General features: G+C 42.5%; 1 protein-coding gene across 1 annotated transcript; it reads left to right on the forward strand.

The window, feature by feature from the left end:
- Positions 1-1,752: 1,752 nt before the first annotated feature.
- Positions 1,753-171,874, forward strand: LOC124613630 (sodium channel protein Nach-like). Its single transcript, XM_047142344.1, has 8 exons — positions 1,753-1,844; positions 24,219-24,422; positions 44,442-44,619; positions 52,943-53,088; positions 74,989-75,088; positions 94,452-94,734; positions 151,519-151,752; positions 171,417-171,874. Exons 1-8 carry the CDS (start codon positions 1,753-1,755, stop codon positions 171,872-171,874), a joined length of 1,695 nt encoding a protein of 564 aa, XP_046998300.1.
- Positions 171,875-288,358: the final 116,484 nt, after the last annotated feature.

Genomic DNA, 288,358 nt, shown 5'->3' on the forward strand with positions numbered 1-288,358 from the left:
CGTCTTCATAAATTAATGGCATCACCTCTACACTTTTACTTCCTATCATTTATTATTTTTTGAATCTCCTTCAGCAGGTCGAAAAAAACTTTAAATCAGCAATGTTCATATCAGTTGCGATTCAGAGGGGCCGATCTCGTCAAACTCTATCGACAACGATGCATTGCCTCTCACGAACTGTTACGAGTTTGTTATCCTTCTCAAAACAGTAATAACTTTCATCATTAAAAAAATGGCTCAGAGCACTATGGAACTTAACTTCTAAGGTCATCAGTCCCCTAGAACTTACAACTACTTAAACCTAACTAACCTAAGGACATCACACACATCCATGCCCGAGGCAGGATTCGAACCTGCAACCGTAGCTGTCGCGCTGTTCCAGACTGTAGCACCTAGAACCGCTCGGCCACCCCGGCCGGCTTTTATCATTAATTTAGCGTGTAATTTTGCAACGAATGTTCAGCTACGTACTGTTGGCTTTGTTTAAAATTTCAAGTCCATATTTGGCAGTGTAGTCCATTTTATAATGGACTACATGCTCCATTGATAATTTACAGTATACCCATGTTAAACGTTAACGCACAGTCTCGTCATCGCAACAAATAAAAGACACTGTTTTCTATGTGAACCATAAATTTTAACTAACAGAAACGAAGTTAGTGATGCTGTTAATGTAAATGATGGAAGCACAGTTCAGTGGAAAACAGGTGGAGCTAAACTCGTTTCTATACATCAAACCTTTTAATTAGGTGCTATGCTAGGTCTTCATTATTAAATTCAGCAGCCGCGAGTGACGCAGTCTCCAGCTTTAGCAATGCAGAGGCGGTTCCATATATGCTGCGGTGGTCTACCTCGCCAGCTAGTCGCCTCGATACGACTGCGTGGTCACCCGAGGCAATGTAGAACCCTGCAGTACCAGGGATCGACTCCACTGCATGCCTGCCCACAGCAGGCTGATTTCCATAAATGCTTACAATGGACTCTCTGCCGCCGTATCTCGACATTAACATCCAGCTCTCACACCAAGGCACGCCCGAAGTAAACAAACTGCCAGCCAGAATCGGAGCCTGCTCTAATTTGTGGTATATTACATGCATTACAATCAAACTTGATTATACAATAGCCAAATCAATACAGCTCACAATGTACGTACGTTTAGGACTTCTTACACAAAATTTTGTTTGTTTTCCACGTCCCATACAACTCAATAACATATACTCTCAGTAGCCCTTAATATAAACTGAAGAGTAAAGTTTTTTGCTTATTAGTCTCTTCTTTCTACATTTTTGCCACTTTTTTTACGTTTGTTCAATTTTTCTGTTTTTCCTTTCATAACGAGAAGTGGCGCTACATATTTTTCTGAACTTCTTAGATATTCTTAAAATGTACCATTGGCTACATCTGACTCTGAATAAATTTTGGAGAAAACGTTCAAAAACAGAAAAGCATAGAACAGATTTTGTTGACGGCTGAGCAGTTTTATGCAAAATATCTTCATTCATCACTAATCAGTTAAGGAACGTCGGTGCCGTTCTGTCAAAAACAATCTGAAAAATGGGCCGAGGTCAAATGAGCAGAATACGATTTCTCTGCGGTGTCTTCACAGTCAATGATGTATCGGATAGAGGTCGAAAAGACTTGTAGGGCGGGTGACATTTGACGGTTAATAAGGCGCAGTCACGCCAGCCAGTGATCAATGCCGGCGGCCTGCAGACAGCGCGCCGACAACACGGAGTGAACGCAGCGGGAGCCATGTGGAGGACCGTGCTGAGGGAGTTCGCCGAGGAGACGACGCTGCACGGCTGCCGGTACCTCGTGCCCGGTCGCAGCGGCCCGTGCGTCAGGTACGGACTTCACCAGAAACACACCACTGGCAGGCACGTCAGAGTCACTAACTAAACGGACAGCAAGGCCTTTATGTAATGACATGGTTAGTCTTTTCTGAGTTGTTACAGGGTTCTTCCGATTTAGGTTTCACCTGAAGAAACAGAGTTCAAAATTGTATACTAACAACATTTTTAAGCACATAATTCACCAACTGTACAAAATGACAAGCAGGAAATGAGGTGTTCTACCAGTCTCTAAATGAGTCGTAATGGACTAATAATGACGTACTTTGCTGGCCGTAGGGAAAGTTACTTTCGTTGTCGTGTTGTTAAAATTATCACTGAACAGTTATAACTATAAATACAAGTGGTAAAATATGATAATAGAAGCATCAGTGTCCCAGTAAATAACTGTCTGCAAACGAGCTGCTTGCGAGGGAAGAGCAAATCTGTGTTTACTAGCCACAACCCATTACAATATGATCTTATGCACTTGTTCATACAAGAGTTTTCCAAACGTTAACTTTTCAGTTAGTACCCTTCTAACTGGTCTTGAATTTCGGCCATTGCAAATCGTTGCGTAAAATACACTCAGGTGACGAACGTCGTGAGATACATCCTAATATAGTGACGGACCACCTCTTGCCCACCATAGTGCACAAACTCGCATAGACTCAACAAGTCGTTGGAAGCCCTAGCAGAAATATTCCCCCATAATGAGATTTTCACTCTGCAGCGGAGTGTGCGCTGATATGAAACTTCGGGGCAGATTAAAATTGTGTTCCGGACCGAGACTCGAACTTGGGACCTATGCCTTTCGCGGTCAATTGCTCTACCATCTGGCTACCCAAGCAGGACTCACGCCCCACCCTCACAGCTTTACTTCTGCCAGCACTTGCCCGCGAAAGGCAAGGGTCCCGAGAAAGAGTCTCAGTCCGGCACACAGTTTTAATCTTCCAGGAAGTTTCATATTGACCCATGCTGCCTCGATAGCTGTCCATAATTGCGAAAGTGTTGTCGGCGCAGGATTTTTTGCACAAACTGACGTCCCATAAATGTTTGATGCGACTCATCTCGGGCAATCTGGGTGGCCAAATCATTCGCTCAAACTGTTCAAAACCTTCTTAAAACCACTGGCGAACAACTATGGCTGCTGGTAAACCTCTCGGGATATGAGAACGTGGTCCAAGAGACTCTTCTGTTCCTGACGTTTCGTCCAGAACTGCGCTGGACATCCTCAGAGGTGCTCCTCTTCTGAGTCTTGCCTACTGACCTGTCGGACGTCCTAGAGTGTTATAAATACTGTAGGAAAGGGGACGTGGTCAAAGTAACACAGGATGAGCAGAGATGATCCTTGTCAGAGATAAAACTTAACTATGAATTGTCGTCTTTGACAAGAGGTGACGAGGCATCGTGTCATTCATAAAAATACCATAGTTATTGGGGAACAGGAAGTCTATGAGTGTCTGAAAATAACTCCAAGTACCCGAACATAACTATTTCTGGTTGGACCAGAGGACCTAGCCCATTCAATGTAATATGGAGCTACCATCAGTTTGCAGCATCTCTCCTTCACTTTGCGGGGTCTACACCACTCACGAACCCTACCATCAGCTCTTACTAACTGAAATCGGGGTTCATCTGACCATGCTATGGTTTTCCAGTCGTCTAGAGTCCAACCGATAACGTCACGAGCCCAGAAGAGGCGATGAAGGCGATGTCGTGCTGTTGGCAAAGGCACTCGCGTCGATCGTCTGCTGCCATAATCCATTAACGCCAGATATTGCCACGCTGCTCTAATGGATACGTTCGTCGTACGTCCCACATTAATTTATTCCATTATTTCCGCAGTATTGCTCGTCTGTAAGCAAACGCCGTTGCTTTCGGTTGTTAAGTGAATGTCCTCTGTCACTGCGTTGTCCTTAGCGAGAGGTAATGCCTGAAATTTGGTATTTTCGCCACGCTATTGACAATGTGTACCTCGGGATATTGATTTCCTTAACGATTTACGAAACGGAATGTCCCATGAGCCTAGCTCCAACCACCATTCTGGGTTCACAGTCTGTTAATTCCCGTCGTGCAGCTATAATCCTGGCGGTAACATTTTGACACAAATCACCTGAGCACAAATAATTGCCCCGAAAATGCAGAGCACTTTTATGCCTTGTGTAAGCGATGATACCTCCACGTTTATATGTGCATATCACTATCCCCTGAGTTTTTGTAATCTCAGTGTACGTCACTTCTTCAGAGTAATACATGTTGTAATTTATTCTGCATTCGTGCTTATTAAAGGACGTGTTCCATATAACTTACTCTACACTCGTAAGTGTTAAACAATGTATTCTACTTGTCCTCTTCGCATTTGGGTGCAATATTGCACTCTTCTATGTGGTAAATATTCTTACAAACGCCTCCGTATCATCAAGCAAATCTTGAGAAGACAGTACAAACCAATGCTCTAGTTCTTCAGACTTACCGGTGGCAGTGCTGTAGACTTAATTTTTTCACTTCACCCCATACACAAAATTCCATGGTAATGAGGTAAGGTTGGAAACCAAGATACAGGTCCTTTCCGACCAACCCCTCTTGAACTGTATTATCACGTTAGACGGCTAATATCAGCAGAAAAAGATACTTATGCTCCATAACTCGCTTATCACATCTCCCATTTATGGACCAACGGTTAAATACGCGTACTTTTAGGAGGAGATTTAACCAAAAAGTTTACATTTCAAATGTACACTGACGGAAAAAAATTCGCAACACCAAAACATGATTGATGTAGAGCAATGAAATATCTGCAACACATTTGTCTAGGTAACATATTTAAGCGATGAACATTGCAAGATCACTGGTTAATGTAAGCGCAAGATAAGCCACTGCAAATATGAAATTCTGGTGTGTTTATAATCGGTGTAACCGCCAGAGTGTCGAATATAAGCATACAAGAGTGAATGCATTGTGTTCTACAGGTGCCGGATGTCAGTTTGTGGGATGGAGTTCCATGCCTGTTTCACTTGGTCGATCAATACAGGGACGGTTCTCGCCCGATGATGTCCCATATGTGCTCGACTGGAGACAAATGTGGTGATCGAGCAGGCCAAGGCAACATGTCGACACTCCGTAGGCCATGTTGGGTTACAAAGGCAGCATGTGGGCGACCATTATCCAGCTGGAACAAACCTCCTGGAATGTTGTTCATGAATGGCAGCATAGCAAGGCGAATACCCAGACTGAAATACAAATTGGCAGTCAGCGTGCTTTGGATAGCCACGAGAGTGCTCCTATACGAAATCGCACCCCTGGCCAGGACTCAAGCTGCAGTCCAGTATGTCTAGCACGCATACAGGTTGGTTGCAGGCCCTGAACTGGCCTCCTTCTAATCACCACACGGCCATCCTAGCACCGAGACAGAACCAGTTTTTATCAGAAAACACAAAGGACTCCACCCTGTCCTCCAACGAGCTCTCACTTGACACCACTCAAGTGGCAAAAGGCGGTGCTTTGGGATCAGTGGAATGCAGCTATAGGGCGTCTGGGTCGGAGCTGTCGTCCAAGTAACCAATCTGTTACAGTTTGTTGAGTCACTGTGGCGCCAGCTGCTGCTCAGATTGCTGTTGCAGATGCAGTACGATGTGTCAGAACCATAAAAGGAACACAATGATCTTCCATTTCGATACTGCTACGTGGCACGGTCTTCTTGCGACCGTGTATTCCAGTGACTACCGCTGCCAGCAGTCTTTTCCAGTGGCTACGTTCCTTCCAAGTCTTTCTTCAGTAAGGCAGAAGGAACATCTGACTTCTCGTAGCACTGTTACATGACCTCGTCTAAGCTCAGTGAGGTGTAGATAATGGCGTCTTTGTCGCCTTAAAGGTATTCTCGACTAACAGCAACTCACCAAGCTCGGTCTCAAAGGCAACTAACACTCACAACCGCCGTTACAGCATGTATATAAAGCGAACCTGATTTGTATCCCAATAGTGGCGCTGCTAGCGCCACTCTAACGCGACTGGCATTGAATGGGAACAAACATCATCTTTCAGATATAGAAACACGCCTGTCAACTTTCATTTGAATGAACATCATCTTTCAGATGTAGAAACACGCCTGCCAACTTTCATTTAAGGCGCAAAACTCCTCGTTGATGTGATTTTTTTCCGTCAGTTTATTTGTATTAAGACAGCTGTCGACTCACTTCAATACTTAGGGATTACAATTACGAACAGACTGCTTTTTTTTGACAACATGCTTAGAAAGTGCAAGAAACCAACTAAAAAGAGTGCCTACACTATTTTGGTCCGACCTCTTCCGGAGTATTCCTGCACCGTATGGGATTCTTACCAGCTAGGATTGACGGAAGGCATCGAGGAACTTCAAAGGACATTTGTTTGTATTTTGTCAGGAAATAGGAAAACGAGGGTTAGGAATCTTATAAGCGAGTTGGTGTGGCGAGCATTAAAACAAAGCGCTTTTGCCGGCCGGAGTGGCCGAGCGGTTCCAGGCGCTAGAGTCTGGAACCGCGCGACCGCTACGGTCGCAGGTTCGAATCCTGCCTCGGGCATGGATGTGTCTGATGTCCTTAGGTTAGTTAGTATTAAGTAGTTCTAAGTTCTAGGGACTGATGACCTCAGCAGTTAAGTCCCATAGTGCTCAGAGCCATTTGAACCATTTGAAAGCGCCTTTTGATGTGGCAAGATCTTCCGCGTAATGTCAATCACCAACTTTCTCTGCCGAATACCAAAATATTTTGTTGAGTCCCTGGTAGATAGGAAAAAGTCACAATCGCGGTAAAATAAAACAGAGTTGCACGGGAAGATTTTGAAATATTTTAAGATTCCAGTACAACTGATTAGGCTTGCTATATTTATGTACATTTGATTACTATTGAAACACATATGAATGATTCAGACTACAGAAGCACAGTTGATTAAGATTGAGTACTCAAGCACATGTGAGATATGTTGAACATACGAATACAGCAATGAATGTACAAACGTAACTGACTGATAACGAATACACATCTTAATGTAATGAGTATTTTAACGCAGCAGAGTTAATTTACTTTTATTTAAACGAACATGCACTCGCGATCAATTTTTCTGACTGCGTACGAGCACCATCCCATCTCCTCTTTCTTCTGTATCTAACCAAGCTTTAAATATTCTAGTAGCTGTCGGAAGTCAGGTGATAATTGACACGTATCTGGGACATTGATCCCAATCGCCTCATACCGGAACGTAAATCTGAAGGGAAGCTATACTATGCTGTGTCTTGAAAACAGTAATCAGGCAATGCCCTAACTTGATCTTGACCTTGTGGTTACCAGAACTTTCGTATTTTCTAGTGTGAATCACCTTGTACTAACTGTTTAAATAAAAAAAATTGAAGCTGTGGACGTGTGACACCAATCTTCGATACAAGCGTCTAAAAAGAAGGATGAAAATTCACACGTAGTAACTTTTTACTCCAAATACTTTAAACGAAAGGCACACGTGTTCATTGTACGTCATACACTGTTTGCCCCTGGACACAGCATTTAGGAACAAGGGAAACCGCTAACCAAAACTGACGAAGTCTATTTTCATATATATTGTGTATTCAAAAAATCGAATTAACTACAAAAATTCACCATACAAAATGAACAGATATTATAAGGGCACTCTTCAGACACTGCCGCACTTTACACGTGGTCGCTGCGAAGACATCTGTTTCTCACAGTACGCAAAAAAACCGCGAAGATTGCTCAAATAACTGCCAGTACCATTCAAGGGATCGATTTTATGCGGTAAAAGGCGCACGAATTCTGGCCTCATTAATCACAACATGGTCAGACGAGGAACTCGGGTTGCACTAGTCACCAACTGACACACAAAATCTCGAAATCATCAAACATATCCATTCCAGGGCGTTACCAGCACATCACACATTTCAGGGTAACAAATTCCCAAATACAGGCCGAGAAGCTCGTCATGTGAACCTACACAAAGGATCATGTGAGCCTACACAAAGGAACATAGCAGGAAATTCCAACCAACGTTTTGGCACGCCAATTAACGAAACTTTGCATGTACAGAAACACATAAAGCACTGCAAGGCAAGGCGTTTACGAAATAAACGAGAAGGTAACATTAAAACTGAATAGTAGGTGAGGGTCATATAGGGTTTGAAGAAAGCTCTCTCATTATGGAATTGACTCCCGTAATTAAACCGAGAGGAGACAGACAGCGACGAAAGTGATAAAACTGATTCTCTCTTTCTCGCTCAAGTAACATTCACAGTCAGACAGCGGTGGTGCCGAGATCAATCACAGACAGCAACGGCGACCCCATTGTCTCCACGAGACCATCCAGCAGGCCTTCCTCCACCTCCTCCTCCTAAATTCTTTACCGGAGCCTATGATATCTCATTTGACCAGTGTTCACAGACTGCGCTCAGCTCTTCAGCCATTTGTCTTCCTGTGGACAGCTGACGTGGCACTTTTGACCAACTTGGGAGCCAGAGTACAATGCTAGGAATCAATGTTAACCATACATGGAAAGATCTCATTCTCTCTCTGCTCGCACATGCCAAATATACAAGCTATTTCTATTAAAATACATAACGATAGTATACCATAACATACAAATCTGACTTCACACTGTCAGTCTGTCAGACTCATATAGTAAGGACCTTTTCATTTTTCCTACGTACTTTTCGAGAATTTAATGCTAGACAAATAAGATATTTTATATAGATTGGTCCCACAGCTATGATAAACTTTGAAAATGACAGCATGTAACACCGGACACTGCTGTTAAAAGTATTCTTTAATAAGCTAAAACCGCCTGAGACCATTTTCCAACACAGCATGGCTTAACAGAAAAAAAATGCATTGGAATAAAATGACGGCAAGAAGGAGCATATAGTCAAAAAGTCGACTGGAAACTGTATATGAAATAAACATGCTAAACCTTGTATGGTGCTGTGAACTACGCAGCATGTTTAGTCACTATACAGCTTCCACTCGAATTTTTCACTTTGTGCTCCTTATTGACGGCACTGTATTCCAATGTAACTCCTGTTGTTGACCAAAGCTGTGCTCGAAAATGACTTTAGAACGAATACGGTCGCTTATTTAAGAATAGTTTCAGTCGCTTACGGTGTTACAATACGTTAATCCGAAAGGTAGAGAAGTAGTCCGAATTTGATTCTACGCGTCCTCTAAAAAACCTCTATGTGTCAGTTGCAGAGTGGTTATGTCAATGAACGGGTGTAAATATTTTATACTGCTGGCTCTTAACCACACGTTTGCAATTATTGCGGGAAAGCCTTGAGTGCGAACCAATGTTTAATGGAAAGTCTTTACTATTATTATCGCATACTACCACACACATCAGTTTCCGCTTTTAATTATCATGCGCCATAGCGTATTTCCATATCAAAACAACGTGCCCGCCATTCTCTTCTATCCATTCCACTTTCTCTTTTCACAATTTGTCAAAGTCAGAGGAGAAGCTGACAGAGGTTCAGGGCAACATCTTGTCCTGGGATGGGAAACTGCTCCTAAAATAGGGATGAATTATCAACGACCACTGGCATGAGGACGCAGATTTCATTGAAAACCATATCATTAAAGACACATGATGTGCATCTGCGTACGGAGTGTGTGGCCTGTAGTAGAAATGTGGTGGTGAAGATCTCTTCATTCCCAAAAGATTCCAGATTATTCTCACATTGAATCTTTGAGAGGAGAATGCAAGCGGGGTGGTGACCACAAGAAAACACTGAACAACAAAAGAAAGTAACTAAAAGGTAATATTCTATGAGTCGTAGCGTGTAACGTTAGAAGTTTGAACATGGTTTTGAAGACAGATAATCCGAAAAGGGAAATGGAAAGGTTCAATCTAGATACCAAAGGTCAGTCACGCCAAGTGGTCAGAAGAATATAGAATAATATCAACGGCAGCAGAAAATGGTATAATGGGATTAGGATTCGTTATGAATATGAAGATAGGGGAGAGAGTGAGTTACTGTGACCAGATAAGTGATAGGGCTATCCCGTCAGAATTGACAGCAAACCAAAACCTACAACAATAGATCAGATGTACATACCGAAGTAATAAGCAGAAGATGAAGAGATAGAGACAGTATATGAGAATATTGAAACAGTAATTCTGTACGTAAAGGGAAATGATAATCTTACGCCATGAGAATTCACCCTCGTTTGGCCAACGACCTTGTCGATGAGAGCGGAGGAGCGAACAGAGGTTCAGGGCACTCTCTTGCCCTTGGGGTGAGAAACTGACACTAAAAGGCGGAAGAAGCAGCAATGATGCAGAAGGCAATGAAAGTCATTGCATTAAAGAGACATAATGTGTATCCCAAGGACAAGTGCCCTGTAATTGAAAAAATGTCATGATGATCTCCCCATCGGCAGAAGATTACGGACTAATCCCCCACTCGGTTCCCCGGAAGGGGACTGACGAAGGGAAGGTGACCACGACGAAAAGATTGAAATGTCAAAGAAAGGGTAATGTTGTACGAGCGAGAGCGTAAAACTTCAGAAATTTGACAGTGATAGGCAAGCTAGAAAGTCTCAAAACGGAAATGCTAAAGCTCATACAGTGGGGTCAACGAAGTGAACTGGAAAGAAGACTAAGGATTTCTGCTCAGACGAATAGGGTCGTATCAATAGCAGCAGAAAGTGGTATAACGGGAGTGGGGCTCGTTATGAAGAGAAAGGTGGAACAGAGAGTGAGTTACAGTGAATAGATCAGTATCGAGTTATTCTCATCACAGCCGAAACCAAACCCACTCCAACAGCAATAGTCCAGTATACATGCCGACGTCAACAGCAGAAATTGAACAGATAGGAAAAGTATTGCTACAGGAACAGTGTGAAGAAATCTGTAATAAAATGACTATCAGAATGACTGATTCAGCGTATAGAAAATTCGAAAGTGCCTTCGGTGACATTAAAAGCAAGGGTGGCAACATTAAGAGTGCGAAGAGGATTCACTGTTAAATGCAAAGGAGGCAAAATGGCTCAAATGTCTCTGAGCGCTATGACACTTAACATCTGAGCTCATCAGTTCCCTAGAATTAGAACTACTTAAACCTAACTAACCTAAGGACATCACACACATCCATGCCCGAGGCAGGATTCGAACCTGCAACCGTAGCGGTCGCGCGGTTCCAGACTGAGCGCCTAGAACGGCTCGGCCACACCGGCTGGCGCAAAGGAGACAACAGATAGGTGGAAGGAATATGTTGAAGGTGTGTCTGATGGCGTGATAGGAGAAGAAATTGGAGTCAGTACAGAGGATAGAGGGGATCCAGTATTACAATCAGAATTTAAAAGTTCTCTGGACGACTTACGATTGAATAAGGCAGAAGGGATAGACAACGTTCCATCAGCATTTCTAAAATCATTGGGAGAAGTGGCAACAAAACGACTATTCACGTTCGTGTGTCGAATCTATGAGTCTGGCGATATACCATCTGACTTTCGGAGAAACATCATCCACACAATTCCGAAGATTGCAAGAGCCGTCAAGTGCGAGAATTATCGCACAATCAGCTTAACGGCTCATGCATCCAAACTGCTGACTAGAATAATATCCAGAAGAATGGAAACGAAAATTGAAGATGGGGTAATTGACGCACAGTTTGGCTTTAGGAAAGGTAAAGACATGTCAGAGGCAATTCTGACGCTGCGGTTACTAATACAAGCAACACTGAAGAAACATTAATAGATCTTCATAGGTTTTTTCGACGTGGGAAAAGCGTTCGACAATGTAAAATTGTGCAAGAAATGTGAATTTCTCAGAAAAATAGGGGTAAGCTATAGGAAAAGACGGATGATATATAATATGTACACGAGCCAAGGGGGAACAATAAGAGCAGAAGATTAAGAACGAAGTGCTTGGATTAAAAAGCGCGTAAGACATGGATGTAGACTTTGACCCCTATTGTTCAATCTATACAAGAAAGAAGTAATCACAGGAATAGTAGAAAGGTTCAACAGTGGAATTAAAATTCAAGCGGAAAGGATATCAATGATAAAATTTGCAGATGACATCGCTATCGTTAGTGGAAATGAAGAAGAATTACAGGATCTACTAAATGAAATGGACAGTCTAATGAGCACATTATATCGACTGTGAGTAAATCGAAGAAAGACGAAAGTAACGAGAAGTAGCAGAAATGTGAACAGCGAAAATTTAACATCATGTTTGGTGATCACGAAGCAGTTAGGTTTCTACCTAGGCAGCGAAATAACCCATGACAACCGGAGTAAGGAGGGCTTCAAAATCAGAGTAGCACTGACAAAAGGGGCATTCCTGGCCAGGAGAAGTCTGCTAGAATCAAACACAGACCTTAATTTGAGGGAGAAATTTCTGAGAATGTATATTTGGAGCACAGCAGTTTATGACAGTGAAACATAGACTGTGGGAAAACCGGAAAGAAGGGAATAGAAGCATTTGAGATGTGGGGTTACAGAAGAATGTTGAAAATTAGGTGGGTTGATAAGGTAAGGAATGAGGAGGTTCTCCGGAGAATCGGCGAAGAAATAAATAAATGCAAAACACTGACAAGAAGAAGGGACAGAATGGTACGGCATGTGTTAACATATCAGGGAATAACTTCCATGGTACTGGAGGGAACTGTAGAAGGTAAAAACCGTAGAAGAAAACAGAGATTAGAATACACTCAGCAAATAACTAAGGACGGAGGCTGCAGTCGCTATTCTGAGATGAAGAGGTTGGCACAAGAGAGGAATTCGCGACGGGCAGCATCATACCAATCAGAAGACTGATGACTGAAAAGAAAAAGAAAAAAAGAAAAATTGAAAGATGGGAGTATGAGAGGAAACTGAACGAGTAAGTCAGTATGTAAAGGTATTTAGTGTGGCATTGGAATGTGACAGCAGGTACAGGAATAGAAGTCAGACTTATGGAAGAACATGGACTCGGTATTTGAATGAGATAGGAGAAAGACTAATAGAGTTCTGAAACAATTTTCAGCTGATAACAGCAAATACATTGTTCAACAATTAAAAGAGGAGGAAGTGTACTCGGAAAGGGCCGAGAGACAGGCAGAGATTCCAGGTGGATGGTCAGACAGATTTGATTGTAAGACATAGACAGAAGCAAATGTTAAGCACATATCACATCTTAGTAATGATGAAGAGTACCCAGCAGTTTAAGAGAATCGTCCAGAAAATCAGTATGGAAATAAGTGGAATGCTGAAGAATTGTGGGATGATGAAGTCCGCTTGAAGTTGTCTAAGAGTGTAGATATAACGATAGTGAATACCACAGCGGACGCTTCAGATGAAGAGGAATGGACGAATCTGAAAAGGACCACCACAGAAGTTAGATAAACACACAGATGTTGGACAGGAATATGGAAACACCAAAAGCACAACGCATTATCGTATCTAATACCTTGCAGGAAATCCGTTGGCATTCAAAAAAGCTTCAGTCGTCTCGGAATGGATTAATACAGGTCCCGTATTGTTTCAAGGGAAACTTGTATTATGCTTACTGCAAAACAGTGGCAAGCTCAGCTGACTGTGGTGAAGATAGGTAGCTGTCACGTACCCTTCTCTCCAAAGCAGACCACGAAGTCTCAGTAACACTGAGATCTGATGACTTGATCAGGAGAAAAACGACACTTCATGCTCGTGCTCGCGAAACTAATCCCTGAACGATGCGATCTGTGTGAACAGAGGCTCCCTCATATTGGAACACAGCATCACCTACCCTTCGCAGTATTGCGACCTTGCAGAGTAACCGTGACACCCGTGTAATACCACGATATGGCTGCCCAAACCATCAACTAACCATCGCCATGTTTCACGTTATGGACGTAAACTCTGCCAGAAATTAGAACAGTGTGAAACAAGACTCATCATGTCAAATGACATTTTTCCACTGCTCCATAGTCCAGGTTGTACGGCTTCAGCACTTCATTTACCTGCTATGGGAATTTACATCACTGATGAGTGGTTTTCGAATTCTAATTCACCATGCAGTTCCCTACTTATAGAGTTCCTTTCGTGTTATTCTGGTGCTGACAGGGTTCGCGAGTAAGACATTTAATTCTGCAGTGACTGCTGCAGCTGTCGTTCCCTTATTTTTCATCATAGTTCTCTTCAATGGCCGTTTGGCACTAAAGCTATCGTCCTCATTGTGACTTAGCGGATGAAGTTTTTCCGCTTTCCCTGTGTCTGGTGTAAATCCTCGATACGGTGCATTTTGGTTACAGAAGCACCTATCACACGAACACCAACGACTTCCGAAGTTTAAGTTCATTTAGATCTAACATACTGCACTCCCGACTACACAGAACACTGTTCTGATCCTGACTGTCACATTTAACACACAGGTGTCGTTCGTGATCAACACCTGCATTTATATTCAAGCATTCAAGTATGCATTTCTCGCTGTGTTTCGATAGTTTTGACCAACTCCTGGGGGTACAAGGAAGGCAGCGGCAAGAAAAGCTTGTGCCACAGAAGAAATACATCAGTTTAACGTCGAAAGAAGAAGGCACAAAAATTTTCAAGGAAAGACAAGAATATAGCAACAATGTTCCTCAGGAATGAAATAAATAGAATGTGTTTGGGAGCTAATGCTAAATCGCCGCAGGAAAGTTGTGAGGAAATCGAAAAATAAATGGGTATCGGAAGGACTGATTTGTCATACAGAACAGTGACAAAATCATTCGCCGAAATTAAAAGCAGGGCGTCAACGTTATGGGTGCAGCAGGAATTCCACTGCTTTACGAAGGGAAGAGAGGGGATAGGTGGAAAGGGGACACTGAAGGTCCCTATGAGGGAAGTACTTGTTTCATGACGTGACTAAAGAAGAAATGGTAGTCAATATGGAAGACGTAAGGGATTGAGTGTCAGAGATTAACGGAGCTTTGAGAGACTTGCGATCAAATAAGGTAGAGGCGATGGATAAACTACCATCGGGATTCTAAAATGTTGAGAGAAGTGGCAATCAAACGACTGTTCAAGTCCAGTAAGAGACTGGACTTTCGGGATAAAAACATTCTCACAATCTCAAAGACACCAAGAACAGCGTGAGAACTGTAGCATTTTCAGCTTAATATCCCTTACATCGAAGTTACTGACAAAAATAACTTGTAGAAGAATGGAAAGGAGAATTGAGGAGCTGCTAGATGACGGTCAGTTTGCCTTTCGGAAAGATAAAGACAACAGCAAAACAACCAATGACGAACGAAGCAAGGAGGTCATCAAAAGAGCACTAGCACCGGCAAAAAGAGCATTCCTGACCAAGAGAAGTCTACTAGTATCAAACATAGGCCTTAATTTGAGGAAGAAATTTGTGAGAATGTACGTTTGGACAGCAGCATTGTATGATGAAACATGGACTGTGGGCAAACCGGAACAGAAGAGGATCGAAGCATTTGAGATGTGGTACTACAGGCGAATGTTGAAAATTAGGTGAACTGATAAGGTAAGGAATGAGGAGGTTCTGTGCAGAATCGGAATGGAAAGGAATATGTGGAAAACACTGACAAGGCGAACGGATAAAATGATAGAACATTTGTTAAGACATCAGGGAATGACATCCTTGGTATTAGACGGAGCTGTAGAGGGCAAAAACTGTACACGAAGACAGAGATTGGGATATATCTAGCAAATAATTGAGGTCATAGGTTCCAGGTGCTACTCTGAGGCGAAGAAGATGGCACAGGAGAGGAATTCGTGGCAGGCTGCATCAAACCGGTCAGAAGACTGATGACTCAAAAAAAGCACATTATAGGCAGTTCTGATACGCTTCATTGGATTTGTCGTCACACTCATAACAAAAACGTTATACAATGTAAAATGGTGCAAGATGCTCGAAATACTGAGAAAAATAGCGAAGGATGGATAACATACAGTATGTACAGTAACCAAAAGGAACAATAAGAACGAAAGACAAAGTACGAGTTCTCCGGTGGTAAAGCCAGTAAGATGGGGATACAGTGTATCGCCCCTATTCAATCTACACGTCGAAGAAACAGTGACGGAAATTGTGTAGAGATTCAAAAGTGGGATTAAAATTCTGCGTGAGAGGATACGAATGGTAAAATTCATTGATGACATCACGACTCTCAACGAAGGTAAGGAAGAATTGCAGTGGTTGTAGAATTAAAAGGAACAGGCAACTGAAGAAGGACAAAAGTTAAGAGGAGTAACCGAAATTAGAGCAGCTATAAATTTATTATTAAAATCGAGAAGCACGGACGAAGTGAAGGAATTCTGCCACCTTGGAAGCAAAAGAAGATCTGAGGGACGAAGCAAGTAGACATATGAAGCAGACTAGTACATACACCTATCAGCCAGAATATTATGACCACCTACCTAGTAACCGTAGTCCGTCCACCTTAGGCACGGGTAATAGTGGCGACTCCTAGTGGCATGGAAGAAATGAGACCTAGGTAGGTCACTGGCTGGAGCACGCACCACATCTCCACACTCAGGTCACCAATTCCCGAAAATTCCTGGGAGGGGTGATGAGCTCTGACGCCACGTTCAATCACATCCCAGATGTGTTCGATCTGATTCAGATGTGGCTAGTTTTGGGGGCAATTAGAACTCGCCTCTGTGTACCTCGAACCTCCCCATCACACTCCTGTCCTTGGGACATGGTGCATTGTGTTGTTGAGAAATGACGCTGCCATCGGGAAACATGATCATCATGAAAGAGTGAACGTCGTCTGCAACCAGTGTACGATACTCCTTAGCTACCATGGTGCCTTTCACGGGCTCCACTGGACCCATGGATGCCTACATGAATGTTCCCCATAGCGTAATGGAGCCGCCTTCAGGTTGTCTCCGTCCCGCAGTACAGGCGTCAAGGAGCTGTTCCTGGAAGACGACGGTTCGCGCTCTCTCATCGGCATTATCAGGATGTATCGAGATTCATTACACCATGCAACACTCTGCCACTGCGCCAGCGTCCAGTACCGAGGGTCACGTACCCACTTCAGTCGTAGTTCCCGATGGCGTGGTGTTAACATTGACACATGCATGGGTCGTCGCCTGCGGAGGTCCCTCATTAGGAGTGTTCGATGCGCTGTGGGTTTAGACACACTTGTACTCTGCCCGGCATTAAAGTCTGATGTTAGTTCCGCCGTAGTTCGCTGTCTGTCCTACTTTTCCAGTCTGCCCAGCCTACGAAGTCCGAAATGCGTAATGAGGGGTGGCCGCCCAACCCCAGGACATCTGGACGTGGTTTTATCATGGTTTCGCCACGTGTTGAAGACACTCGCCACAGCACTCCTAGTATATACGATAAGTTGTATAGTTTCCGGAATGCTCGTACCGAGATTTCAGGCCATCACAATCTGACCTCGATCAAACTCAGACACATCTCGTGCCTTCCCTGTTATAAGCACGGACAGTACGCTCGCGGGTACAACATCTGCCGTGCGTTGGTCTGATTAACAGTCATTGCTCGCCAGGTGACGCTGCTATCGCCTGGCGGGTGTATATCGATTGTAGCTTGATAGTCGCAATGTGCTGGCCGATCGGTGTGCAAAGATGTCATTGTAGTCTACTAGCATCAGTAATTTGATTAAGACTTTTCTGGGAATGTACGTTTGGCGCAAAGCATAGTATCGTAGTGAATCATGGATAGTGAAGACGCCAGAAAAGAAGATATTCGAAGCGTTTTAGATGTAGTACTATAGGAGGATGTTGAAAACGGACTTCCGTCGGTATCCATGGTGCAGACGGTCTGGCCAGCCTCTGTGCCCTGAGTGGAAGTAAGGAGAGGGTTATATAGTGGTCGATGACGTCATTCCCCTGTACGGGAGACCGAATGTGCTCCAGCTTTTCGAGCCTGTCAGCGTTCTCTGGTGGACTAATGCTTAGTTTCAGAGCATCAGGGTGTCTTTCTCTGCAGGGTTTGCAGCCTGAAACGCATTATTGTGTAGTATTTGAGTGTAGTTACTCCACACAGCCCCTTTAACAGTGTATCGTTACGCCTTATAATGAGTAATTGCGCTGAACCAGGGGTACGTAGCGGTCTCTCTCGCACGGTCTATGGCAATGTATTCCTTGCTTGTTTGTGTTCCGGCACCCCCGAGTGTCTATACTCGTTATGCAACCACTGTGTACCGTGCAGGCACGCTACTCCTAAATGTCGTTCCAGACAACTCATAACTTTTATTCTTCACCTTAATACTGTTCTGCTGTGCAACAACATCTTAAAAGCTGAAGTACGCAGAATTGATGTTCCACATATTTCACTTCTTAATTATCTGTGCTCTTCTAAGTACCAACGGAATATTCCATAAGTATTTCACTGTCATTAAGTGTTACTGCTATGGACAAAAAGCCACATCAATCCCATAAAGACTGTCCTAATCTGAAAAATTCTCCAATCTGTTATACCTGCAGTTATCTCCATCCCACATTCTTAAGTGCAAGGTCAAACCCTCTTCGAAGAACCCTGAACTTACTGCCGCCAATTAATATCCCATTCAGCTCAAACCACTCCCTACATCGCACTCCTACTGCAGAAGATGTAGTCGGACTTGTTACCATACTCATTGAAAACATCCACCCTTTCGAACATATCTACAACATACGAGGGTTGTCCAGAAAGTAAGTTCCGATCGATCGCGAAATGGAAACCAAAGGGAAAATCCGCTAAAGCTTTGCACATATGTGTTCGTCGGTGTCTCTAGTATGCCCGTCGATCGTGTCGCGTCGCTGTTTTCATTTATGAGTGAACAGTGAGCAGTTGAAGATGCATAGGGAACAGCGTCTCCCGCCAAGTTGAGGGCCTTGTAAAAGATTTCACCTGTGTCATGCAGCCCACATAACACAGCTGTCGAGCAGATCCTTCTTCATGCCAATTCTCGGCCGCACACTGCAGGGGCAATGAAGACGCTCCTGCAGCGTTTCCGATGAGACGTGTTTAGTCACCCACAATACAGTCCGTAATTGGCCCCCCTGAGTCTCATCTCTGGCCACAAGAATCGCTGGCTATGAAGACAACATTTTTACACAGACAACGAGCTGCAGGCCAGTACGGATAACTGGCCGAAAGTACGGGCGGCTGCTTTCCATGACGAGGATATTGGAAAGTTGGTACAACACTACGACAAAACTCGAAGTTGGAGCGACGACTACGTAGAGAAGTAGGTAGAACGTGCACATAACTGTTGCAAATAAAAAGTTTCTGGTTTTCACTGTGGTTTCCATTTCGCAACAGATCGGAACTTACTTAATGGACAAGCTTCGTATGTCAGATCTCCCTAGGTGCACAATGTGTATTTCACCTCCATGACGATGCCATCTACTCCCACGATAAAGCACACTTTTGTCTTCGACCTCAGCCTTAGTATCACCTACCCATTTCCCTGTCCTAATTTCTCAAGTCCAAATGGCACGGGGGTGACGGTATACGGCATCTGTCGCACCTCTACCGTCATGTACCACCATTGCCTCCATTCCAAGCTCTCCGTCTCCTTTGACAGTAATTTCAGTCGCTTTACCCTCCCAGACAAAGAACATATTTCTTAATTGTACCTCTCCTACCCATCCCAAACGAATCCTCCAACTCACAATTTCCTTGCTCAAATGGCAACCAAATCTGACACCTGCATCACAAGTATAAGTTTATTACCACATACACTCCCACATCCTTTTCTACATAATTTTTTCTCTAATACTTTCCACATTACAATCGCTTCCCCAGTTACCAGAAGACACCCGTTGTATCATCTTCATACTAAAAGTAATGTACATCATATCACTATTAGGGTCTATGTAGTAAAAACAGATCACATATTCTTAACTCCTTGTTGTTGTTGTGGTCTTCAATCAGAGACTAGTTTGATGCAGCTCTCCATGCTACTCTATCCTGCACAAGTTTCTTCATCTCCCAGTACCTACTGCAACCTACATCCTTCTGAATCTGCTTGGTGTATTCATCTCTTGGTCTCCCTCTACGATTTTTACCCTCCACGCTGCCCTCCAATACTAAATTGGTGATCCCTTGATGCCTCAGAACATGTCCTACCAACCAATCCCTTCTTCTAGTCAAGTTGTGCCACAAACTTCTCTTCTCCCCAATCCTATTCAACACCTCCTCATTAGTTATGTGATCTACCCACCCAATCTTCAGCATTCTTCTGTAGCACCACATTTCGAAAGCTTCTATTCTCTTCTTGTCTAAACTATTTATCGTCCATGTTTCACTTCCATACATGGCTACACTCCATACAAATACTTTCAGAAACGACTTCCTAACACTTAAATCTATACTCGATGTTAACAAATTTCTCTTCTTCAGAAACGCTTTCCTTCCCATGTGTTATTTTGCTCCCCAAATAGCAAAACTCCTTTACTACTTTAAGTGTCTCATTTTCCTAATCTAATACCCTCAACGTCACCCGACTTAATTCGACTGCTTTCCATTATCCTCGTTTTGCTTTTGTTGATGTTCAGCTTATATCCTCCATTCAAGACACTATCCATTCCGTTCAAGTGCTCTTCCAAGTCCTTTGGTGTCTCTGACAGAATTACAATGTCATCGGCGAACCTCAAAGTTTTTATTTCTTCTCCATGGATCTTAATACCTACTCCGAATTTTTCTTTTGTTTCCTTCATTGCTTGCTCGATATACAGATTGAATAACATCGGGGAGAGGCTACAACCCTGTCTCACTCCCTTCCCAACCGCTGCTTCCCTTTCATGCCCCTCAACTCTTGTAACTGCCACTTGGTTTCTATACAAATTGTAAATAGCATTTCGCTCTCTGTATTTTGCCTCTGCCGCCTTTAGAATTTTAAAGAGAGTATTCCAGTCAACATTGTCAAATGCTTTCTCTAAGTCTACAAATGCTAGAATCATAGGTTTGCCTTTCCTTAATCTAGCTTCTAAGATAAGGCGTAAGGTCAGTATTGCCTCACGTGTTCCAACATTTCTACGGAATCCAAACTGATCTTCCCCAAGATCGGCTTCTACTAGTTTTTCCAATCGTCTGTAAAGAATTCACATTAGTATTTTGCAGCTGTGACTTATTAAACTGATAGTTCGGTAATTTTCACATCTGTCAACATTGGAATTATTATATTCTTCTTGAAGTCTGAGGGTATTTCGCCTGTCTCATACATCTTGCTCACCAGATGGTAGAGTTTTGTCATGACTGGCTCTCCCAAGGCCGTCAGTAGTTCTAATGGAATGTTGTCTACTCCCGGGGTCTTGTTTGGACTCAGGTCTTTCAGTGCTCTGTCAAGCTCTTCACTCAGTATCATATCTCCCATTTCCTCTTCATCTACATCCTCTTCCATTTCCATAATATTGTCCTCAAGTACATCACCCTTGCATAGACCCTCTATATACTCCTTCCACCTTTCTGCTTTCCCTTCTTTGCTTAGAACTGGGTTTCCATCTGAGTTCTTGATATTCATACAACTGGTTCTCTTCTCTCCAAAGGTCTCTTTAATTTTCCTGTAGGCAGTATCTATCTTACCCCTAGTGAGATAAGCCTCTAATCCTTACATTCATCCTCTAGCCATCCCTGCTTAGCCATTTTGCACTTCCTGTCGATCTCATTTTTGAGATGTTTGTATTCCTTTTTGCCTGCTTTATTTACTGCATTTTTATATTTTCTCTGTTCATCAATTAAATTCAATATTTCTTCTGTTACCCAAGGATTTCTACTAGCCCTCGTCTTTTTACCTACTTGATCCTCTGCTGCCTTCACTACTTCTTCCCTCAAAGCTACCCGTTCTTCTTCTACTGTATTTCTTTCCCCCATTGCTGCCATTTGTTCCCTTACGCTCTCCCTGAAACTCTGTAAAAGCTCTGGTTTAGTCAGTTTACCCAGGTTCCATCTTTTTAAATTCCCACCTTTTTGCAGTTTCTTCAGTTTTAATCTACAGTTCATAACCAATAGATTGTGGTCAGAGTCCACATCTGCCCCTGAAAATGTCTTACAATTTAATACCTGGTTCCTAAATCTCTGTCTTACCATTATATTATCTATCTGAAATCTGTCAGTATCTCCAGGTTTCTCCCATGTATACAACCTTCTTTTATGATTCTTGAACCAAGTGTTAGCTATGATTAAGTTGTGCTCTGTGCAAAATTCTACCAGGCGGCTTCCTCTTTCATTTCTTAGCCCCAATCCATATACACCTACTACGTTTCCTTCTCTCCCTTTTCCTACTACCGAATTCCAGTCCCCCATGACTATTAAATTTTCGTCTCCCGTCACTACCTGAATAATTTCTTTTATTTCATCATACATTTCATCAATTTCTTCGTCATCTGCAGAGCCATGGCATATAAACTTGTACTACTGTAGTAGGCATGGGCTTCGTGTCTATCTTGGCCACAATAATGCGTTCACTATGCTGTTTGTAGTAGCTTACCCGCATTCCTATTTTTTATTCATGATTAAACCTACTCCTGCATTACCCCTATTTTACGTTGTATTTATAACCCTGTATTCGCCTGACCAAAAGTCTTGTTCCTCCTGCCACCGAACTTCACTAATTCCCACTATATCTAACTTTAACCTATCCATTTCCCTTTTTAAATTTTCTAGCCTACCTGCCCGAATAAGGGATCTGACATTCCACGCTGCGATCCGTAGAACGCCAGTTTTCTTTCTCCTGATAACGACGTCCTCTTGAGTAGTCCCCGCACGGAGATCCGAATGGGGGACTATTTTACCTTCGGAATATTTTACCCAAGAGGACGCCATCATCATTAACCATACAGTAAAGCTGCATGCCCTCGGGAAAAATTACGGCTGTAGTTTCCCCATGCTTTCAACCGTTCGCAGTACCAGCACAGCAAGGCCGTTTTGGTTAGTGTTGCAAGAGCAGATCAGTCAATCATCCAGACTGTTGCCCCTGCAACTACTGAAAAGGCTGCTGCCCCTCTTCAGGAACCACGCGTTTGTCTGGCCTCTCAACAGATACCCCTCCGTTGTGGTTGCACCTACGGTACGGCTATCTGTATCGCTGAGGCACGCAAGCTTCCCCATCAACGGCAAGGTCCATGGTTCGTGGGGGGGCTTAACTCCTTAAGTTATATTATATAGTCTATAGATTGAAGTGACAAACGTTATACCTCCTAATATCGTGTCGGACTTCCTTTTCACCGGCATAGTGCAATAACTCGACGTGTCATGTACTCAACAAGTCATAGGAAGTCCGCTGTAGAAATAATGAGCCACGCTACCTCTACAGTAGTCCAGAATTGCGAAAGTGTTGCAGGATTTTGTGCACTAACCGACTTCTCGATTATGTGCCATAAATTTTCGATAGGATTCATGATGGGCGATATGGGTGGCCAAATTGTCCAGAATGTTTTCAAATCAATTGCAAACAACTGAGACCTGGTGCCATGACATATTGTGATCTACAAAAATTCCATAGCTGTTCGGAAACCTGAAGTAAATGAATGACTGCAAATGGTCTCCAGGTAACCGAACATAACCGTTTCCAGTCAATGTTCGGTTCAGTTGGACCACAGGATGCAGTCCATTCCATGTAAACACATCCCACACCGCTAAGGAGACCCACCAGCTTGCACAGTGCATTGTTGATAACATGGGCCCTTGGCTTCATGGGTTCTTCGCCAGACCCAGACTCTGCCATAAGCTTTTAGCAACTGAAATCGTGACTCATGTGAACAGGCCACGGTTTCCCAATCGCCTAAAGTATTACCAATATGGCCATGAGCCCAAGAGAGGCGCTAAAGGCGATATCGTGCTGTTAGAAATGGCACTCGCGTCGGTCGTCTACTGCCATAGTCCATTAATGGCAAATTTCCTCGCAAAGGCCTGACAGAAAGGTTCGTTGTAAGTCCCAGAGTGATTTCTGCCGTTATTTCAAATAGTGTTGCTTGTCTGTTAGCACTGAAAACTCTACGCGAACTCCGCTGCTCTGTGCCGTTAAGGGAAGGGCTACAGTATTGTTCGTGGTGAGTGATAATGCCTGAAATGTGATATTCTTGGCACGCCTTTGACGCTGTGGATCCCGGAATATCGAATTCTCTAACGATTTCCGAATGGCCTGTCCATGTGTCTAACTCCAACTACGATTCCGTGTTGAAAGTCTGTTAATTCCCATCGCGCGGCCATAATGATGTCGGAAACCTTTTAAAATGTATCACCTGAGTGTAACTGACAGCTCCGCCAATGCTCTGTCCATTTATACCTTGTGTACGTGATATTACCGTCATCTGTAAATGTGCACATTGCCATCCGGTGACTTTTGTCACCTTAGTGTACAAGACACACTGTAAAACTTAGTTAAATAAAATCTTTTTGCGATGTCAGTGATAAGCAATGGTATCTGTAATGTTCACCTGAACAACCACGACGCGAGGTGAGGTGGCGGCTCGGTTGCAGGTTGTGCTGGCTGGTGGCGATGGCGGTGTCCGCCGGCTGCGCCGTGGTGTTCGTCAGCCAGGCGTGGCGCCAGTACAGGGAGAGCCCCATCAGGACCACCGTAAGGACCACCAACTTCCCGCTCTCCGAGATACCTTTCCCTGCCGTCACCGTCTGTCCCACCACCAAAGTGCGCCGCACTGTCGGGGAGAAGCTGCTTGCAAGGTCAGGATAAACTGAGCACAAAACACTTTATGTTGAATTCTGTAACACATGCGAGGCAATCGAATAAAAAGCACATGCTTCGTGACGATGTTCGTAGGATCAAGTGGAGAAGAAAGGTTTACACAGAGTGCAACGTCACAGGGGTGGCATGCTTTTGCAATGGCGGGGAAGATTGTTTGCTTCGTGAAACCGCACTGAAAGAATTTAATCAATCACATTACGTTCATATCGAGGCCACCACTGGGATGAATGAGAACATTGTCCGTGAAACATACATTTATTGAGATGCTCACCAGACAAATTTTACCAAAAAATCACGTCACTGTAGCAAAGACGCTCCTAAACTGAAAACACGGTGTGCTGAACAGCTTAAAGGTGATTTTTACTTAATATACTATGTGGTTTAATAAAAACACACCAACACGACCATTCAGAAGGATCGTGTCGGTGTATTCTGCAAATGTGTACTCAACTATGTTGTTCTAACAGACACCTGAATGGAACTCGAACCAGGTCAGAGAGGTAGGACAGACATCAAATGACATCAGCTGGTTCGACGTAACCACCCCCGGTTATGACTACCCTGCTGCTTACCTACCTACCAAAAACGTTTTCAAACGGCTGTACCTAACGTTACCGGTCATGGGTTGGTATTCAAAATATTATGTACTCACTCCCCTCTACAAATCCTAGAAGTCTGTAACGGAAATTTCCGCGCACCCTGTACAACTGAAGTACCTGCGATAACTTTCTAATTCAGCATACGAATACCACACTGCGTACTTACTTAATGATCGTTCTTCTTTATCAATGATGAACTTACATTTTCGATCGTAAACTCGTACCAGAAACAGGGCATGGAGGTCAGTGGCATCTCTCGTTTTCTACCTTGGCTGGCCTTGCTCAGGGGCTGTGAAGCTTATCTTCACTATGCTACCATTACAAACATGAAAATGACCGCCGTCCTTATCCCACATCCTACAGTTAAAGTTTTAGAGGTCACCGACTCGACGTACACCATGACAGAATGCAATCTACAATGCTGCAAACATGCCTTCTTACATTCACTTATTATGTGATGCGTCACTAGGCTGAAGTAACTTTGCGCACTCGAACTTCACGGCATCATTCTCTGTAAGCTAACAATATAAAAGTGTCTATAATAAATTTTCATACTTAGAATATTTTCAGTACAAATTGGACATACAAAATGCGAATTTGGCAATACTGGGAACACGATAATTATGTTCATTCAGAACACATCGGAAGCTAAATTCGGATTTAACAGGTGACGTTATGCGAAATAGTGCGGATAAAATCTTGTAACTACGTGGTACTTATAGCTGAAGGCAACCTACCTAGAAGAGAACAAGGATAGACCAAGAATAAGAGGGATAGAGTTGGTGTTAACTTGATGAAACTGGGTAACAATTCTGAAAATGAACTGGAAAGCATGGAAAAGTGTGGCTCGTGGTAAGGGTAAACAGTGAACATTTTAGAGCAAAATATATATTTAAATTTATAGTTCACCGTCCGAGTATGGCAAGAGCTGTTGGCAAGCGGGGTCTATTAATCCTTGTGGGGCCAGTAGAGGAGCTACTTGATTGAGAAGTAGCGGCTCCAGTCACGAAAACTGACAACGGCCGGGAGAGCGGTGAGCTGACCACATGCCCTCCACATCCGCATCCAGTGACGCCCGTGTCTGAGGATGACACGATGGCCAGTCGGTACCGTTGGACCCGTTCGGATGGAGTTTAGTTAGGAATATATTTAAATTTTGAGTAACAGAGGAGTATGTCTGCTCATTACTGTGTTAATGTTGAGTAACTGCACTGTTTGGTACAAGATCTGCTGTTATTACCATAACACGTGTATGAAGTCATATACCACTTCACACAGATTAAAATTAGCTAATAATGACACAGATGTCTCTGGCTGTAAACGAATCCTCCACTTTAGGTATTTTGCTCCATATTCTATCTCCAAGAAATAGGTACTGTTGTTACGTCATCCTCAATGAAGATTCTTGCCGTACGAGTGATTTCGGTGTTACAAAAACTGCCACTCTTTGATGTCCAGTTTCTACGAAAAATAATCACTGGTCGAAATTTTGATACATATATTTTTGCAAATGAAGTCCGAGTTCTCGAATTTTTAAACAATCTTTATAAATATATGGCCTAAAACAAATATTTTTTAATGGGTAGCCTACGACAAGCGCCCACGAGAAGTGCTACCTCTTCAATACGTTTCACCATTTCTAAGCATCTACTAGCCACAATTATTATCCGTTTTACTACAAGCTCGTTATACTGTGTGCATCATAATTATAGACGTAAATGCGTTCAATTGGAAGTACACGAAGCAAAAAGGTCTCAGTAAACGTGGGTTCTAAAACGCTGGTCTTAAGAGCTATGAGTGCTTCTTCGATACTGTAAAACAAATCTCTTCCACTGCAAGCTCATTGGTTTCCATATTTTGGGAGGAGGCAGTATGGACCAAAACAAGAAAAACTATACAGTAAACCTGGGCTACCAAATGCTCATTTTAAGAGCTATGAGCATTTGTTCAGTAGAACTCTTCAGGTATGTCTTTTGGACACCGTGTTTACTGACGCTCTTTTGCTTCTACACTGGCGATAAAAAAAACGCAGCACCAAGAAGGAGTTATGCAACGTGAACGAAAGTTGGTAGGCGTGTTCCTACAGCTGAAAGATGATGTCTATTGAAATTTGGTCGTGAGTTACCTTTCAGAGTGAACGTGGTGAGTTGACGTTAGTCAACAATACCTTTAAGGCGACACAGAGGTCATTATTAACATTTCGCTGAGTTTGAACGAATTCGTGTAATAGAGCTACGAGAAGCTGGATGTTCCATCAGAGATAATGCAGAAATAATTGGCAGGAATGTAGCCACTATTCATGACTGCTGGCAGCGGTGGTCACTGGAATACACGGCAGCAAGACACCGGGCTCCGAACGGCCGCGTGGCAGTAACGAGGAGGAAGATCATCGGGTTCGGCGTATGGTTCTGACGTCTCGTACTGAATCTGCAGCAGACGGTCGGAGTGGCCGTGCGATTCTAGGCGCTACAGTCTGGAGCCGCGAGACCGCTACGGTCGAAGGGTCGAATCCTGCCTCGGGCATGGATGTGTGTGATGCCCCTAGGTTAGTTAGGTTTAAGTAGTTCTAAGTTCTAGGGGACTTAGAAGTTGAGTCCCATAGTGCTCAGAGCCATTTGAACCAATTTTGAATCTACAGCAGCAATCTAAGCACCAGCTGGCAGCACAGTGACACACCGAACTGTTGCAAATCGGTTACTTCAAGGACAGCTCCAACCCAGATACCCTGTAGCTGCATTACACTGGCTCCAAACCACCGCCGTTTACGGCTTGAGTGGTGTCAAGCGAGAGCTCATTGGAGTGCAGGGTGAGGATCTGTTGTGTTTTCCGATAAAAGCTGGTTCTACCTCAATGCTAGTGCAAGCCGCTTTTTGGTTAGAAGGAAGCCTGTTGAGGGCTTGCAACCAACCTGTCTATGTGCTAAAAGGCTACAGTTTTGGGTTGAGTTTGGTTGATTTGGGGGGAGGGAACTAGACAGTGAGGTCATCGGTCCCATCGGATTAGCCGGCCGCGGTGGTCTAGCGGTACTAGGTGCGCAGTCCGGAACCGCGCGGCTGCTACGGTCGCAGGTTCGAATCCTGCCTCGGGCATGGATGTGTGTGATGTCCTTAGGTTAGTTAGGTTTAAGTAGTTCTAATTTCTAGGGGACTGATGACCAGTTGAGTCCCGTAGTGCTCAGAGCCATTTGAACCATTTGAAACATCGGATTACGGAAGGATGGGGAAGGATGTCGGCCGTGTCCTTTCAAAAGAACCATCCTGGCGTTTTCCTGAAGCGATTTAGAGAAAGCACGGAAAACCTAAATCAGGATGGCGGGATGCGGGTTTGAACCGTCGTGATCCCGCACTCGAGTCCAGTGTGCAAACCATGCGCCACCTCGCTCGGTGATATACACACTGGACCTTCACCTACAGTTATGATCTGCCGTACGATTTCGTGTGATAGCAGGAGCACTCTCATGTTTACCCCACGCACCCTGACTGCAAGTTTATACGCCAGTCTGATTATTTGTACCGCCACTCATGAGCAGCATACCAGGGTGTGTTTTTCAACAGAACAACGCCCATCGACATAGTGCTGTCGTAATGCAACATACTCTACAGAGTGTCGACATGTTGCCTTGGCCTGCTCAATCACCGTATGCGTCTCTAATTGAGTACGTATGGGATATCATCGGACGACAACTCCAGCATCACCCACAAACAACATTATCCGTCCCTGTATTGACCGACCAAGGGCAAGAGGTATGGAAGTTAATGAAACAAACTGACGTCCGGCACCTATGCAATGTAACCGCTCTTTAGAGAGTGGTTATACAGAAACGAGTATTGGATTAAATTATGTAATACAAAATGACCTAGACCCAAAAAACGGTACTAGCATTTAAAAGCAATAGTTAAAATTTTACAAAGAGTAGATATTCGAAATAGTGCAACGCAAAGTAGTACATAGGGAATCCAAAGGAGACATAACAGAGCTGCGTTTTGATTTGAATGTAATATATAAACCAATGCACAGCATTTTTAGGTCTCTTGAGATTTTGTTTTCAGCGGTGGGGAGTGTGTTCGCCTTTCTTCCTTGGTAGTCAGAATTTTGGAGTTAGAAGCCTAATTAAATTGCATTCTTAGAATTGGATTATACATTGGAGTGATGGAGAATAGATTATTTTGGGATAAATTCAGAGACGGGGACAATTAGAGGTAAATGGAAATGTCGTGTGGCTAGGGCCTCCCGTCGGGTAGACCGTTCGCCTGGTGCAGGTCTTTCGATTTGACGCCACTTCGGCGACCTGCGCGTCGATGGGGATGAAATGATGATGATTAGGACAACACAACACCCAGACCCTGGGCGGAGAAAATTTCCGAGGTGATTGGGTGTACGAACATTGATATTCAAGTGAATGGTGATTTTACGTGTTAAACGAAACGCTACGATCGTATACTTATGATTTTGAAGAGATTTATTGAGAATGCAGAAACTTTTACGTTGAATTAGGACTTTATCCGCTGTATGCGAATTATTAAAGATATTGGGACCGAAAATATTTGGACCTTATCACACTAGTATCTTTGCCGGTCATTGTCATGGTGATTCCGCTAATAAACGAGAAGTGAAAACCAGTGCCCGTTAAAAGACTTAACTTGTTCTGAACAGACAGTGAAAGGATTCGAAACCATAATTAACATCGAGTCGTGAGAATTCAGAAGCTTAGAAATAGTAACGCCCAGAGACATATTTATAATTTATCGGACATTAATGGCAAAGGACAGTTTCATGGGAAAGCATATCTTCGGTGATAGGTACACGAAGGAATGTAGTAGGCCTACTGACTGGCTGTTATCATACCGAAACAATACACACTAGGATTTAACTCTCCCAGAGCCATCTCTCATAAATTTAAGAACTTAATTGTGTCAATAAAACAGAAATATGCGAGACATTCTCAGTATTTACTATTACAGAGACAATAATATCTGTGAACATTCAAGGGCTATTGAAGGAATCTGATAAACCTTTTTACAAATAGATTTAATAGGATTCAACGATGCATACAGACTGCTAAAGTAACTAAGTGAAATTACTCAGGGAAACAAATTAGTAAAAATAGACTGGAACTCAATTGATATCTTAAAAAAATGGTTCAAATGGCTCTGAGCACTATGGGACTTAACATCTGTGGTCATCAATCCCCTAGAACTTAGAACTATTTAAACCTAACTAACCTAAGGACATCACACACATCCATGCCCGAGGCAGGATTCGAACCTGCGACCGTAGCGGTCACGCTGTTCCAGACTGAAGCGCCTAGAAACGCACGGCCACACCGGCCGGCAATTGATATCTTACTTTAGAGTAATAAAAAAACTGTCTTTGGATGCGTCGTGGTTGAATGTGTATGAAATCTCTCTGCAAAAAAGGTGATCAATTTTCAACTGCTAGTTCACGCACTAGATTCACAACGTGATTCAGAGATGTTTTATGCCCGACCCACACGGCAGGTAATGGTTCTTAACTAGCCAGGACAATATATACACAAACTTTTGAGGTCAGCTCCGCTGCCCGGGGAGAAACGGCGAAGCGCTATTCTGCAGTCGCGACGACGGTGGGTGTGCGGGCATAACAACATAATGTATTCACGATTTCATGCTTGCATTCAACTTTCAGGGGGTTACATCAGTTATTAATGGACCAGCACTTCACATTTTCATTGGCCTATCTCGCGTCTGCATTAACCTGTGACCTTGCAATGTTAATCACTTAAATATGCTGCCTAGACAAATTTATTTTTTTGGTGGTGCGATTTTTTTCCGTCAGTATACTATCGTGTACTTTCAGTTCTATGCGTTTACGCCATTGTGATATACCCTGTATATTGGAATCGAACCACACGATGTATTGGTGATCCATGTTACGCCGCAACTCATTGTGTGCCAGTGCGAAGGTCTACAATCTGGGGCCGGCCGGAGTAGCCGAGCGGTTCTAGGCGCTTCAGTCTGGAGCCGCGCGACCGCTACGGTCGCAAGTTCGAATCCTGCCTCGCGCATGGATGTGTGTGATGTCGTTAGGTAAGTTAGGTTTAAGTAGTTCTGAGTTCTAGGGGACTGATGACCTCAGATGTTAAGTCCCATAGTGCTCAGAGCCATTTGAACCATTTGAATCTACAATCTGGGAGACAAATGAGAATCACTTTCACAAATATAAATGATATCTATAGCAAGGTAAGCAATGAGCAGAGCCTTTTCTAAAGTTAGTTATATCTCCCGAAAATTTTATTTGTCGTTGTTGTGGTCTTGTGACTGGTCTGATGTAGCTCTCGCCGCTAGTGTATCCTGTGCATCCGCGTTCATGTCTTCAGCTACTGCAACCCACATTCATTCGAACGTACTTACTACAGTCAGCCCTTGGTCTTCTTCTGAAATATTCAACGCCCCTTGGCCTCACTTTCCTCTATTAGCAAATTTACGCTTCCTCGATGCCTAAGGAAGTGACCTATAAAAGGACCACTTCTTTGTGTCTAGATGCGATAGAATTCTTTTTCTCTACAGTTCATTTCAGTAAGTCTTCATTAATTATTAAACCTATCCATCTAATCTTCAGCATTCTTCTGTAACTCTACATTCCAAGAGCCTCTATTCTCAAATGGTTTTACTTTTACTCTTCATTCCAAAGAAAAAGTCTCCCTGACACTTAAATTCATATTCGATATTGACCAGTTTCTCTATTTCTGGAACGGTTGTCTTTGTACTGCCAGTGTCCATTTTATGTCTCTTCTACTTCCGCCAGCGTCATTTATTTTCTTGGCCAATTAGCAAATCTCCTTGCCCCATTTCCTAATCTAATTCCTCAGCATCGCCAGATTTAATCTGACTTTATTCTGCCACCCTTTGTAAACCTGTGACCTTCAGTGATGAAACACACACGGAGAAGCCTCAGCAGCTATGCACTCCAATCCCATACAAAGAAAGTTTGGTTTCGTAATAAACTTATATATGATTGTGGATTAATACAAAGTACTTAATTGCGATTCCAATGTTAGTGCTTATGGGTTTGTTGCATAGTTAACTGACAAGTCGATAGACTTGATCGCCAACTTCATACACTGCTGGCAATTTTCCTCAGCCATCTGGAACCGCCGATGTGATGCCTAGGTACAGAGCTATCAGAAGAAGGGGGCAGCAGGGGGGGGGGGGGGGCATAATAGTTTAACAACAGTCCATCAGTTGTGTTGTGCCCTTGTCGCCACTGTAGTATCCTCATTACCACTGTAGAGTCTTGTGCAAAAGGAATGAAGGCAGAGGATGTTGTTTGGAGGCCGGTGTCCTCTTTCTACAACACAACTGCACACATTTATTAAAAGGGCTCTGTATTTACATATACAGGAAGCTACTTATCTTTAAGAGAGTCCATATGTTGCGGTACAAGCTCTTCCGTACTGGTTCACGTTAGCCTCACTGCTGGTGAAGTACATGTCCCGCAATGTACACTAATCTAGCCGCAATGTACTGACAGACGCTAAACTGTAGTGCGAGTTGGTGTGTCAGTGACTGAAGTAGTCACTGCGCTAGTGACTGAGACTGAGCCTTCCGGTCCGTGGAGGCGGTCTAAGTACTTGCTGCCGAGAGGGCATAGGCAGCGTGTTACTTGCGAGCCTGTCTTTGGCCTCTCTCCTGATAGGCGCACTTGATCCTGCGTCTACCATCGACCTTCTTGCTACATCTTTGCCGACCGGTGTGCTGGCCACAGGTTAGGCCAGCACAAATTGAATTAAGAAAGTCATAGATGATGTAAGTCAGTTGAGTTGGATCCATTGCATTCAAATTTGAGCAGCAGACATGCCGCCACAGGAGAAGGTACTTTTCTCACGCAGACATTCTCCAAGAGCCACGACAGCTTACACTCGATAGGGGTAACTTGGTACCACTTTTTACCATTTTTGAAAATATTGGACAGAAAATAAATTACACATCAAAACAGACATTGCAAAATTTTACATCTGTGGTTACTAAGTGCTTGGAAGAGTGAAATATATACTAATAGCGTTCTACTGCAGTAACAGGCCAATTTTAATGCTGATAAAAAGTTAGACTGTAATTCAGGTTAACTTTAGACCAGTCAAAAAAACAAAGAATTTTTTTATATATCTAATGCTATGGGTAAATTTAGGTCGTGCTGGAAGGAAATAAGGTGTTAGAAGTACAGATAAAGAGTGGTATTTCAGTACTGTAGGTTTCCATTGAAATATCAAGATATTTGTATTAACCTGACATTGTTCATGTTAAATCACTGCCGCCAGAAGCTTTTTTCATAGCCAACGTAATTAAAGGATAATCACGAGCCTAAGAGCTTTTAGGAAGTTGGATATCAATTGAAATACTAACTACAACTCATAGAGGTAATAAAACTGTTACTTTTAGTACAAAATAATGCAACTAGGTGGAGCAGCAGCCATTTGAAACAAAAGTGGTAAGTGATACAAAGATACCATGACTAGTAAAAAGTTATCCTGATTGACATTGCCCAAGCTTAAGCAGAAGATTTAGTCACCTCGCTGCCAATAGCTGCAGGAACCGTCTCCGCTGCTCCCTCTTTGTAAGGTTGGCTACAGGAACTGTATTCTCTAGGAGCAGTAGCACCACTGTTCTTTCTACGCATGTGTAACGTCACGGAAAGACATTCTCCAAGTCCCATTCCGCTGCAGATCTGAGACTTTCCCCCACTTCTTTGCAGATTTCATGTGGAGAAGCAAGCGCTTTTGGCTACGTGGCGATGGTGGCGCGCTAGCGAGAATGGGGAGGAGGGTGTTCCCCTACTCTGTCACACTGAGCGCGCCTTGACCTTGTACGATGCATTGCACAACTACGTAAGACTGGAATTAAATATTGTTACAATTTAATAACGTGTTCACAGACTAGTGTAGAGAGATGTAGATGTAGGCAACACTAAGTTTGATAAAAACTGAATGAATAGTTTCCACAAAAATCGATGTTTTTATAAAAACGTGATGAAGAGAGTTATGTCAAATTTTCTTTAATACATTACAAGATTTTTAAATAAATATACATTTCGGCCTAAAAAAAGAGCAGTAAAACTTAGTAGATTATCATGTAGTTAGATATAAGCCAGACTGGAGGAAATACTGCACTATATTTGAAATAATAATGTGCCAATGCCCCGAGAGTAGACAACATTCCATTAGAACTACTGACGGCCTTGGGACAGCCAGTCATGACAAAACTCTACCATCTGGTGAGCAAGATGTATGAGACAGTCGAAATATCCTCAGACTTCAAGAAGAATATAATAATTCCAATCCCACTGAAAGCAGGTGTTGATAGATGTGAAAATTACCGAACTATCTGTTTAATAAGTCACAGCTGCAAAATACTAACTCGAATTCTTTACAGACGAATGGAAAAACTGGCAGAAGTCGACCTCGGGAAAGATCAGTTTGGATTCCGTAGAAATGTTGGAACACGTGAGGCAATACTGACCTTACGCCTTATCTTAGAAGAAAGATTAAGGAAAGGCAAACCTACGTTTCTAGCATTTGTAGACTTAGAGAAAGCTTTTGACAATGTGGACTGGAATACTCTCTTTCAAATTCTGAAGGTGGCAGGGGTAAAATACAGGGAGCGAAAGGCTATTTACAATTTGTACAGAAACCAGATGGCAGTTATAAGAGTCGAGGGGCATGAAAGAGAAGCAGTGGTTGGCAAGGGAGTGAGACAGGGTTGTAGCCTCTCCCCGATGTTATTCAATCTGTATATTGAGCAAGCAATAAAGGAAACAAAAGAAAAATTCGGAGTAGGTATTAAAATCTATGGAGAAGAAATAAAAACTTTGAGGTTCGCCGATGACATTGTAATTCTGTCAGAGACAGCAAAGGACTTGGAAGAGCAGTTGAACGGAATGGACAGTGTTTTGAAAGGAGGGTATAAGATGAACATCAAAAAAAGCGAGGATCGTGGGATGTGGTCGAATCAAGTCGGCTGATGCTGAGGGAATCAGATTAGGAAATGAGACAGTTAAAGTAGTAAAGGAGTTTTGCTCTTTGGGAAGCAAAATAACTGATGATGGTCGAAGTAGAGAGGATATAAAATGTAGATTGGCAATGGCAAGGAAAGCGTTTCTGAAGAAGAGGAATTTGTTAATTGTCAGGAAGTCGTTTCTGAAAGTATTTGTATGGAGTCTAGCCATGTATGGAAGTGAAACATGGACGATAAATAGTTTGGACAAGAAGAGAATAGAAGCTTTCGAAATGTGGTGCTACAGAAGAATGCTGAAGATTAGATGGGTAGATCACGTAACTAATGAGGAGGTATTGAATAGAATGGGGGAGTAGAGGAGTTTGTGGCACAACTTGACAAGAAGAAGGGACCGGTTGGTAGGACATGTTCTGAGGCATCAAGGGATCACAAATTTAGGGCAGCTAGGATGGTAAAAATCGTAGAGGGAGGCCAAGAGATGAGTACATTAAGCAGATTCAGAAGGATGTAGGTTGCAGTAAGTACTGGGAGATGAAGAAGCTTGCACAGGATTCAGTAGCGTGGAGAGCTGCATCAAACCAGTCTCAGGACTGAAGACCACAACAATAACATTACAGCGCTGTTAATGAGGTTTTGAAAGATTTTAGTACTAATACAAGATACAGTTCAAAGGCTGGAGCCTATTCAATATTTCAAGGAAAATATCATAACACCTCTAATTAATAAGATACGAAACCAAGATTAAACGTAAAAGATGTCACTATCAACACCTCACTGAGTTTGAACGAGGTCGTGTAATAGTGCTTCGAGAAGCAGGATATTCCTTCTGCGATATTGCAGAAAGACTTGGCTGGAATGTAGCCAGTGTACATCATTGCTGGCAGTGGATGGAAAGTCACTTATTGTGCTGCGAGAAGTTAATGTTTTACCCCCCTACGACTCTTTCTCGTGCGCGTGATCTTGCAAGAACAATAGGGAATATATGTGTTACAGCAATGCGTCACAGCAAAAAAGAGAGGGAAAATGGGAGTAAGAGAACTATGCTATGAGCATTGCTTTTGGCCAACAGCTGGTCAAAATAATGTGCGCTCATAAGAAGACCGGGCTTTGGAGGGTCACGTGGCACTACCGACAGAGCAAAGACCACGGTGTGTGGCATATGGCTCTGGCCCATCGTACTGCATCTGCGGCAGCAAGAGCAGTAGTTGGCCCCTCAGTGACACAACGAACTCTTGCAAATCTGTCACTTCAGGGTCTGCGCCGAGACAGCTACCCTGCAGCGCGCATTCCACTGGGTGCGATTTCTTATGACAGCAGGAGCATTCTAGCGCTTATCCCACATACCCTGACTGGACGTTTGTACGTCAGTCTGGTGATTCGACCTCTTATGCTTTCATGAACAGCATTCCAGGGGGTTTTCCAACAGGACAGAGGAAGTGGGGGAGATTGATGCGGAAAAATTCGAACTGAAATTTCATATGATATAATGTAATAAAAACTGTTTCTTTGAGCTTGGTATAGTACATTATCTATTTATTGTAGCCACTTAATTTACAAGAAAAAAACATTTTGCGTTTTGAGTGAAATATGGGTCCTGCATTATTCTGCTCTACGTGTGGGGCACTTACAATGAACACTCTGAGTGCGGGGTCGCAAAAGGCCAATGATGTTTACGGCATTCTATACCTCACATATCATATGGCTACAGAGTGTACTTGAACTGCTTAGTCGACGAGGAACTCAAACTGTGTCACAGTGCTAGTGGTGTTGGTACAAAGAGGAGCAATGGCAACCATAAATAAAGCAAACATTCCAATATATCCACAACAACAGATGCTGATGTATGACATTTCATCAGGAAGAAACCCAAGGAATTTCGCAGAATAAGAAAGAGGTGGCAGATGAAATATTAGCGGTTCTGCAAGATGAGTCAATGAAAATGTGTGATGTCGTACACGTTCGACTGTGTGGACAATGTACATGGAGAATACAATGATGACGAGAAGTGTTTAACAAGCGAAAATGAAAACGAAACTGGTATCGAGCCATGTAGTTCATCATCCTTTTCGGACAGTGAGTAATAAATACCGTCTGCAGTAAAATGTAGTAAAAGACAATCGTTGTCGAAGGAACGGTTACTAAACATAATTACGTACATGCAGCAGCATCCGTTGAATAGTGAAAAGAAGTTATGAACAGATTTCGAATAAGTTCGCCGCAATATGACGCGTAGTGCATTAAAAAACTACGGATATTCAATGGAGGGCAAGGCGCACTTATTACAAAAACTGGTGTTTGCGCGTTTCAAGGATGCTCGATACAGTTTACAGATTGTGCATGATAGTGACCTAGTAAATTATGCACATCAAATTGCGCTCGACATAAATTATAGTGGTTTCAGGAGAAGCACTGGATGGTTGCACAACTTCAGTGCTACAGAACTGGAAGATGTAACATAACGAAATTTCGAACAAAGCGCCAACGTGACGATGCATAACACATTGGAATTGGCCCGAAAATTTATCCAGTAACGAATTCGTTTTCAACTCCGACCAATCGGCATTTGAATAAGAAATGCGTATCAAAGAAACCCTGTAAATTGTAGGTGACAAGAAAGTTGTATCGAGACCAACTATCATCAGTGCCTTAACGCATTCGTATACAATTTTGATGATTGTTAATTTGGATGGTAAATTGGATGGAAAGTCACTTATTGTGCTGCGAGAAGTTGATGTTCTACCCCCCTACGATTCTTTCTCGTGTGCGTGATCTTGCAAGAACAATAGTGAATATATGTGCTACAGCAATGCGTCACAGCAAAAAAGAGAGGAAAAATGGGAGTAAGAGAACTATGCTATGAGCATTGCTTTTGGCCAACAGCTGGTCAAAACAACTCTCTTTTGTTTGACTCCTCGTCTACGTGTAAAATCACACTCCTTTAAAGCAAACTATCGCTCCTGAAACGTGTGTGACATTGCACTTCATATCACCTGGAACTACTGGACAAATTCAGACTCTGGATGTTTGTTTTTCCGTGCCTATAAAACATATTATCACACTATCTGCAGCTACGCCTTAAAAAAATAGCCGGTTTCTCGATAATCTCCACGACAGGCTGTTTTGCATTCGGTTGCATGCCATCACATTCCATCAGTTCTCATCACCCCGCTACACCAATATGATTTTATATACGTTCTTTAAGATTGGATACCTAGCTGAACGTCCTGTCCTGTTTGTAACTCCCGAGGAGTTTGCCTTCGATCTTCATGGTGCGAACCTTTGTAACCACTGCGTAGCGCCGTTTTCACCTGGTGTTCATTGTGCAAGTTAATGCTTCGTTCTTAACATTTCTTCAAAGTCGACGATGTCCATTTCGTGTAGTGTGGAAGAGACATCCCATAAAAGGTTGATCTCTGCACTTCCTGGACATCATGTTCTGTCCCCCTCTTGATGCATATAAGCCATTCTTCTCTTCTTCTTTTTGTACGTGATCAGGCCCAGTGGACCGCCCGCTTCTACAAGTTTCCTCCTCTACAGTATTCTGCTCTTCCTGCTATCCGCCATCCGTCCACATCTATTGATGTTGGTTTAAATCTTCATGGAAACCATCCTTTCATCGCTTCTTGGGTCTCCCTGTGGAGTCTCTTTCCTGTAGGTGTGAAATGCAGGATCTTCCGGGGCCATCTATGATCTTCCATCCAGGCCACATGACCAGCCCACTGCATTCGTTAGGCTTTGACAGTTCCTGGTATGTTGGGCTGCTGGTATAGTTCCTCAAGCTCTTGGTTGTGTCTGATCCTCCATTCCCCTGTGTCTGCATCCAGAACTGGACCGATTATCTTCCGAAGCACTTTTCTCTCAAAAATGTGGAGCTTATGGAAGTCCCGTTTCCGGATACTCCATGTCTCACAGCCATATAGAACTACAGGCTGGATCAGGGTTTTGTACAGTCGAATCTGGAACTGTCTGGAGAGATATCTGGACCGAAGCTGTTGTGCTAGGTTGTGGTAAGATCGGTTTCCTGCTTGTATTCTGGCATTGATCTCTGCTTCACATGATGAGTTCTCAGTGAAAAGTGCCCCTAGGTATTTGAATTCATGCACTCTCTTGTAGGACTGGTCTCCCACCTGCAGTGATTGTAGATGACCAGTAGTCTGACAATGATGACCACACGTCATAACGAGGTTGTCTTGGCTTCGTTTATGTTTAGCCCAAATTTGCTCGCAGCCTCCTTTAGTGATTTGGTCATTTGCTCCAACTCATCTTCAGACCTAGAGAGTAAACGGGTGTCGTCTGCATAGGCTAAGTATGCAGTCTCCTTCCTTCAATTTAAATTCCTCTGTTCTCTTGGAAGGTCTCGCGTACGATCTTCTCGAGGGCAGAGTTGAACAGGTTAGGGGACAACCCATCTCCTTGCCGAGTCCTGTCAAAATTTCAAATTTCTCAATTACGTGATTTCCCATCTTCACCTTTGCACAAGTTTCGCTCTGACAGATTTTTATCAGATTGATGAGTTTCTCTGCCATACCAAACTCCCTTAAACAGCTGAGCAGGTACTTGCGATGTACGCAAACATAGGCCTTCTTAAAATCAACGAATAAAATACGGAAATCTTTACCATGCTCATCCAGTTTCTCAGTGAGCTGCCCGAGACTGAAGATGTGATTTACTGTCGACCGTCCTGGCAGGAAACCTCCCTGGCACTCCCCAATCACCGATTCTACCACTGGCTGAATTCTATGTATGAGGAAATTGGACAGGATCTTATAGCAGACGTTAAGCAGGGTGATTTCTCGATAGCTGTCACATTTCAATTTATCGCCCTTCTTATATATTGGACAAATCAGAGCTGTTTTCCATTCTGCTGGTAGTTCTTCTTTGGTCCATATTGCCTGTATCAGTCGGTGTATTTTTTTCTGCAAGTTTCTCTCCTCCTGCCAGGATCATTTCAGCCTGTATTCCATCGTCACCTGGACTCTTATTCTGCTTAATTTGTCTGATTCTGGTTTTTATCTCATCCAGGGTAGGTGGGGGATAATCTGCATCGGCTGTAACTGGGTATTGGAAATCAAACTGCAGTTCGGGTTCATCACAATTTAGTAGCTGTCGAAAGTACTCTTTCCATTATCAGATAATATTTTTCCTGTGATAAATGTTAACACAACACTTTGAAATGAGCCTTGCGAAAGACTGAATTTGCGACGTCTCACTCAGGGGGTTCTTTGGTAGATATTTCATTTGAGGCACACTAATACGAAGAGGAAATTGTGTGAAATTGGTTTCAGTTTGTAAGACTTTCATTAAAAATGCACTTTTATTGCGAATAAATCTTAATTAGTCTTACATTTATAACAAAAGTTCAAATTATGTTTGAAAATTAATTTCTTAATAAAATCATCAAACGAATTGTCACCTTGAACTTACAGAAATCACAAGAAAGCTAAAATTTTTGATACTCTTATTAGGTTAACAAACATTCTTTCAGAGAATACAATGTTTTTTTAAGGTTACTTTTTTAATAACAATTGAATGAACTTCTACTTAACATTATATACACTGAAATCAACTGAAAAAGCATAGAGAGATTAAGTTCGAGATGTGGCTTTTGACAAATTTGGCTCAGGCAAGTGTAAAACTACATCTCTGAAATCAATACTTTGTACATTTGGAAACATGAAACGTGTATTTGGAAATTACTTTGGATACGTAATGAACTACCAACTCCTTTTTTCTCAAATTTGATAAAGAAGAAATCACCAACAGCTAATTTTTCGGGACTGGAGCGTCGAACTACACCAGACTGCCATTCTAAATCTTCCCCTTCGTTGTCGCTTAATTCCGACGTCTCGTTTTGACTTGATTCGGAATCTGGCAGTGACCCTAAACTGGAACAGACTCTGCATTTTCGGCTTTCTGATTTCTATGAGTCTCAATAAATTCATTTCAACTCCTTTTCTTTCTGCTTTATCAGTTTTGCTTGTCGTTTCCTTTCCTTTTCTTCTTGTAACATTTGTATTCTACCCTTTTCTGGTGTTTCAGAATAAATTCTGGATTTTTCTTCTCTCTTCTTTTCTTAGACGCTCTTACATTATAAACTTCTGCTACTTACGGTCTTACTGCTTCTGGTGAAATTAATAGTCTTAGAGCTTGACAGAACAAACTCCGGAGACGTAAAATCTCTGGAAGGTAGGATGACATTTGGAGAGGCAATAGCAGCTGATCGTCTGCCAAGAGGCTCTACTCGGTGAGTTGCCATTTCGTCTCTTTCGCAACTGTCAATAACTTCATCACTTTGACTTCTTTCCACCACTACGTAATCTACTTCCCGTTAATCTATTTATTGTCTTTCACTGTCCTGTCTATTATATTTATTTTCTTCTTGAGAACACACATTAAAAATTTCTATAAGCTCAAAATCGTTGTCCCCAAACACATTAAATGGCCAAATTCCCGGCTTTCAGAAGCCACTTGTGATATTCTTTGGTGTAAAAGATTCCAGCAAGGCCGATTTCGAAAGTTCAGCTATGTTATAAATGAATAAACTCTTTCCAATGTTTCGAGTGTGCCAATTATTGAAAGTTGTTTTTAGTTTGCATTTAAACGGACGAAAAATGCTGGCATCCGATGGTTGTAGCATGTCGGGCGTGTGGAAGGCAGAGACAGGTAGATAATTCCATTCTCTCGACATTAAGTCACCTGTTTCTATCGAAACAAGCGTTTCGTGGTTGTGACAAATAGCAAGAATTGGATTTGTAAATAATAGATTTCAGCTATCAGTCGCCCTTTTTCAATTTTATTGGCAGATCTAGAGTTCAGCTATAAACTAGCCATTCTCAATGCACTATCATTTTTGATCAGTGCATCTAATGCCTGTTGGTCGTATTCAATGAACTGTGGATGAAGCCGGACCAACAGGCATTACATGCATTGATCAAAAATGATAGTGCATTGAGAATGGCTAGTTCCCAGCTGAAATCTAGATCTGCCAATAAAATTTAAAAAGGGCGACTGATAGCTGAAATCTATTATTTACAAGCCAATATAACAGTCGCTGCGTGGAACAGCCTTCTGAATGGAAGGTAACCTGCTGAAGAATTGGATTGTCCTTAGTGCTTGAAGTGTAACGCTGAACGTGTTTCAGAACATGGGGGAACAATTTTGTTGTCATCCAGACGCTCCTGCTTGCTAAACCTAGGCTTTCTTCTAGTGCGCCACTTAAAAATTTATCTTTGAAAGACATAAACAGGAGGAAGTGCAACGCCTGCTCCAGTTACTATTCTGCAAAATGTAGCTAGCTCTCCTCGTTCAGTTGACCCAACAAGTCCTACATGTCTCTGTTTCTTTCCTGCCAAAGTTTTTGACATTGTAAGTCCTGTTTCATCATGATTTATTACGCGTTCAGCCATAAATGTATAGCACAACACTGCACGATCGAAACTGTCAAAAAACTCAGTAACTGCTATGTTACTGAATGCAAAACTTTTGCTGCGCTTGTGTTTTCAGGTTTTCTGAGGCTATTCCTTGTTTCTTTCTCTAAGTCCTGCTGCCCAATCTCCCCAGTACATTTATTTTTTCCGATTATTCTGGAAATTAACATCCAAAATATACTACGTGTTCATAATCCAATGCCAATAGTTTCTCCATAGGCAATCCGTAGTGCATTTTGCTGCATATCAGTAAATATTCTGTTAATATCTTCTCTTATTGTGTTATATATACCTGAGCACAGTATATTTTGATCCACACGACGTAGATGACGACGACTCATAAGTTTCTTTATGAGCTTCTCAAAATTTTTCAATACAGTGTTGCAGGCTTTTTTTTTTTTTTTTTTTTTTTGGCCTTTGAGTGTGTACTCAATTTAGCCATCGGAAACACATAGAGACAATGTACACATAATTGAATAAACAAATACAGAAATGCATATTTACAAGAATAAAAAGCTTAACTGTTACAGTTTTGTACATAGTGTTTTAAAAATTGAATTGAATTGAATTGTAAAACCATTAAAAGTGTCTTGGCTTACAATTCACACCAATTCTGAAATATCTTCATCAGCAAGACATATTTATAGTTTACGTACACCATTAAAGCCTACAGATTGTAACCAGTACTCTTGATGAAGTTAACTATCACTTTATATTGACGAACGTCTTTAGTACACAAAAGAGAAGAAGCTGATTGAGGAAGATGGTACAGGTTTGATCTCATACTGCTCAGCTGCTGTTCGTATAGATAACTCTCTTCGGCGTTGGTTATGGCAGTCTTTATCTTCTTCTCAACCATATTTCCTCTCTCAGTCTTTAGTTTGTAGTTACGTACTATTTCCTGGTGAAAACAAGAAATAATTATACTGCGGCAAAAATGTACTTTAGTGGGGCGCTCTCATACACAAGCGGGTTACATTTATACGTATCCAAGTGCCCCGTGCTTTACTGTGTGAATGTGCCTCAACAGAAATTTTCCTATGGCGGTTACAAACGAAACAATTTATTTATTTTAAGAATGCATGAGATCCTTAGTACTTGATGTCCTAACTTAACTTTAGTAAGACGACGCAAAAGATAGCTGTAACACTTTTAACTTCAACGTATTTTTTTCCTTGGCATCACTAGAAATACGTTCATTCTTGTCAAACGCCATCGGCTAACTGGCGGTCGGCGCCGTTGCAATTTTTGTATTCAGTTTTAGAGTCGTAACTAATCGGTTATGTTTAATCGATTACGAAATATGATTGTGTACCAAATGTGCTCCTTGCATCATTTTGTCCCACCTCTCCCTAACGCTCGCCCGCATACCGCTGTTGTAACCCAACAGGGTCTACAAGAATGTTGGCGTATTGCATTGGCCAGCTCGGTCATCAGCTCTGTCTCGTATTGAGCACATCATCGGACGACAATTCCAGCTTCATCCACAATCAGCATTAACCGTCCCTCTTATTGACCGACCAAGTGCAACAGACGTGGAACTCCATCCCACGAACTGAAATGTGGGGCCTGTGCAACACAAAGCACGCACGCTTGCATGCTGGCAATCAACATCCTGGCGGTTACGTCGGTTGTTAATGTACCAAAATTTCACAGTTGCAAGGGCTTACGCAGCTCTTACACTATGCTGTGATCTTGCAATGTCACCTAGACGAATGGAGTCTTGAAACTTCATTAATCTACATTAATTTCTAGATGTTGCGATTTTTTGCTGTCAGTGTATGTCTTCACGTATATTGTTTGGATTTTGGGCAAATTATTTTAGTAGTAAAATGTAAATAAAAGCGCAAATTTAGAAAAAAATTGTAAAACCTGTTTGTGTAAGCAAACAATTAATAAATGTTATTTGTTTATAACTGACGCTAGCTCGTGCAGTATGCGAACATAACGTGAAAACGTGTGGGAACGCCGCGTTCACGTTGCAGCTTGCTGAACATCACCGAGCTGAACGACACGGTGCGTGGTGAGCTGCGGCTCGTGATGGCAATGCTGGCCAACCACGAGTTCCCCTACAACTACCGCGTGTGGCAGTACTACAATAGTTCCACAGACATGATCAGCAAGCTCAACGATAAACTCAATGTCACGTGGTTCATGTTGCAGGTGGGTAATAGCTTTCTGAGAATAGTAAACGCTGTTAGCCATTCCTATGGAAGATCTTTCCAGAGAGCTCATTTGTATAGTGTTAGTGTGGATAGTATGAAGGTATTACTACGTTTAAATATAATTAGTGACTTTATAGTTCATAACTGACTGTGTTCAGAAAGAAGTCCACGTTTCTAATATTTTAGTGAAACACAGTACCTCTTAAATGATTCCCAAGTAATGTGGTTCCTAGTAAATACGTTTAAATTGTATTCAAGAATAGCAGGATAAATATGCTCTTCTGATAATCCGAGATAAGATTTTCGACATTTCTCCAAATTACTTCAACGGAGTACCTGGATCGTCCCTTCAAAACTGATGCAACCTTTTTCCCGTTGTATCCTAGAATCTTGACTTTAATTGTCACAAGAAACAAAGTTGTTGCGTCTCCCCGTACACGTTGATTTTATATACAGTTTATGTTGCATAGCACTTTAAGTAAACTATGTGTTAATTATTGTTGCGAACCCAAAAGATAAAATGCGGTTCTCGCTAGTGGTTTCTGTAGTTGAAAATTTTAACTTTGTGCCCTCTGATCTAACGCTAAAAGATTTCCTGCTATGAATGTATGATCATTAATTTGCAAGACTATGTTCTCATAATTCTGATCTGCCTTTTTAGAAATGGAACACTGTATCATTACTGTTACTGTTTACGAAATTAAACATGTCTTTCTCTACTTTCATCTCTGAAATGCACTGAAAAGTACTCTTATTATACACACATAAGTTACAGTATGCAGTGTTTGCCAAACATAAAAGCTGCAGTGGATTTTTTAATATTTGAACACTATTGATTGCCACGGCTAACACGAGAGCATGAAACTAAAAATGAAAATTGATTTTAATATTATTAGCCAGACCATATTTCAACACAGCAGTCTTTGATATCGCACAAGTAAAGTTTTAACACTCTGATTTACATAAATTGCTTACGTCACTGATATTGTACTAGCAGTTGCTCATGTCCATCTGAAACTAACATAATAAAATCTACAAATCTCCACTGGGATCTCCGGGAAGCTGGAAGATATGATTTTAATGTTCCCGCTTAGTTTCGGGAAAACTGTTTTCATTCAATTACAGTTTGAATTTGCCGCGGCAGCGGCTCCCTCGATCGTTTCGCAGCACTGCGTCACGGAAATTGGCTGAAAGCGGCTAAAAATGTGGAATGAAATACTGGGCAAGCTAGCTACAAATTATTACAAGCATTTTTTTAAACAATTTCTATATTTAAAATCAACAAAATTTTCAAAGTACACACCTTTTAATACATCAGTATCCAGTGGCGTCTTTCTCCATACAAGAACAAAAGAAAGCTAACCAAGCGTTCGAGAGAACGTCACACGCTCTTACAACATTCACGGCTACAAGAAGACAGAGAGAGTAATGTCTAAACCTCCACTGTTTATAATCAATTAAATATGCTAAAAGAGACCGATGACCTCGCTGTTTGGTCTCTTCCCCCAAACAGCCCAACCCCAACCCAACGGATAATATGCTAAAATGTATCTTTGTTATATTTTTAATTATCATTGTCTGCTTCGGTTTCCACACTCGCCGACCACAGACGTTATTTGCAAAACGGTCATAAATAATATTACACAAACATAAAAATGAAAAATAATTATTTTCTTTTTTACAGAATACACATAATCGACATCTTTTCATACAGAAATGAAATATAATAACATAGATAGATGTTTTTTCACATTTATTACACCGATTTTACAAATGTCTTACCAGGAGACGTCACAATGTCTGTGGAACACGAACGGTTGATCACATCCATACGAATAGCTAATGGACTTCTACACAAATAAGTACATAGCACAATAAAAAGTGTGGAATAAATCTATTACGGTAAGAGAAAAATATCATTTAATTCTTAAAAAAAAGACAAAAAGTTCCTGCACTGGCTAGCAGATGGTCAACGTTTCAATAGCTATCCCTGGTCTCTCATTAAAATTCTAAGAAACTATGGTAAATCTGGTACTGGCACAAAAAGATTGTGTACAGATAATTCTTGACCACTCATTGACTTGTATTCGTTACTTTAGGCAGTATTACGTTGAACAACAAATCACGCAGTGAACATCCTGTCGTATCTGCCGTTTTAATGATTTCTGGACGTTACATTGATGAAGATAAACTAATAATAGTCAAATCTATAAAGTTTCTGGCCGATACATGAAGGAAAGGCGGCTAGTAGTGAGTCACAAATAAATACATCATTAATCTGCATCTTCAATGAAGTATAGGAAAATTAAACAATTGTCCAGTATGATAATGCCTGTAACTGAAACACTGGTAACGCTGAGAATATACAATGATTCCGTAGTTCTCAAAGTCTTAAGTGTTTGTTACTATTAAGAATCTTAAATCAAATACATGATTTATTCGTGCATTCTTCTCAAATTATTGGATGAATCCTTTTCAAATTCTCTTATTCTCTGAATTTCAATTTATTGGAAGCTATGCTGAAGCGATGAACTAAGCACTGCTGTAAATCAATTATTATTGTATAAAAATCATATTTCTTTACTTTTATTGTTATTAAGATCGTAGGCATTTGTGACACGTTAAACATGAAGGGTACTGCAAATTGTATTCTTAGGAGGTTGTGGGGTGCGAACATTATTATATATTGTGATCTCTACGATCTTAATAACAATAAAAGTAAATAAATATGATTTTTATATAATAATTGATTTACAGCAATGATTAGTTCATCGCTTCAGCATCCCCCTTTTCCCAGAACCGATGCCTTGATCTGTGACTGGAGTAAACTATTGAAAAACAGATGAAACTCAAGCAATTTTTAAATTCGTTTATGGAATCGCTAATTTAAAATAGGCTTCATACAAGAAGCAGAGATCACTTTTGCCGCTCCTTCTACATGAGACAACGTACTAGAGGTTTTACAAAAGAATTATTACCAAATTCATTCGTAAATCAGGGACGTTACTGCCATGTGTATGCGGCAGATTTGAGTAAGCAGACTCTTTGAATTATTGGATTATTTTGAAGGGAGAATGCCCAGTTGTTTCATATTCAAACATAAACTGGTACGCCAAAACATCATGACCAATGACCACCGCGACGTTGGACGCCGCCTGGTGACGTTCCGGGCGGGTGACGCGGAAACAAAATTATGTAAGCGAAGCAGACACGGATGGGGCATCAGCTAGTGAAGATATAAGCTGCAGATTGGGAAATCCATTGAGATAAGCAACTATGACAGAGGTTACATTATTACTGCGCAGAACCTGTGAACGAGTATATCGAAACCGGCGAAGCTGATCGAATGTTCCCGTGCTACTATCGTGAGCATCAACGGAAAGAGGTAGAAGGACAGTGAAACTCCCACTACGCGCTAAATTGTTGGACGTCCACGACTCTTCACAGACTATGGGTTTCGGAGGCTTGTCTGCTCTGTAGGACAGATGGTGGCATCTCTGACGAAAGAGCACAATGTTGGTGCACGCACAAGTGTTTCGTAGCACACTGTTCATCGTACATTGTTGAACATGGATCTCCGCAGCAGATCACTCGTACTTGTTCACATGTTGACCCAACGATATTGTCAGTTTCGATTGCATTGGACACGGGGCCATCGAGATTCGACCGTCGCTCAGTGGAACCGTGTCGGCTCTTCGAGTGAATCAAGTTTAGGCTGCACTAGGTCGATGGTCGTCTCTACAAACGCCGGCAACGAAGTGAATGCCGGCTCGAAACGTTTAGCGCCCCACGGACGCAGACTGGTGTGAGCAGTATTATGCTATGGGAGACATTCTCCTGCGCTTGCATGGGACCTGCGGTAGTAACCGAAGACACGCTGACAGATGCGAACCACCTGCAGCCCTTCATGCTTTGTCTTCCCCGATGGCAATGTGGTCTTTCAGCAACATAATTGTCCGCCTATGGGAGCCAGAACCGTGCTACAGTGGTTTGAGGAGCATCTGTTTTTTACCTTTTTTTTTGTTAATAAAGTTTCCCGTGTGAAGTTTGCCACTATCCCGACGGGCGCCATACATACGTAAACACTGATTTTTGGAACACAACCTACTACCAGCGTAGAGACAGAAGTGATGACACTTTCTGCAGGCGGCCGACGCGGGCGGCCGAGCGGTTCTAGGCGCTTCAGTCCAGAACCGTGCGACTGATACGGTCACAGGTTCGAATCCTGCCTCGGGCATGGATGTGCGTGATGTCCTTAGGTTAGTTAGGTTTAAGTAGTTCTAAGTTCTAGGGGACTGATGACCTCAGATGTTAAGTCCCATAGTGCTCAGAGCCATTTGAACCCATTTGAACTTTCTGCAGGACCTGACCATCATTTTGCAGGACAATGTTCAAGCACGTACAATGCAAGCTGTTACTGATTTGTTTGACTGATGGGGCTGCTAAGTGCTATACTACCAACTGCACTCCTCTGACTTAAGCCCTCGTGAGTTCAATTCGATTTGTAAACTGAAGGAAACACTTCACAGCATTCGCTTCAGAACTGGTACAAATTCGTAGGGCAATAGACCGCCGCGCAGCTCGAAATGTCAACACAACTTGCACTGCTAAGAGTATCCTACGACTTCCAAGTCGCTGGCAACGGGTTATGCTCAATGCTGGTGACTACTTGAAAGGTCAGTAAAACTTTTAAACATGTATCTATTATGTACGAGCTGTAAATAAATAGTTGCCACTATTAAAGTTCCAACCCTCGTACAAAACGATAAACTAGTATAGAGGCAAAATACTTCTACAAACGGATCCAGATACAGCTGTAAACATAAATATTTTTAATATGTAAGAAGCACATAAATATATCCATTGACTGGAAACGGTTATGTTCGGCCACTTGGAGACCACTTACAGACATTCATAGACTTCCTGTTCCCAAACAACGATGGGATTTTTGCGAATAACAAAGAGCCATGTCACCACGCCACAAATGTTCGTGATTGCATGAGACAGCTCGGGAATTATTGCACATGGATCAGATCAGTCCAGTTGACTCCTTTAGCTGGCAAATTAACATGAACTAGTGCTGGTGTGTCGCTAGGACCCTGAAACAAAGGAGCAGAGCGAGCTGTGAAAAAGTGTGGATTCCTCACCATCGTAAAAGGCCAAGACCCAGTCAGCATAGGCAGGGTGATTTGTGTTTTTTGGGGTTTCCATGATGTGGTGTTACCAGATTATGGTCGTAGGGGCGCCAACCGTCACAGAACCATCTAGCGAAATCTCCTGATAAGGTTTCGGAATGCTGTCGAACGTTGCTCAATGTTGTCCAAACAGATGTTCTTCCTCTACGACATCCAACTCATTCTGCACAAGACCGTTGTGTCAACTTTCCACCTACGGAATAAACAAGGAATCCACAAACCCTATATTATATTGAAGCTCGTTCATCTCCGGAATGTGGTAATTAAAAATCGAAATGAGGAATAATATACTCCAGAAATTAACAGGAACTCTCTGTGGCGATGGGTCGGCGGAATGCAATGGGGCTACAAATGCTTCTACTCGCTGGCTCTCGTCATTTAACTTGGGGATGATCTCCTATCCTTTATACCGCCAGACACGTGCGCTTAACACTGTTAAAACGCATAAATAAAATACTCTCGATGCTGCTGACCGACAAGTGCAGATGTTAACCAGGTTACAGTCTAGGACGCTGAAGTCAAATGACAATTAGAATGCATGTGTTAAGTTCCTCAAAATTCACAATTTTTTATTCATAACTAAATATTGTTCACTGGTGGTATATTTCAAACAGTTACGTGCCGTTTTGACTATTGCTCGAACCCCCAGTAGCGATACCGAGCACGTTATAAACCTTAATAAAAGTTGAATGTTGAAGAACATTGATTGATATTTAGCAAACCAACAGTTCCCTCAAGCACGGCCTAATCCCTAAGACGTAAAGTACACTAGCGCGAATTCCTAAGTGGCGGATGCGACAAAGTATTCAAAGTTCTGACTGGTTTAAAGACAGTTAAAGTCCAGCGGCACGGTTTCAGTATCGATCACCTAAAACGTGGTGAAAATAATTAGAGTCCAACCTGACCGTATCATAAACTAAGTCCCGTTGGTATCCCAAATTGCAGTTTGGAATGCTCAAAAAAAATTAACAGAGTCCCACAGTAGAGCGTCAGGAGCTAAGTGTGGTGGCACTCGAAAGGAAACAATCACAGCTACGATTTAGCAGCAAAGTCCCGTTTTCTTGCAAAAACAGTCACGAAAAGACACAACGCATGAAAAACACAAGTGCCTACTGTGTCCCACACAGAAAATTTCCTAAGTCCCCATTCGTGGTGAAAAATTGTGTCACTAAATTGTGCCACTAAATAACTTTACAGTTCTTTGTAAGCGACTATTTTCCATTCGGAATTGAAGCGTTCTTTTGATGTGCTGAATATATAATAATTTATATATATAATAATTTATATATATAATATATATAATAATAATATAAAATATATATAATAATTTATGTATATACAGAGATTAAACAAATATGAGCAGAACTATGCAAATGTTATTATTAAACAAATATAAAATATAATAACTACAAATACAACAAACTAATGATGCTCAAATGTGTATAACGACATCCGCTATCGTACACTGCCTTGCTCTTCGTGTATTTGTCTTGTATTATGTGTTTTAAAAAACATTATTAGCAACAAATTAATAACATTTGTGTTTTACCAATGAAATATTAATGCTGCAAATTATACAAGTATACCAGTCGTTGCATTTCGATGAGACCTCTAAAATGAGCACTCGCTTACTCTGTATTTGCACTGGTTGACAAGTTATAAATTACTTAGTCATTTGCACATGTTGCAAATTTTTTTATTTAATGTCTTTTAATGTGAAATTCGTATAAATCGTATCAGCGTCTCAGCTGATTCGTCTCGACTGCTCTTTCATTTGCCGTATCGTACTTTGTCCTATTAATTTGCGTTTTCGTGCATTCAACGCAGACGTGGATAAAGCATTGTCTTAAAGCCGTGCACTGGAACGAGGTAAAGCCTCGTCACGTCACGTAATCGCCAGCCGCTTGAAACTGACGGGTCCATGTGGAGCGATCTGCTGCTCACCACTCGCACGCCGCCGACTGCCCCCGGCGGTGTCACCGGCCGTCGTGCGCGCGCCCTTTAAGCGCGACCCGCGATCAAACTTCTCTCTCCAAATGACAGCAAACGACTGTCGTGTCACACTGTGGTGCCACTACGAAAGACCTCAGATCATCAACTTCAGCTCTTTCATACTCAGTCGCAGAATATCGCCGTTGCATCTTGTTAAACAACGCTCACACCAAAATAATTGCCACACAGCTCAATCATACAATGCCCCTCATCACAATGTGTATTCGTCCCACAAGCGCGCTCTGGCTACCGGTCTTAAGTAATATTACACCACTATCCGTCACAAAATCAAAGTTGTTGCTGCACTAGAACAAAAAAAAACAGAATTACTAATTCATTCAGAAATGTCATTATCGGAATCCGAATGACTGACGTCTAGAAAACCATCGTGGCCCACAGCCATCAGCATAAACGGTAGTCAAGTCGAAATGCAAGATGCCTGGATCAGTGTCGGCCGTGGTGGCCGAGCGGTTCTAGGCGCTTCAGTCCGGAACCGCGGTGCTGCTACGGTCTCAGGTTCGAATCCTGCCTCGGGTATGGATGTGTGTGATGTCGTTAGGTTTAAGTAGTTCTAAGTTTAGGGGACTGATGACCTCAGCTGTTAAGTCCCATAGTGCTTAGAGCCATTTGAATCTGAATCAGTCAATGGCAGGAGCAAACTTCCTTGCGGCATCAACATCTAAAACTCCGTGGGAGCGACCACCCGATATTTCATCTATTCCGACAACACTGGTGCATACTGAATCGGATCAGAATGGGCTGGGGCAGACGTGGAGCATTGCTGCACCAATGTGAATGAAAGTCCTCCCCTGAATATGACTGCAGTGAAGATCTGCAAACAGTAGGTCACATGACGTTTGAATGTTCTTTCAGAGCATTCGAAGCAACAGTGTAAATCCTTCACAATTTGTCTGCAGAAGCTTCTGACTGGATTTCCAATTTGGACTTAGAGTCATGAACCCTTTACGAACTTCAGATTGTGTATATCGGTAACAGAAATGTTTGTATTTGTTGTAAATAGTTGTCTACACTTCTCTTCCATCATATGTTAAATAAATAAGTACACTGTAGCCGTAGGTGACGAAATCATAAAGTTGCCGAACATGCAGAACATTTTCGGCAGTATTATTGCAGGTGATGCCTCCACTAGAAAAGATGCTTGGTTTGTGCGTATGGCAAGGTGAATTCCAAAACTGCACTTCAATATTCTCGCTACAACGTACCGAGGGAGGCTTCTGCTACAGCTTCAATTCGCTCACTTCGGAGGCATCTAGGCATTGGTAAGTACTTTTCTGTTCTAATAGCAATTTCATATTACAATACATTTTCACTACAGTTTAATTATCTCAAGTACAAACAGCAGCTGGCATTGTCAAAGAAATATTACATATCTTCCAGAGAAAAGTCTAGTATTTAACTGAAAAATATGCACTGAGGAAAACATCGTAACACTAAGAAGTAGTACTGCGACATAAACAAAAGTTGGTAGGCGTGTTTCTGTATTTGAAGATGATGTCTATTCAAATTTCGCGCCAGTCGCATACGTGTAGCACTAGTGGGGCCACTATGACGATGTAAAACAGGTTTGCTTCAGTTACCTTTGAGGTTGGACGTGGTGAGGTGATGGCCGTGTGTTGGTTACAAGGAGGCAAGTTGAGGGCCTGCAACCAACCTATCTGCTTGCTAGACACACTGGACCTACAACTGCAGTTATAGTCTGTGGTGCGATTTCCTATGACAGCAGGAGTACTCTGGTGTCTATTCCACACACGCTGATTGCAAATTTTTACTTCAGTCTGGTGTTTCATCCTTTTGTGTTGTCATTCATGAATATTCTAGGGTGTGTTTTGCAACAGGATAACGCTCGCTCACATACCGCTGTTGTAGCCCAACGTGCTCTACAGAGTGTCGATATGTTAGCTTGCCCTATTTGATCGCCAGATATGTCTCTAATAGAGCACATATGGAACACCATCGGACAATAACTCCAGCGTCATCCACAAACAGCGCGAACCGTCCCTGTATTTACCGACCAAGTGTAACACAAACTGACATCAGGCACCTGTACAACACAAAGCATGCAAGTTTGCATTCAACAATCTGGCAGGTATACCGGTTATTTCTGCACAAGATTTTCACATTTGCGCCAACGATTTTGCCGCAATAGTAACATCCATTCACGTCGGATCACCGGTTAAGAGCTGTCGGGGTTGGCTAGCACTTGGATGGGTCACCGTCCAGTCTGCCGAACGCTGTTGGCAAGCGGGGTGCACTCATCCCTTGTGAGCCCACTTGAGCAACTACTTGACTGAGAAGTAGCGGTGCCGGTCTCGATAACTGACAACGGGCGGGAGAGCGGTGTGCTGACCACATGCCCTCCATATCCGCATCCAGCGACACCTAAGGGCTGAGGATGACACGGCGGCTGGTGAGTACCGTTGGGCCTTCAAGGCCCGTTCGGACGGTGCCAGTTCTTTCCCATATTTTCAATTTCGCTTTCATTAACCTGTTCTCTCCCAATGTTGATCATTTAAATACGTTATCTAGACAAATGTATTCGTGAAATTTGTTGACTCTATATTACTTATTTTTTGGTGCTGCGATTTTTTTTCCGTCAATGTATTTCGGTAAGTGAAATTCTATGATTTACATTAAACTTAATTTCGAGCGTCTCCTTTCATCAATGTTCTATAAATTTTATTTGATAACTTTTTTGAAAATTTTTAACCACCTTCTACATTCTCTCTTAAAGGCCACAAACTCCTGATTTTATGTCTTAGTTACTACACCATCATGCATGCCCAAATATGCCACCAACACTCGCATTTACTTACAGATAACCATTTTTTTCTTTGATTCCTGATGTGAAATCCAGCAATTCATCAGTTCCTACTCTTCCTCTGTATATGATTCAATTATATTTGCCAGATCTTGTAAATACCGATCCATGCAAGCTTAAAGTGTTACCATTCCACCAGCAAACAATGGTTTTTACTTATGACTCTACGGCCTTTAATTTTTTGGTCGTCATCTGCTCTACAATTTGATTTGCTTGTTTTTCTTTTTCAGTTGTCGTTTTACAGCTGTCCTTCCAGATTGATAGAGTGTCGCCTGAACCCCTTTTTTATTTATTTATTTATTTATTTATGCATTTATTTTACCTGACAAGATTAGGGCCTTCAGGCCCTCTCTTACACCTAACCAGGCATACTCAGATTCAACAAATTTCAGTGTCTACAGAAAGTTAGGACATATAACATGTTATACAGTATTAATGTTAAAGAAAAAAAATAGAGATTATAAAAGTAGTACAATGATAATTATAACAATCAAAAAATTATTATAACAATCAAGAATAATAAAAATAATAATAATAATGATAATAATAATAATAATAATGACTTATTGTTATCTTTTGTTCATATCTTGAATCTCGATACACTTTTTTCTCCAATTTAGGTCCCAGTGTATCCTTCAGTTTATTAATAACTTTTGTCCTGCTATGGATCCCACTTCACTCGATTCGAAAATAATTACTGAAACCTCCACTTCATTGCTAATTGACCTCATCCAATTTTCTAGTGATGTTTAATGCAAATTATTCCTTTGCTATTTAAGTTTATTTGATATCACGATTATTGTATGGACTGCAATACTCATTAGTTGACTAGCCATGATAACATGATTCTAAATTTCTACATTTGTTATTTGGATCTGGTATTCTCATTTTTCCGTTTCAGCCCTTACTTCTCGTTTCATTTTTGTCCGAATCCTTCCTCCTGTTACATATCAGTCAGTACCCTTGCAGCATCAAACTTGAATTTGGATCGTGAACACTGTTCGTATTCTTTCTCTTGTCTGGTTTACAGTTCTTCATTGCCACCATGTTGTTTGCTTCACTAGTATGTAAGTAAAATAAGTTGCCTTTTTAATACCAGTGTCTTATCATGGCAGCCTTTTAACTACTAACTTGACGTGGCACCGCATGCTGATTAACCGTACATGAGTCCGCCCTTTTATGGGAACGTCATGACTCACTTTACTGAAATCAATGAACATATAAACTGTTCGTTCGCAAACCATAGTTAATTGGAGGAATTTGATGTTTGACGTTGAAGTAACATCTCATCAGTATTGGATTTTCTATCAGACTTTCTGTTCGTTACCTGCAACTCTGCTTGTGTATCCCTCACAAAATATTTCTCTGTCTCTGTTCCCATACACATTCAAATGCACCAAGAAGGTAGCTTTGGAATACTAATACTTCCCAGAACAGGAATACTAATACTACCCAGAACAGGAATACATGTGCACAGATATGCTCCCCTGCATTTATTCGAGCATACAGAGTCCCAACACAAGAAAGAAAAAAAAATATATTGATCAAAAATAAAAAATGTCTTCTGTAATGATGTACAGTCACATTTCCGCTTGGGAACCTGATAGAAACCAGTTAAGACAGTGGTCCAAGGTAGCATGCTGTGGATGCAGTAAAAAATACTCATTGAGAGTGGAAATTATATTTGATTATATGAAGACTCCATTTTTGTCTGGAGCTGTAAATTAAGCATCACTCAAGATTATACAGGAATGCTTTCAGAAAGGGGCATATTTGGTGCCTGTGTGTTTATTTTAGTGTGGAAAAGGACGTTACACGTTACGAAGCTGAAAAGCAATTTCATGGCGAAATGAAGTTTCAGCTGTCCTGTCAAAGATATGTACTATGAACCCAAAAGTATCCTAACCACCTGAATTGCGTTTCGCCTGATCTGAATGCGGCCCACATATCGTAGCTGTCTTGCAGGTCCTCTAATTTGTTCGCAAGACAGTCGTTTGATAAAACGAAATGGATACGACAAGAGATCACTATCTTTAAGGTAATCAGTCCAGATGTAAGGCAACGCCACGATATTGGAAATACTAGGAAATGCCTCATTAGAGATGAGACAGCCCTTAACTCTTGTAAACTCAATATTATTACAGTAAATGACATTTCAAAATCACTACCACTTGCAGTAGAAATTGAGTTAATTAACTCCATCACATAATCAGTTAAAAGTAACGGGATTAACAGCGGCAAGCTCTCTATGGAAACTTCAAAATTAACATTATATCACCAGTAATTTCTCTCCACTCATGATTGAGCAATTATTTGTGCAGATGTTTAAATTTTAAACAACATGACAAACTTTTTTGTTCTGGATCTGTGTTGAAACTAAACACCTATAGCCATTGTAACTAAGCAAACCTTTCGTGCCTGACCGAGACAGATATAAAGACGTCGTGAAATATCGAAGTTTTCACCAGCATCAATTAACAAACCTCACCTTGAAAATTTTTGTGATCTGCCTGGAATCCTGTCAAGACCCTTATTTCCCTGTTCAATAGCCACGAAAAATGTTTAATATATATAATTTCAAGCGTCAAAGATTCGAAAAAATGAAGTGCCGTGATGTAAAGTTTTGTGGCGGGAACTCGAATCCAGCGCGTAATTAGACTCTTAACTAAGTAAAATCAGATGTTGGATATCGAATTCTTTCAGCAGCAACGAGATATTGGAATTTGAAATGATGATGATGATGATGTTTGAGTTGTGGGGAGCTCAACTGCGCGGTCATCAGCGCCCGTACGAAGTCCAAATTTTTTCACAGTCCAATTTTTTTACACAGTCCAGTCTAGCCACTATCACGAATGATAATGATGATGATGATGATATGATGAGGCCAACACAAACACCCAGTCCCCTGGCAGAGAAAATCCCCAACCCGGTTGGGAATCGAACCGGGGACCCCGTGATCCAGAGGCAGCAAGGCTAGCCACTAGACCACGAGCAGAGGACTGTTTGAAACGGGGATACAATTTACTTGCCTGGCTGAGAATCGAATTCGGCCCTTATAGCCGGCCTGCCGGGGTGGCCGAGCCGTTGTAGGCGCTTCAGTCTGGAACCGCGCTACCACTACGGTCCCAGGTTTGAATCCTGCCTCGGGCATGGATGTGTGTGATGTCCTTAGGTTAGTTAGATTTAAGTAGTTGTAAGTTCTAGGGTACTGATGACGTCAGATGTTGTCCCATAGTGCTCAGAGCCATTTGAACCTTATTGCCGTTGTTTTCCATCCACGAATGGTTTGCTCACGAGTAGCGGGATGTGTGTATGTTTGACCAGAAATAATAGCACCCATCTTTATTGTTGACGGCATATGAAGAAATTTAAAAATGAACATTATTTATCGCTAGTAATTCCGTGTGCTAATGGTAGGGCTTCAAATGGACCAGGATTCGAACCCACATATGTGTCTTTCGTGGAGACCTAGAGAAATTTGTCATCCTGGGGAAAACAAAGGAATGATCGAACTATATCGTTCCGTGTGAGTAAGGTAACACGAATTTGAATCACAGACCACAGACCTGAAACAATTTTTCATAATCTCAAGTTCACATAAAATAAGAGCCCTGTGACTATAAATGACCATTGGCTCATTAAATCTAGTAAAGTTTCTAGTGTAAGGAAGCTAACTGGCGATAGAGTTTCTGTTTGCCGCGACTTCGGCCTCTGCTATGGCCCAACCTAATCCGGCTATGCCCCCATTTGTTAGCGAAGGCATATGATGTTTATAATGGGGATTCTGAACTGCGGTGCAACCTGATGTTCTTCACTTGGCATCATCAGAGGTGAAGGAGATCTCTTCGTGTGTGTTTTGAATACGTGATGGAAGCTGGACTCGAACTCAAAACTAAGAAACTACTTTTTATCCGCCAGACTACTGAATCCGACATTTGTTACCTCCATGTATTCATATAAAGTATGATGCCTTAGCTTACAAATTAGACACGGGAAAAAAATTTAGTTCTACATCTACATCCAAATCCATACTGCGCAAGCCACCTGACGGTGTGTAGCGGAGGGTACCTTGAGTACTTCTATCGGTTTTCCCTTCTATTCCAGTCTCGTATTGTTCGTGGAAAGAAAGATTGTGTGTATGCCTCTGTGTGGGCTTTAATCTCTCTAATTTTATCCGCATGGTCTCTTCGCGAGATATATCTATGAGGGAGCAATATACTACTTGACTCCTCGGTGAAGGTATGTTCTCGAAACTTGAGCAAAAGCCAGTACCGAGCTACTGAGCGTCTCTCTTGCACAGTCTTCCACTGGAGTTTATCTATCATCTCCATTACTCTTTCGCGATTACTAAATGATCCTGTAACGAAGCGCGCTGCTCTCCGTTGGATCTTCTCTATTTCTTCTATCAACCCTATCTGGTACGGATCCTACACCGGTGAGCGGTATTCAAGCAGTGGGCAAAAAAGTGTACTGTAACCTACTTCCTTTGTTTTCGGACTGCATTTCCTTACTATTCTTCCAATGAATTTCAGTCTGGCATCTGCTTTACCGACGATTAATCTTATATGGTCATTCTATTTTAACTCACTCCTAATGCCTACTCCCAAATAATCTATGGAATTAACTGCTTCCAGTTGCTGACCTGCTATATTGAAGCTAAATGATAAAGGATTTTTCTTTCTGTGTATTCGCAGCACATTACACTTGTATACATTGAGATTCAATTGCCATTCCCTGCACCATAAGTCCATTCGTTGCAAATCCTCCTACATTTCAGTACAATTTTCCACTGTTACAACCTCTCTATATACTACAGCATCATCCGCAAAAAGCCTCAGTGAACTTCCGATGTCATCCACAAGGTCATTTATGTATATTGTGAATAGCAACGGTCTTACGACACTTCCCTGCGGCATACCTGAAATCACTCTTACTTTGGAAGACTTCTCTCCATTGAGAATGACATGCTGCGTTCTGTTATCTAGGAACTCTTCAACTCAATCACACAATTGGTCTGATAGTCCATATGTCTTACTTTGTTCATTAAACGACTGTGGGGAGCTGTATCAAACGCCTTGCGGAAGTCAAGAAACACGGCATCTACCCGGGAACCCGTGTCTATGGCCCTATGAGTCTCGTGGTCTCGTGGATAAATAGTGATCGTCTCTTTCGAAACCCATGGTGAATCCTACAGAGTAGATTTCTACTCTCCAGAAAAGTCGTTATACTCGAACATAATACGTGTTCTAAAATTCTACAACTGATCGACGTTAGAGATATAGGTCTATAGTTCTGCACATCCTTTCGGAGTCCCTTCTTGAAAACGGGGATGACCTGTGCCCTTTTCCAATCCTTTGGAACGCTACGCTCTTCTAGAGACATACGGTGCACCGCTGCAAGAAGGGGGGCAAGTTCCTTCACGTACTCTATGTAAAGTCGAACTGGCATCCCATCAGGTCCAGTGGCCTTTCCTCTTTTGAGCGATTTTAATTGTTTTTCTATCCCTCTGTCATCTATTTCGATATCTACCATTTTGTCATCTGTGCTACAAACTAAACAAGGAACTGCAGTGCAGTCTTGCAATTCTGTATTAACTGATTAACTACACAGGCTTCTGATCCGAAAATTATGATAGTCTCATACAAGAAGGATGTAAAGATGCTTTTAGCTATCATAACCTCGACTGGAAGACATCACTTTGAAATTGTCATTATTTCAAGAAATTTATTAGATCCAGAAATACCGTTCAAGAATGTGACGTTACCAAATACTTCGATTATTACTGACATTATCGCTACTAACTTCTTCATTTTGCTGCTACTACATGCATGTTTGAAGAAAACATTTAATATTCCTTGGTAATTTTTAAAAGCAGTGGCCTAAATACGGGGAAATACTTATTTCGCAGCAAATGGTTGCAGTATTCTGCCCTAACTGGACTGTCCCTGTTCTCTTCATTACCACTACGAAATACACTTTTTCGGGAGACAGAATAATCTTCCAACATGACCGTTCTCCCATCCATAGGGCGATCTGTGTAAAACTGGTTTCAAATTAACAGAGACGATGAGCTGTTGCACTGACCTCCCAAAGTGCTGACCTCAGTCCCACAGCGTACGTGTGGGTAGAGATGGAGAAAATCATCAGGTGTAGAAGACCATCACCGACAACCAAGACAGCGCCGTCCGAAGCAGGTCATCAGTTCATGATGTGCGGGAAGAGTGTGTCACAGAGTAAGAGATTCATTCGGAAACTTGGTTGGTTGGTTCAAATGGCTCTGAGCACTATGGGACTTGGCATCTTAGGTCATCAGTCCCCTAGAACTTAGAACTACTAATACCTAACTAACCTAAGGACACCACACACATCCATGCCCGAGGCAGGATTCGAACCTGCGACCGTAGCAGTCCCGCGGTTCCGGGCTGTAGCGCCTAGAGCCGCACGGCCACCGCGGCCGGTCGGAAACTTGGTGCCTATATTCGCTGATGGTTAAATCCAGTTGTAGAGGACGGAAACTGGATACAGTACTGAATTATTGTGTTGTTAGGGGGGGAGGGGGAGGGGCGGATTGTTTAAGACAAATGAATGTTTTGTTCTCCCTCAAAGAATAGGAAACTTCGTTTGTCATATCCCTTTAAAAAAGGGAGGCTGTCTATTCCACTCCTTTCAGTCGTTCAGTAGCCTCTTGATTTTAAATTATTTTACGTAATTTGATCAAAAAGACCGAGAGAAATATGAAACTGATTTTTTTGGCCACATGCCACATGACGTCAGTGCCAATGAAGGCATCAAAGAAATAGTTTTTAGCTCTTATACGTGGGGAAAAAGATCATGTGGATTTGTGCTCTCTTTAATTACATGCAGGCAGGACGCCAATTCCAACGAACGCGCAAAAGAGATATCATTTTCTTTTAACGCCAAGCATAAATCACAGTACATAATGAGAAAATGTGCTGCGAGACCAGCGGTGTAGACGTGATACTTTAAAATTACGCATATTTAATACCATTTGTTGTTCTCCCAAACTAATAGCCCTCACCACCAATTAAGCTACGTGGAAGTGACAGGATTTGAAACCCTCACCTGCAGATTAGAAACTGACCGCCTTAACCACTACGCCAGTCTAACAATCGCTCACGCTACGCTTACGAAATGTTACGACATACTCTGTAATGTCACACCTTTTCCTTGGAAAATAAGTGATAAACAAAGAGAAAGTGCCGCAGTACTTCTTCGAGGAAATTGCAGACAGTTCATCTGACTTTGAATTTACGTGAACGGAGTTATGAAGAACGTTAGCTAACTGAATGTGACACAGTAAGTACTCTACTAGGTTTTATCAGATCTGCTTGTTTTGGAGATACCGTGTATGGGAGAGAGTGAGAATTTAACAGCTGCTAACGCAAGTGCATTAAAAGTGTATCGCACGGTTCCGCACCGCAATAACTTTTGCAAAGCTATGTGTTTCGCACGTACGCTATGATGTCAATCCCAACGAGATACAGCTCCACGCCATCAGGAGGCACCACCTGACGTTGATTTCTGACTACTCGCTCGCAGCCCCACTCCAAATACTCCAACAGGCCCTCCAGCTGCTAACAGTGAACAGAACACTTCTATGCTAAGTTAGATTAAGATAATTTATCCTAATGTTTTCTGTATGCATAAACGTCTCATGATGAGTAAAACATGCTGGAAATGGGTACAGTATGTTAAATTAAACATAAAATAAATAATTAAACTGCTTCTCTCTGCCGTAGTCTGTACTATAATAATGAGAGAATGTCCTTCACGTTCTTGATTCCTCAGTAGATAAGTGCCATTAAAGCTATAGCCACAGGCTCAAATCACGCCGCAATAGTTTGTTTAAAGCGAGATTTTTCCGACCTCCTCTATCGTAAATGATAAAGACCGCAACGAATTTAAGCAACAGATTGCTGGCGAAATCTTTATATTTGTAGTGAAGTGCCGTGTAGGTCAAAGAGCAATTTTTCATAATCATCAGGTGACTTGTGTAGAATACCACATCTCACTTATTGTTATTTATTACTTCACAAGTGCTTCTCTGTCGCTTATTTTCACAATTTTCCGAGGCGTGAAGATTGGTAACACTAGTCAATAGCAGTATAGAATATTCATTAAGCACTTCTCTCCAGAGCAACGGCAGAATACTCACTCAGTAAAGCTTATAAGAAGCTGGTTAATTTAGGTCTAAATCTGTGTTTGGTGTCATAATTTATGTGACATCCACTGTGACTGTGGTGGCTGGGGCGGGGGCGGGGGAAGTGGGCGGGGGGAGTTGGCATTAACGATGGTGTGGAAGATGATAACACTCATTTACCGCCTCAGTAATGGAGTGACAGTCCTGAGATAGAAATTCAGTCGTTGGCAGAAAAATGTGAGCATACATTATTTTCCAGCAATTAACTGGTATATATTGCGACTGTGTGATGTGTACGGAGAGGGTTTGTGAAGTTAATGTCATTCACGCAATGTTGAGCAGTTCTTTGACAGGTATAGATTTAAGTACGGCCTATAATCTCAGGTGATGGTAATCTGGCATTATGATTTAGCAGCAAATGGATAGCATGTGGATAGTCTCTGCAAATTCTGGAACCGTCTGCCCATCTGTACCGCCGCAGTAGAACTCGATAGTTCTCATGTGACTATTGTGGTAGCCAAAAGGTGTCATTAATATTAAAACGTTAAGGGCTAAATTAATAACAGTCTGTCCGCCCCGATAGCTGAGTGGTCAGCGTGATAGATTGCCGTCCTACGGGCCCGTGTTCGATTCCCGGTTGAGTCGGGAATTTTCTCCGCTCAGGGACTGGGTGTTGTGTTGTCTTCACCATCATTTCATCCCCATCCGGTGCGCAGGTCGCCCAATGTGGCATCGAATTTAGTAAGACCTGCACCAAGGCTACCGGACCTGCCCCGTAAGGGGCCTCCCGGCCAATGACGCCAAAAGCTCATTCCATTTCGAATAACACTCTGAGTAAGTGATGCATAGAATCTCACCACCACGCTCAGATTAGTGAAAGTCTTATTACTTCAGTTTCTCTCTGTCTTAAGAATAATGCACGTTGAGAAGCTCTTCAACACATGCGCTTTCCGCTTTCACTGACACACCATCAGCATCATTTTAATTGGAAAGAACTGATGATACGTGTCTTTATTTTAGTATTTATGGACTGAACGATAGTTTTACTCGAGGATGACTTATTCCTACTGTCAGTGTTTTGTGTTCCTTGTTCCACTTTCTAATAACAACTGTTTCTCCTTTCACGTTAGCAGAAGCTGTAATCGAAGTTGCGCTCCACACGTTCGCTAGTTTGATTTTCAGTGGAATTTTGGGCCTGCATTTTTTGTCATTTCTTATGGTTTCCTACATAGCAACCTTTCTCGATTTGGAATTTCATTTTATTCGCAGCATTAAGTTTTGCAGTCGATGCTGCATTATTGTCTCTTTATTTGTGTGTCTGTCTTTGATGGACAGTACCATTGACATCGATCTCAAGAAAAATATTTTACAAGGTATTATTATAAAACAGGTGTGCCGCCTAGTCATAACATTTACGCTGTAACTAAGGCAGATCTTCTCAAAAGGTGAAACATGTCTAGCCGAAATTTTTAGTTTCAGTACACTCAAGACAAAAAAACACAAGTAATCGTGACAGTTAATGGTTCTTGTTGTTTAGCTTTCAGTCGGCACATCTGAGCATTATTAGTGACGCCGCTGTAGTCTGTATACCGAGTTACAGACAGGTGAATAAGCCTCATTGACATACGCTTTAATCATTTCGGCGCTCGGCCGCCAAGCGTTTGAGACACGAACTATCCTTACTCCCCAGACCGCTCAAGGCTGGCATTTCCTGGTAGAAGTGAACCCTGTGACCGAAGAGTTACTTTCTGGATGACACAGAACTAGTTTACAAAACTCACTTGAGATATTTGTATGGTTTCCATTAAATAATCTGAGTTATTTTCACGTAATGTGTGAATAAAGCCATCAATTTATGGCTCTGAATCCAGAAACGTCATTCGGCGTGGAAATAGCAGCTAATCTCGTCTTTTACACTGCAACTTACCTGTCCTCATGTAGTTTAATTGAAGCAATAAGGGAGAGTAGAACGCTGCGGTATTCCCCTCGTTGTGAGGTAACGTCGTTGCCTTTAAAGTAGGGGTCTTTGGTTCCAGTCGCGGTGGAGGATACATTTTTAGCAGTTTTGCAACAGAGCTACTGGCAGTCAGGTGGTAAAGCAGTGAGGAAATTTTATTTATTTACTTTTTAGTTTTATTTATTTATTTATTTATTTATTTTTGGAATGTCAAATTTCCAAACCACTTCACTGTGACGTAGGACATCACGTAAACACAGACCATTTTGAAGTCCAGAATGGGTAATATTAATTAATGCTGATATAGGCACATTCCTGTTACAGATATTTTATGTTTCATTAAAGTAGACTTTCGTCATAAGGATATTGTGGTAATCTGCATTTCGTATGAATTACTGCAGTGCGTATTTCAATGGCGTTCTCCATTATTTTATTGAACGCAACAGTAAACATCAGAGAGAAATTAAGCATCAACAGGTTATCATCTCACATAATCTACAACAGTCTGACAGCCCTCATGTAGTTTATCCATTCCATTCCTACATACTGGCCATGAGCTAAAGATGTCACCGAACCAGGTTTGAAGTGCATTTTCGTCCAGAGGAGAATTTTCTTGACTGTTTTTCGATAAGGAGCTTGGAAAATAAACATTTGAGGGTGGAAGATCAGAAGTATAAGTGCGTATGACATTTCAAACTCCTAGATGGTTTTGTTAGTGAAATCGACAGACTGCTAAATCTTGGTAGTATCAACACGTGACGAAGTTTTGTAGGTCGTTTTTCGTACGCTGCGACCGATACGTGTCTTAGTTCATGGCAAAAATAGCAGGTGCGGTATACTCTCCCCTGCGGCCGTTTACGTAATGCACAACACTCTTTCTGAGGCACCATAGGCAAAATATTATGTTCACACTGCCCTCTGCTCGATTATATATCTTTTGTTAGGGCTCAGCCATTAATTCTTCTTAAGAAGTTAATATAAATACATCATACCTAGTCACCAGTAGGAATACTGCATTGGAATTCTCAATGAGACAACTGACGACGATCAAGCAAAAATGCATTAATCGTCGCACTTCTGATTTTTGTTGTTTTAAATTAGAGCATGCCATACTACTGCTCGCGACATCTGAAAAAAAAATGGTTAAATGGCTCTGAGCACTATGGGACTTAACATCTGAGGTCATCAGTCCCGTAGCGGTCGCGCGGTTCCAGATTGAAGCGCCTAGAACCGTTCGGCCACACCGGCCGGCTCCCGACATCTGAACGTAGCCTATTGAATGCAAATGCCGCACAATGCATAAATAGTCGCACTCCATCACATATGTCTGTTATCGAGGCTTCTTGAATGTGCAAATTCATTCATGCCGGAACGATATTTCATGGAGCAAAAAAGTCGTTTTCTGATGTGTTTCGCCCAAAATAACTCGCCCCACACACAAGACAAAGATTCAGCGCTGCCTCTGCTGCCTTCGAAGACTGCTAAACACAAAGCGAATAATATGCCGCAAATCAGGACTTTTTCCACTTGCTACTATAGTTTATCACGCTTGAGCAACGTTCATATGTTTCATGCTAGAAAAATACAAATCGTAACACGAGAACTTCAAGGAAGAAAATGAACGTTGATAAATACACACATAGCGCCGCGCCATGTTCATCTAGTTAGAGGCGTCTTCACATTCACAGCGTGCGTTGTATGGCCAGTAGCCGGTAGCAGCTATGGAGAGTGGACGCTTTCGAGCGTAAACTGTTTTTTTCTTGACGTAGGCACGAGCTGTTTGTCGGGAATGTTTCTCGAACTTTTTGCTATTGCATGTGGATTAGAAAATGAAACGAATTATGTTGGAGTTTCCATCAGACTGACAACTTTATCAGATATCCAATATAGGATTTAAAGAAGCCAGGGAATTGTATGGACCCGAAAATGGAACTTTACATTTACAGAGCACAAAGCTTACCACTGCACCACAAGCAGATACGTTTCTGTAACACCTCAAAAAGACATACAGAACTTCCTCCATACACTTCTGCATCATACAGTGTTGCCAGATCGTGAATGCGACTTATAATTCTGACGGGTGGCCAGGAATATTGGCTGCCGTAAGTGAACCACTCGAACTTCGTTTCTGAGGCGGCCAGCTTTTGTGTCTAATACTGTACTTTCTTGTCATCTCGATCAAATATTCTAAATGTCTTCCACTTAAGATGTGACAGTGGCTAAGTAAAATTCATTGTTTGAACCCAGATTTGATGTATGGCACCTAAGCTAAGATTGCTCTCTAATGTCACATTCTCAGTAATCTACATTAAGAAATATGGACGTAATGGAGTAAGGTATATCGCATGTTGATTTAGTAGTAACACATTCGATTTTTACTGTGCTGGCTGATATAGAAGTCGGTTGGGACCTCGCATATAAAAACTGCAGTTTGTAAGTGTGGTTCTCGTTTTCTTTATTCGGTCTGCAAGCGGCCAGAACGAAATTCAATGAATAAATCATAAAACAAGCTCTGCGTCATAAGCCATCGTACGGCCTCCATTCAACATATTGTAGGATTGAGCAGAAGTGTTTGTTTTTGAAATACCGAGCTACTTCACAAGAAAGGCTCAGAAAAGGCTCCAAGGGACTGTTTTTGACAAAATCTGTTTGTTATTTGTCATTTAGCGCATCATCACCCGAGACGAACGTTGCGGAAGCACTGACCATACTGGTAAATCTGGAGATGAGAAACGTATTGAATAGCAGAATTGCACGTTTCTTCTTATCTTTCTTTTTGTATCTGCATCAAAAGAGATCCATTTTTCTTGTAAATATACTTGTTGATTACTGTGGGATATACTTGAATCAATTCTCAGCTGTGAACGGACCAAGTAGATATTTATCATTACATCAGACGTTCGAGTAAGATAGCTCCGATAAGTGTATAATTCAACTGAATTTTCTGGTGCACTTCAGTCATTGTAATAGGATATGTACTTCAATAGTTCTGAAGCCATTTTCCGCATGAGCAGTTGCCATAGGGGTAACTGCGCCATCACTGTGGCAAAATTGTATGACACTTGCGTTAATCTCTCACACTCTCCTACACACGGCGTCTTCCAATCAATCGAATCTGATAAAACCTTGTAGAGCCCCTACTGTGACACATTCAATTAGCTTACGTTCTTTATAGCTCCGTTCATGGAATTTAGTCAGATGGATTGTCTGCCTTACCATCTAAGACGCAAGGAGCCCCTTTCACTCGGTATGTCATTTCATCGTCATGGAAAAGGTGTTACACTACAGACCATATCACGCCATTTTGTAAGTTTAGCTTATCAGATTGTTAGAATGGCGTGGTGCGTAAGGCGGTCAGTTTCTAATACGCCGGTAGGGGTTTCGAATCCTGTCACTTCCGTGAAGAAGACAATGAGAATTATTAAGTATGCGAAATTTTAATGTACTATTTCTACACCACCGGCTTTGTACCACTTTTTTCTTGTGAACTGTGACTTCTGCTTCGCATTAAACGAAAATGATATCTCTTTTGTGCTTTCGTCAGTATGCTTTTTTCTACTTAAAGAAACTAAATACTTTTTCTTTGATGCCTTCATCAGCATTTAAGTCAAGCAACATATTAAAAAAAAAAAGTATCATGTTTCTCTCAGTCTTTTTCGAGAAATGTCGTAAAGTAATTTAAAATCAAGAATCTCTTAAATGACGGAAAAAAGTGAAATCGAAAGCCTAGTTTTCATGTAAATTAGAAAAAAAGGAGGTAAGACGAACGAATTTTCCTCCTCTTCGACGGAGAACAAATCGTTCAATTGCTATAAACATTTTCTCCCTCCTAACAGTAAAACAGTACCGTGTCCAGTTTCCGCATTTGGCAATCATGGAATAGAGGCACCTAGTATCCGCATGAATCTGTTATTCTGCGACATCTCTTCCCATGCGCAGTGAACTGCTTCGGACAGCGCTGTCTTGGTTGTCGATGATGGTCTTCTGCATCTAATAATTTTCTCCATATCTGTCTATACGTGCACTATGGGACTGATGTCATCACCTTTGGAGGCCAGCCCAACAGCTCAACGTCTCCTTTCATTTGAAGCCTGTGTTTTACGCAGATCGCCGCATGAACAGGAGAACGGTCATGTTGGGAAATTATGCTGTCCCCCGAAAATCTTTGACGAACAGAAGGAAAGATTACGTTCTATAGTATTTTGCAGTAGTAGTAACTAGAAAAGGACGGTCCAGCTAGCACAGAACGCCGCAACCATTTACTGTGAACTAAATATTTCCCTGTATTTGGGCCACTGCTTCCAAAAATGACTAAGATGCATTAAATGTAGCAGCAGCAAAATGAGGAAGTCAGCAGCGATAATGACAGTAATAATCGAAGTATTTCGTAACTTCACACTCTTGAACGGTATTTCACGATCTAATAAATTTCTTGAAATAATGAAAGTTTCAAAATGGCTTCCAATCGAGGCTATGATAGCTAAAAGCATTTTACGTCCCACTGAGAGACTAGCATAATTTTCGTGTCAGACGTCTGCTGATAATTCACCAGTTAATTAACACGGAACGATATAGTTCGATCATTTCGTTGTTTTCCCCAAAATGGCAAACTCCTCAGGGCCTCACCGAAAAACACATATGTAGGCTCGAAACCTGGTCCTGCACAAAAATATCCATGGTTTCACTTCAAGCTCTACCGTTTGTACACTTAACTATTAGAGATAAATAATTTCATTTTTAATGTCTCTTTATGTGTTCTCAACAATAACGATCGTGCCGTTATTTCTGGTCTTACACGAACACATCTCAGTACTGATAAACAATTCATTTACAGAAAACAACAGCGGTATGGCCAGGTTCGATTCCCGGTCAGGCAAAGAAAATGTATCCTAATTTCAAATCCAAAAATCTCGCTTCTGCTGAAAAAAATCGATAGATAACGTCTGATTTTACTTAGTAAACAATCTGATTACGTGCTGGGTTCGAGTCCCCATCATAAAATTTTATATCATGGCACTTCGCTTTAAACACGTGCAAACTTTGTCACTTGAAATTATATTAAACGTGTTTCGCGGTTAGTTAACAAGGAAATAAGAGTCTTTACAGGATTACAGGTAGAGCACAAATATTTTCAAGTTCATATTCTGTAACTGATACTGGTAGAAGCTTCGATATTTCTCGACTCTTTACGCCTAGTCACCAAAGACGAACGTTGCTATGATCGAGTCACTGACAGGCATGATAGCTTTGCTTCGTTACAGTGGCTCTAGGTGTTTTGTCTTCAATACAAATCCAGAGCAAAAAAGTTCGTCCTGTTGTTTACAGTTCAGACATGTTCACAAAGAATTGCTCAATCCTGAATGCAGACAAATTACTGGTGATACGATGTTAGTTTTGAGGTTTCCATTGAGCGCTTGCCGCTGATATTCGATTTTGCCTTTAACTGGTTAGCTCAGCATCCATCTTATAACAAATTAAACGTATCAGGAACGACCTTCCACAGGTGTGAGAAAACCTTTTAAAGAGCAAAAATACTTCGAACTTTCATAGAACTTCAGGATTCCAGATATTGTCACATAATCTCTTGTTCATAAAATCTTCAATTTTGCCTAAATATTTCTGAAACGACTTACGTAATGGAGTTAGTTAGCGCAAATTCTAATGAGTGTGACAGCCATTTTGAACCGTCATTTACTGCAATAAAATTGAGTATACAAGCGTTAAGGAGTGACTCATCTCTAATGACGCATTTCCTAGTATTTACAATATCGTTGTGTTGATTTACATCTGGACTGATTACCTTACAGAACAGTGATCACTAGCGGTGTCTTTTGGTATCCTTTTTGTAGTCAAATGACTACTGTAAAGAGATTAGAGGACCTGGAGGACAGCTACGTTATGTACGCGGCGTTCAGATCAGGCGAAACACAATTCAGGTCGTTCAAATAATTTTTGTGTATGATAGGGTATATCGAAAACAAATTTTGCAAAAAGTCAGGGGAAAGATCCCCATACTCTGAGACACTTAACACCGCGGCCTGATGGGAGACGCTTCTCCGCCTGCTGTGGAATTTTTTCATATCTGGAGTTTTGAGCCCGAAACTGTCATGAAAATCGGAGAAAGACAAAGGTAATGAGAAGTAGTAGAAATGAGAACAGCGAGAAACTTAACATCAGGATTGATGGTCACGAAGTCAATGAAGTTAAGGAATTCTGCTACCTAGGAAGTAAAATAACCAATGACGGACGGAGCAAGGAGGACATCAAAAGCAGACTCGCTATGGCAAAAAAGGCATTTCTGGCCAAGAGAAGTCTACTAATATCAAATACCGGACTTAATTTGAGGAAGAAATTTCTGAGGATGTACGTATGGAGTACAGCATTGTATGGTAGTGAAACATGACTGTGGGAAAACCGGAACAGAAGAGAATCGAAGCATTTTACATGTGGTGCTACAGACGAATGTTGAAAATTAGGTGGACTGATAAGGTAAGGAATGAGGAGGTTCTACGCAGAATCGGAGAGGAAAGGAACATGTGGAAAACACTGATAAGGAGAAGGGACAGGATGATAGGACATCTGCTAAGACATGAGGGAATGACTTCCATGGTACTAGAGGGAGCTTTAGGGGGCAAAAACTGTAGAGGAAGACAGAGATTGGAATACGTCAAGCAAATAATTGAGGACGTAGGTTGCAAGTGCTACTCTTAGATGAAGAGGTTAGCACAGGAAAGGAATTCGTGGCGGGCCGCATCAAACCAGTCAGTAGACTGATGACCAAAAAAAAAAAAACTGTCACTAGGCAGTACCACAAATCACACTATATCAACTCACCACCAAGTGCCACCTGTTAAATAAAATGTATTATATCATTTCCATGATAATCCTCCTGCTAATTTTCGGTTTGTCTTAAAGCGATATCTTAGAACCATAAAAAGTGAACGTGAAATAATGATTGGCATGTTACTTTTTCTTTTTAATATTAGTGTGTGATAAAAAATGGTAGTTATTGCGTAATTCGGTTTTGTAAAGGATAACTGCTGGCACCCTATCAAAAGTTAATAATTAAATTAAATTTCTGCAACTGGAGCACCTGATCCCTTTATCTGTTATTAATTACAAATAACGAAGTCAAGTACAACAGTTAAGTAAGAAATATTATGAATATAATTAAGTTTCCAAAAGACAACACAAATTAAACGTTATATGACTGAGAATTTCTGAACCCATTCAGATGCTTCCAAACCTGAAATAATTGTAGTATTAATTTCAGCTACTCTACTTAAAAATGACATCAACATGGCAACCAATAACTACTGACATAACTTCATGTCAAATCGCCCTAAAATGTCACTAGCATCGCTTCGCAGTTACATCACGCCGAGGAAAGAACGATAAGATCTGCGATATGTAAGAACGATAAGATCTACGATACATGTTGTCTGTCAGTTTCAGGAAATTGGTGTTAAATTTATGAAGTTGTTTTTGTGGACTTCACTGGATGAGGTGGCACAATGGTTAGCAAGCTGGATTCGAATTCGGGAGAAAGACGGTTCAAACCCGCTTCCAGCCATCCTGATTTATGTTTTCCGTGATTTCCCTAAATCGCTTCAGGCAAATGTCGAGATGGTTCCTTCAAAAGGGCACGACCGATTTCATTTCCCATCCTTCCCTAATCCGAGGTTGTGCTTTGTCTCTAATGACGTCGCTGTCGACGGGGCAATCAACACTAACCTTCTTCTCTTTTATGGACTTCAGTCCGAAGATTGATTTGATGCGCCTCTTCATGTTAGTCTGTACTGTACAAGCTATAACTCTGAATAACTACTGCAACGCACATCCATTTGAACGTGCTTAATGCGTTCGTGCCTACGACTCCCTCCACAATTTTTAACCGACAAACTGTTTTCCATTACGAATTTGATAATTTCGTGATGCGATCAGGAAGTTTCCTCTCAACGAATCCGATATTACATTCAAAATGTGCCATAAATATATCTTTTTGTCAATTCAGTCGAGCGCCTCATCATTTGTTCGTTTCACAAGATTCTATCTCCTTCATGTCTAAAAGGTCTATTATCCACGCTTCGCTTCGCTTAAGACTGCACTCCAGACAAATGCATTCAAAAACTTCTTCCTCAAATCTATATTTTATGTTCGATGTTAACATATTTCTATATTTCGGAAACGCTTTTCTTGCTGCTGCCAGTCTGCACTACATATCCTATCTAGTTCGATTATCGTCATTTATTTTGCTGCCCAATATCAAAAATCATGTATTCCTTTCATTGTCTCATTTCCAAAACTACACTACTGGCCATTAAAATTGCTACACCACAAAGATGACGTGCTACAGACGCGAAATTTAACCGACAGGAAGAAGATGCTGTGATATGTAAATGATTAGCTTTTCAGAGCATTCACACAAGGTTGGCGCCGGTGGCGACACCTACAACGTGCTGACATGAGGAAAGTTTCCAACCGATTTCTCATACAAAAACAGCAGTTGACCATCGTTGCCTGGTGAAACGTTGTTGTGATGCCTCGTGTAAGGAGGAGAAATGCGTACCATCACGTTTCCGACTTTGATAAATGTCGGATTGTAGCCCATCGCGATTGCTATTTATCGTATCACGACATTGCTGCTCGCGTTGGTCGAGATCCAATGACTGTTAGCAGAATATGGAATCGGTGGGTTTATGCGGGTAACACGGAACGCCTTGCTGGATCCCAATGGCATCGTATCACTAGCAGTCGAGATGACGGGCATCTTATACGCATGGCTGTAACGGATTGGGCAGCCACGTCTCAATCCCTGAGTCAACAGATGGGGACGTTTGCAAGACAACAACCATCTGCACGAACGGTTCAACGACGTTTGTAGTAGCATGGACTGTCAGCTCGGAGACTATGGCTGCGGTTACCCTTGACGCTGCATCGCCGACAGGGGCGCCTACGATGGTGCATTCAGCGACGAACATGGGTGCACGAATGACAAAACGTCTTTTTTTTCGGATGAATCCAGGTTCTGTTTACAGCATCATGATGGTAACATCCGTGTTTGGCGACATCGCGGTGAACGCACGTTGGTAGCGTGTATTCGTCATCGTCATACTGGCGTATCACCCGGAGTGATGGTATGGGGTGCCATTGGTTACACGTCTCGGTCCCCTCTTGTTCCCATTGACGGGACTTTGAAAAGTGACGGTACATTTCAGATGTATTACGACCCGTGGCTCAACCCTTCATTCGGTCCCTGCGAAATGCTACATTTCATCAGGATAATGCACGACCGCATGTTGCAGGTCCTGTACGGGCCTTTCTGGATACAGAAAATGTTCGACTGCTGCCCTGGCCAGCACATTCTCCAGATCTCTCACCAATTGAAAACGTCTGATCAATGGTGGCCGAGCAACTGGCTTGTCACAATACGCCAGTCACTACTCTTGATGAACTGTGGTATAGTGGTGAAACTGCATTGGCAGTTCTACCTGTACACTCCATCCAAGCTCCGTTTGACTCAACGCCCAGGCGTATCAAGGCCGTTATTACGGCCAGAGGTGGTTGTTCTGGGTACTGACTTTTCAGGATCTATACAGCCAAATTGCGTAAAAATGTAATCACATGTCAGTTCTAGTATAATATATTTGTCCAATGAATACCCGTTTTTCATCTGCTTTTCTTCTTGGTGTAGCAGTTTTAATGGCCAGTAGCGTAATTCTCTTACCATCTCCCGATTCAGTTCAATTACATTCCATTTACGCTTGTTTTGCTTTTGTTTAGGTCCACTTTATAAATTCTCTTCAAGACGTTGTACATTCCGTTCAACTGACAGCATTAAAATGTCATAGGCAAAAGATTTTAATTCTTTTTCTTGAGTTTCAGTTCCCCTTCCAAACTTATTCTTAGACTTATTAAAAGGAAACAAATAAACAGTAGATGCAGTCTACTACTGTGAGACAATTTCCCGATGTCCTGTTCGCTGGGAATTAGGTGAGAAAAGCCAGACGGAGGCCCGAAGTATCGAGTGGCGTATTTTGTCATTTACGTAAAGCATGAAGCGCATAGAAGTAATAGGAAGTGAAGCCGCACTGTCGCAGCCGCAGCTGGTCGCGCCAGCGGGCGGAGGGCGGCGGTGACCAGCGGGTGGAGGACGAGGACGATGGCGGCGGGGGCGGCGTGGGCGGCGGGGGCGGCGCGGCGCGCTGCACGGTGCGCCACAGCCTCGCCTCGGGGCCCACCACCGGCCTCGAGCTCACCCTGTACGACACGCCGGACGCCGACAAGATCAGCCCCGAGCAGCGCGACCACCACGGCTTCAGGGTGAGCGCGGACAGCCGTCTTCACACCTACACTCTCCAAAGTCCCCAGAATGAGATTTTCACTCTGCAGCGGAGTGTGCGCTGATATCAAACTTCCTGGAAGATTAAAACTGTGTGCCGGATTTAGACTCGAACTCGGGACATTTGCCTTTCGCGGGCAAATGCTCTACCAGCTGAGCTACCCAAGCACGACTCACGCCCCGTCCTCACACAGCTTCACTTCTCCCAGTACCTCATCTCCTACCTTCCAAACGTAACTCCGCTGCAGAGTGAAAATCTCATTCTGGAAACATCCCCTAGGCTGTGGGTAAGCCATATCTCCGCTATATCCTTTCTTTCAGGAGTGCTAGTTTTGCAAGGTTCGCAGGAGAGCTTCTGTTAAGTTTGGAAGGTAGGAGACGAGGTACTGGCAGAAGTGAAGCTGTGAGGACGGGGCGTGAGTCGTGCTTGGGCAGCTCAGTTGGTAGAGCGCTTGCCCGCGAAAGGCAAAGGTCCCGAGTTCGAGTCTCGGTCCGGCACACAGTTTTAATCTGCCAGGAATTTTCACTCTCCAAAGTCTCTGACAGTCGTGTAGCTAGATACACAGTCTGTGTGTAAATCAGGCGGCGAGCACAGCTTGTGGTGAGGAAAGTCGCCTTTCCCGGAAGGGCGCTACAGGGTGACTAAAAAGAAGTTACCCATCTAGCAGTGCAGTGCAGCCTGTGATGATTTAGACAGATTTTGTGGAGGTGCGTTTCTACGTCAGTTATATAAATTACTAAGTTCTGTATTCCGTGTATTGCTAACACATTTAGTGGACATAAACAATACTAATCGTGTCTCAGTACTGCGTTGGCTCTGATTTGCATTGAAGAGCCAAAGAAAGTGGTACACCTGCTTCTAATATCGTGTAGGGCCCCCGCGAGCACGCAGAAGTGCCGCAATACAATATGGCATGGACTCCACTAATGTCTGAAGTTGTGCTGCATGGAATTTACACCATGAATCCTACAGGGCTGTCCGTAAATCAGTAAGACAACGAGGGGGTGGAGATCTCTTCTCAGCTGCACATAGCAAGGCATCCCAAATGTGCTCAATAAAATTCATGTCTGGCGAGTTTGGTGGCAACGGAAGTGTTTAAACTCAGAAGAATGTTCCTGGAGCCACTCTGTAGCAATTCTGGACTTGTGGAGCGTCATATTGTCTTTCTGGAATTGCCCAAGTCCGTCGGAATGCAGAATGGACATGAATGGATGCAAGTGATCAGACAGGAGGCTTACGTACGTTTCACCTGTCAAAGTCGTGTCTGGAAATATCAGGGGTCCCATATAACTCCAACTGCATACGCTCCACACACCAGCTTGAACAGTCCCCTGCTTACATGCAGGGTCCATGGATTCATTAAGTTGTCTTCATACCCGTACATGTCTATCCGCTCGACACAATTTGAAACGAGACTCGTCCGACAAAGCAACTTATTTCCAGTCATCAACAGTCCAATGTCAATGTTCACGAGCCCAGGCGAGGCGTAAAGCATTGTGCAGTCATCAAGGGTAAGCGAGTGGGCCTTCGGCTCCGAAAGTCCATATGGTTCGCCCGCTGACACTTGTTGATAGCCCAGCACTGAAATGTGCAGCAATTCGCGCAAGGGTTGCATTCCTACCACACTGAACGATTCTCTTCAGTCGCCGTTAGTCCCGCTCCTCCTGGACATTTTTCCAGCCGCAGCGATGTCAGAGATTTGATGTTTTAAACGGATTCCTGATATTCACGGTACACTCGTGAAATAGTCGTACAGGAAAATCCCCACTTCATCCCTACCTTTGGCGATTCTGTGTCCCATCTTCGTACGCCAACTATAACACCACGTCCAAATTCACTTACATCTTGATAATCTGTCATTGTAGCAGCAGCAACCGATCTAACAACTGCGCCAGACACTTACTGTCTTATAAAGGCGTTGCCGGCCGCAGCGCCGTGTTCTGCCTGTTTGCATATCTCCGTATTTGAATACGCGTGCCTATACCAGTTTCTTTGGCGCTTCAGTGTAAAAGGCGGGCAGCGAAAGGGCCGGTATTGCATTGGCAAATAGTCTGCATATCCTCCGTACAACGTAGCTGGGTAGAAACACTGGGGACTCGCCTGCTGGCTCTTTAGTTTACAGATTGACAGTACTACCCGTTTTACAGTATCGTAACTGTTTCTCCTATTCCATTCACTAATACACTGGTGTGCAAAACTTAAGGACGAAAGTAACTTCCGGACGATGTGTCTCTGCCAAGTAACATAGCTCGGTGAAAATTGGACCACACTTACAAATAACAGTTTAAGTTCAAATGGTTCAAATGGCTCTGAGCACTATGGGACTTAACATCTGTGGTCATCAGTCCCCTAGAACTTAGAACTAATTAAACCTAACTAACCTAAGGACATCACACACATCCATGCCCGAGGCAGGATTAGAACCTGCGACCGTAGCAGCCGCGCGGTTCCGGACTGCGCGCCTAGAACCGCTAGACCACCGCGGCCGGCAACAGTTTTAGTATAGCATAGTATAAGATGACTGAAAGAAACACGCAGTGTGACGAAGAGAAATGACATTTTTATTCATAGCCAATAATTACACTGATCTCATGGCGCTCCGTGGTAGGCTCCTGCGCATTACGAAAGGTGGGACATAGTTCTTAATAGGGTGAGTCGTCACCATGGACGCCACTGAATGCTCTGTAACGTTAAAAGCGGTTGCTCGTTTTTTTCAGGTTACTATCCCTTGCTGTAGGGGCTGTAATTTTTGATATCTTTTCTAAACCAGCTAGGTAAAACAGAGAACACTTCCACCACATCAAGTGGATTTAGTCCTTACGTACTCACACTGAGCCGTGAGCACTTCCCAGTTTATCAGTGGGGGATAACTGAAAATTATTATTAGTATTATCGGTGCCATATGTGCAATGGTCGTGCCAGGCGCGATATTGAATCTTTATCCTATTATTAATGGCGCGAGACCTGCACGACCTTATAGGAACCGTTATAGTTCTGCATTATTCTACTGTGACACTAGGGGTGGTTTCACGTAATGAAAGGGAGAACGTAAAGATTAAAGAACTCATTTATTTAACAGTTGAATACTGAACAATTACACACAATCAAATGGGGATGGGAGAAGAAAGAATTGAGTTCAGCAGCCTGCCCCAACGCTCGTTCATAATAAGCCACGATAGCAGGAGAAAAGGAATTCTAGGAACGATCGCTGTGTTATCAAATGAAGTCCAATTTACTAACGGACGGGGTTGCAGGCATGCAACGACCACCACCATGAATCAGCCAAAGACTAAGAAAGATGCTACTGTGGGTGAATCGATTGGTAGCCTCCTGTACTAAAGGAACATAACCAGCAAGAAGCGAAACTATTCATACGGGCGGCACTAGATAACTTTGGCTAGCGGTCCGACTAAGTTAACGTAACATGAAGGGGCGCCAGACACTCACCACGTGGCGTAGGACAGAGGGCACAAGTTTTCAAGCTAGGAAAACCTAAATTCTGAGTCGAATTTTGCACGGTTGAACTGAAAGAGCTACTGCCAGACGAAGCGGAAAAGCGAGCATGAAAGTATACACTTTAGTGCCGTACTGCAAGCTACTATGACTAACCAGCACATATCGCACATTATGCCCAACTGTACAAGGAAAACCGACAGTCTTATAAACCGGAAAATTTGTGTAAACCGTAATTTAAGCAACGCACATCTGTAAAATGACCTACAAGGTTCCCTCTGGGCCACAGGGCGCGAAGCTACAGTGCACTTCGGCGCCCATGTTTACCGAACTTCATCTCCTGGAAGCAGCACCTCCGGCCTCAAGCACGCTCACACTAGAACTGACTACGGCCCCTTTGTCCACCATCCACCCGCGGAGGGCGGTTGGCGCCTACCGCCGAAAAACGGGTGCGCACCTGAAATGGCGAATCAGAGGGCCGGAATCTCAGAGGGAGGCGACCTCGCGACGTTAAAATCGAGCAGAATAGCAGGTTGTTAAGGTAGGTTGGGGAACTGAGAACAGGAGAAACTTTGGCCACTACTGAACGATCAAACGACACCACGTGTTACCCTGGCGATCGGAAAAAAGATGGGAAACGGGAAGCCATCATGGCTGCTAAGGAAGACTGCTGGCCTCGCCCATAAATGAAGAAAACTCCTAACGCCAAGCTCCTCCCACAGATCAGTGTGAGACAAACTGTAAACATCGTCAAATAAATTAGGCAACCCATAGAAATTAAAACAGGGCCTGAATTATTATATTACCGAATATCAGAATGCTGGGATTAGAAATATGAAATACGAGCACTGATAGGTGAATGAAGTGCTCGTCTTTCAACGTGCTCACATCCTGGCCACAGTGTTGGTGTGGTAACAGTCTCTTTTTGTAGGCCGTTACATTCGTCCACCAACGCGGCTGACAACAGCTGGATGGCCGCTGGTGCATGTGAACGTGCAGCAGTGCGTCTCTCCAAAGCATAGCACATGTGTTCGACGTGATTTAAGTCGGGGGAACGGGTAGAACAGTCCATTCGTCAAATATCCTCTCGTTCTAAGAGCTCCTCCTCCTTCGCTGTTCAATGTGGTCGTGCATTTTCATCCATAAAAATGAATTCAGGGCCGATGGAACCCCTGAAAAGCACGTGGGGACGGAGTACAGCGTCAGAATAACGTTGGCCGCTGAGTGCAATACGAATATCACAAGACAAAAGGATAGAGCAACAGCACAAGGACATTGAACGGGAAAACCGGAATGTAAAGGGAGATCTAGATCTTAGATACATATTGCATATTTTGAGACGTGGCGATAGTATTCTGCACTTATAATAAAACTTGTTTTGACCAGAATTCTTTCTTATCGTTCATTAATCCATACCGCTTAGATACTAAGCCTTTTCCAAGAATCAAAACGTTGTTGATATAGTGCATCACGTCAAAGTTAATTTCATGAAACATAGAGCAAATTAGGACACCTTTCAACGTAGAACCGCACCGCTTCTCCAATATTTGCCAGCATTCGCTATAAACGAAAGCCGTATCTTTTTCTTTGAATGATGTATGCGTGGTGGAAGCCTTAGCAGAATCAGGAGCAAGTTGTCTCATCGATACAACATCAAATAATAGACTGATGTGCTTGAAAAACTTCATCAGCAGGAACTATACCTGAGTTAGGTGTTTGCTTAAATTTGGTACAATCGGGCAGAGATTCGTGCGAGCTCTGCTCCTGATGCCTAGACACAACCCTGTGCCGTTATTATCTTGTTATTATTTGGTCAAGTTCCACACATGTTTAACGCTGAAGTTCTCTTCGAAGGCCCTTTTCAATGCCACAAAAAAGTGTATACCTTCGTCAAAAAAAGTTCGATGTCGTAATCTGCAGCTTCAGTCTTTGAAAAGTCCTTTCGTACAACAGAATATTGGTCAAATTGTCCCCTATAGCTTAACGAAAATCGCGTATCGATATACAGGAGTTGAATAAAAATATGGAAACATCGCAAGAAATGAGTGCTTCAGGATAAATGCAGATCCTAGCCAAGCCTGCAGATGGGTTGTATCTGACCACCGACGGCACCTGTGCAGTGTCCTTAAAGTTGTGTTAGCTGTGATCAGAACAATGTTCTGTGTACTTGTGAGTGCATTATGTCAGAGCTAAGTGAATTCGAACGTCACCAGGTTGTTGGTGCTCCAATGGTGCGTACTTACGTAACTCAGGGAGCTGAAGATTGATACCGCATACAGTAAAGGAGGAAAACATCATCCGCTAAGACACCACGCAAACGAAACTGCATGTGTTGAGTGATCCCGACAGACGGTCATAGAAGAGAATTGTAACGAAAAATAGAGTCAGATTTCGATAAATCGAATCTCTAATAAAGGCAAAATTTATTCAATATATCGAGGATGTGAAATAACTAGGTTTCCGATAAACCTTGTATATTGCAGGTTACTTGAGCAGTCAACAAAATATTCACCTCTACGATGCGTAGCGTGTCAGCAAATGAAACTCAAGCTACTGTACAAATAAAGGTATTTGCCAACAAGGTTGTACTGGTTGGAAAACAACCACCATGGTTCAACTGTCGTGTTAGAAGTTGGTTGCGAAAACAAAGGGAACTTCACCATAGTTTCGAAAGAAGCTAAGTCTTGCTGTCAAATAAAATCTGAATGAAGCGAAGATGAGCATAAGAAGTGTAATGCAAGAAGTATTCATACAGCCTCAAAGCAAAATTTGATCTACCTGTTTAATGAAGAATCCGAAGAAGTTGGTCCTACAGCCTGTAAACACTCCGTGGTCCCAACGGCGCACTGATCCTACTGCCACCAAAATGAAGGCTCTGAGCACTATGGGACTTAACATCTGTGGTTATCAGTCCCCTAGAACTTAGAACTACTTAAACCTAACTAACCTAAGGACATCACACACATCCATGCCCGAGGCAGGATTCGAACCTGCGACCGTAGCGTTCACGTGGTTCCAGACTGAAGCGCTTAGAACCGCACGGCCACACCGGCCGGCCCAAAATGAAGGAATCACAAAGAAAGCCGACATACTAATTTCGGTCTTCTGAAATTGTTTCACTTAGAAAGTTCGTATTGCTGAATCTAATTTCAATCTGGAAACGCCTCGAATGATAACAAATAATGACATTGTAAGAGAGACAGTCATATAGAATCATTATCTCGAAAAACCAAGCTGAGATCATGAAACTTTATAAACGTGGCAGTAGTCCTTCTGTACGTATTAACTCTTCAATGACACATATTTTTCCACACCATGGATTTTCCAGGAAACTTCGAAAATCAGCTCGTAGTCATGTTGAAAGCGCTAAAAAAAAAGAAAAAGAAACAAAAACTTTCATCGGAGGAAAGAGGAAGAAGTAAATGGATGCCATCTCAGGAGCGCTCAGGGAAAAAAGCAGCATATCTTTTCTGTAGAATAAGCTGGAGCGTTGCCGTGGAACAAAACCGAATTCCCAAGACGCCTTGTCTTGGTAGCCTCCCATAATCAAATTCAATCACGTCAGATGTCAACACTATGCTCCTGTGACGATTTTTCCCTTACGAGACGTAACACCACATCATGGAAGTCGCAAAAACATACACAACCTTGAATTCAGCTTCTCGGCTGTTTTCACTGCTTGCTACGTTTCCTTATCCCTGGAAACAATTACACAGAGTACTCGTCCATAGTGATTGTGTGATTGAAGAAGTCGTATGGATTAGCGTGAAAGCTGCAAAAGCTAGCGCCTCGATCCAGCTGCCTTTTTGAATGGATGTAAACAGGAGCGCTACAAGCGGGCGGAGATCTTTGCCATGTTTAACATACTTTGCAAGATGTTGAAAACTGATCCGTGTATGAGTATTCGTTTTTTCACTAACGTCTCGGCTGCGACACCCCTTTCTCCTACTACCAAGTCCCCCACTTTTCTTCCCGTAGCCGGTTCTTCACAGATATGTGGTCTGCCGCTTCGTTTTTTATCATTCACACTGGATACAAGGAGTGTTCATAACGCCTTATTAATATATACATACGTATATATATTTTTTGTTTCTTTGCAAGTGCATGTCTGCAGCCCCAATACACTCTGAAATGGCTCTAGCTCTGAGCACTATGGGACTTAACATCTGAGGTCATCAGTCCCCCTAGAACTTAGAACTACTTAAACCTAAGGAAATCACATACATCCATGCCCGAGGCAGGATTCGAACCTGCGCCGTAGTAGTCGTGCGGTTCCGACAGAAGCGCCTAGAACCGCTCGGCCACCGCGGCCGGCCACTCTGAAATGGTCGCGGCACAATACAAAGCACGCCGTTACAGGAGACAAACCAAAATGGCGTAATCCTTTGATAAAATTATACATCGCGTGGTAATGCGTTTGAAAGGGTACAATGCCGAAACAATACATGTTATGTTAGCGAACAAAAGCGATGCACCATCATACGACTCGGCGGTAGGTGTTCGCTATAGCACCGACACGTTTTAAAATCATTGTGGAGGAAGCACTTAAAAACCTGGAGCAGCAAATGCAGAGACATGGGAGCCCCTCTGTGCGGTAAAATCATCTACACACTTCTCTTCGCTGATGATCATGTCGACATAGCAAGAGATCAGTATGAATCTGAGTACAAGCTTTGGAAGTTAAAAAGAGCTCGACGAGGACCAGATGTTTGAAAGTTGGCGACAGAACTCTAGAGGATGAGGAGATTGGAACCAGTGAGATCAGGAGATGTAAGTATTTTAAGTATCTGGGGGATATGATGTGATCAAATTGAAAAAGAAAAGATGACGAAAATAGGAAATATGGTAAGCCACGACAGCTAGAGTACTGAACTGACAACTGGAAAAGGACCAATCAAGTAATATATCATCCAGTTGCTGAAAACATCGCTCCATATACACTCCTGGAAATGAAAAAAAGAACACATTGACACCGGTGTGTCAGACCCACCATACTTGCTCCGGACACTGCGAGAGGGCTGCACAAGCAATGATCACACGCACGGCACAGCGGACACACCAGGAACCGCGGTGTTGGCCGTCGAATGGCGCTAGCTGCGCAGCATTTGTGCACCGCCGCCGTCGGTGTCAGCCAGTTTGCCGTGGCATACGGAGCTCCATCGCAGTCTTTAACACTGGTAGCATGCCGCGACAGCGTGGACGTGAACCGTATGTGCAGTTGATGGACTTTGAGCGAGGGCGTATAGTGGGCATGCGGGAGGCCGGGTGGACGTACCGCCGATTTGCTCAACACGTGGGGCGTGAGGTCTCCACAGTACATCGATGTTGTCGCCAGTGGTCGGCGGAAGGTGCACGTGCCCGTCGACCTGGGACCGGACCGCAGCGACGCACGGATGCACGCCAAGACCGTAGGATCCTACGCAGTGCCGTAGGGGACCGCACCGCCACTTCCCAGCAAATTAGGGACACTGTTGCTCCTGGGGTATCGGCGAGGACCATTCGCAACCGTCTCCATGAAGCTGGGCTACGGTCCCGCACACCGTTAGGCCGTCTTCCGCTCACGCCCCAACATCGTGCAGCCCGCCTCCAGTGGTGTCGCGACAGGCGTGAATGGAGGGACGAATGGAGACGTGTCGTCTTCAGCGATGAGAGTCGCTTCTGCCTTGGTGCCAATGATGGTCGTATGCGTGTTTGGCGCCGTGCAGGTGAGCGCCACAATCAGGACTGCATACGACCGAGGCACACAGGGCCAACACCCGGCATCATGGTGTGGGGAGCGATCTCCTACACTGGCCGTACACCACTGGTGATCGTCGAGGGGACACTGAATAGTGCACGGTACATCCAAACCGTCATCGAACCCATCGTTCTACCATTCCTAGACCGGCAAGGGAACTTGCTGTTCCAACAGGACAATGCACGTCCGCATGTATCCCGTGCCACCCAACGTGCTCTAGAAGGTGTAAGTCAACTACCCTGGCCAGCAAGATCTCCGGATCTGTCCCCATTGAGCATGTTTGGGACTGGATGAAGCATCATCTCACGCGGTCTGCACGTCCAGCACGAACGCTGGTCCAACTGAGGCGCCACGTGGAAATGGCATGGCAAGCCGTTCCACAGGACTACATCCAGCATCTCTACGATCGCCTCCATGGGAGAACAGCAGCCTGCATTGCTGCTTAAGGTGGATATACACTGTACTAGTGCCGACATTGTGCATGCTCTGTTGCCTGTGTCTATGTGCCTGTGGTTCTGTCAGTGAGATCATGTGATGTATCTGACCCTAGGAATGTGTCAATAAAGTTTCCCCTTCCTGGGACAATGAATTCACGGTGTTCTTATTTCAATTTCCAGGAGTGTACAAAGCAGAAATGGGGGTAGTAAACAAGCGTCGGATGAACAAGTGGGCTATACTACAGATGGACTTTTGGAGGCGTCGTTCTGGTAACTCTAGGCTGGACCGTGTACCAAATAGTAACATAACAGAGGTTATATCTAAACTCCGCCCGAACTGGAGGCTATGGGTGTCGACAAATGAAAAATACGTAACGTAGCAATGAAACGACTAAAATGATATGGACGACAGCCAATGACCAAAGGAGGTGTGGAAGTTTACTTCAGCGGGAAAAACAAAGCGTGGTGACGTAGGAGAGGCTGGAGTCGAGAGGTCCGAGTATGATAGGTGCCAGGGGATTACAGGACGGAAACTGGCATAAGCGGAGGACTTGGATTACGCGAAGCGAGAAGCGGCGCTAGCAGTAGAAGACTTGCAAGATGATAATGACTACGATGATGATTTTAGGTGTCATACACTGCTCATTTCGCAGTTAAGTAGCGTCCACAGTGAAACCTACTTCGTTGTGATGACATATGCAAAACAGATCAGCAAACAAGGAAAATATTTTCTGGAGTGTTGACATAAGAACAAAAGTTCTTAGATAATAACTGTAGCCTTGATAATGATGAGGCCTGAACATGGAAAATATATAGGCGAAGAAAAAGCGTTACTGGAATAAAAGAGTACCAGTGGTAGTCAAACTGCGGCCCGCGGTCTGCATGCGGACCGTATCAAGTGTTCGCCCACCCGCGGCTCTCAGCCGTGTTTCATAATAATTTGCATCAACAGCCTGGTCGAAGAACGTCAACTAACGTTAACAACTTCTTAGAAGAGTAACAAACAAAGGTACTTAGAGGCAGTAATACTTTAAGATTTGCTTAGGTTTAATTCACGCTGGTGAATTTAGCCCGGAGCTTCGTAAAGTTTGCTGCATATGTTAGGGAGAGAGTGGTACGTAGAGAAGCCGCTGTAGAGACAATAGAGCTGAGAGGGGGAATATCTTATTGTCTGTCTGTCTATGCTGGCATCTCAGGAGCGTGTGCAAGTAGCACCGATCATACGCTACATTATAATGTCAATCTGAAGTAACATGGATTCGTGAATGCACATTATAGAGATGGTCACCTTCAAATGTGGCACATGTTCGTAGAAAATAACAAAATCTAATTAAGGCTGTTGAAATACAACAATACGTTTAGCAGCCATTTGTGGTCATATCTCATACTGAAACTACTGTTATTAAATAATACAATATACCAATTTATGGAGGTTACCAGTTAATATTAAGATCGGTGGGGGAAGGTGTAGTAAAGTCACCAGGACGGGAAAAGCGGCCGTTTCGTATTTATTGCCCTGAATGGCGCTACTGCCTGCTGAGAAGTGATCAGACTGGTTCTACTATACGAGGTGCAACAATAAAGTAATGAGACTCATTTTCTTTGCAAGATGTGGCAACCTTGCAGGCTTTCGTAGGCGCAATATCTTTTACCTTGGTCTATTAGCTGCTTAGAGGTCAAGCGGCACATCGATGCAACTGCTCAGTCGTGAGTTGTGCTGTAATAAGTTAACACGTGTTTGTGTCTCTCGTCACGGAAATGGAACCGCATAATATTGCGCAACGGTGTGCCATTTTTGCGTTAAATTGGGTGAAAACACGACGACAGCTTACGGTAAGCTTCAGAAGGCTTTTGGAGAGGAGTTATGTCAAGAGCTCAAGTTTTTCGTTGGCATAAAATGCTTAGTGAAGGCAGAACGAATGTTGAAGATGAAGACCGCGGTGGACGACTATCAACCTCACTGTCAGATGTCAACTTGGCCAGGGTGCATGAACTCGTATGAGTTGATGGAAGATTATACATGAAAATGATTGCAGAAGAACTGAACATCAATCGTGAAACGGTTCGTCTAGTAATAACTGAAGAACTTGGTATGAGAAAGATTTGTGCAAAAATGGTCCCCAAAAATCTCACACCACAACAGCGAGAAACACGGAAAAATGTGGCAGCCGATCTGTTAGAGCAAACGGAAATCAATCCATAATTGCTGAGCCGTGTTATCACTGGTGATGAAAGTTGGTTTTTTTAGTACGATCCAGAGACAAAACGCTAAAGTTCGCAATGGTGCTCAAAGGGATCACCCAGACCAAAAAAAGCTCGCATGTCAAAGTCAAAAGTGAGATGCATGCTTGTGTGCTTCTTTGATTCCAAGGGAATTCTTCATAAAGAGTAGATGCCTCCTGGACAAACAGTTAACCAATATTACAAGAAAGAAATTTTAGAAAGACTTAAAAGAGTTCTTCGTGTCCGTTCCAACATTGGTGGCAGTTGGATTCTGCACCACAATAATGTTCCATCCCATTCTGCTCTGTCAGTACAGCAGTTTTTAACCTCAAAACAAATTTTAGTACTGCCACAGTTTCAGTAATACCACAGCCACCTTATTCACCAGAAATCGCTCTGTGCTACTTTTTTCTATTTCCAAGAGTCAAAACGGCAGTCAAGGGACACCATTTTCAAACTGCACAAGATGTCCAAAAATCTGTGACGAGGATCTTGGAGGATATTACAGAAGATGAGTTCCAGAAATGTTACCATCAATGGCAGAAGCGCTGGAAAAAGTGTGTGCAACCAGAACTACTTTGAAGGCGACAACACTAAACTTGACTAAAACGGTAAGCAACATTTTTTTCACATCAGTCTGATTAATTTATTGTCGCACCTCATACATCGCCATTGTTGTCAGTGATGAGATTGACAGAGGGAGCACCTTCAGTTATTTTTTAGTTAAAACATTTTTGTTTTGATGTCGTCTACAGAAAAAGTTTGAAAGTTTCTTCTGCGGACCACTAATCCCGACATGACGTCCGATGGGGAAGTGGTCGCGCTACTCGTCGGGAAAAGTGGCCGAGGCTTTCACCCAATAACAGTTAGTTAGGTCCACTTCCAAAAACACGCTTAATGTAACAGATAAAACTGAGTCATAAAATATTATATACACAAAATTATCATCTGCATTTCTATCCCTTTGTGACTATTTTGAACCGAGCTATTTTATTTAAAACCGTCTCTGTTCTATTTGGCCTAATACAAAGGCTTGTTGAAAACGGTTTGCTGCAGTAACCGCTTGATATTCTTTCAGATACTAGCGCGTGAAGACGTCCAGAACAGCAAGATTGGGACGTTGTTACGAAAGCACTGGCCATAGCGTCCGCTTAGGTACGGGAAATAGGTCGCTATGTAGTGTAGCTACCAAATATTATTTTCTTTTTCACATACGAATATTGGGTGTGATACTTCATAATACCTAGATTCAAAACGTGGTAATAAGTTTCTATGAATAAACATGATTTGGTGAAAACTGAATTTCTCTTTGCCACCCTACATCTTTTTCCCTTTATTATTTCATCCCCCCCCCCCCTTCGACGTCGCCCATTGTGGCCGGAGGACGGGGGGGGGGGGGGGGGGTGAGCTACAATCAACCCATTCTTCAGCCTGTAAACATTATTCTATAAGTTAGACGCTAACACAAAACGAGGAGACATATTTACCAGAATTTAAAATTATTTTAAAATGTGATGTTAACAGCAGAATGTAAGAAATAATGCTGTCTTCATGAGTAGTTTAACAACAGTGATAAAAATGTGGTCACATACCACAGTAAAAAACGACTGAAAAATATTTGAACAACACTAAATAGATGGATAGGGTACAATGGATTCGAAGTTCATAGTTGATAGGATGGATATATGTTGGGGCAGTGCTCGTGATCCGGGAGAGGGAGACGGTTCACCTCTCGTTGCGAGAAAACGTGTAGGTTCAGCAAGTGGAGGGTTGGAGGTGGGTTCAGGTAGAGGCCCGGCAACATGTAATGATTGGAAAGGCGAGTGGACAAAATAAGTTTATCGGAGTCAAGTTTGCGGATGATGTAGTTTATTCAGAGGTGTTCATTGTGAGTGAGGATCGTTCTACAATGTTTTTTTTTCTTTATTGTTATTTTCAAACCCGTACCAACAGGCAGGCTGTCAGCAGCATGTTACGCCGCTCTTCAGCCATAGAATAGATCACTAAACAACAGAAAGAATACACATAAGTGACATAACGGTGGGTGATAAAACAGTAGACACATAAAGACAAATACGGAGCTGTTCACACTCGGTGATAAACCACACTACAAACTGTTGACACGACGCACAAACACTGAAGATGGCGATGGCACAGGTGAACGATGGAGTGCGACGGTGAACACTGAACACTAAACATGACGGCACACACGAGACACTGATGGCGATGATCTCCGGCGCGCAAATGTCCACTTAGCATGTGCAAGTCCGGGGACCTGCCAAGAGGGGAAGAAGGGTGAGGTGGGGGAGAGGGGAGAACAAGGATGCCAATGGCTGAGGAGATGGGGGGAGGTGGAGAGGGACAGGGGAGGGGAAGCCCGGGGGGAGGAGTGGGAAGAAATGGAGGAGGGAGGGAAGAGGGAGAGAAGGGAGGGAGGGTGCCCAAAGGAGCAGGAAGAGGGAGGGAGGATCAAAGTTGGTTGGAGGGGTAGATGGAGGGGAGGAGGGCATCATCAGGGAGAGGGAGCTGGCAGAAGCCACCTTGGGAGAGGGTAAGGAGGGTGGAGAGATGGAGACCGGGTGGGATGTGGGTATACAGGTGCGGCAGCGGGCGGGGGCTGGAGAGGATTGGCGAGACAAGCAGGTGAGGAGGATCGAGTTTGCGGGAGGTGTACAGAATCTGTATCCTTTCAAGGAAAAGGAGGAGGTGGGGGAACAGAATGAGATCGCACAGGATCCACGTGGGGGAGGGGAGACGGATGCGATAGGCGAGGCGGAGAGCATGGTGTTCAAGGATTAGAAGGGATTTATAAAAGGTAGGGCGGGCGGAGATCCAGGCCAGATGGGTGTAACAAAGGATAGGGCGGATGAAGGATTTATAGGTGTGGAGTATGGTGGAGGGGTCCAGACCCCACGTACGGCCGGAAAGGAGCTTGAGGAGATGGAGTCAGGAGCATGCCTTGGCTTGGATTGTCCGGAGATGGGGGGTCCAGGAGAGGCGACGGTCAAGGGTGACGCCAAGGTACTTAAGGGTGGGGGTGAGGGCGATAGGACAGCCGTAGATGATGAGATAGAAATCAAGGAGCTGGAAGGAAGGGGTGGTTTTGCCTACAATGATCGCCTGGGTTTTGGAGGGATTGACCTTGAGCAACCACTGGTTGCACCAAGTGGTGAACCGGTCAAGATGGGATTGGAGAAGGTGTTGGGAGCGCTGCAGGGTGGGGGCAAGTGAAAGCAAGGCGGTGGCATCGGCAAACTGGAGAAGGTGGACGGGGGGTGACGGCAGCGGCATGTCCGCCGTATATAAAAGGTACAGAAGGGGGGAGAGGACAGAGCCTTGCGGCACAATTGGCAGAGGGAAAGAAGGTGTAGGAATCCGTGTTATGGATGGTGACGTAGGAAGGGCAGTGGGAGAGAAAGGAGCCGATCAGACGGACGTAGTTAATGGGAAGGGCAAAGATTTGGAGCTTGAAGGGGAGACCGGAATGCCATATGCGGTTATAAGCATGTTTGAGGTCCAGGGAGAGGAAGATTGCAGAGCGACGGAAATGAGATGAGTGAGATGAAGGAGAAGGTCGTCAGAAGAGAAGGATGGCCGAAAGCCACACTGGGTAATGGGAAGGAGGCAGTGCTGGTGGAGATGCTGGTGGATGCGGCGGGTGAGGATAGATTCCAGGACCTTGTTGAAGACCGAGGTAAGTGAGGATAGATTCCAGGACCTTGTTGAAGACCGAGGTAAGGCTGATGGGACGGTAGGAGGCGATGGCGGTTTACCAGGTTTAAGGAACATCAGGGTACGGGAGGTTTTCCACAGGTCGGGGTAGTAACCGGTGGACAGTACTACATTGCAGAGCCTGGCTAGGGTGGAGAAAAAAGAGATAGGAGCTTCACGAAGGTGACAGTAGGTGACACGATCGTGGCCAGGAGCGGTGTTGCGTTTTGTGCGGAGTGTAGCAATGAGAGCCTGTGTAGTGATAGGGGCATTGAGTTCCGTGTGTGCAATGTTGTCCAAGTACTGGAAACCAGGTGCGAGAGGAGGGACAGAGGTGTCAGTTCTATCGTGGACATCCGTGAAGAGGGAGTAATCAAACTGGGGATCATCGGGGATGGAGAAGACATCGGAGAGGTAAGAGGCAAAGTCATGGGCCTTACTAAGGGTGTCAGGGAAGGGGTGATCATCATGGAGAAGAGGATAGTAGGGGGAGGGTTTAGTTCCGGTAGGGCGACGGAAGGCTGACCAGAACTTGGACGAGTTTATAGGTAGGGTAGCATTTAAATGGGTGCATGTCTGTCGCCAGTCCCAGCGTTTCTTAGCCACGAGCAAATTTCGAATGTGTCGCTGGAGTTGCCGGTGGCGTCAGAGTGTGTCCGGTCACGCGTGTGGAGGAAGGCACGGTAGAGACAGCGAGATACACAGAGGAGAAGGACTGCCTGTGGGGGTAAGGTAGGACAGTGGGGGTGGATGGTGACAGTGGGGACGTGGGCCTCCACAGCCTCAGACAAGGTCTGCTGGAGAAAGGAGGCAGCCTGGGTTACATCGTCAGGGTGGTGGTAGGTGAAGGGGTGGCTATCAACATGGGTGGAGAGGGTATCCCGGTAGGCATTCCAGCTGGCATGGGAATAGTCATGGACGTACTTTGGGGGAGGGTCATTACGAGGGTCGGGGCGGGGGCGACGACCATCTGAAAGGGTGAGGAGGACAGGGAGATGGTCGCTGCCAATAGGCTCCAGGACATCCACCGCTATGCGGCCAAGGAGGTTAGGGGAGGAAAGGATAACATTGGGAGTGGAGTTGGATTCAGGACAGGTGTGCTGGGGGATGGGGATGAGGTCGCCTTGAAGGGAGGAGAGGAATCGATGCCACAGCCGTAACTGGGCGGCAGAACGACTATGGATGTTGAGGTCGGCGGCAATCACGTAGGAGGGGAACGTACGGTCAATGTGGGAGAGGAAGTCAAAGGGAATAGGGGCATTGGGGCAGACATAGATGGTGGCGCAGGTGACGTTAAGGCCGGGGAAGAAGAGACTAAGGATCAGGTGTTCGGCGAGGTCGGGAAGGAGAGGTTGGAGCTGAACTGTGATCTGGTGGTGGTGACCAATGGTAACTCCGTCACGCACAATCGGGAGGGGATTATGGGAGAGGTGAAGGAGGTAGGATGACATGTGGATGGTGTGGTGGGGTTGGAGGAAGGTTTCATTGAGGAGGAAGGCATCCATGTGGTGGGTGGCAAGGGTGTTCAGGAAGAGGTTCTTGTTGGCGGGAAGGGAGTGGATGTTGTTGAAAAGGATACGGTGCTGTCGCACCATAATAGGGATTTAGACGAGGGTGTCAAGACGGGAGAAGGTGAAATGGGCCTGGTTGTGGGAGTAGGTGGCATACATTTTGAGGTGGAAGATGAAACGGGCGGCGAGGGAGACCTGTTGGAGGGTGTGGGGGCGCTGGAAAGGGTGGACGTTTTGTAGGACAATGGTGAGGAACCTGATGATGTCCTCAGCGGTGGGGGGCGGACAAAGAGAATTGCCAGGAGGGGTGGGGGCGTCCAGAGGACGGTGAGTTCAGGAGTGGTCAGAGGGGTCAGGCTTTACACTTTTGGGAGTAGGTGGGATGGGGGAGATTGCAGGTATTACAGGAGGGAGGGGATTGAAGGTTAGGGCACTGCCGGAGGAAGTGCGCTTGCCTACAATGCAGGCAGGTGGGGGCCTCTCAGCACTCAGCTGTTGGGTGTGCGTTATAGTGCAGACACCTCTGGCAGCACAGGGATTGAGGAGGGGAACGGGAGGGGTTGACCTTATAGCGCTGGTTGAAGAGGAGGGCACCCTCCTTCAGGAGACAGTCAATGGAGGGGGCATCCTCAGAGAAAACCCACATAAGGCGGGTGGGGCTGGCCGAGTTGAAAATGCGGCGGACCACCCGCACCTCCAGTGTGGGATGTGCCTTGAGCTCTGCCAGCACCTCCTCCTCCTCCGTGATCGTCGGACTGAACCGAGTGATCACGGCGGTGAGGTTCGGCGGGCGACGTGGGGGTTGGGGTTTGCGGGTAGGAGATGGAGAAGTAGGAGGGGTGAGGGAGGTGTTGGGGCCAAAATGGGTGATGGGGAGGTGGGAGAGGATGTCAGTATGGAGGGTGGGGCTGGGGGACGAATTGAGAACTGAATCCCGTCTGGGAGTGAGGAGTGAGATGGGGGCACCAGGGAAGTGTTGGCAGAGGAGGAGGGAGAGATTCCGGGCTTCGAGAAGGGAAGGATCGGCACGGGAGAGGAGGTATTTGTGTAAAGAGGGGGAGAGGAGGAGGAGGAGGAGGCGGAGGGAGCAGGGCCAGGCAGGGAGACATCCATGGCATCCTGGTGGGGGAAGGAGGACGAGGCGGGGCCTTTTTGGGAGCGGAGGAGGTGGTGGTGCCACTAGGGTGTTTAACGGCGGCAGAAGGGTGGGTGGTGACATGAGGGACGGGAGCTATAGGGAGGTGGCGGGAGGGGGCAGGTCTCGGCGTGGACGCAGCAGTCGGCGCTGGAGATGGTGACGGTGAAGGCGACGGCTACAGTGACGGTGGTGGCGGTGATGGCGAAGGCGATGGGGAGAGTTGGGCATGGGCAGTGGCCCGACGGGCCACCACCCTAGCTGGAGCTGCAGTGACAGGCTGGGGGAATGGGGGGAAAGGATCAGAGGGAGAGGAGTGGGAGGAAGAAGCTGGAGCGGGGGCGACAAAGAGCGAGGGCGAAGGGAGAGTGAGAAGAGGAGGGATGGAAAGAGGGGGGTGTGACTGGGCACACCATGTAATGGTGGTGGTGGCGGCAGAGGGCTACGTGTACGCAATGGCAGTGGTGGTAGTAGTGGCAGTGGTGGTGGGGGCTGACATGACGACAGGGATAAACAAAAAAGCACAGGACGAAAAGGGGGGGAAAAAACTGGGGACAGACGAAGATGAAGACGGACGAAGACCAGAGTCCCACGCTGCTGGCGCTGGCGATGGCTGGCAGGAATGCCACAGCTGGTGCTGCTGCCGTGGACGGGGCCGGGGCCGCTGCTGCTGCTGCTGCTGCTGCTGGAGGGCTGGCTGCCTGGACTGCTGCTGCTGCTGGAGGACTGGCTGGCTGGACCGCTGCTGCTGGCTGGACCGCTGCTGCTGCTGCTCGGCTGGACCGCTGCTGCTTGGTTGGACCGCTGCTGCTCGGCTGGCTGGCTGGCTGGCTGGCTGGCTGGCACCTGGAAACCTAGCGCTTCGATAAGTGCTGGAATGGCACAATCGAAGGGCGATATCCTTTCGGAGTACCGCCGGAGATGGTTCTACAGTCTCAATATTGGCTCTTAAGAAAGAAAAGCTTGACGACGACTGCAGTGAACGGATGTTACTATTACGTTTCCTGTTAATACCTAATAATTTCTAAGAACAGTGATTTTTCGTTCGTTCTTGAATAAATTAAAAGCCAGCAAACACTATGCTGAAAGTACTGCGGAACTAGATGAGAACTGAGAGAGGTGGGGGTTGCGTGCAGGTGCTGGTGCAGAACGTGGAGCAGCCGCCGGAGTCGGCGCGCGGGCTGCTGGTGGCGCGGCGGCGCGGCCGAGTCATGAAGCTGCTGCTGAGCGCCGCGCTCACCGACAGCCGGCGCCACCTGCTGCGGCTGGGCGCGCGCCAGCGGGGCTGTCTGTTCGACAGCGAGGCCACGCCCCTCCTGGCCACCGCCTACTCGTTCAAGACGTGCCTCATGGACTGCCGCCTCCAGCACATCCTACGCCATTGCCGCTGCGTTCCTTACTACTTTAACCATGTGGCCGGTATGCATTCCGTCCACGCTGAACTCATACCGTTATATTTTCTTTTTTGTGCAAGTACATTCGCACACTATAGAGTCATACCGATTTCCAGTGTTTAAAGGTAGTGTCTCCGATTCCTGATCCACAGATCCTGGGCCTAGCAACTGCTCAGATTTTCAACAAAATTCGTCAGCTTTGTCAATCCGAAACTTCATATGGAAAGAGTCATTCTCATTCTCTCTCTTCTTTGTCAAAAGGGGAAATATGTATCCAATGGTAGTTTATTTTAAACACACAAATGCAAACTGCAACGGAGCAGAAGTTTTCCCTTGCGCACATGTGAATAAATGAGTTTTTCTCGTATAAGGTGGTCTTGATATAAACGCATACAGCATCTACGATTCACTTCGATCATCCTGTTAGTTCCATGGTGCTTCGTCACCCGCCCTCCAGTATCTAGTGCATACATCTACGGGAAGTTCATTATCTACCGTGAGTCACTTCCAATCCAGTTATTCACAATACACATTGCGCTCATTGGTTGCTGGTTATTTGTTGACAGCAATAATCTCACTTAACGATGTATGGACTACGTCTGAGGCGTATAAATAAAATAATGAAGCTGATTCCATGAGACTTTCAGTACCATGAAAAGCTAGAGCTCCTATAAAACAGACCATACGGTTGCAAATGCTCCAGGCACCACATATGGAAGCACTTGAGGAAATATATTTTCACTTCATTTGCTACGAAGTTAACAATCCCTGCCACTATCCAAAAACGATGTTTAACGCTGAACTTAACTAAGAGGAAACATTCAATTTATTGCAAAGGAGAGTTGAAAAATCTTAGGAATGCCCAAGTGAAACACATACTGTTAATTATGAGCAAAAAATATGACACTCGTGTAATACTCAACAGTATTTATTATTTTTCAAACCGGTTTTCGACTGTTACATCATCGCAGCTACAAAAATAAATATGAGTGGCTGTGAAAGTTTTATTGAATCGAGGAGTTTAAAATACAAATATTTCAGCTGGTTTCCAAAGATAACTGCTAATGTTTGACTGCAATTGGAGGGAGTTTCAGTAATAATGTCGTGTAAAATTTGTAGGGAGAGTAAAAGATGTAACACATAAAATACTGGAGTACATGACAAATTAGAATTATTCTCAGACGAAAAATAATATGATAATACAAAGTCATATTTGGTGATATATTTCAAAGCGGTGACTGAAGAAGACAGTCCTGCCCTTAAAGCATCCAATGTTACGAAGACGTACAGTATAAGTGAGACTTTACAGCTAAAAACAACTGCCAATGATATAAAGCAAAATTTTTAATAGGGAAAGTGTAACTACAGAAACTTAAATAAAGGAAAAACTGGGGCATGTGAGTGGGAAGAGTAATTTGTGAAGTGATTTCGATAGGATTATTTGTAGTATCTGCAGTTACCTGGTGATGCTCATCCGTAAGCATAACACATCATCAACGTACGTAAACCAGTAGCCAACCTTGGAAGACAGTGCATCGTTTTCCAAAATCAGACAACTCCAAACATTTCTCACTCTAAAGGTTTAGAGGAAGCCTACAACCGCTGACACTGAAATCCAGTTCTCAGTTGCTAGTGACCCACAAACATGCTGCCTTTCATTTAATGTTACATTGTCTAATGGTCCCCATGAGTGATGACAACTTCCAAACTTAGTTAAACTCAGCCAAACAAATAGCATCAAACAATGCCTGTTGGCTTGTCATAGTGGTAAAACAATAAAAAGAATTCGACGTGCGTACCTAAGTTCTTAATTTGAAATAAAAACACTAAAAGACGAATACCAGACAGCCATAAGTAGTTACAATAGTGCCAAGTTAACATTAGTGCTATTGTCACAATAGAACAACGATATGAGAGTGAAGTGCAAGATAAGCTCACTATATAAATTTAAAAAAAAATTAAAACACATAATTATGGGCCAGGGTTGGAACCGGGCCGGTCCCAGAGGAGAATTACATCCATAGCAAATTACAATTGAAAACTGGGTAATGGTGGACTCCACAATGCACAAACAACAAAACCAACAGGTCTCCTGCCTCCTTTACACTGCGCTCGACTCACGACTTTAATAAATGTTGCACGGTTACACCTTTAAGGAAAACCTCTCTGAATGTGGCTGGAAAGGCTAAGTACAGGAACTTTAAACGTTAATTTTATGTGCGCAACACTTTCTGACACTTTTTGCCCAATGATAAGGCAGCACTTCAGCTTTGGAAAAGAATGGTATACACAAAATCCCTTCCAATTGTGGCGAATTTTATATAGACCTGTCTGGCAGGGCAGTACCCACCCACTCGAAGGAACATCATAGAAGTCGCAGACTTAGAGAACGAGACTGAAATTTTGCAGACCACGTGTCAAAAAAAAAAAAAAAAAAAAAAAGGCCACAATTACAAGATGCAACATAAAGCCATACATAACATCCACAAAGGAAGGGAGATGAGTTACCGTGACCTAATGGAACTTAATAAACGTTTGTCCATTTGCCCAAGCTTATTTCTGAATCATCACGCAGTTCCCTTACTCGACGATTCTAACTATAGACACCAAACCATTTTCTACTTTATCCTCCCACTCATACGTCCTATTATTTCCTTTATTTCACTTACTGTAGTTTTATTTGCCAAGTTTACTTTGTACAGTTATAGTTGTTCCATTCACATGTTTAGTCCAACTTAAATTGTACCAGTTTGTAACAATGGACCTTTCAAAAACAAGATTGTCTTGTTCTACCACCCCCTTGAGGTATGTCAGCAAACTTTATTACACTACTGGCCATTAAAATTGCTACACCAAGAAGAAATGCAGATGATAAACGGGTATCCATTGGACAAATATATTATACTAGAACTGACATGTGGTTACATTTCCACGCAATTTTGGTGCATAGATCCTGAGAAATCAGTACCCAGAACAACCACCTCTGGCCGTAATAACGGCCTTGATACGCCTAGGCATTGAGTCAAACAGAGTTCTGATGGCGTGTACAGGTACAGCTGCCCATGCAGCTTCAACACGATACCACAGTTCATCAAGAGTAGTGACTGCCGTATTGTGACGAGCCAGTTGCTCGGTCACCATTGAGCAGACGTTTTCAGATGGTGAGAGATCTGGAGAATGTGCTGGCCAGGGCAGCAGTCGAACATTTTCTGTATCCAGAAAGGCCAGCACAGAACCTGCAACATGCGGTCGTGCATTATCCTGCTGAAATGTAGCGTTTCGCAGGGAAATCGAATGAAGGGTAGAGCCACGGGTCGTACCACATCTGAAATATAACGTCACTGCTCAAAGTGCAGTCAATGCGAACAAGGGGTGACCGAGACGTGTAACCAATGGCACCCCATACCATCACGCCGGGTGATACGCCAGTATGGCGATGACGAATACACACTTCCAATGTGCATTCACCGCTATGTCGCCAAACACGGATGCGACCATCATGACGCTGTACACATAACCTGGATTCACCCGAAAAAATTACGTTTTGCCATTCGTGCACCCAGGTTCGTCGTTGAGTACACCATCGCAGGCGCTCCTTCTTTGATGCAGCGTCAAGGGTAACCGCAGCCATGGTGTCCGAGCTGATAGTCCATGCTGCTGCAAACGTCGTCGAACTGTTCGTGCAGATGGTTGTTGTGTTGCAAACGTCCCCTTCTGTTGACTCAGAGATCGAGACGTGGCAGCATGCACGATCCGTTACAGCCATGCGGATAAGATGCCTGTCATCTCGACTGCTAGTGATACGGGGCCGTTGAGATCCAGCACGGCGTTTCGTATTACTCTCCTGAACCCACCGATTCCATATTCCGCTAACAGTCATTGGATCTCGACCAAAGCGAGCAGCAATGTTCGATACGATAAACCGCAATCGCGATAGGCTACAATCCGACTTTTAACGTGATGGTACTCATTTCTCCTCCTTACACGAGGCATCACAAGAACGTTTCACCTGGCAACGCCGTTCAACTGCTGTTTGTGTATGAGAAATCGGTTGGAAACTTTCCTCACGTCAGCACGTTGTAGGTGTCGCCATCGGTGCCAACCTTGTGTGAATGCTCTGAAAAGCTAATCATTTACATATCACAGCATCTTCTTCCTGTCGGTTAAATTTCGCATCTGTAGCACGTCATCTTCATGGTGTAGCAATTGTAATGGCTCCACACTACAAGTAGATACTGGTAATGTAGCGAGAATTTGGAAATGAATTTTTATATTTGGTAAAAATTCATTTGTCTCTTGATTGCCTCTGCCGCTGTTTTGGGGGGGGGGAGGGGGGGAAGGGGGGGAAGGGATGTTCCCTGTCTCTCCTGAGCTCTTTCCAAAGAGTTATTTCTCCCGATAACGAGAGAGGATTAGGCAAGTCACTGCTGTAAACACAAGAAGCTGCCACTGAAGAGTTCAGCATTTCTCTTTTTACAATATCACTTGGTTTAATGGTGAACAGGTTGTGAACAGGTCGTGAACATGTCGAGAATTGAAGAGTGCTCTGCTCTCGAAAAGCGACTCCTTAGCTGTCCCAATACAAAATCGATAAAAGGAAGGAATACATTCAATCTGAAACAAAACACGACATGACATTACTATCGAACTTGAAAGAACAGAAAAGAAACAAAAGCTGCATCAATCAAAAAGCGTGTGTATGTATGAAAGTTTTATTTTACTTGTAGTATTCCTTAGCATCAGGTGCTTCTATAGTTGAGCGATGAGCAGAACGTTTGGCGATTCTTGGTGCCTGCACTGGGATGTTCATATATTCTGCAATATGACAGGCCTATTGGAAATTTTTTTCATATTTCGGTTCTCTGTATCGTTCCAGTGTTCTTATTACACGCTCTACCATTTCATAGCAAAGGCTGAGATCTAGTCCAACAGCCCGAAATTGCCGTTAAAGCGAAACTATTTTCAAATACAGCGGCGGTTACCGTCAAAGTTAAGACAACCTCGTATTGTTGAATAGAAGCCAGAAGACTTGCCTTTTCCGATGACGGAGAAGTTCTGTCCATTTCTGCAAGGAACTGAACGATCGTTTCGCCTCTGGGTGTTTTTCAAGGATAGCTCGCTTGATAAGTTCCAACCTTTTGCTGACTCGCGCACAAAATTGGTAACACGACTTACAACTCCCATCATATTGTGAATACTAGGCAAGCTGCAGGCCCTCACGATAGCTAGGTATATTTTATGTGCTGCACAGTGCATATAATTCGCTAGCGGTTGGAGATGCTTTATTCGGATTGTATGCCACTGAATTTTCCGGACAAGTTGGCGCCTCCATCATAACCTTGACCTCTCAAATCCTTAACTTGTAGGCTGACTTGATTCAATTCTTGAACGATTTGATCGCTTAATGCAGCATCAGTCATGTCAGTTGCAGATAGAAAGCATATCACGTCTTCGTGTATTGTGCTTTTTTGTAAATTCAGGTACCTGGTACATACACTGAGTTGTTCTGTACCTTTGGCATCTGTTGTTTCGCTGGCCAAGACAGCATAATATTTTGCTTCTTTGACTTTGCCGAGTACCTTTCTCATAATGACAGAATGGCAACAATCAATCAGCGGATTCTGAGCTGTTTTGCTCATATATGTAGCATTTCTTGGCGCTGTCTCTAAAATGTTTTTTAAAAGAAAGATCATCTGTGGCCTCTTAACGGTATGTTTTCTCAGCCACATAATATGATCGTCTTTACTATAGGAATCAGTCGCTCTCGGTTTGATTTAATCATTTTCAGTTTCTCAATTTCGATTAAATTATTTACAGCTTTTTCAGGGTTTTCATATGAACTTTTGAAATGTGTGCTTTTCAAAACTGCCGTTTTGTGATAATCTGTAGCAGAATGGTTTCTGGGGATTTTTAGCGCTTTTTTGTATTTGCAAAGTGGACGAGTGACTAAAGATCTTAGAGTCACAGAATGCTAGCCCCCACTACCTGGACCAGAAAATAGTACGCAAGGCAAACAATATGCATTGTTCTGTTGTTGGCAATAGACTAATTAAGCGTATTCCTTTAGCCAATTAGAACGAAACTTTCTTTTTTGTGCACCCTCTGTCTGCTCCGAATATTGATAATTACGTGGTTGTTCTGAAGACTCCTTAAGATGTTTATACTTTTTCTCGTCACTGAGTACTTTTCCTACCACATAAGAAATATCAAAAGGATTTTCAGCACATATAGTCGATGTACTAGCCACTGCCACTGACACGGGTTCCGGTTCTGTAACAACAGCAAACAAAAACTGCAGCCTGTACGCGAATCAGAGAATCGTACACAAGCAAATCAACAACTTACCAGCAACTAAAATAGCTCTTCGGATCTCTATTACAGGGTTATTTAAAAAGTCCAATAATCATTTAAGGGTTTAAAGTAAAAAGCTTTCCTTTTATTATGGGACAAACTTGAAATCAGCTAGTCCCTGCAAAAGTTACATACAAACTAACCTACTCGTCCAAAAGTAATGAAGCGGCTGATTTTTCGCGATTTTGAAGTTGGCCCCACAATAAAAGTAGTTCTTATTGATGAGTACTTTAACCCATTAAAAGATTATTTACTGATTTTAGATAAATAACGCGCGGTGTAAAAGTATGAAATTCACGGCAACACCGGCATGTGCGCGAAGAAAGCTAGTTTAAAAAGAATTCAAAACCGAAGAAACCCGATAACTGATACTACATTACATCATTTACTCTAAATATTACTTCACGCTGTCCCTAGCAGGGCAGGCAGAGAAGATCAAGTGCTCAGAGCATTTTTGTTGCCAACAGTGAAATGAGTTTTCCCGCTAAAAGAACTTATTCAAAACCGCTATAAACCACTACATTTTTTATCGTGCCGTTAACCAAACCATTAGGTTGTTATTTTTTAAGCACTAAGAATGTTGAGTAACCAAAAGTATGACACAATTCAATTTATCCCTTTGTTTCAAAGACAATTCAATCTATCCCTTTGTTTAAAGCTAGAACAATATTATGAAATGAGGCACAGCGAACTTACTTAAGAGAAAATGAAGAGCTCGGGGCTATCAACGTCTTCCTCGACAGAAGGTTCAACACCAATCCTGTCAGGTCACGTGAAATTGAATGAAACGCAAACAGCTGTTAATTGATGGTCTATTAACACGATCGGTTTCGCTGCATTAAAGCAACATCTTCAGGTGTAAGTTGTGTCAAATTAGCACATGGAGACACCCCAGCGTTCGTAGCCAGAACAGGGGAAGTGCTCAATGAATAAAAATGGGCAAAACATTGGGGCGAATAGTGCAGGGGATGCGGCAACTGTAGTCAGTAGTCGTACGGGTAAAGCACTAGAGGATTCTCTGACTACGCACGTTGGCAGCATCTCCATGTGCTAATTTATGTGACGCCACTTACACCCGAATACGCTGCTTTAACGCAGCGAAACTGGTCGGGTCAAATGAATTTCAACGGCTGTGGCTTCCCATGTTGCAAAGTTGTAGAAGTTCCTACCTGCATCAGCACTTCTGTTGGCTGTTCGTTATTGTGGGAACATTATTTCTTCCTTCCGATTCCTGCACGAATCGACAAATGCGAATTCATCATTTCGGATTTCATGTTATTTCTCGCTTTACTTTTAATAATGTTCATCTGGCTAAAAAGTCTTTCCACTTCCGCATTCGACCATGGTAACAAAGTCGTGACAGCGCAAAGGTTGTTAATTCGTGAAATGGGTTGACGTCATTTTCATCTCTGTGTTGAAGCACTTCATGCCAAAAATTAAGAGCTTCTGTTTCGGACCATTCGACAAGAGCTGAATTTTGTCACTGAAAATCAGTTTTTGTTATCGCGCCAAGATCAATACCACACGATTCAAGGAGACGAATCAATGATTCTTTAACGACACGAAGAGCTTTGCGCTCTGAAAGATGTGAAATTCTCAAAATTTGGAAGTCGTTGCAACAACTGAATTATTAATTGGTACACAAACTGAATGCATCTCAGTCGTAGGACATGTTCTTGTTCTGGGTATGATTAAGATATTCTCAGTTCATTAATCTTACGTTCGAACTAATATCCTAGATATGTTTTGGAATCTAAGTGGTTTTACAATTTTTTTCCAATTCTAAATTTAATTTTCTTTGCATAGAATATGTAGGGACAAAAACTTTTTTTATTAATGATTCTGCCAGCACAACGTGGTTATTTAACAGCTTACACGGATCCTTTGTGTTGGGTTCAGAATGTTATTAACCAGATGCAAATTTGAAAGAATCGTCTTGGAAAACATTTAAATACGCCAAACTGGATTCATCAGAAAACACTGTTTTGACACAATGATAAATATCACTATTCAGCTGTTGGCGAGTTGAAGAATGCAAAAAACCAATTATAATTATGTTTCCCTAACTAAGAAGTCCAGATTTCCTGGAGCGTCTCACTTGCAGCAGAAGTAGCATTTTAAGGGGTTCCGCTGCTTTGACAGTCTGATAAATGTCAGTATTCAACTGTTTACGACTTGAAGAATGCAAAAAAACCAATTATATATTTCCCTAACTAAGAAGTCCAGATTTCCTGGATTGTCTCACTTGCAGCAAAAGGAGCAAGTTGAAGTGAATTGCTGAACATTTTGTAACAATCAAATCCAGAATTACATTTTTCAAAATTTGACTGGCACCATTGTGAACACCTACATTCGTATTGTCTGCGCCTATACCCTGCAGCTTGTTTAGATCTAATTTCAATTCTTGAAGTGTGTCTTTAATTGCTGTTACAGTAGACTGTGCATTATAACATTCGAGATCGGCTGGTTTTAAAAACGTTGAAATGATCACATTGGCTGCAGCACTGTAATATATTATTGTTATTCCTAAAAATTTGGTCACGCTAATGTCTGTTGATTCATTAATTATAATGATATACATGTTGTCACCAGTATCCTGCTGCAAATTTTCCACAAAATACTCCTTATCACAAATGTTCAAATGTGTGTGAAATCTTATGGGACTTAACTGCTTAGGTTAACAGTCCCTAAGCTTACACACTACTTAACCTAAATTATCCTAAGGACAAACACACGCACCCATGCCCGAGGGAGGACTCGAACCTCCGCTGGGATCAGCTGACGCCTTATCACATGTTTTATAGCTGCACTACATTTTGTCCTACGTATTTTAAGTTTTCTAGCAATATTACTGTCTGTGAATTTACTGTTGCATAAATCAGTTAAGTGGCGACATGACATGATCGGACAGTGGGTGGAAAAAATAATGCAAGGGAACCCTCAGCTTGATTCATTTCTGAATACTCTTTCACGGTTTTGAAAAGTATTTTTGTTTGTTGACAATGGTGTTGCCGCTGTTTTGTGTTTTTTTTACGTCACTGTGGCTTATTATTGTGGTAGGACACGCCAACAAAATATTACGTCAAAGTTTACAATATGCTCTTGTGTCATAGCCTTCAATTCCATTCTTTCTGGCCAGTCTGCAAATATACTATCGCGTAGCGATTCTGCTCGAAATTTCTGGTATTCTGTCCCCTTACTTTACATATGTTTAGCACTAAAACAACAGCAAGGGATTTAAGAAACACTACAGTACCATCGGCACTACAGATATGAACTGTGCATGCATTTGCAGATTTATTAACACTAGAGCGCAAAAAAAAACGGATGCATAACAATGCGTCCCCAAAACAACACGGAAACGAAGACACAATACCGTGTATTATAAATGTTTAGGTGATATAAATTTAAGAGCTACTAGACGCCAGGAAATTAAATAGTGCTGTCTGCTTTATGTAGAATAGATCAAGTGATTTAAAAAAATAGTTTTACCATAAGCCACCATAATTCACACCAGCCAGTAGATGCAAAATCTGCACACTAGACAGGTAACCAAAACCACCAAATTTAGTGGGAAAAATCACTAAATTCACAATACTGATCCAGAATCCAGTCCACAGCCACCCACACCACACCGACCGAACGATCAACGAACTCAACACAATAAAAAGTCACAAACTCGACTAATCGTGTTTGTATGAATTTCGCTAAGTACATACAAAATAATCAGAAAGATGTACCTGCTGAACGTTGGGTCGACAATGATAAGTCACCGCCGACAATTGCTTCCAAGTAATACTGGTTCATTTTCGATCGATTCTATCTCTTCCTTCTTCCTTTTCAGTTAAAAAAACGAACGAAGATCTCCTTGTCTACGTTTCGATGTCATTTTTTTCGAAAATCTGACAAATACAAACAAAAGCACGCCTTGATTACAATTAAACACTGCTTGAATAGCGAATTCTATTGTGTCTGATTCGACAAACCATTAACAATGCCCTATGTGTACAGCAGCGCGGCGCACGTACTCGCGAACCGCACTCTCGTATAGGGCGGGCGGGTGGCGGTGTCAGTGGTGTGTGTGTATGTAGCTGCTTTCCGAATGGGTGACGCGTTATTTAAAAATAGTCATATAAGTACCTTCCTAGAGAAATGTTAATTTGGAAACATTCTACACCTACTTAAAGTACATTTACATCTACATCTGCATACATACTCTGCAATCCACCATACGGTGCGTGGCGGAGGGTACCTCGTACCACAACTAGCATCTTCTCTCCCTGTTCCACTCCCAAACAGAACGAGGGAAAATTGACTGCCTATATGCCTCTTACGAGCCCTAATCTCTCTTATCTTTGTGTTCTTTCCGCGAAATGTAAGTTGGTGCTAGTAAAATTGTACTGCAGTCAGCCTCAAATGCTGGTTCTCTAAATTTCCTCAGTAGCGATTCACGAAAAGAACGCCTCCTTTCCTCTAGAGACTCACACCCGAGTTCCTGAAGCATTTCCGTAACACTAGCGTGATGATCAAACCTACCAGGAACAAATTTAGCAGCCCGCCTCTGAATTGCTTCTATGTCCTCCCTCAATCCGACCTGATAGGGATCCCAAACGCTCGAGCAGTAGTCAAGAATAGGTCGTATTAGTGTTTTATAAGCGACCTCCTTTACAGATGAACCACATCTTCCCAAAATTCTACCAATGAACCGAAGACGACTACCCGCCTTTCCCACAACTGCCATTACATGCTTGTCCCACTTCATATCGCTCTGCAATATTTAATCGACGTGACTGTGTCAAGCGCTACACTACTAATGGAGTATCCAAACATTACGGGATTCTTTTTCGTATTCATCTGCATTAATTTACATTTATCTATATTTAGAGTTATCTGCCATTCTTTACACCAATCACAAACCTGTCCAAGTCCTCTTCAGTGACAGTCTGCCACAATCACACAACACACTATTTCATCTGAATTTGACTTAGTGGATAATGTTTTTCAGCTTTTCCTGTATGCCATATAAATCTTTGATACAGTGCCTCTCGAAACACCAAACACTATGGCTATTTTGGTTACAGAGGCACCCACCATACAAGCACCCACAATTTGTCCACATTTGAATTCATGTAGTTTTGACATAATGCACTCAGAACAACAAAGAACACTATCCTGACAGTGACTGACACTTGCAACATATTGAGGCTATTGCATACGTGCCGTTCGTGGTCAACTACAACAGTGCAACCTGCAGGCTTGGCTAATATCTACATGTTTGTTCGAGCCCGCATTTCGTGCAGTGTTTCCACGTTTTTGTCCAGCCCTTATTGTTGTTTTTGCTGTTGTGGTCTTGTGTCCTGACACTCGTTTGATGCAGCTCTCTATGCTACTCTATCCTGTGCAAGCTTCTTCATCCTTCTGAATCTGCTTATTGTATTCATACCTTGGTCTCCCTCTACGATTTTTACCCCGCCCCCTCCCCCCACGCTGTCCTCCAATACTAAATTGGTGATCCCTTGATGCCTCAGAACATGTCCTATAATCCGATACCTTCTTCTAGACAAGTTGTGCCACAAATTCCTCTTCTCCCCAATTCTATTCTGTATCTCCTCATTGGTTACATGATCTATCCATCTAATCTTCAGCATTCTTCAGTAGCACTACATTTCAAAAGCCTCTATTCTCTTCTTGTCTAAACTACTTATCTTCCATGTTTCGCTTCCATACATGGCTACCCTCCATTACACTACTTTGAGAAAAGACTTCCTGACACTTAAATCTATACTCGATGTTAACAAATTTCAGAAACGCTTTTCTTGCCATTACCAGTCTACATTTTATATCCCCTCTGCTTCGACCATCATCAGTTATTTTGCTCCTCAAATAGCAAATCTCATTTACTACTTTAAGTGTCTCATTTCCTAATCTAATTCCCTCGCCATCACCTGATTTAATTGGACTACATTCCACTATCCTCGTTTTGCTTTTGTTGATGTTCATTTGATATCCTCCTTTCAAGACACTGTCCATTTCTTTCAACTGCTCTTCCAGGTCCTTTGCTGTCTCTGACAGAATTACAATGTCATCGGCAAACCTCAAAGTTTTTATTTCTTCTCCATGGATTTTAATTCCTAATCTGATTTTTTCTTTTGTTTGCTTTACTGCTTGCTCAATATACTATTGAATAACATCAGGGATACGCTGCAGCCGTGTCTCACTCCCTTCCCAACCACTGCTTCCCTTTCGTGCCCCTCGACTCTTATAACTGCAGTCTGGTTTCTTCCGCTCCCTTTATTTTACCCCTGCCACCTTAAGAATCTGAAAGAGAATATTCCAGTCAACATTGTCAAAAGCTAGTCAACATTGTCAAAAGCTTTATCTACGTCTACAAATGCTATAAACGTAGGTTTGCCTTTCTTTAATCTTTGATTACGTAACAAGTGATGAAAATTGTACTGTAGGTAGTATAGTAGTAAGACAGTAGGATAATTCACGGTAAATGATGACAGCCAAAACAGTTTTGGCTGTCATCATTTACCGTGAAGAAGTTCAACAGTTGCTGTTTCAGCCATGTTTAAAATCTTGTAACAGTAGGATAATATCACGTCTATCTTGAGATTCGTCACGGGTGGACCCAGATGCTTTTGGGGGAGATTTGAGCCTCTTACTCTCCCCCCCCCCCCCCCCCGCGCCTCACCCCTCCCCACCGAATCCGCCACTGGCAGGAACGACCAGGCCTCGAAGCCTGGGTGCCTTGGATCTGAAGTCTGACAACAATGAGCCACATTTTTTACTGTTTGTTATTAGATCTTGATACAATTTAAGCATTGCAGCAAGTCCTTGCAAATATGCAAAGGACAGAATCATGTATTTAATTTCGAACTTATGTACACGAATTAGCCTATCTACAGTCAAGTACCAGTTTCCTAAGCAGCTTTCGCAAATGGCATACAGACTGCCTTCACGCACTGCACTTTGGAAAAAGCAATGAATGCTTTCTTATTCATTAATGATCTTCTTGCACTACTTCATGGCGCCGAGTATGATGTAGTTCTTGCATTTCTTATTGGGCTATCCTGGGAGATAACATTGGGATGAAAGCATTTTTTCTAAGAAAAATGTCACTGGCCTACTGAAAAATGCTAGAAGGAAAGTGGCAGTCAATAAACCATTAGATTCACACATAATTTTTTTCACACAGAATTCTTTTCACACAGAATTGGCGATTAAACCTTCTTGCAAGCTGATTTCTTTTTTTCTTTTTTGTTACTAATTATTGTAATTTTCTTCCTTTGACACTACTGTGTGTGTGTGTGTGTGTGTGTGTGTGTGTGTGTGTGTGTGTTGGGGCTTACGGGCGCTCAACGTCGAGATCATCAGCGCCCTGACACACATTAAAAGAAACGAATGTGGACAAATTTAGTAAAATGGAAGTATCGCGCAAAGAAAGCGGGAAAAGATGAAAAATGCTGTATAAGAAAATATAACGTAAGGAAAACGAGAAAGGAGCGTCAAGGATGCCACAGGAATGTTGTCACTGGCTGGCCACTTACGTAAAATACGGGCAAGCCTCTCCCTAAAATCATGGTAAAAACATTGGACAAGTCACAGAACTTTAAAGCTTTAACTACATTCGTTTGAGTATTTCCTAAAAGAGATGGCAGATCCGCCGGCTAGTCAGCCGGGGCCCGCTGGTTAGAAAATAAAACGTAATCCAATAAAACGTGGCGCACAGTGACCTAGACGCCACAGGCACCAGATATTGAAGGGTCCTCTCGCCGGAGCAGGAAGCCATGCGTCATAGGATTGTGGCCTATCCGAAGCCAAATGAGGAGAACCACGTCCCGTCTTCGTGGCTGGAAGAAAGTACACCAAACACGCGTTGTGTGCTTGACTAAACAGAGCTTATTGTCACTCACTTCCAGCCACTCATCCTCCCACCGACGCATGACTCGTGAGCCCAGCAGCGAGGTGAGTGCGTGCAGGGCGATGGCACACTGAGATACTTGCGGATCGAGATATGCCTCCTTGGCTGCGAGGTCTGCCCTTTCGTTCCCAGCAATGCCGAAGTGCCCTGGCACCCAGCAGAAAGCCACCTCCTTCTCCAGTCATTGTAGTTGGAGTAGGGCACCCTGGATGGTCTGGACTATTTTATCTGCTAAATAAAAAAGTTGCAATGAGTAAAGGGCACTTAGTGAATCGGAACAGACAAGAAATTTAGGACGGGAAGAGCGTCTCATCTGCTCCGGTGCCTGAAAGATCGCAGACAATTCTGCATCAAAGACTGTAAACGCTTGAGGCAGTCGGACCTTGAGGACACGATCCGAAAAACAACAGAGCAACCAACGGATTCCCCCTGTTTCGACTCAACCGTAAAAACAGCTATATAGTCGTGGTGCTCAGATAGAATGGCAGAATGTTGTATTAAAAGCGGAAGCAGGATTGCAATCTTTCTCTCTGGGCATCTCCAGTAATCAGGGTGGCAGGTGGTTAAAACTCTGGATTTTGGGCCATACAGACTCGACACCGAGGGACTCCTACACACGTTGCACACGGATCCCAAACGGCATCGTGGCTCGGGGACGGTGGGAAAAAAGACGGTCCAGAGGCGGATGAGCAACAATATGGTGAGCGGGTGTGGTTGGAGCTGCAAGAAACTTACACACCTGGCGCACTAGGAAGAGCTGCCGCCGGATGTTAAGTGATGGTTCCCCAGCCGCAGCACAGAGGCTGGGTATGGGAGTGGTCCGACAAGCACCTGTGGCGAGTCAAATCCCCGCATGGTGGACAGCATCAAGGATCCGCAGATATGAGGGCCTCGCTGACCCATACACCATGCACCCATAGTCCAGCCCTGAACGCTCATAATCCCAAAAAAACTGGAGGAGACGCGCCCTATCCGCTCCCCAAGACCTGTGGCTGTGGCACTTGAGGATGTTCAGTGCCTTCAGGGTTCTGGCTTTCCAGTCTCGCAGGTGTAGCAACCATTACAATCTGGAGTCAAAAACGAGGCCTAGAAACCTCACTATGTCTCTAAAATGCAGGATAGTGTCCCCTATATGCAAGGCAGGCAAATTAAAAGGACGACGAGGACGATTAAAATGAACACACTCTTATCAGCAGAAAACTAAAAACCCGTCATTGCAGCCCACTCCTCTAACTGCCACACTGTAAGTTGCAACTGACGGCTCACCATTGCAACACTGGAAGAGGTACAGAAAACAGCAAAGTCGTCAATAAATAAGGACCACTGTGCTGAACTCCTTACCGTAGATGTTATATTGTTGGTGGCTGTGGTAATGAGGGTAACACTTAAAACACTGCCCTGGGGGACACCAACCATTCTCCTGCTCAAATCGATCAGACAGTGTGTGACCAACTTGGGTCCGAAAAAACCGCTTAGACAGGAAAGACCGAATGAAAATGGGGAGGTGGCCATGAAAGCTCCATTGATGCAGTTGTGCGAGAATACAGTGTCTCCAAGTAGTATCGTACGCCTTACTGATATCAGAGAATAAGCCGATACAATGATGCTGACGGAGAAATGCCTGCTGAGTAGCGGCTTCTAGGGGGGTCAGGTTGTCGACCGTGGACCGAAATTTTCGAAATCCACACTGAGAGTGGCTGAAGAGTTACATGGTCTCTAAAAAACAGACCAGACGACGGTTAACCATCAATTCCAGAGTCTTTCCTACACAGCTCATCAAGGCGATACTCCGACAACTACTGGGACATGTGCGGTCCTTTCCTAGTTTGAGTAGAGGGATTAGAATTGCCTCGCCCCCCCCCCCCACACGAGTTGGGGAAGTCACCTGTCTGCCATATTAGATTAAAACATTCGAGGAGGATTTCCTTGGCACCACTGACAGATGTCGAAGCATGCAGTACCGGATGTTGTCGTGACTAGGTGCAGTGTCAGACGTCTCAGTCAGTGCCGATTCGAGCTCCAAAATGGAGAAAGGGGAATTTTAGGCCTCAGAACTGTTCGACCTAAAGTCTAACTTTCCCCTCTCAACAGTCGCACGGTACATTTACATCTACATTTATACTTAGCAAGCCACCCAACGGTGCCGGCCGGGGTGGCCAAGCGGTTAAAGGCGCGTCAGTCTGGAACCGCGCGACCGCTACGGTCGCAGGTTCGAATCCGGCCTCGGCCAAGGATGTATGTGATGTCCTTAGGTTAGTTAGGTTTAAGTAGTTCTAAGTTCTAGGGGACTGATGACCTTAGAGGTGAAGTCCCATAGTGCTCAGAGCCATTTAAACCACCCAACGGTGTATGGTTTGCGGGAAGAACGACTGCCGGAAAGCCTCCGTGCGCGCTCGAATCTCTCTAATTTTACATTCGTAATCTCCTCGGGAGGTATAAGTAGGGGCAAGCAATATATTTGATACCTCATTCAGAAACACATCCTCTCGAAACCTGGACAGCAAGCTACACCGTGATGCAGAGCGCCTCTCTTACAGAGTCTGCCACTTGAGTTTGCTAAACATATCCGTAACGCTATCACCCTTACCAAATAACCCTGTAACGAAACGCGCCGCTCTTCTTTGGATCTTCTCTATCTCCTTTGTCAACCCGACCTGGTACGGATCTCACACCGATGAGCAATAACCAAGTATAGGTCGAACGGGTGTTTTGTAAGCCACCTCCCTTGTTGAGGACTACATTTTCTAAGGACTCTTACAATGAATCTCAACCTGGCACCCGCCTTACCAACAATTAATTTTATATGATCATTCCATTTCAAATCGTTCCGTACGCATACTCCCAGATATTTTACAGAAGTAACTGCTACCAGTGTTTGTTCCGCTATCATATAATCATACAATAAAGGATCCTTCTTTCTATGTATTTGCAATACATTACACATGTCTATGTTAAGGGACAGTTGCCACTCCCTGCACTAAGTGGCTATCCGCTGCAGATCTTCCTGCATTTCGCTGCAATTTTCTAATGCTGCAACTTCTCTGTATACTACAGCATCATCCGCGAAAAGCCGCATGGTACTTCGGACACTATCTACTAGGTCATTTGTATATATTGTGAAAAGCAATGGTCCCATAACACTCCCCTGCAGCACGCCAGAGATTACTTTAACGTCTGTAGACGTCTCTACCTTGAAAACAACATGCTGTGTTCTGTTTGCTAAAAACTCTTCAATCCAGCCACACAGCTGGTCTGATATCCCGTAGGCTATTACTTTGTTTATCAAGCGACAGTGCGGTACTGTATCGAACACTTTCCGGTTGTCAAGGAAAATGGCGTCTACCTGGCAGCCTGTATCTAATATTTTCCGGGTCTCATGAACAAATAAAGCGAGTTGTGTCTCACACGATCGCTGTTTCCGGAATCCATGTTGATTCCTACAGAGTAGATTCTAGGTTTCCAAAAACGACATGATACTCGAGCAAAAAACATGTTCTAAAATTCTACAACAGATAGATGTCAGAGATATAGGCCTATAGTTTTGCGCATCTGCTCGACGACCCTTCTTGAAAACTGGAACTACCTGTGCTCTTTTCCAATCATTCGGAACCTTCCGTTCCTCTAGAGACTTGCGGTACACGGCTGTTAGAAGGGGGGCAAGTTCTTTCGCGTACTCTGTGTAGAATCGAATTAGTATTCCGTCAGGTCCAGTGGACTTTCCTCTGTTGAGTGATTTCAGTTGCTTTTCTGTTCCTTGGACACTTATTTCGATGTCAGCCATTTTTTCGTTTGTGCGAGGATTTAGAGAAGGAACTGCAGTGCGGTCTTCCTCTGTGGAACAGCTTTGGAAAAAGGTGTTTAGTATTTCAGCTTTACGCGTGTCATCCTCTGTTTCAATGCCATTATCATCCCAGAGTGTCGGGATATACTGTTTCGATCCGCTTACTGATTTAACGTAAGACCAGAACTTCCTAGGATTTTCTGTCAAGTCGCCACATAGAAATTTACTTTCGAATTCACTGAACGCTTCACGCATAGCCCTCCTTACGCTAACTTTGACATCGTTTAGCTTCTGTTTATCTGAGAGGTTTTGGCTGCGTTTAAACTTGCAGTGAAGCTCTCTTTGCTTTCGCAGTAGTTTCCTAACTTTGTTGTTGAACCACGGTGGGTTTTTTCCGTCCCTCACAGTTTTACTCGGCACGTACCTGTCTAAAACGCATTTTACGATTGCCTTGAACTTTTTCCATAAACACTCGACATTGTCAGTGGCGGAACAGAAATTTTCGTTTTGATCTATTAGGTAGTCTGAAATCTGCTTCCTATTACTCTTGCTAAACAGATAAACCTTCCTCCCTTTTTTTTATATTCCTATTTACTTCCATAATCAGGGATGCTGTAACGGCCTTATGATCACTGATTCCCTGTTCTGCGCTTACAGGGTTGAAAAGTTCGGGTCTGTTTGTTATCAGTAGGTCCAAGATGTTATCTCCACGAGTGGGTTCTCTGTTTATTTGCTCGAGGTAATTTTCGGATAGTGCACTCAGTATAATGTCACTCGATGCTCTGTCCCTACCATCCGTCCTAAACATCTGAGTGTCCTAGTCTATATCCGGTAAATTGAAATCTCCGCCTAAGACTATAACATGCTGAGGAAATTTATGTGAACTGTATTCCAGATTTTCTCTAGTTGTTCTGCCACTAATGCTGCTGAGTCGGGAGGTCGGTAAAAGGAGCCAATTATTAACCTAGCTCGGTTGTTGCGTATAACCTCCACCCATAATATTTCGCAGGAACTATCCACTTCTATTTCACTACAGGATAAACTACTACTAACAGCGAAAAAACACGCCACCACCGGTTGCATGCAATCTATCCTTTCTAAACACCGTCTGTGCCTTTGTAAAAAATTCGGCAGAATTTATCTCTGGCTTCAGCCAGCTTTCCGTACCTATAACGATTTCAGCTTCGGTGCTTTCTATCAGCGCTTGAAGTTCCAGTACTTTACCAACGCAGCTTCGACAGTTTACAATTACAATACCGATTGCTGCTTGGTCCCCGCATGTCCTGACTTTACCCCGCACCGTTTGAGGCTGTTGCCCTTTCTGTATTTGCCCGAAGCCATCTAACCTAAAAAAACCGCCCAGTCCACGCCACACAACCCCTGCTACCCGTGTAGCCGCCCACCGTGCGTAATGGACTCCTGACCTAACCAGCGGAACCCGAAACCCCACCACCCTATGGCGCAAGTCGAGGAATCTGCAGCCCACACAGTCGCAGAACCGTCTCAGCCTCTGATTCAGACCCTCCACTCGTCTCTGTACCAAAGGTCCGCAGTCAGTCCTGTCAACGATGCTGCAGATGGTGAGCTCTGTTTTCATCCTGCTAACGAGATTGTCAGTCTTCACCAAATGAGATCGCCGCTGGAAGCCAGAGAGAATTTCCTCCGATCCGTAGTGACACACATCATTGGTGCTGACATGAGCGACCACCTGCAGATGGGTGCACCCTGTACCCTTCATGGCATCCGGAAGGACCTCTTTCCACATCTGAAATGACCCCCCCCCCCCCTCCTCCCCGGTATTCACACGGAGAGCACATTGGTTTCCTTCCCCTCCCTTTGTGCCATATCCCTAATTGGCCCCATTACATGCCTGACGTTGGAGCTCCCAACTACCAGTAAGCCCACCCTCTGCGACCGCCTGGATCTTGCAGACTGAGGGGCAACCTCTGGAACAGGACAAGCAGCCACGTCCGGCCGCAGATCAGTATCATCCGGAGACAGAGCCTGAAACTGGTTCGTCAGACAAACTGGAGGGCCCTTCCGTTCAGCCCTCTGGAATGTCTTTCGCCCCCTGCCACACCTCGAGACGACCTCCCACTCTGCCATGGGTGAGGGGTCAGCCTCAATATGGGCAGTATCCCGGGCAGCCACAGCCGTAGTCCGATTGGGGGATGCGTGGGACGAGCTGTCCGTGTCCGACAAATCCCCATCTGGACCCCCACAGTGATGCCCATTGGCAACAGCCTCAGGCTGTGTGACCGAAGCCAACCACTGCCTGAAGCTGGGAGCGAAGGGATGCCAACTCAGTCCGCATCTGAACACAGCAGTCGCAGTCCCTATCCATGGTAAATACTGTTGTGCAAAGAATGTCTGAACTAATCTACAGAGAGCACAAACAATTCGACACAAAATTTAAGCGGTTATTAAAATACAAGACTGCCTAGTAAATGCAGTAATGCTGCTACTTGCGCACTGCTGACAAACTGCTCGGCGGCAGAAGGCTAACTCTACTGTCAGTAACGTACAAAGACTATTTGAAAGAAATAAACAAATGACAGACGACTACGCGACTTTACACGTCACAGACATTAAAATGCAAATCTGCCCCTGCTAAATACGAAACTATACAATGATTTGACGGATTTAACTAAACAAGTGCGCTAAGAACACTCAAATTTTCAACTTGACTACAACACTTATATGAACGCTAAATAAGCCACTTGCTGCTACTTGCACACTGCTGACACACTGCTTGGCTGCAGAAGGCTAACTGGGACAGCGACGAAACGCTGGATCCTGGCTTTCATTAGCAGTACTTTGTGCAAAATGCTCGGCCAGCATCTGAGCAATGTTTCTAGGTGTTGTTTGGAGGCACCCCTCATTCAAAACTGCAGCTATCGGCAAACAGCTGTGTTTACCGGAAATCCTCCGGATGGCTTGCCATACTTTTGAGGAACAAGTGGAACGATTGATGGAGCTCAGGAGCTCATGCCAGTACCGCTTTTTGCTCTCTTTAATGACACGGCAAGCCTTGGCTCTCGTGATTCGAAAGGTTGATAGATTGTCCGCTGTCGGGCGGCGTTTAAACCGTCGAAGAGCCGCACACCTGTCCCGAATGGCTAAATGCCACTCTTCTGTCCACCAAGCGACCGGTCGCCTCTTAAGGGGGCCGAAAGACATTGGTATGAATAGATCAGCAGTGTGATGGATCACATGTGTGATGTGATCCATCCATTCCTGGACGCTGCCACGGTGTTCAAACACAGCCAACTGGCCCAACAGTGTCCAGTTATCCCTGCAAATCATCCACGTTGGTGGCTTCTGTTCCAGCAACACACCATAGAGTAGCTGAAGGCGGATCAGGAAGTGGTCGCTGGAATGAAGGTCGTGAATGACCTTCCACTGAAAAGAGTATGGGAGGGCTGGAGAGCAGAGAGCTAGGTCGATGGCTGAGAATGACCCAATAGCAACACAGAAATGAATCGGAGTATGAGCATTTAGGAGGCACAGCTCTCGAGATGTCAGGAGGCTCCTCAAGACTCGACCCCAAGGGCAATTAGGGGCTGAGCCCCACAGGACATGATGGGCATTGAAGTCTCACAGGAATAGAAATGGTCAGGGGAGCTGTTCCGTAAGATCTGTGACAGCCTCGAAGACTACGGTATCCAGAGGAGGTAAATAAAGGGAGCAAACAGTAAGCCACCGACGTGAATGAATTTCAACTGCAACTGCTTGCAGGTTAGTATCCAGGGGAAGAGCAGAGGAGTGATGCCCATTATTGACAAACACAGCTACCCTTCGTTTGGCTCTTTACCCAGTCAGTTCATCCTTGCGATACGGTGTATAGCCCTATAGTGCAGGGGCATCAGGGGCTTTGAAATGTGTTTCCTGCAAACACAGGCACAGAGGACGTTGCTGCGCTAGGAGTTTCAGTTCCTCCAAGACCGTCCTGAATCCATTCATGTTCCACTGCATAATGGGAGCCATCTATCAGGGGGGGGGGGGAGGGATGGGGAAGGCTACAATAGGTGAAGGCTCAGTTTTGGAGCGAGATGGTTGCCCCAGTCCGACATGAAGCTCCATTTATTTTTGGGCAACATGGTTGTTGAGAGAAGCAGCGATTAGTATAATGATCAATAATTCAAAAACAGTCTTAATCGCATTTATTATTATTATTATTATACCGCCAACAGCCTTTATGTAGACAGGAGTGACACCACCAGCAGTCGACCAATGGTGTAAACGCCTAGAAGATGACCCCTATGTCGGGTTGAAACCTGTTGGCGGTATAATAATAATAATAAATGCGATTAAGACTGTTTTTGAATTATTGATCAAGCTCCATTGCCTCTAAATAAGAATCGAGAGAGACGTCAGACAGGTCGATGTCGACATCGTCAGGCTGTTTTCTGCCCGATTCCACCGGTGTTAGACGTTTTGCCTTGGATTTTTTCCCCTGAATACACTTTGCAGCCACAACTGCGGTTGAGGATGTGGCCGCATTGGACAGCGTACCAGACGGAACCTTTGGAGGGCAGGGAGCTCCACAATGTCAGCAACCACAGCTTTTTCTGAAGTTCTTAGGGTAGGGGCAGGCTTAGAAACGACTGCAGCAGCAGAAGTGCAGGGACACAGGCAGGTACTAGTGCCGACACTGGCAGCGTCCGTTTTTGTAGCAGCGTCCGCTTTCCGCATGGGTTGTTTAACAACTGAAGTGAAGGAGGTGGCAAAACACGGGGGCAACAGGGCTTTATACAGTTTTTTTGCCTCAGTGTAGGGGATGCGCTTCATAGTTTTAAGCTCCTGTATCCTCCGTTCTTCCAGATACACGCTGCAGTCCCGACTCCAGACGGAGTGAAGTCCAGAGAAATTTACACACTTCAGTGGAGAAGAACATCGGATCTCATCTGCCCAGTCGTCTAGTGTCCAAGAGATACGGTCACGAGACCAGGATAGGCACTGCACGCGATGTCGTCTGCTGCCACAATCCATTAACACCAAATTTTACGGCACTATCCTAACAGATACTTCCGCCATACGTTCCACATTGATTTCTGCGATTATTTCATGCAGTGTTGCTTGTCTATTAGCACTGACAACTCTACGCAAACGCTGCTGCTCTCGGTAATTAAGTAAAGGCCTTCGGCCACTGTATTGCCCGCGGTAAGAGATAATGCCTGAAATTTAGTATTCTCGGCACATTCTTGACATTGCGGATCTCGGAATATTGAATTCCTTAATGATTTTCGAAATAGATGGCCTATGTGTCCAGGCCCAACCATCATTCCGCATTATTCCTGTCCTGCAGCTATAATCATGTTGGAAAACCTTTGACAGGAATCACCTGAGTGTAAATGACAGCTCCGCCAATGCGCTGCCCTTTTATATCTTGTGCATGTAGTACCACCGCTATCAGTATATGTGAATACCGCTGCCCCATGACTTGTCACCTTAGTGTTTGACACTTCTGTCAATACCAGAACAGCAAAGTGGCCATGTGCTCACTTCCTGCACACTTTCTTTAATTCTTCAAGCACATTTGCTGCGAAATTATTTTGGGATCAAAAATTTTAAAATAAGCGTAGCCACAAAGTGTCTCACTTGGTTTCCAAAGATGACAGTCATTAATGCTTGACTTAAGCTAGACGGATTACTCAGTAAAAATGTGCCGTAAAATATTTAGGCTACTTAAAATATTTCACGCATTAAATACTGACCTCCCTGACAAATTACGCACATAGAAAATAAAAATTATTGTTGGAAGTTAAATGAAAAATCTTGTGAAATTTAAAACTTCCCCAGCGTATAGATTGTTCCATGAAATTTCGGGCACATACTTGTAACTTGCTGCTACGATATTTGGGCGCTCTCTTCTTACCATCTTCAGGTGAATATTGGCGGAAATACGATGAGCTCCTCTATTTAAGACCCCGTCGGCACATGCTCATTTGTTATGGAGCATGTGCCGCTGGAGCACACACGCTTCTACTGCAAGTCAGTGCACGGCGCCTTCCGTGGTGAAGGCCTACAACGTCGATATCAGCTTGATAGTCTTCATAAGGTGTAAATCGCAGTACGACGCCGCCTATCCGGAGCACTAAGTTTTTCTATGACAGGATTCCATGCAGAACTTAACTGGATGGCGCAATCCCGTTTGGTAAGGGACCCAGACAGATTCACAATTAAATAAAAATTTTGGCCCATGCATCAAACTTATGGAGCTCCATTATCAATGAATCAGTGTAAATAGAACTGTTTTAGTTTCTTATCAATAGAGACGGCTGCTTTCAGTTAAATTTTACGTGGAATCTTGTCACAGAAAAACTTGGCGCTCTGCATAGCCAGTGACGTACTGAAATTTCACCATTTGAAGATGATATATCCGATATCATCGAGGGAAGCTTTCAGCAGGGAAGGTGCGCCCTGCAGGATGTTGATTTGCAGCAGAAGCACGTATGCTCAAGCAGCTCATGCGCTGTGACTGCTGCGCACAACACGAGTGTGCCGACGGGGTCTTAATTAGGGGAACTAAGGATATTTTCGACAGTATTCACCTGGCGATGGCCAAAAGACTCGACGCCTAAATATCGTAGCAGAAAGTGATAGACATCTGGCAGTTGACTCAAAATATCTTAGGAGGAAATATTTAATTCCACATTGTCAGTGACCTTACATTTTATAAGATAAATTTAAAAATGTGAAGACTAATGCATTTTTTCCTTACAGATTACCCAACATGCAACTTGTCCAGCATTGCGTGCATCGCGAGCATCGATAGTAAGTATGCTAGCAGTTAGTGCTGTGAGTCACAAACCTGACTCCACTTGCATTTTAGTTTCCTTTTGTGACTTATAAATGTCTGGTATTTTTAGAATGGTCTGGTGTGAATGTCACCGGTAAATCAGAAAAAAGTGCTTTACCTTTTAAGTTGGATTCACCAGAAGAAATACACTGCGCATTTTCCATAATACTGCCGCGCTGGCCGCGCAGTCTGGGGCGCCTTGCCACAGTTCACGCGGCTCCCCCCGTCGGAGTTTCGAGTCCTGCCTCGCGCATGGGTGTGTGTGTTGTCCGTAGCGTAAGTTTAAGTTAGATTAAGTAGTGTGTAAGCTTACGGACCCATGACCTCAGCAGTTTGGTCCCATAGGAACTTACCACAAATTTCCAATTTTTCCATAATACTCGTCAAATGGCCTGACAAAAATTAATATCTTCTCCGCTAATCTCGTCACCAGTATGAATGCAGAGCTGATTGTTTGTACAGGATCACTTAAAATGCCGAACCGAATCAATATATTTTCAGTATATTTTAAGAGAACTTTCTTAGAGAAGGTCGTTTTTATGTTGGACGACGTTTGTGGTTTATGTATAGAAGTGTACCATCACTTTTTGGTGAAGTAATGAGAAATGTGTTGAGCGGGGGTACTCCTAGCAAATAAATAGGTCTATCAGAACATTTCAAGTGACTACTTTTTACTAATACTTAAATTTGTTAGGCTTTTAATTGCGATACCACCCAACAGAAATTGTCACGTGTATAAGATATATTTGGCTTGTTCCCCTGAAAAGCGTACAGCTTTAAAACAACTACATCGTCTCATTCATCCATAGTATTAAACGACATCCACACATGGAACTGTGGCTCCCAGTATTAAGAGTAAGATATTACATACGAACGCCATTTGAATGGCAACACGATGGCAATGTTGCTACCTTACCTTGTGAGTTAGAAGACCAATGGTACTGTTAGACACAAGTTTACGTCTTCGGAAAAAATGATTACCCAAAACCATTTATGAACATTTCATGAAGTTATTACTTACAGTTGAGATCATCAGTGTCAGCGTTTTACAGTAACAGCCTTATATCTTCAAGAGTAATTTGTAGTGAATAGATCGTGGGTACAGTATCACACAAGTTGTCGCCTTTATTCATCTCCAACATGCTCCCATAATCTGAGACCGATGGGTGAATCACATCTCGTGATCAATATTGTCATCCTCCAGGAAACCATTCAACAAGCTTTATGACAATGGATTCTTTGACAGAATTTTTTCGGTAACAAGAACAGTTAAGTTTCCCCTTTTTGAAGCATCTTCAGAATTTGTTTTGGAACTGCGGGTAACGCATTACTCATAATTAGCCAAATTTTGGTATGCAAATTCGGCGAAGGCATGCAAGTATGCTAAGACACAGCTACACTAACACTTACGGGGGAAAAAATCACACAAAAAAAGAAATTAATTCACAGTAGTGAAACTCGGGAATACATTTGTCTAGGTAACTTATTTACGTCGTTAACACAGCAACATTTCAGGGCCGGCCGCGGTGGTCTCGCGGTTCTAGGCGCGCAGTCCGGAACCGTGCGACTGCTACGGTCGCAGGTTCGAATCCTGCCTCGGGCATGGATGTGTGTGATGTTCTTAGGTTAGTTAGGTTTCAGTAGTTCTAAGTTCTAGGGGACTGATAACCACAGCAGTTGAGTCCCATAGTGCTCAGAGCCATTTGAACCATTTGAACATTTCAGGTGAATGTAAACACGAGGTAAGCCATAGGGAATGTGAAATTCTAGTACAATAATACCAGGTATAGCCGCCAGAATGTTGAACGCAAACGTGCATGTATTGTGCAGGACAGGTTCCGGATGTTAGTTTGTAGGATGGGCTTCCATGTCTGTCGCACTTATTCAATACACGGATGATTAATGCTGTTCGTGGATGATGCTGGAGTTGTCCTCCGAGGAAGTCCCATATGTGCTCGATTGGAGACAGATCTGGTGGTGATCGAGCAGGCCAGAAAAAAAAAAAAAAAAAAAAAAAAAAAAAAAAAAAAAAAAAAAAAAAAACGTTCAAATGGCTCTGAGCACTATGGGACTCAATTTCTGAGGTCATCAGTCCCCTAGGACTTAGAACTACTTAAATCTAACTAACCTAAGGACATCACACACATCCATGCCCGAGGCAGGATTCGAACGTGCGACCGTAGCGGTCGCATGTCGACACCCTATAGAGAATGTTGGATTACAAAAGCGGTATGTGGACGAGCTTTAACCTGTTGGAACACACCCCCTGGAACGCTGTTCATGAATGGCAGAACAGCATGAATCACCAGACTGACGAACAAATTTGTAGTCACGGTGAGTGGGATTACCACGAGTGTGCTCCTTTTGTTATAGCAAATCGCGCCCCACCTATAACTCTAGGTGGAGGTCCAGCGTGTCTAGCACCGCAGGGCCGCAACTGGCTTCCTTCTAACCAAAACACGGCCATCACTGGCACCGACGCAGAACGAGCTTTCATCAGAAAACGCAACAGAACTCCACCCTGATCTCTAATGAGCTCTCCCTTGGCACTATTGAAGTTGCAAATGGCCGTGGGTTGCGTTAAGTGGAACGCACGCCATAAGGCGTTTGGTTCGGATCTGTACCTGAAGTAACCGTCTTATAACAGTTCGTAGCGTCACTGTCGTGCCAACTGCTGCTCATATTGCTGCTGCAGATGCAGAACAATACTTCAGACCCATACGTAGAACACGATAGTGACACGTGGCCGTCCGGAGCCCGGTATTCTTGCGACTGTAAACTCTCGTGACCACCACAGCCAGCTGTCATGTACAGTGACTACCATTGCTGCAATCTTTCTGAAGTAGCGCAGAAGGAACATCCAGCTTTTCGTAACCCTGTCACACAAACTCGTTCAAATTCTGTGGTGTTGATGGCTCAAATGACTCTGAATACTATGAGACTTAACTTCTGAGTTCATTAGTCCCCTAGAACTTAGAACTACTTAAACCTAACTAACCTAAGGACATCACACACATCCATGCCCGAGGCAGACTGTAGCGCCTAGAACCGCTCGGCCTCTCCGGCCGGCTGAGGTGTTGATAATGGCGTCTTCGTCACCTTAAAGGCACTCTTGATTAACATCAACTCGCTATGACCAACCTCAAAGGTAACTAACGCGTACTACCGTTACAGTTTGTATTTAAAGCAAACATGATTTGCATACTCACAATGGCGCTACTAGCGCCATTCGTATGCGACCGTCGCGAAATCCGAATAGACATAATCTTCCTGATATAGAAACACTCTTACCAACTTTCATTTATGTCGCACAACTCCCTTTTGGTTTCGCGATTTTTTCCGTCATTGGATACTCTTGAAACGTAAGTACTGAAACACAAACTGTAGTATTTACGAATACATACACTGTGTGATCAAAAGTATCCGGGCCGGCCAGTGTGACAGAGCGGTTCTAGGTGCGTCAGTCTGAAACCGCGCGAACGCTACGGTCGCAGGCCCGAATCCTGCCTCGGGCATGGATGTGTGTGATGTCCTTAGGTTGGTTAGGTTTAAGTAGTTCTAAGTTCTAGGGGACTGATGACTTCAGATGTTAAGTCCCGTAGTGGTCAGAGCCATTTGAGCCATTTTTGAAAAGTATCCGGACACCACCAAAACCATACGTTTTCCATATTAGGTGCATTGTGCTGCCACCTACCGCCAGGTACTCCGTATCAGCGACTCAGTAGTCAGTAGACCTCGTGACTGGGCAGAATGGAGTGCTGCGCGCAACTCACAGACTTCAAACATGGTCGGGTGATTGAGTGTCACTTCTGTCACACGTCTGTAAGCGAGATTTCCACACTACTAATCATCCCTAGGTCCACTTTCCGATGTAATAGTGAAGTGGAAACGTGAAGGGACACGTACAGCAGAAAAGCGTACAGGCCGACCTCGCCTGTTGACTGACAGAGACCGCCGACAGTTGAAGAAGGTCGTAATGTGTAATAGGCAGACATCTATCCAGACCATCACACAGGAATTCCAAACAGCACCACGATCCACTGTAAGTACTATGATAGTTAGGCGGGAGGTGAGAAACCTTGGCCGGCTGGAGTGGCCGTGCAGTTCTAGGCGCTACATTCTGGAACCGAGCGACCGCTACGGTCGCAGGTTCGAATCCTGCCTCGGGCATGGATGTGTGTGTTTTCCTTAGATTAGTTAGGTTTCATTAGTTCTAAGTTCTAGGCGACTGATGACCTCAGAAGTTTAAGTCGCATAGTGCTCAGAGCCATTTGAACCATTTGAGAAACCTTGGATTTCATGGTCGAGCGGCTGCTCATAAGCCACACATCACGCCGGTAAATGCTAAACGACGCTTCGCTTGGTGTAAGGAGTGTAAACATTCGACGATTGAACAGTGGGAAAATGTTAAGTGGAGTGACGGATCACGGTACACAATGTGGCTATTCGATGGCAGGGTGTGGGTATGGTGAATGCCCGGTTAACGTCATCTGCCAGCGTGTGTAATGCCAACAGTAAAATTCGGAGGCGGTGGTGTTATGGTGTGGTTGTGTTTTTCATGGAGGGTGTAACGTCCTCCCTCGGGCGTACGTTAACTCTTTAAAGCCTGTACTATGATAAGTTGACGGGCTTCACCTTATAGGAAAGGATTTTAGTACATATGTTGACCGCGTGTAGCTAAATGGAAGCAAAACCGGACTTATACCCAGTCAGTAACAACAATGATACGTCAAGCAAGTATAAATGCAACTACACGTTAGGACAGGTAAGAAACACACATCGCAGATGCTACCAATGGTTAATAATATGGTCGCCAGCCTAATTAGGCATTGAGGTAGTTTTTCCCTTGTACAAGTAGATGTACGTACAAGCATAACCACACGTAATAATACTCTATTATATGGTGAATTTTAGTGCCAGAAAAATCTACTGAACTAAGATTTTCCCTTTCTGTACTAATTTGAACAAGCTATAAATACACAACATTACACTACAATGATGACTACGAAATGCGTTTTGTCTATTGATCCGACTGAAATCGGACATAGGTCACCCTAGAAATAGCACTTTTGACATACACACATACAATGTCATTTTTAATAATGGTAAAACACTGATAAATTTAGGTTTTATCTTGACTTTAACTTTGCTGGTCAAATCAGTGCAATCACTTCAGAATTTAAATGAATAGAAAAGAAAAGAATGAAAGAGGGGGGGGGGGAGGGGGGGACCCTGAAACTGCTATGATCACAATGTTGAAACCATTGACTGTTGGAAACATTAATCACTCAAGATTTAAAAAATATGAATTATTACTCTTATTGTCCAATCACTTCCTCATTTAACAACCATTATTTTTGTCTCAAATTAATTAAACTTCCTTACTAAGTCAATCTTAGTACTCTGTCAGACCTTTGCTCTTTACTCATATTTTCATTAACAATGAAGCTCATTAGGATTCATTCTAGCATAAATAGGTCTGCAGTTAATTCTTATTAACATAAACTTTAAATCTTCATTTCGGGACACTCGGATTGCACAACATGTGGAAAGGACCCTGTCTAGGTTAGTGATTAGGATAATTCATTGATAGAACAAATCTGGTAAAAGTTAAGTTATTATTGAACAGTCAGGAACAAAATTAACACTGGTCTACACGAGTACAATTCTAAAGATTCAACCTGTGCGAGTCGAAGCAGCGGTTGGCGGGCGGCGAGATGGCGAGACGCACAGCACACATACAATCACAGCTATGGCTTTTGCTGTAGCGGCACTTTGCTTCTTCTTGGAGTCGTAATCCTTTTCAATCCAGTGCCATTAGAATATAGCCATGCTGTATAGTCGTCGGACACGGCACATCCGAGGCTCAATGGAACCACTTTTTCCAGGATAGACTCCTCGATCCGGTACGTGTTCCTCAGACCGATGCCCAACTCCGACTAGTATTGCTGAGCCCGTTATGCCGTGCCCGTGTGCATTTTCCCGCGCTCGCCTGCCATCCACCTTTTACTGCTCCCCTACAGATAGGGTATTCACCAAAGGTTTCACATTCCACATATCTTAATACATTGCCTACGCATGGACCAGGCGCACAATTACAATTTCAAACATGTTGCAATAGATTCAACATCAGTTACACTTCAATTTTGTTATAACATTGCTTGAAATTTTCCATAAATATTAAAATTTACATTGAAAATTGTTTACAGTTGCTTCAACATAATGGCATGAAAAGAAGAGAAATGGAATCAAAACATCGATTATATTAATTTATCGAAATTCAGAAGAAAAATTTATTGTAATTACTATAGTATAGTGTTGTTGTTGTTACACATGCGCCTGTTTCCAGTAAATTTCACGAAGTGCAAATTGGCTGGGAACACTGAACTTTATATTTATACAGGGGTTCTGAATCTTTGTGTGGTTGTCCAAAAAAATTTACACCACATATTTCCTTTCACTCACATTATACAGGTCTATACTTTTTAACATATCAAGAACATTTACTTGTCATTTACTAAAGTGCCTTTTGCACCGTCCAACCTCCCATCACAACATTATTAAAATAGCAAATTACTCAATTTTACTAAATTTCTCAAAGAAATAATTTCAAAATCTGGAACACAAACATTTAACTACAAAAGCAAATGCAAATATCTGTATACACTATAAGACAATTTACTGCTGCTTGCATTGAATAGCGGTCCATTTCCTTATTTACTAAAAAAAAAACACACACACAATAATATTCAGAGAATTTACTACACATATTTGCTGCCTATTATTCAGATTTGGGCAGTCCTTTTCTCCTCATTTTACCACATCACCTGTATCACACTTACAATTCTCCATTGATTATTTATCTGCCCTCATTGGTGTTTGGCAGTCCTGTATATTATGACTCATATACTGTCCACTTTGGTTTTTTGGCATTTACCCTTTCCTTTTCAGTCCTTTTCTCAATACATTCTTACATTTATAGTGCATTTGGTAATCTGAAACTCACATAACTACATTAGCATACTGATATTTGTATGCATATATTTACAGAGATTAGTTACATTTTGAATAAAATAGTTTCATCATAGGGTACAGCACATTTACTGCAAATTGCTTTCTGAGTATCCTTATGTCACTCATTTCTAGGAACATACAGTTTCAGGTCCACAACATTTCTTACACCTAAAGGTCTTTTGGATTTTGGGTAGGTCAGGTAGTAAGCATTGTCGTGTGGAATGTTCTGTATTATATATGGTCCATTATAAATATATTGAAATTTGGAAATTTCATGATTCAGTTCACTAGACTTTTCGTGGGTTTTTAAAAGAACATAATCCCCAATTTTAAATTTTGAAACTTTCAGATTTTTATCGTGTCTTTTTGATCTAGATTCAGCTTTTTGCTTTGCCCTTTTTCTGACTAATTCTTTCTTTTGACTCAACCCCAAACTTGTACAAGGTGGAAACTTTAGTTTTTCCTCAATTAAACTTTTACTTCTGCTGCCTAACAAAATTTCTTCCGGTGGGAACCCAGTAGATTCATGATGTAAGGTGTTCATGACATTCTCAAAATCCGATATAAATCTGCCCCAGACTCTATGGTTGTGACTGCAGTATGTTCTACACAATCTCCCGATTTCTCGCATGTACCTTTCAACCGGGTTGCTAGCAAGATGATAAGCTGAGATATATTTAACCTCCACACCTTTTTGCTCCATTCCTTCTTTCCAAATTTTGGATATGAACTGGGGTCCATTGTCAGATAGTACTGCCTTGGGTTTCCCGATGGTCGTGAAGTATTCAACCATCCTATTAAATACAGCTTTTGCTGTTGCTCTTTTCAAGGGGTATAATTTCACAAACTTTGAGAATACTTCCAAAATTACTAAAATATATGCACAATTTCCCGAAGTCTTTGGGAGGGGACCATATAAATCTACTGATAATAATTCTAGGGTGTCTTCAGGTAATGTACTTTGCATTGGACCTCTATTAGTTCTGTTCGGTACTTTGGCCCTTTGGCAGACATCGCACGACTTAATTCGTTCCTTTACCTTCTTACTGACACTACCAGCAATCACTATTACATTATTCAATTTATCCAAACACTTCTTTGGCCCACTATGCCCCAATGCTAAATGAAAATAGTCTATGATCTCGGTATCAAACCGGTGTGGTCAACATACTCTCCATTCCTCAGTGACTAAATCTTTCCTCCTATATAAAATGCCTTTAAAGATTTTGTAATACTTCTTAATTTGAGGATACTGCACACTGTCAAAATTAACTTTTACATATTTCCATGTCGGATCCTCATTCTGATGGTATCTCATATTTTTACATATTTGTTCAATCTTCCTTTTTCCTGAAACCTCTTTCATATACCTTATCTGAAAAGTACCCTCTTCACTATTTTCATCGGGCACTTCACTCATACCATTAGGCAATCGAGATAACGCGTCTGCCACATAATTCTCAGTACCCTTAACATAGCAAATCTTGTAATCAAATTGTTGCAGGTACAAAGCCCAACGAGTTAGCCTGCCATTAAGTAAACGACAATCTTTAAGAAAAGTTAAAGCTTTGTGGTCAGTATGTATGATGAGTTTATGGCCCCACAAATAATTTCTGAATTTATTTAACCCCCACATTATGGCTAAAGCTTCCTTTTCCGATATAGTGTAGTTTCTCTCGTATTTTGTTGGAGTTCTACTTGCAAACGCGATAGTCCTGTGTTCGATTTCTTTGTCATTACAGATTTCTTGGAAAACTTCTATACCAATTCCATAAGCACTGCTGTCAGTACTCATATGGAAAGGTTCTGACAGTATGGGGTGATGCAAAATATTGTCATTCAAAAGTTCGTTTTTTAATTTTTCGAAATCCCTCATACACCCTTCAGTCCACACAAAAGCACTATTTTTCTTAAGTAGATTATTCAAATGAGGACTATTAAAAACTTGCCCCTTGACGAATTTTCTATAGAACCCACATAAACCCAAAAAGGCTTTCAACTGTTTTCTATTTCTAGGAGCTGGACACTCTGCTATTGCACTTAACTTCTCCGGGTCCTTGCCAATACCGGTCGTAGTAATAATGTGCCCCAGAAACTTTATCACCGATTTCACAAATTCACATTTCTTCCACTTAAGCATCATTCCACCTGCTTGTAAAGCAACGAAAACTTTATGCAATAATTCACAATGCTCTTGCCATTCTTCTGTAGCAATCAGTAAATCATCTACATAAATGGTTAGCCGGGAACTCAGTTCTCTCCCTAATACAAAGTCCAGTGCCCTTGTAAATACTGCCACAGAAGTGCTAAGCCCAAATGGCACTACTTTATACTGATAGCATTTCCCGGCAAATAGAAAAGCGGTATATTTACGGGATTCTTTACTTAATGGGATTTGCCAGTATCCGGCGGTCATATCCAGACTGGTTAAATACTTCACGTTATAAAATTTTTGGAGCATTTCGTCCAGATTTTCAGGTCTGTCTATTTCCTTCTTTACAATTTTGTTCAAAGTCCTGGCGTCGATAACTACTCTCACTCCCCCATCCCTTTTGTTCACGATGATAAGGGGACTATTATATTCGCTGCTACTCCGTTCGATTACACCCCATTCTATCATTTTATCTATTTCCACTTGCACAGCCTGCTTCTTTGATATGGGTACCGAAAACGGTCTTACAAAGAAAGGTTTATGCTCTATTGTCTCAATATGGTATTCGAACTTCTTAACTAGGCCAGGTTTGTCCGAAAATACGGTGCTGTTACTATCTAAAATACCAAGCAACTTTGTTTTCTGTTCGGGAGATATTCCCTTCAAATTTTCCACCATTTCTTTAAAATTATGCCCCTGCTTGTCACTCTCATCTATTAACCTCTGGACATGGTACACCTCATACTTGTTTGTCAAACCATCACTCCCTTGGTCGATCTCCAGCAATAAAGAATCAATTTCTGAATCGAATACCTTCCCATTTTCCTCAAATTTTACTTCTAAATTCCTAGATGTACTATCAATTTTGATCACTTCCTGGCTACAATCAATAATAACCTTTTCTTTATCCAACCAATCTATTCCCAGAATCATTTCAGTACTTAAGTGTGGCACAACCAAAAAATCGTGTTCAAAGTTTTGTCCTTTTATACTAAATTCAACCAAAATCTGGCTCTTTACCGGCTTGCTAGTCTTAACCGTAGCACCAACAATTTTTACACCCGTCACTGACATAATTACTAGTCCAGGCTTATCACAAATGTGTTCGAAAAACGACTGGGAGATTGCACTTATCTGAGATCCAGTATCAAGAAGTACTTGCAATTTCACATTATAAATTTCAACTGGTATTACAGTTTGTTTCACCGTCGAATGTTTTTCATTGTTGTGATCCTCCCTAAGCAAATCCGGGTCGACGATAACATCGTCCCAAGATATGCTTTTAACATTCACCCCACATATATCTGGCGGTTTCTTTGGTTCCGGGGGTTCAAAATCATTAATTACTTGAAATCTTTGTAAAATAGACCCTGAGTCGTCAGGTGGCTCTTTCTTTCTTTGTTCAGTCTCAACATCTGGGTTTTGTTTTGAAACTTCGTCATCATTAGTTACAATATCACAATTAGCTGTATCCCCCTTATTTTCGCTATTACCGAAATATTCATCATCTGAACTATCGTCAGAATCCGACCATTCTGGATCGCTTTCAGGTTCTAACATAAAAGCTTTTCTGAGACAGGCATTAAGTTCTCCCTCTGCATTTTCGTCAGGCTTTAATTTTAACTCAGTATCCTCTTTTGGCAAATCGGCCTCATCATCAGCTTTACTCACATCTACTGTTAAGTCATATTTCGTGTAATCCTCGTGGACTTCAATTACTTTTAGGTAATTATCTGCCCCTTCTTCACGGTGCCTTTCGGTAGCAGCTTTTACTGTTGGCGGATCATTAACAGAAGTTACTCCCTCGTCAATGCTAAGGATTTCGTCCTCCAATTCCTCCCTATTTTTCACCTTCTTCCTATCGGCAGCACGCGTACTTTGCGCGGCGCTATTTACTCTCTCCTCTTCAAACTCGGGCCACGTCACCTTATCGACGTCCCTACTACCTCCTTTTTCACCAATCAACTTCCTTGCCTCATACTCCTTCTTAAAATCCTCCCACTCACATTGCTTTAGGCTCTTGTACAGATCGTCGATCTGCACATACCAATCAGTTACTTCTGCTAGATCATTCTCGCCTTTTACTTCATTGTAAACACTACTAACCGCACCTCTCTGTGTATTCACAGTTTCATCTATTATTTCCTTCTCCACGGGATTATCATTCGTAATATATTCACCAGCTCTTACGGCTATGTTCGTACCTAATGCTGCCGTATTGCTAGCGGCTTCTCTCCAAACAGCTGTTCTGCTAGGCTGGGTCGTTGCCCTCTGATGCACCACTCGCCTGTTAACATGTAGCGCTCTGTGCGGCAGAGATGACTCATTCTGGCTCGCACCTGACGCTTGTTTCGCAACAACACGTTGCGTCGTTCCACGCCTGTCTCTAACCTGTCTCATAACTTTACTGTCAATTCGGTAACCTTTCTTAATTCGGCGCCGGTATATATTGTCCGCTTCCGTTTGGCCCACAACGTTCGCGGAAATCAGTTTCCCGCGTCGTTATTATTTTGCGCGGTGTATCCTCTACCGCGACCTAGATAACTTCCTCGGCCTCTGCCTCTGCCTCTACCTCTCTGTATCATATTGACGCGAAACCCTTCGTCGTCATTTCTCTCGTCATTATTACGGTTATTTCGGTTACCAAAATTTTGATAATTGGCACGACTTTCGCGCCAGTGGTCTTCGTCTTCGACCCTTTCGAGAAACGCTTGGAAGCTGCGATAATTGCTTCCCACGTATCTCTTTGAATCTTCTGGAAGCTTTTTATATAGTTCCCAGATGATTTCTGAATCTGATCTTCGACCTCTTAAATGCGTCAATTTCCGGTACCAATATTCGCAGAAATCTCTCAAAGAATTCCTGCCCCTGTTATCATGAAGCTTGGCCATGATAAACTCGCGCCATAAATGATCCTGTTTTTGTTCGGACCAATATTCTTCCGTAAACTTTAGTTTAAACTCTTCGAACGTCATTCGTTCGGTATTCAAATTAATTCCCCAGCGCTTAGCGTCACCTGCTAAGGCGCTAATTACTACGTTTATCTTTTCCTGATCAGATAAGTGTTCAGGAAATATTCTCTCGCAATTTTTGATGAAATCTAATGGATGCCATCCGTTATGTTTCTTGGCGGGATCGAAGCGTTCCTCACCTTCTAACAGCTTTGTAACTGGTGTGCCATTACAAACAACACCAGGTCTATCTTTAATTTTTACTCTCTAGATCGAAAATTTTGCCTTGAATTTTCGAAGTATTTTGTTCACATTTTTGTACACATTCGGTAACTTTCTCACCTAAATCTCTTTCAGTGTCTGAAACTGCCTTTTTCAATTGCGAGATTCCGTGTTGACATTCGTTTACGATCTCAGTTTTGAGACCGAAAACTTTTTCGTCTACTTTTGTTTCGACCAGAGGCTCTACTTTCTCTTGGATGTTGAGAATTTCAACATCAAATCTACTATTAATGTTGTCAATTTCCCCCTGCATCGTATCCATATTCTTATTGATTGTATCAATTTCAAACTTCATAGTATTTACCACAGAACTTAAACTACCCACTTTTTGTTCTACCTGTTCTATTTGTTTACTAATTTTAATTCCTTGTTCTTCAACCTGTGCTTTAAGCTGACCAACTTGTGTTTAAGCTGATCATTCTGTGTTTTGATCTGCTCACTCTGTCCTGAAATATGTTTGGTTAATTGTTCAAATAAATCGTTCATGCTTAAAATTTTCACACTGTTTTGTTCTACGGAATCGGTGTGTTCCGATCCTACTTCAAAAGGTTCTTTCGGTTCTTTCTTTATCTGTGGAGAATCAAACATGTCAGTGGATTCATTCACATACCCACTATCATCTACAAAGTCACCCGCTGCTTCCTGTTTTGTCCCTTGCTGTGTGCGAGGCGATCGCAACCTTTCAATCTGTTCATTAACATGTTCGTGGTATTGTATGTACGCCAATTGTCTTTCGCTAACGCCATCTGTTATCTGGCCGCGTAAACTCCTGCTCCTGCCATGCGCCTCTTCCATTACGCTCGACACATCTACTGTTTCTACATTCCTGTCCATATTGAATGCCAATTACACCTCTCCACTGTACTTGACGTTCACTGCTATTTACTTTACTGAATACTATTGCAATACGTGCCACTGAACATCCACTGCTCGGTATTCACATTAATTTGTGACCGACAACAACTGGATGTCCCGTCACCGGGAAGCCACTTGTAACGTCCACCCTCGGGCGTGCGTTAACTCTTTAAAGCCTGTACAATGATAAGTTGACGGACTTCACCTTATAGGAAAGAATTTTAGTACATATGTTGACCGCGTGTACCTAAATGGAAGCAAAACCGGACTTATACCCAGTCAGTAACAACAATGATACGTCAAGCAAGTATAAATGCAACTACACGTTAGGACAGGTAAGAAACACACATCGCAGATGCTACCAATGGTTAATAATACGGTCGCCAGCCTAATTAGGCATTGAGTGAGTTTTTCCCTTGTACAAGTGGATGTACGTACAAGCATAACCACACGTAGTAATACTGTATTATATGGTGAATTTTAGTGCCAGAAAAATCTACTGAACTAAGATTTTCCCCTTCTGTACTAATTTGAACAAGCTATAAATAGACAACATTACACTACAATGATGACTACGAAATGCGTTTTGTCTATTGATCCGACTGAAATCGGACATAGGTCACCCTAGAAATAGCACTTTTGACATACACACATACAATGTCATTTTTAATAATGGTAAAACACTGATAAATTTAGGTTTTATCTTGACTTTAACTTTGCTGGTCAAATCAGTGCAATCACTTCAGAATTTAAATGAATAGAAAAGAAAAGAATGAAAGAGGGAGGGGGGGGGGGGCGAGGACCCTGAAACTGTTAGGATCACAATGTCGAAACCATTGACTGTTGGAAACATTAATCACTCAAGATTTAAAAAATATGAATTATTACTCTTATTGTCCAATCACTTCCTCATTTAACAACCATTATTTTTGTCTCAAATTAATTAAACTTCCTTACTAAGTCAATTCCAAATTTATCTTAGTACTCTGTCAGACCTTTGCTCTTTACTCGTATTTTCATTAACAATAAAGCTCATTAAGATTCATTCTAGCATAAATAGGTCTGCAGTTAATTCTTATTAACATAAACTTTAAATCTTCATTTCGGGACACTCGGATTGCACAACATGTGGAAAGGACCCTGTCTAGGTTAGTGATTAGGATAATTCATTGATAGAACAAATCTGGTAAAAGTTAAGTTATTATTGAACAGTCACGAACAAAATTAACACTGGTCCACACGAGTACAATTCTAAAGATTCAGCCTGTGCGAGTCGAAGAAGCGGTTGGCGGGCGGCGAGATGGCGAGACGCACAGCACACATACAATCACAGCTATGGCTTTTGCTGTAGCGGCACTTTGCTTCTTCTTGGCGTCGTAATCTTTTTCAATCCAGTGCCATTAGAATATAGCCATGCTGTATAGTCGTCGGACACGGCACATCCGAGGCTCAATGGAACCACTTTTTCCAGGATAGCCTCCTCGATCCGGTACGTGTTCCTCAGACCGATGCCCAACTCCAACTAGTATTGCTGAGCCCGTTATGCCGTGCCCGTGTGCATTTTCCCGCGCTCGCCTGCCATCCACCTTTTACTGCTGCCTTACAGATAGGGTATTCACCAAAGGTTTTACATTCCACATATCTTAATACATGGCCTACGCATGGACCAGGCGCACAATTACAATTTCAAACATGTTACAATAGATTCAACATCAGTTACACTTCAATTTTGTTATAACATTGCTCGAAATTTTCGATAAATATTAAAATTTACATTGAAAATTGTTTACAGTTGCTTCAACATAATGACATGAAAAGAAGAGAAATGGAATCAAAACATCGATTATATTAATTTATCGAAATTCAGAAGAAAAATTTATTGTAATTACTATAGTATAGTGTTATTGTTGTTACAAGGGGGCTTGTACCCCTTGTTGTTTTGCGTGGCACAATGACAGCACAGGCCTACACTGATGTTTTAAGCATCTTCTTGGTTCCCACTGTTGAGGAGCAACTCGTGGATGTCGATTGCATCTTTCAGCACGATCGAGCACTTCATAATGCACGGCCTGTGGCGGAGTGGTTACACGATAATAGCATGCGTGTAATGGACTTGCCTACACAGAGTCCTCACCTGAATCCTATAGAACACCTTTGGGATGTTTTGGAACGCCGTCTTGGCGCTAGGCCTCACCGACCGCGATCAGTACCTCTCCTCAGAATGGGTTACCATTACCCAAGTAACCTTTCAGCATATGCCTGAACGTATGCCTACGAGAGTGGAAGCTGTCATCAAGACTAAGGATGGGCCAACACCATATTGAATTTCAGCATTACCGATGGAGGACGCCACGAACTTGTAAGTCATTTTCAGCCAGATGTCCGGATACTTTTGATCACATAGTGTAACAACATATGCGCAAGCTACATAAGACTTCTTTGACAGAAGTATCTTAGAACAATTTAACATACCGTAGCTAGATCTCTCCCCAACACGCGGACATCGTCAATTGAACGTAACAACTTCGTTCACATGGACTGGTTTTGGACGATCCCTGGCAGCTGAATTGGACGGGTTCTTGTTTGTTTGTCTCATTCCCGATTATAATCGACCCTAAGCCGTGTTACATGTTCTCTCTAAGAGCGAAACCCTCTGTGACCGGTTTAGAGCCCGAATGTGTACTCGTCAGCGCACTGTTCTTCCGTCAAGTTGGCGTATAGCACCATGCCAGACATCTTCTCGCCCTCATTGCGCCGTATCAATAGCTCAGAATATTGACCTCTTTTGCTACTTCTCCTTCTTCTTCTCCGTCTTCCTCTTCTTATGCCTTTGTGCCGAATCGGGGTAGGGTCTGCGTCAGTATCAATGGATATGCCATGGTTAGTGCAAGGGGTGGCTGGATGTCCTTCCTGTCGCCACCCCGTTACCTCCCACGACGGAATACGTGTTTCCCAATTGCCTAAGTGTAGTGTTATTCATGTGAAAGTGAGCGACAGTTTTTCTAAATGTTTGCGAATCGACTAACTGGAGCGTAACTTTGGTACTAGCCCGGTATTCACCTAGCCGCTTAAAAACAACATGAGGATTGACCAGCACACTGACCAACGTCATTAATCCTCCATGGGCATTCAATCCGGGTCTGGCGCAACCCCCAGTCGCCGAAGCGGCGCTTTAACACTCACGGCGGACACTGGCAGATATTGGCCTCTGTTACTACGCTCCCATTACAGTGTTTGACAAAATACCAGAAAGCTTTCTCCTGCTTCACAAGACTACACCGTCCTGTCACATTAATGTGAGCACATGTCAGAAGCCTGAACAGCCACCTTCTGCTGCGCGGACCGCAGCGAGGCGCGCAGAAAGACAATCAATGATTTTCTGGAAGGTACCGAAAGGGATGAGGAGGCATACTGATTCCAGTGCCGTGACCAGCTGCCCAAGGATTCTCGGTTTTCGATCCGAGGCGCGAACGGCCCGGTCGAGATGGCCCCATAGATTCTCGATTGGACTTAAATTCTGGGTGTTTGGTAACCAGGGAAGTATGGAAACACATCCTAGTGCTGTTCGAACGACGCATGTACGCTGAGAGTTGTGTGACACCGTTCATTGTCCCGCTGGTAGATGCCATCGTGCCGGGCAAAAACAAATTGCATGTGGGAGTGGACATGGTCCACAAGAATAGATGCATATTTGTGTCGATCCATTGTGCCTTCCAGAACAACGAGATCACCCACGGAACGCAACTAAAACATTCCCCAGACAATAACTCTTCGTCCTGAACTCATCCAATGATTTTTGCAGAGGGTTTGCTTTCAGACGTAATTCATCTTAAAACACCACGTGTCATCACCCAGTTGATGTCCAGTAGCGGCACTGGATGCACTGGATGCATTAACTAGGCGCCTACAGCGGAGGACCATACGCAGCAACATTCGCCGAATGTTCATTGAGGCTCCCCTTGGCTCATATATGTGGTCACTTGTTCAATAGCTGCACGTCTCTTCGCCCGTACGCATCCCTGTAGCAGTCGTTCACCTCTGTCGTCTATGGTCCTTTGTGCACCACAATTGCCTCGACGCCTGTTTTGGGTAGCGCCAATTTTCCATGCACGGTATACTTTAATCATGGCAGCAAGCGAAAAGTTTACAAAGGTAGCCATTTCAGAAATGCCTTCACCCTTAGCCCGAAAGCCAATGACAGTGCTTTCTTGGACGTCAAATAAATCATTCCATGTCCGCATAACGACAACGAATGCACTGTTTTCCGCGTCCTCACGACACGCTTTATACGTCCTCCGCTGCCAGTGCTCCCACCTGTCGTCTGTGAGTTGTTATTGCACGATGACGTCGAACGTTGATGGTGGTCACATTAACGTGGCTGGACGGTGTATGTCTTCAATAGGAATTGAGGTAGAAACTTGTGGTGAATTTTAACGTACGCGTCGTAACCAAAAGGTTGCCTTAGTGTCAGTTTTAATTTGCTAGTTCATCTGCTTTCCGAGAGTCTTCCTGGTGTAGCGAGCTTTCTTGTTAACTCGTTCATCATCCAGTGTGCACTAAATCTAGATGGAAATAACACTGCGCAAACGGCTTTTTGTGTGCTCCGTTTCAACGCTTTCTATTGAGTTACGACTCTGTTGAGTGATTTTCGTCGTGTATACGGCAACGCACCTCCTACAGCAAAAATCATTCGACGATGGAATCAGCAAGTTGCAAGTCACTGAATGCTTATGTAAGTGAAAACCCCAGCCGATCCCTTGAGCTCGTTCGAGACGTAGAGCACACTGAACAGATTTGCACATAGTCTACAGAAGTCTACTCGTCGTCCCAGGCTAGAGTCTATTTCTCCTTATGTGTCTGCATGACGTGTTTTGCGGCGATGTTTCTCTCTGAAACCATACCGTATTCAGTTGCTACCAGCACCTAACGATGGTAATACACAACAGTGTGTTGAGTTTAGTGAATTCATTCAGGGCGTGCAGATGGAAGATCACAATTTCAATCAACGTTTGGTGTCAATGAAGATGCTACGTATCATTTAAATGGAAAAGTGAATCTCCACCACGTAGGAACACGAGGAACACAATAGTCATTTGCCACAGTCGAGCACCAGACGAACTCTCTTAAGGGTCACGTGTTGTGTGCCATTTCCTGGGGAAAGATCTAGGGCCCATTATTTTTGTGGAAAAGTTGGTTACAAGATTCACGCACATGGATATGTTGGTGATCTGCCTTTTTCTGCAATTACGAGAACATGTCAACAGTTTCATTTTTCAGTGGAATGGGGCACCCCCTCACTAGCGCCTGCATTTAAGGCCACGTAATCAGCTAAGTAAGCGACCGACAGCGCATGACATGTGGATGTGCGACATCCCTGCTGCAAGCAACAGCATGGGTCTACATCCTCCAGTGTCCTTCGTGTGAGTGTCAAGCTACGAGCTGTAAGTCCTGATCAGCTATTTCTAATAAATGCCGCCCGTAGCATACAGAATATTATAGCTCGAGAGTAAGGCAAGAAAATAAACTTTTCTTGGGAAAATAAGACGTTAAAGGAGCGCTTTGCATGAAATTCGCTTTGCATGAAATTTACGAAGGGAGGAATCTTCATGGAGAATTTTATAATTTATATCATCAACCACGAACACCATCAGAGAAACTCTTCGAATATGTCAGGATAAGCGTAGATACGTTTGACTGTCTCATCAGTGAATTAAAAACGAATGTTTTCTACGTGAACACAAACTTTCAGCAGCCAATAAGTGCAGAACAATGACTGACTAAGATCAGTAAGAAAAATAAGTACGAGGAGTCAGTGGTGTAGCGTTAGTGTCCAAGACAATTAATCTGAGTTTTCGTGAGTCCCAGGTTCGGGCATTGTTACTTCTTATATTTTAACTGCCTCAGCTATAATCCTATCAACTGTTCTGTGTAATAAGTTTTATCTATACTCTTTATGCTGCATTTCAGAGCTATTTTTAAGGTCTTCTCAAACTACTTTAAGTGTATACACACATATCCCAATATATAATACATATTAAAATCCTAATAAAAAATTCAACAGCCAAGGAATTTTATTGATATTTGATTGTTGGGAACGTAATTCATCATCAGTAATTGTCTATACCAAGTGTTTTAATTAATGTAAATAGTCGGTGTAAATACAGCATGTAAAATTTTTTTAAGAAAGAGATAGAATATTTTGCGAAATTATTTGCCTAAAAGTAAGAAATAACCCCCCCTCCCCATGAACCATGGACCTTGCCGTTGGTGGGGAGGCTTGCGTGCTTCAGAGATACAAATGGCCGTACCGTATGTGCAACCACAACGGAGGGGTATCTATTGAGAGGCCAGACAAACGTGTGGTTCCTGAAGAGGGGCAGCAGCCTTCTCAGTAGTTGCAGGGGCAACAGTCTCGATGATTAACTGATCTGGCCTATTAACACTAGCCAAAACGGCCTTGCTGTGCTGGTACTGACAATGGCAAGGAAAGCATTTCTGAAGAAGAGAAATTTGTTAACATCGAGGATAGATTTAAGTGTCAGGAAGTCGTTTCTGAAAGTATTTATATGGTGTGTAGCCATGTATGGATGTGAAACACGGACGATAAATAGTTTGGACAAGAAAAGAATAGAAGCTTTCGAAATGTGGTGCTACAGAAGAATGCTGAAGATTAGATGGGTAGATCACGTAACTAATGATGAAGTATTGAATAGAATTGGGGAGAAGAGGAGTTTGTGGCACAACTTGACAGAAAGAAGGGACCCGTTAGTAAGACATGTTCTGAGGCATCAAGGGATCACAAATTTAGCATTGGAGGGCAGCGTAGAGGGCAAAAATCGTAGAGGGAGACCAAGAGATGAACACACTAAGCAGATTCAGAAGGATGTTGGTTGCAGTAAGTACTGGGAGATGAAGAAGCTTGCACAGGATAGGGTAGCATGGAGAGCTGCATCAAACCAGTCTCAGGACTGAAGACCACAACAACAACAACAAGAAATAAAACAGATTGGAATAACATTTCAAGCCCCTCATTTGCTGTACATGATTTCGAGCATCATTCAAAGGAATGTCAAATGTTTTTCCAGTAAATTTTATGTCTTTTAGAGAAATTTCACAAAGCATTTGAAGGATTTCTTTCACATTTTTTTTTTTATTTTCAAGTTTCATTCAGAAAGCATGATCTTATTGACAACTCATTTGCCTTCATAGCCTCTTATGTTCTTGAAATGTTCTATTTTTAGTACTTTATTCAAAAGAAGCCTTTTGGCAGTTAAATATCATACCAATGTGTCTTTTCATGAACAAAAACCGGCCTCCGTGGCCGAGCGGTTCTAGGCGCTGTAGTCCGGAACCGCGCTGCTGCTACGGTCGCAGGTTCGAATCCTTCGTCGGGCATGGATGTGTGTGATGTCCTTAGGTTTAAGTAGTTCTAAGTCTAGGGGACTGATGACCTCAGATGTTAACTCCCATAGTGCTTAGAGCCATTTGAACCATGAACAAAATAGCTAGAAATCAACTGACGTTCGAGGAGTTACAATACCTGCACCTTTCACAGCTACCGCTGTGGTATAAGTGGTTTGAGGACGTTGACATTCTCACTAAAACCGATAACCATTGCAAATAAATATTGTATTCGGGTCAAGACTATTTTTACCCGAGTAACTTTCCGGTAATTAAATATTTGTTTCCAAAGCTAGACCTCATGTTGGTCAGTTTGATACCCGATTTCCACACACTTAGTTCGGCTATGAAAATTCGGACAAAAAACCATTGTGTAATTTATAGCGAGTATTGTTTTCGCTCCGCTCAAAAATTTGACCAAGTGTTAATCATACGGAAGAACACTTCCTCTTTGCGTATTGTCATTTTAAAAAAAAAAATCTCTTTTCCATTTCTTGAACGGTTTACGAAATATGACGATTTTTATAACCACATGATTCCCGATGCACAGAGACAGAATGTGGTGCGCCACGCGCGACCCGTCCGCAAGTATGTGATACAAAATCTCGAGAACTAAGAGAGATATCGTTGATCTCCAATTTAAATACAATTTCGATATGGTGGTTACGTTTCATATGCAATAATGTTGACCTAAAATGAATTACATGCAAAGTCCACGCAGTGCGTTTTTATCCCTACAAACTCTTATTAAAAATTTCGTGCAGTTACTTACTTAGTTCCCTACAGCACAGTAACTACACTCCTGGAAATTGAAATAAGAACACCGTGAATTCATTGTCCCAGGAAGGGGAAACTTTATTGACACATTCCTGGGGTCAGATACATCACATGATCACACTGACAGAACCACAGGCACATAGACACAGGCAACAGAGCATGCACAATGTCGGCACTAGTACAGTGTACATCCACCTTTCGCAGCAATGCAGGCTGCTATTCTCCCATGGAGACGATCGTAGAGATGCTGGATGTAGTCCTGTGGAATGGCTTGCCATGCCATTTCCACCTGGCGCCTCAGTTGGACCAGCGTTCGTGCTGGACGTGCAGACCGCGTGAGACGACGCTTCATCCAGTCCCAAACATGCTCAATGGGGGACAGATCCGGAGATCTTGCTGGCCAGGGTAGTTGACTTACACCATCTAGAGCACGTTGGGTGGCACGGGATACATGCGGACGTGCATTTTCCTGTTGGAACAGCAAGTTCCCTTGCCGGTCTAGGAATGGTAGAACGATGGGTTCGATGACGGTTTGGATGTACCGTGCACTATTCAGTGTCCCCTCGACGATCACCAGTGGTGTACGGCCAGTGTAGGATATCGCTCCCCACACCATGATGCCGGGTGTTGCCCCTGTGTGCCTCGGTCGTATGCAGTCCTGATTGTGGCGCTCACCTGCACGGCGCCAAACACGCATACGACCATCATTGGCACCAAGGCAGAAGCGACTCTCATCGCTGAAGACGACACGTCTCCATTCGTCCCTCCATTCACGCCTGTCGCGACACCACTGGAGGCGGGCTGCACGATGTTGGGGCGTGAGCGGAAGATGGCCTAACGGTGTGCGGGACCGTAGCCCAGCTTCATGGAGACGGTTGCGAATGGTCCTCGCCGATACCCCAGGAGCAACAGTGTCCCTAATTTGCTGGGAAGTGGCGGTGCGGTCCCCTACGGCTCTGCGTAGGATCCTACGGTCTTGGCGTGCATCCGTGCGTCGCTGCGGTCCGGTCCCAGGTCGACGGGCACGTGCACCTTCCGCCGACCACTGGCGACAACATCGATGTACTGTGGAGACCTCACGCCCCACGTGTTGAGCAATTCGGCGGTACGTCCACCCGGCCTCCCGCATGCCCACTATACGCCCTCGCTCAAAGTCCGTCAACTGCACATACGGTTCACGTCCACGCTGTCGCGGCATGCTACCAGTGTTAAAGACTGCGATGGAGCTCCGTATGCCACGGCAAACTGGCTGACAGTGACGGCGGCGGTGCACAAATGCTGCGCAGCTAGCGCCATTCGACGGCCAACACCGCGGTTCCTGGTGTGTCCGCTGTGCCGTGCGTGTGATCATTGCTTGTACAGCCCTCTCGCAGTGTTCGGAGCAAGTATGGTGGGTCTGACACACCGGTGTCAATGTGTTCTTTTTTCCACTTCCAGGAGTGTATGTCTTACAACGAAAAGAGATCAGTCCTTTATCGAGCGAAAATATCAAGCTGTAAGACAAGAAAGAATCAAGGTTTTTTATTAAATAGTTTTCTTAAAATCAGATGATAAGTACAGGGTGTCCCTTACAAAACCAGTATGCCTGACGCGCGAGATTCAAGTAACAATTAACTAAGTAAATCAGAATAGACACTTTAGATACCTGTTTATAAGATATACTAGAAGTGGTGGCCACGGGAATCGAGGCATCGCTGACTTCATGTGATGGCATTACCAGCAACACGCCCTAAAACTGGAGTCGTGATATTAATTTCTCTAGTAAAGTTCTGTTCAAGGTCGTCTTATGTGCGAGGAATGTCAGCATACGCTTTGCTTTCTAGTGTGTCGCTTGAATAAAAACCACGCACTGTTAAGTCCTGGGACCTTTGGGACCAGATATCTCTACTGACAAGTCTGTATTCAGAGAACACGTTGGTGACGTGGGTCACACTTTTGTTGGATGTGTGTGCGGTTGGTCAGTGTTGTTGGAATATTGCATACACCTTCTCTGCGTCTGTTAACTGTGCGTACAAAAGGCCGAAGATCTCTAGATATCTGACACTATTTAAGGTGTAACAGAAAAATATGGGGTCAATAACGCGCTTACGGGACAACGCACACCAAATGCCTGCCTACCTTCTCTGAATGAAGAGGTTCTTCTGCCCTGCGACCAGTACTTGCAAAGTGCGAGCTTTGACGGACAAAAAGGAGGTAGTGGGCTTCAGGTATCGAACTCGGCTATAAATAGGAGCGTGAGACTAACAAAGGTTCGCAGTTTGTTTGAAGTCAAGACAGCGAGTACACATTATAGCAAAACTCGCAGCACCTGAAGAAGACGGCTGGGTCGATCGTCGAAACGTGCATAGAACACATGAAAGTACACTGCTTATCGTCTGGATGTTTGTCGTGCGTCCGGTGGAGGACAAACTAACATTTGTAAAACATAAATGAAAACTTAGATCCGAAAAACAAAGTCTAAAAAGTCTCCCAAGGTTATATGTTCGTGCAGTTAAAAGATATTCCCTTTAAAAATAGAACGCTTTTTTGGAAATTAAAAACTTTGTATCCTTTGTGGAAGTTAAAATTTCGTCCAGTTTTCTGTCTTTGTTCGTGTGGGAGACACTGTTCTCAAATCGGATAATGGTGTTTAAATACCTTGTACATATATACCACTTGGTAACGCCAGGTAACGCCAAGTACCGGGCAGCTATGTGCCGGTACCGCCTTGCTTTGAATAACAAATTTCGAACATCGATCACATACTGAATAGAGCGCCGCTCTCAATTGTTCTTCTGTATACTGCCTGTTCATAACTACACGGTTTACGAGCTGCAGCCATAGTGGCGCCCTCGCTAACAGTTTAGAATCAGCAACATAACCACACTAGCTTGAGAATACCTTGTCTGTAAATCTTCTGTCGGAACCCACTGCAATTTTCCAGAGAGATCAGAAGAAATGACTAAGTTTTAACGATTGATAGGAACAGTGACTATAAGTATCCTGTCTCGCCTATTATGCCATCGCCATGCAGCCATAACAGTCTGGTGCAGCATGAGATCTTTTCTCTGGCCCTTACACAAGTTCATAGACATCTCGACATTCATTGTCAAGTTTGTCATTCTACTTCTTTTATTGGTGAGTTTCCTATTCTTGCGTTTTAGATCACCATGAATAAAAAGGTAGTCATTTCCATTTTCCTTTGTAATACTTCATCTACTGTCAGAGTTTCTTCTTTCTTTCCATCTTCTGGGGCGTACACACCTATTATCGCTGAACACTTTCTGGTTCTTTTTTTTTTTTTTAAGTCGTGCTATTATTCGTTCGTAGATGTCAACGTAATTTCACTTTTTTCTTTTATTGTCTACAAGGACTGCAACGCTGTAACGTGCTGTTGCGCTCGGACCTACACCACTATATACATATGTAAAACATAAACATGTAGTTCTTCCACACCTCTTTTTCGGGCCTGGCCTATGTTAATTTCGTTTTTCCTATTCCCGTTCGTCCCAAGTGAGCATTTTTCAATGAATCTATAATTCCAGATCTTTCCGTGCGTTGGTCGTCATAAGACCCATCCGGTTTAGACTGAGAATTCTATGTGTTGAAACTTCCGTTGGAAAAATCATCGATATGTAGCTAGGTAAGCAGGTAGTGGTCATCATGAGATCCGTTGGAAAAGTTACCGATATCTAGCTAGGTAAGCAGGGAGTGGAGCTGCTATCTTAGGCCTCCTGACTTGACCTTTTCTGTTGGGGTTTCTTTCCCAGAAAAGTGCCCTCATTTAGGCTCACTTTTCACGATCTACCTTTAGCAGTACTCCATATGGAATACATTGTCCTCGGACTGTGATGTGGACGTGGAAGTGGATTTGCTGATAGAGCTGCTAAGAAGTTGTAGCCAGAGGTTTCTCAGAGTTATGTTGTCCAACTCATCTTGCGTGAGGTAGAACATTTGAGATCATACGAGACTCTCGTTTCTAGTTTTTTAATATTTTTGAGATTTATCCTATATCTACATCTACATCAAGAATTGGACCTTTTGGTTCGTTCCGTCCCCTTCAAATTTGGACAAGCCATCTATTCACTGATTTTCCTAAAGATCTTCTGCCTCTTGGTTTATATTGTCTTATGACTTTAATGATTCTTCCAACTGTCATACGGTCCATACGTTCTTTCCATCTTCTGATATTGTTTTATTGTGTCAGTTAAGTTTTACATATTCGGTCAGCTCGGATGTCATTATCAAAGTAATTCCATCCTTGTACCTAAGGAAATTCATTTCACATGTTTCTACTCCCTTTTCATTTCTCTTCTCAAGAACCCAATTTTCGCATCCATATAGCCATAACCTTAGAGAACTTTAATAGAGTATCTTCGATGGCTTTCTTTTCCAATGTTCTCCGTAAAGTTCCACAGAAACAGCCAAATAGGTCTATCTTATTCTGTATTTCATTGTTTACCCTGTATGTAATACTACAACATAAATATTTAAATGTATTGACTTGCTCTATGATCTGCTTGTAAATTTCAATCTTAACTCGCATGGGCTGGTCTAAAAAAGTACCACTGATTTTGTCTATGTGATGGAGACGTTCAGATTGTATTCTCTCGCTATTTTACTTAAATTAAAGACAGCTTCTTGTTAGTCATTTTCATTCTGACTAATAATTACTTGGTCGTCAGCAAAAAGTAGTGTGCTAACATCCACATTGTTAATTTTAAAATGTTTTGTTGTCTGTAACCAAGTTCTGGTTACACCCTTGTCTAACCACTTGGTTAATTTCAGCCATATTATGTCCGGCGCCTGCTCTTTTTATTTGTATTTTATTCATGTACAAATGCTGTAGAGCTCTTATAAGATGAGATGAAATTCCTCTGTTTCTTAAAATTTCTCACAGTTTGTTTCGATTTGCTTCATCAACTACCTTTTCGCAGTCAGTGAAGGCAAGAAAATTTGGTAAACTGAATTCACGATGTTTTTCTATTAGTTGTGTCATGGTGAAGATAAAGTCTGAATATGATCTGCTTTTCGAAAACCATTTTGGGCGTCAGACAGTACAGTTTCAGAGATTGGCGATAGTCGTTTTGTTAAAATTCTAGTATACAATTTATAACATGAATTGAGAAGACTAATATCTCTGTAGTTCTGACATTCGTGTATGTTCCATTTCGTATAAACTGAGCATATCTGGGCTACATTCCACTTTTAAGCTACCAGTACATTACCACTTCACCAGTACATGTTCATAAAATCAAGTATTCTTATTTTTGCAATATTTTGTGCATATTATATCAGTTTTGTATTGGCTTTGTCACACCCTGGAGTCTTGCTGTTTTTGCTTGACGCTATTGCATCTTGTAGCTCCTCCAACGTTAAGTGCCCATTCCTACCTGGTTAAGACAGATTCACCTACATATTTTGCGCACCCATTCAGAGTGTTTTATAGTATTGTAACTAATTAGGTTCATATATTGTGTTTATTTGCAAACTGTCCTCATTTTGTTTAAATATTACAGTATTTCGCATGCTTAGTCTTTTCTTCCCCTTACGTCATGTTCAGTGTATGTAATACATTTTTCCCAACTGTGATTTTTTTACTTATATGAATTTTCTTTTGGTAGGAACTGATTTTCTTTTATAATCTAGTCTCAGATATTGATACTCCAGGAAATTCAAAATTTTTAAGTGGGCATGTTTCTTATCTTCAACTACAATACGGACTACGTATTTAATCGTCCCTGTATCACAGGCCCTGTTTGAAAAAACTTTTCTTTGTTGTGCCAAACGCTTCTGTTGTTCCTTTAACTAGTGCTTCCTTTACATTATTCCTTCATATTGAGATTTATTATGAGATAAATTTGCGTCATTTCCTCCACCCCTCCCCATTCCATGAAACCAGCAAGGGCCCCCCACACCCTTGGTTAGACCTGGGATGCACTCTTGAGACATTTCGTATTATACTTAGGGGAGAGTCGGTTAAAACAGGGTACTTAATAAACAAAGTGGCATATGTAATGAACCATGTCTACCAATCTGTTGAGTTTTTTAATGTCCAAACTGTCCACTTACAATTGGGCATGAAAAACATACATTTTAAAAAATGCCTCATCACAGAAAATAACTTTTTACACTTGTGTCAGCACCCCATTATATCAGACTAGTTGGATAAAACAGGGTACTACATTATAATGAAAATTTTAAAAAAAACTCCATTTACAAACCCTGAAAATCACTTCATGTCCAAAAATCACATTTATCTGGTTCATCATCATCATTAATGCCGGCGCACTGTTCATGAGCCCATTCACTAATAAGACTTCACTCAGCCTTCTTCAGACTTAGAATTAGGGAAAAGTTCATTACAATAAATGCAAGCTGTATTATTATCTGCTCCTTCCTCTTATGACGATATGCTATACTCCTGTACTTTTCCAACTTTCTTTGCTTTCTTCTGTCCAGCATTTCTGACTTCAGTAGGCCTAGAACTGTTAGAATGTGGCCCCATTTGAAGTTTCCTTTTGGAAGTCTTCCCCTTTTTCATAGAAGACTTCAGTTCGTCCTTATAAGGCGGACTTGTAAGAACAGCTGCCTTTTTCTTCTTCTATCAGATTTTTGTTCCTTTCTTTCAGCTATCGGTACTGCTTTTATGTTTTTTATGTCAGTGTCTCTTGTTTCAGCAGGCTGATACATCCAATCACGGAAAATATCTGCATCCAGTGGGAAGGTTCCAGTTTTACGGAATGGATTTAGAGCAGTCTCAATAGAAGCAGCTTTCATGAATGCTGTCCCATACAGCCCTGCAACTTGATTGATGGTTATCACTCGTGCAGGATGACACTGAAGCCACTTTCGAACGTCTTGAGAGTAATAAGTACTCAGTGGGGCCATGAATGCAACGTCCAGGGGCTGCATTCGGTGGGTGTAGTGTGGGTGTAAGCATAAGAGATGAACACGGTTTTTTCTAGCCATATCAATAAGTTCCGTACTCTTTGTGCGTGTTGAGTGACCACCCAACAGCCGAAGGACGGGTTTCACTGCAGTTAGTTTAGAAAATTCAACAAATCGTTGAAACCACTTCAGGAAAATTCCTTTCTGCATCCATCCGCTTGGGTGATACTCCGCAGTAGATCCTGGAGGAGCATTATCCAGCAGCTCAGGCTTGGCTCTTTGTCTAGGGAACAGAAACATTGTGGGCATATAAATTCCAGAAGCTCTGATACAGCCTACAGCGGTCACTAAGATGCCTCTCTCCGCAGAAACCAAACCGCCAACTTGACGTTGGTAAGCACCTTTTGATTGCTTATTAGGGACTGTTGTTATTCCTGTCTCATCCGCATCATAGACCATCGGCTGTGAAGTTGTACCCATTATAAAGTTCTAACAGCAAACCAAAGAACTGCTTTACCACTGCACGGTTAAAGCCCATTGCTCTGGCAAGAGATGTTGGCTCGGCAGAACGCAGGCATATTTCCGAATTCCTCTTCAAAAACGAGTAGAACCAGCATGCACTCAGTCTTGCTGAAGTTACGTGGCAAGTTCTTTTTGTCTGCCAGTTCGAAAGCAAGACTCCACACCTCATCGATGGTCAATCCAAACAATCTGCTTTTATTAACAGGATATATTCAGCCAGTTCATTTTCCTGCTCCTGATTAAGTATAGGTTTGTAGCAACCTAGACTTAAAACAACAACAACAGTAGCAATAATAATAATAACTGAAACAGTTTAATTAATTTCTTCTAAAATAGTAAATAGGCCTACCCTAGTTTGTAGCATCCTCTAAACACATTCCACTCCGGGCCTTTTTTAAGCGTGCTTCCAGAGTACTCGGAGGAACCCTGAAGGACTTTGATGCTTCCAAATAGCCCATTGTTTGGATCAACTTTCATACTCTCTTGACTCCATGACTGTTAATTTTCCTTTTATAAGGAGCCGTAATTATGGCATAATTTAAGTCAGATCGTGTGAATAACAATAATAATAATAATAAATTTTCTAATTGAACAAACTAAATAACAATTTGAAAATCGCAAACGGCTATTTTTAAATCAGTTCGATAAAACTGGGTATTACCCTGTTTTATCAAACTTAGTAGCACCGTGTTTTATCCGACAACGACATGTTAAGAACAAGTTGATTTCAACAGCCCCTGAGCGGGACAAGGATTCTGAAACGCTCAATGATCTGTAGTGCAGACGACATTTAACTTATGTCATACTTATTTTACAGTCTTCAAAATAGTGTCTTGCAAATATAAACGCACAATTCACAGTCGAATATTACAACAGAACACAATATATTTTTCCACCGAGAGAACTCTGAGTTGCTTTCAACAGACTGCAGCTTGTGAGGTAACGGGCGAGTTGTGGCGCCCTGGAAATCGTAGAAAGCTGGGAGTTGTGGCCGCGCGGGGGGCCATTCGGCAGCCGCAGCCCGGCAGCAACCACGTGGTGTCGAAAGTTAGCTGAGCATGAGGGGTAGCCCCAGCTCGTGGTCCAGCTGCGTGGCTGGGAATTCCATGATGACGTTGTGTCGATGAAGGAGACACGCCGGGAGTGCCAAAGATGGCGGACTTTGTGAAACCTTAATGACAGACATTTCACATTTCGTATAGAAGTTAATAGTATCCAGATGAATCATGTTACCTCAAAAAGAAACATGTACATTACCATTATTTGCACGACGATTCTGATGGTGTAATCAGATTTTCAATACCTTTATTAGTTTTAAGTTAAGTATCTGACTGTAAATTATACAAGTAAGACCCAGCAACGAATTTCCAAAATGTAAACGGTTCATCCGACTGCGTCGATCGACGAGTCTTTAGAAAGCTATTAGTGTGAACCTAAATTGGCATAAATTACAGGCATGTAACTTGAATAGTACTTGAGTTATTGGAGGTCAAAGTGGCCGATTACTATCGATGGCATCAGATCATAAGCACTCCACAGTTACACGAAAAAACGGTAGCAGCATGCTTATAAATATATTTATTCTTCTGTGTCTTTGTTTATGTCTGATATATACTATTCATGAAGAAATTGGTTAAATATTTACTGTGTTTTGGAAGGCACAGAGACATTAGGCTACTGGCCTATCTTTTGTTGCTATTCCTTTGATATATGTTTATTTAATTGTTTATGTATTTAATAATGTGTGTTAGAGCGTGTTTATGGTCCAGCCATAGGAATATTTATTTAATTTCAAGTTATTTAAATGTAAATTCAGTAGTTGTAAAGTGTTTCAATATAATTGTATGTGTGCGTTGGCTTGAAGACAGGGCAGGACCGCTCTAGCCAATCACAGCGATCGTTCCAAAAAGGACACGTGGAGAGACTATATGGAAGTGAGGGGGTACGGGAGAGGACACGAGGCAGTGTGGAACAGTGCGGCGCGAGGGACAGTCGCACAGGACACAGAGAGTGCTGGACACGAAGAAGCGATGGACAGTCGCGGGAAAGACTTGGAGAGTGGAGCAGTTCGTGCGTGGTTGCGGGAGATAGAAATATTTTGTAGTGCCGACTTGTGCACATGTGAGATTTCTGTGACTTCTGCAGTGAAGACGTAGTATGCGTTTAGAAGTGAAAATCTCGCGAGCCATGTTGTTGCTCATAACTGATTACGTGAAGTAGGAATCTATTGTTTCTCTGTTATTCAACTTATATTTTATTTAATTGCTGGACCATCGACACCAGGAAGTGTTTTGCAGAAATGTATCACATTCTCAAAAGTACTTCTACTATCGAACTCATCATTTAAAGTCGTTAAAAATAGTGCCTGCAGATTTTATTTAATTGCAATCTTTTATTTTAGAAAATTTCTACGTTACATTCGCAATTTCCGAGTGATAGGAACCTTCAACATTCGATTCATATGTATATTCATATTGTATACTGTAGACTCGGCAGTATTTGGCTTGTAATGCGGCAACTACGCATCCTAGCCCCTAGACAACGAAACCAGCCAAAACTTTCAATATTTCAACTCCGAGTCTGTGGGTGCGTAGTTGAGGGCCTGACCACACCATCAACATTTCATGTATGTTTTTGAAGGGCCGCAAGCTACTCTAAGAATGAAGGTCATCGAGTGGGAAAGAGGTTACTATGTTTACCGGGAGTTGGCAGCACATATCAGACGAGAAATATACGATACCCTGTTTCGTCAGACTACCCGGTTTTATCAGACTCTTCTCTACTCAATGGACATACGTTTCGTTGTTCCAGCCGTCGCTCCAAAGTCTGGTTCCATGCTGTTCTACATGTTTGCCCTGTGCAAGCTTCTTCATTTAAAACTACAACTCACATTCACTGGAGTGTTACTGTATTCAAGCCCTGCTCACTCTCTATTTCTACTCTCTACACCTCCCTATATTCCCGAATTATCTAGTCCTTCATGCCTCGGGTTGTATCCCAACATCCAACTCCATCTTTCCGTTAAGGTGTTCCATAAAATGACATAAATCAAGACGAATGGCAGTGTCACAGTATTGAGACGGAGGTCCCGGACGGCCTAACTTGTGCGTCCGGACTGCCGCAGGAGACCTGCGGTTCTACCGCGTGGACGACGGCGGCGCGCCAGAAGGTGGACAGTCGGCGGGCGCGCTCAACTGCTCGTGCCTGCCCGACTGCCACGTCTACGCGTACGGCGTGGACGCGCGCTACGAGGCCAACCCCGCCATACGCGCCGACGCCTACATCGACGTCTACTACTCAGAGTCTGCCGCCGTCTTCTACCTGCGGGAGCTCACGTTCGACGCGGCGCAGCTCATCGGTGAGTTCCCTAAGGTATTACGCCAGCCACTTTGCTTCGGCATACTGGGAACCTAGCTGAAGCACAACTGTCATGGTCCTTGATCTGAAAACGAAACGAAAACACGTATGAGGTTCACCGTTTCTCAGCAAGATGGTCTTTACTTAAAGATAGGGTACATTAAAACTGTTACATGAAGAGAGGAAATGTCAAACGTTCTGAAGTGCCAAATCTCGCATTTAGCATGAGGATCAAAACACAATGTACCTGTTTCTGTACGTAACATTCTTGTATCTATAAATTGGGAAGGTATCCCGATATCACAAAATTCTGCTGCTCGTATCACTGCATAAAGTAATGAGATAAATTATAAATTAAATATACTGTAAAAGAAAGTTCTAAGTTCTATACCAGGGAAGTAACTGGTTCTAAGTACTGTAGTGGCGTCTGACACCAAATTTAGTGCCAACTTCTGCCACTGAATGTATTAGGATGACCAAATGCAGCGGGAAGACACCAAATGTAGTGGATTGGTGCCAGGACGTAGAATGTGCCATATTAAAACTCTGCGAGAACTTTCCAAATAATTTATTTGTTTCCAATACAGCGCCCCGTTCACCTCGGTCGGCGTCACAGGCTCCCGCAATGCTGAGGCCACTGCCCTGGCAACCCAGTGCAACGCGCTGTTGTGTGTCGGCCTTGTAGGCCCGCGTCGTCAGGGCTGCGCCGAAAGCCGCCTCACAAATTTTCCTCCAACATTCACTATGGGCCAATGAGAAAGAGTTAGTGTGCAAAGGAGTGGGATACGGATTTAAGAGTGGGCTACAGATGAAGAGATACACTTGGAATTCCATGCAGATGTGGATACTGCAATAAGAAATACCAGAGCAGTCAGTTCAGTCGAAGAGAAGTGGACATCTCTAAAAAGGGCAGGCACAGAAGTTGGAAAGATAAATGTGGGTACAAGAAAAAACCGAGGGTAACAGAAGACATACATCTGTTGGTCGACGAAAGAAGGAAGTAGAGCAGTGGAATTCAGGAATACAGAAATGTAAGTCAGATAGGAATGAAATAAACAGGAAGTGCAGGGAAGCTAAGGCGAAATGGCTACATGAAAAATATGGAGAAATGGAAACAGAAACATAGAGTGCAATGGGAAAGCCACTATTAAATGCAGATGAGAGAGCGGATGGGTGGAGGGAATAAGTTGACAGCCTTTATGAGGGGGGAGGGCTTATCTGATGACACGAAAAAGAAAAAGTAGGCGTCAATAGGGAAGAGTAGGGGATCCTGTACTGGAATTAGAATTTAGCTTTGGAGGACTTAAAATCAAATAAGGCAAAAGCGGTAGATAACATTCCTTCCGAATATCTAAAATCAGTGGGGGATGTGCTAACAAAACGATTATTCACGTCCGTGTGTAGAATTTATGAAACTGGTGATATACCATCAGACTTTCGGAAAAACATCATCCACACAATTCCGAAGATATAAAGAGCCAGTTAGTGCGAGAACTGTCGCACAATCAGCTTAACGGTTCATCCATGTTGCTGACAAGAATAACATACAAAAATGAGAAAGGAAATTGAGGATCTCTTACACGACGAATAGTTCGACTTTAGGAAGGGGAGGCAGTTCTGACGTTGTGGTTGATAATGGAAGCAAGACTGAAGAAAAATCTACACACATTTATAGGATTTGTCGACCTGGAGGAACACTGTTCGACAATATAAAATATTGCAATATGCTACAAAGTCTGAGCAAAAACTACAGAGAATGACGGGCGATATACAATATTTACATGAACCAATAGGGAACATTAAAACTGGAAGAACAAGAACGAAGTGCTCGGATTAAAAAGTGTGTAAGACAAGGACGTAGTATCTCGCCCCTGCTGTCTGATTCTGAAAGTGCAATACTACTGTCTACGTTTTCTTCTTTTGCTTCGTTAGGACCCTTGTTTTGCCCGTCTTCTTTCTTACCAATACCTCTTCATTATATCGCTTCTTCTGTTTCTCTTCTTATGTTAAGACAACTTTGATTTTGGTGTCCGGCCACCTGTGACTAACCACCAACCCTTTATACTTCTACATTTTACGTAATAAAGCAAGCAAAAGTTTTCTGTGCTGATAATTTTTACTCGGGGTGGTAATTTTACCTAAGAAACAACATAAAATAAACTTGTTCACAATGATTGTGGGCTATCAACGGTACGAGAGCATGGTCTACCACATGACTAGATCGAAAGACATCCTATCGACGACTGCAGGCTGTGGCGCACAGTCTGTAACTCGAGCCTATAATCGGTGTATTTCATATAAGACCGTACATCTTCGGTTATGCCAAAGTTGTTCATTTATTTACTAATGTCAACATTTTCTGGCATTGAAAAATCCCTGAAGGATAGTTTTTATAATCCGTTGACTCCTCCTAATGTCTGAGTGGCAAAAGACAAATTTTTGTTAGAAAATACTTAATAACGATTACTTGATTCCCGCCAGAATAAATGTACTTTTCCTACGTACCTCTTTGTTGACGTCACAAGCGGTTTCTGCATCGGTACCACATACCACTGACTCTGAAAGCGCCAGATAGCCAACCGCCTCTGCTAGCCAACGTGGGAACCTACAGCTCGCGCCTTACTCCATATGTACTGCAGCGCAGTGCTGATACATTCACTTCATATAGGTGAAATAGCAAAACTAGAAATAAAGTAAAATGCGCTCTTAATTGCAAATTAGGGATACCTTGTAAGATGATTGATAAGGTACGCTGATGACACTGATATCCTCAGTGAAAGTAAAGAATTACAGGATCTGTTGAATGGAATGAACAATCTAATGAGTACAGAATATGGATCCAGAGTAACTCGGACTAAGACAAAGGTAAAGAGATAAAGCAGAAATGAAAATAGCGAGAACCTTAACATCAAACTTTATGATCACGAAGTAGACGAAGATACGAAACCTAGGCAACAAAATGAGCCGTGGTGTACAGAACAAGCGGGACATAAAAAGCAGATTAGCACTGGCAAAAAGGGCACTCCTTGCCAAGTGAAGTCTGCTAGTATCAAACGTTGATCTTAATTTTAGAAAGAAATTCCTGGGAATGTACGTTTGGAGCAAAGCATTGTACGGTAGTGTAACATGGACTGAAACATTTGAGATGTGGTGCTACAGAAGAATGTTAAAAATTGGGTGGGCTGATAAGGTAAGCAATGAGAAGGTTCTCCGCTGTATCACCGAGGAAATGGATGTATGAAAGTCACTGGCAAGAAGGGGCAGGATGATAGGACATCTGTTAAGACGTCAGGGAATCACGTCTATGGCACTAGAGGGAGATGGTAGTTGCTAAACACCATAGAGGAAGACAGAGAATGGAATGTGTCCAGCAAATAATTGAGGGTGTATGTTGCAAATGCTATTCTGAGATTAAAGGTTTGGCAGAGCAGGGACATGCCGCATCAGTCTACTCAGAAGACTGATGGCTAAAAGAAAGTTGTTTAAGTGCCGTTAATAATGACGCACTGCGTTTTATTTGTGATTAACAAAATTAAATTCAAGGAAAAAAGGGTCAATACTGACACACAACTTCAATCTTGGTATCAGGCGCGGTAAAGTTTACTGTAGAACTCACTGTGCTGCCGAGGAATAACTGGCAACCTTGTCAGTAGGTCTTTCTGTTTTGCAACTGGCAAACATGACTGGGCTTTCAGATGAAGTGCGGCAGGCATACATCATCCATGGTCATACATCATCCGTAGTCTTTCCTCTTTGGAATACAATCACATTTTTCCGCTCTAGTGTTTCAGAGTAAATTTTTAATAGCTATTTGAGATGGATGAGTATGTTACACTTTCATCATAACGCATTTGCAAGTCCTGCAAACCAGCCTCGCAACAGTGAAAGTTAATCACTTGGTAACAGTGTTTCAGTAGCACCTTTAAAACCAAAGAAGCCAGTTTTATTCATTGGAATTACATGTAATGTGCTCATAAGTTTCGCTGACTCAGGAATATTTTTCTTTTAATTTTGCGCAACAAACGACTTGCTCACCAGTTTCGCATTTCTATAAGTGTAAAAAATCTGTGCGCACTCATCAGAAACTTGTATGTTTTCTCTTCAAACCATCCCAGACTAAACGGATCAGACCTTGAAGGACGGCACTTGGAACTCCAGAAGGAAGCACTGTTTGGGAAAAAGACCATGCACCATCTGGCGATGAATATTTTAAATATTTACTCCGCGATTTGACATTTGGAACAAGTCTAGGGACATATAATACATAGCCGAGGACACAATGCCACTGAATACCGTTTTCTGAAAAAATATTACACTTAGAACGTTTCATATTCCTACGTCGTATATACTTTTCAAGACGCCCAACAGTGTGTGGTGCAGGGTACATTGTGTAGCATACTCATTTTCCAGCTACCTGGTCTATAGGCGGCGTTTGAGGATTCCTGGTGACGTATAAATGAATAAGGAATGTAGTCGGATTGAATAGAACGATATTGAGGGAATTAGATTAGGAAATGATACACTACAGGCATGTTACTACTTTCAGTTATGCTAATTTGAACCTCGATGAATCGAATTTCTCGACTACTGAACTAGTTTTCCGGTCCCTGGGTAAACATTTGATAAGTCGAAGAAATACTATGTATTTTGGTACACTCGAAACATCGAAGGTATCGTCGTCAAAGAACGTCCGCAAGAACTTTATAATTCGAAGTTAGCGGCTATTTAACATTCGTTAGTTCGAATAAAGTCTTCAATTGTTCCATCATTCATTTCTTCGCAGCATTCCTTTGTTTACTCAAAAGATGACTCGTTTCTTTGCAATATAATATTAGGGCTTTCTTGCATTTTTCCGAAATTATATGTGCCTTTGGTCTGAAATGTTAAAATAAAAGGAATCATAAAATGGGTAAAAAAATCAACTTTCTCTTAATTTGAAACGTAGTAGCTAATTTCTGATTCCCTTCGGAAAGAAATACGAATGTTATTCAAAATGTAACACTATTTTTTTACTTTATTTTTGTTATCTTAACCCTAATTTCGACTTTTCCTTGTTTCAACCACGGCTAGTCAAACCATCGTTAAGTCTACCTGTCAATTACTAGACCTTTTTCTGAGGTCCCTTAAATTTCGAATTATCGAGAGTTGACGGTATTTGTGCAGCAAAAGAAACGGCGATGGCAGAAACAGAAACGATATAAAATGCAGATCTACAACAGCAAGAACAGAGTTACTTAAAATGAGTTGTTTTTACTTACTAACATAAATTTAAGTGTTAGAAAGTCTTTTATGAAGGCATTTTGAGTGTAGTTTTGTACGGAAGTGAAATTCGGGTGATGAACAGTTCAGAGAAGGAGCGAATAGAAACTTTTAAACTGTGGTGCTGTAGTAGAAAGTTAAAGATTAAATGGGTATATGGGATAACTAACGAGTAGGTATTGAATCTATTTGAGGGAAGAGAAAATTTATGGCATTACTTGACTTAAAAAACGTATCTGTTGATAGCGTGCAGCCTGAGACATAAAGGAATCGTGAATTTCGTGATGGAAGGAAGATTGGGGTGTAAAAAATTTTAGAGGGAGACCAAGCCCTAATTAAAGTAAGCAAATTCAAATGGATGTGGTTGCAGCAGGTGAAGGTGCTTGCACAGGAAGCAGTAGCATGAAGAACTCCATTAAGCCAGTTTCCGAACTGAAGACCACAACAAGAACAAAGCAGAAAAACTATTTTTTATTGTTTCAGTTTGGGAAAGCTCTTCTTCCAGTTGAACAAGAGGGTTGCATGGTTAAAAAACTATTCTCGAACCCAATAAAATTGATGACAGTTTGTGGCAAGACTGATAGCTGACCGTCAGCGTAAGTAACTGTCGTTTGACAACATAACAGTAATCACTTACTGAAATCTCACAACCGTCAAATTTCTACCAGTAGATGCCTGCATCGCCTTAAGAGAGAACGACTGCCTAAATCTATCAAAGGGAAAGGTAGATACTGTAATGAAATTTATCGGAAGAGTTATGAATTGTAATTCACTCACGAAGAAGCTTGTCCCATCAGTTCTTTATTACTTTTTACTGGATTGAGGTTCTTAGTAACTAGAATATAGAAAAGAAACAGAGATGATTCAGAGGTGAGCTGTTTACTTCGTTACAAATTTATTTAGTCTCTCGAGAGCGTCACAATAATCTTCAACGAACGCAAAAGAGAGACTCTACGGGGTAGGTGTTTCATGCCGCAGAGAGACATATTCTCATAAATGCAAACGCCCAAGTCTCAGTGCGAATCGAATAACATGTTAACTGCTATAAAATATATTTTATCAGATTCCACAGAGGGACAGTCGGTAAGGAGGACCAATGTGCAGGAACTAAATTTTGATTCAAAGCTTGCCCTTCAACTGCAAAGGTATCTGAAATAATTCAGAGGCGATACTTTATTGCCAGACCTGATATAAGGTATTTCACTGTCTGTTGGTACGATGTGCAAGTATTTCTTTGGGTAAACGATGACCGCAAGCAAGACCCATAGCTAGTAGCTTCCTGCCACAGCCCAACCTGGCCGATGCTGCCACCGCATGCAGAGTCTGCTCTTCTCCATGTCGCAGGATGGATTTTGCGCTGACCGCCGCCTAGTAACCACATACACTTAATCACTTCCATCACAAGCTGCCTACAAATATTTTGTTTGTTCGAGAGCAATAACTATAAACTTGGAAGAGAGGCCCAGAAAGTTTCTTAAACAAGAGTGCTATACAAAATGTTTGTCACTTACTACTATGAAACACTGCCTCTAGTGTAGATAATGTCCACAATTCTGCTTGATAGAGTTAGCAGGTATCCCATATCCAGCTGAAGCCATGACCATAGGATTCTAAAGAGCTATAAAATTCTTGGAATGTTTTTTATTACGTTTCATCTACTGTTCCAAGTAATCCCGTACATGTTCTATGCGAGTAATATCGGGTAATTTAATGGCCAGTAGAGGAGCTATACGGCTCCTGAGTCTTCTGCAAACCAGGAACGCAGGAATGTATTCATACAGCAATGCGAACAAGACTGTTGTCATCTTGGAAGACGGAAGTGTCCACATCATATTCGTCGTAGGGACCTAGGAGAAAGGGCAGCACTTGGTCACCAATTATGAAGAAATAAGCGTCCTGGTCCACTTGCATAACAACATGAATTAGTAGGTCCGAGTCAGCAAACGAAAAATATCTCAAAAACAACACACAATCGCTACCGACATGATCTACACCCTCCACACATGGAGAGTTTAACGCCTCAATGGGCGCCCGTTGCACTCGATGTATTGCATCGTTTGGAAAGTGGCAAAATAGCGGCTCATGGGACCATACTAAACGCCTCCATTCAGCAGCTGTCCATTTTATGGGCTGTTTGACCCGCTGAAGACGTGCTGCTTATTTGGTTCCATATCCAATTGGCTTTCACTAAGCACCCGGCTTCAGATGTCCACTGCATACGGTTCACTTCACAGTGTTCCTTCGGAAACTGATTGAGATAGACGTCTATTCATCGGCAGCAGCAATTATTATCGGCTGCAAAGGAATTACAGAAGTTGGCTGCAAATGGGAATTGATTTAAATCGACAGGGAGTTTTGAAAATTTGCTCTGGACAGGGATTCGAACCCGAGTCTTGCTTACCAGGCAGAAGCTCTGACCACTAAGCCACCCGGACACAGTGGTCACGGCAACTGCACGGACTACCACAACACGCCTCCCGTCAGACCCAAACTCTCAAGTTATCCACACACTACTAATGTAGTGCTCCTCATTAATCGCTGCATTTCGTCAATTCCCGTAAGAGTTCGAACCTGGTGTGCAGCCGCACTGAAGAGATCGTTGGCCATCCTTTCCTTAGTGATATATAGTTGGTGTCTTTTCTTTCGGACATAAATATTGTCAGGTTTAGCACAATTTTCACTGAAGAGACGTGATGCCTGTATCTGTTCACCGCCCGTTAACTTTTGGAAAGTCCGCCCCCGGTAGCTTAGTGGTCACCGCGACAGAATGTCAATCCTATGGGCCCGGGCTCGATTCCCGGCTGGGTCGGAGATTTTCTCCGCTCAGGGACTGGGTGTTGTGTTGTCCTAATCATCATCATGTCATCCCCATCAACGCGCAAGTCGCCGAAGTAGCGTCAGCTCGAAAGACTTGCACCCGGCGGCGAACGGTCTACCCGACGGGAGGCCCTAGTTACACAACATTTTACTTTTGGAAACATTTGAAGCGTGCTACTTCCCACGTTTCCTAGTCCAATCCCGAATGGTTTGCAGGATGAATGATTGCTGCTAAGAGTCCGTCTAGGCTAGAATCTCTCAATTTCTTCCTTCATAGTCTTTTGTCGAGGTAAACAAAGGAGAAAGAAATGTATTACTTAAGTCTTATAGAAGCGTACACTCTCGGAAGTTTAACATTAAACTACACTGTGATGAAGAACCCCTCTCTTGCAGCGTCTGCCAGTGGCTGAGCTCCTCTGTGACGTTTTTGCGCTTACTAAATGAACCTGTAAAGAAACGAGACGCTCTTCTTTGAATATTCTCTATTTCCACTATCAACCCTGTCTGATAAGGACCCCACACTGACGAGTAATATGCAGGCATAAATCAAACGAGATTTTTTTAAGCTACCACTTTTGAGTGTGGACTACACTTCCTGAGGATTCTTCCATTGAATCTCAGTGTGTCCTCTGCTTTACCTGCAATTAGTTTTATGTGGTCATTCCACTTTAAACAGCACCATATGCATACTCCTAGATATTTCGTTGATTGACTGATACCAGTGATTGTTATACAACCATACAATCTGCCAACACCTTACATTATTTATGTCGAGAGTCAACTGCCAGTCCCTGCACCAAACGTCGATCGGCAGGTCTCCCTACATTTTGCTACAGTTTTCTAATGTTTCAACATCTCTGTATGTAAGGTGTCATGCAAATCCAACACCTTCCATGAAACTCCTGACATGATAGCAAATCCAGCAATATGTCACATAGCTCCGAATAAATCCTGACATTAAATTAACCAAAGTAATATGATCAACGAGTGAGCAAATGGAATACCACAGACTAACACAAGAACGTCTAAATGCATGTCATACCTTCCCACCGTGAAACAGACACGGTTCCGAGGGGTGAAACGAGAACAGAAGCCAAGAGCAGAGCCGTGTAGGCTAGAAGGCCCTACGATAAGAGGTCCATCCCCCCAGCCCATGTTAAAAGATGGAGTCCTCCAGAAGAACAGTAAAGATCTTACGATAATACTAAAAGGGCCACACCAGCTGCAAGATTTTAGCGTGAAACTATATGCGTCTCCGTTACGTAGCAAACATTAAGAACATTGCCCCGCCACGAAAAGTATAATGTTTCTCATTGGACAGACAGAATTTTTGTAGGCGGAGCTTAACATTGAGACGCTGATTGGTCATTGAAAACACAGCCAGATGCCTTTCTCTTAAACAACTTCGTCAAACAGCAGTAAAGATAAGTTCGCGAGAGTTGCTACCGAGACGGCGAGGTGTGTGGAGTTGGGCCGCCAGCTGCCCCTCACACCGCCTAACCACCGACGAGGTAATGAATGCACGCGATGCCGCATAAGAGCGCATAACGCTTCACTCAGAACTGCAGAATTCTCATCTGTTACATCCCCTTTTTACGTAATACTAGTGTCGATCGTCAATTAAACTTCGTGGTATTCACATTTGCTACTTGAAGTTAAAATTTGAAACGTGATGATTTTTCTGTTATATAATTATTGAGAAGCCACTGTAATTTACGACAAGTTAAATACGTAATTAAAGATAATTGAGGGTCACTGTAGGCCATTTTTTATACATATGGCATAGGTCATCCTTCGATCCATTATAGAACTTGGAAACCCATTCAGGGAATATTCGTTCACATTTTTGTTGAACGCAGTTAGTTTTTATCATCCTGTATTAAAATATTTCCTTTTATCAACAGTACAATTTATAAACAATGTTTTGTGAGTAGAATAAAAATTCCAATGGTAAACTTAACTGCTTTCTCGACGTTATTTTACCAGCTAACTAAAAATAGGGAAGCCTTTAACCCTTTAAACTAAATTTAGTTAGTATTAAGATTCTTTTACTGGGAGTGCAATGGAGCTGACGCTGAAATCATAAAGTATTTGAGTATATCATCGCTAGTCTCACTGAACTCCTCTGAACTCTACATGTCATGCGTAGTCTGGCGTCTCCTTACCAGCAACAGGCCCCAGGTTCAAACAAGTCAATTCCCTAAAAAACACGCTCAGAGCGTCGTTGCGCGAAAGTGGTAGGGAGACACGACTTAAAATAAACAGACACCACGCAGAATGTTAGATGTATACAACAGCATCATCAGCAAAAGGCCTCATGGAACTTCCGGTTTTATTCAAATGGCTCTGAGCACTATGGGACTTAACATTTATGGTCATCAGTCCCCTAGAACTTAGAACTACTTAAACCTAAATAACCTAAGGACATCACACAACACCCAGTCATCACGAGGCAGAGAAAATCCCTGACCCCGCCGGGAATCGAACCCAGGAACCCGGGCGTGGGAAGCGAGAACGCTACCGCACTACCACGAGCTGTGGACTCCGATTTTATTCACAGGGTCATTTATATACAGAATGGTCAGAAATAATGTGAAAAGCTTGAAAGGGCGTTGCAGAGGAGGTTGTGGTGAGAAATAGTTGTTAAGAGAGAAAATTTGATATGTTGCACCATTTCCGAATTATGTAGTACTGAAGTTAGCCAATCAGCTCGTTGCGTGCACCAATTCAAGCACTCGCACACATTAAACTGCGGTAATGCACAGACATTTCTGCGTCCGTGAGTTACCACTTGTTCAAATACTCATTACCAGTTAAAAATGTACCTTTTTCGGAAGTGGTAAATTTAGTTAGTTGAGCAAAAACTATGTTTATTCCGTTAGAGGAAAACAAATGAAGAACGCGTTTGGCGAAACCGTGTCTGGCAGGTTGCTTGAATTTGAGGTATCGACGATGTGATTTGCTAACTTCAATGCTAAATAACTCGGAAACTGCGCGATGTATGGAATTTTTTCCTCAATAATTATTTGTCATATGGTTCAAATGGCTCCGAGCACTATGGGACATAACATCTGAGGTCATCAGTCTTCTAGAACTTGAAACTACTTAACCCTAACTAACCTAAGGACATCACACACATGCATGCCCGAGGCAGGATTCGAACCTGCGACCGTAGCGGTCTCGCGGTTCCAGACTGAAGCGCCTAGAACCGCTCGGCTACAACGGCCGGCAATTACACTACTGGCGATTAAAACTGCTACACCAAGAAGAAATGCAGATGATAAACGGGTATTCACTGGACAAATATATTATACTAGAACTGACATGTGAGTATATTTTCACGCAATTTGGGTGCATAGATCCTGAGAAATCAGTCTACTTTCACAATCCACACACTGCCGCAGTCGTTTTCTGGAATTCTCATGCGCTCTGAAAGAGCATGTCTTCTGGTATTCTTGCAGTTTCAGCATCAATAGTGTTCTGTAGGTCTTTCAGGATGTTGGCACGGTTTTAATACACCTTTGACTTCAGGTAACCCCAAAGAAAAAAATCGGTATGAGGATAAGTCCGGTGATCGTGCCTGCCAGTTGAGATTCTCCGTCCGAGAGATAAGCCCTCCATAAAACGTTTGCCTCAAAAAATTCATGGTAATGCCCGCTGTCTGCAATGGCACTGTCTTGTTGAAACCAGGTAACCTGTAATTGCATTGCCTCGAAAGCCGGCTGGAAAAACTCTTGCAGCATAGTTAAGTAACGATCAGAATTCATAGTTACAGCACGACGATTTTCCTGGAAAAAGTAAGGGCCAATGATGCCTACTCGTGATATGGCGCAGCACACAGCGGCCTCTGGTGAATTTGCCTGGGGTTCGTGTCGCTCCAGTACAGCATATTCTGTTTGTTTACACACTCACTGAAGGTGAAAATGTGCCTCATCAGAAAAGAACACATTTGAGTGAGGGGGTATGGTTGCAAGCATGTCTTCACCAGATGTTATCCGTTTTACATAATACCGTACTGACAATTTCTGGACCACACACATTTTATATGGGAGAAAATTCGGTTCATTATGAAGTATCCAGTCGAGAGAACGTCTTGAAATGCCTAGAGAAAGTGCGTGATTCCCAACTGAGCATTTCGAAGATTTTGCCGGCCGCGGTGGTCTAGCGGTTCTAGGCGCTCAGTCCGGAACCGCGCGACTGTTACGGTCGCAGGTTCGAATCCTGCCTCGGGCATGGATGTGTGTGATGTCCTTAGGTTAGTTAGGTTTAAGTAGTTCTAAGTTCTAGGGGACTGATGACCTCAGATGTTAAGTCCCATAGTGCTCAGAGCCATTTCGAAGATTTTAGTACTGCTGCTCTAACTCGTTCGACGTTTTGTGATGTTGTAACGCTTCTCTCAGGTCCTCTTCGTATAGATGACATATCCCCTATTGTTCTTAATGCACTTACCCAATTTAAAATTCAGTGCCGTTCAGGAACACGTCCGCGTGGGGTACCGCAAATCGCAAATGAAAAGCACGTTGCACTGCAATGATCGAGTGAGAATTCGAGACATACACTTCGACACAAAATGAGCGCGCTTCAGGTGTACATTGCGTTATTGCAACTAAACAACAATTGAATACAAACTCCAGTCGGTCACTATAAACCACGCTCACTCTCCCCTCTATTCGACCAACAGTGCCGCTAGAACGTGAATTCATAAGCAATTTGCCGTGCTCCACTCTGTACATCTCTTGGGTCTCGTGGACGAGCAGACCGAGCTAGGTTTCGCATGATCGTCGTTTTGGAAACCCATGTTGTTTTCCACACAGGAGCCGGCCGTGGTGGCCGAGCGGTTCTAGGAGCTTCAGTCTGGAACCGCGCGACCGCTACGGTCGCAGGTTCGAATCCTGTCTCGGGCATGGATGTGTGTGATGTCCTTAGGTTACTTAGGTTTAAGTAGTTCTAAGTTCTAGGGGACTGATGACCTCAGATGTTAAGTCCCGTAGTGCTCAGATACATTTGAACCTTGTTTTTCACACAGGAGATTTTCGGTCTTCAGGAATGCCATAATACAGAGCATAAAACTCACTATAATCCCTGCGCACTTTGCAGGTGACAGGGACCGCCTGTAACAAACAAAATTTCGACAGGATACTTTCCTTCAGTTTAACAGTGCTCAATGTGTTGGTCAACCTGATGCTCCATTACGTCGTGTTCATTTCTTCCATTAAAGGCTATTGCCTCACACATACGCCCGCCTTAACAAAACGTAATGTGATTAAGTAGAAATGTACTGATTCCATCATGGAAAGAGTTTTTGGACGTTTTCATTCTATATACCTCGTAAATAGTGAAAGAAAGCTTTCTTTTGTGTAAAAGCTCGAGCCGGTAATAACCGAATCTATATTTGCTAGCAGTTTTAATTTAGCTTCTCATTCTGAGGCACCATGAAATGTTTTTATGTTGTCTCATGATGACTGCTAGTAAGTAAAGCTTTGTTTATCAGCAGCTCATAGTCTTACAAAAAAAAAGACTTTCATCTGCCTATAGTTTACGGATACTACGATTGCGTGTTACACAGAGTGAAGAAACAATCCCGGAATCTTTCACAGTGTGATTCGTTCCATGCTAATAGTGCAACAGTATCTCTGGCAAAATTTCAGTCTACGTTTATTTTCGGTGGGAAACGGACGCCAAAACTGGCAGTTTGGCATTACTATAACCATAGCTTCATTCAGTACACCAGAGCACTGCTGCTAATTTAGTTCAGTGGGTAGAGTTTTGGGAACACATGAGGTAGAGGGTTAGAGTCTGGATCTAGGTGTTCTTTCATATTATTTGTTACATTTATTCTGCCCAATTCTACTTTAGTATACCCTTTTTCGTGATCCGTATACGTCTCGCAGCCACAGTTTTTTTAACAGTGAACGTAATTGTCATAGGTCAGACACATGAGTCAAATAAAAATATCGTATCTTAGGATGGAGATAGCTGCAAAACCTATCAGTATGGAGTGTTAAGCATACATATTACATCCAATGTAAGTGGCTAGATGTAGCGCGTAATCAACTTCCTTAAATATTATAAACACACCATCAGTGATAGAATGTCATTCACAAAACATGCGTTATCATGAAAGCAGATTCTCAATGCGATCTTCCTGCATCTCCAAACTCCCTGTATCATGTTTCTCAGCATCCGCAGTTACAAGAGTCGCATAGACGCTTGTAACCAGTGCACATACTGCCTTTGGGGAATTGGTATAAACGTGTTTCTTTTTTAAATATCTCAACAGTAAGGAATCCAGGGGATTTAGGTCACGGATGGCTTAAGAAACAATATATACTACAATATTATTGGGTTAAACAAAAGCCGGCCGGAGTGGCCGTGCGGTTATAGGCGCTTCAGTCAGGAACCGCGCGACCGTTACGGTCGCAGGTTCGAATCCTGCCTCGGGCATGGATGTGTGTGATGTTCTTAGGTTAGTTAGGTTTAAGTAGTTCTAAGTTCTAGGGGACTGATGGCCACAGTAGTTAAGTCCCATAGTGCTCAGAGCCATTTTGAACAAAATTTGCAAATAAAAATAAAATAAACCCGAAACAGAGTTGGAACCATTCACTATTATAATCAAGAAACTCTATCCACTGCACTAAATTAGCAACAGTGTTTCAGTGTACTGAATGAAGCGACAATGGTGTGCTAAACGTAAGGACGAAAGCAAGCTTCGCTGATGTATGACTGCCAAGTAACACCTCGATAAAACTTGGACCATATATAGAAAGAAACTGTACAGTGATGTACGTAAGGTAGCAAAGAAATGGGCAATGAAGTGAACATAAATGGCACTTTTATTCAAAGACAATAATTACGCTGAAGTCACCGCGATCTGTGATGGTCCCCTGGACATTACAAAAGACAGGAAAGCAATGCATGATCCGCAACGAGCTCCCATGCGGAAACAAGGCTGGTGATGGGTTTTGTGGTAAGGCGTTCTATTCCTCTACCAGCGCGGCTCACAACTCTGGATGGTCGTTGGTGCATATGGACGCACGCAGTACGTCTCCCCAACCCAACCCCTACAGGCTCGATGGAATTTAAGTCGGGGAATTGGCAGCCCAGTCTATTCGCCACATATCGTTTCGTTCCAAGAACTCTGCCTCCTGAGCAATTCGATGTGGTCGCGCATTGTCGTCCACAAAAATGTTGTTCAAATGTGTGTGAAATCTTATGGGACTTAACTGCTAAGGTCATCAGTCCCTAAGCTTACACACTACTTAACCTAAATTATCCTAAGGACAAACACACACACCCATGCCCGAGGGAGGACTCTAACCTTCGCCGCGACCAGCCGCACAGTCCATGACTGCAGCGCCACAGACCGCTCGGCTAATCCCGCGCGGCCCACAAAAATGAAGTAGAAACCGAATGAACCATTGAAAAGAACAATTGGGGAAGGAGTACAGTGTCGCAATAACACTGACGAGTGAGCGCAGCGTGTTCAAAGATTTGGAGGTCAGTACACTCATGCAACATTATTCCTCCCCACACTATACAAACTAGACTGCCACAACGACCATATTCAACAATGCTCATACGGCGAGAGTTGGGAACATGTCATGCAATCAAGAATAGACGTGATCGTCTTGGTGTTCCAGGAGTTCTGGTGTGGGGAGGCATAATTTTTCATGGGCGTACTGACCTCCAAAGCTTTGAACACAGCACATTCACCGGTTAACGCTGTTGTGATGCTGTCTGTACTTCTTGCCCATGGGTGTGTGGTTTTTAGTTGTACATTTGGCCCCGACTTCATTTTTATGGATGACATTGCGCGAATTCAAATTGTTCAAATGGCTCTGAGCACTAGGGGACTTAACATCTGAGGTCATCAGTCCCCTAGACTTAGAACTACTTAAACCTAACCTAAAGACATCACACACATCCATGCTCGAGGCAGGATTCGAGCGTAGCGTAGCAGCTGAAGCGCCTAGAACCGCTCGACCACAGCGGCCGGCGACATTGCGCGACCGAATCGTCCTGTGCAGGTGAAGGAGTCATTGGAACGAGAGGGTTTTCTGCGAATGGACTCCCCTGCTCGTTCTCCCAACTTAAATTCCGTCGACCACATGTGGTATGCTTTGGGGAAAGGTATTGCAGTTCGTCTGCATACACGAGCTACCATCCAGCAGTTGTCATCAGTCGCTGGTGGAGGATCGAAACGCCCTACCACAAGAACTCCTTACAAACGTTGTTGCCGCATGAGAGCAAGTTGCAGATCGTGCGTTTCTGTCCGTGGTGATCAAACCCTCTATTAACAATCAAGTCCCACCTTTTGTAATTGAGCCGTGTGCGGCTTCCGTTGATGTCGTTCATAGCTTGGCATCTTGTAATAGCGATAGTGGCGTCTCGTTTTCTTAATGTGTTCACTGGCGCCACTACGTTTGTTAGCCATGTCTGTCCGTGAGTGGCAGCAACATCGGTAGCGCGTACTATGGTACCATCTTTGGAGCGGCCTCTAGTATTTCCGGGTCGTCGTGTGTCGAGCGAGTGGAGTTGGGAAGGAGCAGCAGTCAGGTACGGACGGCCAGTACTCGCCCGACCGCTCGCAACACACGTGCACTGTCCGACGGAAGGACATGGTCGCGAGAGTGCACGACCACGTCAAGGACCGGATTCAGCGAGTTTTAACTGCATGGACCGAGATATTCGAGTAGCGGAACTTTCACCTGTGTGTGTGTGTGTCCGCCCGTCGAAGTGTCCTCCTGGCAATAAGTTGTCAGTCGACGATTTACACTGGGATCTTTCCCATGCCTGTCTTGAGTGGGGACGACCGTTGGTTAGTCGTTCAGTTGGTCGTCGGAGTGTACGGCATGCATTTGGTCTTCCGACCGCTTCTGACTTCTCTGTGTTTGTGCCGACTTCTAATTTGTCCGTGTTGTTTCACAGTGACTGGTTTCAGTATTGTGAGTTGTTGGTGGAATTGTTTTCCCGGATCCATGTGTATCTTGTGGTTTTGAATAACAAGTTATTTTAATGCTGTCTTCGTATTGGGTTTGGGGGAGTTGCGAACGGACATCAGTCGGTTGGGGCGCAGCAGCGAGCAGGTCCGTGTAGCTCGATGGCAAGCCGTACTGCCACTGCCGGATCGAATAGGGGTAGCTGTGACAGCGACGGCTTCGTTGCACACCAAACCCCTGGACGTTTGAGTGAAGAGATAACTGCTAATGCAACCTCGACTATTCTGAGATCTCGCCTTTGGTCGGTGGGTTGTTGCTCTCAGGGCCGCTGAGCCTGGCGGCAACGAGTGAAGTGTTTCAAGGCGCCGGCCGCGGTGGTCTAGTGGTTCTAGGCGCGCAGTCCGGAACCGCGGGACTGCTACGGTCGCAGGTTCGAATCCTGCCTCGGGCATGGATGTGTGTGATGTCCTTAGGTTAGTTAGGTTTAAGTAGTTCTAAGTCTAGGGGACTGATGACCACAGAAGTTAAGTCCCATAGTGCTCAGAGCCATTTGAACAATTTTTTGTTTCAAGGCGGTGAAGTATTGCAGCCTTCTTTCTCTATCTGTTATTCATCATTGAATTTAGTATTATTCTTATTGCTCAAGTGCAACCAGCGGTATTTTCTGCCTTGTAGCCGCTAACATCCCAGTTACCTGCCCTGGAGGTTAGCGTACTTTTCTGGCAGTGTACCTTTCCTCGTCGTGTTGATGCTGTCCGACACTGCGTGTAGTTCGACAGCTTCTTGTATTGTACTGTGCATTTTTTTTAGGTCTACCTTGGTTCTAGTGTTTCCTTCAGCCTTGGGTGTTTTCTGAAGACGTAGTGCTTTCTGTCTCTTCGTTCTTGCCTAAAAATATTCCATCGTTATACAGGTGATCGGACGTGAGGCGGATTGGTTAGTCGGTCGGTCGGCGCTTAAGCTGCCCCTAGTTGAGTTACCATCCTGTTAACGTGAGTACAACTCTTGGCTTCCTGTCTCACCTTAAAAAAATGGTTCAAATGGCTCTGAGCACTATGGGACTTAACTCCTGAGGTCATCAACCCCATAGAACTTAGAACTACTTAAACCACACACATCCATGCCCGAGGCAGGATTCGAACCTGCGAACGTAGCGGTCGCGCGGTTCCAGACTGTAGCGCCTAGAACCGCTCAGCCACTCTGGCCGGCTGTCTCACCTTACCTTATGTTTGAGTTCTCTTCCCAGGCCGACCCCTGGAACACTTGCTGAGAAACGCGTGTCCTGATTCCTTAGATTATGATGTTTGTTTTAAGGATATTTGTAATTTTCTAATTATTGTTTGTGTGGCCTTCAGCCGAGCAATAATTTCACTTCTTTCCTAATATGGCCTTCAGTCCTGATACAATAAGTTTTTTTTTTAAAGCAATCTTGTTTTAAAGGCAAGGTGTTTGTTCAGATGTGCGCTATTTGAAATTGTTTTCCTGACTTCTAATTCAGGCCTTCAGTCGTTTGTTATTTGGAATTGTTTGTGATCTTCAGCCGAGTAATAACTTCACTTCTTTTATAATAAGGCCTTCAGCCGTGTTAGAGTTTGTTTTAAAACGAAGTATTTATCTTAATATGTGCTATTTGGAATTGTTCTTCTGATTTCCTATTCAGGCCTTCAGCCATTTGTTGTCTGAGGATACAAATTGTTAAATTTTTTTGTGTAAGGCCTTCAGCCGTCATACAGTCAGTTGTGTTTTCTTAAGAGATTGTTTTACAATTTTAATTTCTTTAAATAAAGTTTACGTATTTGTTGTGCAACCGAGAGTAACTGATTACGGCCCCGTCCACAACTGTAATCTTATCCTGCCCCATCCTGAGAAACCAGCTCTCAGTAATGTCTAGCGGAACATAATAAATGCGGTGATTTCAGCGTGATTATTTTTTTGAATAACAGTGTAATTTCTACTTGCCTCATCGTGTATTTCTTTTAATTACCTTCTGTACTATACTCTAGCAGTTCCTTCTATGTATGGTCCAAGTTTCATGGAGCTGCGTTACTTAGCTGTGACATACGCAAAAATTACATTCGTCCTTAATTTTTGCACAGTAGTATGCTTTCGTGTGCCAACGGTTTTGCCGCAGTGGTGACACCGGTTCCCGTCAGATCACGGAATTTAAGCGCTGTCGGGCTGGGCTGGCACTTGGATGGGTGGGCATCTGGTCTGCCGAGCGTTGTTGGCAAGCGCGGTGCACTCAGCCCTTGTGAGGCAAATTGAGGAGCTACTTGATTGAAAAGTAGGGCTCCGGTCTCGGAAACTGACATACGGCCAGGAGAGCGGTGTGCTGACCAAATGCCCCTCCATATCCGCATCCAATGATGCCTGAGGTCTGAGGATGACACGGCGGCCGGTCGGTACCGTTGGCCTGTTCTTGGAGGAGTTTAGTTTTCGTTTTAGTATGCTTTCGTACACGTGCTTATAATGTTGTCTAATTTTCATTATTTGACGTCCATTTTCCAGCGAAAAAATGCGACATTTCTGTTTCGGTAGGCGGCAAGTAATCATATTGTGAAACCCGTGTGCGTGAAGTTTTCTTCACCTTGTATAATGTGATTTTCGAAAGCATGACATGAAGACTGTGGGCAATGTCGCGTGTTTGCAGTGTCATTCGGAGGCGTCCTGAGCCTGTTCCTGGGGGTGAGCGTGCTGTCCCTGGCTGAGGTGCCGCACTTCGCGCTGCGGCTGGTCACGGCGCTGTACCACGGCAGCGGGTCCACCACCGCCAACGCCACCACAACGGATCACCAGCCACAGTCCGTGTGGGTCACCACGGCACCGGATCGCCGACATCCCACTGTCTCTGACCATCCCTGGAGCACAGTGTCAGGGCCTAAGCTACGCGTACTGCGCGACACGGCGAGCATCGCTGGCAGCAGCCACCGCCTCCGGACACGCAAAGGCACGAAATGGCTCGGGCGAAAGTCCCCGCAATTGCCGCTCTTCAGGGGCGCTCTGCGGCTCAAGAGCGGGAAAATTGCGGCAGTTGCCGCTCCACAGGAACACTCCGACACTGAAATGGCGCTGGCGCAGTGGAGGGCGAGCGTCGCAGCCCGGTGGTGAAATTCTGGAATCACAACAGCTGCGAGTCACGGTCAGGCAGTTGTCCTGTCATCCTAACGTAGGCCTCGTGCGACCTACAGGTATCCGGAATAAGCTCTAGAGGAACCGAAAGACTGACTTTACGAGAGAATTCAGTCCTATGCTTGTCTGTGTATCAAAACTGAAATAGTATTCCAAGGGTAATGACCTCACTGTAAAAATGCCATTAAGCTACAACAAAAAAAAATAATTCTGTTCTTTCTGTAACTTGCATATACTAAATTGCTTTTATGGATTATAGTCACCTTCAGTCACGAAAATACGTCCTCTGATAAACTACTCGGTGCATTTCGATTTCCGCAGATTGATTCATTGTACTTCAGGCAACTGTTACTTTAGTAGAGTTAGGTTTCAGGTATTGTGAAGTGATTAAAGCATCGGGTTTCTGATACAGTATCCTTAACATTCGAGAAGGGACTCATATTGTCCTTCATAGCTCCTGAAATTAACCGATGTAATGGCTTTTTCGTGACTGAGAGCTGCTTATGCATGAATTTTTGTAATAGTATAAGTAACATAGGACATAGGACTTAGGAAAACATTGTTCTGCAGCAAAACACAATAAGACGCTAAATGATCAAAATTATCTGGATACCTAATAAAGGACGTTAATACATGATGTTCCGCTCTTGGCTTTTGACAACTTGAACTCTGCTGGGGGCACTATCGACGAGGTCCAGGAAACTGAGCCCATTCTTCCTCAATAACCGAAACCAGAGACGATACTGATGCTGGACTACAGGCCTGGAGTCAGTTCGACGTCCTGACTTATCCGAACGGTGTTCTATTGGCTTGAGGTCGGGACTCAGGGCAAACAATTGTCAAAACAATTGTCAAACAAATGGTACCTAGTGACAGGCTGCATTATAATGCTGATACGAAGAGGCATCATCTCCCAACTGTTTCGCTAATGCTGTAAAATATTTTCGTATCACACCGTGTTTACAGTTTTCTTAAGCGTAATAAGGAGACCACAACTAACATCCCTCCACCGTAACAGCACTTCCTCCATACTACACTGTTGGTACTACACTACATGACGGCAAGCTACGTTCTCCAGGCATTCACCAAACCCAAACCCTTCCTTTGTATACCGTGATCCGCCACTCCAGATCATTCGTTTCCTGTCTCCACTGTCCACTGGCGTCGCTTATTACACCACATCAATCGTCGCTTAGAGTGGACTACAGAAAAGCGTGGCTTTGAGGAGCTGCTCGCCACACTACCCCACTCTTTTGTACTCCTTACTCGCTGTTATTGTGCTAGCTCGACTGCTGGCAGCACTGTGGAGCTGAAGACTGATTCCTTCCGCTGATTCACTGCAATTTCTCTGGTGGATTTGTTACTTAGGTGATACCCAGTGATTAGCCCACGTTCGACATACCTGAGCGCTCGTGACCGACCCATTACGATGTTACTGCTTCTCTGTTGACAACACAAAGACTTTGTACTTTTGTATTGCTGTTTCGTTCACCGGCTACAGGCGAGAATATACTACTGGCGGTGGTTAAACTTCCTGCCATCAGCACAGAACAGCGGGGTACAATACGGAACTGTGGATGTCTACATTGAACGTCGTTCAAGTGAAAGCTTTTGCAACATTTTACTGAGTAGATGTGTCTAATGCAGTTGATACTAAGTGCATATGACGAGCACTGGATCCTGAGTTTAATTTCTAATTTCCGCGGTTTTTTTTTCTCCAGTTTATATGCCTATAGCAAAGTTTACGTGTTACATTTTTTGTTCATAAGCTTTTGAAAACATTTACTAAATTAATCGATACGCTGTAGTATCACGTATGTACATCACCATTGTCATCATCTTCTTCATCCAATTTAAGTAGCCTATTTTCGTGTTTATTTTTACCTTAATGTACCCGAGTTTCGCCTAGCGGTTAGTACATTTATGCAAGCTTTCAGAGGCGGACAGCATAAGGTTTCTATGGCCACTGCAGTATTTTCTATGCTCAGTTACTGTACTTGTTGTTCAGTATATATTTGAATCTTTTACGGTTACTCTTTTCCTAATCTTCTCCAGAACATCCCTTAAAATCCCCAAAAATCTCTCATATCCGTCGTATGTACTCTGCTGTCTGTATGGGTTTCGAGTGACTCACTTTTCTCAGTCGAATTAAAAGGCAGAGCATGAAAGGTGAGTCCCATATTCCTAAATACTAGGATTTTATAACTAAGGGAAAAATCTCTAACAGAAAATCACAGATGCTACAACGAAACGGTGTCATAGTATAGCCGCATAACCCTTACATCCTAGAACAGACCAAAGATGTAACTATTGACAAGCGAAAATGGATTCGTGATACTCCTGAATACGGTGGCTGGTACGTAAGAAGCTTATGCAAAAAATAATATGTTAAAACCATTTTATATCAAGAACACCATGTTACATTATGTTGTATCGCAATTATTGATTTTGTCTGTCCCTCCTCTTCAGCTATGCTTATTTTTAAATCCTTTACTTTCAGTCAGTGATGCATGAGAAAATGTACCTCAAAATCCTTAAAACAGTTTTTAGAATGTTTCAGTCTATTTCCTCGTAAAAACCTGTACGATTATTCAAGTTAGATCCAAAATATACATTCTCCATAAGGTACAATCGCCGAGTATGTTGTTACGCAATCGAAAACCATTACTTTTCAAAAAATGGATCAACTCAGGGCTGTAACCTATTTCTGCCTCAACTGAATGAAATAAAAGAAGGAGATATTTAAATAAATATCATATGTCGTCAAATGAGTCTGAAATACGAAAAACATCCTTGTCGTTGTCGCTGTACATGTACAACACGTTTCTTGTTGGATAAATACTGTTTCCAGTGGGCTGTACCATAAAAACGGTTGAACATGTCATATTCGAATGTTTGCAGCCGTCAACAATTATTTACATTTCCTATGTAATTTACAAATCTGTTTTAGATGTTCGTTGATGGCCAAAGGGTAGTTACACACACAAAGATGTGGTTTGTTCTTCTTTGTTATTGCGATTTGGTAATAGCAACAAACGAAACACAATATTTCGTTCTAATGCAATACTTTTGTTCATTCTTTGACAGCATAATTTATTTTATACACTGACATAATTGGAGAATTGTAAACCATGAAGCATCAGTCCTGTATGTATCATACTTTGTGGAGATGTTCATCATATAAAAGGCGTTAAATGATTAAACTTTCATGCCACTTGGAACTGGTGTCCATCGTCAACATCAGTACGATGTGTGAGCCCAATGGACACAAATTCAGGCTTGCTGGTAGATGGGAGCAAACACACTCTGAAATTTATCATGGGTAATTTCTTCCCACACCTTCAACTATTCTACTTTATTTCATGACGACTGCTTCCTGGAGGCTGGTATTACAGTCTACATCTTCCCATCACAGCCCAGACACGTTCTGTGGATGACAAATCAGGGTACTGGGAAAACCAGTCAACGTTCCGTACATTGCTAAAGATATCTCCGATGTGAATGGCAGAGTGGGGCCACGCATTGTCCTGCTGGAATACGCCATTTGGTACCCTGATGAAGCATATGAAAACAGGGTTACCATTCTTGCCACATACTAACGAGTATTCTAGCTTCAACAGTTACCAAAGCAGTCCTATTGTCACATCCAATAGTTTCCCACGCTATGGTTCAAGGAGAAGGAATGGTGTTGGTCTCGAGAGTCGCTACTGCCCGTGACCGTCCACCAGGTTGCCTACGGACACGTTGGCGAGTCTGACCTCCACAGACGGAAGTGAGCCTTCTCGTTGAACGCTGTAATGTGCCACTTAATTTCCCATTTGACTTTGTGGCTATGGTACGGTGTCTGTGGTACGGTGACGGAGGTAAATTTCGCATTGCAAATGGAGATCTTAATCCAGCTTCCAGTAATCTGTTCCCGACAGTCCGTGGTGGCACTCTGCCTGTAACCTCTGCACATATTTCAGCTTTTCTCATCCGTCTATCAATAAGAGTCAGCCGAACTTTCCTACGATGTTTTCACGGTGTCGTACTTCTAGACCGACCTGTGCCCACCCTTTCTGCCACACTGTTATCCCGAGATCACCCTGCCACCACTCGTTCCGCAGCCACTGCACTACAGTCAACTGTATGTGCGATCTATCGATACGATGCTTCCATGTTCCCTCACGCCAGTGATTTTATGTTTCTTGAAGTCTGAAAGACGGCGGTAATCTGCAGGCGCACGTCTTATGGGCATGCTGCGTTGCAATCTACACCTGAAGAGTTCCAGTAACATTAAAGACAGTCAACAGCCATCGTGTACTCACATAATTCTTCATCTGTAGAAATAATTTTTTGTGCAGAAAGTACTGAAAACAAGCGTGCATAAGGATGAAATTTGTATACATATACAGGGTGAGTCTAATTAAAGCTAAACTTTAAACCGCTGTAGAAATAACACCACTGGTCAGAATGACGTCAAATTGCATCGGAATATTATCCAAGAAGGGGAAAACGTATGACAGAAGAAAAATAAATAGTTCCAAAATGTTGCAATAGATGGCGCTGTAAGCATCATAACTTATTAGTCGTCGACCACAAATGACAAATGAATCATACAAAAATGCCTAAGGTGGACGTTTGACGTTAAACAAACTGTACTATCCACTGTGTATGGGTGTGTGGGTGTGATACTGTTAGTTACGTACGCCCATCCACCACGGCAAGGTCATATCACATCGGATGGGAAAAATCAGTTTTTAATTGTCCTGAGGCCAATAACCGCATAAAAAGCATCAATCAAAATCAAATAGGATTATTAATTACCGTGTGACTGGCACAAAACATGGTCATTATGCTGTCCACCGTTTTCTACAAAAAGAGAAAAAGCATGTTCCATAATTGATCGAAGTGTTTCACATTCAGAATGTGTTGCGCAATGTGTGCCTTCAATGCAGCCAAGTTTGCAATCGGAACACTGAACACAACATCTTTTTGAGATAGCCCTACAGCCAGAAGTCACATCAAGATCAGGTGATGGGCACGCCCAGGCTGTAGGCAAGTGACGGCTGATAATTCTAGCATTTCCGAAATGACGCTTCAGCAGATGCTTAGCCGGATTTGCAATGTGCATAAAAATGATCCCATCCACACATCCATGCAGTTGGAGAGCTGGAATGACGTGGTTGCGCAAAAGACCCTCATAGCGCTTACCAGTGACAGTTTAGGTAACATGACCGGAAGCACCTGTCTCTTCGAAAAAATATGGACCTATGATAAATGATGCTGTAAACCCGCACCTCACAGCGACCTTTTCACGATCAAGTGGTACTGGTTGATTTGAGCGTGGTTTTTCCGTTGGCCATACCCGATAAATCTGTCTATTGACATATCCTGTCAGATGGAAGTGGGCTTCATCTGTCCACAAAATCTTCCACGGCCAATCATTGTCCACTTCCATGCGAGCAAGGAATTCTAAAGCAAAGGTCTCTCTTGCTGGCAGGTCTCCAGGAAGCAACTCGTGCACACGGGTAATTTTGAATGGATAGCAAAGAAGGATGTTTCCTGGCACCTTGCTCACGGGTATGTCCACCGTTCGGGAAATTCTTCGTGCACTACACGTTCGCATACCACTACTCGTCTCCTCCTGCACTGCTGTGGCCACTGCTTCCACTGACGTCGAATCGTTTCCTTCCTCTACCAGGTTTCACACCAAAAGAACCCGTCTTTTCGAATTTCCGAACCATTTTCTTAAGACCCACGGCAGTCATCGAACCAACACCTTGTTTCAAACCCTTCACTGTCCGGAACATCTGCAGAGCGACGTGCGCACTGTCATAATTCTTGTAATACAGTTTACAAACAGAGAGCGATCCTGCATTGAGACAGTTATGGCGAATGTCGCAGACGCGAAAGGAGAAAAACCGTTTACCCTGCGTGTTTATACCAACTTTAACGGGTCGCGCGTGATGGATGTTTTCATTTATGTATTCTGACACAAACAGCGCCATCTATTGATCATATTTTACACTACTTTTTTTCTTCTGTCATATGTTTTCCCCCTTTTCCAATAATATTCAGTTGCAATTTGACGCCACTCTGACCAGTGGCGTTATTTCTACAGCGTTTTGAAAGTAACTTTAATTATATTCACATAATAACATAGATATGGAAATACCAGTGTGGTGGCGTTCGGTCTAGTTATTTGTGAAGTAACATTTTTAGTTTCCGTCAGTGTAATTTTATGTAAAATTATTTGCATATCACCTTGCAACTTGTTTTTCAAGATCTTTTATCACTGTTTGACGTTTTTTGTACCTGAAAACAGGAAACACTAATCAGTAGTAAATGGTCGGGAATAAGAAGTTGCAAGATGATATACGAGGGTTGGAACTCAAATAGTTGCAACTATTTATTCACAACCGATACAAAAGAGTTACATGTTTGCACTTGTTACTGTCCTTAAAAGTAGTTGGTTCAAATGGCTCTGAGCACTATGCGACTTAACTTCTGAGGTCATCAGTCGCCTAGAACTTAGAACTAATTAAACCTAACTAACCTAAGGACATCACACACATCCGTGCCCGAGGCAGGATTCGAACCTGCGACCGTAGCGGTCACGCGGTTCCAGACTGAAGCGCCTTTAACCGCACGGCCACACCGGCCGGCCCTTAAAAGTAGTCACCAGCACTGTGTAGAACCCGTTGCCAGCGATGTGGCAGGCGCAATACACCGTTAGCAGAGCCTGTTCTGTTGATGGTGATACAGGAATGGCTTACTGTCTGTCGAATCTCTGGAACAGTTCTGAAGCGAATGCCACGAAGTGGTTCCTTCATCTTCTGAATCAAATCAAAGTCACAAGGATTTAAGAACTGCGAGTAAGGTGGATGGTACAGTACTTCCCAGTCCCATCGACCGAACAGAGCAGCCACAGCTTGCGCTGTATGCGCCGGCGCATTGTCGTGCAAAATGATGGGTGTGTTGCGCAGAAAGTGTCACCGCTCCTTTCGCAAAGCTGGTCGTAGGTGATGCTCCAAAAAAGAACAGTTATACTGTGCGTTGACGGTCTGCCGTGGAGCAACGTAATGCGTTAGGATAACACTATCACAGTCGTACACGAGAATCACCACAAATTTAGACCACTCAATTCGCACCATCAACAGAACAGGCTCTGCTAACAGTATACTACATCTTCCACATCGGTGGCAACGCAAACATGTAACTATTTTGTATAGGTTGTGAATAAATAGTTGCCACTATTTAAGTTCCAACCCTCGTATAAAGTCATAGACAAGTAAATGTCTTACTACTGACTAAGATAACGGGAGTACTTAGCGTGGTAGCAGGAAGAGATGTTTTATGACGCTTTGTATGTATTTAATACTGCAGTCCACCTTCATATACACCCTTTCTCTTGTTTTTTGAATAATTTTTGCCTTACCTACGACATCAAAAATTAACCCATAATAAAAGCTATATCATTATCTTTTATTTTAAATCAACCTCTATTCCGCATGGTTGTTTAGATATTCCTCGTATCCTACATTATCTCTTTTCCAAGTATTACACGCTTCAAAAGTATGTGACAACTACTCAAAAAGTTTTGAAATGACAAAACGGTGTAATTTTGGCTCTGGGTGGAAAAATATTACCGGCCAGTGTGGCTGTGCGGTTCTAGGCGCTTCAGTCTGGAACCGCGTGACCGCTACGGTCGCAGGTTCGAATCCTGCCTCGGGCATGGATGTGTGTGATGTCCTTAGGTTAGTTAGGTTTAAGTAGTTCTAAGCTCCAGGGGACTGATGACCACAGATGTTAAGTCCCATAGTGCTCAGAGCCATTTGAACCATTTTTTGGAAAAATATTATTTTTGGTTACGTTAGTTATATAACATGGAAGTGATAGGATTAGATTGGGCCATGGCTGAACACTTCACTTAAACATATTTTATTTCACAAAATGGATAAAATACAGAAACAGCAATGTTATGAAAACTCAGGATGATAGAAATAACTGTCTGTGAATTATGCATGCTAGTTTATGTTTGATAGCTAAAGATTGACATCAACAGCTTTGTATTCCAAATGTCATTTAACGTTACTGATCTGATGGAATTACATTTTTCTTGAGACATATGAGTCTCAACTTTAACTTCGGTAAAGATAGAAGCTGAAGAAATGAATTAACACTAATTTCAGTTCATGCCTTCAGCCCTTTTTCTTCTTCTTAGTATTACATCTTCTTAGTATTACCGAGGCTCTGCAGTATTGGAATAGCATCTGAGATTTGTAAGCAAGAGACCTGTATTCAAGTCCCAGCCTAGCACAAATTTTAATTCTTTTCTTTAGCTTATCGAAGATAAAATTGAGACTCCTATGTCCCAAGGAAAGTGTAGTTACATCAAATCAATATAGCAAATACGCCTGGAGTACAGGCAGGATTTCCTCATTATATAGAAAGTTGGTATTATCCCAATACCAGAGGGCCGCAGCAATACTGACGTTTTAAGAAAGGAAAAAGGGCTGAAGGCATTAACTGAAGTTTGTCTTAGGGAAGACGGTGAGCTAGAGCGCTCCATGCAGCTGTGTTAGCCACAGTGCTACGGTGATGTAATGGTTAGCACATCTGCCTAGTAAGCAGGGTACCCGGGCTCAAGTCCCAGCTGTGGCACAAACTTTAATTCATTTTTCAGCATCTATCACTCAACATTAATTGAATTAATGTGCACCTCGTATACCTGTCCTTACAAATTAAGTAAAACGCATTTAACATTAATAGTGATCAGCTCACCAATAGTAAATAAAAGAGAATAACGTCAGAAAACAGAGCCTGGACTTAACGATTAGGATTAATGAAAATTGTAACACCAGTGCCTTAAACAAGACTCCTTTAATCACAACTTCAACACGTCAGTTGAAATCTCACCGGATACACAACCGAACCACTAGCCAGAGTTATAAATCAAAAAAATTAAAATGATACTCAGATCGATTGAGTATTGCCAAAACTCACAATACTGGACAAAAACATCACATCTGTACAATTGCTTGGTCCTTTTGGATATACACCTGCCACACAGAATACCCAGTAATCGAAGGCACAAGAGGTCAGCCTCCTACAATGAAATTTCTCACGCTTGTGATCAGTCGCTCAGTGAAACGTGAAGTCTGAGTACTGTTGTGTGAATAATCCGTGAACGGTGGGCACCTGTTTTACAACGGAGACACCGTCACAGTAAGACAAAAAATTAGATATGTAAATAACTGACTATATTTCTTATTTGAGGACTGACTTGTCAAGATTGTTTGTAAGACAATCAAGCTGTAATGGCAAAACAAGTGTGCACCAGACAATACCGATTTATTTTCGTCAACATTCTACATGAATCAATGGAAATGACTGCTAAGCAGTTACTGTCGTACAAACATTAATTTTCTGAATATTAACGAACAGTGGCTCACTAGACACTTAACTGCATCTGAATGTACCGCTTGAACATTGGAGAACACCTCGAATCCAAATGGACGACTGCTTGGTAAGTGTTACAAGGTTTCGTGATCTACGCAGCTCGTAAATGCAAAGTAAAATGAGTACAATAGTCACGGAAAAACACAATTAAGCCAAGAATGTAAGTCGCACAGCAAATCCTGCAAATAGTGAGCTGCTCAGATAAAGGACAGTGGTAACTGCAAAATGCGAAACTTACTTAGAGAACGCGCACCACAATGCACAGTTCAGCAACGAATGAAAAGGGCCGAGATGTGGCAAAGAAAGAGACTGAAACCATTGCCTTCTGCATTAGGAGAGATCCCTGACTCTAGCTCTGTACTTTTTGAAAAATTCAGCATCCCAGGGAGGATCTCCAGCCGTTACCACTGTGACTAGTGAGAATTTAGCTTTCTTTTCCAGAATGCAGGGAAACCCTGCACAAATTTCCCATTTTTGGTTCAATGAACGCATTGCAACATGCAGAAGGTTGATATTGGTACCTAGCCTAGTTGCACTCATTGGTAGAAACCTTCGCACCAAAGCACGATGTCGGACATAATTCATATGACTGGAAAACAAGATTTTGGAGCGAAGGCAACGAATTTTCCCGCGGTAGGGCTAAAAGCGTCTTGTTGCCCACTTCTGCGATCTGTGTACAGGCAGGTGATTTCATCAGCCCCCAGAGCAAAGCCGTTCTCTGGGGGCTGATCAGTAGCTTATTTCAAAGAAGAAGACCACCCTCGCAGCTGAAATGGTCAGCCAGAGGCTTACTGGAAACTCTTCCATTCACCAGAGACTTTGCGACGGACCTCCTGTGGTCAAGCCGCAATCGCTAGACGGACACTACCCGCTCGCTTCCCACCAAGGGACAAGTTGAAATCCTTCTCTAGAGCAAGCCATCCTTGTGCTATCCTCGAACATAGTCAAAAACGAGCAAATAAAATGATTAAACATCGCCTAGCGATATGTGACTGCAACGTCACAATAGGCTGTCGACGTCACGTTGTGTCCATCGAACCATCGTGTTCCTAAATGAACATCTGAGATCCACGCACAGTCGCGCCGAGCCGGGAAGAAACTTGTTTTTCTGGGGCACACATCAGAGGCTTTTCTGGGGCACACACCAGAGGCAAACTTCTATCAGCGCAGGCACACGGCCATATTCACGAGGAGAACACCGCAAGCACCGTAACCCGATTTCCCAGAAACGTTGCTCAGTGAAAGAGGGGTCAAATTAAGCGGACACGTATCTCGGCCTGTTCATAGATGCACCACCATTTCTGAGACAACTAGGGTCAACTTTAGAAGGTAGTATATGTGCCGTTTGGGTAGTAAGTAGTTCAGCAGAAGCGGTAGCACAGTGGCTAGCGTCGCAAGTTCACACTTTTCCGTTGCGTGTTCGAAACCCAATTTTCGTTTTTCTTCATTCACCCATGACCACAGAAGGTTACTACACGTATTTTTTCCAATGTATATTGAAATAACATTGTCCTTATTGTCTGCTAATTGTATGGTGAACGAATTCAAAAGAAAAAAGACAACAAATGAATGGAAAAATGATTGAAAATTGTTTTTGATGAAACTCTTGTAGTGAGCGCCAGTTTTTAGAAAAGTGGTCAGTTATGTGCGGTTTGCCTCGAAAGTATTGCGAATGAGTGAAACATTCAGCAGTGTTAACGACCTTTCTTTGCCGAGTGAGACTCATATGAAGAAATGTCGCTGTGGCAAACCTGCCTTCACGTGATGCTCGTATTGTTCGGAATTTCCGTGTTTCTTATCTTTCTAAGATTTATATCATCCAAAGGATTGCGCTAATATTTCCTGAAGAATAAATATAAGAATAAAATATAAGAATTAAGAACTGATACAAGAAAGAAATACAAGCATATCAGAATTTAAAAAGATTGAAAACCCTGAAAATATTATAACACGTATATTATACAATAAATGTACGACATTATTGTGAAACCCAGTTGTAATTTTACAATTAATATAACGACCTTGTATCCCCTAACTTGATAAGAAACTTTCGTATAGTAACCTTCTACAGACATGAGTCGATAAATGAAAAAATAAAAACAATATACGGGTTTCAGACACGGGACGCAAAAGTGAGAGACCATAACGCTAGCCACTGTACCACCATTTAGTTCAAATGGTTCTGAGCACTATGGGACTTAACATCTGAGGTCATCAGTCCCCTAGAACTTAGAACTACTTAAACCTAACTAACCTAAGGACATCACACACATCCATTCCCGAGGATGCGACAGTAGCAGTCTCGCGGTTCCGGACTGAAGCGCCTAGAACCGCACGGCCACCGCGGCCGGCACCACCATTTGGACTGAGCTTATCGCGCACTAAAAGCCATCGAAGTTACATCAAAAACTTTGACGTTCTGAGACGGGAACACCTATATCTTTCCGTACGAGCTCTGATTTCCCTTACTTTATCGTGGTGATCGTTTCTCCCTATGTAGTTCGGTGTCAACAAAATATTTTCGCATTCGGAGGGGAAAGTCGGTGATTGGAATTTCGTGAGAAGATTCCGTCGCAACAAAAAACGCCTTTCTTTTAATGATGTCCAACCCAAATCCTGTATCATTTCTGTGGCACTCTCTCCCATATTTCGCGATAATACAAAACGTGCTGCCCTTCTTTGAATTTTTCGATGTACTCCGTCAGTCCTGTCCGGTAAGGATCCCACACTGCCCAGCAGTATTCTAAGGGAAGACGGGCAAGGGTAGGGTAGGTTGCCTCCTTAGTAGATCTATTACATTTTCCAAGGGTCCTGCCAACAAAACGCAGTCTTTGGTTAGCCTTCTCCACAACATTTTCTATGTGTTCCAATTTAAGTTGTTCGTAATTGTAATACCTAGGTATTTAGATATATTTACGGGTTTTAGAGTAGGCTGATTTTTCGTGTAACCGAAGTTTAACGAATTCCTTCTAGCATTCATGTGGATGACCTTACGAATATTCTGTGCTATTTTGCTATGGCTTCTCCAGTGGTGCTCTACGGTATTGTGTTTCGGGACTGCCAACATCTACCTACAAACAATCAAAAAACTGAGGAAAATATTATCAGCCTATGTCTTGAAATAATAATATAACACGAGGCCGCCGATGTGACCGAGCGGTTCTAGGCGCTTCAGTCCGGAACCACGCGGCTGCTACGGTCGCAGGTTCGAATCCTGCCTCGGGCATGGATGTGTGTGATGCCCTTAGGTTAGTTAGGTTGAAGTAGTTCTAAGTCTAGGGGACTGTTGACCTCAGATGTTAAGTCCCATAGTGCTTAGAGTCATTTGAACCAATAATACAACATGAAATTACATATACAGGAAGTTAGTGCTAGAATCTAAAATTTCCTTTTTTATGTTATTCAGATATTGTCTGAAGATATAAAATAAGGTGAAAAACATAAAAAATTACGTCTGTTATTTACAAAATACGTAACCTTTAGTAACAAACCTTCAGTTGCGGAAGGAACAAACAATACGCAGCACTAAACTGAGCATCTTCCGACACTGTCATTACCCCTGGTGCGAAGGCCGCAGTGAAAGCCAGAGCTTTATCTGCACATCGATCTTGCAGTCGAGAAATCGTAGGTAAAAGCAATTGATAAAATTTCGAATTTCAGCATTGAATTTCTGTATAGAATGTTACAATTTTGGTATTATTTTATTATTTTAAGAGATAGGCCGACAATATGTTACGCTGTAATGACAGTACAGAGTCGTATAGGGGAAAGCGCCCTAGTGGCCACTTCCTGGCTTTGTATGTTTAATGTAGATTCTACTCTTTTTAAATTGTTAACATTTCTTCTAATGTAAAACTCGTATTTCCTATATTATAAAAATGTTATCAATAAATGACAGTGGGTGCTGCAGCACCATTGCGCACTACCACGCACCTGTATGTGCATGCGCGTATGTACGAGGACGACACCTACCAATCTGTCTTATTGACCACTGAATACGAGGGTAAGTCAATTATTATCCGCAAAGTAGCTATAAAATTGTACTGTAATCAAGTAGGAAACTTACAAGAACATCAGTTTTCGACATAGTCTCCTTGCGTTTCAACGCACTTGGTCCATCACTGTACAAGCTTTCGATGCCCTCATAAAAGGAGGTTCTCCGTTGAGCTGAGAGCCAGGAACGCACCGCTTCCTTCACTGCTTCGTCAGAGGCAAATCGATGGACCCTTAAATCCTGTTTGAGTGAACCAAACAAGTACAGTCAGAAGGGGCAAGATCGGGACTATATGGAGAATGATCAAGTAGTTAAAATCTGAGTTTCTGAAGCCTTTCCTCAGTGTGGGCGGCAGTATGCGGACGGCCAGTGACGCGCAACAACACAACACCTTTTGACAGCAATCCTCGGCGTTTGCTTCGAATTGCAGGCTTTAGCCTGGCAGAAAGCATCTCACTCTTACGTACACTGTTTATTGTTGAGCCCCTTTCCCCATAATGTTTCAGTACTGGAACTTGTGCGTCCCAAAAAACCGTGAGCATCAGTTTTCCTGAGGACGATTTGGTCTTGAAGTTTTTCTTGCACGGCGAATTTGGATGTTTCCATTCCATACTCTGCCGTTTTCTCTACGGCCTTAAATGACGGATCCATGTTTCATCAACAGTAATGATCCTGTCTAAGAAGTTGTCCCCTTCATTACCATAGCGATCCAAATGTTTTATTTTGCAGATGTCCAAGCGCGTTTGTTTATGCAACTGTGCGAGTTGTTTTGGGACCCATCTTGCACAAACTTTATTAAATCCAAGTCGGTTGTGGATGATTTCGTAGGCAGAACCGTGACTAATTTGCAGACGATGTGCCACTTCGTCTATAGTTAATCGTCTGTCTAAGAGAATCATTTCACGTGAACGCTCAATTGATTCTTCATTTGTGGCGGTAAACGTCGTCAGGCTCCTTCATCGTGTGTAACACTTGTGCGGCGATTTCGGAATTTTTCAATTCATTCGTAGACACCCCGTTGTGGCAAAACACTGTTCCCGTACTGTACCGAATGTCTTCGATGAATTTCGACCCCTGATACGCCTTCCGACCACAAAAAACGGATCACTGAACGTTTCTCTTCTTTGGTGCAAATAGACAGCGGAGCAGCCATGATTAACAGCACGGCTGCGATAACGAAACTAACCTAGCAGCTTGAAAATTGCAAAGATATAACAACAAATAAACAAAGCATGTGTCATCAACGTAAAACGACAGTACTACCAAAGTAAACAAAAATATAACGAAATTGCGGATAATAATTGACTTACCCCGTATTACATTTGACGTGTGAAACAGTAAACACATAGGCTGTCATGTCAATGAGTGTATTTGTTGCTCACAGTTTGACTTTCCTGTACGAAGCAGTTCGTGCCTTTTTGCGCCATGCTGTGTAATTAGTTACGGATAATAACAGGATATGTCTATATCATATAAGCACTTGTAATACGGTCATGCATACTGTATGTAAATATTCTCTGTAGAATGTATGCTTTGTAATTTTTAAATTTGTGATTTGATAACAGGCAAGTCAACCCGAAACCGTTAACGCCCCTGCAGTAATAAATTGTATATTCATGCAACTGAGACGGATAAAATAAAATTGATAAAATTTTCCTCAGTATTATACAGCTGTGGACCTAACATTCTGAAACAGGATCCTTCGAATCAGCAATCAAAGAACTAATTAAATAACTAGTTTCTCGAGGTGTTATTAGAAGTTTATGACTATTCCTCGCACACCCACACGGTTCGAAATTCCTGACTTAATTGTGCGTGACTAGAGCTGCCGACTGACTCGTATAATATATAAGTCTGCAGGCTTTATAATATTTATGGCCCACGCCCTGTGTCCAGACAAGGGCAATGCCCCACCACGACGTCCCTTATCTGCCATGCGCCTGATGGCGGCGCTCCGCGAGGCTTCTGGAAGGCAGCAGCGGCAGCAGAGGATCACGGCCGTAGATTTACGGTTCGCCATATGCTCCGCTACATGGTCGCACCACAAATTTTTTATCGCTTCCTGTTATTGTTTGGTCAAGCCAGTTACCTGTTACTCCGTGCAAACGTATCAAGGGATATGCTGTATTTTGTCGCAAATCGACAACAAGGTGTTACTCCTCTGAAAACATACGCTACTTCGTTATATCTTGCTAATAGAATTCTTATTTCCTAGGCAGTGTCAATACTTCTATATCTTTTTGTGTATCGTTATTGACACTCCTATAATAAAGAGTACAAATGTCTGATAGTAAAAATCACACAAGATGATGAACAAGATAAGAAAATTCATTCAAGAATAATCACTAAAACATAATTTTACAAGATCAACATATTAAAAAATAAACAAAAGAAAAAATCTACAAAACTATTATTAGGCACATTATGACATTTGGATGAGAAATACGGACAATTAAATTCCAATTAATTAAAAGATTAATGGTATGTGCTATGGAATTTTGGAGATGATTTTATGTAAGAGAAACTACTCATATTGTATGGACATATGGAAATGTTATCTGAGGAGGAACTGCCACTACGAATCATGAAACGAAGACCACCAGGGAGGAAGAAAAGAGAGAGAGGCCGGCCTGGCCACAAGAATACAAGTAATTGAGGCACTGATTAAAAGAAGAGATACTGGCGAAAATTTATGGGCATGGAGGACAAACAGAGAATGAAAATTGAGTTTCGCATTTAATTTTTGGTTACCAGAAAATGTTAATACATTGTAAAACAGGAGTAATAATAATTTCTTTCTCAGCTTGAGATATTTAAACATTGCAGTTCGCATTAGCGTCATAAGGGAAATTAAGCGTTTAGAATATTAATTAACGTAAATCGTGAAGCAACAAAAATTTTATTCTTGTGCATGAGTAAACCTATACGAACTCATAAAAATTTAATATCTAAAGAAATGTAAGCCAGACCCTTTATAAACAGTATTACCATTGTGACACTTTTGCAGGTGTTATGCTGCATTGTCGACTTCCTTTTGATTCATGACCAATCGATGTCGATTTTAAATGAGCTCATTACACAGCTGGGTGGTAGAAATAAGGTGTATCTTTGCTATTTCAATTTTGGGCCAAATCAGTTATTGCTAAATTAAGTGTAAATGAACGATGGAAAATTGTATGTGGTAAGTTACGTAACATTAATTCTACTAGCCAAAATTTATGAAATAATGGGAATGAGAGTTGTTCTTTCAGCGTCATCTGTGGGTCAATGTCTTTGACATGGGTCCTGTTGTAAAGCACTGAAAAACTAAGTGAATTGATACAATGTTCCCACATCTGGAATATACAAAAACGTTTAAAACTACTCAAGACGGTTTGTAGTGGAATGTGGAAATGGATTAATAATTGCTTGAATAATTGGAAAAATTGCTTGGAAAGAATAGTTGAGAATAATTTGAAGGTAATTTACGAATTTGTGCGCAATCTTGGGTGAACTTTAACTGACACCAATATCAACAGACCTTTAACATCATTACAGCCAAGGTCAATAAGTGTAATTTGCATTATGTACTGCTGCTTCCAGTAGTGTGCATACTTGAGAAAAATTTGAAGGTAATTTATGAATATGTGCACCATATTGGGTGAACTTTAATTGATACCAATATCAACAGACCTTTAACATCATTTCATCCAAGGTCAATAAATATAATTTTCATTATGTACTGCTGCTTCCAGTAGTGTGCAGTACCAAATAATCACCGCAACCATTGAAACTGTCTATCTGTGACACGAAGCACTATATTTTTAGTATAAGCAAATCAAGTTCAATATGTGCCTGTCAAGTCTGAGTCATTACCTTCACATTAATTCCATTGTGTTTAGTCATGAGTGTGACAATGGTGATGCAGAAATGCTCCTCCAGATACCGTGTGAATTATTCTTGTCTGCATCGAACCTCTTGATGCAGGATCTCCGAGCTAGTGAAACGATGAACAGATAGGAACTGAACTTATAGCCATGTGAATAAATTTTCCTTTTCTACTAACTTTTCATAATACTTTTAATGAACGGATAAAATACACATTTTTGACAATGCTGGTACTACGAATCCAAGCATATGTCGGTCCAGTACCACTTTCCGAAACAAAATGGTGAAGATGCATGGATTAATAAATTGAAGAACGTATTTCTTACTTTGTTTCGTACAGATATTTGACGATGTATCAAAACACTATCCCTGCCACAAAACAACTCGTTGATTTACCTTTGGCGTTGCCTGTGGCTTATATCTCATTCAGTTTACATATGACTTACATATAAGAAAAGAAAAGAAAGGAAAATAATATGATTCAATACAATTGCCCCCCACTGTGCACTGACATCATACGGAGGTGCTCAGTGGCTGAGCTTATTTTCCTTTTCGAGGTTTGATAATCCTGGCCAGTATGGGGATAGCGTTTATTTTCGGCCATTGAAGTTATCCTGTACAGTTATCAATTTATATAGGCATGTCAGCTTCTTTTAACTCATGCATATATAAGTTTTCTCTCCTAACAAAGTGCATGCTGTAACCACATAGTCCCATTATTGTCAGTCAGCATCTGCTCAGTGTTTAGCTTGCGAAGTATGCGCGTGCATCCCAACGTCCGTTATCGTCACAGTCCACACTCACATGTTCAGTACGAGGCCAGTGTGTCCATGTCGTTCGTTTACAGTAGTTTTCACTGCGCATTTTCGTGAAGCTCGTGTTCAGTGGCGTGATCCTTTGTGAAATATTCGAAGCGGTGACAACTGGTTTCCATATCAGCGCCCCGAGGAATTTATTTCACCTTGTATCTCCCACTATTTAATGGGAGACCAACTGTAGATCTGACATCTGTCGACAAGGTAAGTTCCTTGCTGCTTTTATACGTTGTCGAGCACTCAAAATTCATGTTACACGAATTATTGCCATTTTTAGTTCACCATGCACACACCCATGTACTGTTTTAACACACGTACACTCAACACTTTGCAACCATGTTTCGTATGTTTTTGCGCTTTGGTTTTGAGCGTCTTTCATACAGTTACATTACATAAAGTTTCTGTAGTGTCCTTTCCGCATACTGTACACATAACGTAATAAAATACAAATACAATTACAAAATACACTTATCCTATTAATTTGCTGACAGGCCATTATTGTCGCTCATATAGTGCATTTTGTCAGGTTCCATTTTCGTTACATTACTCGATTCCAATTCTAAGCGTACACATTTTACTCTCGTTTGGCTATACATGCTTCATATAACATTCATACAATAATAGATACTCTTTTCAGTTATAGCAAAAAATGACATACATTTCATTTCAGTTTACAGTGACTTCTTGTCGGAGCATATTTATCAGTTCAAAAAGAATCAAAGAAGTGAACAATTGTCGCTACAATAGATACTACGCACTGTTCAGATAACTACGCATGGCCTCGCCTCTATAGCATTCTCCAGGAAGGATCTACACACTACAGGGTTGTGGAAATTCTACGGAAAGACATTTATGTGCCCAGTTACCTCTCATTAATAGACTTAAATGTGATCGCGAGAGCAAAACAGTTTGTTATTTCTAAGCACAACTCAAATCTGGTGATACCAATCGTATCAAATACTTATTCAGTTTTTAAAGTGCAACTCAGTATTTATTTGTTTTGTTCATTGTATAAAGGATATCCATTTCACGTGCTGAGGTTTACAGAGTTGTATTATCAATATCATATGTTACGTATAATGAGCGTAAAACAATGTTTACATAAGTAACAAACCCGTATAAACATTTCAAAGTAATTCAGGTGTTTGACGCTTTCACGGATAGTCGACGCTCACAGTAGTTAGGTTTCAACCCGTTGATTACTTGGTAGTCCTAAACCTTAGTTTAGCATCGTGATATGTAACATACTGCTACTGTTTTCTCCTTCACATACTTTCACACTATTAAATTCATACATATCATAAACACAATTATATTTACTTGCAGTGCGGTCCTTTCTTATGTTTACATGGTACGTAACAAGCTACAAGCATTTACCTTTCTTCACTTTAGGACTTATCGATGCATCGTTCCCTGGAAGAAAAAAACTTAATACTAACTTAAAACTAAATCTTCATGGATAAGTGTATAGTGGCTCGATGGCTACCAATACTTTCTTCATATATTAAACCATGTATTCATTCACTTCAGTGTGCAGTCGTGTTATTACAAGGATTATTTCACGTCATGTGTGCGTCTCTACTTACCTTATAAATCTGAATAATAAAGTGTATCAGAGGCGTGGTGCGACTTCTTATTCAGTTTGCCACTTATACTGTACTCGCTTAATTGCCTTCAGCAAGACTTTTCTCGTCTATCAAGTATGATTAGTGCGTGCACTTCCAATGCTTAAATTTTTAAATACAGTACGTGCATAGATATAATGTATATAGTAGCGCAACTTAAGTAAATATCTCGTAGTTTAGCTTATCTTTGTATGTGTGTATTGTCTAGGCCTTGTACTTGTAGTATAGACTCTCCCTTAATTTTCTACGTCTGTTTATTCAATAAGCTTTAGAAATGCTAGTGGGGGCTGTAGATAGTTAGGTTTATTGGTTTTGGAAGCCCCAACACTTCCAGCTGTGCCTGTCTGGCGCGCACGCACTTGTGGTTTGTTACTGGCTTGCTTCCTAATGTGCATGCGCTGCATCACTCTGATACCATTTGTGTCGCAATGAGTTGTGTATTGCATTCCACGCTACCATGCATTTCACAAGTTCATTTATTTGTTTACAGCTAGGCTACGTGCAGGGTGAAGCATTGTATTTAGAGTATCATCGTCTCTAGACACATAAAAGTAATATTCTTCCTTGTTACAGCCACTCATCTAATCGTTTACACATTCGACATATAAGAAAAAATACAAATAAAAATGTTCCTTATCAACTAACAACATAAATTCTGGACTGTGACTCTCCAACAGGCTAAATCTAATATTATTATACATATATACAATTTAGAGGGTATACAGCTCTTCCTCAATATATAAACGTTTTCAAGTCTTTCTGTGGTTAAATACACTTGTCTTTACCTGTGTTCATGTGTTCCAATCCGTATTAGTAATTATGTATGGTCCAGTGTATAGTTCAGTTTTCCAATTTTTGTGGATTTGAGATGTGTTCTAAGTAACACAATTTGTCCTAAAATTGTACCTTTTCTTTTCCAAAATTAAATTTCTTGAGATCTGCTGTTACTCCATATTCAGAAAAGTGGTTCAATACTTGTTCAATTAATCTTAACTGTTCTACCCAAGTGGGTGTGGTGACTGAAAGGCCATCCACGTACACTGTTACTTTACTCAGAAGTTTCGGTGCTAACGCTTAGTCCAGAGCAGAGATAAAGACACCTGCATTTAGATTCAGTTCAAACAATAATGCTTGAAATTCGAAGTTCCTGCCTCCACATATAAAGGCTTGTCATCTGGCTTACTAATGGCCTAAATAGGACTACAATAAGGGGAAAATGAAGATTGTATTAAGCCCCATTCAAGCATCCTGTTAATCTCTTTTCTTACTGCTTCCCTCTTTGTCTATGAGACAGGGTATTAAGTTTCATGAGGATATACCTCCATTCTGTACACAACACCCTTAATGATACCTAGTCTTTTTTTTTCAAATACATGTATGTAAGCAAGTATCAGTTCCCTAAGCTCCACTTGCTGTTCTTGAGACCAGCACTTTTATTTACTTACTATCGTATTTATTGTGTCGACGTTTACCTGTCTTACTGCTGACTGTTTGTTGTTGTATGTGTTGGCAAACATGACTATGTGATATACCAACTAAACCTGAAAGTTGAGAGTAACTTCAGTTTCACCTCTATCAGTACTTCCCCGGATTAGGTCTCTTGCAAATAATCGGTTATTTACTGTGAAATTTCATTGGCCCTCGCCTATATCAATTTGTACTCAGTATGTCCTAAATGTATCCATACCGATTAAACAGTCAACTACTAATTTCTCTTCTATGAAAAAATTGCATTGTACAGAAAATTGTTCTAATTTGACGAGAATTAAAGCTTGTATTTTGACTCCTTTCGACTCCTGACTAGTCGCAGTTTGTACCTTGCAATTCTGCATTGGCACTGTGGGTATATGCCCACGCTTCTTCAGTTCTTGAAAGAATTCCTGTGAAATCAAATTAGTTATAGCACTTGTGTCAAAGACATTGGGTAAATCAAGGTCAAATACTTTGGCTTTAATAGTAGCTTGTACCTTGCCCTCTGTCAACTTTTCCTGTTAATCCTCATTACTTTGCTACAGATTATCTTTCACATAACTACTTTGACTGTATCTGATGAAGCAAGTGTCGACCAAGCTAGTGTCCCCACTCTCCCCCCAGGTCACAGAAGGCGGGTCTAGGGTCTACCGTGACCGGTTCAAGTTTCCTGGCATTGCAGTGGCATCTGTCTCTGGGTTAGGTGTAACTCCTAATATGTGGACTGTCGGTGTTCGATTACGCCAGTTAGTATCCTGTGAGGCTCTTGACTGACATTCTCTTTACCTTTGCGTGTTATTCGGCATGTCTGCGCTGCTTTGCAGGTGGATTTCCGCTGTCTGTGGATTATTCAACTGTCTGGCATTATTTTGTGTTTGCCAAGCGATCGGCTGATTATTGCCTCTAGCTTGTTTCTGTACATATTGTATAGACTGTCCTTACGCTAAATGCCCATTGTAGTTGTTTTTGTTAAATTTTTGCCTATTTCTTTTATATCTGCCCTTTAATTTATGGCTTTTGTCATTGCTGTTGTGATTAATGTTACCGTTACCATAGGTCTGTGTGGGGTAGGGCTGCCATCCGTGTTGTACTACGAACCCGTTGTTCACTTGTTGATCCGTAAAGCACTGTGGCACTATTTGCGTATTAACAAGCTCGGGTTGTGCTGGTCTCTCTTCGTATATCAAATCTATTGAGTCGAGTACAGATAGAAAGTATTTGGTGTCGTGTTCCGGAGTGGTAATGAGTTTTTTTCCTAATGTGTGCAGATAGGCGGCTCTTTAAAATTTTCAGCACGTCTGCTTGAGATACCGGGTTTGTCCAGTATCTGGTTTTATTTAAAAAATTTTCAAAATAGTCCCTTAAGCTTCCGTGTTTGCTATCGAATGGAGCTGAGTTGAATACTCACGTCTGAGCCTCTCTTGTACGACCTCCTACCAATATTTATCCACAAAGGATCTCTCAAACTGTTCATAGTAGTGCTAACGTTCCACCATGTCCGTAGCCCATTGCAGAACGTCACCCTGCGTGTATCCAACAACAAATCTAATGTTCTGGGCTTCGGTCCAGGTACGAGGTAAAACATTTCGAAGAACTCTGATAAAGACCACGAGGTTTGTTCTTTTCTCCTGAGAGGTAAGTACCGGAAATTGTCGATGCCTAAGAGATCCTTCATCTGCAAGTAATGTTGACAAACACGCCACGCTGTCAGTGACAGGCGTGTGGCTGTTCGCTTGCGGCGTAGCACATGACAACTGCGCTTGCTCGACAGGTACAGATGCTGGCAAGTGTTGTTGCATTCTGCAAGCTTCGTTACTTTCTACGTATTGTGGGTAACCAGTATCTAATTTCTCCAAAAGTATGTATTTTGTTTTCTGTCAAATGTTGTTTTGGAATGTCAGTAGTTTTAAGAATACTGCCTAGTAACCTTTCTACACCTACATCTACTTCCATCCCCCGCAAGCCACCTGATCGTGTGTGGCGGAGGGTACCTTGAGTACCTCTATCGGTTCTCCCTTCTATTCCAGTCTCGTATTGTTCGTGGAAAGAATTGTCGGTATGCCTCTGTGTGGGCTCTAATCCCTCTGATTTTATCCTCATGGTCTCTTCGCTAGATATACGTAGAAGGGAGCAATATACTACTTGACTCTTCGGTGAAGGTATGTTCTCGAAACTTTAACAAAAGTCCGTACCGAGCTTAGAGCGTCTCTCCTGCAGAGTCTTCCACTGGAGTTTATCTATCATCTCCATAACGCTTTCGCGATTACTAAATGATCCTATAACAAAGCGCGCTGCTCTCCGTTGGATCTTCTCTATCTCTTCTATCAACCCTATCTGGTACGGATCCCACACTGCTGAGCAGTATACAAGCAGTGGGTGAACAAGAGTACTGTAACCTACTTCCTTTGTTTTCGGATTGCATTTCCTTAGGATTCTTCCATTGAATCTCAGTCTGGCATCTGCTTTACCAACGATCAACTTTATAAGATCATTCCATTTTAAATCACTCCTAATGCGTACTCCCAGATAATTTATGGAATTAACTGCTTCCAGTTGCTGACCTGCTTTTTTCCAGCTAAATGATAAGGGATCTATCTTTCTATGTATTCGCAGCACATTACACTTGTCTACATTGAGATTCAATGCCATTCCCTGCACCATGCGTCAATTCGCTGCAGATCCTCCTGCATTTCAGTACAATTTTCCAATGGTTACAACCTCTCGAAATACCACAGCATCATCCGCAAAAAGCCTCAGTGAACTTCCGATGTCATCCACAAGGTTATTTATGTATATTGTGAATAGCAACGGTCCCATGACACTCCCCTGTGGCACACCTGAAATCACTCTTACTTCGGAAGACTTCTCTCCATTGAGAATGACATGCTGCGTTCTGTTATCTAGGAACTCTTCAATCCAATCACACAATTGGTCTGGTAGTCCACATGCTCTTACTTTCTTCATTAAACGACTGTGGGGAACTGTATCGAACGCCTTGCGGAAGTCAAGAACGGCATCTACTTGTGAACCCGTGTCTATGGCCCTCTGAGTCTCGTGGACGAATAGCGCGAGCTGGGTTTCACACGACCGTCTTTTTCGAAACCCATGCTGATTCCTACAGAGTAGATTTCTAGTCTCCAGAAAAGTCATTATATTCGAACATAACACGTGTTCCAAAATTCTACAACTGATCGACGTTAGAGATATAGGTCTATAGTTCTGCACATCTGTTCGACGTCCCTTCTTGGAAAAGGGGATGACCTGTGTCCTTTTCCAATCCTTTGGAACGCTACGCTCTTCTAGAGACCTACGGTACACCGCTGCAAGAAGGGGGGCAAGTTCCTTCGCGTACTCTGTGTAAAATCGAACTGGTATCCCATCAGGTCCAGCGGCCTTTCCTCTTTTGAGCGATTTTAATTGTTTCTCTATCCCTCTGTCATCTATTTCGATATCTACCATTTTGTCATCTGTGTGACTATCTAGAGAAGTAACTACAGTGCAGTCTTCCTCCGTGAAACAGCTTTGGAAAAAGACATTTAGCATTTTGGCCTTTAGTCTGTCATCCTCTGTTTCAGCACCAGTTTGATCACAGAGTGTCTCGACATTTTCTTTTCATCCACCTACCGCTTTGACATAAGACCAAAATTTCTTTGGATTTTCTGCCAAGTCAGTACTTAGAACTTTACTTTCGAATTCATTGAACGCCTCTCGCATAGCCCTACTCACACTACATTTCGCTTCGCGTAATTTTTGTTTGTCTGCAAGGCTTTGGTTATGTTTATGTTTGCTGTGAAGTTCCCTTTGCTTCCGCAGCAGATTTCTGTCTCGGTTTTTGTACCACGGTGGCTCTTTTCCATCTATTACGATCTTGCTTGGCACATACTCATCTAACGCATATTGTACGTTGGTTTTGAACTTTTTCCTCTGCTTCCTTTAAATCTGAATCTATTTTAGCTAGAAACTGACTTTCCTTCTTTTTTAGAGATTCTTCTACTGTATCTACATAAACCTTGCATTCTGACACTATCTTTTCAGCATGGGTGCTGCCCTTCCCGGCCTCAGATTTTTCAGTTATTTCCTTTACATCTGCACATATCTTATATCTCTGTTTTTTGGCAAATTTTGACACTGAACTTAACTGGTCCACTCTTAGACTTAACTTTTTTACGTCTGTAGGTAAGTTTTTGCACGCGTCTTGGAGCTCGCTGACTGCGTCCGTCATATATTTTAACGACACATCCTCTTGGGATTGCGTCTCTTGAATTTGGAAATATGATTCACTAGGGGTTTGTAACTCATCTGCAAGTTGTTCCTGTTTATAGTCTAAGAACGATCTCTTAATTATATACTGCGGGATATGCCGGTAATTATTTCTTTCTTACAGTTGTATACATAGCTCTGACAACTTCCCGCATAGTTCGTCAGATAATTCAGTGCTTGTAGTTTTTCTCACCTCACCGAACTGTTGGCTTACACTATTCTTGAAATAGTTAAATACTTGATTTTGCTGTGTAAACTGTTGTCCTATATTTTCCTGATGTTTTGTGAACTGCTGTGTCATATCCTGAAATTCCTGTTGTGTTATTGTTGCATGATTAGTGACAAATTGTATGTCTCACCAGTATTTACGTTGTTTTTAGGAACTGTTTCCTGTTCTTGCGTTGCGACGTCGTGAGCAAGTTATCAAAGGAAGTCTCACTGTCACGCCCTTCAGTTTCATTGTTTCAAAAAATGCTTCCCGCTGAGAACTGAGAAAGTATCTCATAAAAGTGACATAAATAATTATACTACCAGTGTCATCATTTATTAATGGTGGAACGCCAACCTAGTTGGTTAGATTACCATCGGCCAGTTCACGAGTAGCACGTTACCTTCAACTGTTGCCAAGCTCGGATTTCCGATTACTTAGCGTAAGACATTTTGTAATGAATTTTCAACAATGATCATTTCCTTTGACTCCATTGTGAATAGTTTTTAACAAATTAATGAATAAAACTTTTCAAAAATTAAATTTTGTCTGTATCGATACTTTTAGATTAAAGTAAATTTAAATGTGTAATCACTAATGAACCTGATTATTATCTGCCATAGTCTTATAGAATTTAAATGATTTATCTTGCTCTTTAATGATGACTTTGTACAAATTTTCGTCTTTTCTGTTGAAATGCACTTTCCGTCAAGGATGTTAACTGGAAGGAAAAGAGACTATCTACTGCCAGAGAGACGGCGGCAAGCGCGCTCGTATAAGCATACAGCTTATCAGCGTCCTACCTTTTCCGCTGAAATGAGCATTCCCGGCTCGGCTCGTTTGTAGGTAGAATTTAATTTTAATTTTTTGCCTCACTGGTTTTATCATTTCCAATCTCGTGGACATGTAACAAGTACAATTAAAGTTTCATTAGCTCCTTCTAACAATAATACGAATCATTTATCTCAAAACTCTTTATCCCAACAATTGAAAGGTCTGTTCATATTTCGCCCGGCGTCGTCCTTTAAACGGTCACCATTGAATTAGTTTATGGAAATGGATTAATAATTGCAGGACTAATGATTGGAAAGAATAGTTGAAAAAATTTGAAGGTAATTTATGACTCTGTGCACAATCTTGGGCGAACTTTAATTGATACCAGTATCAACAGACCTTTAACATCATTACTTTTAAGGCCAATAAACATAATTTGCCTTACGTACTGCTGCTTCCAGTAGTGTGCAGTACCAAATAATCACCGCAACCATTGCAACTGTCGATCTGTGACACGAAGCACAATATTTTTGGTATAAGTAAACCAAGTTCAATAGGTGCCTATCAAGTCTGAATCATTACCTTCACATTAATTCCATTGTGTTTAGTCATGAGTGTGACAATGTCGATGCGGGAACGCTCCTCCAGATACCATGTGAATTTCTTGGCTCCACCGAACCTCTTGATGCAGGATCTCGGCATCGAGCGAAATGATGAACAAATACTAACTGAACTTTTAACTGTGCGGGTAAATATTCCTTCTATAATAACTTTTTATAATATTTTTAATGAACGGCTAAAATGCACATTTTTAACAATGTGGTACGACAGATCCAAGCATACGTCCGTACGTTACCACTTCCGAAACAAGAGGGTGAATAAACATGAATTAATAAATGAAGAACGTATTTCTTACTTTGTTTCATACAGATGTTTGAAGATGTATCCAAATATTACCTTGGCACAAAACAACTCGTTAATTTAATTTTTACGTTGTCTTTGGTTTATAACTCATTCAGTTTACATGTAGCTTAAGAATAAGAAATGAAATGGAAATAATATGATTCAAATCAGTAGACGTTGCAACGAGTTGGCTAAGGCAGTTTCGCTAAACGTCAACTCACCGTGTCTGGATACAAAGGTTTACATTCAGTACCTGGAGAGTCAACAGTCATATGTAATCAGCCACCAGCGAACCATCCGCGTTCGGGTTATATAAAGAAGTGGTTGTGCTGTTTCAGACGGTTGCTAAGCATCAAACTAAAGCGGTACAGCCAGTCGGATACAAGTGCTGTAATAGGCTTCATTTTATTGAATGCCGAATTAATTGACATTACCCTATTGCATCTAGTTTTCATCCAATTACATTATTGAAAGAGCCTTTTGATCCACAAATAATAGCGTAGTTTTTAAACAAAACCGCTTCAGCCGGAAAGAGCAGTTGTGCGAAGCTCTCGTGTAGCAAACGTCCAATAAATACATTGTCTTTAGGAACTGTTGGTTGCAACATATCAACCATGTTGGCTTACAGGTAAATATGATGTTTAATAAAATTCTTCAGTGTATGCGACCGCACTGTCAATGTGTAAAATTCTCCGACTTTTCGGCCACTGTTGCAAGTAGTGTTCCTCACGGTGTTTTCGCCAACACCAGACAGATAGCGTAAGCGTTATGAGGAAATCAGTTTGCAACAGTGGCCGAAACGTCGGAGAATTTTACACATCGACAATGCAGTCATACCCTGAAGAATTTTATTACCGTGACAACTGCTGCGGAAGCCTACACTTACCAGATTGGTGTTTGTTTCCTACACATAATAAAAATATACACTGAGGTCACCAAAGTCATCGGATAGCGATATGCACCTATACAGATGGCGGTGGTATTTCGAAAACAAGGTATAAAAGGGCAGTGCGCTAGCGGAACTGCCATTTCTACTCAGGTAATTTGTGTGGAAATGCTTCCGACGTCATTGTGGCTGCAAGATGGGAAGCGACGTTTGCGTAAAGTTGTCATTGCTACCAGACAAGCAACACTCCGTGAAATAACCCTTGAAATCAGAGTGGGACGTACGACGAATGTATCCGTTAGGACAGTGTGGTGAAATTTGGCGTTAATGGGCTATGGCAGCAGACGACCGACGCGAGTGATTTTGCTAACAGCACGACTTCGCCTGTAGCGCCTCTCCTGGGTTCGTGACCATATCGGATGGACCCAAAACGACTGAAAAACCGTGGAATGATCGGATGAGCCCCGATTTCAGTTAATAAGAACCGATGGTACGGTTCGAGAGTGGCGCACGTCCTGCGAAGCCGTGGACCCAGGTTGTCAACAAGGCACTGTGAAAGCTAATGGTGGCTCCATAATGACGAAGTCTGTGTCTGCTTAGAATGGACTCGGGCCTCTGGTCAAATTGAACCGGTCATTGACCTGAAATGGTTATGTTCAGCTGCTTGGAGCCCATTTGCATCAATTCGTGGATTTCTTGTTCCAAAACTAGGGTGGAATCTTTATGGATAACGATGTGCCATGTCACTGGGCCACAGTTGCTCGCGATTGATTTGAAGGGCAGTTCGAGCGAATGATTTGGCCGCCCAGATCGTCCAGCATGAATCCCATCGAACATTTATGGGACGTAATCGAGAGATCAGTTCGTGTACAAAATTCTGCAGCGACAACGCATTTGCAATTATGGACGGCTATAGAGGCACCATGGCTCAATATTTCTGCATGACATTTCCAACGACTTTTTGAGTGCGTGCAACTACGCCGGGCAATACGAGGTCAGTATAATAAAATTGTTGTGTTATGTAATTTAGCGAGCTGGCATCAAACGAAGAGATAATTTTCAAGCTGTGAACCTGTGGATTTTCTAACTTGAACGACTCTCTCAAGCACGAAGATAAGCTTTTTCAACTGTTCTGAAAATATACCTAGAAACGTGTTGGATATCGTCAGAACCGTTACAGGACCCCGTTACAAAAATTCAGATCTGTTTTACTGTCACAGAAGCGGAGATAGCGAAAAACCCTGAATATTACAACAATTTTTTAATTATAACCCTCTTTAGAAACATGTTATGAAGTTTTGTGCAGTAGAAACTGAATGAAAAAATTCTAAAAGAAAAATTTACTACGTAACATTAAAAAGAAATATTCATACGCTAACGACATAGTTTATGCAACGAGCGTAAAAATGATGCCCCAATGCACTTTGTCCTACTGCATGATAGGACAAGAATAAAAGTAAAAATAAAATTATTCATTCTTTTAGTGTAATCTGCTTTGGAGAAAAATTATAGCTCTAAAGAAGATGTGCTCTCTTTCGGCACTCGTTCTAAAGGTGTTGTGAGCAGATACCTCTTGAACGTATGTGGACAAGTTCACCATACATTTTCAAGCGATTGTAATGTAACTCGTCATACGACCCAAGAAGTAAATATTCACCCACAATGTTGATAACCATCCGGACAGAAATAAGAATGTTCACTGTATCAGTTATACCTGTACGTGCAAATACATGTAGATGGAAATATTAGCAACGAACAATAAACAATGGGGAATATTAGACAATGCTATTTAATATCGACCTAATTAAAATATTCAGAGGCTGAAAGCAATAGAGAACTTCTTTTCTTCGTTAGTAGAAACAACTCCCGTCACAATGCTGTAACGGGATAAGTTTCCGAATAGCTACACCAGGATGGTTTCCTTGAAAATGTTACAATTGATTTCCTGTTCGTAATCTCCCATCCTTCCCAGCATTTACGAGTACTTTCGTCTATTTGCTTTGCGATTGAGTGTTAACTTTATGCAAACTATTATTAATCCTCCTAAAAAGATCTGTAGTGTTTTTATTCTTTTGATGTGCTTGTAGATAGAAGATAATAGTCTGAGAACGGAAACATCAGTATGGTGTCATTACTGTTGATAGTTTTAAGTTCTTCTGAGAACAGGGGAAACTTACCTCAACATCGGCGAAGTTTCAGTGTCAATCTTTGACATGAATCAATCTAAAAACATGTGTAACATTTCTTATAAACTAAAATAGCTCTGGTAGTGGATTCTGTACAGAAATATACCCACGTCGATTTTTTGGTATAATGATAGCAACTGAGACAAGTCTGAAGACAAACTGCAGTCGTAGGCAATACCTGTAGAGATTTGTCGTAGTTTAATGCGATCTTCGAAGAACAAAACGAGGAGTTTTCACACTCGTTGCTGGTTTTACAAAACCATTTCCATCACCAATGACAACAAATCACTTGAGTTAGCACCAGGTTTTGTAAAGGCTTAATGAAGCTATTTCCACATCATCTTATTTCAAAAGAATACGGTGAAAGTTTTGGAAATTATTACGACAATCCGTTGCTTGTAACGTCCACTGTAAATAAGAACCACAGTAAGGACCTAAGGCCTTATGAATTATGGTAATGACAGTATAATGGAGAACTAAAAAATATCAAAGAGGCATTGCACTGCATATTATAAGATTAGCTTCATTTGTTTTATGAATCATGCACCTTATGTAAAGATTGGAAAGTTACGCATCTGACACCAACACGCAAGAAAGGAAATAAAGTAATCCGCCGGATTATGGACCCATATTGCTGACATCGATTTGTAGTGGGAATTTGGAACAGTCACTGTGTTCCAATATTATGAAAATCTCGAAGAAAACTATCTATAGACACTTAACCATTACGAATTAAGAACACATCAACCTTGTGAAACATAAATGACCTATTTTCACACGGAGTACATAGATCTATCGACAGGGGATCTCAAATATATTCCATATTTGTAGATTCCAGAACACTTTTGGCTTAGTTCCTCAAAAGAGGCTTCCAATGAAACTGATCTCTTGTATCATTTGTGCGGTAGGATTCGTGATTTTCTGTCAGAAAGGTCGCAGTTCATATCAATTTTTTCCTGGTAATTTTTTATACAATCCGTTTCAGCCTACAGATCATCACTAGGCATCATAAAATATTTACAACAGCTTATCAGGTGATACAAAATCAATAGTGTCAAATAATACAAACTCCATGATTGTCACTGTTGTCAAACAGTGACATAAGTTACATCGGAAATAGTAAAAATGATATTAATAGTCAGCTTGTAACGTTACTAGAGGACATACTTTATATACACTCAGCAAATATACTTCATATAATACATTTTAATCTGAAATCTTTTTGGCTACTTTGTGTATATCCCATATTGAGATGCTCATGACGTAGATTTAGCGTGAGATCGCAGAGTTTATATTCACTGTAGACACGAACACTCCTGCATTGCAGCAAAACGTCAGCTGCTTCAAGCTGTGCAACAACAGCATCACTTTTTTACAAAATTTGTTTTAACTTTACAAATTATTGTGCATAGTGATATTATAACAAAAAATAACATTTAGAATTATGATACAAATTCTACCTTGTGACGCATCTTGGGTTTTTTCGTCATGCGAAAGAAAGCTCGGCACTTTGGAATATTTCAGTCTTAACCGACCATTTTTGCAGCCTCTTTTTTCTCTTTCTTCTTCTTCTTTTTCTTCTTAGTTATGGTGGTGTGACCATTGCATAGAGCCAATTACCAATAATTCTGCATAATTCTTATGGAATCTTATTGTTTATTGTTCTAATTGTATGTATGAGCATTAATCGTTAAAATGACCGATTGTGAATTATATACAAGGTGTACATAAAGTTCGGGAATACTTTAAATTATTTATTGCACAAGAACTAAACATTGTACAGATGTCATATATATTGCATTTTGAAGAGGAACTCTGAAAGTATGTAGCCGTGTATTCAACAACCAAATTGCTGCCTAGCTTTTTCATCGTGGCTATTGTATCTTTTCGGCTTTTATCATTTCCTTTATGTCAATACAATTTGGGGCTGTGGGATTTATAATAGCGAGTACCCTTCGGATGTATCAACAGATATCAGATGGGATTCTGTAGGTGAACCTGTGATTTAACGTATCAGCGAGACCATATACACTCCTGGAAATTGAAATAAGAACACCGTGAATTCATTGTCCCAGGAAGGGGAAACTTTATTGACACATTCCTGGGGTCAGATACATCACATGATCACACTGACAGAACCACAGGCACATAGACACAGGCAACAGAGCATGCACAATGTCGGCACTAGTACAGTGTATATCCACCTTTCGCAGCAATGCAGGCTGCTATTCTCCCATGGAGACGATCGTAGAGATGCTGGATGTAGTCCTGTGGAACGGCTTGCCATGCCATTTCCACCTGGCGCCTCAGTTGGACCAGCGTTCGTGCTGGACGTGCAGACCGCGTGAGACGACGCTTCATCCAGTCCCAAACATGCTCAATGGGGGACAGATCCGGAGATCTTGCTGGCCAGGGTAGTTGACTTACACCTTCTAGAGCACGTTGGGTGGCACGGGATACATGCGGACGTGCATTGTCCTGTTGGAACAGCAAGTTCCCTTGCCGGTCTAGGAATGGTAGAACGATGGGTTCGATGACGGTTTGGATGTACCGTGCGCTATTCAGTGTCCCCTCGACGATCACCAGTGGTGTACGGCCAGTGTAGGAGATCGCTCCCCACACCATGATGCCGGGTGTTGGCCCTGTGTGCCTCGGTCGTATGCAGTCCTGATTGTGGCGCTCACCTGCACGGCGCCAAACACGCATACGACCATCATTGGCACCAAGGCAGAAGCGACTCTCATCGCTGAAGACGACACGTCTCCATTCGTCCCTCCATTCACGCCTGTCGCGACACCACTGGAGGCGGGCTGCACGATGTTGGGGCGTGAGCGGAAGACGGCCTAACGGTGTGCGGGACCGTAGCCCAGCTTCATGGAGACGGTTGCGAATGGTCCTCGCCGATACCCCAGGAGCAACAGTGTCCCTAATTTGCTGGGAAGTGGCGGTGCGGTCCCCTACGGCACTGCGTAGGATCCTACGGTCTTGGCGTGCATCCGTGCGTCGCTGCGGTCCGGTCCCAGGTCGACGGGCACGTGCACCTTCCGCCGACCACTGGCGACAACATCGATGTACTGTGGAGACCTCGCGCCCCACGTGTTGAGCAATTCGGCGGTACGTCCACCCGGCCTCCCGCATGCCCACTACACGCCCTCGCTCAAAGTCCGTCAACTGCACATACGGTTCACGTCCACGCTGTCGCGGCATGCTACCAGTGTTAAAGACTGCGATGGAGCTCCGTATGCCACAGCAAACTGGCTGACACTGACGGCGGCGGTGCACAAACGCTGCGCAGCTAGCGCCATTCGACGGCCAACACCGCGGTTCCTGGTGTGTCCGCTGTGCCGTGCGTGTGATCATTGCTTGTACAGCCCTCTCGCAGCGTCCGGAGCAAGTATGGTGGGTCTGACACACCGGTGTCAATGTGTTCTTTTTTCCATTTCCAGGAGTGTATTTCAGAAGTGAAAGTTGTGCTTCGGCGAATGTTGCTATTTTTTCATTGGGGAACACGTATCACATGGCTTTAACATCGGATGGTAGAACGTTTCTATGTACAGGTAAATTCCTCCAGATATTCCAGTTTATCTGAGGATAGTAACTGACGGGAGGTCATCTAGTGAAACCCCAATGATCTTTGGGATTCCCCAGTGAAGTGTTACAGGTCCTCCGCTTTTCGTAATCTATATACACAGTCCAGGACACGATCTGAACAGCCCTCTTAGATTGTTTGCAGACGATACTAACGGTAACCGTCTGGTAAAGTCATCAGAAGGTGCAAAATAATTTAGACGAGATGCGAAAAGCGGCAATTGACCCTAAACAACAAGAAGTGTACATGATTACTTAAAATTTCCGTTAAATTTCAGTTACACAATGAATCATACAAATTTGAAAGTTACGGATTCAACTAAATATCTAGGGATTACAATTATAAGCAACTTAGATTGGAACCATTATATAGGTGAACGAAACATTTCGTTTTGTTGGCAGAACCCTTAGAATATGGAGCAAATCCACTGAACAGACTGCGTACACTACACTTTTCTGTCCTCTTCTGGAGTATTATTGTGCGATATAGGATCATTAGCAAATAGGATTGACGAAGGGTAATCGAGTAGATGTAGATGCTAATTATTCGGTATAGACTAGTCTTTTATATGACTAAGTTGAAATTATATTTACCTCTCATACTTAAAAGTGTGTGGTAGTATTGCCAAGCTATTTCCAAGAAATCTGACTGATGCCTATTTGGAACTTTTCGTATGTACACAGCTGCGTTGTTGGATCACTTTCTCCGTTGAAATTGACAATATTCATCTTCAATTCAGACGAAACTTTGTTTTGCTACAGGACGAGATCATCCATAGCGTCCTCTGATTCCAGTGTAAGTGTGCCTCTATGAACAGTGTGACACAGCCTTGAATATTGTGTATAAGTGTATCAGTTCCTGAAATGGAAGGTTGTGTAGCATAGTACACTAACTTCTTATATCAACGTTGTTAGTATACAAGAGAGTCATATCGTGTTGAAATTCATCCAAATGCTGAAATATACTTACAGGATGGTGGAGTCCATTATTAATAAGAAATTATCTGCAAATGCACTCACCTCCACTACGATGTTTCTTTTGCTAATTCTGTCTCATCGACCGTGTTCCGAAACTGCTGACGATCCGAGTGAAAAGAGATGAAATCACTGTACTATAGTAGGATGTTAGTACACAGGAGGGGACAAACGACGGTTATTGAAGGCTGGGTTCACACAAATTTTGTTCACAGATTGCTACGAAAGTGAGCAAAGACGATACGAATAAAAACAATTTTGTGAAATTTTCTCGAGTTTCAAGCTGCGCCTAGAACGCGGTTGGCACTGCTGCCATTTTGAGCTGATTAAACCACATACTCGTATAGTGGAAGTCATCCTACGTCCTAACACAGATCCCAGCGTCTCGCCTAATATCTCAATTACGCAACATCGTGTGTTGGCCACGCCATGCAGGTTTAAATTACATTTTGATTTGGACTGCCCCCTTTATGACACTAGCTAACAAATAATATGTTTTATTTCAATCTTATTTCCTGAAACACAATCAGCACAAATTTTATTTAATGTGTCACACTAAGGGTGAACTTGCGTTTAGGAGAAGCAATGACACAGTTCAAGCTCGCTGCAATACTGTTCTAAACTCTGCAATATTTTTTCAACGTTACCTTTTCTTCACAAACAGGGAACGTAATGTTGTTGACCATTAAAGACTCTTCAAAAGTTGATAATATGGACGAACCCTTACAAAAACGACTTTACCATTAACAAAAGCATAATGGATTTTGGCAATAAATGTGAAACCCATAAAAAATTTATGACAATCACAATAAAATGTGCAGATATAATGTGTACATTAATAAATCTCACACACTGCATGTCAACGAAGACAACACAAGGCTCTGGAAGAAAACTGATGGTACCTGGCTGACACTAGCACAACGCTATTCACGATTACACAAAAGCACGTCAAGATACTACTGGATAAGCTTAAAGTCAAGTTTGCTAAAGAAAATAAATAAAGGAAAACCTTGAGCCCTAGCGTGAGATGCCAACCAAATGTCAATAAGAAAAATATGACTGTTGATTAACTCCAGAACAGCTGCTACATACATAATACCAAAACAAACATAGTCACAGCTCCCCCAGTGTAGTAAACATGCAAATAATAGAACAATGAGGAATGCCTCTCAGCTAATAGAACCCATAATAGACATTAAAATACTTTGCACAGCAACACTGCTATCCCTTGATGTAGAAAGTGTTTACAGTTGCATCCCTATTAATGAAACAATAAAATTAATTAAAGAAAACCTGAAAACACAAAACACACACACGACACAATAAAATTGGTAAGTTAATAACATGACAAAATCATTTTGAATTTAATCAAGAATACTACACACAAGAAGAATGTTTAACCATAGGATCACGTAAACCACGAAAACAGCCAACATTTTCATGAATCGTATAAAAATTAATATTTTAAGACATAATAACAAAGAAAAGCTTCATCATCTACTGGTACACGTACATGGATGATATAACATGCCAGATAGATGAACCTAAAAAGAAATCAGCAATTACACAAAAACACAAATATACTCTACTCAAAAACATAAAGTTCACAATAGAAGAAGAACCAGGAAACACACTCAATTTTCTAGATGTAACCATAAGAAAATAGAATCACAAACACATGTTTGACATATACAGAAAACTCACATGTGACACTGTCTTAAATGCAACCTCAAACCTGCTGCAGAATCAGAGACACCACAATCAATTACATGCTAAACAGACTGAACAGAATCTCCCTAAACATATCTGAATACCAAAAAAGGCTGGCCATTATAAAACAAATAGCATTAAATATGGACGCAAAGGAACACTGGTAGACAAACTAAACAGAAAAATAAAGACTCAAATAATGAAAAAACTAACCAAACCGCACCAACATATACAAGCTCCAGTAGCACAAAAAATAGCTTATAATGAACTTCACAACAAAATCAAACATAAAATAGGTAACATATCCAAAAAAGAAGGCATAAACGTTGCTTAAAAAAAAGCATCTCAATACAAAAGCATGTCCCAAAACTGAAATCAGAACCAGACAGATACCAACAATCTGGCATCCATCAACTCAGTTGCAGAGATTGTGAAAAATATACATTGGGATGACTCGCAGAATAAGATATGAAGAACACATCAGAGTACTGAAATACGGTACGAACCATTCACCATTTGCAGATCGTCTAAAATGAGAATACGAAAGATCAGGCACTATCGAGAAAGATATGAACATCATAAGAGCCAATGAAGAGGGAAACCTCCTCCCTTTCCAAAAAAATGCCCACATACACAAAGCGTTAACACAAAACAAACAGTTGCTCAGTGACCAAATAAATATTGGCAACTAGTCACTAAATAAAATAATTGAAGAATCACGCGAAAAAGTAAATGGTCTTTTCCATGCTTTACCCACTCCCACTCCACAGCCCCCTCCCGCCCCCCCCCCCCCACCCCCTCAGCGTAAATTTCATGTCACTTCTTGCTCGTCACCTTTTCTTCCGACTCACTTTCCATCACACTACTATGCGCTTATGTTTATTCATTCTTCCTTCTCCCTCCCCCATCCAATCACCACAAAAACAAAACAAAAAAACTCCCATTAATCATTAATCTTACACAATGTATATAAATACACAGCAACGTAATTAAAAAGAATAATACACACATAACTAACTATAGAGAAAAAAGGAAGGAAAAAAGTATAATGCAAAGACAAAGTAATGGCACTGATGGTAACAGTGCAAAACACAATATACATTTATAAATATACAAATAAACAATAAACAGTACTGCATCAAGAATTTTGCTGTTTAAAACGGAAAAAAAGTATAGTTCTGCAAAGCAGCGCAAAATTAGACTGCAAGTATCAGTTCTAATGAAGAAAGAAACCAAAGACGTGTTAGCAGACGACTTTATCTCACGTAAGCGAAAAAGCTGGCAGAAATTCCCGTAAGTAAAAACCAAAATATTGTTAACGAACTATTTTTGGGTTTAAAAAACAGATGGAATTGTAAAAATCTTTAATTAGACACCACTGATGACGCTTTACTTCAATAGAGCGAAACACATGTCGTGGGAAAAAAAACACATTTTCCTGTAGTTGTAACACAAATGAAGTTTTAAATCCTCAGAGGTTAACTACAAAGAAACCACAAGCATTCAGATTTGAATGTAGTAAAATCTAGCCATCATTCACAGAAGAACGAGACAGGAAGAAGATAGAACATAGAAAAAATTTAAAAAACATTCACTGAAACAGATCGAAAACTAATACCACTGCGGAAACGGTGGAAACGACCTTGGAGGAAGAAGGAATTCGAAGAGGCAAATTGAATATCAACGGAGTTATTGAAAGATAGAAAAGCACCAGCAATTTATCCTTCGTGAGACTGCGAGCCTTGGAAAGAATCGAACTTACAGTATCACGTCTTTTACCTATTTGAATTCAGTGTCTTAAACGGATAATATTTGGGACAATACTTCACTCAGAATTTTCTGTAATTACGCGGAGTAATTTGATAAGAATAATATTTTGTACCTACAATCATCCTGTGAGCACCTCTATCAGGAGTTAAGCGTTTTAACTGTATTTCACCGTCCACATACACACTAATAAAGTTTATAACGAAAAATCCTTTGAATTCTAGAAGAACAAGTTCCATAATTTTTTTTACATTTGACTCAAAATGTGTGATTTATGCTATGATAAACATATTACATCAGTTGCCTGATTATGTCAAAATGTGTCCTATAGCTGAAGGTACTTTAAAAGCGAATGTCAAATGCTTCTCCTCGACTACTTCTGTCCCACCCTGCTTGTCTGTTGGCGTCTGCACAATATGGTTGTTTCTGTAGACTTTCAATATAGGTACCATATAGTAAAGCTATGTGACTCAAACCCGTGAGGGGCCCTTGGCCTGACTGTAGTCAGAGTACAGCCTTTCTTCGCCGCGACATCAGGAGGGGGAGGGTGGCGGGCCCATCACCCGAGCCGCCGTTTACCCCCGGGAAAGATCCAAGGTACTCATATGATACCGGCTTGAGTGGACCTGAAGCTCTCCCAGGCGACTGGAACGAGGAAAGATCCCCGCCCCGTCCGGTACGTCCAGGGCGGTAGTCTAGCGCCCTACCCTCCAGATCACCACTGCCACGAGACCTTACGTGGCATCCACATAAATTAAACTGAATTTATACCATGTAACTCTGAAACAGGAGGCGCTTATTGTCCACAAATATTCCGTAAAGTTAAGTCCGTATTTGGACTTTATGGATGAGACTCGAAACGGAGCTAATCGCATCAAGAAAGCGTCCGTGTAGTAGTTCCCAGACGACAAAGAAAAGAAGAGCTAATGTGAAGCGACGAAGGTCTGGGCTACGCCATCTTCCATAAGTATCACCTTTGACCAGTACACCTCATCATGTACTGAAAGCGAGAACTTCCATACACGATTACATCTGCACTCCAGGAATTAGACATAAAACCGTGAAAGCGGGAATTAGGGCACATAGTCATCGCTTCAGGTACAGCTACTGCAAAAAGCAACTTTTATTAATCAATCTCGTTCTTGGACGATACGTAGTTTGACCCAAAGTCGTAAGTTGTCAAAACTCACATATTTTGGTTAGTGGTAGTCCCATGCCTGATGAGTGCATGTTTGCTTAGAAGAAAAACTTCTATTGAATAAGGCTATTTTTAAGCAAAACTTTTCTGACGTCGCTAAGGTAGTGACAGTGTGCAACTATTACTTGATAAAGATATTCCAGAATATGGCGGGCACTTCCAACAAATTTAATGATTTAATCGCGTTTCTGTAGATCGATGAAAGTTGTTTTCTATTCTCGTTGTAGTATCTTCAGTGGTTTCATTTTTATTGGTGTTAAACTAAGTAAGGAAAGACAATTTGAGACGTGGTACGTAGTCAAGCAGAAAATTTCTCTAGCTGGCAGAGAAAGTCTGTATCTTTAGACAAAAAACTTTTACTTGATATTTCACATAGTCCCCTACATGGTTTGCTAAGTACCTACTTTGGCCTCTACAGCCTCTTCACTGTACCCAAAGCGACTTCTAATCATATATTTTCTTCATAGAGTATGTGAGAGTATCGGAAAGTCAGAGAGGTGGCAAATCTGGTTAAGAGGGCGGATGTTCTAGAGCTTCGTATTTCAGTCTGACAGTGCCCCCACTGCCAGACCACGTCTGGTCAGCTGCATTTTACCGGTAAAAGATTACAACATTTTATTTTGGATTCCGGGCCTCTTCTCGAGTATATTTTCGTCCGAGTGGTCCAAAAGACTTGTATAGTATTCGTCAGCTATCGTTTTACACTTTGTAATACAACCAACAGGAAGAATCCCTTTCCATCTCTTGAAAACACTAATCACAGTAGTTTCTAAAGTTTAAATTTGCTTAACGTCTTCCGTTGCTTCGACAGCTGTTTCACTTTGGCGTGAAATGGTGAACATACTTCTAACCCGCAACCAAAAAACGATGAAGTTTTAAAAAGTCTAAATCATTTGGATTCGAAGATATTCTCTTTACAACCGTCTCACAATAGATCGTGCGGCGACGTCTGTTACTATATCTGTATGTAGTAGGAATTACACCTTCAGCAGTATTTATAGGTCTTATTTGCAATTTATTTCGGCGTTACATTACATCTTCTTCATGTCATTGAATGCAGTAAACTTGACTGTACGAAAAGAAGTATCAGATTATCTATAGTTACCATTAAAATTGATCACTTCTTAATTTAAAGTAAAGATATTTCCAGTTTTCATGCGTAAATATGACCAACAAAGTATTAAAATCATCACAAAACGCAAGAGCCGTAGATAGAGCCTTTAGCAAGTCACATTTGTAATTATTCCGTTAAATTTAGACCGTCATAGAAATAGGTTTATTAATACGTAGGAGCAGTGAAGGCAAACAAAATGATCCGATGTACGTGGGGTTATTCAGTACGGTGCAGAACCATACGGGGCTACATCAGTCGCAGGTGGGAGGACCTAGTCCTCTTACATCACTGACACGAAGCAGTTCAGATGGTGTGGTACATACCACGTCACTTGTATTAGGTGGTACCCGAATGAATCATAAAACAGATTTATGACGTATACGCAATGCAGTTAATAGTTTAATCACATGGTAAACTATGGATAGAGTTATGATACGAATCTCTCATTCTGCCAACTTAGAATCCTGCTTCCTGTCAGCAGACATGTTGATGTGCAACCGCTGTTCACATTATAAGCAGAAAAGTAAGTATATGGGAAGTAGTACGGCTAACTTCATGATTATTTTTGTTAGACAGATTTGATATAACCTGCTATATTCCATTTACGTTAGGCATAGCGAACATCGATTATTTGTACGAGATGTACAATGATGATTGCCCGATATCCACTTGATCACCTAGTATCATAAAGGTTTGTAGACTCTAATTCCTTCCAATAAGCTTAAACTTCGTGACCAATTGATATGTTTCACGCCCGTAATAGACTGCCTGCGCTGTCTCTCAAGTGAGACTGCAGTTTTTGGTTTGCCACTTGGCGTTTGTACAACATGCTCGATGTGTTCATAGTAGAAAGCCGTTCATTGGCCATGGATTGACACGCACATAGAATTATCCTTTACTCGGTCATATACATAGTTATTTAGGTGAAGAGGAGTAGACATTATAAACAGTCCTTCGAAAGCCATTACATTTTAGACGGTTATTCTGCCCCATGCTTGGTAAGTCTTTCTGCCCAAACTTAACTATCCTAACAGTCTGTTGTATTATCTGTTCTGATGTTACATTTAGACATCACATCATTTAAGGACACATTACGCGTAAGTGGAAGCACTCAACTGTAGCGTATCGTCTATAGCAGGTGTTGTACGTACGCTATACGCTCAGTTGGGCGCACTTCATTCATGGAGTGCCAAGTATATTGGATTACCGGTACCAGCTACCTGATCGCATATTGGCTTACGTAGGCGAAGTGGTTGGAGTACCGTAAATAGCGAAGTGTAGTCTAAGCACTGGCTGGATCTGCCGTGCTGTTAAACGATTTAATTACATTGGCTGTATGTTACAGTTCACTTTTATGATCCATTCACGTACGACCTCATGCAAGTCATGCGTTATGCGCTAGACCATCAGAGCTCTTTTAACGTCACTGACTATACCACCCCTCCTTACGTTGATGTAGCCCGACGTCGTTCTAAGCGCTACTGAATAACCCCTTGTACTACGAGTCACTTTGTGTGTCTTCACTGCTCCTACCTGTTAACACTTCCCTGCCGCAGGGTGTCTGATTTTAGTGCAATAATTGTAAATAAGATGTGGTACATATATTATCTTTAGCTCTCGCATTTTGTTAAGATTTTAGCACTTGTCTGGGCACATGTACACATGAAAACCAGAATTGTTTTGTTTTAAATAATAAATAATGAATTTTAAAAGTAACTATAAATTGTTTGAAACTGAATTTTAGATAATTATGATATATTTGTATTCAGGGCCCTGACGATTTTGCAGTGTAATGTTAAAATTGGTTGAAAATAAAAAAGACGTATAAATACAGCTGAAAGTGTCATCCTGGTACATGAAGATAGAAGACATTCGTTTTCTCATTTCGTGCCGGTTAGCATTCAACAAAAGCACAACGCAATTCGCACAACGGACCTCACAGCTAATTCCAAATGTCTTTCCTTTGTTAAGTGCATTGCCGTTATTGCGTCGATTACTTCATACATGTCTAATTGCAAATGTTCAGCTAACATATTGTGTATTTTCTCGATGTTGCTATCTCAGAATGTTATTTACATGGGTCATCTTCAAGTTTGAATTCCACTAGTCATTAGACGAAACTGAAAATGATGGAGAATATTCATTATGATCGTACTTTTATCCGAGACTGCAGGGCCACGGCTTCATACAGTTCTTGAGGTGATTTTAATATGATGCGTAACAAACAAAACTTTGCGTGACGTTTGTAAATTATTATGAAAGTAAAAAAGTAAAAGTAAAAAGATTGATACGAAAAGAAAGTGTCACAAAATAAAAACATTTTTCTCCACTTCATTGTGGTGTAGTCTGTGTTCCCACCACACTACTTATTAGAACTGAACCAGCTGAAACTGCTGCTTCCATCACTCTGCTAATAACAGAGGCACTGAAAAGTCCAGACTCGTCAAAATCGCCACCTTTCAACTGAGGTAGATTATTTTATTAAGGTGGCCTATGACGTCATGATAAGGCGTGAGGAGGATCTCTGTGCAGAATCGGCGAAGAAAGGAAGATACTGTAACCACCGACAAGATGATGGGACATGTGATAGGACGTGTGTTAAGACATCAGGAAATAACTCTCATGGTACTAGAGAGAGCTGTAGAGGGTAAAGATTGTGGGGAAAGCTAGAGGTTGGAATATATCCTAGAAATAATTGAGAAAATAGAAGGCAAGTGCTACTTAGAGATGAAGGTGTTGGCAGAGGAGAAGAATTTGAGTAAGTCGAGGTCCCCATCAAACCAGTCAGAAGACTGACGACTCAGAAAAAAAAAATCAAATTATTATCTGAAATTTCGAATGACATTGAAACCCATTTTATTTATGGTTCAGTGGAGCAAGACAGAATTCCAGGACCCTCATCGATTATTCTGTTTTCATGCAAATCATGTTTATAAAGTACTGGCTCAACTGGGTCGATATGGATATGGAAATGCTAAAAATATACCAAAACAGAAATCAGAAATGACTGTTATATATATAGCTCTCCTTGGTTTTTATTTTGACCCTTATACATATAAACTCGGTCCAGGTAATGTGTTTCGCCTAAAAACGATGGTTAAATTAATATTAGTTAGTTAAAACTTCGATACATATACGAGGGCAGTTCAATAAGTAATGCAACACATTTTTTTTCTCGGCCAATTTTGGTTGAAAAAACCGGAAATTTCTTGTGGAATATTTTCAAACATTCCCGCTTCGTCTCGTATAGTTTCATTGACTTCCGACAGGTGGCAGCGCTGTACGGAGCTGTTAAAATGGCGTCTGTAACGGATGTGCGTTGCAAACAACGGGCAGTGATAGAGTTTCTTTTGGCGGAAAACCATGGCATCTCAGATATTCATAGGCGCTTGCAGAATGTCTACGGTGATCTGGCAGTGGACAAAAGCACGGTGAGTCGCTGGCCAAAGACTGTCTGATCTCCCGCGTGCGGGCCGGCCGTGCACAGCTGTGACTCCTGCAATGGCGGAGCGTGCGAACACACTCGTTCGAGATGATCGACGGATCACCATCAAACAACTCAGTGCTCAACTTGACATCTCTGTTGGTAGTGCTGTCACAATTGTTCACCAGTTGGGATATTCAGAGGTTTGTTCCCGCTGGGTCCCTCGTTGTCTAACCGAACACCATAAAGAGCAAAGGAGAACCATCTGTGCAGAATTGCTTGCTCGTCATGTGGCTGAGGGTGACAATTTCTTGTCAAAGATTGTTACAGGCGATGAAACATGGGTTCATCACTTCGAACCTGAAACAAAACGGCAATCAATGGAGTGGCGCCACACCCACTCCCCTACCAAGAAAAAGTTTAAAGCCATACCCTCAGCCGGTAAAGTCATGGTTACAGTCTTCTGGGACGCTGAAGGGGTTATTCTGTTCGATGTCCTTCCCCATGGTCAAACGATCAACTCTGAAGTATATTGTGCTACTCTTCAGAAATTGAAGAAACGACTTCAGCGTGTTCGTAGGCACAAAAATCTGAACGAACTTCTCCTTCTTCATGACAACGCAAGACCTCACACAAGGAGCTCACAAAACTTCAGTGGACTGTTCTTCCTCATGCACCCTACAGCCCCGATCTCGCACCGTCGGATTTCCATATGTTTGGCCCAATGAAGGACGCAATCCGTGGGAGGCACTACGCGGATGATGAAGTAGTTATTGATGCAGTACGACGTTGGCTCCGACATCGACCAGTGGAATGGTACCGTGCAGGCATACAGGCCCTCATTTCAAGGTGGCGTAAGGCCGTAGCATTGAATGGAGACTACGTTGAAAAATAGTGTTGTGTAGCTAAAAGATTGGGGAATAACCTGGTGTATTTCAATGCTGAATAAAACAACCCCTGTTTCAGAAAAAAAAATGTGTTGCATTACTTATTGAACTGCCCTCGTATATACCAAAAGACTGTATTTGAGTCATAGATTACACGTCTGTAAGCAAAATATTTAGCAAGTTATAGATACATTTGTATCAATGTTTTAACTAATTAATATTAATTTAACCATTGTTTTTAGGTGAAACAAATTACCTGCACCGAGTTACTTCGACCTAGTACAATGAATGAGACACGTCAGAATTCTAATCAAAGAAATCGTCTAATATTAAGTTCAGCAGTGCTCCCAAATTAGGTTTTGTGGGATTAGTTAATGGAAGCTGTGTCGCTAGCAATAAGATGTCGTTGTGACTTTCAATACATTTTAATAACGGTGGAGATAATTTATAAAAGGGAACCAAACTTCAGTTCCACGAATAAATCTGCTAAAGAAAATAAAAGTAAAAAGACTGATATGAAAAGAAACTGGCAAATTTATTTTGTAGCAAAAATCTGTGTTATGTTACAATAAAACCACCTTCATTTATCAAGAATTTATGTTACACCCAAAAGAGTGTTCTTCCTCCTGAAACAACAGAGAAGGTTTATGAATAATTCTATGTTTGCCATCGGCTGCACAAAATTTCTTATTTAGATAACAGCACTAACGATCATTCTGTTTAACCATAGTGAAGTCAATGTTGTGCTGTTACATGTTGCCCTGTAAACTTTTTATGACTGTGTTGATTTTCAGTTTAGCCAGTTGAAAGATGAACTGCATATCTCTCTAAATAACAACTTTTCTTTCTTCCTATGAATGTGGTCAGTAAGACCCAAAACAGGTAAAAAAATAAGAATAACTTTTGTGCAACTGGTGACGAGCATGCATTTCTTCAAACTGCTGACAGCTGTATCGAGTTACCTCATTAAACTGTCGATAAGGTACAGTTCAGTTGCTTGCAATCGATCTTTGATTTAAGAGAAGAGCGGTGAATTCAATAGAATTTCATCACATTGACCAGCAGTTTTTTGTTCGCCGTTTTCACGGTAAATTAGCGGTAAGTATACATGGTGTTGCCCGCCCGGTTAGCTGTTCGGTCTAACGCACTGCTTTCCGGGCGGGAAGGCGTGCTGGTCCCCGGCACGAATCCGCCCGGCGGATTAGTGCCGAGGTCCGGTGTGCTGGGCAGTTTGTGGATGGTTTTTAAGGCGTTTTCCCTTCTGCCTCAGCGCATGCGGGCTGGTTCCTCTTATTGCGCCTCAGTTACACTATGTCGGCGATTGCTGCGCAAACACTTTTTACACGTACGGATACACCTTAATTACTCTACCACGCAAACATTGGGGTTACCCATGTCTGGTGTCTTTCGTTCCCGGGGGAGGTCCACTGGGGGCCGAACTGCACAATAACCCTGGGTTCGGTGTGGGCGGCGGTGGGGTGAGTGGACTGCTGTAGACTGTTGTGGAGTTGTGAACCACTGACGGCTACGGCGGAGACGAAGCCTCTCTGTCGTTTCTAGGTCCCCAGTTCAATACAACACAATACATGGTGTTGCAGGAGGAATGCTCAGCATTCAGGAATATGACACGAACGATCATTCGAAGCACAAAAAGTGTCGTAAACATGGTCTCTAGAATGCATACTTTAAGAGCTATGAGTATTTGTTTAGTAGAAGAGATGTGCTTCACTGTAACAAAGATGAACAGTTGCTCACACCTCTTAAGTTATGCACTTTACAGCCCATGTTTACTGGACATTTTTATTCTTCTTGTTTCGTACCATACTACCATCTCTCAAAAGATGGACACCTATGACCTTAGAGCAGCACAGATTTGTATTACTGTACCTAAAATGCAGAAGTGCTCATAGCCCTTAAAGTACGCATTTTAGAGCACATATTTTCTGGACATGTCTGCTTGGAATGATCGTTACTGTCAAATCCCTGATTACATCTTCATCTACATATAAAGTCCGTAAGCAACCGTACGGTGCGTGGCGGAGGGTACCCTGCACCGTTACTTGTCGTTTCCTTTCCTGTTTCACTCGCAGATAGAGCGAGGGAAAAACAATTGTCCATGTGCCTCTTTATGAGCCCTAATTTCTCGTACCTTATCTTGGAAATCCTTACGCGAAATGTATGTTGGCGGCAGTAGGATCGTTCTGCAGTCAGCTTCAAGTGGCGTTTGTCTAAATTAGTCCAAAATTGTTCCTCGAAAAGAACGTCGCCTTCCCTCCAGAGATTCTCATTTGAGTTCCCGAAGCATCTCCGTAACACTTTCGCGTTGTTCGAACCTGCCGGAACGTAGCCTAGCATGCCGCTTCTGAACTGCTTCGATATCTTCCCTTAATCTTACCTGGCGCGGATCCCGAACACTCGAGCAGTACTCAGGAACTGCGTCCTGTAAACTTCGCCTAGCGAAATTTCCACTCAGTGAAATTTGCGCCCAGCAAATTTCGAGGAAGCGTCCACTAACCTCCTCCGATCCCCGCAACTTTTCCGACAGACAGAATAGCCGAGGGCTGTTACGGCGCGTTGAGGCAACGTGTGACCAGAACGCGAGTGCAGTAGACGGCAGTAGTGCTGTAAGACTGGGTAATACTGTTGATGGACGAGGCTGTTGCAGGTAGTTGCCCATGTTGTCCACGAAGGGTGGAAAATGTTTCTTATACTCGGGCCATACATAATATAAATAATAAAATAAATATACAAAGATCGAACTCTGAGATAGGATATTCTCGTTGCTACTGTTTCAGTAGCTCTGTAGTAGTGAACCATAATTTCATTCTACATAAGTTCTTAAGACATCTAAAGTTGTTTGAAACTTCATCAAGTGTTATGTTTGCTTGCGTGCCCATCTTTCAAAATCGCTATTATAATCAATTATTATTAGTTTTAGCGCCTTAAGCTTACTGGAATTGAACAGTGTTTCAGACCAGACGCGTTTCGCTTTTATTTACAAAGCATCTCCTGCGAACATGCGTATTTTTGCCTTTTGTTCACATATTCTGGAAAAAGGAAAATGCAATGGTTGACAGAATATGTAAAAAAGATGGTAAAACACGAATGTGCACAGAAGATGCTTTGTAAATAAAAGCGAAATGCGTCTGTTGTAAAGTACCCTTTAAATGCAGCAAGCTTAAGACGAAATAATCCAATACTAGCTGCTTCATCGCCTGTGATCATGGGCAGCAAATTTGCCAACTTTATTGTATTGCGATGCTTGTGTAGATAACTTTTCAAGATCCATGAGTTAGGACGTAGATATTTCGCATTTATGAAATTAATAGTTCTCTCACTGCAGTGGTGAACCCAGAGATATATCCACATCTACATTTAAATATACATACATACTCCGCAATCCACCATACGGTGCGTGGCGGAGGGTACCTCCTACCACAACTAGCATCTTCTCTTCCTGTTCCACTCCCAAACAGAACGAGGGAAAAATGACTGCCTATATGCCTCTGTACGAGCCCTAATCTCTCTTATCTTATCTTTGTGGTCTTTCCACGAAATGTAAGTTGGCGGCAGTAAAATTGTACTGCAGTCAGCCTCAAATGCTGGTTCTCTGTATTTCCTCAGTAGCGATTCACGAAAAGAACGCCTCCTTTCCTCTAGAGACTCCCACCCGAGTTCCTCAAGCATTTCCGTAACACTCGCGTGATGATCAAACCTACCAGTAACAAATCTAGCAGCCCGCCTCTGAATTGCTTCTATGTCCTCCCTCAATCCGGCCTGATAGGGATACCAAACGTTCGAGCAGTACTCAAGAGTAGGTCGTATTAGTGTTTTATAAGCGGTCCCCTTTACAGATTAACCACATCTTCCCAAAATTCTACCAATGAACCGAAGACGACTATCCACCTTCCCCACAACTGCCATTACATGTTTGTCCCACTTCATATCGCTCTGCAATGTTACGCCCAAATATTTAATCGACGTGACTGTGTCAAGTGCTACACTACTAATGAAGTATTCAAACATTACAGGATTCTTTTTCCTATTCATCTGCATTAATTTACATTTATCTATATTTAAAGTTAGCCGCCATTCCTTACACCAGTCACAAACCCTGTCCAAGTCATCTTGTATCCTACTACAGTCACTCAACGACGACACCTTCCCGTACACCACAGCATCATCAGCAAACTGCCGCACATTGCTATCCACCATATCCAAAAGATCATTTATGTAGACAGAAAACAACAGCGGACCTACCACACTTCCCTGGGACACTCCAGATGATACCCTCACTTCCGATGAACACTCACCATCGAGGACAACGTACTGGCTTCTACATATTATCGTAAACAGTAGATTTCCACAAAAGCGTCGCAAACGCCTTGTAGTGAGAGGCATATTGATGGGAATTGCACTTCAAATAGGTAAATGACACTTCTGTATGAATCACCGTTAGCCAAAAACTGAAGAGTTCTAACTCGTATATAGTCATTCGTATTGGTATTGGTCTTCTGCAATACTACGGAAGGAACATCCAGCTTCTCGAAGCCCTGTTACACGACCTCGTTCAAACTTAGTGAGTTGTTGACAGTGGAGTCCTTGTCGCCTTAAAGGCATTCTTGACTCACATCAACTCACCATGTCCAATCTCAAAGGTTACTATAGCTCACGATCGCTACAGCGTGTATTTAAAGAAAACCTGATTTTCATCTTGATGTCGGCTCCACCCTTAGGCGACTGGCGCGAAAAATGAATAGACATTATCTTTCAGATGCAGAATCAGGCCTACCAACTTTCGTTTATGTAGCACAATTACTTCTAGGTGCTGCGATTTTTTTTTTTTTTTTTTTTAATCAGTGTAATATTGGCCATACGTCCTGGAATTCCCTATATAGTGCGACACATCCATAAACGTTGCTTTATTTTTGCTTGATGGGTGCTAGATGTTCTTCTGGCACGCCGCCTCTTCCCGGACGGCTGCGACGAGGCTGCGGGGGCGGTGGAGGCAGCGGCAGGTATATAAGCGCGGGCGGCGACGGCCGGCGCTCAGACGCCACGCGGACTCCACCCAGTCGCCGCACACAGCCTCCGGCACACGTCAGGTCAGTACGCGCGCACCTGTTGCTCTCCTCCCACCTGTCATCCTAACTCTGATTCTCTCTATAGGGAATTCGTTTGTCTACGCCCAGACCCAGACCTTACGGCGTAAGGCGGAGAGTACTTGTGGAACCTCTATCTTTTCCCAGCTTCACTGTCCCATTAATGAATGGCGTTTGGAAAGAAAGATTTTCGGTAAACCTCCGTACGAGCTCTAATTATTCTCAGTTTTTCGTCAAGGCCATCTCTCGACGTATATGCGAGAAAGTAATATGTTGGGCAGAGAGGAAGATTCTTCTTGGAGTGTACACTCCCGTAATTTCAACAGTAAATGTCTCCATGCTGCACAACCCTCCACCACACAACGTCAGGTGGTTTGCGAAGTATGGATGTAGATGCAGGTGCAGATAGCGTCTACCACTGGAGTTTGTTGAGCATCTCCGTAACTCTCCACACCTATTGAACGATCCCTTGACGAAACCCACATCTCTTTGTTAGATCTTCTAGATTTCTTCTATTAATCCCACTTGGTAAATGTCCCAGACCTATGAACAACGCCAAAGATTCGGTATACGAGTGTTTTGCAAGCCTCTTCATTCGTCGATGAAGTACATTTCCTTAACGTCCTAGCAACGAATCTCAGCCTGGCATCTGCTTTTCTTGCAGTTTTTTTTTTTTTTTTTTTTTTTTTTTTTTTTTTTTTTTTTTTTTTTTTTTTTTTTACGAAGTCGTTGCACATTAAGTCATCCCGTCGGTTAATCCTAGACATTTTACGCTAGTTGCTCTTTCCAGTGACTTTTTTTGCCAATAGTGCACATGAGAAGTCGTGAATCACCTCGCCTGTTAGCGCGCAGTACGTACATTTTATAAACAACAGCCCTGCTAGGTTCCAGGTTCGAGTCTTCGTCCAGCACACAGTCTCAGTTTTCCTGAAAGTTCAAAAATACTGCACACTACACTACAGACTTCCAACTTTATCCACTAGGTAATTTATGTATATTGTCATACATACAGGGTGGCCAGTAACAAACTGAAAAGTTTGTAAGGGTGTTGCAGGGTAGTTTGTGCTGAGAAATAGCCGTTAAGAGAAAAGTTCGATACGTTGCATGGAGTTATTTAGCATTGAAGTCAGCCAGTCGGGTCGTCGTGAGCGCAAATTCAGGAAGCCTGTTAGTGTCGTCAAACGTGTTCTTCGTTTGGATTCCTCAGACCTAACAAACATAGCTTTTTCTCACCTGACTTGAATTAACTCTTCCGAAAAAGCAAATTTTAACTGGTAATGAGCATCTGAACAAGTAGTAACTTACAGACTTACAGATGTCTGTGCAGCACCGCATTTTATAGGCTGCAAATGCTAGAATTTGCACGGGCAACGACCTGATTGGCTAACTTCAACGGTAAATAAGTCAGAAACAGAGCAACGTATCGATTTTTTTAACAAATATTCCTCAGCATAGCCTCCCTTGCAACACTCTTGCAAACTTTTCTGACTGTTTCTGACCATCCTATATATGTCTAATCGAGTAACACGCTAACTACTCTTTCACCATTTGATACATTTGTCTTCTAAGCATTTCACAGACTATCAGGATTTTATTGTGAGTATTTTCTTGCAGCACTATTTGTAGTAGTTCATCACAGTTAGACCGCAACAGCCTATCATTTTTAGGGGCACGAGACAGGTTAATGTTGCGGACTGCGTCGAACGGGCAAGCTTAGGTGTGTGAGAGATGATTGCTGTGTATTTTTGAGTGGAACTTTCCTGATGGGAAAATCAGAACTCAATGTCTCGAATCACAGCGAGATGAAATTTTGAAGAATTAGCTACTTTATATTATATTCTACAGCCGCTGAATTTTTAAGGGTTTTAGGAGTAAACCATGGGTCCACCATAACTGTAAGCGTCTGTTGAAAATTGGAGCATTACTGGTGCATCAGTATTGTCCAGTTTCCTTATGAGAGGCTACCTGCAAATTACACCAACAATGTGCCAAGAATACTAGTTGTCGTAATCTTCGGAAACAGGGCAACACATGTCTCAAATTCGTACTAGGTATGTCAGGTGATACAGACGTAGTTCGCAACTCCGTCGTCACATTCGAAAATGCAATCGTGATGTACCAATAATTCTTTATTATTTGATGAACTCTTACAGTCCTGGTGAATCATAGTTCTCGCCATTAACTAGAAGGCAGAACCATTTGTCTTTTCGAATGCCGATGTGAACGGCAGTACATTTAGCATCGCCTTTACCTATCCAGTATTCAGTTATACTGCTACACACCAGTGGTGTTAGATGCTAGTGCTATCGGAAATATTCGCTCCCCCCACCTGACTCCAATCCTGCCCACATCGCCTTCCCTTCCTCACCACAACTACTCCATATAAATGTTACCTTTGCTCCCTGCTCTCAGTTCGTGCTACACTTGCTCCAATTTTATCATTTCAATACTTATCCGCCTCTAGAGATGATGAGTACTCAGAATACCTGTCACGTAGAATACTACGAGGTGCATTCAAGTTCTAAGGCCTCCAATTTTTTTTCTAATTAAGTACTCACCCAAAATCAATGAAACTGGCGTTACTTCTCGGCGTAATCGCCCTGCAGACGTACACATTTTTCACAACGCTGACGCCGAGATTCCATGGCAGCGGCGAAGGCTTCTTTAGGAGTCTGTTTTGACCATGGGAAAATCGCTGAGGCAATAGCAGCACGGCTGGTGAATGTGCGGCCACGGAGAGTGTCTTTCATTGTTGGAAAAAGCCAAAAGTCACTAGGAGCCAGGTCAGGTGAGTAGGAATCACTTCAAAGTTGTCATCACGAAGAAACTGTTGTGTAACATTAGCTCGATGTGCGGGTGCGTACTCTTGGTGAAACAGCACACGCGCAGCCCTTCCCGGACGTTTTTGTTGCAGTGCAGGAAGGAATTTGTTCTTCAAAACATTTTCGTAGGATGCACCTGTTACTGTAGTGGCCTTTGGAACGCAATGGGTAAGGATTACGCCCTCGCTGTCCCAGAACATGGACACCATCATTTTTTCAGCACTGGCGGTTACCCGAAATTTTTTTGGTGGCGGTGAATCTGTGTGCTTTCATTGAGCTGACTGGCGATTTGTTTCTGGATTGAAAAATGGCATCCACGTCTCATCCATTGTCACAACCGACGAAAAGAAAGTCCCATTCATGCTGTCGTTGTGCATCAACATTGCTTGGTAACATGCCACACGGGCAGCCACGCAAATTCCGAAAACGAATGATTGCATGCTGTTCAAGTAAGGAAAACGTCGCCGTTTTAAGTATTTAAAACAGTTCTCATTCTCGCCGCTGGCGGTAAAATTCCGTCTGCCGTACGGTGCTGCCATCTCTGGGACGTATTGACAAAGAACGCGGCCTCATTTTAAAACAATGCGCATGTTTCTATCTCTTTCCAGTCCGGAGAATAAAAATCGGAGGCCTTAGAACTTGAATGCACCTCGTAGAATTAATTTCATGCTAAAGCTAAGGAGTTCCCCATAGCATGAGGGTTTTGTACAGAAGAGCTACTTGTTGGGAAAGTAGTGAGTTCTGTTTCGAAATCATCCACAACAGAACACAACTGTTGTATACTCCAGGAGAAGTTACTTACACACCATTAGAGACAGAAAGTATTTTACCCACCCGAATAGCTTCCCGCGTTATCACGCCATTTCCGGGATCCGGGAAGGCGCGTCGACTCCAAATCTAATCCGCCCAGCGGATCAACGACGAGGACTCAGGTGCCACCAAGCTTGTATGTGGGTTTTAAGCGGTTACCCACATGCAACTAGAAGAATAAGAGGATGGTAGCCATGTTTCGCCTTAGATACGCGATTCGTAAACATTTCCTAAACGTTCGCACACTTTCACATGGGATAACACTAGACACAGACACCCTCTACATTTAGTCGCGTGGGATTAGCCGAGCGGTCTTAGCCGTTGCAGTCATGGACTGTGCGGCTGGTCCCGGCGGAGGTTCGAGTTCTCCCTCGGGCATGGGTGCATGTGTTTGTCCTTAGGATAATTTAGGTTAAGTAGTGTGTAAGCTTAGGGAGCGATGACCTTATCAGGTAAGTCCCATAAGGTTTCACACACATTTGAACATTTTTTGAACAGTAACATTTCCAAATTCAAAAATTAGCATACCGACCCCATGATGTGACAAAGACCAGGGAAAAGAAAGAAGAAGATACAGAAAATGTTTTAAATGGCGGACATTTGGTACAGAGCCGTGCATCGCGTTACATATATCCGCCCGAGCCCGCCTGCAACCGACCGGCCCGTTCCGCTGCCCGCACCGCGCGGGTAGTCGAGCCCAGCTGTACCGGGAGCAGAGTGCGCGGGCAGCGAAGCGCGGGGATGGCGGGAGGAGCGGATCTGCTTTCTGAATCGTCTGCTCTCCTCTGAAAATCGTGAAGGTTTGATACGCTACGAACAGGGCGTTCTTGATCCTTTGTAAAGAAAAATAACCCGTAATGTAAAATAATAGGTACACAGTAACGCGTAAGCAATAATGAACATAGTACAAGCAACATTTTATTGATTTCTATAATCCATCTTTCTGTCCTATTTTATGAAACGTGATCTCAAATTTTGCCGCTAAGTATTTATTAAATTTTGATTCAGTGTTATAATATCGTCTTCAAGTGTTTCAACAATCTCTACGTACATCCTACTTTCTATACTCTTCTTTGTGTAATGTCCTGGATCATTTTGCACAAACAAGAGCTTTTGCGGCACAATTTCATAAGCTTTTCGGTGTGGTCAGTGGTCCACTCCTCCGCCATACTGGAAGTAATTAGAGCTTGCTGTCACGTGGAAACCGTAGGAAAACTCATGGGCTTTCTGAACGTGGCCTGATCCATAGGTGCAGAAATACGCACGTGAGCTCCCAGCTAATGAGGCCGGATAGGCTGTTCGAGAATTACAAGTGATGGCCTCATAGTTAAGTCTCCACTAATGCACCGTCGAGGCCCGCACCTCGTTCGAGTTCTCGGAATCCGTCGTGAATATCAGTGGCCCCATCCCTAACATCTGCCCGTCTGTGTGTTTGGAGGGGGGGGGGGGAGGGAGGCAGCTAATGAAGCTCTAATTAGTCAGTTCAGTGCAAGACACTGTGACCAGCCCCTTTGGGTTGTTGTCTATTGTCATTATTATTGTGTTAAAAATACGTACCGAACAGCGAATGTCCTTCCAGCGTCCAAGGATAAGAAAATGTGTAGAGGAGAAGAAAAAAGTTTCTGAAGCTGGAGGAGAAAACCGACAATCGACTGAAGAGATAGCATGGTATGGCAATATTTTACGCAGGTTGTAGATATTCAAAATAAGTCTGTAGGTTTTGCAGAGTGAAGTGACTTTCATAAGTTATCACATTTACGTGACTGCAGTATCAGTATCCTGTTGTGACACTTTAATATGGTTCAAATGGCTCTGAGCACTATGGGACTTAACTTCTGAGGTCATTAGTCCCCTAAAAGTTAGAACTACTTAAACCTAACTAACCTAAGGACATCACACATATCCATGCCCGAGGCAGGATTCGAACCTGCGACCGCAGCGGTCGCGCGGTTCCAGACTGTAACCCCTAGAAGCGCTCGGCCATCCCGGCCGGCGACACTTTAATAAATGGCTCTGAGCACTATGTGACTTAACAGCTGTGGTCATCAGTCCCCTAGAACTTAGAACTACTTAAACCTAACTAACCTAAGGACATCACACACATCCATGCCCGAGGCAGGATTCGAACCTGCGACCGTAGCAGTCGCGCGGTTCCGGACTACGCGCCTAGAACCGCGAGACCACCGCGGCCGGCGACACTTTAATACCTGCGTAGCTTCTCGTAATAGTCAGATCAATGCTAGTGGCAATCTTCCGACGTCAGCAGATCTATTGCCCTGGAGAAGTGTGTAACAACGTCCACAAGAGATCTGCAGCCGCTCAGCAAAGTAGCAGAAGGCTTTCTAGATCTTGCACTGACGCTGCCAGAAGCAGGAGTACCTTATCCCACCGCAAGTGCAGGTGACGTGCTTCCTCAAGCAGCAACAACAATTTCTCGTCGTGAAAAAGAAATAGCAGCGAATACCGTGTGGCTACGGTCCACCAAGTGTTACAGGATACGGAGGGCGGTGCGTGCGCGTGTACGACTGATGCGTGGACAGACGCGCGCACCAAAAGGCATTATTTCTCTATTACTACGAATTCAGTCACGCGAGAGTTGCGTGGACAGACGCGCGCACCAAAAGGCATTATTTCTCTATTACTACGAATTCAGTCACGCGAGAGTTGCAGTGCGAATATCGACCGCCATTTGTTGCAGAGTTCCCAGCTGATACGGAAAAAAGGTTTATTGAAATAATCAGCAACGAGTTGCCCAAAGGAAATTTTATTTCCTTTACTGGTTTCAGTCAGGTACTGCCCTTCTTCAGAAGGTTGTAAATATCGCATTATCTGTTAGTGTCAAAAATAAGATGTACGCCCCACATTGCTGTCGTCATGTGGTTTATAACGTCTGTACAAAAATGGTACAAGGAAGCCAAGCAACAACTGTAGAGCAGACATCGTGCCAGATGATGCCAGGCACGTTCCAGATGTGCTGCACTTCAAGGTAAATGCGATGTTAATTGGATATACTAAGTAAATATTTTCTCAGTACTGACGTCTTCAGTGTTTCATCGATAGTAATGAAAAAAACGTAAATTAATGTGATCAATGCACCAAATTTATTAGTAGTTACGTGATGTAGCATATTTCTCCTCCGTGCAGGCATGTTTAATTATTTGCAGAATACCATACAGACAACGACGTCTCAGTAGCGACGTCTTCAAAACGTGCAAAAGAGGGTGTTTGCATTATGGCCAGAGGAGGAGTAAACTGTGGATGAAGTTTCGATGTATCTGTTGATGGGAAAACCACTTGACGAACAGTCATCTCTGTGGTGGTGGAAGTCGAGAACAACGACTTTTTCCCAGATTGTCGCAAATGGCAGAACTTTTATGCCTCTAGTGCATCCGCTGAGAAGATATGTAGTGGGGCTAGGCTTGTCATTACGGATAAACGTAATGGAATATCTGGGGCAAATGTGAATGACCTGCTTACGGTGCACTCCAATGCCATTGTAAGTTTCAGGTATATTTACAGAACATACTGTCTTCGTTATCCTAAATCTCTAACGTCTTAATTGCCTGTTTCAGGAATAAATTCATCCAGAAGGTCGTAACAGCATTATGACGTGAAAAATATTTCTTTAGTACTTGAAGCAAGAAAGTTTCCAATAAACTTCGTATGTCTTTCGTGTCTGCAGTTTCTATTCCATTATTATTTTACTCTTAATGTTAAAATATATATTTACATCGAACAGATAATTAAGCTGTTGTATTGTTCGAGTGTGGTATCATGTAGATATTTCTGCACATACCAAAGAACAGTGGTTCTTAAACTTCTTTCCACAAAAATCTGATATGTGTGAACCCCCGCCTTATAAAATTTATTTATTTATTTCTTAAGTAAAGACCTGTTGCCTGTTATTATATAGGATTTTCACTGCCTCGTGATGACGGGGTGTTGTGTGATGTCCTTAGGTTAGTTACGTTTAAGTAGTTCTAAGTTCTAGGGGACTGATGACCATAGATTTTAAGTCCCATAGTGCTCAGAGCCATTTTGTTATTATATAGCAGATCGTACATTGTGTGATTTTACATGTTCCGTTATACAAATTCAGTTTTATTACTAGTACATTTCTTTTTTTGTTGAAAATTTTATACAAACGCATATAAGCAATTTTGTTTAAACTTGTTGCTAACTTAGATAATGGTAGTAATGAGATACATAATAGGCCTAGCTCAATATCGCCCTCTGGTTTTCGAGAAGCGCAGCTGGGTAAGGACACTGCTTAAAGAAAAATCATTAGAACATTGACTGAATTTTCCGTCGTTGATACATGATAACATGATAACATGATAATAGTATTATTAACATGATAATATTAGATGATAATAGTATTAAATAAGAAGCATTTACTAATGTTCTGCAAAATTATATTTATTTGGTCACGAACTGGCTTTCGGCTTCTTAGACGTTCGTCAGATGACAATTGAATGTCGCAAATACAAATAAAATGACGTGCGTGTTACAAAGATATTTTTTCTACAGAAGAGCCAATTGTAAATTAAGAATTGTAAATTTACAATTTCTATCATGAAAATAAAAAAAATTATCTCCTTTTTCAGTTAATGTTTCTGCGTGACATGAAAAGATGTAACACTTTCCCATGTAAATTCTCTACATGTTATCATTTTTGTATCGTCTGTATAAATAATACCTCTGTATGTCGCACGTCATCTTATCGGTGTTTGCGACATTCTCTTGTCGTCAGACGATGGCTTAAAAAGATGAAAGACGAATCATGAGCAAACAAACATAATTTTGCAGAACATTACGAAACTTTTCCCATTTACCACCATTAAAAAATGAGCAAATTTTGGTAACGTCGTACATCTTAGATGTTGAACTAATTTTGTTCGCTACATCACGTCGTCTTTTAATAGCGTTTAATTCTTCCTCTCTTATATCTTGTATGTCTGCATACTCACCATGTATGAGGAAGTAGCGCAGGTCAAATTCCTACCTTAATTGAATGTTAATGACCGCCTAGTATTCTGTCGCAACTGGGCAGAATGTTCTTGAGTCCTTTTCTATAAATATCACTGGATTTATTGTAAACACATAACAGCGTTCTTAGTAACTCTAGTAACACTTTCATATTACGGTCTAGGATGGAACTAATTTGTCATGAAACTATCCTAAATTTCAAATGAATTGTCCGCGCCGTCACTCGCGTCACCAGCGACCGATAGTGACACACGTACTCAGCCCGTGTCGAGCAAATCAGGCACTTTACTCTGTACAATCATAAACAGCCACATACACTAGGTCTTCACTATTTTTTCTCTGGAACACAACGTCCCAGAATTAAATTAAAAGTAGTTCCCATCCTCCGATTCATCAAGGTTCCCTGAAGTTTTCTCTTAATTGTAAGGCAAACATCTGAACCGAAAATCCTTCCCAAATATTCCCGGCATGTGAAGGTCTCTCAAAAAGTTGCCAAAGGCAGTGCAGTCCAGTATCAGCAAGCCAAAGAGGCAAAATACCGTGAGCATTGAGACAATCACCCCATCGATGCACCAAGTTAAAGAAAGCCGTTTGGTAAAAGACCGAGTCTTGCTCCGTGAAGAGTCCGTAACTGCCTGCTGCACATCCTCGTCCGACAGGAAGCGTAGACCCTTCAACGCCTTTTTTAAGTGACCAAAGATGTGATAATCACAGAGGAGAGATTAGGACTATAGGGGTGGTGCTTGAGTATTTCTCATTTGAGTTGGCGTAACTTCAGCATTACGACATTTGCGATGTAGGAGCATCTTGTGTCGAATCACGCGCACCATTTCACAATGCTGGTTTCCGACAGACATGCTGACCCTTACACATTCATCAATGTCCGATTAATGCATACTGGTGTTTGTCCGTCCTTCTGCGGCCAAGAAAACAATGACAGCACGTTAGTCGTGTTTGGGCCCGTTTGGTAATAGCGTCACCACCCCTTGCCCACATGTTGGTACTTATAATAAAAAGGCAACAGAGTCGTGCTACGTTGCATGTACACTGCAGCAACGCCCTCATACCGAAACTTTTTGATCGTCCTTTATGTACTAGGGCTCCCTCCGACCCACTTTCAGTTCTCCTGGTATTTTGTTGAAAACTGCCTGAATTCACATGAGTCGTCATTCGAACAGTCCGCTCTACGTACGGAGTGAAAAATCTTTCAAAAATTGAATTGTCCGCTGAGAAATTCTCTGAAGTACCTTTAGCATGCTTCCAATTTGTCGATATATTTCCCAGAATATGAATAATATCTTCCTCTCTCCCCTCCACTCCCTTTTCTCAATAAAACCACTGACAAGGCACCAGTGTGGATTGGTTTTTTTTTTTTTTTTTTTTTTTTCGGCCGAATTGGCCGCGCGGTTCTGGCGCTGCAGTCTGGAACCGCGAGACCGCTACGGTCGCAGGTTCGAATCCTGCCTCGGACATGGATGTGTGTGATGTCCTTAGGTTAGTTAGGTTTAACTAGTTCTAAGTTCTAGGGGACTAATGACCTCCGCAGTTGAGTCCCATAATGCTCAGAGCCATTTTTTGATTGTTTTTTTATAAATCTCGTAATAGGTTGGACCGCTCATGTTTCCTTCATTACCTGCATTATTTTTTCGTTCTGTAATTCAAAAATATCCTTCTCGCAGGCAATGAAGGGACTGAGTTTCGGGATACATTTTTCATTCACAGGAAAAGTGACATATCGGGAGAAGTGCCTTCCTTCCGAGAACAGTGGCGCAGACGGCAGCGGCCGCTACTCACGTGTCAGATTAAAAACAAGAGCCTGTCGTGGAGGAGAAAACATGGTCTCTCTTCTGACAGACCTCGGAGTGGTATTTGCGAGGTCACATGTTCACTTCCTTTCAGGGACAGAAATATACATTGCACAATGCGTCTAGTTAACTACTGCTGCTTGCGTGAAGAGACCTCACCCACATGAATGTATACAAAACTTCCTGGTAGATGCTCTATTGTCAGTGGCGCTATGATCATATTTTCACACGGGTAATAGTGTCATTTCCTGATAACCTGGACACTTAACTTTCAAAAATGTATATTCTTACCTAGTTTTTGGAATAAGAGAAAATAACAATTGTCAGAGAGCAGAATGTTTGTGAACATTTGATGACATCAATAAGACATTTAGAAGTCTTAGATACGAATCAGTTAATGTTTTAATTAAAAATCGAGTCGTTGGAAAGTATAACACCTTACATTTATATATGTTATTTTATTTGATTTGTGTAAGTACTAGATTGCGAAGATACAAAAAAAGAATAGAAACACATCATGAATTTATACTACGCAACTGCTTCAACACGTACATAAAATTTTGTTGTAATGCTATGCTCGAAGGTTATTTACGTAGTGATCTACACCCAATCCATTTAAGTAGATGACTTACGTGGTAATTTATATAAATTACATTTAACACTTGGAAACTCTTGCACCTGTGTGCGGAATATGCAATCTATTACAAATAATAGGAAAGTAATTAAAGTACATTTTGAGTTCTGTAAGTTTTTCAACATAAATCTGGTTTGGATCACGGCTTTATTGATTGAAGTTTCCTTTAGCACATCTTACTTTGAAACCATTAACTTCTTTCCATCACGTCCCAAGATTAAAAGAAAATAGTATGTCCATTGCATTAATAATTACCTGAGGTCGCTTTCTTAGTTAAGAGTTATAACTTTGAAACTATAATGTCTCGTTACATCCCACGTTTTGTGAATATATATATATATATATACATATATATATATATATATATATATATATATATATATATATATAGACATTTTTTTGTGGCATGGATATAGTAAAAGTTCATAGCATGCATTAATATCTCTGGTCTGGGCTACTGTTCGTTGGTTCAGCATGTCTAAAAGCAAAAGAAAATACGTTGTTTCATGTTATTCTATTGTAATTTGCCTGCTAAATGTGTCGTGCTGTCTACTGTGTATCATTAGGAATCGGTTTTAGTAAAGATGGGTGAGATTTTTTCCTTATTATACTATAACTTTCCTAACATTTAATACGAACCAAACATTTACGACATTTTATATAACTTGCGTGGTTCTGATTGGTATGCTGGCTCACGGTCAAGCGAGAGTGAACCGCATGCGATGCTAGTCTAGGCGCCAGTTACAAAAGTTCTGCTTTTTGGTTTTATCACGAATAATTTAAAGTTTTTAAATTTGACAGTTTAAGAGATAAGCAGAATTAGGATACATACAGTGTGTCAAAATTTAATCACTGCTCAAGACAGACGTAACATTGGCAGGTGAACTTTTACTGGGAAGCACTGCACTTCATTACCAGATGATGCGCAGGCGGAGTGCTGACGACGACAGACGGTGCCCGCCAGGAAGCAGTTCTCCAGTAGTGGCTGCAGCCTTTACTCCTACGTTTGCCAAAAGTGTTCCGTTCTAAAATCCTTTCATTCTTGAGTAGTGTTTATTTCGTTCACAAATGCAAACTTCGAGTCCCTTTGAGTCATAAGTCCGGTAACGTCCTTACACTGGCGTCTCATTGCGACATACAACGGCCGGCCTGGAGCGTCGCTGATTGATGAACTTTGTCTGTCTGCCTCTCAAGGCTCTTGCAGACGTGTTTGATGACTGTACTAGAAGAAAGAAACTGTTTAAGACATTCTCGGTTTACTCTCTGCGTCAAATAGGGTAAAAATTACAGCTTTGTACGAAATCCTCCAACATCATCGTCAGGAAAAATATTACTATCGTCGCTGTTGTTGTTGTCGTGATCATTTACAGCCCTTGGACGGTTTGTGAGTCGACGGTGTACACCATCATTTTGTCGTAATGCTTAAGGGGACGTGTTCGTGAAAATGACAAAACATTTGAAAGATTTTTCTTGCTGTATAGAAAAGAGCATTTCATGCTGATTTCTAAAATGTGTAGTTTATGGGCATTATCACTTTCCATTCGTTCAAAAACTGCACAGGGGCCACGTCCATCTGTTAGTTTGAAGTGCATCAGAATACATGATGCATTATTTTGTTCTTCCGTTTTTTCTGTCATTAGTTACGGATCGTTAGCACAGGTGTATTATAGAAGGCACTGATCCCTTGAACAAAAGTGCAAGATGTCTAGAAGGCTATGGTTCGAATGTAAACAAAGATGTGAGACTACATGATTTCAGAATTTCATACACGCGTGGTTTTGCAGTTATTGTAAGTTTTTTTCTGTGTGTGTGTTTCCTGTGCTACAATTGCCGAGAGTAAAGAAATTTAGCCCCAAACGAAAGTTTCGCGGCAACCAGTTCCAAACACAACCGAATAATACACGTCAGTTGCTTCAAAAGTCGCCCGCAGAAACTGTATCTACAGACAGTGCTTCCACACGTAAATTTTCGCTTTCTGGATGTAATAAGAACACGCCTAGCAGTATTGTTAGCAGCAATAACGACAGAAATATGATGTCAAGACTTTTGAAGAGTGCTGTGAAATGTAAGTACTGCAATTGTGAAGATGGTATTAACGTTTCTGTGGACATTTCAGTAAGGAGGGTCTTTCAAGTCGGTTAGTGATTGCCTGTAACTCGTGTAAGATGCACAGTCATACTATGACATCACCAGTAACTGATAGTCGACATTACAGTGTAAATATTCAGCTTGCTTATGCAATGCGATGTACTGGAAGGGGAAGGAGAGATGCCCAGACTTTTTGTGTAGTGATGGATTTGTCTCCACCTCCACTGTGGTTTGACAGATACAATAAATTAATACATAATGCTTTATGTGGTGTAAGTGAACATTCAATAAAAATAGCAGCAGAAGAAGCAGTAGCCTTGTGTGAGAATACAGACATTGTAGCAGCATTTGATGGATCTTGGCAGAAGAGAGGTCATACTTCTCTGAATGGGGTTGTAACTGCCACATTTATTGAAACTGGTAAGATACTAGGTTATGAGCGTCCAACAAAGCACTGCCAGGGTTATTCAAGTAAATTTATTAGCACCCACGTTTGTGTAAAGAACTTTGATGGCCCAAGTGGAAACATGGAAACGAAAGGAGTTCTGAACATTTTTAGAATATCAGAGGTCAGTCGTGGTGTGAGGTATGTAGGCTGCCTTGGGGATCGAGACTTTCAAGGACACACTACTGTTGTTAATGACAGACCATATGGGGACACTCTGATAGAATAGCTTCAATGTGTTGGTCATGTACAAAAAACAGTGGGAGCTCGGCTGAGAAAATTATGTAAAGACTTCACTGGAAAAAATCTGTCAGATGGAAAACACATAGGTGGTCCAGGTCGTCTTACAAAAAGTGAAACTGATTCTTTGACTCAATGTTATGGACTATCAATGAGGAGAAATGTAGGAGATTTGGAGAACATGAGACGAGCTGTTTGGGCAACATGGTTTCACAGAGTGTCAACAGATGAAACCCCACAGCATGGTTTGTGACCAAAAGGGGAAGATTCGTGGTGCAAGTACTGGTTGTGCAATGCTAAAGGCATACAATATACCCACAAGCATTCCTTACGCCTTGCTGTAAAGGAGGCAATTAGGCCTATATACAGGGATCTGGCAAATAAAAATCTACTTAGGAAATGTGTGCATGGTCTCTCTCAGAGTGCAAATGAAAGCTTCAACAGCTTTATATGGGAGAGAATATCCAAAACTGCATTTGTTGGGCTGACAGTGCTGAAGATTAATGTAATGGATGCAATAATAACATTCAATGATGGTGCAATTTCAAGCATCAATGCTATGAAGGAATTGAACATCCAGACGGGAAGGAATATGGCTTCAGCTGTAACCGCTCATGATAAGCGGCGAGTAATCGAAGCAGAGACAGCTGCAGAAGCTGAAAGTTCAGTAACCTTAGAGTGTCCTGCATCTGATGAAAATACTCGTAGTTCAATAAAATATGCCCAGGCTTTTCTCCAAATTACTGTCCTTTTTATACAAGTGCCCTACTGTGTTTCAGAAACCCTGTATCATCATCTAGAGTGGAATACTAGTAAATGAGGCGTGAGGTCTGTAATGCAGTTACATGGCTACATTTCTGATTGCTTATCCAGACGAAAAGAAGGTCACTCCCATGAGACATCACGCTAATACCCTATAACACGGTCTCCAGCCTTCATAATGACCTCAAACTGGCTAAAAGGAAAGTCCACAAGGTTCTTGAGGTATGCCATATCCAGCCGAAGCCACTCGTTGGTGATTATATCCAATAGGGTTACCAAGGCGTAGGGATCTTGGTTGTTACGCATTACCCCTTGCACATAGTCCGACATTTTACATGGGCTTAAGATCGGGTGATTTAACGGGCCGTCAAAAAGTGACAAGGTTCCCGAATTTTCATTAAAGCGGGCACGTATGCGTGCACCCTTGTGAATACAGCTTTTGTCATCTTAGCATACTCAACATGAAAATATAGTGGAACAGGCAACACTCGATCACCGAGAATACTAAAATAAACATCGTGATTCACGTTCAGGATAACCTGAATCAGTGGGTTCAAGTCTAGTACAACGAATACCCTCACACCATCACACAACCAATTCCGGCGTCAAGAACAAGCTCCACACACTGTGACTTAAATGACTCATCGGGCCATAGCGACGGAGAAATCGAAGTCTTTTACATTTGAAAAAAATAACCACCACGCAAAATCGCGTCTGGTCGGACCACACACGTGACTCCATTCACCTACTGCCCTATCTCCGTGTTGTTTGCCCCACTGAAGACGAACAGTTTTACGTACTGCTCGGAGCAACTGCCTATTACGAGGTTCCCGACTCCAAATATGCGTTGCATGCAGTTCCCTTCGCAGTGTTTGCTCGGAAACTGCTGGGGGTGAATTGGTATCATTGACACCAGCAACTCCTAACAAGTTTCAAATTGTTTGTCATTCAAAGGGCGTTGACACTTGTCTCTTGTCCTCATTGGGTGGTATCTTTTTATGACCACTAATCTGCCGTGTTACATGGCTGCGTGTGGTACAATATTCCTTGTCGACACGTTGATCAGTCCGCATTCGTACACCAACAAATTGGGCAACTTCATTCACGATTGGGTACTGCACACATCAAAAGACATGAGTGTTTCACTTAATTTCTGTCCTGCCTCCATGTCAAACCATCTTATTATGCTGATTCCACACAAGTGTCTCGTGCACACACACACACACACACACACACACACACACAAACACACACACACTTCTTGACGGCAGTAACTTAACGTCAGTGCTGGAGCAGCAGATGACTACTTGGTACCAGTTCTACACCGACCAAAGTACTACATAGTGTATTCTTTTAAGAGAATGATTAATATCTGTCCGGTGAGATTTTATTCGCAACCGTGATTACTGTACGAGCAGCTTGTGTTCTGCAGCGTAAGAAAAAAAATTTCAGCGCTGCGAAATTCCGGTGTGGGCTCTCTATCTCTACTTGATCTGTGTCAGAGACCCTGATGAGCAGTAGATCGCTCCCTCGGACACAAGCTTAATAAAAGTTACGCAACCAGTTTAATTAGTGCAATTAATGAAAAAGGCTGGCTCAACCACTGTATTCCAGGTACTGGTATTCACATAATTTGTCTTTATAAATGCTAGAGCACAGCAATCAGTCATCGTTTTTTGCAGGTTTTATTTGGAAAATCTATATGGCAGTTAGTGCTAAGCCATTATCAATGCACTATTTTTTAGTCTCAATCCATGTCTGTTCCCTGTTGTTCGGGCGTCAGCCACAGTTCTTTGAATACTACTACTACTAGTATTCTAAGAAATATGACTGACGCCCGAACAACAGGGAAGTGACATACACTAAGACCAAAAAATAGTGCATTGATAATGGCTTGGCACTAGCCGAAATTTGGATTTGCCAAATCTGCAGAAAAGGATGACTGATTGCTGTGCTCTTTCATTTATAAATCAGATCACAGTCCCTGAGTGCAGCCACGTTCCTAATGGAAGGTAACCTGACATAATTTATAGTTAACTAACTTCGTGAAAGTGATTTATTAATTACAAATAAAACACTTGATCCTGATAAATCCCTATATTACAAATTCTTACGTTAGTGCGCACAAATTAATAAGGGACAATACAACATTTCTAAGGAAGCACACAACAAGACATCAAAGTGAAACTAAGTTATAATAGGTAATGGTGCTGCCGCCAAAGATAATTTAACAACGAAACGGTTCTGATGCAAATCTAGTTCCACGTGTACTAATACCGCACGACGTAGTCACGAAATAAAACCAGTGATTGCGTGGGTGTCCCGGAAAGAGAAAATTAAATGCAACAGTGTCTGTCCGACTTGTCATGAAGGGCCAGCGTGAGTTTTACTAAAACGGTAGCCAACACTAACTCCGTTCCACTCTGTTCCAGCCGACGCCGCTACGTATTCCTACCTCTACGTGCATGTGGGCAAATAGAATGAGTGTTACAGATGGATGTCTCTCACCAAAATGTACTACCAAAAAGGCCGATACGAGAATGATTGCCTCCCGTTAAACCGAGTTCTCCCCGAGAATGAGAATAGCATACGTCTCCTGCGCTTGCTTTGTTCAGCTTCTCCTACGAAAAAACATCGCCTCCAACGAGCAGAAAGTTCGCTTGTCGCTAGTCAATACTGTAATTTTGTATATTGTCTGTCATTACAGACTGCGCAAAAATCGTCCTCCAACCGTTCACTCGCCCACTCGCACCGTTCCGAGAATCACAGGAAAGCTGGCCTATGTCAGAACCAGGTGTCTGTAACTATCAGTCCGTGGTCTGCACTCAAAAAAATTGTAGACGTCTATTCTTAGATGTCTTTTTCAGAACAACGTAAACAATATCTTTCATGACCGTGGGATAGAAAAGTTTTCCCTCATTCCACCCGCTTTCCGTGAATTCGCCTGCCAACGCACAGTGCCTTTAGCATTGTAAAACACCCATTACTGTTGGAAGGAGGTCGGCACGTTTATCCTTTTAGCGTATTTGTTGCGTCTAAATGTTCTTTCTTTGTTTTTCCAATTTCTCAGAAAAACCCTTCTGCGTCTGTCAACGAGGCGTTAGAGGGGCAATGCTGTTCTCAGTATCTGCCTTGGCAGCCAGGAACGCCTCTGTTACACGCCACCGTCGTTTAGGAATGGCAGCTGGAAGGCTGCAATGCTGCTTAACTCTTCACGATGCAACACGCGATGCTTTCTACCGAAAGTTGCTGCATCTTCTTACAAAGCCATCTTTAGACGGTACAGAAGGGTTAAGTTCGCTGATCGACCGACTGCTAACTGTCACTACCAAAAGCAATTTCTCATTTGTCCTCCTCAGAGTGTGAGGGCCTCTCTCCAGTCTTTGTATCACTGTCAATCGACTTTTTCACGTTATTCATATTTTTAATCGTCTCCTCAGGATTTCTTTGGATTTCCCCCTCTTTTTGCTTCACTTTCTTCCTTATAAATAGGTATAATTTGCATGTGCTTGCTATCGATACCTAATGAGTTGTGAGTTAGTGCTCACAAAAAGGATATGGCAGTATTATCCCAAAGCATCCCTCACAGTCAAAACACTGTCCAAAAATCTTTCGATCATCGCTGTCTTATCTTCTCCTACTGTGCACTTCGAAATGGAATATATCCCCCCTATGTCCATATCTGCGTGGGACAATGTAATAGATGCCTTAACAAGCTTTGAAACTTCTGGATACTTTAACTCTATTGATGATGTCTCTTTTTGAAATGTGCTGCTGCCAGTAATTGTCAGTACTTTTGTTATTGAAAGCTGGGTCGTCTTTTTTAAACTCTAGAATCTTCCATTGACCTAATAAGTAATCTTACCGAATGGCGTCGTTTCTGCAACCTTTAACATCACATTGCAGCTTCTGCTCTTTATTCTTACTTTGGGGTGTCAAAACTTAAAACTTTTCAGTGGTGCACTTGATAAGCACGTCTTTTCCATCACATGTTTGTAAGCTGTGGTGTATTGTTTTTGGGCATTTTTCAGAATAACTTATCACATTCTTCCAGTTTGCTAAGCAGTTCGGTTACTATCCTGCTAATACATACTTATTCTAGAGTAAGCATATTATCCGATGTAAAGAGTTCGTTATGAAGAACTTCAGAAATACACACAATTTTTCTCGAAGCAGAAAGCTTCAAAACACGAGTCAAAAAGGTTTGAAGTACGTTTCCTACTTCTACAATCAACTTGTGAATCAAATGTGTTCGGCTTTGGAAAGATTGTGTGAACTTGCTGAATAGTTCTACAGATGAAATTATGAAATGAAGTTCTGATTTCATTGAAGGTTTTTTTAAAGCATTCACAACGGCATTGTAGGATCTGGACTGATCAGTAGCAGAATTCTTTTTTTTATACGTATATTATTAAGAAAGTAATACCCAGTAACATCCAAATCCAAAATCCTGTTGCATGAGGGTTCTCAAGTAAGCCAGCATGTGGTTGTATAACTCAAAAACATGTGTTGTAAAAAGTTTAGCTGAGTCTTAATTCCTTCAAATTCTTCCCAGCGAACAAGACAACCATCAAAATAATGCTAAATATTGACCAGAAATTCGGATGCGTCCCTGTCTTGAAGTGGATGAGAGACAGTAACTCCCCATGAACTTTTTCCACTTAAAAAGTGATTCGCCATTACTATAGCAATAGTTAAAGTCTCACACAGCGCACTAATTGTCTCTCTGCACTACAGAGTTCCATAACATCAAAGTCCGTGAGGTCTGCTGCGGCAGACGCCACGTCTGGATGTAGCATGGCGGCGAATGCTTGTAGCTACAAGTAGCGTTGGAGGAGAAGATCCGAGGTCGGCAGACGGGTGAGTCTTACTGCACGCTGGTAAAGTCATGCTTGACGTCATTGCGACATGTACCCGCTGTATCGAAGCCGCGTATCGATTTTTGTGGTCGTTCGAGACGCTAAACTACGCTAGACATTTTTCCAGACGAATCGAAGGAGCAGCTCATCATATCCTCAACTGGTAAATTTACTGCCATTTTGGAAGCTATTGATGTCTTTCTTTGAAAATGTGAATCTGCCAAATTTGGAAGAAAGAGCTCATAATATTCAATGTAAATGGTAAATTTGGAAGTGAATGAATCATTGTCATTATGGATCAGTCACTTAATTGAAGTTAGACGGTGACTTACGAGCTGTGTTCGAAACTACTGAGGGTCCATTTTTTTTTCTTTTTCTGACGCGAAAATTGGCACCAAGTAACAGCGTGAATCTTGGTACGGAATCCACGTTAAACTCGACACAAATAGGGAATTACCTTAAGAAATGATTCAGTTGCTAAAATTAAAGGCTGAAACCTCTAACGCCAAAAGCATCGACTCCATATTGTCGACCAGTTACACATATCATGTCGGTAAAGCGAAAAGCATTGTTAACATTACTTATCAAAATCCTAAAAGCTTAGTGGATGACTAACGACAACGCGTGTAAAAAAAGAAGTCTGCCAAGACCCACGAATCATAGGTGTAGCATGCCATACATCATTTTTCCAGGTGTTTAATATCTTCATCCCATTTTACTCGAAAGTAGAATTGTTCAGTCCAGTATTCATCATAATTTGGAAACTGCGATGATAGTACTCCTGAAAATTTTAAAATGTGTTGAAAGTAAGTGTCAAATGAGTAACGCTAACAAAACTTTGCAGTTTACTAATGTAAAGAACCATTTACAACTATTGTCGGCGCAATACAGTCACTTGAAACTAGTGTCTGAGACAAAAAGCTCTTTCGTCACCTACATTCATCGAAAATACTGCACTTGTCAGGTACACAGAAACGAAATGAGAAATTAAATTGAGCGTTAGATGCGACAAATGACATCCATGATGTCTCACGGCAGATAAATCAGACTGGCACCAGTCTCTCTCCCTGGGAGATTGAAAATTTCGAAAGTTTGTTTGGAACTCACATTCAATAACCCTTACTAATAAAGCAACGGTACTGGGTAACTTCAGACATACTGATGCAGATCTTCAATGATATTCGTAATTGGTTGACAACATGGAAGATATGTTTGGCGTTAGACTTGTCAGTTTTTAAATTCAATAACTGAATCATTCCTGAAGGTCATTTCTTACTTGAGTCGAGTTTAACGTGGACTCCATACCAAGCTACAAGCTGCTACTTGGCGGCAATTTGTTCATTTAAAGAAAAATTAGACCAGCAGTAGCTTCGAAGACGGACCTCTGTCACCATATAACGTCACGTATGTGAGTGAGCCAACGTGCTGTTGATGCTTTGACTCCCAAATTTACCGTATACAGAGAGAACTGTGAGCTCAATTTTTTCCAAAAGAAAATAGATTCACATTTCCAAAGGAAGGCGTCGATGCTTCCTAAATTGCAGAGAATATACCAGTTACAGATATAATGAACTGCTCCTTTAATTCGTTTGCAAAAATGTCTACCGCAGATCAGCGCACTAACAATCACAAAAGTCGATACGCAACCTCTGCCGTCTTCGATAAAGCGTGTACGCGTCGTACAGAGGGCAGTAAGACTCACCCTCAGCAGACTAGCTGGCGTTGGAGAGCAGACTTCTGGGGATTCCAGAAGAAACTCCGATAAATGGAGCGCAGTAGCGGTCGGCGTAAAGCACAGAGCGCTCGTCCGTGGAGAGCTGGATGTGAGCTGCCACTTCGAGCCTGTATGCCGACATAAACATGAATACGGCGCACGACTACGGTGCGATCTACTTGCGGGCTTGTGACACGCTGAGGTGCAATAGTGCCCGCAATAGCAGTGGAGCAGTCATGAACGCATGTGTTGCTACGACGAGAGTGGCGCCTCTCGTGGCGGGCTGTCGAAGATTCTATGGTAAACAAAACAGCGTGTTTGGTGACTGTCTGAGATATTTACTAACTCGAGGGACAAGCGCTGGTCGGTAATGGGCTTGCCAGGGTAAGCTGGCTGGAGAAAATGAAGCCTGATGCTTGGCCACCCGTGGGACGCAGGTATGCGACTGGCTGCTGTCTCGCAGGCGTGTAACCGCATACGCAGCACCCAAATTGCATTTGTCATCATCGTAAGGGCCAAGCGTCTGGCACGGTATGGGGTGCCATTGAATACACAATATTATCACGTCTGGTTCCAATTGCTAGTAATTTGGAGAGCAAGCGTTAGATTCCCGTCTTGCTAAGGCCAGTGGCTGACAGAATAACTGAAGACTACATAGCACCCCTGCTATCCTGACCTACCTTGATACAGGTGGTGTTAACCTGTTGCCCAGGCCAGCATTTTCTCCAGTCCCCTCGCCCATTGAAAGCATCTAGTATAGGAGGTTGCCGAGAGACTGGCACGCCACTACCCACCTGCCACTGCAACTGTATGAGTTGAAGCAGCACGGGAAGGTGCACTCATAGCTGTCATCCAAGCTCAGCTAAACCCGATGCTCAGGAGGATTAGATTCATTGTTGTTGCCAAAAGGTGACAGCTCAGCAGCATGCACACCCTCAAATCAACTGTGCATCTAAACGTGCATAGCATAATGAGTGAAAATTCATTATTTGCAATTCTTCCTGGTGTTGCTATTTTCATGGCCAGCAGTGTATATTTTTAAGGTCAGCAGTACTTCTAATAGTGGCCTCCACAATTGTCAGCCGCATGTATGGTGGGCCAAGAACATTCCAGATCATCAGTAACCTTATACACTTCGTCCTCTGCACATGTAGCACATTGCGTTAATACAAAATACTTTTGACCTTTTTCATGTTCCTCATGCAGGCTACTACCATTCATAAGACGCAAGCAGCTGAGATCAGTGCACTCGAGGTACCAACAGCCACTCGGGAAGCGGAGTGGTGTGAGCTTTTAGTGTATCCATAACGTATGTATCTAAATACATTGTATTGTAATCCACATATTATAGTCGATTCGAACTCTAGTTGGTTAAGGATGGCTGAGATTAACTGAAATATGTCTAGAGGTCAAATTAAAAAACAAAAGAAAACATTATCTCTTCTGAACGCATCTCCCTCTACGAACACTCTCATGCTTCATCTAGCTGCATAACTATTAGTATGAAGAGTATGCAGTATACATTCAAGCGCAAAATTAATTAGCTGAAGTTATAACTGGGAAAGTTTCTTCAATAACGAAGAGAACTGGTGAAATTCAGTTTCTGATGTGACTGTACACAGGATTCTGTCTTTACTGGCTCCCAGTCGTCAAACCAATATAAAGAGCCCACGGGTATGGTATCAAATTCTGCAGTGCTGGTCAGTTAAAATGCATCATTGAGCGGAAAAATTTGAAACCGTACATTTACATTTATTTGGATCATTTTTAGCAGTTCAAAGGATCATAATCACCATAATTATCCATGATTGTCTTCAGAATTTGGTTACAGCAGTGAAAGTTGAAAAATAAGTTATATTTGAGTCATCAGTTATATGCAAAGAGAAAAATCAGACGTAATAATTTTAGTAATTTATCCTTTTTGTTGCATGTTTCGTACTGTAGAAGCACGATACTTACCAAACTTTGACAAGAGCAGTCTGTATGTAACTGTTGGATGTCTACATTTCCAATTAAAATTGTTGATGTTACTTTTACGATCCATCAAGTCGTTACCAACACTTTTAGTGTTATTAGCCATGCTCTAGTACATGCCTCTGAGCACTGAAGTGCCCTTCTGTTCATCCTACGCAACTATAGTTCTCACTCTGATGTCATCTATCCCCAGTTTTGTGGTTCTCATTTTTGACCTTCTATTCTTCAGAGAGTGATGGTTTTGTCCGGAGTATCTCCAGTCGTCACAATACATCCAAAGAAATTTAGTTTCATGTGCAATAGTAGTAGGGCTGTAGTGGCTTTGGTACACAGTTCAAGAGTCCACTACTAGTCAATGCTGCAGTCAAAACTCCAAAATGACGTTGAGGGAACATTTAAAAATGCAAGATGGCACTGACCAAAAATTAAAAAACAAGGATTATTTATGAAAATAGGTAACCTTCAACTCAATTGCGTAAATGTCCTAATGATCTTAATTTTGCGCTATTTTCAAAATATTTTAATAATTTGAATTTTGCGCCATGTTCAAAAGTGTCCCGAATTTTGCATCATGATCTAAAATATCCTAAGAATCTGAATTTTTTGCATAATGCTCAAAAGCATCAAAACATTCAGAATTTTGCACCATGTTCTAAAGCATCTGAACGACACGAATATTGCGTATGACATCAAAAAAGATCAAATAAGGGCAGTTCGTTTTGTGTTATCGCGAAATAGGGGTGATAGTGCACAGACACGATATGTGAATTGGAGTGGCAATCATTAAAACACAGGAGTTTTTCGTTTCGAACGGATCTTCTCATGAAAATTTCAATCACCAGTTTTCTCCTCCGATTGCGAAAACAATTTGTTGGCACCCACCTACATAGGAAGAAATGATCAACACGATAACATAAGAGAAATCAGGGGTTGCACAGAAAGATTTAAGTGCTCGTTTTTCCCGCGCGCCGTACGAGAGTGGAACGGTAGAGAGACAGCTTGAAAGTGTTCATTGAACCTCTACCAGGCACTTTATTGTGAATAGCAGAGCAATCACGTAGATGTAGATGTAGAAATTGGCGTCAAGGCACAAAAGTTCAAATTCATGTAGGAAAATGTGAAAAACAGCAAAATCAGTTGCAGTAGTAAAAGGTTTATTGAAAATCCCTTGACCCAAGTTTCAACGCCTTTAAAAAAATCTTCTTCAGAAGGATCAATCATTAACACTGCCTGCATGATATTCTGGAGGTACGTTAAATATGTAGCTATAAGGCAGAAACGTTGTATATGTGGAAGAGACCTGGAGACACCAAAAGGTTTCAGATTGATTATATAGTGGTAAGACAGAGATTTAGGAACCAGTTTTTTAAATTGTAAGACATTTCCAGGGGCCGATGTGGACTATGACCACAAATTATTGGTTACGAACTGTAAGTTAAAACTGAAGAAACTGCGGAAAGGTGGGAATTTAAGGAGATGGGACCTGGATAAACTGAAAGAACTAGAGGTTGCAGAGAGTTTCAGAGGAAGCATTAGGGAACGATTGACAAGAAAAGGGGCAAGGCATACATTAGAAGAAGAATGGATAGCTTTGAGAGATGAAATACTGAAGGCAGCATAGGATCAAGTAGTAAAACGACGAGGGCTAGTAGAAATCCTTGGACAACACAAGAGATACTAAATTTAATTGATGAAGGGAGGAAATATAAAAAGGCAGTTAAGGATGCACGCTAAAAGAAATGGAAAGGTCTCAAAAATGAGATCGACAGAAAGTGCAAAACGGCTAAGAGGGAATGGCTAGAGAACAAATATAATGCAGAGGCATATCTCACTAGGGTTAAGATAGATACTGCCTACAGGAAAATTAAACAGACGTTTGCAGAAAAGTGGACCACCTGTATGAATATCAAGAGTTCAGGTGGAAAACCAGTCCTAAGAAAGAAGGGAAGCCGAAAGGTGGAAGGAGTATATAGAGGGTCTATACAAGGGAGATGTACTTGAGGGCAGTAGTATGGAAATGGAAGAGAACGTAGATGAAGATGAGATGGGAGATATGATACTGCATGAAGAATTTGACAGAGCCCTGAAAGACCTAAGTAGAAACAAGGCCCCGGGAGTAGACAACATTCCGTTAGAACTACTGACAGCCTTGGGAGAGCAAGCAGGTGTTCACAGGTGTGAGATTTACCGAACTATCCGTTTAATAAGTTACAGTTGCAAAATACTAACAAGAATTCCTTACAGACGAATGGAAAAACGGGTAGAAGCCGACATCGGGAAAGATCAGTTTGGATTCCGTGGAAATGTGGGAATACGCGAGGTAATACTGACCCTACGACTTTTCTTAGAAGGTAGGATAAGGAAAGGCAAACCTAAGTATACAGCATTTGTAGACTTAGAAAAAGCTTTTGACAATGATGACCGGGATACTCCCTTCAAATTATGAAGGTGGCAAGGTTAAATACAGCGAGCGAAAGGATATTTACAATTGTACAGAAACCGGGTGGCAGTTATAAGAGTTGAGGGACACGAAAGGGAAGCATTGGTGAGAAGGGAGTGAGACGGGGTTTTAGCCTATGCCCCATGTTATTCAGTCTGTATATTGAACAAGCTGTAGAGGAAACAAAAGAAAAGTTTGGAGAACGAATTAAAATCCAGGGAGAATAAATAAAAACCTTGAAGTTTGCCGATGACATTGTAATTCTGTCAGTGACAGCAAAAGGACTTGGAAGAACAGTTGAACGGAATGGATAGTGTCTTGAAAGGAGAATATAAGATGAACATCAACAAAAGCAAAACGAGGATAATGTAGTTGAATTAAATCAGGTGATGCTGAGGGAATTAGATTAGGAAATGAGACACTTAAAGCAGTAGACGAGTTTTGCTATTTGGGCAGCAAAATAACTGAGGATGGTCGAAGTAGAGGGGATATAAAAGTTGACTGGCGATGAAAAGTAAAGCATTTCTGAAGAAGAGAAATTTGTTAACATCGAGTATAGATTTAAGTGTCAGAAGTCTTTTCTGAAAGTATTTGTATGGAGTTCAGCCACATATGGAGTGAAACATGGACGATCAAGAGTCTAGGCAAGAAGACAATAGAAGCTATCAAAACGTCGTGCTACAGAAGAATGCTGAAAATTAGATGGGTAGATCACATAACTAATGAGGATGAACTGAACAGAATTGGGGAGAAAACTAATTTGTGGCACAACTTGACTAGAAGAAGGGATTAGTTAGTAGGACATGTTCTGAGGCATCAAGGGATGTAGTATTGGAGGGAAGCGTCGAAGGTAAATATCGTAGAGGGACACGAAGATTGAAAATGGTTCAAATGGCTCTGAGTACTATGGGACTTAACTACTGAGGTCATCAGTCCCCTAGAACTTAGAACTACTTAAACCTAACTAACCTAAGGACATCACACACATCCATGCCGGAGGCAGGATTCGAACCTGCGACCGTAGCGGTCGCGCGGTTCCAGACTGTAGCGCCTAGAACCGCTCGGCCACTCCGGCCGGCGGAGACGAAGAGGTGAATACAGTAAGTAGATTCAGAAGGATGTAGGTTACAGTAGTCACTCGGAAACGAAGAGGCTTGCACAGGACCGAATAGCATGGGGAGATGCATCAAACCAGTCTTTGGACTGAAGACCACAATAACAACAAGACGCAAATGAAGATCCGAATCACTTCCATAAAAATAAAATGACAAGATATCGTGCTTAGTGTGATCAGAAATTGCTTCACCATTGCAACTATGCAATTAAGTTAGCCAATCTGTGAAAAATGCAAAATTTATGTATGCCCACTCCGTAAGTGAGGACTTTCACAGATCCGCCATCGTGTGGAAAAATCTACGAGGACTGGGACTAGGTAAAACCAAATCTGCAACTCAACCTCTAGTTTCTATTGAGGATCTAAATGAGTACTTCGCCGGCCTGACATCTTTACTTGACGAACGCGAAAGGTGCAAACCATCGATTCCCTTAAAGCATCAGTAGTTGGTATAATCGAAAATTTTTTGTGGCTGCCAGTAAGCCCTAACATGGTCAGGAAGTGCTTGTGCGAATTTGTTCGGCAGCTACAGGATACAATAATATGTCACTGCAAATTGTCAGTTTTCTTGTCGATCCCTTACTGCCCAAAATAACGTATTCTTTTTACCATTCTCTGACCTCCAGCATCCTCTCAACAGCATGGAAGCAGAGACTCACAAATGCAGTCTTAGTCGCTAGTTAAAGACTGATTACCATTCAGTTCAGACAATCTCTTCCCCCCTCAGTTCTAAACAATGCAGAAACAATACTTTCTTATTCTGAAAAGATTTTGAGGATGTTTCTGGACCATCTCTTAGACTCAACTGTACATACAACTCCTCTCTGTAACAAGGTGTCAGGGCCACTTCTTTCGGTGTAGAAATATAATAATATATTTCCTTTTGAGCTTAAGGAGATACTTTTAGGGTCACTAAACTTCCCATATACGACTATGGTGCTACTTTTCTGTAAAGAATTGTGTACAATTATTATTGATGTCATTATTGTTCTCATTACCAATGTTATTATTATTATTATTATTATTATTATTATTAACGGTTTTGTGAAATATTTGGTATGTGTTGTTCCTGGTCAGACATAAGACAGTGTTTTAAAGCCCTACTTTGGTCAGGCTAAATAAGCAATAAATAAAAAAACCCGATGCCAAACTCTGTAAAACACTATAGTGACGTCTTTGCCAAGGTGTTTACTTCATCTTGCAGTTCAAAATGTTCATCTTCTGCCGGTAAGGCTAACTTACGCTATCACATAGTGAAGACAATAGGACCCTTTATCCCTTATAGCTTCATTTAGCAACAAATTTCCCTATACAATGCTACGTTAAAACAAAATTCTAACATATTAGCCCCGCGCAACACCTGTTACAGAAAAACTGTAGAAAATTGCCCCTTACATCACCAATGTTACTGAAAAGTTTAACAAATTTTGTCATAAATCACAAACACATGGTGAATTCTACTGGTACAATAACGGTCAGTTGATATGGTGAGTCCATTACCACAGGCACTGTTTGGCATGGTAATGATGGTCTGATGACATGTCACAACTACTATTACCCCTACTATTACCCCAAAAGCAACTTGGTCAATTATTGTCGCTTGACAAGATGATTGACATTATCCTCAGATACTATTCGTTGGAGACGGTCAGTTTTTATGGTGACTGCCATCACCCCAAATGCATGGTGATGGTGCATGTATCATAACCTGGCATTTGGTGTTAGCTACTAGACCTCAAATAGTATTGTAACACAGACACCAAGAAAAGTAGTTCTATCTAGCATTGTGGTGATAGAATTTTTTTACAGTGGTCAAGTTCTGCATATTTAGTTTTATTCTTGTTTGTAAAATTATATATCCTAAAACACTACGTGCATGTTGATATGCGAACTTGGATTTATCTAAGTTAAGTGTCACTCCCTCATTTCCAGATATTTTTAATACTTCTATGATGGACAAATGCTTTTTCCAAGTCACTGCTGACATAAGGATGTCATGTCCTTCATTCTGCTCGTTAAATCCAGACTAGTTACGCAGTGTACTCCTTTACAACTTTGCAGTAGTTCCTCCCTACCCTTAGGCTCATCCCATTTTGGCATAATAACCTATTGTTGATGTATTTATGACAAGCCATATGCTGCCATCTTTATTCGACATTACATGTAGTGTACTCCAGTATCCACTATCTGATCTCTGAATTGTGTCTTCTCTCGGTATTCTTTAAATTTCGGCTTCTGCTGCTTCTCTGTTCACTGATAGCATTGAGTATGGTTTTGTATGAAATAACACATTGGGAATTTGAAGACATCTCCACACTTTTACAGATTTATTTGAAGAATATACAGATTGTTGCACCTCACAATATTCAGCAAATTTTTCCATCTTCTGCTCAATTAGATGGAGTGCATTAATTTCCTAGTAGCATAATGCTCAACATGATCATGTTTTTTCTTCCCGTATTACCTCAGGCATTTATCTCTCCTCTCACGTACGAGGGTAATCCCAAAAGAAAGGTCTCCTATTTTTTACAAGTATATAGACTTGTTTATTTCTACAATGGTTTACATCAGTTTACAACTAGAACATTTAGCTATTTTTCGACATAATCACCATTTCTGTCGATGCATTTTTGTAGACGCTGTGGCAGTTTTTGTATTCCCATGTCATACCAGCTCACCGTCATGCTGTTCAGAAAGTTATGAACCTCTTCTTTCACCTTGTCGTCGGAGCTGAATCGCTTTTCGGCCAAATGTTCTTTTAACTTAGGGAACTGGGCGCCACATCAGCACTATAGGGTGGGTGGGTGATTATGTTCCACTGAAACTGTTGCAGGAGAGCAACGGTTTGCCGAGCGATGTGTGGGCGAGCGTTGTCATGGAGAATGTGTACGCCCTTGCTCAACATTCCTCTTCTCCGGTGCTGAATTGCCCGTTTGAGATTTTTCAGAGTCTCACAGTACCTGTCAGCGTTAATTGTGGTCCCAGCGATTCAGCTTCGACGACGAGGTGAAAGAAAAGGTTCATAACTTTCTGAGTAGCATGGCGGCGAGCTGGTATGACATGGGCATACAAAAACTGCCACAGCGTCTACAAAAATGCATCGACAGAAATGGTGATTATGTCGAAAAATTGCTAAATGTTCAATCTGTAAACTGATGTAAACCATTGTAGAAAGCCAGCCGCTGGTGGCCGAGCGGTTCTAGGCGCTTCAGTCAGGAACCGCGCGACCGTTACGGTCGCAGGTTCGAATCCTGCCTCGGGCATGGATGTGTGTGATGTCCTTAGGTTAGTTAGGTTTAAGTAGTTCGAAGTTCTAGGGGACTGATGACCACAGAAGTTAAGTCCCATAGTGCTCAGAGCCATTTGAACCGTTGTAGAAATAAACAGGTCTATGTACTTATAAAAAATAGGAGACCTTACTTTTAAGATTACCCACGCAAATTGATTTCAACTCTGAACATGCAGTAATTTCTTCATCTTCCTCTACAAAACTTTTTTAACTACAATTCCATTCTACTTCATTGTCCTTGACGAATAGGCTTGCTTTACTAAACTTCACAGTGGCGCATTTCTCCGTGAGAAAGTACACTCCAAGCACAAAAATGATGCCCAATCCCTGGGAAAACTAATACTTTCTTCTCAGATTCCTTTTCTCCAATCTCAAATCTTATTAAATCCCGCCCCTTTATCGGTTTACTCTAGTTTCCTAGGGCACTAACGATGATGAGTCTACTAACTGCTAAGGTTCAAATGTTTGCAGTATTTTTTAACTGATCACATAATATGGTTGAGACAGATCCGACCACAATGCCAGTGTCTGCATAAGTATCTACCTTTATTCTTTATATCTCAGTCTTTAAAATAAGCATTAATTATTTATGCTGTTTTCATGCAATAGGTTGTACTTAATATTCCTCTGGTCTTCAAATTTATTGGCACGATCAGTAATGACCAATGTTGATTCCCAGCAGGACCCCATTAGAACATTGTTCCAGTTTTACGATTCTTGACGCGTGCATTCTCCACTATTATTCCTATATCTTGTTCCTTCATCGTTCTTGTGATTATTGTATACAATGAGCGTCTGGTGGTCATCAAAACTGCAAGACTGCAAACTCTCCCCGTCAATTGCTGTTCTTGTGTCCTCACGATTACAGAAATCACCAAGGCGGCTGCACCTCTGTTGAAGGTTCGACGCCCCATTCTCTCACCTGCCTCCAACGTTCCTTTGGATTTCCTTTTCTGCCATCACTTCTTTCTTATCCAGTATTAATTATAGTTCCTCCTCATAATGGTGCGGCAACAGTGAAACATTTCCACATACAGCCAGTGGAAACCTTTGAATCAAAATGTTTATCAAATTTTCTTTATTAAATGAGTGCCGGCCGGAGTGGACCGAGCTGTTCTAGGCGCTTCAGTCTGGAACCGCGCGACCGTTACGGTCGCAGTTCGAATCCTGCCTCGGGCATGGATGTGTGTGATGTCCTTAGGTTAGTTTCGTTTAAGTAGTTCTAAGTTCTAGGGGACTGATGACCTGAGATGTCAAGTCCCATAGTGCTCAGAGCCACTTGAACCATTTTTTTTAATAATTGAGTCATATAGTGTATATTCTTGACCTCTTTTCTTAAATGAATTCTTTCATCGTAGCACCTTGACATGAGTAACTGGTGAATGTCCAGAGTGACAATTTCACTGATCACTGTTTACTTCGCTATAAAAATTTCTTGAGAAACACGCTTTCCCATTGCTCACAGCTGTTGCATCAGCTTATTTTCTTCCGTTTAATCTGAACTGTTTTACAAACGCAACCAGTTGTACACTATGTGATCAAAAGTGTCCGGACATCTGACTGAAAATGACTTACAAGTTCGTGGCGCCCTCCATCGGTAATGCTGGAATTCAGTATGGTGTTGGTCCACGCTTAACCTTGATGACAACTTCCAATCCCTCAGGCACACGTTCAATCAGGTGCTGGAACGTTACTTGGGGAATGGGCGCCAATTATTCATGGAGTACTGCACTGAGGAGAGGTATCGATGTCGGTCGGTGAGGCCTGGCACGAAGTCGGCGTTCCAAAAAATCCCAAAGGTGTTCTTTGGATTCAGGTCAGGACTTTATGCAGGCCAGTCCATTACAGGGATGTTATTGTTGTGTAACCACTCCGCCAAGGGCGTGCATTATGAACAGGTGTTCGATTGTGTTGAAAGATGCAGTTGCCATCCCCGCATTACTCTTCAATAGTGCGAGGAAGGTGCTTAAAACATCATTGTAGGCGTGTGCTGTGATGGTGCAAACAACAAGGAGTGCAAGCCCCGTCCATGAAAAACACGACCACATCGTAAGACCACCGCCTCTGAAATTTACTGTTGCCACTACACACGCTGGTGGATGACGTTCACCGGACATTCGCCATACCCACACCCTGCCATCGGATCGCCTCATTGCGTACCGTGATTCGTCACTCCACACAACGTTTTTCCACTGTTCAATCATCCAATGTTTACGCTCTTTACATCAAGCGAGGCTTACCGGCGTGATGTGTGGGTTACGACCGGCCGCTCGACCATGAAATCCACGTTTTCCCACCTCCCGCCTCTCATAGTACTTGCAGTGGATTCTGATTCAGTTTTGAATTCCTGTGTGATGTTCTGGATAGATGTCTGCCTATTACACATTACGACCCTCTTCAACTGTCGGCGGTCTCTGTCAGTGAACAGACGATGTCGGTCTGTACGCTTTTGTGCTGTACGTGTCCCTTCACGTTTCCACTTCACCATCACATCGGAAACAGTCGACCTAGGGATGTTTACGAGCGTGGAAATCTCGCGTGCAGGCGTATGATACCACTGACACCCAATCACCTGACCACGTTCATAGCCCATGTGGCATGGACTCGACTAATGTCTGAAGTAGTGCTGGAGGGAACTGACACCATTAATCCTGCAGGGCTCTCTATGAATTCCGTAAGAGTACCAAGGGGTGGAAATCTCTTCTGAGCAGCATGCCGCAGGCATCCAAGTTATGCTCAATAGAGTTCATGTCTAGGGAGCTTGGTGGCCAGCGGAACTGTTTAAACACAGAAGAATGTTCCTGGAGTCACTCTGTAGAAATTCTGGACATGTGGGGCGTCACACTACACTGCTGGAATTGCCCAAGTCCGTCGGAATGCACAATGGACATGAATGGATGCAAGTGATCCGACAGGAGGCTTACGTACGTGTTACCCGTCAGAGCCGCATCTAGACGTATCAGGGGTCCCATATCGCTCCAACTGCACACGCCCCATACCATCACAGAGCCTCCACCAGCTTGAACTGTCCCCTCCTGACATACAGGGTCCATGGATTCATGAGGTTGTCTCCATACCCGTACACGTCCATCCGCCCGATGTAATTTAAAACGACACTCGTCCGACCAGGCAACATGTTTCCAGTCATCAACAGTCCATTGACGGTGTTGACTGGTCGGGGCGAGGTGTGGAGCTTTGTGTCGTGCAGTCATCAAGGGTACAAGAGTAGGCCTTCGGCTCCGGAAGCCCATATCAAAGATGTTTCGTTGAATGGTTCGCACGCTGACACTTGTTGATGGCCCAGCACTGAAATTTGCAGCAATTTGCGGAAGGGCTGCACCTCTGTTACTTTGAACGGTTCTCTTCAGTCGTCATTGGTCCCGTTCTTGCAGGATCTCTTTCCGGCCGCAGCGATGTCGAAAATTCGATGTTTTACCGGATTCCTGATATTCACGGTACACTCGTGAAATGGTCGTACGGGAAAATCCCCACTTCATTGCTACCTCATGGATGCTGTGCCCCATCGCTCGCGCGCCGACTATAACGTCAGATTCAGATTCACTCAAATGCTGATAACCTGCCATTTTAACAGGCAGGAGTGGCCGAGCGGTTCTAGACGCTACAGTCTGGAACCACGCGACCACTACGGTCGCAGGTTCGAATCCTGTCTCGAGCATGGATGTGTAGTTCTAAGTTCTAGGGGACTGATGACCTCAGAAGTTAAGTCGCATAGTGCTCAGAGCCATTTTTGAACCTGCCATTTTAGCAGCAGTAACCGATCTAATAACGGCGCCAGAAACTTGTTTTCTTACATAGGCTGTCACTTTGGAAGCTATTAAAAAAAAGCTGATAAAAATTCTCTTGACGCCTTGTTAAGAGACAGTCTGCACTCTTTCCGATTTGATCATGTAAGCGTAGAAAAGTTGTGCAATTATTTCAAAGAGATAGTATCGACAACAGTTGAGAGATATATACCACATAAATTAATAAGTGATGGTACTGATCTCCCATGGTACACAAAACGGGTCAGTTCGCTGTTGCAGAAGCAACGAAAGAAGCGTGCCAAATTTAAAATAACGCAAAATCCCAAAGACTGGCAAATATAGCGCTTATTTCAATGCGAGATGCTTTCAATAATTTCCACAACAAAACTCTGTCTCGAAATCTGGCAGAATACCCAAAGAGATTCTGGTCAGACATAAAGCACACCACTGCCTAGACGCAATGAATACCTTCACTGCGCGATAACAACGGTGAAGTCACTGATGACAGTGCTACTGAAGCAGAGTTATTAAACACGGTTTTCCGAAACTTCTTCAGCAAAGAAGACGGAGTAAATATTCCTGAATTCCATCAAGAACAACAGCCAAGATGAGAAACATAGAAATAGATATCCTCGGTATCGCAAAGCAGCTTAAATCACTTAATAAAAGCAAGGCCTCCGGTCCAGATTGTATACCAATCAGGTTCCTCTCAGAGTATGCTGATACAATAGCTTCATATTTAGCAGTTAAATACAACCACCCGCTCACAGAAAGGTCCGTACCTAAAGACTGGAAAATTGCTCAAGTCATACCAATACCCAAAAAGGGAAGTAGAGTAACCCGTTGAATTACAGGCCCATATCACTACGTCGATTTGCAGTAGGGTTTTGGAACGTATACTGTATTCGAACATTTTTAAGTACCTCGAAGAAAACGAATTATTGAAACGTAGTCAGCACTGATTCAGAAAACATCGTTCCTGCGAAACACAACTAGCTTTTTATAAGCATGATGTAATGAGTGCTATCGACAGGGGATGTCAAATTGATTCCATATTTTTAGATTTCCAGAAGACTTTCGACACCGATCCTCACAAGCGTCTTCTAACCAAACTGCGTGCCTATGTAGTATCGCTTCCGTTGTGCGAATGGATTCGTGATTTCCTGTCAGAAAGGTCACACTTCGTAGTAATAGACGGAAAGTCATCGACTAAAACGGAAATAATAACCGGCGTTCCCCAAGGAAGTGTTACAGCTCCTCTATTGTTCCTGATCCATATTAACGACATAGGAGACCATCTCAGTAGCCGTCTTAGATTGTTTGCTGATGATGCTGTCATTTACCGTCTTGTAAAGTCATCAGATGACCAAAACGAACTGCAAACTGATTTGGATAAGACATCTGTATGGTGCGAAAAGTGGCAATTGATCCTGAATAAAGAAAAGTGTGAAGTTATTCACCTGAGTACCAAAAGAAATCCGCTAAATTTCGATTACACCATAAGTCACACAAATCAGAAGACTGTAAATTCAACTAAATGCTTAGGGATTACAATTACAAATACCCTAAATTGGAACGATCACATAGATAATGTTGTGGGTAGAGCCAACCAAAGACCGCGAATCTTTGGCAGAACACACAGAAGATGCAACAGGTCTACTAAAGAGACTGCTTTATACCATGCTTGTCCGCCCTATTCTGGAGTATTGTTGTGCAGTGTGGGATCCGCATCAGATGGGACTGACGTATGAAGTCGAAAAAGGACAAAGACGGGCAGCGCGTTTTCTATTATTGCGAAGTAGGGGAGATAGTGCCACAGACATAGTACGTTAACTGGAGTGGCAATTATTAAAACAAAGGGGTGATCTCATGAAATTTCAACCATCATTTTTCTCTTCCGAAAACATTCTATTGGCACCCACGTACATAGGAGAAATGATCATCGCGACAAAATAAGAGAAATCAGGGCTCGCACAGAAAAACTTCAGTGCTCGTTTTTCCCGCGCGCCGTTCGAGAGTGGAACGGTAGAGAGACAGCTTGAAGGTGTTTCACTGAACCCTCTGCCAGGCACTTTATTGCGAATAGCAGAGTAATTACGTAGATGTAGATATAGATGTAGATTTAGGCGTTGCCGACTGCAGCGCCGTATTCTGCCTGTTAACATATCTATGTACTTGAATACGCATGCCAGTTCCTTTGGCGCTTCAGTTTTTAACTGTAAAAGTATGAATCTTCCGTGAGTCTTCTGAAAGGACGCCTCTGACATTTATATCGGTGACTTAATGAATCGATGGAAATTCTAAATAGAGATGGCAGGGAATGGAACTCAATCCGGTTCGTCTGAAATACAAAGCTGGAGTCACAACAACCAAGCGATCATATTCGGCCCATGAGACTCCACTGTTCCATTAACACAGGAACACTTTAGATATTTCCCTCCTCCCTGTAACTTTCAATATTTTACAAATAAATACGATAACAGCATATTAAGAGCAAATAAAGAGAATTATTGGTATTGTATGTCCTCCACTATGACTGTCACTGTGGCACAATGTTCTGTTTCCATTACGATGACTGCTGCACATGTCAGCACTTTAAGCTCGAAAGCATTTACGTCAGTTTCCAATAATTTGGAAATATTACCAAAAAACATAAATAATAAACGTAAAGCCATTGATTCGAATTTGTTGTACACTGTTACACCGTGGTACCCAAGAAACTAAATCCGAACAGTAGGATCACAGTGCGATAGGATGTTCTGTAGACAACTAGTCAACAGCTGTCAGTAGCTTGTTTGATGGCAGCACGATAGTTCGAGTTGTGAAATAAAGACGTTTGTGACAACCAGCTTGGCTTATTGACATTCTAATTATATTGAGTGCAGAGGAGTTTAAAGGTCAGTTTTCACCCCTTCTTTGCACGAATTGAACAGGCAGAAATCCTAATTCGCGAGACAATGGGAATAACTCATCTCGTGCACTTCACAGTGGTTTGTTGACTATTAATGTTGAGTTGTTACTCAATGGACGAAATGTGATGGAAAATCATTAGAAAATTTTAAGAAGATGAAAGTCAAACCTAGGCGACGAGCTAATTAAATGTTCATTCTCCCTTAATGACAGACTGACAGGGTCCAGAAGGTTCACCTAAGGACAGGAAAAGGCTACAACGCACCCAAATGACCGAAATCTGCTGCCATGCATCCGGATCTGTGAAAGAGTGATCGATTATAATTACGACCTGCTTTTGCTGCAGCCACTGTGGGTCTAATAAAAAACAGCACAGGGCGCAGAAGTCCGCATGAAAGATGTGTGTTGTCGAGGCTAATAGATATATGTGAAAGCACCCGTCATACGTATGTGTTCCTGAATTTTGGGCGCACGAAAGTGACCTTGTTAGTGTCAGTGCCAAAACATTCAAAGATACGTAAACCTTGAAAATCATAAAATACAACCTCAGTCAAAATAACCCTTTCTCAGTCTCATTTTCTGTCTCATTCTTCTTAAAATTACTCTCTTTCGTAATGCAAAAAGCTAACATTGTCTCTGTCCTAAAGTCAGGGGAAAACCTAGACAGCTTAACAGAATAAAGGCTAAAATAACGATTCATTAAACTGTGCCTGAATAAGAATTTACAAAAGAATATGGATGACTCGCATAACGAAGTAGTGCAGTGATTAAGACACTCGAATCGTATCCAGGAGGAATCGGTTTGAAATATCCTTCCTGTTATCGTGATGTAGGTTCTGAATAGGTATATGGGAATGGAAATTGGTTAATAACTGTTCGAATAATTGAAAAAATTGATTGGAAGGAGTGGTTTAAAGAAATTTGAAGGTAATATATGAATATGTGCGCAATCCTGAGTGAACTGTAACTGGTACCAATACCAACAGACCTTTACTATCAATACATTCAAGGTCACTAAACATGATTTACGTTACCTACTGCTTCACATTAATTCCATTGTGTTTAGTCTTGATTGTGACACTCTCGATGCAGGTACGCTCCTCTGGATACCGCTTAATTCTTCTTGTCTTCACCGAGCCTCTTGATGCAGGATCTCGGTGGCGAGTGAAATGATGAACAGATAGGCGTTTGCTTTTTTAATAACTTTTTATAACACTTTTAACGAACAGTTGAAATACACTTTTAACAATGCTGGTACGACGGATCCAAACATAGGTGCGCACGCTACCACTTCTCTAAACAAAACTGTGCAGATACAAGAATTAATAAACTGAAGAGCGTATTTCTTACTTTGTTTGATAGAGATAATTAACGATGTATCAAAACATTATCCTTGCCACAAAACAACTCGTTAATTTACCTTTGGCGTTGTTTTTGGTTTGCCGGCCGATGTGGCCGAGCGGTTCTAGGCGCGTCAGTCTGGAACCGCGCGACCGCTACGGTCGCAGATTCGAATCGTGCCTCGGGCATGGATGTTTGTGATGTCCTTAGGTTAGTTAGGTTTAAGTAGTTCTAAGTTCTAGGGGACTGATGACCTCAGATGTTCAAAAAAATGGTTCAAATGGCTCTGAGCACTATGGGACTTAACATCTATGGTCATCAGTCCCCTAGAACTTAGAACTACTTAAACCTAACTAACCTAAGGACAGCACACAACACCCAGTCATCACGAGGCAGAGAAAGTCCCTGACCCCGCCGGGAATCGAACCCGGGAACCCGGGCGTGGGATTCATAAAAGGTAGGGGGGGTGGGGGTGGAGATCCATGCCGGATGGGCGTAACAAAGGATAGGGCGGATGAGGGATTTATAGGTGTGGAGGATGGTGGAGGGGTCCAGACCCCACGTACGGCCGCAAAGGAGCTTGAGCAGACGGAGTCGGGAGCGTGCCTTGGCTTGGATTGTCCGAAGACGGGGAGTCTAGGAGAGGCGACGGTCGAGGGTGACGCCAAGGGATTGTCCGAAGACGGGGAGTCTAGGAGAGGCGACGGTCGAGGGTGACGCCAAGGTACTTAAGGGGAAATAGGGGGAAGCCAGAACTCATGAAAGCAATGCCTTTGGGCTAAACAGTGTTCGAGTGGAAGATGATATGGCACTAGATGGACGTGCAGGCATGCATGTATTTTCACGGGGAACTGTGATTACTCAGGTCTGTACATATTACATAACACTTACGTATGCACTATTGTCTTTCAGAGCAGTCTTTAATGGTTTCACGCTACAAGACGATCATATTCTTCTTCTTCTTCTTCTTGGTGCCATACACTTGTAGTGCGTCGTCTGCTCACAAGCGGCATCCCCTTGCTTATTGAACCAGCTCTTCAAAGTTTTTGATGGCAGTCCATGTCTTGATATTCTGCGACCATGATTGCTTCCTTCTACTTGGTGGACGCTTTTTTTTCTATTCTGCTTTCTAGAATTAATTGCAGAAGTTCGTATTTCTTTCCTCTGATGATGTGCCCCAGATACGATGATTTTCTTCTTCTAATTGTCCGCTTTAGTTCTCTATCCACCCCGTGGCGCTACGCAGCATTTCAGCATTGCTCACTTTCTCAATCCATGATATTATTAATAATCGGCACAAGAACCATATTTCTGTTGCTTCTAATCTCTTTACAGAAGCTGATTTAATTGACCAAGTTTCCGCTCCATAGAGTGGGAATGGTATAACATAGCCTTTTACCACGCTTATTCTCAGATGCTGTGTATGAAAAAACGATAACATTCGAATTCATAGGAGCCTTCTCGTGAACGATTACCGTCAACAACAAACGATTCGTAATGTGAGGTGTAAATTCATGATGCTGTCTGAAGTTTGTTGCTATACACAGTTCTCTTCCACAGACCATTTCAGTACTCACGACATCTCTAAAGTAAGATTGGCTAACACGATGTAGCACCATCATTAACAGCATAATACATATCTGTATGGGCAATCTCACTGTTCAAGGTAGTAATTCTCTGTATCGATTTTACTTGTGGCTTAGAAAAACGACACATCCATTTCTTTAACATTTGAAATGTTTATTGGGTTCGAGTGTAGTTATTTGTATGATTTCGGGGTTTCGTGTTTTCTTTTTGCCATGTCATGTGTTCTAGCTTTTGACTAAATCTATTTACATGCCACACACAACGTTATGAATTGTTGTACGATTGTGTTTATCCTTGATTTCAAGGGATTCATCGTAACTAACGGAATTTTATAATGTAAGTTAATATTTTGAATTCAGATTCCTTATCGTGGGCAGCATTATTGCTTTGGGTCCAAACATTGATTTATATTAGATACTCTCCTGTTCGTTTGAGTTCTGGTGAAATTTCGTAGAGTCTGAACAATACATTATAACACAAGCGTAATAGGTGAAATAAAAACAATTGCATCAGTATAAGCAACGCTTCCAGTCAACACTGCCAACAGCATAATCTAAATACGTTATAGCTGTCGTCTTCAGCTCGAAGACTGGTTTGATGAAGCTCTCCACCCTACTCTATCTTGTGCAAGCCTCTTCATCTCCGAGTAAAGACTGCAACCAACATCCTTCTGAACCTGCTTAGTGTATTCATCTCTAGGTCTCCCTCTACAATTTTTAACTCCACGCTTCCCGCTTCCCCCTCCCCTCCCCCACCCGAGTACTACAATGGTGATCCCTTGATGTCTCAGAACGTTTGCTAACAACCGATCCCATCTTCTAGTCAAGTTGAGGCGCAAATTCCTCTTCTCCCTAATTCTAATCAGCACCGCCTCATTTGTTACGTTATCTACCCATTTAATCTTCAGCATTCCTCTGTAGCACCACATTTCAAAAGCTTCTATTCTGTTCTTGTCTAAACTGTTTATCGTCCATGTTTCGCTTCCGTACACTCCATACAAATACTTTCAGAAAGGGCTTCTGACAGTTAATTCTATACTCGATGTTAACAAATTTCTTCAGAAACGCGTTTCTTGTAATTATCGGTCTACATTTTATGTCCTCCCTACTTCGGCCATTATCAGTTATTTTGCTGCACAAATAGCAATATTCGTCTACTAATTTAAGTGTCTCATTTCCTAATCTAATTCCCTCAGCATCACCTGATTTAATTCGACTACGTTCCAGTATCCTTGTTTTGCTTTTGTTGATGTTAATCTTATATCTTCCTTTCAAGACACTGTCCATTCCGTTCAATTGCTCTTCAAAGTCCTTTGTTGTCTATGACAGAATGACAGAATTACTATGTCATCGCCAAACCTCAAAGTTTCTCTTTCTTCTCCATGAACTTTTAATTCCTACCCCAATCTTTTTTGTTTTTTTTTTTTTGTTTTTTTTTTTGTTTCCTTTACTGCTTGCTCAATAAACAGATTGAATAGCATCGGATCTAAATATATAATTGTTATAAACATAGATTGGTCTTTCTTCAGTCTGTCTACTAAGATATACTGTACGGCCAATCTTCCCTTGCGTTTTCCTGCATTTCTCCGGACCTCAAACTGATCTTCCCCGAGGTCGGCGTCTGTCAACTTTTTTCATTCTTCTGTAAATAACTCGTGTCAATGTTTTGCAATCATGGCTTACTAACTGATGGATCACTAAATTTCACACCAGTCAGCGTCTGCAATCTTTGGTGTAGGAATTATTGCTTTCTTCTTGAAGTCTGAGGGTAATTCACCTGTCTCATATACCTTGGGTACGAGGTGGAATAGTTTTGTAACTCACTAAAAATACAGGGAGCGAAAACGTATCCACAATTTTTACAGAAATCAGACTGCGATTTTAATATTCGATGGGCAAGGATAGGATTCAGTAGTTGAGATGAGAAGGGAGTGAAACAGGATTGTAGCTTATCCCCTGTGTCATTCAGTCTCTACATCGAGCAAGAAATTTGTAAAGGAGGTTGAAAAGTTCACGGGAAAAAATAAAAACTTGGCAGTTTGTCGATTGCGTTGTAAATCTGTCTCAGACGGAAATGGACTTGCAAGAGCAGTTGAACGGAAAAGAGGCTATAAGGTGAATATCAACAAAAGTGAAAAAAGGGTAATGGAAAATGGTCGACTGACATCAGGCGATGCTGAGGGAATTAGATTATGAAGTGAGATACTAAAAGTAGTAGATGACTTTTGCAATTTGAGCAGCAAAATAATTGACGATGGCCGAAGTAGAGAGGATATGAACTGCAGACTGGTGACAGCAAGAAAAGCGTTTTTGAAAGAGAAATAATTGTTAACACGGAATGTAAAATTTGATTTAAGTTTGAGGAAGTCTTTTCTGGAGGTATTAGTCTGGAGTGTAGTCTTGTACTGAAATAAAACTTGGACGATAAATTCAGGCAAGAAGAGAACAGAAGCTTTTGAAATGTGATGCAACAGAGTAATGTTGAAAATTATGAGATAGATCTGATGACAAATGAAGAGGTACTGACTTAAATTATGGAAAAAAGGAAGGGACCGGTTGACAGTATGTACCCGAAGTCATTAAGTAATCGTCAGTTTGGTAATGGAAGGAAGTGTGGAGGATAAAAATTGTACATGGAGACCAAGGAATGAATACAGTAAGCAGATTCCGTTCTCGCCAGGATGGAATTTGTGTATCCCACATGTTTTAGTACACTGTTATCCATATGAAAGTGTGAGGACGTTTGCGAATCGAGTAACTGAAGCGAGTTGTGGGTACGAGCTCAGTATTCACCTATCCATATGTGGAAAACCGCATAAAAGCCACAGACAGGCTGGGCGGCACGTCGGGCCTCGTCGTTAACCCTAGCAATACCAACGCATTTTCCATAACGTGCATTATTAAGGAGATGGGGAGGAGTACTTTATGCCAACACTAAAAAGGGTTAAAAATACAAAATTTGTTAACTTTTGTTGACTTATATTAATAACACACTTTTTAAAGCAGTAATGATGTGTAACTAGGGCCCAGAACCTGAAAATATCTTCTAGGACACTCTTAGCAATATCCATGCATTTTCAATAACGTGTACTACCAACCTGGAGGTACATTATGATCACCACAAAAAAAAAATTTAATAAAAATTTCGTTATTTGTTGTTGACTTTTACTCGCAACACCCTTTTTAAAGAGATACTGATGTGTAAGTAAGGTTGTAAACCTGAAAATATTGAATACTACATTCACTGTGGAAAGTGACATCTACTACTTAGACTTAAATTTAAAACGTTTACGGAACCTGGTAGCGGAATTCATTAAAAACTAAATATTTTTTTCAGAATTTTGAGATATAAAGCAACTGGCTAAATCGCAGTATGTTTCGAAATGTGAACATGAGGTAACCCCTTCCCATTGGTATTGCGTGGGTTAATCCAACGGGCGGATTCAATCCGGGACCCCGATCCCGGGAGCGGCGTGCTAATGCGTGCCGCTATCCGGGCGGGTCATCTTATCGACGACAATTTTCCGTCGTCATAACTCGGGTTTGACACTACACCGGTGCTGCAAGATTATACAGTATCGGCATGTGGGTCACGCTCTTCGTAACGACCTCTAAGGCGGCCGCTAATTGTGATGCAGTAGGTGTCCCTCCAAGGGAAGGTGGAAGAGTGGGCGAAATCTGCCGCGGCAGCTCTCTCGGGCCGCCACCGCTCAAGTGAATTAAGAAGTGCCGGCGGATCCTTTGATTAGGGCCAGACAGCTGCCTGGTAATCAAAGTTTGACCGCGGTGCCGAGATCAAAAGGCGCGAGGCAGCTCACCTGCTGACGTATTTCGAGTTGGCCTTGCTGGGGGCGCAGTGGCCGACGGTTCCGATGTTGGCATTCACTTAAGATACGATTGGTCGCGGGTCTTCCTTTCCCATCCGTTTTCTTTCTCCTAGTAGAAGCATTTTCCAACATAGCTCATGTTTCACATGCTACGAGCACCCACATTCAGATGCCCGACACCACGTTTCCTATTTTAAGAGGAAACATTAACCTTTGGTAGTTACGAATTGAAAATAATACAACTTTATGGTTATAGTACTAGCAACAACAGATCACTGACAAAATTGTACGTTTTTTCGAACGTTTGAAGAAAATGTTCGAAATAATTCTATTTTACTTAAACGAATACGTGCCATTACAAATCGGTGTAAGAGTTTCATTTTCATATTCTGTTCTACTCCGGATTACTGAGTACTGTCATAACCTTTCCCTATAATATTGTCAACAGAGATTGTTTATTTTACACTGTTACAACAACTCGCTAAATGTCGCTTGTTGATGTGCGCTCGCAGCAAATGACGTAGGCCCCTAGGCAAAACAGTTTGACATCCACAAATACCCCAAAGCCTGACCGCAATTCGCTGCAATTATGTTTAATGATAATCTAGCTCACTTACTTGTTAATTGTGTTTCGTGATCCAGTTTCACATTCCTTTGATTAATTTTAAGTGAAGTACGTACAGCCGGCCGATGTGGCCGAGCGGTTCTAGGCTCATCAGTCTGGAACCGCGTGACCGCTACGGTCGCAGGTTCGAATCCTGCCTCCGGCGTGGATGTGTGTGATGTCCTTTGGTTAGTTAGGTTTAAGTAGTTCTAAGTTCTAGGAGACTGATGACCTCAGATGTTAAGTCCCATAGTGCTCAGAGCCATTTGAACCATTTGAAGTACGTACAAACAGCATGGATGTCTCTGATGTTTTAATGCATCTGTTAAGTTTTTCCGGACTTTTAATGTTTAACCAATTAAGGTGCACCGGTACTCTTGTTCCTTACTGATATATGTCGCAGTGTCTGATTTCTGGCTTCCACCACTGTAAGTATATCGTAGGCTTTCCCAGTCTGTGTGTCATGGGATTGTACTGTGTGGAGAGCACCGCAAAATTTTGCTCTCTTCAATAGTCTAAACATTTTAAGTTTGTGATAAGACGCACTTTACTTTTTAACGGGACTTCTAATTATTTATAATAAACTTGAATACAGTGCGCACGAATTTGCGCATATACCAGCGATGAACTGAAGATCTCTTGCCGCTAATCCGGTCGATGGTAAAATTCTGAAACTGTGCATACCTAACACTTCCCACTAAGTGAGAATAAATGTTGGGATGCCCTAGGTAGGCTGTGGCCAAAATGCTTATTTGGATTCTGCGGTATTTTCCGTGCTATATACACAGTCCATTCACATTATTGTGACCACCGCCTATGTTCGACGTCAGCGTGCAATAACCTCTCGCAGATGGCAGGTGGAAGCACTAACAGTGAAGGGTACATGAAGTGTATCGGGGGCACGAGGAAAGTAGTGTAGTCGTTGTCGCGATGCGGAAACGGAGCAATTCATCTGACGTCCAAAAGAGCTTAATCATTGGCTTTCTTCTACATCTACAAGGATACTCTGCAAATCAGACTTAAGTGCTCGGCAAACGGTTCATCGAACTACTTGCACAATAAGTCTCTACGCCACTCTCGAACAGAGCGCGGAGAAGACTAACACCTATATCTTTCCGTGCAAGTTTTCATTTCCCTTATTTTATTATGATGTTCGCTTCTCCCTATGTAGCTCGGCATTCAACATATTTTCGCATTCGGAGGAGAAAGCTGGTGATTGAAATTTCGTGAGAAGATCCCACCTTATCGAGAAACGCACGTGTGCAGCATCATGTACATAGAGGAGCCCAAAATACACAAATTATGTGGAGTGCGATTGGGGGGGGGGGGGGGGGGTTGTTGTCCACCCCAAATCCCATTTCACATCCGTGGTACTCTCTCCCTATTTCTCGATAATACAAAACGTGCTGCCCATCCTTGACCTTCCTCGATGTACTCTGTTAATCCCATCTGGTAAGGATCCCACATCACGCAGCAGTACTCCAAAAGAGGACGGACAAGCGTAGTGTAGGCATCCTCTTTAATAGATCTGTTGCATCTTCTAAGTGTTTGCCAATAAAGCGCAGTCTTTGGCTCGCCTTCCCCAAAACATTTGTTATGTGTTCTTTTCAATTCAAGTTGTTCATAATTGTAGTTCCCAGTTGAGTTTAAGGCCTTTAGATATGACCGATTTATCGTCTAACCGAGGTTTACCGGATTCCTTTCAACACTCATATTGATGACCACACACTTTTCATTATTTATGGTCAAATGCCAATTTTTGCACTATAGAAATACCTTCTCTAAATCGTGTGCAATTTGTTTTGATCTTCTGGTGACTTTACTAGGCGACAAACGACAGCGTCATCTGCAAACGACGTAAGACGGCTGCTCACATTGTCTCCTAAATCGTTTATATAGATTACTCCTGCTGCCATTTTTAAATATTGATGTGACGAGTGCAGCTTCCAGTCTTTGGGTACGAATCTTTCGTCGAGCAAGTGGTCATATATGGTTGTTAATTAAGGAACTATTGCATCAGTATACTCTGAAAGGAACCTGATTTTTATGTAGTCTGATCCGGAAAACTTGCTTTTGTTAAGTGATTTAAGTTGCTTCACTTCTCCGAGAATATCCACTTATAAGTTACTCATGTTAGGAGCTATTCTTGATTCGAATTCTGGAATACTTACTTCGCTTTCGTTCGTGAAGGAATTTCTAAAGGCTGTGTTTCGTAACTCTGCTTAGCAGCACTATCATCGATAGTCAAAATATCCACGAGTATGCTGCCGGTCTATAGTGCCCGTTGGACACTATAGACCGGCAGCATACCCGTGGATATTTTGATTATCAAATACGCCGGGAGAAACTCAAGAATCACATCATCGATAGTATTTCCAATCCTGTCGCACAGAGGAGGCATTATGTCTTGCCGCTAGCATAGGTCCTACTTTATGTACTACTGGCCATTACAATTGCTACACCACAGAGATGACGTGCTACAGACGCGAAATTTAACCGACAGGAAGAAGATGCTGTGATAAGCAAATGATTGGCTTTTCAGAGCATTCGCACAAGGTTGGCGCCGGTGGCGACACCTACAACGTGCTGACATGAGGAAAGTTTCCAACCGATTTCTCATACACAAACAGCAGTTGACCGGCGTTGCCTGGTGAAATGTTGTTGTGATGCCTCGTGTAAGGAGGGGAAATGCATACCATCATGTTTCCGACTTTGATATAGGTCGGATTGTAGCCTATCGCGATTGTGGTTTATCGTATCGCAACATTGCTGCTCGCGTTGGTCGAGATCCAATGACTGTTAGCAGAATATCGAATCGGTGGGTTCAGGAGGGTAATACGGAACGCCGTGCTGGATCCCAACGGCCTCGTATCACTAGCAGTCGAGATGACAGGAATCTTATCCACATGGCTGTAACGTATCGTGCAGCCACGTCTCGATCCCTCAGTCAACAGATGGGGACGTTTGCAAGACAACAACCATCTGCACGAACAGTTCGACGACGCTTGCAGCAGCATGGACTATCACTCGGAGAACATGGCTGCGGTTACCCTTGACGCTGCATCACAGACAGGAGCGCCTGCGATGGTGTACTCAACGACGAACCTGCGTCCACGAATGCCAAAACGTAATTTTTTCGGATGAATCCATGTTCTGTTTACAGCATCATGATGGTCGCATCCATGTTTGGCGACATCACAGTGAACGCACATTGGAAGCTTGTAGTCGTCATCGCCATACTGGCGTGTCACCCGGCGTGATGGTATGAGGTGCCATTGGTTACACGTCTCGGTCACCTCTTGTTCGTATTGACGGCACTTTGAACAGTGGACGTTATATTTCAGATGTGTTGTGACCAGTGGCTCTACCCTTCATTCGATCCCTGTTAAACCCTACGTTTCATGACGATAATGCACGACCGCATGTTGCAGGTCCTGACGGGCCTTTCTGGAATGTTCGATTGCTGCCTTGGCCAGCACATTCTCCAAATCTCTCACCAATTGAAAACGTCTGGTCAATGGTGGCCGAGTAACTGGCTCGTCACAATACGCCAGTCACTACTCTTGATGAACTGTGGTGTCGTGTTGAAGCTGTATGGGCAACTGTACCTGTACACACCATCCAAGCTCTGTTTGGCTCAATGCCCAGGCGTATCAAGACCGTAATTACGGCCAGAGGTGGTTGTTCAGGGTACTGATTTCTCAGGATTTATGCACCCAAACTGGGTGAAAATGTAATCACATGTCAGTTCTGGTATTATGTATTTGTCCAATGAATACCCGTTTATCATCTGCATTTCTTCTTGGTGTAGCAATTTTAATGGCCAGTAGTGTATACAAGAATCTCTTTAGATTTTCTGCCATGCTAAGAGATAAGGTTTCACTGTGGAAACTATTCCAAACATCTTCCACTGAAGTATCTACTTTAATTTCGCTGCAAGATAAACTACTTCTAACAGAAACAAACATGCCACCGCCAACTGTTTTTGGCCTATCCTTTCTGAACACCATTAGGTCTTTCGCAAGAATTTCGCCTGAAGTTATCTCCGGCTTTAGCCAGTTTTCAGTGCCTATAACTATCTGAGCAACAGTGCTTTTATTAGCGCGTAGAGCTCTGGTAATTTCGCAGCATAGCTACGAAAATTTAGAATTGCTATACCGATAGTTCCTAGATCTACGTTTTTGCTGCGTTCGTCCTGCACCCTTTGAGACTGAAGCCCTTTCTGTGTTTTCCGGAGACCCTCTAGCCTAAAAAACCGCCAAGTCCACGATATATACCCCTGCTAATCGTGTAGCCGCCTCTTGCGTGTGATGGACCTCTGACCTATTTAGCGGAACCCGGAAACCCACCACCCTGCTTCGCAAGTAGAGGAGTCTGCAGGCTACACTGTCGCTGAACCGTTTGAGCCTCTAATTCAGATCCTCAACTCGGCTCTGTACCAGAGGTCTGCAATCGGTCGTGTCCACTATGCTGCAAATGATGAACTCCGCTTGCATCTCGCAAGCGAGACTGGTAGCCTTTACCACTTCTTATACCCTCCCGAAACCAGAGAGAATCTCTTCCGATCCAAAGCGACACACATCACTGTTAGTGCTCTGCAGTTGGCTGTACCCTGTGCTCTTCATGGCATCCGGAAGTACCCGTTCCATTGTGGAATGACTCCACCCGGTATGCACACGGAGTGTACACTTGCTTTCTTCCCTTCCCGTCCTTAGCAGCCTTGTCTCTAAGGGGCCGCATAACGCGCCGAACATTGGAGCTCACAACTACCAATAACCGTCTGTGATTGTCCGGATCTTGCAGGCTGAGAGTTTTCCTTTGAAACAGGACAAGCGTTACATCTGGCTGAGGGATAGTGTCACCCACAGATGGCATCTGAAACCTGTTTGTCAGACTAACTGGGAAGGCGTTATTTTCGGCCCCCTGGAAAGTCTTTCTCCGCCTGCCACGCCTCGAGGCGACCTCACACTCGACCACAGATAAGGAGTCAGCCTCAATGCGAGCAGTAACTGGGCTGGCCACCGGTGAGCACCGATCGGCAGCCTCGTGGATCGTTATGACCATCCACTGCAGCCTGAATCTGTGTAACCGAAACCAACACAGCCTGGAGGTTATGATACTGCCCAGCTGTTTCCAATACCGAGAATGATAGCGAGGAGAATAACATCCAAAATCACGAACTTTTTGTGGATAGGTGAAGCGTTCAGCGTACCTACTAAAGTACCCACTTTAGATCCTAAAAATGGTGGACTAGGATTAACTGATATAACGCATAAAGCTTCTACGTTGAGTTCAGTTATCTAAGTGCTGAAATCAGATAGTCGCGACACTTAACATCAAGAGCCATAATGCGGGAACGAAAGAAAAGGGAAGGAAGGAACAAAATAGAACGACAGTTTCCAAACATTGATTGGAAATTTGTGGTAAGGGCTTATGGGACCAAACTGCTAAGGTCATCGGCCCCTAAGCCTACCCACTACTTAATCTAACTTAAACTAACTTACGCTATGGACCACACACACACACACACACACACACACACACACACACACACACACACATGCACGAGGGAGGACTCGAACCCCCGATGGGCGAGCCGCATGGACCGTGACAAGACGTCCAAGACCGCGCGAGTACCCCGCATGGCCACTGATTGGACTGAGATTTGGAAAAATATTAGTTCTAATGCGCACACGTCTAATATAAAAACGTCATGGTACAAGACACTTAACAACATAGGGGGGGGGGGGGGGGGGGGTTGAAGGGACCAGACTACAAAGGCCATCGGTCAACAACATATTTAGCACCAATGAAAGACTGTACCCAATCGGACTCTGTGAAACAAATTTGTGGCAACAATGCCATCTAGTTGACACAATAATTCATAGATACACTTGCAGCTGCCACATTAATAGTTGGAAGTGGATCCGAGAGCAAATAGCTCTTATCACAAGGACATCTCCTGAGAGAATATCGCTGTCATTGATACACAGGCCTGAAGCACGCCATTTCCCAGAGGCAAAAAACAACGCTTTCTGCTGGTTGCTGGGAAATTTTGTTAATTACGTCATTAACAAACTGGGATCCGACAGCCGTATAGAGTTCAATGTACACATGCTGTGTCAATGCCACAAAATTAGAAGGTATTCGAATCACCAGAAAAAGTTTGGTAACATGTTAAAAATTATATTTGAAACAATGGGCATTCGTTAACATAAAAAAGAAGACTGTGTTGACAGTGATGTATTATAGTTACCTTAAGGATATTGTTTAAATTTTTACTGAAATTTTTGGTGTGTGCTTTTTCTACTTCAGAAAGTTATTTCTGAAATTTTATAAGCTAATGGAACTAACTTACGCTACGGACAACACACACGAAATGCTCAAACGTGTGTGAATTCCAAACTGCTTAGACTTGCACACTACTTAAGCTAACTTACGCCAAGAACGACACACACACCCATGCCCAAGGGAGGAGTCGAACCTCCGGCGGCAGGGACCCCGCATTCCGTGACATGGCGCTTCAAACAGCGAGGCCACTCCGCGCGGTGACAACATACACACGCCCATGCCCAAGGGAAGACTCAATCTCCGACGGGGGGAGCCGCGCAGACCGTGACAAGACGCCCTAGACCGCGTGGCTACCCCGCTTGGCTTATAAGCTAATGTACAAAACTTATGTGACAGTCAGATTGTGTATCTAATAGTGTCAAAACACAAAACGTTAAATCTGCATTATTGGTTTGTAGTATAATATTAAAATTGACCGTTTTTATGGAAATGTGTTTACCGATTGGTTAAAACCGTAAGATTGTATCTGATATAATGTAGTATTCAATGGCTGGCAAATTGCCTTGATCATTTTAATCAGTGTGATGTGTAAGTCAGTTTTCCAGTGAAAGGTATATTATATAGGTCTGATCACTTCAGATAATTAACATTCCATTAATGTCCAGAAAGTGTAGTTGGAAGGCTAGTCAACTTTATAACATCTCTTTTCCGCCATTCTCAAGTATTTAAGAGATTGTCTAATATGATTATTAAGTTGTTTTTGTGTGCGATGGGCATAAATCTTCCATATTCTGTATACGTTTTAGTGACTTCCATGCAATTGTGTGAAATGCTCATAGCTGGTCTGACCGAGCTGAGACTGTTAAAGACCAATTTCTTCTCTTAACCTGTCTCTCACAGAGACTATTTCCTTGCGTACATTAATATATTAAAAATTATCCCAAAAACTTGCTGATATGGGGGACTGATGACCTTCGCTGTTTAGTCCCCCTTAAACATCCCAATAACCACCACCACTTGCTGATATCCTTCATAAAGTACTATTTATGCTTCTGCAAAGATTGGACCACATGTAATTCAAAGAGCAATTTTTTAGTTATTCATTTTTTAAGAAGTTTGAATATCTTTAAAAAACTTTTCTTGATGTTCACTTTAATTCTTTCTGGTAATTTAGGCAGTAACACAATTTTCTGTTGTATTTCTTTAACATCAGCACAATTGCAATAATCAAATTGTTTTTGTTTAAATCATTTCATGTATAACATGTGCGCATGGTTAGTACATGCAGTTAGTATGTATTTGGAATGTGTAATTTGCTCCTTAAATAAATGTTTAATAAAAAAAAAGTCGGTAGAGCACTTGCCCACGAAAAGCAAAATCCCCGAGTTCGAGTCTCGGTCCGGCATCCATTTTTAATCTGTCAGAAAATTTCAATGAATAAATATAAAATAGTATATTTTAGATTAGCAAATATTATCACTGTTCTCGTATCAGAAACATACATAAATATATATATTAAACACAGTTATGAATATATTACTTTTTCTCGAAACTCCAGTGCATTTTCTGCTCCTTGATGGAATTCATGTTATGTGCAGTACCATAGACACAGTAGACATTGTAGGATATGATGAACAATCTGGTCTTCTCCAGAGTCACACTGAATGTAATCTTCATCATTGTTAGCCCCATCTTGCCAAATTAAACTTCGCCACCACCAGATCTCAGTCTATTTAGGAACTTCCAGTTCGTTCATTTCTCATCATAGCCAGGAGGTAGTTTCCGAAACCCTTTGTCAGCCAGAGGGATGGTAGGCTGTAGCCTTCGATAGTTGCAACCTAGCTTTTCTGGCAGTGGTTTTCTCTTAGAACAAGAGGAGGCAGAGCCATTCGACTGGGGTAGATTTCAAGGGCCTGTAGTGATTCTGCAGGTGTCATTGAGAGCTATGTCCACCTGCTGGGTATGTGTTGAATTATACCAAACAGGACAAGTATATTCTGCCGCAGAACATTGTAGCGCCATTGCAGAGATTCGTATAGCTACAGGTTGGCTGTTAGCAATGACAACCATAAATTACGGTGATTCATGCATACTATTGATCAGTATGGTTTTTTAGTGCAACAGTAGTAAGTTAAAAAACTACTGTGAATTCTTTAAATCCCTCATTTAATTCAGGTTTTAAGTTTCCAGTTATTTGGCAATGGATGAATGTTTGCACAACCTCAAGATGTCCATTTTCAGTTACTCCGTAATTTATGTAACACTTGATGGTCGTTATCTTTTGTAACACTGTGCTCTGTTTCACCGATACCTCTAGCTATCGCTGATTTGTCCGAGACAGTCAACTTCGTGTACGATATCTAAGTACGGTGCGTTACATACTAACGCTTTTGCATGATCCTCTGGACAGATGGCATTGTGAGCTTGCTTACTGTCGCTTCATATTATTTTTATTGTAAAAGTGCATTTGTGTAACGTTCGCAATAACCACTGCTATGTATAGCGTGTTTGATGATTTTAGTGCTTGTTTCATAGTTCGTAATGTTTTGTGGAAATTTATTGTTCTCCCTAAGTAAGTTCGGAAAGTAGGTTGTTTATGTGAGCTGGAGTATGTGGAAGACGTACCGAGACAGCGCCTATGTTGTTGACTCCCTGGATACGTTGGTGTTCAGGGTCTGGTTCCTATTTATTATGGTCATATCTAAAAATATATTTAGTTATCCACCTAGTGTTCTACAGTTAACTAGATATTTTTGTGTAAACTATTGAACCTAATTAACAAAGTTTGGAACTACGTAGTTGAACTTTTATGGTATAGCAGAATTAAAAAAATTGATCTTATTTATTTGTAATAGACCCTCAATCAAAGCTGCGGTTGCCTGCAGTTTCTCTTAATATTCGACAACCATAAAACAACATTCAGGTAGTTCGCCTGAATCAGTCAAAAATACTGAAATACTTTTGTAACTTGGTAGTTTGTATATTTCGCATATCGTGGTGGTTATAAATGAAATGTGTACTGTGCCCCTGTTTCTCACGATATCTATTGTTTTCAAGACAAATAAACAAATTTTTCACCTTGTGTAACCAGGATCCAAATATGACGGATAAGGAGACCGCGATTGTCATAACTCATGCGAATCTCTGATGGTTGTCTGTTCACAGGGACGGAACTGCAGCGAATAGAAGCAACGAAGGAACTAGCTGAGAGAACTTAATCGTCACCGGGATGACCCGTTACTCAATCGTCACTCTTCTGTTGGCAGGTAAACAATGTTTCTTCAAAGATTTTCGTTGACAATACTTTTTCAGGGACGTATTATCTTGTACTCCGATTCAAAATCCACTGTTAACGATTCTTTTATTAAGATACCAAGGGTCATTCGACTGAGAGCGTTACGAGAGCTGTAGTACAGGCTATGTAAAGCACAGGACGCTGAAACATCGTAGTTATATTCATCAATCCGTACGCTCGCGGAGTATGCTGAAAAAAAAATTATAGTCCCACTTTCTCGCACCAGGTGAAAATATGATGCGGTAAGCAGTCAGAATATGGTATGGGTGCAGGAATAGGGCAGGATCGATCAACATGTGATAACGGTGGTTCTGGCACATTTATTAGATGTTCAATATGGTCTCCCGACTCAGCAATATGCTACATCCATAACACAGCATAGTCGACAGTTGTTCGCAGCATATCCGGTGTAATCAGAGCGACATGTCGTCCTATGCTATTCTTCAGATTAGGAGGAGTCTGGACACATTCTGGGTACATTCAGATATACTCACAAGTAGAAGTCACATGGATTTAGATTGAGGAATCTAGAAAACCACACGTCTCGAAATTGCCTAGAGATGATGCCGTCGTCACCAAAGGTTTCTCGAAGCAAGTCTTTCAGCTGGCAAGCGACATGTGGTGTCTCCCAATCTTACATGGAAATAGTGGCGTGGACACAGTAGCGTTCTTGAAACGCTAGAATCACGTGCTGCACAAGGTCCATATAACGTACAGATGTCACTGTACATCCAACACGCCCACGAGGTATCATCTTCTCGAAGAAAAACAGACCGAGAATATAGGAGCTTGTGAGACCACACCATGCAGTCACAGAAGCCGAGGGCGGTGGATGCTCCTGCATGACATGTGGCGAAGTAGAACACCATATGCGATGGTACTGTGCATTCATGGCAACGTGTAGAGTAAAATGTGCATCATCCAAAACTATATGTGGTAAAAATCAAAGGGCAAAGTCGCATTTGTTGTAGTGTACTTTAGGGTTTCACTTGGTGTACTTTCTGAATCTTGTAGGGATACCAGTGTAAACCGCACAGCAAAATCTTTTGAACTATTGACCAGGGGAGAGGCGATTACCGTTACAGAGCTCGATCACTGAGTGCAGAATTTGAGGCACGTGCCGCACAGTTGGCTATAGCTACAGCAACTTCATCAACAGTCGCCAGGGGAATGGGCCGCCTCCCTCTCCTTGCTGCAGCGCCTTACACACGTGTTTCTTGAAATTTCTTGGTCATATTCTTTATAGACATGGGGGCCTCTTCGCAGCTGTTTCGGCGTCGCCGATATTCCCGCAATGCATCGCTGCTCTTGCTGCTATTCTACTCTTTACCAGCAGTGCACGGTCTCAATAGCCACTGTGTTTGGTACAGAAAACTTCAACCTTCTTAGCCCCCTACTCCAACAATCACTTCACAACGCGCTTCGCCGACCGATAAACAGTAGACTCACGTGAAAACGAAATAAAAAAGACCTCTAGGACATTAGAAATGGATCACAAGCTCGGATTGTGTCAGGATGAGGAAGGAAACCGGCCGTGCTCTTTGAAAGGAGCCATCTCGGCATTTGCCGGCTCAAATTTTCATCTGCTGGCAGAGAGTACTCTGCGAGCGTACCGATTAATGAATGTCTTGCAGAGAGCATTAGTAATAGTGTTCAGGTTGATCAGTGTTTTATAAGACCTACTGTAGTATATTTATTATGGGCAACCAGCGGCAATCCAAATGGGATAGATACATAAAAATACAAAAATAAATAATATCAAATATAAATATTACGTGGAGCTAACAAGATTATTATTCAGGTAGTGAAGGGAGACGAAAATTTAATAGTCATGGGTGACTGGAACTCGAGAGTAGGAAAAGAGAGAGAAGGAAACATAGTAGGTGAATATGGACTGAGGGTAAGAATGAAAGAGGAAGCCGTCTGGTAGAATTTTGCACAGAGCATAACTTAATCATAGCTAACACTTGGTTCAAGAATCATAAAAGAAGATTGTATACATGGAAGAATCCTGGAGATACTAGAAGGTTGTTGTTGTTGTGGTCTTCAGTCCTGAGACTGGTTTGATGCAGCTCTCCATGCTACTCTATCCTGTGCAATCTTTTTCATCTCCCAGTACCTACTGCAACCTACATCCTTCTGAATCTGCTTAGTGTATTGATCTCTTGGTCTCCCTCTACGATTTTTACCCTCCACGCTGCCCTCCAATACTAAATTGGTGATCCCTTGATCCCTCAGAACACGTCCTACCAACCGATCCGTTCTTCTGGTCAAGTTGTGCCACAAACTTCTCTTCTCCCCAATCCTATTCAATACTTCCTCATTAGTTATGTGATCTACCCATCTAATCTTCAGCATTCTTCTGTAGCACCACATTTCGAAAGCTTCTATTCTGTTCTTGTCCAAATTATTTTACGTCCATGTTTCACTTCCATACATGGCTACACTCCATACAAATACTTTCAGAAATTACTTCCTGACACTTAAATCTATACTCGATGTTAACAAATTTCTCTTCTTCAGAAACGCTTTCCTTGCCATTGCCAGTCTACATTTTATATCCCCTCTACTTCGACCAACATCAGTTATTTTGCTCCCCAAATAGCAAAACTCCTTTACTACTTTAAGTATCTCATTTCCTAATCTAATTCCCTCAGCATCACCCGACTTAATTAGACTACATTCCATTATCCTCATTTTGCTTTTGTTGATGTTCATCTTATATCCTCCTTTCAAGACACTGTCCATTCCATTCAGCTGCTCTTCCAAGTCCTTTGCTGTCTCTGACAGAATTACAATGTCATCGGCGAACCTCAAAGTTTTTATTTCTTCTCCATGAGTTTTAATACCTACTCCGAATTTTTCTCTTGTTTCCTTTACTGCTTGCTCAATATACAGATTGGACAACATCGGGGAGAGGCTACAACCCTGTCTTACTCCCTTCCCAACCACTGCTTCTCTTTCATGCCCCTCGACTCTTATAACTGCCATCTGATTTCTGTACAAATTGTAAATAGCCATTCGCTCCCTGTATTTTACCCCTGCCACCTTTAGAATTTGAAAGAGAGTATTCCAGTCAACATTGTCAAAAGCTTTCTCTAAGTCTACAAATGCTAGAAACGTAGGTTTGCCTTTCCTTAATCTTTCTTCTACTAGAAGGTATTAGATAGATTATATAACGGTAAGACAGAGATTTAAGAACCAGGTTTTAAATTCTAAGACATTTCCAGGGGCAGATGTGGATTCTGACCACAATGTATTGGTTATGAACTGTAGATCAAAACTGAAGACACTACAAAAAGGTGGGAATTTAAGGAGGTGGGACCTGGATAAACTGACTAAACCAGAGGTTGTACAGAGTTTCAGGGAGAGCATAAGGGAACAGTTGACAGGAATGGGCGAAAGAAATACAGTGGAAGAAGAATGAGTAGCTCTGACGGATGAAGTAGTGAAGGTAGTAGACGATCAAGTAGGTAAAAAGACGAGGGCTAGTAGAAATCCTTGGGTAACAGAAGAAATATTGAATTTAATTGATGAAAGGAGATAATATAAAAATGCAATAAATGAAGCAGGCAAAAAGAAATACAAACGTCTCAAAAATGAGATCGACAGGAAGTGCAAAATGGCTAAGTAGGAATGGCTAGAGGACAAATGTAAGGATGTAGAGGATTATCCCACTATGAGTAAGGTAGATACTGCCAACAGGAAAATTAAAGATACCTTTGGAGAAAAAAGAACCACTTGTATGAATATCAAGAGCTCATATGGAAACCCAGTTCTAAGCAAAGAAGGGAAAGCAGAAAGGTGGAAGGAGTATATAGATTGTCTACACAAGGGCGATGTACTTGAGAACAATATTATGGAAATGGAAGAGGATGTAGATGAAGATGAAATGGGAGATACGATACTGTGTGAAGAGTTTGACAGAGCACTGAAAGACCTGAGTCGGTCGAAAAGGCCCCGGGAGTAGACAACATTCCATTAGAACTACTGACGGCCTTGGGAAAGCCAGTCCTGGCAAAACTCTACCATCTGGTGAGCAAGATGTATAAGACAGGCGAAATACCCTCAGACTTCAAGAAGAGTATAATAATTCCAATCCCAAACAAAGCGGGTTTTGACAGATGCGAAAATTACCGAACTATCAGTTTAATAAGTCACAGCTGCAAAATACTAACGCGAATTCTTTACAGACGAATGGAAAAATTGGTAGAAGCCGACCTCGGGGAAGATCAGTTTGGATTCCGCAGAAATGTTGGAACACGTGAGGCAATACTGACCTTACGACTTATCTTGTAATTCTGTCAGAGACAGCAAAGGACTTGGAAGAGCAGTTGAACGGAATGGACAGTGTCTTGAAAGGACGATATAAGATGAACATCAACAAAAGCAAAACGAGGATAATGGAATGTAATCGAATTAAGTCGGGTGATGCTGAGTGAACTAGATTAGGAAATGAGACACTTAAAGAAGTAAAGGAGTTTTGCTATTTGGGGAGCCAAATAACTGATGTTGGTCGAAGTAGAGAGGATATAAAATGTAGACTGGCAGTGGCAAGGAAAGCGTTTCTGAAGAAGAGAAATTTGTTAACATCGAGTATTGATTTAAGTGTCAGGAAGTCGTTTCTGAAAGTATTTGTATGGAGTGTAGCCATGTATGGAAGTGAAACATGGACGATAAATAGTTTAGACAAGAAGAGAATAGAAGCTTTCGAAATGTGGTGCTACAGAAGAATGCTGAAGATTAGATGGATAGATCATATAACTAATGAGGAAGTATTGAATAGAACTGGGCAGAAAAGGAGTTTGTGGCACAACTTGACAACTAGGAGGGACCGGTTGGTAGGACATGTTATGAGGCATCAAGGGATCACAAATTTAGCAATTTAGCATTAGAGGGCAGCGTGCAGGGAAAAATCGTAGAGGGAGGCCAAGATATGAATACACTAAGCAGATTCAGAAGGATGTAGGTTGCAGTAAGTACTGGGAGATGAAGAAGCTTGCAGGATAGAGTAGCACGGAGAGCTGCATCAAACCAGTCTCAGGACTGAAGACCACAACAACAACAAGATGAAGGGCAAAGTGCAGGGTGGACTAACGTGCAGGGCAGTCTTAGAATTATAGGCCATATCAATATGACTATACACTGAGGTAACAAAAGTCACGGGATACCTCTCAGTATCGTTCGGACCTCCTTTTCCTAGGTGTAGTGCAGTAATTCGATGTGGCATGGACTCGACAAGTCGTAGCAAGTCCCCGGCAGGATTGTTTAAGCATGTTGCCTCTACAGCAATCGTTAATTGCGGAAGTGTTGCCAGAGCAGGATTTTGTCCATGAACTGAATTCTCGAGTATGTCCCATAAATGTTTGATGAAATTAATATGGAACAATCTGGGTGGCCAATCATTCTCCCAAATTTACAGAACGATCTTAAAACCAAACGCAAACAGTTTTCACCCGGTGGCATGGCACATTGCCATCCATAAAAATTCCATCGTTGTTTGGGAACGTGAAGTCGATAAATGGCTGCAGATGGTCTCCAAGCGGCCCTCCATAACCACTTCCAATCAGTGATCGGTTGATTTGGCCCAGAGGACCCAATCTATTACATGTAAACACAGCCCATACCATTATGGGGCCACCACCAGTTTCCACAGTGCCTTGTTGACAACATAGGTCCATCGCTTCGTGAGGTCGGCGCCACAGTCGAACCCTACGTCCAGCTCTTACCAACTGAAATCGAGGCTCATCTGACCAGACGATGGGTTTCCAGTCGTCTAGGGTCCTACCGACATGGGCAAGAGCCCGGGAAGGCGCTGCAGGTGAAATAGTGCTGTTAACAAAGGTTCTAGTGTCGGTCGTCTGCCGCTTAGCTCATTAACGCCAAATTTCACCGCGCTGCCCTAACACATACGTTGGTCGCACGTCCCACTCTGATTTCTGTAGTTATTTCGCGCAGTGTTGCTTATCTGTTAGCACTGACAACTCTACGCAAACGCCGCTGCTCTCGATCGTTAAGCAAAAGCCGTCGGCCACTGCTTTGACCGTGGTGAGAGGTAATTACTGGAATGTGGTATTCTCGGCACACTCTCTCGGAATAGTGAATTCTGGAATGATTTCCGACATGAAATGTGCATCTACCGTTCCCTGTTCAAAGTCCGTTAGTGCCAATCGCGTGGCAACAATCACGTCGGAAACCTTTACACATGAATCACCTGCGTACAAATGACAACTTCGGCAATGCACTCCTCTTTTATACATTGTGTATGCGATTCTGCCGCCATCTGTGTTGTGCTTATCGTCATCCCATGAGTTTGTGTATATTTTATCCGTTACTTATCTCCTCATAGATCATCTTCCAGAATTTACTCCATTGTTCGAAATCATCCTGTATATCCTGTAGATAGAGTCGGAAGTTCCATGCGGCTTTTCACGGATGATGCTGTACTATACAGAGAAGTTGCAGCATTAGAAAATTGCAGCGAAATACAGGAAGATCTGCAGCGGATGGGCACTTGGTGCAGGGAGTGGCAACTGACCCTTAACATAGACAAATGTAATCTATTGCGAATACATAGAAAGAAGGATCCTTTATTGTATGATTATATGATAGTGGAACAAACACTGGTACAGGTTACTTTTGTAAAATATCTGGGAGTATGTGTGCGGAACGATTAGAAGTGGAATGATCATATAAAATTAATTGTTGGTAAGGCGGGTGCCAGGATGAGATTCATTGGGAGAGTCCTTAGAAAATGTAGTCCATCAACAAAGGAGGTGGCTTACAAAACACTCGTTCGACCTATGCTTGAGTATTGCTCATCAGTGTGGGATCCGTACCAGATCGGGTTAACAGAGGAGATAGAGAAGATCCAAAGAAGAGCGGCCCGTTTCGTCACAGGGTTATTTGGTTAGCGTGATAGCGTTACGGAGATGTTTAGCAAACTCAAGTGGCAGACTCTGCAAGAGAGGCGCTCTGCATCGCGGTGTAGCTTGTTGTCCAGGTTTCGAGAGGGTGCGTATCTGGATGGAGTATCGATTATATTGCTTCCCCCTACTTACAATGTTAAATTAGAGAGATTCGAGCGCGCACGGAGGCTTTCCGGCAGTCGTTCTTCCCCCGAACCATACGCGACTGGAACGGGAAAGGGAGGTAATGACAGTGGCACGTAAAGTGCCCTCCATCACACACCGTTGGGTGGCTTGCGGAGTATAAATGTAGATGAAGATGCAGATATCGGACGGTGACACTCTCAAAGGATCATGGATTTCTTTAGTCGATTCTTTTTGAGAAAATTATTTGGGAGTAGTCCGCGCAAAAAATGAGACGTTTGCCAACGACTTAGCAGCTCTGGCGCGTCTGATGTTGAGTGTCGAATGGTGAGGGACGAGGCTTTCGGTTTCAGGCGCGATGCTGATGGCGCTGTGCGCGGCGACGTGCGACTTCTGCGGGCGCGAGTGCTCCAAGGCGTGCGGCACCAACTACTTCCGCACGTGCTGCCTCAACTACCTGCGCAAGCGCAGCGGGCCCCCCGGGCTGCACCTGGAGCTGATGCTGCTGCCGCCAGAGGCCGGCGCGGCCAGGGCCTCCGCCACGGCCGGCCGCCTGCGGGGGGAGCGGGAGCCCGCAGCACCGTACGCAGCAGCCGCGGCAGGCGGCAGGCGCGCGCCGGGCGCCGACGGCGACGCCGATGCAGACGGCGTGCAGTACATTTACAGCGTCTAGCTGACCCTTGCACACCGGCCTCGCCTCCAACCTTTATCATGTGAAAAGCGCATTACTGCCCAATAAAAGCATTATTTACACAAAATTGGTCGTCTTTTGTATCTTCCTCCTGACTTATTTACCACCACTAACATCTTCCGTCACAGAAAATGTACGAGTGAGCATCGCAAAGTATCTCGCAATGTTTTCATTCTAAAACAATTGCAAATAAACTTACATCTTTTCCTACTTTTATACAATACTGGCCATTAAAATTGCTACACAACGAAGATGACGTGCTACAGACGTGAAATTTAACCGACAGCAAGAAGTTGCTCTGATATGCAAATGATTAGATTTTCAGAGCATTCACACAAGGTTGGCACCGGTGGCGACACCTACAACGTGCTGATATGAGGAAAGTTTACAACCGATTTCTCATACGCAAACAGTAGTTGACCGGCGTTGCCTGGTTAAACGTTGTTGTGATGCCTCGTGTAAGGAGGCGAATTGCATACTGTCACGTTTCCGACTTTGATAAAGGTCGGATTGTAGCTTATCGCGATTGCGGTTTATCGTATCGCCACATTACTGCTCGCGTTGGTCGAGATACAATGACTCTTAGCAGAATATGTAATCGGTGGGTTCAGGAGGGTAATACGGAACGCCGTGTGGATCCCAACGGCCTCGTATCACTAGCAGTCGAGATGACAGGCATCTTATCCGCATGGCTGTAACGGATCGTGCAGCCACGTCTCGATCCCTGAGTTAACAGATGGGGACGTTTGCAAGACAACAACCATCTGCACGAACAGTTCGACAACGTTTGCAGCAGCATGGACTATCAGCTCGGAAACCATTGCTGCGGTTGCCCTTGACGCTGCATCACAGACAGGAGCGCCTGCGATGGTGTACTCAACGACGAACCTGCGTCCACGAATGGCAGAACGTCATTTCTTCGAATGAATCCAGGTTCTGTTTACAGCATCATGATGGTCACATCCGTGTTTGGCGACATAGCGGTGAACGCACATTGGAAGCTTGTATTCGTCATCGCCATACTGGCGTATCACCCGGCGTGATGGTATGGGGTGCCATTGGTTGGTTACACGTCTCGGTCACCTCTTGTTCACACTGACGGCACTCTGAACAGTGGAGGTTACATTTCAGATCTGTTACGACCCGTGGCTCTATCCTTCATTCGATCCCTGCGAAACATTTCAGCAGGATAATGCACGACCGCATGTTTCAGGTCCTGTACGGGCCTTTCTGGATACATAAAATGTTCGACTGCTGCCCTGGCCAGCACATTCTCCAGATCTCTCACCAATTGAAAACGTCTGGTCAATGGTGGCCGAACAACTGACTCGTCACAATACGCCAGTCACTACTCTTGATGAACTCTGGTATCGTGTTGAAGCTGCGTGGGCAGCTGTACCTGTACACGCCATCCAAATTCTGTTTGACTCAATGCCCAGGCGTATCAAAGCCGTTATTACGGCCAGGGGTGGTTGTTCTGGGTACTGATTTCTCAGGATCTATGCACCCAAATTGCGTGAAAATGTAATCACATGTCAGTTCTAGTATAATATATTTGTCCAATGAATACCCGTTTATCATCTGCATTTCTTCTTGATGTAGCAATTTTAATGGCCAGTAGTGTACATAGTCACCAAGGTTCTCAACACATTTCTCCGTTCGTGGGACCAGTTTCAATGTGCCCTGTTCGTAAGAACTCGGTTTGGTTGGAGTATAGCCATCTGCGGACTGCTGATTTCACTTCCGCATCGGTGCAAAGCGTTGGCTCCCCAGGAATTTCTGGCCGTGCGGTTCTAGGCGCTACAGTCTGGAACCGCGTGACCGCTACGGACGCAGGTTCGAATCCTGCCTCGGGCATGGATGTGTGGGATGTCCTTAGGTTAGTTAGGTTTAAGTAGTTCTAAGTTCTGGGGGACTGATGACCACAGCAGTTAAGTCCCATAGTGCTCAGAGCCATTTGAACCATTTGAACCCCAGGAATTTCACCGTAGAACAAAAAGAACGAAGACTGGTAGTACAAGGTCCGGACCGTATGGTGGAAGCTGGAGCATCTTCCACCCAAATTTGGAGATTTTTCTCACGAACAGGAAAAGCAACATGAGGGCGAGCATTGTCAAAAATGTTCAAATGTGTGTGAAATCTGATGGGACTTAACTTCGAAGGTCATCAGTCCCTAAGCTCACACACTACTTAATCTAAATTATCCTAAGGACAAACACACACACCCATGCCCAAGGGAGGACTCAAATCTCCGCCGGGACCAGCCGCACAGTCCATGACTGCAGCGCCACAGACCGCTCGGCTAATCCCGCGCGGCGAGCATTGTCATGAAGGTATCTGACACCATTATCATTAATGTTGTCCACCCCGACAGCTGAGTAGTCAGCGTGACGCACTGCCGGCCTACGGGCCCGCGCTCGATACCCGGCAGGGTCGGAGATTTTCTCCGCTAAGGAACTGGGTGTTGTGTTGTCTTCATCATCATTTCATCCCCATCCGGCGCGCAGGTCGCCCAATGTGGCGTCGAATGTAATAAGACCTGCACCAAGGCGGCCAAACCTGCCCCGCAAGTGGCCTCCCGGCCAATGACGCCAAACGCTCATTTCCAGCATTAATGTTGTAGCGTTTTTCACTAGATCATGTCGCAACTTAACCGAAGTTTTAATGTAAGCGGAAGCATTCACAGTGATCCCGTGTTCAGCAAAGCCCACCAGTAACACACCATTCATATCCCAGGACACTGTCACAAGCACTTTCCTAGCAGACTGAGTCACTTTGAACTTTTTTCGTAATGGGGAACCAGCACGATTCCATGATAGATCTGCCCGGTTTCTGACGTGTAGCAGTACGTCCACGGCTCGCCATCAGTGAAGATTCCTTTCAGAAAGTCATGCCCTCCTGCGGAGTAACGCGTTAGAAGACCCAATCTTGACATCATTCACTGGCCCTTGTGGTTCTCTGACAGGCTCTTAGACACACAGTGATTACTAACTTTACGAAATTTTAAGGTGTCGTGAAAGAGATCGTACAACGCACCGTAGGAAATGTTAAACTGCTGCAGTTGCATATGCCGTTCGTTCAAAATTGCTGCCTCCATGATTCCGACATCGTACGGTGCTGCAGTTGTTACCGGCCCCTCGGAGCGTGGCGAATCACTAAAGTTAACACGAAGAATACACATCACCTGGAGACATTGCTACGGTCCATACAGTCGTCCCCATTTTATGTCCTTTGGCCCACAAAAACCGAGTTACACTTACCAGCTCGTCACAAGTTCACGACAGTAACATGTAAGCCATGTTTGTTTCGTAGTTCAGGCTTCTTTCGCTAGAGCCGCAGTATACTATCTCAGTCACATTTAGCATTTTCAGAAACGGTGACCAGTTTCGGTAGTTTGACTACCATCTTCAGATCACATGTAGTATTATAACCGCAACTAGCAGTGTACAACACCTCTGCATAGTCCATAACATTCTTATTTTAAATCTTTAGCTAAAATCTGTTATTTTTAGCCAAGCTATCTGTGACTGCAATTCAAACATAGAGCCTCTAGAGCGTAGGAATTTTTTTTTTCTTATACAGTGAAACGACTATGTAATTATTTTAGTTACACTCAGTTACTGCAAACAGAGATTTGTCACATATAGTACTATAAGTGCAAACAGCAGTGTACAATTCAATTTGATCGCCCAGATATTCTCATTTCAAAATCTGCGAGTAAAATTTGCTATGCACTGTCACTCTATCTGTAACAGCAACTAAAACAAAGAGCCTGCACAGCGTCGTAAAAGTTTTATACACTGAAACGTCTATGTAATTATTTTCTGTCAGTCAGTAGCTGCAAACGGAGATTCGCCATGATAGCTGTACTTGAAGTCAAAACTAAAACAAAGAATATACATACAACATCGTCAAACTAGGTAACTTGTCCAAACAGTAAAGATATATGCACTCTCGGTAACACAAGATCCCCCATGCTCACAGTTGCAATATCTGCTTCTGGCAATGTCACATACATAAAGAAAATGTACGTACCAGAATCAGTAGTTCCCTATTGCACCGAACTCATTGATATCGCAAACGATAGTAACAATTTGCGTGGAAAACATGCTTACTTGGAAGTCGCACCTTCAGTTATTTAAGTGCCTTCTTTGCAATGTCGACAAACCAGGATTGCATATCTGCGAATTTTGCTGATTTCTGTTGTGTCTCGTATCACAATGAAGTAATTGCCACATGTTATTTTCACCGCTGCACTAAATTATGCGCTTTAAACCTTTCTAAATTGTGTAATTTCATATAACAGTATAAACAACATGTGGAATTTAATTCACTCTGTTGTTACATACAACATAGATCAACAAAATTCATGCATAAGCGCTTTTCTGGTGGGTTGATATCGAGCTAAAGTCCTTACTTAATAAATGAAGCCCTGATAATGAACCTGTGACTTTGAAACGTGCACTGACAGATTAGAATGCAAGTAATAAGACAATAGATGGATTTTATTGTTAAGTTCCTCGAAAGTTAGTTCCAGTGTCCAATGGTGATCCGTTAACAGGACGTCTCGTTGCATGGAAAACATCACTCCAGAGATCAATGGCTGGTTCACAACTACACCTCCTTTCATAATGAGCAGTAGCAGTAAGACGGCGATTACACTTTCAGGCGTCCACTCCGTTACTGCACCTGAGAGAAAGGAACTTCTATCAAATCCTACCTCCTTCAAAAAAGAATGCTCATACAATAATACAAATGAGTGAAGAACTTCAACGAACTGAATGCTAAGCCTAACCCGTAGTATACGTGTAATAGCAGAAAAAAATAAAAAGAAATGAATACAATAGTAAAAATACATCGCAACAATACGCAATTATGTAGAACTACACTGTAGCGTCAAAGAAACTGGTATAGGAATGC

This window comes from Schistocerca americana, chromosome 4 (assembly GCF_021461395.2).
Source record: "Schistocerca americana isolate TAMUIC-IGC-003095 chromosome 4, iqSchAmer2.1, whole genome shotgun sequence".
Lineage (NCBI taxonomy): Eukaryota > Metazoa > Arthropoda > Insecta > Orthoptera > Acrididae > Schistocerca > Schistocerca americana.

Coding starts and splice junctions, on each gene's coding strand:
- LOC124613630 (XM_047142344.1), top strand. CDS start 1,753: ATGTGGAGGACCGTGCTGAGGGAGTTCGCCGAGGAGACGACGCTGCAC. Junction 1,845..24,218: donor CGCAGCGGCCCGTGCGTCAG/GTACGGACTTCA, acceptor GCTCGGTTGCAG/GTTGTGCTGGCTGGTGGCGA. Junction 75,089..94,451: donor GCGACCACCACGGCTTCAGG/GTGAGCGCGGAC, acceptor GGTTGCGTGCAG/GTGCTGGTGCAGAACGTGGA.